We start from the raw sequence: 232,004 nt of genomic DNA on the forward strand, positions 1-232,004 counted from the left end.
CTCTGGTAGATAGTGAAGGACAGGGAAACCTCGTGGGCTGCAGTCCACTGGGTTGCAAGGAGTCAGACATGAATGAGCAACTGAACAACAACAACAACAGAGTCATTTCTGTCCAGGAAGCCACCTGAGATCCCACGTGACCTTTAATAGACATGACTCCTCTGTTTGTGATAGAGCTTCTTTTGATTGTGGTGTTTCCTCAGATGTTCCTTGTTTGTGATGACCTTGACAGTTTTCAGGATTGCTCAGGTGTTTGGAGAACGTGTCCCATTGGGAATTTGGGTTTTTTTTCATGATTAGATTGGGATTATGTCACTCTTCTCTTCAATCAAGATTGAAGTGATGGACAGCAGGTTCCTTTGGGGATTCCATAGAAAATCTGAACACAGTAGTTGAGCATGTCTTAGGCAGTCTGGTCACAGATAGTTTTGAGGCTCAAAAGCTGATTTTACTCTCATGAATTTGTTACCATATGGTTCCTCAACCTAGAGACTGGTCTCTGGTAGAGAGGTGGGGGGTGCAATGGCTAGAGATGCATTAGCAGGTGTTATTTCGTTCTGAGGTGACTCTTAACTGTGCATTGCCAGGCTAAATTTGCTCCTTCAAAAATGACCTCATGTACTGTCAAAATGCTTAGTTACTGTATCAAAGCAATATTAATTTTTTGGTCAAATTCTGTGCATTAAGTTACTCACTGTCAGAAAAATGAGGAAACTGGTCAAATAAACACCAGCTAATAGTAACTTGGCTGGCAGGTAGCATTCATCTTAGACCTGTAGAACAGTATTTGCATTCCAAACTTAAAATGCTCATTACTCATGTGATTTCAAAATTCTTGTTCAGTGTATCATATGATGGGCAGTGCTAAAGTTTTACTTTAGAAAAATAAGAGGTGGTAAAGAGTTGATGGCACAGCCTTCTGTATAGTTGCAAATGGAAAAGATATTCATGTTTATTTATCTTAAAGGAGTACGTTATGTCACACCTCATAAAATTGAAGCTATTTATTAGAATCCATGTGCAATGCTTGGTTTTGATTCTGACCCTATCTAAAAAATGACTCATGGTTGTTGTATCAACTTAATACAAAAACCCTGAGTCATTTTTAAACTTAAACCAAATGAAATTGCTGTTTGTAGTAGGTTAAAATGATAGAATATCAGAAATTTTAATTAGATCAAACTAATAATAATAATTAGAGATTTTAGAAGACTTTTTCTCTAGTGATACAGCTGTTTCAAAGCCTTAGATATTCAACATCTTTTAGTGTTTTACAATGAAAATTTTCAGTACAAGTTCATTGATTATCTCTAGGCTTTTTACATCTTTTTTTAAAAAGGGAATCACTCTAAAACATCTTAATCATTCTTTAAAGATGTCTGCTTCTTTTAAATAAAATTTCCAAAGTGCACACATGGCCGTGCACCTCTGCACATAAGCACACACATACACACACCTGCACTTTCACACAGGTACATCACACATGGGTACGTGCAATGTATGCACACCTGTCACCTCCACATCTTGGGGCAGAAGGCCTTAGAGAGGCTCCCTTTGGAATTATCAGTCTCTAACCCAGGTCTCTAGCCCTCAGTCCCTTTTGTCACAGAGTGTCAGTCGCCACCCTGGAAAACTGGAGAAGAGAGAAGACAAGTTGCCCTTTGCGTGAATGCTGTCAGTCAGCATGCAAGGGAGCTGCTTTTGTCACATGTAATTCATTGGAAGGACTGATGTTGAAGCTGCAGCTCCAATACTTTGGCCACTTGTTGTGAAGAACTGACTCATTGGAAAAGCCCCTGATACTGGGAAAGATTGAAGGCAGGAGTAGAAGGGAACAACAGAGGATGAGGTGGTTGGATGGCATCACCAACTCAATGGACATGAGTTTGAGTAAACTCCGGGAGATGGTGATGGACAGGGAGGCCTGGTGTGCTGCAGTCCATGGGGTTACAAAGAGTCAGACACGACTCCCCTCAGCCCTCCTGCCCCTAACCTCTAGAGTGGGTTGCCATTCCCTTCTCCAGGGGATCTTCCTGACTCAGGGATCGAACTTGGGTCCCCCACATTGCAGGTAGATTCTTTACCGTCTGAACCACCAGGGAAGCACCTGCGTACAGCTATGAAGACCCAGCACAACCAAAAATATGATAAATAAAAAGAAGTTCAGATGAAAGCCATCAGGAAACAGCTCTAAAAAGGCCTGTGATGGCACCTGGGGCAAACAGTACCCGCGGCTGAAGAGCACAGCCCTCGTGCCTGCTATGCGCTGTAGAGAAGACAAGGGAGGCAGGGGATAAGACACTACTGGCTCCAGGAAGAGCAGGGCTAGCCTCTGCCCAGACCTCACTCATTCTGCCATTCCATCTGTCATCCACTCACTCTTCCCATTCATCCAGAGAGTACTCGTGAAGCGCTGCATGTCCCAGGCTCTCTCTGCCACTGAGTGAGATGCAGTCAAGAGCAACCTGACTCATCCTCAAAGAGATGGCACTAGACAGGCAGGATGAGGATGCCAGTCTCGACAATGCAGAGATGATTGAGCTTTTGGAGGGAAGGCTGGAATGCCTAGGGTGGGGACCTCTGACCTAGCCAGAGGCAATTTCTCAAGAGCTTTTCTCAAGAGACAGCTCAACAGCTGGAGGGAAAAAAAAACAGTATTCATTCAATCATTACTCAGTAACCACTCTAGGCAAAGGGCAGTGTTAGTCACTGTGTCGACCGCAAGGTGAATGTGATCTGTGCCACCTTCAAGACTGTCAGCTCAGTTGATGGCTCACTCTCTGGTGATGCCTGTAGCAGTGACATCTCATCACATCTCAGCCTTTAAGCTTCTGGTGCTCCTCAACTGCTTATAGAAAAGGTGCACATTTCTGAGTCTGATTTGAGGTCCTTCCTGTCTTGATCCTGGTTGATCTCAAGGTCATACCCACCACATTTACGCATATCCCTGGATTCCAACTTTACATCACTGTCCACTCCTATCCTCCCATGTCGCTCTGTTTCAGAACAAGTTGCCTCTGCCAAACTGTTTCCTTGGCCTGAAACTCCATTCCACCCTTATTTATCCAGCCCATTCTCTCTCTACCTGACGCCCTGTGCTTCTGACAGAATCCCTTGTTCCTTCATCTGGGTTCTCACAGCTTCTTACAGACTTCACCATTATTTCACTTAATGTGTCACCTGATTTGGGTTCATTCATGTACTGGTCACCTTCATCAGCCTGAATAATGGAATCCTTAGATCAGAGCTCAAGCAGAAAGCTTAGAAAGCACTTGGCAAATGTTGATTGGATTGAATTGGATTTTGTACGTATCAAGATTATTCTGATAGTAATAATAAAAAACTGAAAACAACTGAAATGAAACTGAGAATTAATTGGAAATTTCTTTTTTTAAAAATTACATTTTTGATTGTGCTGGGTCTTCATTGCTGTATGCAGGTAAGGGCTTCCCTGGTGGTTCAGATGGTAAAGAATCTACCTGCAATGTGGGAGACCCAAGTTTGAATCTGGGTCGGGAAGATCCCCTGAAGAAGGGAATGGCAACCCACTCCAATATTCTTGCCTGGAGAATTCCATGGACAGAGGAGCCTGAGGAGCTACATACAGTCCATGGGGTTGCAAAGAGTTGAACATGACTGAAAGACAGTGTCAGACTTTATTTTTGGGGGCTCCAAAATCACTGCAGATGGTGACTGCAGCCATGAAATTAAAAGACGCTTGCTCCTTGGAAGGAAAGTTATGACCAACCTAGATAGCATATTGAAAAGCAGAGACGTTACTTTGCCAACAAAGGTCCATCTAGTCAAGGCTATGGTTTTTCCTGTGGTCATGTATGGATGTGAGAGTTGGACTGTGAAGAAGGCTGAGCGCTGAAGAATTGATGCTTTTGAACTGTGGTGTTGGAGAAGACTCTTGAGAGTCCCTTGGACTGCAAGGGGATCCAACCAGTCCATTCTGAAGGAGATCAGCCCTGGGATTTCTTTGGAAGGAATGATGCTAAAGCTGAAACTCCAATACTTTGGCCACCTCATGGGAAGAGTTGACTCATTGGAAAAGACTCTGATGCTGGGAGGGATTGGAGGCAGGAGAAGGGGACAACAGAGGATGAGATGGCTGGATGGCATCACTGACTCGATGGACATGAGTCTGAGTGAACTCCGGGAGTTGGTGATGGATAGGGAGGCCTGGCGTGCTGCGATTCATGGGGTCGCAAAGCGTCGGACACGAATGAGCGACTGAACTGAACTGAACTGAAAGACACTTTCACTTTTCACTCAGAAGTATAGCCCCTGGATCAGCATTGGCATCATCTGAGATTTGCTGGAAACTCAAACTCGGGAGCCTCACTCAGCCCCAGGTCACACCCCTGTGCTTTGGCAAGACCCCAAGTGATCCTCACACATACACTCAAGTGTGGACAGCAACAGCTTCAGCAACTACAGATTTACTCTCTCATACACAAGCAGCACAACGTCAGTGGGGAGCTGCTGTTCAATTTGACCCGGGGCCTGGGTGCTTTCTGCGCCGCTTGGTTCACTGGCTTTTGTTCTCAGGTTTGTCTCATGGCTGCAAGATGGCGGCTCAGCCTCTGATCATAAATCTTCTCGGAATCACGTCCGGGAACAGGAGGGGTGATTGCTCCTCACACATCCTTTCCATCAGGGAGGAAATCCTCCCCCAATCCCCAAAGGACCTTCTCCTTTTCCCTCAGGAACCAGGGTCACCTCCCATGGCTTCACCTAAGCCATCACGGACACGGGTGAGGAGGGACCACGGATGGCTCAGACCGAGCCGCATCCATTGCCCGTGGGCTCAGAGGCACCAGCTCCCTTGAGCGGGTGGGAGAGGGGATGCCCAGACCTGGCGGGGGCTTTGGCAGCTGGTGAAGAGGGTCGAGCCAGCTGAGGGGCAACCCCTAGGAGGGTCTGTCACATGGATGACAGGAGGGTGGTCTGGAGCCACAGTCCCCAGGCTTCTGGGCACCAGGAAGACAATTTTTCCGCAGACCAAGGGTGGGGAGGAGATGGTTTCAGGATGATTCAAGTGCATTACATTTATTGTACAAAATGACAAGTATGACAAAGTGAAAATCACTCAGTCCTGTCTGACTCTTGGTGACCCCATGGACTAGACAGTCCATGGAATTCTTCAGGCCAGAATACTGGAGTGGGTTGCCCTTCCCTTCTCCAGGGGATCGTCCCAACCCAGGGGTCGAACTTAGATCTCCCACATTGCAGGCAGATTCTTTACCAGCTGAGCCACAAGAGAAGCCCATTGCACTTTACCTGTATTATTATTTCATTGTGATACATAATTAAATAGTTATACACCTCATCAAAATGTAGAATCAGATCATCAGATTCTTGTAAGGAGCATGCCACCTAGATCCCTTGTGGGCACAGCTCACAGTAGGATTCTTGCTCCTATGAGAATCTAGTTCTGTCCTGAGTTGGACAGGAGGCGGAGCTCGGTAGGTGATGGGAGCAATAGGGAGTGGCTGTAAGTACAGAGGAGGCTTCACTTGCGCCACCACCACTCATCTCTTGCTGTGCAATCCACTTCTCAACAGGCCATGGACTGGGACCTGTCCGTGGTCCAGGGGCTTGGGGACCTCTGCTCTAGATGCTGGAGCGATCCTGTTGCTTTGTCCTCTGATCCGTCAATTAAACCCTAGGCCTGGGGATCTCCTCTGTGTCTGGGAGCCTTCTCCATGGGTCTTGGATGAGCAGGATTTTCCAGGTGTATCAAGCGAGTTTTCGTTGGTTCAAAAGGACCAAGGAGAGAGGTTGGGCAGGCAGAGTTCCCCAGGCATCACCTGCCCCACAGGTCTATCCCGTGTGGATTGTTGTGAGTCTTCCCTGGTGTCAAGGCCACGCCCAAACCCGCCAGCATCACCATCCACGCAGCAGGGCTCCACCTGCTCAGTCGTCTCGTCACCTAGCGGTGCCTGACAGCCTCCAGGGACACAGTCCAAGGCATTTGCAATTTCTAAGTTCACGAACAAGGCTTCACCTGGGGACGCCCTGGGTAGCAGGAGGTTTACCCCAGTCGTCCAAGCCCCCAGCTGGAGGACGCACGAGCCTCACTGGAGGGAGGGGTGTCCCGCTCCCAGAGTCAGCTTCCGTCCAACAAGCCAGGCCGCCTCCTCGACAGGCCGGCCAGGCCACCGCCCAGATGGGGCTCCCTGGGCGCGGCCGGGACCCAGGCAGCGCGTGGGCCCCTAGTGACAAGGGCACAGCTCCTGCCGAGAAGTGCCCTCATCTGCAGAGGCCTCCAGACAGACGGAGAACGAGGGCACGAGCGCCCTGCAAGGATTAGAGCCGCGCATGAGCCCTTGGGCCCCACGGTCCTCCAGGGCGAATTATCTGTGATGCCGTCTTGGTCGGGTGGCGTTTTTAATTCACATCCTGGGAAAAGGCTGCAGCCTCGAAGCGCTCCTGTGGAATCTCAGGGAAGGCTCCACGCCCCATGGGGTTGTTCTGGTTACAAAGCAATGCTGGGCACGCTGAGCCGGCGGTGCTGAGAGCTCCGGCCTGAAGCGGCCTCCGAGCTTCAGGGCTTGAGGCTTTCTCGGGGTTGCTCAGGGCTCACTCTGCTCTGGGGCGGAGGGGGAGGCCCCATGGACGGCGTCTGAGAGGGGCTGCGGGGGCCTGGCTCCGAGCTGGCAGCAGACGGCGCGTCCTGGTGCGGCCTCCCCCGAGGGCCCTGGACCATCTCCGAGGGCCCCCGGCGGCCGGCGTCCTCAGGGTATCTGGCTCCGCTCTGCTCTCCGGGGGCCCTGCAGGGATGAGTCCAGGTGCCCCCAGAGACGACCAGAGCGGGCAGCCGAGGGGGATGCCGACCACAGCCCTGCGGATCCAGGAGGGAGAATGGGGAGCTTAGAGCCGCACAGAGGTGAGGGCCCCGGTCAGGGGTCTCCATCCCAGGTGAGGGGCCTCCGGTACCCGGGAGGTGGCCGTGGGGGCGGGATGCAGGCAGAAAACAGGTCTGCTGGGAACCAGCTCTGCCCCAGCTCGCTGTGTGACTGCGGACACCAACCTCCCAGCACCTCGGCCTTCAGTTCAGTTCAGTCGCTCAGTCATGTCCGACTCTTTGCGACCCCATGAATTGCAGCAAGCCAGGCCTCCCTGTCCATCACCAACTCCCAGAGTCCACCCAAACCCATGTCAATCGAGTCGATGATGCCATCCAACCATCTCATCCTCTGTCGTCCCCTTCTCCTCCTGCCCTCAATCTTTCCCAGCATCAGGGTCTTTTCCAATGAGTCAGCTCCTCGCATCAGGTGGCCAAAGTATTGGAGTTTCTCTGCAAAAGGAGGTGTTGATGATGACGGAGTGCACCCCGGGCTGGAAAAGCAGTATTTGCTTCCTTTTGCCTTTTGGCAAATTGCTTGACCTCTCTGACCCCCAGTTTCTTCCTCTGCAGATACAGTGATCCCAATGACATTGAGTTGTGGGGAAAATATGATAGTAGCTAATGTGTATGCATTGGGTCAGCATTTATTCTGTGGCTTGGTCCATTTTTGGTACTTCACGTTATTATTCACTCATTCACCTTCTCAATGGACCCCTGAATTAGGTACTATTATCATGCCCTTGTACAAGTGAGGAAAGGAGATACAGAGAAGTCATGAAACCTACCCCATGCATGTAGCCAGTAGAACAGCCTGGATGCTCACTGATATTAGCTTGAGGGGAAAAGTGGAAGATTTATCTCTGAAATATTAGCATAATTATTCTGAGTAATGGGACCAGGAGCCATTTTAAGTGTCTATTTTTGGATTTTTGTCAGTTTTCGGGTTTCCTGCCGTGAAATGTGTGACTTTCATTATAAAACACATGCACGAGAGTCTCAACATAGGATAACATATATCAGAATGGAAACCACAGTTCAGCTCTTCTCGACCCAGTACTCTACAGGTCGCTGAGAAGAAGGGAGGGTCGTACAGTGCCATTTGTGGGAAGCATCCCCAAGAGGTGACCCCAGCAAGACAGATGCAGATGCGGTGGGGCCGGGGGGCTCCTGGGGGCTGGGGAGGGGCGGAGCACCTGTTTCATGCGGTCAGGCCTGCTTCGGGGGTGATGAAGGCGTGCTGGGACTAGACAGACAGTAGTTGTCCGACATTGTGAATGGACTAAATGCCAGGGAATTGTACACTTGACAAGGGCTAATTCTATATGATGTGAATTTGTCTCAGTATTTTAAGGAGGAGAACAGACTCGAGCCTGTAGCTTATTCCTGTCCACGGTTGGATCTGCTGGAATGACCCCCCCACACACACACATACATTTCTGCCCCAGGGAAGGAGCTCCAGTGGGGAAAGCCTCCTCTGCAGGTTTTGCCTGAGGCTCTGGGGGAGGCAGCCCCCTGTTGGGGCCACAGCATCCTCGTGGGGGGCACTTATCAGGCCCCTTGGAGCCCTAGGGCCTTTTCTGGATGAGGACCCCCCTCCCCTGCCTCCTGCCCCCCGCTGGCTGCCTGGAAGATCCAGCCCCCACCCCTGGGGCAGAGGGTGGGGGCCGGGTGGCAGGTCCGTGCTCGCTGCCCCTTCGTCAGACTTATTGTTCTTTCCCTGTGATATGGTCTTCAAGGTGAGTCACTTACCCGCTGCGCCCCCTCCATCCTTCAAGTCCGACCCCCGGGTCTCCCTGGGCCCCAGCTGGAAAGCTGCTGTCACGGGATGAGTGGGATGGAAGTCAGGTGGCAGAACTCGGAAGCACCACCCCAACCCCAGCCCCGAGCAATCTCACCGCCTGGAATCTTCTCCGGGCTACTCTGCTCTTGGGAGAAGCCTGCTCCACAAACCCAGCCCTGGAGCGATGGGACCGCACCTGCTGTGTGGCCTCGGGGCCTCGGTGCAGGGACCAACCTGCTTCCCAGTTTCAACACTTTTAGGAAACGGGGTGGGTAAGAGAGCCTGCAACGAGAGAGCTCCGAGGCCCTGCAGATGCAACAGAGAGGCGGGTGGGCCTCTGTTTCCACCCTTCTCCTCCTTCCCTCCTACAAACAGCTGGCACTCAGCAGTGGTCTCCGATTGGCTTCTATGGAGAGACAATAAAATGTTGTGTTGGAATCTTAGCTCTGCCACTAAGTGGCTGGGGATTTCTCTGCGTCCTTGAGCTTGGGTTTCCTTCCCTGTTCAAGAGGGAGGTAGGAGCAGCCCCTGCCCCCAGACCCCCCCAGGGGTGGGGAAGCTGGAATAAGCGAAGGGGCGAAGGCCAGCAGGCCCTGCGAAGGGGCCAGGAGACCCTGAGCTGTGGGATGGGATGACAGCAGCTGGGAGAGGGGCCTCCACCGAGGCCTGCACATTGTCACTTTGACACATTTCCCCAAGCCACCTCGTTTATTTTCCCAGGGTTCAGCCCCCTGGGGTTAAAGAGCTGGAACTCCCAGCAAGGTTTTCATTAGCTTTCTGATGTAAATAAGGATACTTTCTTTCTCCTGGCTGCCAGGAATCTGATCCCTTCCTGGGAGGGAGGTGTCCTGCCCCATGTAGGCACCAGGGAGATCACTGGACCAGTTTCCACTGCACCCCGGAAGGAACAAGTGACCATGGTTACGTTGGGGCCTCTTCCGCTGCAGAGCAAGGGTGCAGCCTGCTCCAGGCGTGGGAAACCCCAGGGCCCCCCAACCTCCCATGCCCCATCTAGAGGAGCAGCTCCAGGTGGTGGGAGAAGGCTTGGCAGCCAAGTCTCAGCCTCCGATGGATGTAACACCCTTCTTGTTGTTGTTGTTGCTCAGTCGTGTCTGACTCCTTGCAACCCCGTGGACTGTAGCCCACCAGGAGTTTCCCAGGCAGGAATATGGGAGAAGGTTGCATTGCCTACTCCAGGGGATCTTCCTGACCCAGGGATCAAACCCATGTTTCCTACATCGGCAGGCAGATTTTTTTTTTACCACTGAGCCACTGGGGAAGCCTTGAGGGGGACATGGAACATCTCTGATCCTCAGCTTCCTTATCTGTAAGGTAGAGACAACACCTCTCCCTTCATGGGGTGTAGGTTCATTTGCTGAGGCCGCTGGAGCCAAGTACCACACACAGACAGGACTGTCTCACACGAGGGACTCCGTCCTTGGCTTGCAGGCAGCCATCTTTGTATCTTTGCACAACATCGTCCTTCTATGTCTGTCTTTCTGTCCAAATATCCCCTTTTTCTAAGAACACCAGTCAACATGAATTAGGACCCATCCTAATGACCTTACCTTAACGATTACATCTGTTTAAGGACCCTGTCTCTTGGGAAGGTCACATTGCGAGGCATTAGGGCTATGAACTTGAACATGAATTTGGGGGGATGAATCCCACCCATATCATGGCAGTTGCCATGGTGATAGGAGATGGGGGTGAGGAAAGGTTCATAAACATGTTCTCTTTTCTCTCCTAGAGGAGGGGCGCCTTTGTCCTGTGGACACTTCTCTCATCCTCTCCTTGCCTGGGCAATAGAAGCAACTCCTGTAGGACTCTTGCTGGGTAGTTCCCTACTGTATTCTAGATGATTCCACTGTACTCTATGACAGACAAGGGCCATGAGCTCAGCATGGTGTCCCGTGACCCAGAGACCTGCTTCAGCACATTCTTCCATTTTGCTTTCTCACCACAAGCTTCAGGCTTCCTTGTGTAGGAAGCCATCTGGTGTGGTAGCCACAATCCCAATCCCCAAGTCAGGCCCACCTGCACCCCATCCCTGACCTCCACTCCTCAGCAGTGGAGCTTTGCCAAGTCTCTTCACCTTGGGATTCAGGAAAATGGACCCCATGTGTTTTGTCTGGGACATAGAATGATCTGGAATCAAATCTCTCAGGCTTACACGAGTTCACCATCAGTATCCACGCCCATGTTACATGGCGTGTCCTTCTCAGTCTCCATCTCCAAGGTCGTCCAAACTCTGCTCGCTCTGTGTCCTGTTTGAATCTGGGCAACTACTCTGTTCCATTTCCTTCGGGGTCTCACTTGGAAGCAGGGTGACAGGTCTTCAGCTCAAGGCCTGATGGGTAAAAGGAGCCACGTGCCCACCCTGAGACTTGCCAGTCCTCTGCTCCCCTCACCCCCGCCCTTTCCACCGTAAGCCCACCGGCCGCTCCAGCCAAATACTCAGCAGCACAGGCAGAGTTCCAGGCAAGAGGCCAGCCCCCCTCACAGTTCCTGGCTGCCCCCAACCCCGGGCTACAGAGCAGAGGGTGCCAAGCCAGCTCCTGCCCCAAGCAGCTCAGAGCAGGGCGAACCATGTTCAGGGGCACCAGGTGGGGCTGTGAGGAATCCGCCCACAGGAGAAGCTGTGATCCCTGAATGACTCTCCAAGGATGAGCTCTTGTTACCGAGCGAGGACTCATGTGCTTGACGTACCAAGAGCCAAACTCTGACAGTGGTGTTGGCAGCAAAGTCAGGGTTGACTTGCAGGACATCAACACAGAAGAATGAGAGACTCAGGCTCAAAAGACCTGAACACCAGATGGCTTCCAGGAGAGGGTTTTGGAGACAGGGTTAGGAGAGGGTCCTAGGATGCCTGACTGTGGGCCTCCTTCTGATTGGTCGGTGGTGAGGTAGCAGGGCGATGGTTCAGGAATCTCAGTCACCACCCTTCTGGCCCTCAGCCTGGGGTCTCCATGCTTGTGCTCAGCAGTCACCATCCTCCACCTGGTGAGGTCTTAGGTTTTACAGAACAACTCGAGGTGTGCACCAGATTCTTCTCTGCGTCTCCAGGAGGAGTCGGGAGTCCAGTGACTACTGTTCTAATCGTTAACTGCGTGAGTCGGCTCTTTGGAACTCGGGGAAGACCTAGGGGACTCAGGACTTTTTTCTATAAACAAGAGACGGGGCGCACGGAAGGGTTTTTGTACCCAGGAGGGCCCCCAGGGTCCTGCTTGGCCTCAATCCCGCCTTTTCTTTGACTCTCCTCAATCCTGAGGAGGGCTCCCCTGATGGCTCAGACAGTAAATAATTTACCCACAATGCAGGAGACCCGGGTTTAAGCCCTGGGTCTGATCCCTGGGTCTGGAAGATCCCCTGGAGGAGGAAATGGCAACCCACTCCTGTATTCTTGCCTGGAGAATCCCATGGACAGGAGCCTGTGGGCTACAGTCCATGGGGTTGCAAAGAGTTGGACAAGACTGAGGGACTAACAGCTTCAGTTTCAATCCTGAGGGGAACTGGGAAGGACAAGAAAGGGAATAAAGTCTTGGACAGAGAGGTTAATCATAACTCCGTAAGTGAACTCAGTGTTAGGGGGACTCGGTTTCACTCAGGAGTGATTAAGCTGGGGCTCCAAGCGCCTGGGTGCTCGGCAGGGTCTCCCACAGTGAAGCTGCTGTCAATCAGGCAGGAAGAAGAGGATTCTGGGACAGCAAGTGGAGTGGAAGGGGGCCTTGACCTGGTGAGGAGTTGGCTGCCTGCTTCTCTGAGGGCCTTTCTGTGGGGACCAGGACCCCGGGGGCAGGGGGCTGCCCAGGAAGAGGCAGAGCCAAGTCGGGGGCAGTTGCAGGAGGCCTGGAGGGTTCTGAGAGCCGCCATGGCGGGGGCAGTTGTCAGTTACTCTAGTTACGTCCCTCCGGGGGTCCCTAAGCCTCCTATAAAATCCTGCGAAACTGTCCAGCCCCGTCTCAGCTGGGTTGGGGCCAGTGTTCAGGGTTAGGTCAGAGAGTGAGAGGAGCGGCAGGGGCGTGATGACACCAGGGTGACGCTCGCGGGAGAGGGGAGTGTCAGAGCCAAGCCTGCCCCGCCCCATCCTTACGGCCGGAGGAGCGGGTGAGAATCGGATGAGGACGCTGCGGGGAGGCACAGCCACCCACGTGACCGCAGCCCTGCGGACATTGCCTTTCCCAACTCGAGTGTCTAGGTTTGTGCGCCACGGGGGGCACTGGAGCCAGGGGTTCGAGTGAGGGCAGAGGGAGCCTCCGGAGGGTCAAGAGACTGTGCCCTGCAAGACCCAAGTTCAAATCCCGGAAGGACCAAGCTCAGAAGGTCAGAGCATGGTTGGGGGGCATGTTACAGAGCTTACGGTTTAGGAAGCTTCATTTGCACCCTCAAATCTCTGACCTTGTTTCCTGGCACTGCCCTGGTAACACCCAGGCTCCTGGCTCTTCTCCGAGCCTGTGGAGCGGCCCCGAATCAGGGCCCTGCCACTGTCAACGCCTCTCTCTGGAAGCGTCTCCCACGGTTATTCACATGACTTGGATCTCTGCTTAAGCATCACCTCTAGAAGACATCTCTGACCGCCCCTGGAAAACAGCTCTCATCCATCCGCTACACTGTCTTTTACTTCACAGCTCTATTCCTTAAAAGTTTATTCTGCAGCACGCTTATCTGTGTATCTGATTACTGTGAGTTTACCCTGGGAGAATGGAACCCCATGAAGACAGGAGCCCTGTTTTGCTCCCTGTTGCCTCCCAAAGGTCTCAGACAGGGCCTGGCACATAGTAGATACTCAATGAGTGTCTGTTGAGTAAACAGTTACAGGTGATAGGTGTGTACCGACCTTCCACTGGAGCGCCAACACTTGCCTTCTGGACGTCAGGCTGCCTTAAAGGGTCATGCACTGGCAGGGGCAGTGCGGACGAGCCACAGGTATTCCTGGGCCTTTGGTGGCTTGTGTCCCATCTTTCTCTCTGGTGCTTGGTCCTCTCCTCTGAGGAGACCCAGTTCCCCGCAGAGCGCCTCGGCCGCACTGCACACATTTGCTGTCTTGTCTTCCTGGATGGTTTTGTCTGCTACAGTGTTCTTTTCCATTCTTGGTTTTCCAAATCTTGCTTCTCTTTCAGGTCAGAACTATTCATCCTTGAAGCACTAGCCTGAGGTGCTTCAAGCTTTTCATGAAAACCTTTTTTACCAGGAAAAACTAATATTCTTTTCCCTCGGATTCCCTGAGAACTTCCTTCAGACTTTTAGGACAGAAGAGGGGTCTGTTATCCTTAGAAGACGATGAACTTCTTAATAACCTCTAGTGGAGGGTTGGTATCTCCAGTACTTTGCATATAATGAGTGCTCAATTAATGTCTGCTTAATTGAATAAAAATGACATTCTTCTCTGAGAATTAGCTGGGGAAAAGGAAACAAATTCAAATGTGCTCTGGGTGTTCCACACTGTGCTAATAATACCATCACATACTTTAATTTCCAAAAAACAGCAGTCTTACAGGATATACATCTTATGGCATATATATTATCATCCCTATGTTATAAACAAGGATTAGGGAAGTTGTGTGAGCTGCCCAGGATCACAAAGCTAGTTAGAAGGAGAACAAGGGTTTAAAGTCAGATGTATGTATATTAGAGACAAAATGGCTTGTATTTAGTTTAATGGCTTATATTCAAATTATTTTCATCCCTGTAAATTCAGAATGAAATTTTAGAAGATGACATAGTTAGATATAAACAGTTGTAAAACTGATTGTAACACACCAAAAAAGGTGTCCTTTTCCCACAAGAATGAGAGTAACTTTTTATTGCCTTTTGTATGTGTGAGGAGTTTCTCTGGGCTACACAGACATCTGTCCCAGTTGAATCAAGACAGTTGGCTGCAGTGAGGTCCCATAACTGTGTGATGCCTAACTAACATTGTTCTGGAGGCTAGAACAATTGGTGCAGATTTTCCCAGGGCTTGAAAAGGCAAGAGAGGTATTTATAGCAACAATAACAGCTGATTGCAAGCATCTGTATGCCAATCAAACTTATTCTAGGAAATCTTACAATTACCAAGTTCAGTAGCCACAGTTTAAACTTTTATTTTTAAAACCTCCACGGAAGCTAAGAATAGAAAAATAAGAGGTTTGCCCTGAAGTGGTGTCTCAGGGCAAACTCAGCTCCCTGAATGTAGCTCAGTCCCTGAAGACACAAAACTTTACAACAGTGTATATGAAATAAAAACTATCCATTAAAAAAAAATTCCAAACAATGCACTCTGATGTTTATGGAACTTATCAGACAATTGTCCTTTAAAGAGGGCTTCCCTTGTAGCTCAGATGATAAAGAATCTGCCTGCAATGCAGTAGACCCGGGTTTGACCCCTGGGTCAGGGGATTTCCTGAAGAAGGGAATGGATACCCACTCTGGTATTCTTTCCTAGAGAATCCCATGGACAGAGAAGCCTGATGGGCTACAGTCCATGGAGTCTCAAAGAGTTGGACACCACTGAGCAACTAACACTATACTACATGAAATCCTTACGCTAAATAGTTCCAGAGTGAAAACTAAATGCATTCTTAAACTCTCATATTTTTTCCCCTAGAAAAGTTGGTTACCAAAATATATCACTTATTAAACAATAGAAAAACTTTCAAACCTAAAAAAATAGAAAAGGAGGGATTGGATGGAGGTACGTTCATACAATGCTACTGATTGTTTTTTTCCTTCAAAGAAAGTTTTCTTCTCTTAATAGTAATGCTTTCAAGCAAAGGTTTGTAAAATAGAAAATCTGGTAGATACAGAAAGAATTTTAAAAGAAAAAGACTTTTGTCCCATTGCTCCCAGAATCAATCGTGGCTGACATGTCAATCTCCTCTTGCTTTGCTTTGTCTTTTCTCAGCCTGCTTCTCACTGTCTCTGGCTTTGCTGTTATTCATCTGCCCTGTTTTGCTCTGAGCAGTGCTGGTGACCTGGCAGATGGGGTCTTTGGAGGCCCCGGGGGCTGAGCTGCTGTTCACATGGTGACCACAGGTGCGTTATTTCTCTTCTCCAGGATGGACGTTTGCACAGGTCTGTTCTGAGAGTCTGAAAGAATCAAGCACCCTCTGCACAGACCCGCACCACCTTGCACGCAGGCTCAGCGTCCAGGTCCAAACCCCTCTGCCAGACAGAAGCCTCAGGTTCAACGCCCTGATTTAGGTGATTCAAAGACTGCTTGGCATAAAAAGGGGATTCCCTGGTGGCTCAGAAGGTAGAGTCTGCCTGCAATGCTAGAGACCTGAGTTCAATCCCTGGGTCGGGAAGATCCCCTGGAGAAGGAAATGGCAACCCACTCCAGTATTCTTGCCTGGAAAAATCGAATGAATGGAGGAGCCTGGAGGGCTACAGTCCATTTACGGTTGCAAAGAGCTGGACACGACTGAGTGACTTCCTTTTCACTTTGGCATAAAAAGGAGCGCATTTGAGTCAGTTCTAGTGAGCTGGATGAGCCTAGAGCTTTACACAAATTGAAGTGAGTCAAAAAGAAAACAAATATCGTATATGAGCACATATATGTGGAATCCGGAAGAGTGGTACTGACGAACCTATTTGCAGGCAGGACTAGAGACACAGACATAGAGAATAGGCTTTGGACACGGCGGGGGAAGGACAGGCCAGATCGAATTGAGAGAGTAGCACTGAAACATACACAACGCCGCATATAAAATAGAAAGCCAGTGGGAATTTGCCGTATGACTCGGATCTTAACCTGGTGCTCTGTGACTAGCTAGGGGGTAGGGTGGGGTGGGCGGCCATGAGGAGGCACAAGGGGGAGAGGACATATGTATACTATGGCTGATTCATGTTGACGTATGGCAGAAACCAACACAACGTTGCAAAGTACTTGTCCTCCAATTAAAAATAAACTTAAAAAAATAAAATCGGGAAAAAATAAAAAGAAATAATAAAGACCCCTTGGCAGTTGTGACTGCTTCTCAGAGCAGCTTTCATGAGACCCTGCTTATTGTTTAATTCCCCGTGAGGTGTGAGCAAGAGGCAGGAGGAGAGAGCCTTTCCGGAACATTCCTAGGCCTCCCCCTGCAGACCGCTCACCATCTCCGTGCATCTTGCAGGCGGATGGTAGCACAAGGGCAGGGGCATCAGCAGGCTTTGTGCCCCTGGTTCCGAGTCACTCACTGCAGGAGACACTCGGATGAAAACCGTCTATCTCTGTGAGGGTCCCAAGAAAAGAAGCCATCAGCCAAGGCTCAAGGAAGGGTTTTGTTTTCTCTGTCTCTGCAAAATGGTCCAGCTTCACTACATGCCCTGGCATGCACTGGATGTTGCCCGGGGTGATGGCCGCACCCAGGCCCCGGCCACACAGGATCCAGGGGCAGCAGGACAAAAGCCAGAGCTGCCAACCTCCGAACAGCCTGGGCCTGGGCAACCGTGGCACATGCCGTGTCCTCCAGGGGGACAGCCAAGCCAGCAGCGGGCGGCAGGGAACTCGCAGGCCAGTCCGGGACAGCCAGGGGCTGGCAGGCAGGGCAGAGGGGCCAGCGGGGGCCCCAGGGTGAACAGTGCCCCGGGAAGGACTTCTCCTGGGAGCCTGGAAGACAGGAGATGGGGGTAGAAACAAACAGGAGAGCCCTTCCTAACTTCCTAAGTACTTATTGAACCCAGTGCTCCTTATACAATAATTACATTATTCAAGCTTCTCAAACACGCAAGACAGGGATTGTTGGAATGTGGGCTGGAATGGTTATCTTTAGATGTAGAGTTCCTTGGTGAGCATGGAGACCACACTTGGGATCTGCTTCTACTCATGGAAGTGAAGGTCATCAGACTGAGATTCAAAGTGCCTGGCCACCCTGTCATTCACCCTGGTGAGGATTTCCAGGCTCTTTCTAAGCTTGATCAGGAAGGAACAGAAGGCCTGCACAAACCAGGAGCCCCTTCCTGGGTTGCTCCGTGAGGAAGAGCCTCCACCTGTGGAATAGGCAAAGAGAAGTCAGCTTCAACTGGGATCTCATATCCCAGGACCTGAGGACTAGCATCTCTGTCCCTGATGGGTGGATCCCATCATCAAGCTCTGTCTCCTGGCAAGCCTGAATGAGGAAGAGTTTGGGTTTCTCTCACAGGGTCAGTCCTAAAGGAAATCAGCCCTGAGTATTCATTGGAAGGACTGATGTTGAAACTGAAGCTCCAGTACTTTGGCCACCTGATGCAAAGAATTGACTCATTGGAAAAGACCCTGATGCTGGGAAAGATTGAAGGCAGGAGGAGAAGGGGATGACGGAGGATGAGATCATTGGATGGCATCATCAATTCAATGGTCATGAGTTTGAGTAAACTCCAGGAGATGGTGAAAGACAGGGAAGCCTGGTGTGCTACAGTCCATGGGGTCGCAAAGTATTGGACACAACTGAGTGACTGAACAACAACAGGAGGAAAGTAATAGTAGTAGTTATTCCCACCCTCTGTGAAGAGATGTGAGGTTTTGTTTTGTTTCTTTTAGTTTTGGGTTTTTTTTTTTTTCTGTTTGATCAACTTTGAAATAGGTCCACATGACCATTTTGTATCAATCTTCTCTCTAACCACCACTATTTGATGTCAACCATCATGAAATTATAAGAAGCTTTCTCCTTGGAAGAAAAGCTATGACAAACCTAGGCAGCATTTTAAAAATCAGAGACATCATTTTGCCTAACTAAGATATGTGTACTCAAAGATACGGTTTATCCAGTAGTCATGTACAGATGTGAGAGTTGGACCATAAAGAAGGCTGAGCACCGAAAAATTGATACTTTTGAATTGTGGTGCTGGAGAAGACTCTCAAGAGCCCCTTGGACAGCAAGGAAATCAAACCAGTCAATCCCAAAGGAAATCAACCCTGAATATTCATTAAAAGGAATGATACTGAAGCTGAGCCTCCAACATTTTGGCCACCTGATGTGAAGAGCCAACATATTGGAAAAAGACATTGATGCTGGGAAAGATTGATAGCAGGAAGAATAAGGAGCAACAGAGGATGAGATGGTTGGATGGCATCACTGCCTTAATGGACATGAGTTAGAGCAAACTCCAGGACACCGTGAAGGAAAGAAGAGCCTGGCTTGCTGCAGTCCATGGGGTCACAAAGAGTTGGACATGACTTAGCAACTAAACAACAGCAACAACAGCATCCTTATTGAGTGCCCACTGTGTGCCAGGCTCCAAGGGCACCAAGAAGATGGGGAAGTCAGGGGTCCCACAAAGCTGTTGGGCTTGGTCAGCTCAGTGTGGTAGAAGAAGGGTTTGCGGGGAGATTTTGCCTCACGTCTGTTGTTCTGTATGTACTTGTATTGGGGAGGATGGAGGTGTCTTTGGAAAGCGGCATGGATTAGTCAGGTGGGAGCTGAGAAACAGTGCTGATTCTCAAACATTAGTTGTCTAAGCATCACTCACCAGGGCAGCCTGTTAAAAATGGGGATTAATGGGCCACATCCCCAGAAATGAAATTTGACAATCTCACTTTAAACAAGGACACAGTTTTACACTGATGCGGCTCTTGGGTCTGGAGCCATCCTGGGGTTTCTGCCGGCAGTTCCCTGACGGCTCTCAGTGGCTCTTGCTACCGAGTGTGCCAAAGTACTCAGACCTTCTTTTCTAGCACAGCAATTCAAACTGAGATGAAACTTCTTCCTTTTCACCTTGACTACCTTATTTATCCATAGTCTTTGGTTTTGTGGGGGCTTTGCTGGTGGCTCAGACAGTAAAGAATCTGCCTGCAGTGCAGGAGACCCAGGTTCAATCCCTGGATTGGAAAGATCCCCTGGAGAAGGGAATGACAACCCACTCCAGAATTCTTGCCTGGAGAATCTCATGGAGGTGCATAGGGTCTCAGAGAGTCAGACACCACTGAGCAACTACCATACACACACATGTTGTTTTGTGAGTAGTGAGGTTTCTATACGTTCTCAGAAGTGGCTCCAGAAGTTAAGAGGGACCTCCACTTGGGAGCAGGACGCATGCGCCGCTCGGGTGCTGCTCTGGCCCAGTGGATGCCCCATCTTCGCCTTTCCTGAGGGATCTCTCCAGCCCGCTCTTCGCTGAGGATGGCTGGAGTCTGTTTATTCACAGCTCTCCCGTGGGCCTCCTGCTGTCTCCCCTCGCTGTTCCTCTCTGTCCCCAGTGGAGCCTTGGTGGCATTACCGGGAAGTCAGCCTTTCTTAGCAGCTGAGCCTTTAATCCTTCCAGCTGCTGTGCTCTTGCATGTCCTCTAGCAGAAAACAAGACGTGTGTGCGGTGTGTGCACATCTGCCTGTGGAGTGTATGCACCTGCTCTGTGTGTTGTGTCTATGTGAGTTGTGTGTCAGTGTGAGTGCCCGGGTTGTGTGTGTGAGGAGCGTGGTCCTACCTGAATAACCACACGCCCCTCTGTCGTATCTTCCTCCTGCCCCGTTCAGCCCCGCAGAGGTGCAGACGGGCTTGGCAGAGGCTGCCTTGCTGTGTCTCCTTCTTCTTTTCTGTTCTCTCTGGGAGAGATTTGGAGACAGAGCAGGGCGCTGATTCGTGGTGGAAACCGTGAAATGCTCGGGCGCTTCCGAGCGCCAGCACAGGCTGTTGGCAGGGATCGTCCTTTAGAAACACTGACCAGGGACCCAGTGTGTCTGCGTCCGTGGGTGAGGTGGACCTGGAAGCTTGGGGTCCATGAGAGTAGCACTGGGCGCCGCTGGGGAGCCGGACAGTCTGTGGTTTGATAAGGGGACAGTCGAGGGTCCTTCCATTGGCAGATCTGTGCGGATGGGACTGGAGTGGGACGGGGCTTAGAAGATGAGGCGGTACTAAGGGGGCCCGATGTGAATGAACGTCTTCACTCCGATGGCTCATTACCTCCTGCCTCTGGGGCTTTCTTTGACTTGGTGGAATATAGACAGGGGGTCCTCTGGCCTCTTGTACAAATGTGTCCATTTCCTGGTGGTCCCTCTCCCTCATCTCACAGTGTGTGTTTCAGGAGAACTCTGTCCTTATTTTGAAAATTAGTGTTGCTGTTCAGTTGCTCAGTCGTGTCCGACTCTGGACTGTGCAGCACGCCAGGCTTCCCTGTCCTTCAACATCTCCTGGAGCTTGCTGAAACCCATGTCCATTGAGTGGGTGATGCCTTCCAACCATCTCATCCTCTGTCGTCCCCTTCTCCTCCTGCCCTCAATCTTTGCCAGCATCAGGGTCTTTTCCAACGAATCGGCTCATCGCATCAAGTGGCAAGAGTATTGGAGTCTCAGCATCAGTTCTCCCAGTGAAAGTTAGTGAGTGTAATACACAAAATAAAGTCAGGGTGCTCCTGACGCCAGAGGAGAAAGGACAGGCAGTGCATCGGCTGCCCCGGGGAGTTCTCTTTCAAGTCCCCTCGCCCAGTGCCTTGGCACAAGCCAAGCCCTTGGTCTGGATTGTGTGGTTGCCTGCTCCGCAGCTCACACTGAGCTCTGCCTGTGCGCCCACCTTGTGCTCAGCTCTGGGGAGAGAAACTCCAGGAGTACAGGGTCCACGCTGCCCCCACTGGACGCTGGGTTGGGAACTGATTTCGGTTCCTGATCTTTCTCCCCTTCCCCAGGGGAGAGTGGGGGTCTCCCGCTGCTCAGCCTCTCATCGCCTGGACCCCGAGTTGCCCAGGGGGTGACTTGAGATGGGGACTCCCATCAGGGCGACCTGGTAAGCGTGCTAGAAAGACAGACACCAGGTCACCCAGCCTTAAAGAGTTTGGTCCCTGCCCTTGAGGCCACGCTCTTCCAGTTTGGGTTGAGGGGAGTGAAGAGATAAAGTTAGATCAGTGAGCGTATTAGTGAGATGAAAGATGGAGTGAAACACGTCTCCAGGAAGGGGGTTGTTGCTGTTTGTTGTTTAGTCGCCCGACTCTTTGTGACCCCACAGACTGTAGCCCGCCAGGCTCCTCTGTCCGTGGGAATTCCCGGCAAGAATATTGGAGTGGGTTGCCATTTCCTCCTCCAGGGGATCTTCCCCACCCGTGTCTCGTGCATTGCATGTGGATTCTTTACCACGGAGCCAGATCACTGAGCCCATTAGTGAAATAAAAGACAAAGTAAGACATATCTGCAGAGATTTTTGGGGCTTCGGCATAGTAACCTGTGGGGATCCCAGCACACCTGGGGTCCAGAGGTCCCCGCATAAACTTGGCTGATTTTCTGGCCACTGTGTGCACAGAGCTCAACAGTATTAAACATCCGGTGAGGACATCGTGACTCCTGCTCCCCTGAGTCAGGGCTTCCTACTTGGCTTGTAAGATCTTTAGGGTAACTTTTTTCTCGCTGTCTCAGGAATCCGTCTTGGGTCCTCAGTGCCCAGGTCTCCCAGGAATGGACTTGCTGCTCATGCCTGATCTCAGGACTCTAGTCTCCACACTCCCAGCCTTGACATGTGTGTTCGTGCTTAGTCAGTAAGTTGTGTCTGAATCTTTGTGACCCCATAAACTGTTGCCCACCAGTCTCCTCTGTCCATGGCATTTTCCAGGCCAGAATACTGGAGTGCGTTACCAATTTCTCCTCCAGGGGATATTCCTGACCCAGGGATTGAACCCATGGCTCTTGTGTCTACTTCATTGGCAGGCAGATTCTTTACCACTGAGTGAGTGAAGTCGCTCAGTCGTGTCCAGCTCTTCCGTGGACTGTAGCCCGCCAGGCTCCTCTGTCCATGAGATTCTCCAGGCAAGAATACTGGAGTAGGTCACATTTCCTTCTCCAGGGGATCTTCCCAACTCAGGGATCGAACCCAGGTTTCCTGCATTGCAGGCAGATGCTTTATCCTCTGAGCCACCAGGGACTTTAATAGAAAACAAAGAAATTTCACTAATAAACAAAATATATCTTTAAAAAAACCAATCATTTGAATGAATTCAACAATTTAATTCATCTTAGATTTCAACTGATAACAACCAGCTTTTACAACAGATGTTCATGGTTTGGGTTCTGTTCAGGCTAGTACATTTTTTAAAACTTTTTATCTAGGGGTATGGCCAATTAGCAACGTTGTAATAGTTTCAGGTGGACGGCAAAGGGACTCAAGCCACACAGACACATGTATTGATTCTCCCCAAAACTCCCCTCCCACCCAGGCTGCCGCATAGCATTGGGCAGAGTTCCCTGTGCTGTTCAGTAGGACCTGTTGGTTATCCACTGTAAATATGGCAGAGTTTGCACGTCTCCCCCACACTCCCTAACTGTCTGTTCTCCCCATTCTTATGCCCGGCCCCCTCCACCTCATCCCAGCTCCCCTCCCCGGCCACAGCAATCACAAGCTTATTTTACCCACTGTAAATATAGCAGAGTTTGCATGTCTCCCCCACACTCCCTAATTGTCTCTTCTCCCCATTCTTACGCCTGGCCCCCTCCACCTCATCCCAGCCCCCCTCCCCGGCCACAGCAATCACAAGCTTATTTTACCCACTGTAAATATAGCAGAGTTTGCATGTCTCCCCCACACTCCCTAACTATCTGTGCTCCCCATTCTTAACCCCTGGCCCCTTCTACCTCACCCCAGCCCCGCTCCCCAGCCACAGCAATCACAAGCTCATTCTCGAAGTCTGAGTTGGTACAGGCTAGTTTATTCCTTGTCCTTTTTTTTATTTGTTCTGACATATGCTTTATTTCTTCTGGATTATACTACTGCCTAGGAGTAGAATTTCCTTTGTCCTTAGTTGATAAAGAGCCTCCTGGTACTGATTTTCAGAAGCATCAGTGACTCCATATCGCCACCCTGTGGTGATCTTACCCTGAAGACTAGACTGGGATAGGATTTTTTCTTTTTTCTTCCTTTTGAGCATTTCCATCTTTTTTCTACTTGAGTGATAATCAGACTACACATGCACATACCGCCCAAGCCTTGCTATGCTTTCACTGTATATTTTTACATGAGATTTTTACAACAAAGCTGTAAGGTGTGGCTGTTATTTATGCTTAAAATAAAGATGAGGAAAATAACTTAAGTGACTTTCCTGTCGTGTCAGAACACCATCCTTTTAGCTGCACCCAGATCTCCTTCTTCAGGTATGCACTCTTGGTTCTATCATAGAAAAAAAATTTTTTTTCATCTTTTTTTTTTTTTTAAAGAAATAGCCTTGGCTGTTTTGTTTTTGTTTGTTTGTTTGTTTGTTTTTGGCTGAATAGTATTCGGAATTTTAGTTTCCCATCCAGGGGTTGAACCCATGTGCCCCCTGTGGTGGAAGTGCTGAGTCTTAATTACTGGACCACCAGGGAAATTCTCAAGATTTTTTTTTTTTCCATCTTTTTGTTACACCACAACCCTAAATCCAGCCTGACAGGAAATGAGTGCAGGATGCCGGGGGTGGGGGGAGATCAGGAGATAAAATTCCATGTGGAAAATCCTGATACGACTTCAGCTGGCAGCCTGGTAGAAAGGAGGGAGAAGCAGAGAGGACAGATGCTTCCTGGGTGCAAGGTGAGTGACACACAGGGTCCATCAGAGGGATAGGGACGCATGCCTTTGCATAAAACAGTCACTATCTTCAGCAGGTCTGAAGTCTTTCCCAACCCTGATTTCTAAAGCATTGACGGATATGTGACTTTTCGGTGTTGGCTAGAAGTTAGGCATGAGCAGTGAGTGGCTGCTACGGCTGCTGCTAAGTCTCTTCAGTCTTGTCCGACTCTGTGGGACCCCATAGACGGCAGCCCACCAGGCTCCCCCGTCCCTGGGATTCTCCAGGCAAGAGCATTGGAGTCGGTTGCCATTTCCTTCTCCAATGCGTGAAAGTGAAAAGTGAAAGTCAAGTTGCTCAGTCGAGTCCAACTCTTAGCGACCCCATGGACTGGTGACCTAGCCAAAAAGGATGATCTCGAAAGGCCATCCCAGACACATCCAGGAGATCTCACGGATATGTTACAAAAGTAACCCCAGAGACTTTTCCAACTCCAGGACCCCAACCCCAGGCACACAGTGGATACAAACTAACCAGGGGGGCTTTCTCAAGTAACCTTAGGGAGCTAGGAGCCCATTAAGGGTTTGTAAATATTCTACACATAAATACATCTGATTATCACAGACCCAGTTATGGGAAGACATACACAACAGAGCCTGCTGTTACATAACTTGCAATTGTCAACTGGCCTTGAGCGTATGCCCGTTTGCATCCCCTTCTGTTGACTGGTGCTGGGTACAACCCTATTTTGCACAAGGCATGACAGAGGAGGTGAAGGGAAGTGTAAACAGGGAGGAGCCAAGAAAGATGGGGCTGGCCTGCACTCACGTCTGGGGAGTGTCTTTCTAACAAAAGATCTGTCACTTGAGTGGAACTGAACTGAAACTTGTCTGTTGTTTTAAACCCTTTAGTCCTTTCTTCCAAATCTTTGTTGAAATGGGACAAGAACCAAGGAAGAGAAGTAAACCTACCAGACAGGAAACATTACAAATATATATATTATTAAAGAACAGTTACAAGACCACCCATTGCCTCCAGGATGGTCTCAAACTTGAGCTCTTCAGGCACAAAAAAGCCCTTCAAAGGGTTTCTTTATGCTGATTGTAAATTGCTGTCGTGAAGTTCAAAGACCTCCATATATTTGCAACATGAATTTGAGCAAACTCAGGAGATATTGAAGGACAGGGAAGCCTGGTGTGTTGCAGTCCATGGGGTCGCAAAGAGTCAGACACAACTGAGCAACTGAACAGCAACATGACTACACAAGGGATTTTTTGTGCTCACATATTTCTTAGCCATTAAACTCAAAGCGGTTAGACCCCTTACCCCAAAGTGTTTCTCAGGCACTTCTGAAATAAATCCTTCCTGCAGATGGTGGGATGGCGGTTAAAAGGGTCTATAATTGGCTCAGTGTCCAAACCGGCCAAAAGTTCAAGTAAACTTTGAAACTCTGAATGTAAGAATGTAAGAGGAGGAGATGTTTGTGTGCGCGCTCAGTCGTGTCCTACTCTTTGCGACCCCATGGACTGTAGCCCGCCAGACTGCTGTCTCCATGGGATTTTCCAGGTAAGAATACCGGAGGGGGTTACCATTTCCTACTCCAGGGGATCTTCCCCACCCAGTGATCCAGCCCGCGTGCATCTCCTGTATTTGCAGGCAGATTCTTTACCACTGCGCCAGGAGTTTATGGCAGAGACGACAGAGCTCAGTGCCGTAGTTTCAATCCATTCATTCAGTTATTTGGACAAATATTTACTGATGTTTCTACATAAAGCTCAAACAGATCACGAGTCTCTTATAAGTCCTAGAGCCTGTGAAGTAGCAGTGTGTGTAAGTGGGTAATGCAGCTGCTATCACAAATAGATACCCAAGTCTCAGTGACTTAACACACTGGAAGGTCATTTCTTCCTCACATGAAGTCTGATGAGCATTCCCATAGCTAACTAGGGGCTTCCTGGTGGCTCAGACAGTAGAGAATGTGGGAGACCTGGATTCAATCCCTGCATTGGGAAGATCCCCTGGAGGAGGGCACAGCAACCCGGTCCAGTATTCTTGCCTGGAGAATCTCCATGGACAGAGGATCCTGGCGGGCTACAGTCCATGGGGTTACAAAGAGTTGGACACGACTGAGTGACTAAGCACAACACAGAGCTAATTATAGCCGACAAAATGAAGGTTCTGCCTCTACCCCCCAGCTTCAGCCAACTCTGTCTTTGTTGTTGTTGTTCAGTCACTAAGTCGTGTCCGACTCTTCACAATTGCAGGGACTGCAGCCTACCAGGGACCTAGGGAACAGGTGTGTTAGGGTCCCCACAGGCTACTATGCCAGGGCCCCGTACGTAAACCCAGAGGATGCAATGATTCCAGCTCTCTAAGGCTAAGGGAAATGCTAAGGGAGGCGGCTCTGCCCAGAGTCTGCCCTGGGGGCTCTGGCTTCTTGGAGACACGGCTCCCGGTGGTACCCAACTTGAAACACAGCTCCTGGCCTGCTCGTGGGCTCTTATGGAGATCCAGTGCCTTAGAGAGGGTGGCCAGATATCATGGCATCCAGGAGTCCTCACTCTGCCCTGGTCCCATCCTAGGTTAAAAACAGACTTGGGAGAATTCCCTGGCTGCCAGTGGGGAGGACTCTGCCCTTTCACTGGCTGGGACTGGGTTCAAGCCCTGGTCGGGGAACTAAGACCCCGCAAGACGGGTGCTATGGCCAAAAAAAAAGAGTGAGACAGAGTTGGAAAGACAAATAGATTTTAGCTTTAAAAAAGAGGAAATGGAATATTATAGAGCATCAAGACTGGTCCCGCAGATGAGTGCTCTTCACACAGGAAGGCTGAGGCCACATGCTTGGGGATCCACTCTGTCTGCCTTGGTTAGCCCAGGGCCAGCCTTTGACTACCTGGAGACGGCTCCCTGGAAGCCCTGAGGGCACCTGGGTCTGGTTTAGGGCGGGCTCATTGCAACTAAAAACTGATGGGGTCCTGTGCATGACAGCAGCAACCAAGTGCCACAGCAGCTCTGGAAAGCCCACGTGTGTGTGCCAGGGGAAGGAAATGGCTGTCGGGATGTGGGACCTGCCTGGAGATCATCTTTCTCAGTGTGAACCACGACCCTTACAGCTCAAAGGGAGCCTTGCCACATTCTGGCAGATACACGGCATGTGTCCTCTGCTGCCATCTGGTGGTGGCTTGTGGCTTCAAACGGCCTTTGACACTTGACCCCGTAACTGGAAACACCTCTGTGAGAGCAGTAGTTCAGTTCAGTCACTCAGTCGTGTCCAACTCTTTGCGACTCCATGAATCACAGCACACCAGGCCTCCCTGTCCATCACCAACTCCTGGAGTTCACTCAGACTCATGTCCATCAAGTTGGTGATGCCATCCAGCCATCTCATCCTCTGTCGTCCCCTTCTCCTCCTGCCCCCAATCCCTCCCAGCATCAGAGTCTTTTCCAGTAAGTCAACTCTTCATGTGAGGTGGCCAAAGTACTGGAGTTTCAGCTTTAGCATCAGTCCTTCCAAAGAACACCCAGGACCAATCTCCTTCAGAATGGACTGGTTGGATGTCCTTGCAGTCCAAGGGACTCTCAAGAGTTTTCTCCAACAGCAAAGTTCAAAAGCATCAATTCTTCGGCCCTCAGCTTTCTTCACAGTCCAACTCTCTCATCCATACATGACCACTGGAAAAACCACAGCCTTGACTAGATGGACCTTTGTTGGCAAAGTAACATCTCTGCTTTTGAATATGCTATCTAAGTTGGTCATAACTTTCCTCCAAGGAGTAAGCGTCTTTTAATTTCATGGCTGCAATCACTATCTGCAGGGATTTTGGAACCCAAAAAAATAAAGTCTGACACTGTTTCCACTGTTTCCCCATCTATTTCCCATGAAGTGATGGGACAAGATGCCATGGTCTTCATTTTCTGAATGTTGAGCTTTAAGCCAACTTTTTCACTCTCCTCTTTCACTTTCATCAAGAGACTTTGATCAAGAGGCTGTGAAAGTGCTGCACTCAATATGCCAGCGAATTTGGAAAACTCAGCAGTGGCCACAGGACTGGAAAAGGTCAGTTTTCATTCCAATCCCAAAGAAAGGCGATGCCAAAGAATGCTCAAACTACCGCACAATTGCACTCATCTCACACGCTAGAAAAGTAATGCTCAAAATTCTCCAAGCCAGGCTTCAGCAATACGTGAACCATGAACTTCCTGATGTTCAACCTGGTTTTAGAAAAGGCAGAGGAACCAGAGATCAAATTGCCAACATCCGCTGGATCATGGGAAAAGCAAGAGAGCTCCAGAAAAAACATCTATTTCTGCTTTATTGACTATGCCAAAGCCTTTGACTGTGTGGATCACAATAAACAGTGGAAAATTCTGAAAGAGATGGGAATACCAGACCACCTGACCTGCCTCTTGAGAAACCTATATGCAGGTCAGGAAGAAACAGTTAGAATTGGACATGGAAAAACAGACTGGTTCCAAATAGGAAAAGGAGTCTGTCAAGGCTGTATATTGTCACCCTGCTTATTTAACTTATATGCAGAGTACATCATGAGAAACGCTGGGCTGGAGGAAGCACAAGCTGGAATCAAGATTGCCGGGAGAAATATCAATAACCTCAGATATGCAGATGACACCACCCTTATGGCAGAAAGTGAGAGCGGTAGGTTTGGGCCAAAGCACAGTAGCACGTGAGTCAAGCTCGGCCACCTTTCTGCACATCTCCATCACTTACGGCCAATAGATGCTGCGGCACTCTCAGCAGGGGGCCCCAATGGTGAGCTGATGAACATGACTTTCTACAGTGGTTTCCGCTCCTTCCCCTGCTCAGCTGGTGGTGTCATCAGAGGCAGAAGGGACTTTGGGCGCTGGGGCTGGAAAAGGCAGCTGGAGACAGTGCTATCAGCACCGTGGCCTCCCTTGGAGCCTGACCAGGTGGGCATCAGTGCAGCCGGCCCTCAGAGCGAGTGCAACCAGGGCTGCTTGCTCCAGCGCCTGCACCTCTGGGATTAGAAGCAGTGGGCAGGGATCAGAAGGCAGATCTCCCAAATATGCAGAACAGGGGCCTTAATGCCCGTCTTGGCTCCCAGTGTCTATGTGCAAGCTACTCAAGGAGCATGCGCACTGCTGACTGGCTGCCTTCAGACTGGGGTGGGGAAAGGACCATGGTGCAGAGCTTAGAGTTGAAATTGACCAAGATCAACCTTCCCTGGAGGCTCGCTGGTAAAGAGTCTGCCTGCAATGTGGGAGACCCGGGTTCAGTCCCCGGGTCGGGAAGATCCCCTGGAGAAGGGAGTGACAATTCACTCCACTATACTTGCCTGGAGAATTCCACAGAGGAGCCTGGTGGACTACAGTCCATGGGGTCACAAAGAGTCGGACACAACTGAGTGACTAAAATTGCTTCTACTACTAACCACAATGTACCATCCAAGACTTCCCCTGGAATTTGCCAGCCTTCAGTAGACTCCATGCATACCTGTGCTAAGTCGCTTCAGTCATGTCCGACTCTTTGTGATCCTGTGGACCGCAGACTTCCAGGCTTCTCTGTCCATGGGGTTCTCCAGGCAAGAACACTGGAATGGGATGCCATTTCCTCCTCCAGGGGATCTTCCCGACCCAGGGATCGAACCTGCAGCTCTTACATCTCTTGTATCAGCAGGCAGGCTCTTTACCACTAATGCCACCTGGGAAGCCCTCAGTAGACTCTAGGGTCCTAAGATACTGGATGCCACAGGAAACCCCCAGTGGGCCAGCCATGAGCGCTCTCTCAGGAGTGGCTCCACCTTCTCCCTTTTCTCTTACCCTTTTCTCTTGTTGTTGTTGAGTCCTCAGTCGTGTTCACTCTTTTCGACCCCATGGACTGCAGCATGCCAGGCTCCTCTGTCCTCCACTATCTCCTGGAGTTTGTTCAGATTCATGTCTATTGAGTCACTGATGCCATCCAACCATCTCATTCTATTACCCGGGCACCCACCAACAGTCTGTAGTTTGCACTGAGACTTCACCACATTTCTTGGACCAAAAACTATTTTTAAATCTTGGTTCCCAACCTTGGGCCAGGAACTGGTACCAGTCCAAGCCCTGTTAGGAGCCAAGCCACACAGCAGAAGGTGAGGGGGCAGGTGAGACCCAAACCATCCCCCCAGCCCCGTCCATGGAAAAATTGTTTTCCACAGAACTGGTCCCTGATGCCAAAAAGTTTGGGGACCGCTGTTCTAAATGAAGCAGGATATTCTCCATCAGGGTGATCTGAAGCATTGCTTGGGCCAACCTTACGTAGTTTGGACTAATCTGGAAAGCCTGTTCAAATACACATTCCTGGACCTCATCCTTGGAGACTCTGATTGAGTGTATCTGAAGTGCAGGAAGAATTAGCCTTTGTGGGACTCCCATGTAGCTCAGTAGTAAGGAATTCCCCTCCCGATACAGGAGACACTGGTTCCATCCCTAATCCAGGAAGATCAAACATGCCTCGGAGCAACTAAGCCTCTGTACAACTATTGAGCCTGTACTCTAGAACCTGGGGGCCAGAAATACCGAGCCCACCTGCTTTAACCACTGAAGCCCAAGTGCCTAGAGCCCATGCTCTGCAACAAGAAAAACCGCCGCAATGAGAAGCCCATGACTGCAACTAAGTGTAGCCCTCCCTCTCTGCAGGTAGAGAAAAGCCCATGCAGCAGTGAAGACCCAGCACAGCCCAGATTAAATTCAAGAACTAGCCTTTTGTGAGCTCGCCGGGTGGTCCTTCTTTTCTCAGGCCACACTTTGGGTAAGACTGATTTATACTGAGTTTCATCACTAGAGAACACGGGACAGCTAGCCGGTGGCTTTAATTTAAAATGCTGTGAGTATGTGGTCTGTGCCAAAACCCAGCCTAGCTTGAGACTTTACTGCTGAGTTCAGTTTGCACTGCTCTCTGTAGGACAGAAATATAAGTCAAGTGATGAGTTGTGGGGGTAAGGAAAAACAACTTTATTTGGAAATCCCTTAGGCAGAAAACATGGTGGACTCTTGTCCCAAAGAATCATTTTAACAGTTATGATTCAGGCTCCTTTTATACTAAAAGGGGAGTGGGTGTGGCTGGTTTCTGCAGCTATTTGCTTTTCCACTTCTTTAAAAAACTATTTTTATTTAAATAAATGAAAAAAAATTTTTTTTACAACGTTATGTTGGTTTCTGCCATACCACAATGCCAAAGGCGCTGGGGTCCTTTGTTCTTGTAGCAGTCCATGTAGGTTTGGTCACAGTGTTCCTACAAACCTCCCAGCAAGAAAAATAGTTATCCTGTTCATCACTATATGAATGGCAGACTGTACACCTCGCAGGGTCAGAGCCTTGAGAATGGGATGTCTTGGGTGTTTCAGGCTATAGGCAACATTCTTTTACAAAGCGAGCAGAGTCAGCATGACTAAGCGGAGGCAACGGAGCAGGAAGATCAGAGCTGAAGGAGTGGATCCCACGAGCAGCCAGGTTTGTTCTCTGTAACAGTTCGCCTGTGCTGAGAGCCAGGAGCTGCAGAATCTGGGAGACCTGGATCCTGTGGGCTGGGCCATACTGCACAATCGCTCTGTAAGCTTCAGACCATCAAGTTTATAATTGGAACTAAAACTGCTGACCTCATGGGGATGCAGTGAGGATTATGAAGGGGACAAGTGAAAGGCCCAGAGCCTTCATAGGAAACAGACTTGCTAAATGTGGCATAGATTTTTAATGTATATATTTTTTAGAAATTCAACTGCAAGAAACCTCCCCTGATTCCCACCACCCTCGACTCCCACCCCCCATTCTTCTGTGTCTCATATACTCATCAAGTGGGTCATCTTGGTGTCCACCACTGAGACAGAGCTCCTAGGAGGCTGGACCTAGTCCGTTAGCTCACCCGTACCCCACCCAGGGTCTTGTACAGCACTTGGGATGGTGCAGATGGTCAATGCATATATATAGTCTGCTAGCTCCAGCCTCCAAGAAGCTCAGTGTCAGAGGTGGAAATCAAGATGGCCCATTTGATGAGTGTGTGTATATATATATATTATATATTGGGCTTCCCAGGTGGCACTGGTGCTAAAGAATCCACCTGCCAATGCAGCAGATGCAAGACATGTGGGTTCAACCCCTGGGTCAGGAAGATCCCCTGGAAAAGGCAATCCACACCAGTACTCTTGCCTAGAAAATCTCATGGACAGAAGAGCCTTCAGGGCAACAGTTCATGGGGTCACAGAGTCAGACATGACTGAGCACGCACACACGCACAAACACACACATAAATAAATCAGATGAAATGCATGTAGAAACTGTATTAGTAACTCTCAACCCAGGTTACACTTGAGAATTCCCTGGGATACATCTCAGAAATTCTGATTCAATTAATCAGAGGCTGTATATCTCAACGTTGGCTTTACATCAGAATCACCAGGCAAAAATTTTAAATCCACGTGCTCAAGCCTCATCCGTCAGCATCTCTTTGGGGAGGACCCAAGGATCAGTTGTTATAAAAAGCTCTCTCCTCGGAGGAACCCAGCTAGTCAGAGGGGTCTGGGCGTCACTAGGTCAGATGCAGAAGCAATTGACTGACACAAGCTCTGACACTGTCAGTCACGTGCTCTTAAATACAGACAAACTTTACAGATAAAACTAAGACAGGAAGGAGTTACTGTTTTGTACATGTCTAATAACATTTTTTATTTTCTGCCATCCTCGATTTTGGTGATTTACCTTAATTTTTGTGTGTCTGGTACAGCTCTCGTGTTCACTTCTCTGTCTCTTCGGCTGCTTGCTACGGATGTTGGGCGACTACGCAAGTTGAATAATATCCTCTCCCTACCCCCCCTTTTTAAAAAAATAATTTTATTGATTTATTTTTTTGGCCGTGCTGGGTCTTCACCGCTGCCTGGACTTTTCTCTAGCTGGGGCGAGCGGGGCTGCTCTCTAGGTGTGGCGCCCACGTCTCTTACTGCAGTGGCTTCTCTTGTTGCAGAGCATGGGCTCCAGGGCGAGCGGACTCCAGTAGTTTCGGCACACGGGTTCAGTAGTTGCAGCTCCCAGGCTCGAGAGCGCAGGCTCAGCAGTAGTTACTCACGGGCTTAGCTGCTGGATGGCATGGAGGGGAATCTACCCAGACCAGGGATCCCACCCGGGTCTCCGGCATTAGCAGGTGGATCCCTTACAACCGAGCCACCAGGGAAGCCCCTTCCCCGCCCCCCGCCTCCCGCCCCCACCCCCCGCCAACTTATGTCCACTGGTCTCAGTGAATGCTTGAAAATAGGTTGTTTGCAGATGTGGGCAAATGAAGATGAAGTCGTTCTTGCCTAGGAAGGGCCCTGATCTGATGACTGCTGTCCTTAGGAGGTGAGAGACACAGAACCCAGACACACCAAGGGAAAGCTCCAGGAGAAGACAGAGGCCGAGACACACTCTTCCTTGGGCTTCCTGGGAGAGCCAGCTCTGCTGACGTGTGGGTTTCAGGCTTCTGGCCTCCGCTAAAGTGGAGAAGACGTTGCTCTAAGTCAACCGGTTTGTGTGATGTGTTACAGCGCCCTAAGAGAATAATAGAGAGACTTCATTGACATCTGTCATTTGGGTCAATTATGCAATGAAATGATTAGAGTCATAATTGTGAAATCATTCTTTTATTGTTCACACACATATCTGCTATTGATACTCGTTGAACGTTCTCTAACTAGGGGTCCAAGCTCCCACTCGATGAAATGTACCAAAATTCCTGTATTGTTCCAAAGGCTAAGTGGGAATTAACAAATGTGCTACATATTTAAACTTTCATGGATGGCTCAGATGATAAAAGCACAACTTGTCAAAACAAAAAACCAAAGAACAAAAAACACCCGTGCTTTCCTCTCTTTGGCCACTGGGCACACATTCCCTGTGATCTCACTGGACTCTGTGAACGCCTGAAGGGAGGTTACTTTCCCAACATTTGGAATCGCTGCAGATCAAGAACTGGTCAAGTTGGATCTGTTTACAAACTCTGCTCAAATTGTCTGTGTGCCTTGTTCTACACGAGAACGGGTATTAGCATGTCTCATACTGTAACAGAAGAAATACACCAAAAACAGCACGTTATCATTAAGAGGAATTTACATTATGGATTACAAAGACAACTTAATGGATCTAAAAGGTATAGAACAATTTGTTACAGCTACAAAAAAAAGTTAAAAGGTATATTTACATTTCCTTCCCATTAAAAAAACAGAGATATAAACCACTGTTTTATCTATTAATAAATTTAACAGACAATTTTCATTCATCCCACAAGGATTTCTTCAGTATTCACCCTGTGCCAGCTCTTATTTTAAGAGGCAACAACCTTTATATTTATCTGGGTATATCTGTTACAGTTATGTAATTTTAATATTATTAATTCAATTTTAAAAGTTCATTCTCTAATAATAAAGCCCTCCCCAGTCTCATCTTGGGAAATATGGCTTTTAAAAACGGCTTACTTTGTCATGGGTACAGTTTGAACCATGGGTACAGTTTGAACCCTGGGTACAGTTTGAGCCCTGGGTTTACTTTGAACCCTATCAAATACAAAAAAAGGGAGATAATTACAATTATAGCTCAACAGTTGCACCCCCCGCCCCCACACACACATTTTTACTTTAATACAGATGCTGACAAAGCAAGTTCAGGAGAAACAGGTGTCAAGAAGGAGGTGACCAGAGTCAAAATGAACACAGTTTGAGCACAAGTTCACTAGGCACAGAGTGAAGGGTGGGCCACGGAGTCAGAATGAAAAGTAGTAAAAACAGTTACAAAGTAAAGTGCCAAGTCCCCGAGACAGAGGAACTGCAAAGAAGAAATAAGAAGGCTGATTAAGACAGTTGAGATGAGTAAGCAGGAGGAAAGATAGTTAAGTGTAAGAAAATCTTTACAAAGGAAACATCTGATTAGGGGTGACCCCCGCCACTTTAAAAAGCAGTCGAGTTCAACCTCATCAGAGCCCTTTTTCAACAAGTGCTTGGAAGGTAGCGCCACTCAGAAACCACCGTAGCCTCTTACTTGTTCACTGGCTCATCCTCATACACATCTTCAGAATACATTCGACGGAAGTACTTAGCCAGCTTCACGGCAAAAATGACAGCAGGAAGTAAAAGTATGGTCGCTTTTCCCACGCCAAACCAAAACAGATTCTGGGGCAGGGGGAGAAAAAGGAAATCAAGAGGATTAGATGCTTAAAGATGAGAAATGAAAAACAACACTGGTTTGGGGGGAGGGGAATTTAATTTTGCATTTTTTTTAATGAATTCTAATTTCATGAACTTCAGATGAGCCAACTACCCGCTGAAGGGCTAACCTATTATTCTAGTTCATTCCGTCTATCTGAAAATCTGGAATTGATCCTCTTGTTGTATTTATTTTTATAAATGAAGCACAGATGCAGAAAGCTGGAGAAGCGAGATTAAGCACTGAGGGACCCAAAACAACTGGGAAGGGCCCTCCTCGGTGGCTCCCCTTTGCGGCCGGCCACAGGCGTGCGACTGCGTGCAGACCCGGGCCCCAGTCCTTTTCTGAGCTGTTTTCGTGTGATGGTGGCTCCTGAAACTTTCTGACTTTGCTCTGCATCTGAACAGTGCGATGATAGCATCTCTTCCCAGGACATTATTGTGTGAGGAAAACAGATGCAATGATTTTGTGCACACGAGGCTGCCAACAGCATTCCGTGATGAAGTTAACCAATCTTGAACAACAGTCACAGGCTGGATTCAATCCTGTTCTGAGAAGCAACACTAAAGCATTTTCTAAAAGACAGCTGCTGAGACTTCCCTGGTGGGACTAAGGCTCCGGGCTCCCAGTGCAGGAGGCCCGGGTTCGGTGCCTGGTCAGGGGACTGAAAGTGAAAGTGAAGTTGCTCAGTCGTGTCTGACGCTTCGTGACCCCACGGACTGCAGCCCACCAGGCTCCTCCGTCCGTGGGATTTGCCGGGCAAGAGCACCGGGGTGGGGCGCCATTGCCTTCTGCATATACACACTACTATATATAAAACAGCCGACTAGAGTCACTGTGCTGTGCCGCAGAAACTAACACAGCACTGTAAATCAACTATACTCCAATAAAAAATTAATTAAAAAAACATTTTAAAGTTTATTCTACCACACACACACACAAAATCAGCTAATACCTACTGAGCAATTGCTCAGGGCAGGCACTGGCCAACACGCTTTCCATGGATTTTAAAATTTAGATTCAATCTTTCAGACTAAATTGAAAGCAATCATATGTTCTATTTTAATCCTAGTGTTTTAAATATTGCTAACTAGTGGCTTTACAATATAAACTAGTGGAAGGACAGTATTATGGAGTCAAAAAAACAGGAATGGATAAAAGCTTTATTTAATTCCATAAGTCACATGTGGTGATTCAAAAAATTCACCACTATTCCGTTTCAACACAAAACAGCTAGCTAGGCATCTCAAAACTGATTTCAATATAAATGCAACTTCATTCAAAGGCACTAGATGGTCAACTTCATTCAACTAAACTCAATACAGAGATTTGGCATTCCAACCCCTTGTCCCTCTGCTATCATTTATCATTTCTAAGATTCTGCGATTCTGCCTAGAATCACATCAACAAAACAATCACCATCAACAAAAATATTTAGTCACTTTAAACCAATAAAAACCATCAAAGGAAGATACACCACCAGAATCATTTAAACCCCATTCAAAATGGTTGGGTCAAAATTCCTGAAAACTATTATCCTTTATAAGAAAGAGACTGTGCCGTTTATCCAGAATATAATATCTCTCCTTACTCTAAATTACAGACGTATCTCTAAACTCCAGAATATCTCTCCTTACTCTAAATTACAGACATAATAGATTTCTGGCTATCCCCTCAAAACTACGTGTCATTCTGCTACACAACCATGAACAATGATTTTGCTCGATAGATACAGACATGGAGATCTCTCTACAATATACTGTTGAAATAAAAAGCAGACTGCAGAATAACAAATATAATGAATTCCTTTTTATAAAAATATACATATTCAAGGCAGGCAAAAAAGATGAAAAAAATAAATACCACAATTAAGACAATAGCCCACTTAGGTCAGTGGCAAAATTTTCGAGTGTTCCTTTACATATTCTGTATCACCTTAAAATATACATATGCATCCTATATTATCTGGCCTTTTTTTCAATAAACTTTTAAAAAAAATTTTTTTTTCAATAAACAAACTTTTAGATCCCACTATATGCCTCGACTAAGAGTTTGCATGTCGCAACTAAAGATCTTGTGTGCTGTGAAAAAGACCTAGCACAGCTAAATAAATAAATATTAAAAAAAAAAAAAAACTTATGGCCCGCTGCAAATTAAAAAAAAAAAAAAAAAAGATAGCTGCCAACATTCCTAAGTCACACGTCACATAGAGACCTCGGTTTTCATCTTTTCAGGAGAGTCTCAAGTCAGACCTCACAATGCCGAGCCCTGGTTCCCCCAGGACGTCATCGCCTGGAGCTAAGTGCTGGTTCTTCCTTTAAGTGGGCCCCCTGTCCCCAGCTGGCTGCAGGCCACACCACTAGCCCTGGCAGGCATGCCACCCAACATTATTAAGCTGACCCACCAACCAGAACTGACAACGGCCATGTATGACCTGCACGGCCCTGTGGGTACCACACACCAGCCAGTGTCTGACATCGGCCTGCTTTGTAAACCTACCACCTGCCGCCTCCCTGTCTTAGGATAATGCTGGAACCCTAGAGTGGCCCGCCCCACTGGTGGAGAGGAGTGGATAGGAGTCCGTCTGCCAGTGCAGGGGACACAGGTTCGACCCCTGGTCCGGGAAGATGCTGTATGCCTTGGAACAACTAAGCCCGTGAGCCAAAACCACTGAGCCCATGTGTTGCAACTGCTGAGGCTGGTGAGCCTAGAGCCTGTGCCTCCACAACAGGAGGGGCTGCCGCATCTACGTGAAACAACAAAGATTAGCTCCTGCTCCCTGCAACCAGAGAAAGCTGTGCAAAGTAAGGAAAACCCAGCATGGCCAAAAATAAATACATACATAAACATTTGAAAAAAACCACCACCAGACCTTTAGACCTCGGCCACTGCATTTCTGCTTTGTTCCTGGCTAGGCTTAGTGTCGGACGTGGTTCCATCACTTGGCCCAGAATTTCCAGTAAATCTGTTCTTCTTTCCCACACATTCTTTTATTGGTAAATTTCTACACTTTCAACACTGTTTTGAGAGTCTTTAGAGCTTTATGATGTAGAAGGCAATGGCAACTCACTCCAGTACTCTTGCCTGGAAAATCCCATGGATGGAGGAGCCTGGTAGGCTGCAGTCCATGGGGTTGCTAAGAGTCGGACACAACTGAGCGACTTCACTTTCACTTTTCACTTTCGTGCATTGGAGGAGGAAATGGCAACCCACTCCAGTGTTCTTGCCTGGAGAATCCCAGGGACGGCGGGGCCTGGTGGGATGTGCCATCTATGGGGTTGCACAGAGTCGGACACGACTGAAGCAATTTAGCAGCAGCAGCAGCAGAGCTTTATGACAATCATACCTTTTACTGGAAGCGCCTCAATCTTTCTGGGTACAATCAAGATATTAAAACAAACATGTTTGCCAGCCTGGAGTCTATTTTCCCAGTAGAGACAATAGTCAGAACTCTTCCTTCCCCTTTAAACCACCTTCTATAAAGCTCTTGCTTACAGTCTTCCTGAGCATCTTCCATGTCTCCCTTCCGGTGGTCCCCAATTATTTGGGAGAGGCGCCTGCTAGTTGGGTGATTTGACTGGCTGCAGGCAGGCGGTGGAGACTGGATGCCGGGAGACCAACTTGGAATGAGCCAGTCTAACTGAGGGCTGCCCTGATGAGGGCTTCAGTCAGAGCCGTCAGCAAGGGCTGGAAGCAGCCAACACAAGGGTACAAAGTCGGAAGCGGAGAGAAGTAGCCAGGAGGCCAAGGCGGGGGGGGGGGGGGTGATGTCTGCATCCATCCGGGGATGAAGGTTCATCCCTGCAGAGACACGTGGGCCAGGGAGATGGACGGATGGAGTGATGTGAACGCACGATGGCAGGCAGCTCTCGATCCATCCTTACGGCCTGTGCCAGGTACCACTCCTGATGACGGGCAGGCAGTAGTGACAAAAACACGTGCTGTAGGAGTCAAAGTCTAGTGTATGTGGTAGGGGACAGGTCTTAGAGAGACACACCACTGCCCAGTATAGACAGCACAGCATCTCTAAAAGCAGAGAGTCCCATGGGTGTGTAAACAAGCAAGGAGTTGGGAAGATCAGAAAAGGCTTCCAGGAAAAAAAAGATATATTTCAGCTGAGATCTGAAAACTGAACCTCAGCTCAGCTAATAATAGTGAACATTTATGGAGTGTGTTAATGTACCAGGGAAAGTGTCAAGGGCTTTCCATATCATCTCCCTCTGAAGCATCGAAACAAGCTCAGAAAAGTTCAATCATTTTTTCCAAGTCACAGAGTTCAGGAAATGTAGAGCTGGAATTTGAATTCAGAGTCCGTGTTCTCAGCCATTATATTCTAAGACCTAGAGGCGTCAGCTAGGTGGAGTAGAGGTCTGGAGGGGAAGAATGAGAGAAAGCGAACCTGTGTCTAGTTTCCAGGCAGAGGAAGTGACACAGGCAGGCCCTGAGGTGGGGAGGTACAGATGCTTTCAAAGAAATGAAAGAAAACAAGAGTGTCTGGAGCAGTCAACAGCATGATGCAGGGGTACAGGTGCGGCCAGTCATGCAGGGCCTCGTGGGTAATGTCAAGGACCCAGTGGTATTAAGAGGTCCTGGGCCAGCCACCGAGGTGCCTTCAGTGAAAGGAGGCAGAGGATGGACGCGTGGAGACATCGGTGTACAGCGAGGAGTGATCCGGAGCCAGGAATAAAACTGATGAACCTCGACTCACCGGCCCAATGGGAGCATCTCAAAGGCTGCTCACTCACCAGTTAAACTAACTTCGCTGCAGTTCTAGGGTTACATATAGAGCTTCACTAAGAGTCCTTGGAAATACTGGCAATCTGCACACCACTGATGTCCCTTTCTAATTATTTCAGACAAATGAAGAGTTTTCTTGGGACTTCCCTGGTGGTCCAGTGGTTAAGAATCTGCCTTCCACCACAGGGCATGTGGGTTCCATCCCTGGTCGGGGAACTAAGATTCCACATGATGCATGGTGCGGCCAAACAAAAAGATTTCTTCATGGGGGTCTCCTGACTTCTGTATATAAAATTCTACCAAGGAGTGAAGATAAGCAGGAGGACTATTAGTATCACAACAAATTCATCTACAGTTTAGATCTTAGGTCTTGAATTCTACGGCTGTAACAGACCCAAGCAGAGCCTATTATTCTCTTTTTAAATTTTTTTCTTTACTATTACCATTATTTGGCTGCCTAGCATGCAGGATCTCAGTTCCACAGCCAGGCACCGAAACCATGGCCGCTGCATCAGGAACAGTCTTTTTCCACTGGGCCTCCTGGAGCTCCAGGAGCCTGTTTTCTGTTATAGCATGAACCATCATTCGGGGAAAGCATCATTGTGTCTTCCTTCGAAAGATGAAACTCTTACCAGGGGGTCGACGATGTAGCTGCACAGAAAGACGTTAACAGCCGAATCCAGAGCAGTGGCCGCCGGTTTGCAGGCTGCAAATTGCTGGGTGATCTATGGACGTAAGAGACACAGGCAAACTTTGATGGAGCCACACCCACATAATCCCACACAACGTTCAGCTCTGGATCTCCAGGCCCCCTGGATAAGGAGCTGAGAGCTGGTTCTATGGATGAGTTCTACGACACGTGAAAGCATGTACTTGAAAACAAGATCCCAATTCTCTCTGAGCCTCGGTTTTCAGTTCCCTCATTTGTTATTTGTTTATTCCTTAAGTTGTGTTGGACTCTTTGAGACTCCATGGACTACAGACCACCAGGCTCCTCTGTCCATGAGAATTCTCAGGGAAGAATACTGGCATGGGTTGCCATTTCCTCCTCCAGGGGATATTCCTGACCCAGGGATCGAACCCGTGTCTCCTGCATTGGCAGGTGGATTCTTTACCACTGAGCCACCAAGGAAGCCTCCAGGAAAAAAAGGAGAAGTGGGTGGCAGAGGATGAGATAGTTAGATAGCATCACCAACTCAAGGGAAAATGAATTTGAGCAAACTCCAGGAGATAGTGAAGGACAGAGGAGTTTGGTATGCTGTAGTCCTTGGGGTTCCAAAGAGTCAGACACAACTGAGCAGCTAAAACACAACGCTTGTTATTTGGAATAGTCAGACCCAACCGGGTAGACTCTGGAGAGAATTAAAGAGTACACGTGGCCAGCACAATGTCTCAGTCTGAATTTCTTACCTGACCCCTTCATAATCTGACAAAGTATGTGGGAAGAAAATGGAAAGTTAAGTAATGAATACATGTACGTTTTACAACAGGGGTTGGCCAACTTTTTCTACAAAGGGCCAGAATGTAAATATTTTAGGCTCTGCAGGCTAGGCAGAGACATATCTGTTGCTCCACTCTGCCACGGTGGGGTGAAAACAACCACAGAGGAACAAATGGGTGTGGCAGTGTGCCGATAAAACTTTATTTACAAAACGGGCAAGACCTGCGGACCCAGTCTAAGAAGACAGAAAATAAGGTACTCATTACTGAGGTTAGAGTAAACAAGTTTAATGAATCACAGACAGATGCCCCAATCCCATCAGATTAAGAAAACTATATTCATTCGCTCAAAAACCTCTGGAGTGAGTACACTAAGCTATTAGATAGCTCTTCAGGGCAGGGGTGTGTCTTATTTCCTTTGCTTTACTGGTTGACTGACCTCCCCCTTATCGTCCACCTTTACATGACAAGGCAACTCATGTTATTAATAACCTTATGTTTCTCCTAGCTCAAACAAATCTGTATACTCTCTTTATAGGCTTTTTCAAAGTTAGTTTTATAAAAACTGTGGGAAGGGTGCATATGGACCAGTGGAACAGCACAAAAAGTCCAGAATTAATCCCACCCACTTAGGGTGAATGAGTCTATGACAAAGGAGGCAAGAATACACAATGGAGAAAAGACAATCCCTTCAACTAGGGTGCTGGGAAAACTGGACAGCTAGGCCTAAAAGAATGAAAGTCGAACATTCTCTAACAACATATACAGAAGTAAACTCAAAATGCATTAACGACACAATTGTAAGACTGGATATTATGAAATACCTAGAGGAAAACTTAGGCAGGACAATCTGACATAAATCGCAGCAATATTTTTTGGATCCATTTCCTTAGACTCTGAGGCTCAGAGTAATGTAAACAAAAGCAAAAATAAACAAATGAGACCTAATTGAACTTAAAAGCTTTTGCACCACAAAGGAAACCATAAACAAAATGAAAAGACAGCCCATGGAATAGGAGAAAATACTTGCAAGTGATGTGACCAACAATGGCTTAATTTCCAAAATAAGTTTGCAGTGCTCAATCCAAAAAAAAAACAACAAACAACCCAATCAAAAAATGGGCAGAACACCTAAATAGACACTTTCCCAAAAAAGATATACAGATGGACAACAGGCACATGAAAAGGTGCTGAACATTTCTCATTAGTAGAGAAATGCAAATCAAGACTGCAAATGCGCTATTAACTCCCACCAGTCAGAATGGCCGTTATCAACAAGTCTACACATAATAAGTGCTGGGGAGGGCGTGGGGCCAAGGGAGCCCGCCCTGGACTGTTGCTGGGATGGAAACAGTGCAGCCACTGTGGAGAACAGTACGGAAGACAGTACTAAAGACAGAGCTACCGTCTGGTCTCGCGACCCCACTCCCGGACGTATATCTGGAAAAGAAGGAACCTGAATTCGAAAAAACTACACCCCCCCATGTTTTCAGGAGCACTAAGGACACTCGCCATGACGTGGAAACAACTTCGTCTTCCAGGGATTACGTGTGACCGCCGTGCGGTCCCTTGTCCAGTGAGGAGACGCAAGGAGGCGATGGTGGTGAAGGCAGTGCAGTCCTGACCCCCCTGCCTACCCTGGGTGTGCCCGGCGGGCCAGCACCAAGCAGATCCCGAGGGCTTCAGCTCTGGGGGGTGGGTGTGGGGGGCAGCGGAGACCTCAGGAAGCTGGGCTTTGGAAGAGAGGCGGGTGGCTGGTCTAGAGGGTGGGGCCCTGGGGAGGAGGAGGTGTGACACGCCCAGGGCATCATGTAGAGACAGGGGTGAAGGTTTCCCAGAATCAGATTGTGGCTGGGATGCGGGGTGAGTCAGGAGAGCAGGAGGAGGGCGCTCCGACAGTGAAGGGCTGGGAGCAGAGCTGGAAGGGCTCCTGGTTGCTCAGGGTGGCCTAAGTCTCCCCGCCTTAGACTTTCCGGGGTTCCTCTTGGCCGGCCGCCCCTCCCCCAGTGACTCAGCTGTAAGCCCACCCCCTGTGGAACAGTCCTCGGTGGGGACGGGCCCAGAGGCCAAGGTGACAAAAGGCACTTGTGAGATGCTAAGTTATCCACTGGCCGTGTGCTGGGAGCAACGTGAGCCGCTGGAAACTTCACTCTGCTCCTCGACGTCTCTCGACCAACCGATTCATGGAGATCCAGTTTTGTGGACTGACTTTTGTCCATAACGCATCCCCAGGGTAAATCCTAGCTCCCTGTACCTCTGAATGTGAGTGTATATGGAGAAGGGGTCTTGGAAGAGGCAATTCAGTTACAGTGAGGTTGCTAAGACGGCCCTGATCCAGCAGGACCACTCTTCATATTAAATAAAAGAAGAAGAAATTGGGACACAGACTCATGCAGAGGGGAGACTCTGTGGAAACACAGGAGAAGTCACGGATAAAGGCCTTAGAAGAAACTAACATGCCCACACTTTGAACTTGGACTTCCAGCCGCCAGAATCTTGAGAAAATAAAACTCCTGTTGTCTAAGAACCGAGTCCACAAATACACCAATGACGTGTTAACTGCAGGTTCAGTGCTGCCCAAGGCGTGGACAAACCACAGCTGCAAATGGCCCCGACAGTAAGGAGCTCATGGTTCAGCAGGGGAGACAGTGGAGGCGGCCAGCATTCCTAGAGCAAGGAGCAGAGGGAGCCGGGGTGGGGCGGGGTGGGGGTGTAGGACGTGGGGGTCAGCCGTCCGTGACGTGGCCCCGGGAAGACACCCAGGGTGGGCAGCGCTGGGGTGACTTCCTATGGTTTCCTCCACTCGTGGCCCCTAGGCTCAAGGTTTACTTATCTCCTGTCTAATTTCTGAATCCTGGTTTTATCCTAGAAAATGACTGTTCCCAGACACAGCCCCCTTAGGTCCATCAAAGACACGCCACTTACGGCCATCTCGACCCACTGCAGATAACGTTCAAAGTAGCTTATTATCTTATTCCCGAACTGCTTACTTTCCTGGAAAGACATCAAAGAGCGACAAGACCGTTAAAATGACTCCACCACTCCCTAGGGAAGCACGAGGCTATGGTTGCACACCCCCCTCCCGGTATGACAACTTACTTCAACAACAACTTCGGACAGCTGGCTGGTGAGAAAGTCCTGGGTAGAATTCAAAAAGAAAATGGTGGTGGACACTCTGACCTGCAAAACACAGCAACAGGAGACACGGTGTCAAGAGACACAGGGCTTTCATCAGACAGTTTGTATATCGATGCAAATACAGCTCACGCAGCCCCAGAGCACCCTGACTTGCCAGTGGAGACTGTACTAGCAGTTCGTGGTTAGTGATGCCCTCCCGGCTTTGGCTCCCAGGGCATGGGTGTGCGTCCCCACTCCGCGATGAACCTGGCAGAGGGCATGTGGCTGGGCTCGCCCTGTGCCAGTTTCCCAGTGAGAATGGAAGCTTGTGGGCAGAAGGCCGTGAGGTTAGGAGGCTGTTGTGGAGCTGCAGTGTCTCTGTGAGCGTGGCCCACGGCCGCCCACATGCGCACTGCCCACGCCCACACCCGGCTTCCCGCTGAGCGGACAACGATGTGCCAGGATGCAGTCTGCGCTTACAGAAGTCTTTTAGAAAGGGGAGGATGGGGAAACCCAGTCCGGTGTTTCAAATGGGTGGATAACTGAGGCTTGATTTTACTTAAAATAACTGCCAACTGCCAATAAGACCCAACACCACTGAAAGTCCACGTGTACTTTTGTAACAAGACCCCAAGACAGAGAAGGGAAACACATCCTTACCTTCAGTCCACTGGTCCTGTACTGAAGCCCCTTCATTTGCTGGTGCATGGCGTTCTAGTGAACAAACGTATTTCCCAGTAAGTGAAACCAGAAGATCACATGATCCTTGTGTCCACCCCCTGCCCCTGCACCCCCACGCCAAGTCAGCCATCAAATCTGACCTTACTCTGTGACAGTTTCATTCAAGAAAAAAACACCAGACACGGGGAACGATATGCACCTCACGTATCTGGGTATAAGAAAATTTGAAGAAGAAAACCAGAATACATCTTCTGGAGCTCTGATGGGCAGTTACTCACGTGTGACAGAGCCACACGACCCTTCTGAGGTGGGTTGTTCAGAGTAAAACCTGCCCTACAACAGTGGCTTCATTTGCCTGGTTTAGATGAGTGGTTGGCAAACTCTATCAGTTCAGGGCCAGATAAGAAGTATTTTCGACTTTGGGGACCACGCTCTGTCCGAATCTCTCCACTCTGCCCTTGTAGCCGGGAGCAACCACAGGGCATCTGTACACAGGACGGGCCAGGCTCTGCTCCAGGAGAGCCTTGCTTCTAATAAACAGGCAGCAGGAGGGACATTCCCTAGAAGCCCCGTGTTTCTGACTCCGCAGTTGCGCTGCTGGGGACCTGGCTTCGATCCCTTGCTGGGAAATAAGATCCCAAAAGCCACAGGCCGTGGCCAAAACTAATTAATTAATCAAGTAAAAATCAGGCAGCAGGCTGGGGGCATCCAGGGGCTACAGTTTGCAAAGCCCTGCTTTAGGTCATAGGTCAATATCTATAGAACAGCTTGCCTAACTGTAGGTCAGCACAACTCTGCAAAGGCCAAGGAAGCCTGTGTCTACTTGAAGGAAAGCATTTATGGGACATGTCCAAACAAACTTAAAATGTTAACAAATTTGTGCAGGGCATAAAGTACAGCACAAAGAGAATGGTGATGAGCCCAAACCCAAATGAAGAAAATTCTAGAGGACTTTGTGAATTAGAAAGTCAAGAGGGAACATGAAGAGAGAGATGATAAAAACTGGTTCTAGAAGGTTCTAAAGTCAGAGTCAAGCCAACGAATAAGCTTCTTCAAAGCTGAGCAGGCTGACTCTGGAAGCTGGTTCCCCTGGTAACTGCATACATGACCCCCCGCCCCAAGCACACATCAAGCATAATAATAACGGCTCCTGTTTGCAGAGTCCCTCTGGGATGTCAGATCCTTCATCTCCAAGAGCCAGGTAACAGTGAGGCAAGGACCCCTCCTCCTGCTTTTAAACAAGAAAAACTAAAGCTACCAGTCTTGGGAGAAGCAGAAGCAAGACTTGAAATCAGGTTGACATGTCAAGAGCTTATGTTCCTTCTCTGCTTCCTTTCTGGCATTTAAGAAAGAAGCCAGTGGGTAGTGAGAATAAAAAGAAAGGAAGGAATTGAGAGAGGAAGACTGACAAATATACAACCCACAACCATGGGTAAAATAGATGGCTAGTGTGTGAAGTAGATAGCTCCCTGCTGTATAGACGGGGAGCTCAGCACAGTGCTCTATGGTGACCTAGATGGGTGGGATGGGAGTGGGTGGGCAGAGCGCTCAAGAGGGAGGGGATATATAGACAGGGACGGCTGACTCGCCTTGCTGTAGAGCAGAAACTAACACAACACTCTGAAGCAACTATTGTTGTTGGTGTTCGGTCGCTAAGTCATGTCTGATCCTTTTGCAACCTCATGGACTGTAGCCCTCCAGGCTTCTCTGTCCATGGGATTTCAGAGGCAAGAATACTGGAATAGGCTGCCATTTCCTTCTCCTGGAGATCTTCCCAACCCAGGGGTGGAACACATGTCTCCTGTATCGGCAGGCAGATTCTTTACCTCTGAGCCACCAGGGAAGCCCAAAGCAATGATACCCCAATTTTTAAAAAATTAATTATTCATAGCCAAAAAAAAAAGGAAGAGAAAAGTGAGAAAGTCGGATGGAAGAGAGGAGGAAAGACAAGGGGAACACGGAGTAGAGCTAAATGCAGACGGAAAAGATGTCGCATTGCCATCACGTATGTCGTGGCAAGGTGTGAACACGGAGAGCTTGGTAAGAATAAACTAGGAAGACCGAGCCCAGCACTTTGCCACCTGCATGGCTTAGGGGAGCCTTTTAAGGCCGTGAAAAATGAGAGCAAAACAGGTGGAGGCAACCGCGCATTTAAGCTGTTCACACACAGATAAGAAAAGGAGGTGTGAACATTGAAAATGTGTCCTCTTCAAAGCCCAGCTACTATCATTTCTTTTAAAAATCGCTCCATTTCTTAGCCTGAGGTTAACTGAATTTGACCTGTGTGTGAGACGCAAACATATCACTGGGCTAGGTGAAACGGACTTTGCACAGGTCACGGTGAAATGGCAAAAGGCGTAGACTGTTACCATTGAATTCTGCAGAGGAACGACCTGGTTCTCATGGATATTTGTTAAGGTATCTGTGTGACTTTTCAAGCTGGTTTTCAAGTTTCCTGAGGGCTACAAAGAAAAGACAGTAAATAAACATTATTATCTCCTTCCAGACTCTGGAACACTGTCTCTAGTTACCGCCAGACACACACGTAAAGCCCTTCTTATATGATGATGGGTTTGGAGGGATGGTCCTGAGATGCCCGTAGTTCATGGTGTGGACAAGAGCCAGACATGGCCAGGGCACGGAGCACTGCCCCCCAAGCCCAGGGTCCTGGCCACTGTGCTCTGCTTCAGGAAAGAGACCAGGTGCAGCCATTCGCCACCAACCAGTAGAGGAGCTGGCGACGGGGAAGCTTGAAGGGTCTGAGGCAGTGTTTGCCCTTCCGTATCCACTCATCCTTGCAGCCGTAAAGCACGTGGGATCTCGCTCCCACATCCAAGTTACCATTCCTTCTAATACGCGTGCACTGGTGCTGGGCAGTGGAGGGGGGATGGTATGAAAGCAGACCAGTGCTAAAGCAATGGGGCTGGGGCCAGCCTTGGAACGCTGCCCTGGGAAGCTTCACAAGCTCATGGACGGTCGGGCCACACGGCAGCGGCCACTGATGGGAGCTTTTCAACAGGCACAGAGGGGCATTTTTATACCAGGGACACCTGTGGCACAGGAACCTCTTCCATGGCTCCTCTAGGAATGGTATTGACCTTCATCCTCTACAGCAAGGACAACCTTGAACAGGATCGCCTGTACTCACCAGCTGGTGGGCTTTTCTTCGGAGATTATTTGCAAATGAGATAAGATTTACTCTCGTGGGACTTCTCTCGGTCTACAAAGAGGTGTAGAAAACTGTGTTATGGAGATGGGATTTTTAAACCTTGACCTGTAACATGCAGAAGGAAATGGCACCCACTCCAGTACTCTTGCCTGGAAAAATCCCATGGACAGAGAAGCCTGGCGGGCCACAGTCCATGGGGTCACAAAGAGCTGGACATGACTTAATGACTAACCAACAACCTGTAACAAGCAACAGAGTGAACGTGGGTCCATGGACACAAGGTAAGCAGACACCCCTGTATTCTTATCTACATGTGCAAAGCAGCATAATTCGTTTTCAACCGTAAAGAGAGACAAAGTATTGGTACCTGCTGTAAAGGACATGAATCTCAAAAAACTTAGGCTACGTGAAATGGGCCAGTGAAGGGCATCAGACAAAAAAGGGCGCCCCACTCATATGAAATATCCAGAATAGGTAAATTCACAGAAGCCAAAATGTGGTGTGAAGGTTGCCAGGGGCTGGAGTGGGAGACGGGGAGCAATTACTTACTGGGAGCGGAGCTTTCTGTTGAAGGTGATAAACACGCATTAGAACTAGTTAGAGACGGTAGTCGTGTAACATTGCAATTATACTAAATGTTAGTGAATTATTCAGTTGGTAATAAAAGAGTTAATCCAATGTTGTGCAAATCTCATCTCAGTTAAAGAAAAACAAAAACAAAAGACAAACAAAAAAACATGCAAAAGATCACCCAGGAACACGCGGGTCTTACCGCGTTCAAGTAGGCAGCATAGTCTATATCGTCTATTCCAGAAGATCTGAGATCCATAAGGGTTTTCATTCCTGTTTTATCCAGCAGTTCTATATCCTCAATTCTTATATTCATATTTTCCAAATTACTATTTATGTCTCCAGTATGCTGCATAGTTTAAAAAAAAACAAAAAATTAGTAAGTCCACTCGTCTCCAAAAATGTCACCGACTTAATGCTTTAAAGGAGCAATAAAATTACTCAAGCCAAAAATAAATACACATGCACCTGACTGGCATGTCTTCCTCGTCCCCGAGTCTTCCCTCCCAGCCCTTCCCCAACTCCCAGCCTTCCTCGCTGGGCCCCAGACCAAGCACCATGTGAGGGCCTGGGATGCAAAGCAAAACCCTGCTGCATCTCCACCCCCCCAAAGATCTCAAAGTGAAGAGGCGGTACTGTGATAAAGGCAAGTGAACTGCATCAGGACACGAGCCTTGCAAGGCAGGGGGCTGGGGAGGGCTTCCGAGAGGAGGTGGCTTCTGACCAAGTCTTAACAAACAGAGATGATGAAAGGGGCTCGGCGGGCTGCTTTCCAGGGGAAGGAGGTGGCATGCCCTCGACTGGGTACTAGAAACACTCCAGATCATGGACATGCGGTTGGTGACTGTGGGATCTTGTGTGTCCAGGGGGCACTGCTCATCATTGAGAAAATGGCATCATGAGTGGGTGAGCAGAGGGCATCCCTTTGGGGCCTGGCTGCAAAATGGTATTGTATTTATGAGTGCATGCAAGGTATGTCTAGAGAAGAGAATACGAAATTTGTACACAGCTTTCAAATAAGCCTCTTGACCTCTGAAGACCCTCAGGTCATCCTGACCTCATGGCACCCCTTTGGTGATGCCTCCGTACAGAAGCCGTGGGGCTTGGGGAACCACCTCTTCCTTTGACTTTCCTTGATATCTGCTTCTGTGTTGGAAGCCCAGAAGGCACCAGCTTCCTTAGCTTCTTTCCTACACAGCAGAGAAAGCCAGCAGGCCTCTAGGCATGAGGGAGTGGGCACCTAGGCTAAGGCACCGGAGGCCTGGGCTGCCGGAGCCCCCTCACCCCTCCCCCCAGCCAGTGTGCTCTGCAGGGGCCTCTCCTTGGAGCCTGAAGACTCCAGATTCGGCTGTGGGCTTGGGTAAAGGAGGAAAAGTGGTCATCCATTCAGTCTCTCTCCATCCTTGCTGCCATGCTGTGTCTTGCCAAGGGCCCACCTAGGAGGAGCCCTGGGGTCCCGCCACCATTCACACAGAGTAAGGACTCTGTGGGCCACAGTTCTTGTCCCTCATCAGCGATGTGACGGAAAAGGATGGCTGGTCTGGGAGAATCAATACCCCGGGAAGCAAGTAGGGTTTGTGCCTCCAGGGACTTTGACATTCAGTAAGCTAAACCATTTCCCCGTGAAGGGTCTGCAGGGAAAACCCTGGAGGTGCTTTTGTTCCATTCACAGGAGAAACTCATGTCTCAGAAAATCAGCTGGTCAGGGGTGATGCCAAGGTCTTGGAATTAGATAGACATGAGGTTTGCACAGCCTTGCAAATGTACTAAAATCATTTCAAATGGCTCATTTTATCTAATATGAAATCCACCTGAAAAGAGAAAATGGGGACCACTGAATTTGGTAAAGAAACATGTCGATTTCCTGATTGGTCCTAATTACTCACCTTTGTTGGGGAAGGAAATGGCAACCCACTCCAGTACTCTTGCCTGCAAAATTCCATGGATGGAGGAGCCTGGTAGGCTACAGTCCATGGGGTCGCAAAGAGTCGGACACGACTGAGCGACTTCACTTTCTTTCTTTCTATAGTTGCTTTTGGAGAAGGAAATGGCAACCCACTCCAGTGTTCTTGCCGGGAGAATCCCATGGACAGAGAGGCCTGGTGGGCTACAGTCTATGGGTTTGCAAAGAGTCGGACACGACTAAGCAACTAACACACACACACACACTCACCTTTGTAATGTTGAGCTGTTCACTGACATTGTAGATGTGGTCGAGCTTAAGTGTGGCATAAAGTCCTTTATTTTCTTTGCAGTCACTGAGGGAATAAACAGAGAAATCAGGATGCAAAAGGGCAGTTGTGGCTACCTCTGTCCGCTGCGCAGGATGGAGAGAAAGGTTAACCGTCCATTTTTGTTCAATCTGTGAATATGGACACGACGGGGCAGCTGGGTGTCAATGCAGTAAGCCGCCACCAGTGTCCCCAGGAACCCCCCGGGGGGCCCACCACTCCTGATGCCTTTCCCCCTTTTCCTTAACGTCCCATGTTTGGCACAGATACAAGGTGAAAGGTGAAAGTGAAGTCGCTCAGTCGTGTCTGACTCTTTGCAACTTCATGGACATAGCCCACCAGGCTTCTCCGTCCATGGGATTTTCCAGGCAAGAGTACTGGACTGGGCTGCCGTTGCCTTCTCCAGGGGATCTTCCCAACCCAGGGATCAAACCCGGGTCTCCCACACTGCAGGCAGATGCTTACCCTCTGAGCCACCAGGGAAGGCCACAAGAGGACAGGTAAATACTACAGCCTTAGTGCTCTGAGTGATAACGAAGTTTACAAATTGGGAAGACATAAACTCTAACCTGAAAAAACCAACACATGTCAGAGAGATGTGTATTACCAAGCATTATCTTTATTAAAAGATTTAATAAATATTTATTAGAAGACTCTATCGGGCTTCCCTGGTGGCTCAGTGGTAAAGAATCCACCTGCCAGTGCAGGAGACATGGGTCCAATCCCTGATCTGGGAGGATTCAACATGCCATGGGCCAACTAAGCCCATGAGCCACAACTACTGAGCCCGCGTGCCCTAGAGCCTGTGCTCTGCAACAAGAGAAGCCGCTGCAATGAGAGGCCTGTGCAAGGGAACTAGAGTGTAGCCCCTGCTCACTGCAGCTATAGAAAGGCCTGCTCAGCAACGAAGATCCAGCACAGCCAAAATAAATAAATAAAATTATATAAAAAACTTTATCCACTGACTTCCTGGCAGTCCAATAGCTAAGCCTCTGCACAAGGGCCCAGCGGAGTCAAATAAAGAGATAAATTTGTTGTTAGTCAGTTGCTGAGTCATGTCCCACTCATTGCCAACCCATGAACTGCAGCCCACCCGGCTCCCCTGTACTTCACTGTCTCCTGGGGTTTGCTCACATTTATGTCCGTTGAATTGGTGATGCTATCTAAACATCTCATCTGACATCCCCTTCTCCTCCTGCCTTCAATCTGTCCCAGCATCAGGGTCTTTTCCAATGAGTCAGCTCTTTATATCAAGTGGCCAAAGTATTGGAGCTTCAGCTTCAGTGTCGGTTCTTCTAATAAACATTCAGGATTGATTTCCTTTAGGATTAACTGGTTTGATATCCCTGCTGTCCAAGGGACTCTCAAGAGTCTTCTCCAGCACCTCAATTTGAAAGCATCATTTCTTCCATGCTTAACCTTATGATCCAGCTCTCACATCCATACATGATTATTGGAAAAACTATAGCTTTGGCTAGACAGACTTTTGTCAGCAAAGTCATGTCTCTGCTTTTTAATATGGTATCTAGGTGTGTCATAGCATTCCTTTCAAAGAGCAAGTATCTTTTAATATCACAGCTGTGGTCACCATCTGCAGTGATTTTGGAGCCCAAGAAATAAGACCTGTCACTGCTTCCACTTTTTCCCCATGTATGTGCCATGAAGTGATGGGACTGGATGCTATGATCTTAGTTTTTTGAATGTTGAGTCTCAAGCCAGCTTTTTCACTCTCCTCTTTCACCCTTATCAAGAGGCTCCTTAGTTCTTCCTCACCCTCTGCTATTAGAGTGGTATCATCTGCATATCTGGAGAAGGCAGTGGCACCCCACTCCAGTACTCTTGCCTGGAAAATCCCATGGACAGAGGAGCCTGGTAGGCTGCAGTCCATGGGGTCGCTAGGAGTCGGACACGACTGAGCAACTTCACTTTGACTTTTCACTTTCATGCTTTGGAGAAGGAAATGGCAACCCACTCCAGTGTTCTTGCCTGGAGAATCCCAGGGACGGGGGATTCTGGTGGGCTGCTGTCTATGGGGTCACACAGAGTCGGACACGACTGAAGTGACTTAGCAGCAGTAGCAGCAGCATCTGCATATCTGAGGTTGTTAAATATTAAAAAAAAATAAAGACTCTATCAAGCCCCTTCCTGACCATTTCCCTCCACATTTCCAGGGTTGAGCTCTACCTAATAAACCTACGGTTGGACTAAGGGTAGGGGACAGGGAGGGGCTGGCAAACGTCCACTTTGGCTGTAAACCTAACTTGGCCTCACCTCTCCTAACTTCTCTGAAACGTGGCAAATGCCTTCTCGAGTGAGCTCACAGGGTGGCCACACCCTTGCACATCCTTGCCACCCAGATGACCTCATCCTGGGTGCCACTCCCTTGTGCAGCTGCCAAGGCCCTGCGGCCCCAAGGGACGCCTGGGAGAAGAACTTTCCAGAATCCTGGGAGGGGTGACGCTCCTCTCTAGGGAACCTCAAGTAGGCTGGCGTTGGTGATACACTGACCACCAGAGGAAAGACCGGAGAGTTCCACCGGAGCCAGAATCCCAAAAAGCTTGCAGACGAGGCCGAGAAGCTTGGCTTCCTTCTCTTAAGCCTGGTGAGGGTTTCATTCATTGCATTCATTGGAGTGCACAGACTCCAATGGATTGAAAGTGTCTTCCTAGAACATGCTGTTGAGAAGGCTCCTGTGACCCTCTGGGCAAAGCAGAAGACCCCAGGTGATGAGCAAGTCTGCCATGGGGGCCGGGTGCCAGGCAGATGGACCCCTCTGCTGCTTACTCACTGTCTGTTTCCCTGGAAGTGAGGGGAGCTGGTGATACTCAGCTGACTATGATCATCCTGCTGAAGTGACAGGAAGGGGACCGAGTGATCACAGAGGCCCTGGGGGTGGAGCCGGGCTGGCGCCCAGGCAGTCTGATTCACGGCCTGGTCCTCAGGCTACACCACTGTTGGCCCGTGAGAGACTCGGACCTGATGAGAGATTTTTGCATATGGAGGGCTGGGGACGTCTTTCCGGCTTCTGCAAGATCTAACTCAACTTTTATGCTAACTAAAACAGATTGCTTGTGGCCTGTCAAAGAGACATTTGTATGTCAGCTTACATACAATGAAATTATGAAAGAAAAGGGTGTACTGACCAGGAGAATGTACCCATCAAAATAAAGATTAAATGTTTCCCTCCCTGGGACATCAATGCTGGTCCTCCCTAGGTGATAAGACCGCCTTCCAGGTGCCAAGGCCATGCTGACTTGCTATATATATGCTGATCTGTTTTTGTTTTTTGAAATCTTTAATGCATGTATGCCTGACTTATTTAATGTTACTTGTCCTGACAAGATATAAAACTGTGCTCAGAGCCATGGTTTCTGGAACAACTCCTCAGAGCTGTCTGAGAGGCTATCTCCCTGGCCAAAGTCCGCAGTTTGGCTCACGCTGAAGGAGGAAACAGAACAGGTTCTATCTTGAGAGCAGGACTCCATCTTGGGCCGGACTGTGGACTTTGAGCTCTATGCCCAGAATCTATGGAAAGGACATACCAACTGGAAAACCAGGCCCCTGGAAGCAAGAGCCCAAGGGCTCTCCATCGCTAAAAGAATACCCTAATTATCTGTGTAACTGAATAGAATCATACATTCTACTATGCTTATTGGGGTATGACCACAGGCCTATTGATAATTGTCCACTGTTAACTACCTAGGCTTGGAGAAGGCAATGGCACCCCACTCCAGTACTCTTGCCTTGCAAATCCCATGGACAGAGGAGCCTGGTATGCTGCAGTCCATTGGGTCGCTAAGAGTCGGACACGACTGAGCGACTTCACTTTCACTTTTCACTTTCATGCATTGGAGAAGGAAATGGCAACCCACTCCAGTGTTCTTGCCTGGAGAATCCCAGGGACAGCGGAGCCTGGTGGGCTGCCATCTATGGGGTTGCACAGAGTCGGACACGACTGAAGCAACTTAGGAACTACCTAGGCTTAAGGCATATGACTCACGGGTTAACTTTGATTGTCAGGGAATTCGGGGAGGTGGGTTTGTGAACATACACTTAGGGTATATAAGGTTTTCACAAAAACTGGTCGGGGTCCTTGGCTAAGAGGAGACTCTGCCTTGGGTCCACTGGTGTAATAAACTGCACTCCACTATCTGCATTGTCCTTCTGAGTGAGTTTGTTTCCTGGAACACGTGGCTACAACAACATAAAACTCTTTCCTATTCCTATTAAAGACTGTAGTATATTTCTGTTCTTTTCTCTTTTTCTGCTGTCCCACAAGGCTTGCAGGATCTTAGTTCCTGAGCAAAGGATGAACCTGGGCTCTGGCAGTGGAAGGATGAAGTCCTAACCACTGGACCTCCAGGGAAATCCCATGCTTATCATTTCCACTGACAGACTCATCCAGTGAATTCTAAATTGTTATACAGCATTTACCTGGGGCAGGGTGACTCTCAAACAAGAGTTTTCCCAGGGTCCCAAGAATGCATTTTAGGGTCACCTCTACCAATAAATTATAGTGATAAAGACAAAGTGACTTGGGATGCACCATCCTAACTCCTAGAGGGTTTTCTGGGGAAGACTGCCTTTTTGGTCTTACTGCTGAGACCAGAGACTGGCTTACTTCTGAAATTGGAAAGTTGACCATTCAAATGAAAAACACGTTGAGAGCAAAATTGTCATTGTAAAAACACAACATTCTAAGTAGCAAAAAAATGCATAATGCAATTATTCATACCTGTAAACTTGTTCAAAAGTGAGATTAATATCTGGTTTGTTAAATACTAGGCCAGAGAGATAGTATTTCCAATCCTCATTTAGTAAATATGGAGTGTCCAAAACCTAAAAGAAATGTAAAGACAGTTTTACACTAACATATATGCATATAATTAAATAATACTCTGTTAAACATATAATATTTGGGATATTTTTATTTATATCATGACTTACTTCATTGATTTTCAATTAAACTAGAAAATAGAAGTGTGATTGCAACAGACAGACAGATCATTGGGTACAAACTGAAGGAATTATTAAGAGTACGTTTTTGAGAGGAACATCTAAGTAAAATAAAGATTAGACACGGCTGAAGAATAATTGATCTGATAGGAAGCCATGAAGCAGTAGGCCCAGCTCTTCACTCTTTCTCCCTGGACAAATGGAGTTAAATCAGGCACATTCTTCAACTTCACATTATGAATTTTAGATGGACTAATGAGTATGTGACTGTATACATACTTGAGGAGTGCAAATGGGAAATACCCTCATTTTTCAAAATATTCTCCTCTACTTTTTAAGAATTGCTCTTTTAACAATTTGAAAGTGAAAGTGAAGTCGCTTAGTCATGTCCGACTCTTTGCTACCCCATGGACTGTAGCCTACCAGGCTCCTCTGTCCATGGGACTTTCCAGGCAAGAATACTGGAGTGGGTTGCTATTTCCTTCTCCAGGGCATCTTCCACACCCAGGGATTGAAACCGGGTCTCCCGCATTGTAGGCAGACGCTTTACTGTCTGAGCCACCAGCAAAGTCCAATTTTAACAATTTAATGTAGAATAAAAGATGATGAAGTCGGGCTTGATGCATTAATTTTTTTATCAAGAGGCCACACGTGTGACAAACTGATGCTCCCAATTGACTTTTCCTGAACCAACTGAGGAATTAAAATACCTCCACAACAACTGGTTTATCTTAGGAGTCCCTCACCTGATTTTATAACAGATATGAGGTAGATGAATATGTACAATGAAACAGGAAAGTGGAAACACATTTTTTAAATCAGAATAGGGAGAAAGACACTGGAAAGTCAAAATGAGAAGACAGACCTGTAGATCAAAATGTATTTATTAGTTAATGAAGCTAAACTTGGATATAGTGCCCTAAAACCTGAAGTAGTTGGCTGTAGAGGGAGAAAGTGAAGTCCAAATTTAATTCCCAACTACCTCGTCAGATTTCCACCAGGGACACCTCCGCCATGAGGTGTGCCATTTAGCAGTCTCCTTCACGTCAATATTTTTTGAAGATTTATTTTTCGCTGCATCCAGTCTGATTGCAGCACATGGACTCTCGAGGTGTGGCTTGCGGGCTCATCACAAAAGCTTAGTTGCCCACGGGCGGTGGGATGCTAGCTCCTCCACCAGGGATCGAACCTGAGCCCCTGCAGTGCCAGGTGGATTCTCAGCCTCTGGACCACCAGGGAGTCCCCTCTTTCACTACAAATTTAGGGCCCTTCCACCATCTGTGTGGGGAACTGTCATCTGGGAAGTTCTTTGAAATATCAGAAACCTCTTGAGGTATGGAAGGAACCTGGAAAATTTATCCTTTGATGTTCCACATTTGGAAACTAATTCTGAGAAGAACTGTATTCTCCCCGAATATGACAACCAGCATTGATGAGTAAGCCTTAATTCCTGGTATTGATTTCATTGACATTAAAAAAGAATACAGTTGACCTTTCAACAACATGGGCTGGACCTGCAAGGATTCACTTCTATGTGAATTTTTTTCAGCACTAAATACTACAGTGCTATGTGGTCTGAGGTTGGTGGAATCCGAGGAAGAGTATATGGAGTAATCATGTGAACAGAAGGCTGAATATAAGTTGAATGCCCAGAGGATGGTCACCCCCAGTGCCCTGGTGTTCAAGGGGCACCTGCACTGCCATATTTTTTTTTCGCTCTGACAAATAGATGGATCTCAACCTACTGAGTACACACCAGGTGCTCATCGTTTTACTCTTGAAGAAACCCACCAGGCCTGCAGCTGCTGCTGCCGCCAAGTCGCTTCAGTCGTGTCTGACTCTGTGCAACCCCAGAGACGGCAGCCCCCCGTGCTCCACCGTCCCTAGGATTCTCTAGGCAAGAACACTGGAGTGGGTTGCCATTTCCTTCTCCAATGCATAAAAGTGAAAAGTGAAAGTGAAGTTGCTCAGTTGCTTCCAACTCTTAGCGACCCCATGGAGTGTAGCCCACCAGGCTCCTCCATCCATGGGATTTTCCAGGCAAGAATACTGGAGTGGGGTGCCATTGCCTTCTCCGACCACTAGGCATGGGGGCAGAATAAAAGCTTTGGCTCAAGCACTTCATAACGGACACACAATCCATATTTACCTGGAATAACTTTTTGTTTCTGTAAGGCTCACAGACCAGTTTTTCCATATTTCCACCCGTGACAAAAGTCAGCACCACGATGGTCATGATTATCCAAGAAAAGAAGAAACTGAGTCCAACCCCACTGGAAAAACAAACAGGAAAAAAGTTAATAATTCTACAGGCAGTTATTCACCATTACCAGAACTTACTCATTCCACCTATTCCACATATACAATGACCTGGGACGCCAGCTTTCAGCAGGTTAACCCCGGTTCAGCCTACCCAGGGTGCAGACAGGAAGTGCAAGGCGCATCTTAAGGGGATACTTGGCCCTGGGTCCCTGGCCTGCCTGCAGCCTGGAACTGGGGCACAGATGTGGACCTGGGGTCACCTGAGGGAACCAAGGCTGTCCTGTGAGGAGGAGGCTATAAGCTGGTGTCCGTGGAAAATGCTGCCTGTCCTATCAGCAAAGGACGCTACACCCGCTCCAATGGTGAGCCCTGGGGGGCTCACTACAGAAACAGGATGTCCCCCCATCTAGCCACCACCCGCTGTAGCCACCCCGAAAGGACGCCCCCTGCAGAGACTCGGGAGGATAGCTGAGGCGCTCGTTTCAGGAATGATGTCAGTGAGCTCAGACTATCTGCCTTTCTTTTCTCTCTCTTTTTTTTTTTTAAAGAGATGAATCTGTAGACATGCCGCCTGCCGTGTAAGGTTTTATTTTTAATTTGTAGAATGTTGTGGTAGTTTCAGGTGTACTGCAGCAGTAAATTGGTTGTAGCTATACATACGGCCACTGTTTGTTTTTCAGATTCTTTTCCCATACAGCCCATTACAGAACACGGAGTCGAGCTCCTGTGCTATACAGCAGGTTCTTACCAGTTACCTATTTTATATATCACAGTGTACGCGTGCGTCTACCCCAGTCTCCCGGTTTATCCCACCTCCCTTGACTCCCCGGTAACCATACGTTGGTTTAGTCCGTTCATGACTCTATTGCTGTTTTACAAACAGAAGTTCATTTGTACCCCGTTTTGTTAGAGTCCACACAGAAGCAACACCATATAACACACTGAGTGAAGTAACTCAGACGCAGAGAGACCAACCCCACGTGGTGTTCTTCAATTAGTACTAATCTTCTGAGGCTCCGAGGACCAGGTCTTTCTCGGAAAAACTCCTCTGTAGCCTGGCTCCTCCCTCACCTCTTCAGAACAGTTCCCTCAGAGCGACCTGAGAGGCTGTGTCCTGGCCTTAAATCCTCAGTTTTGTCTGCCAAATACAGCATAATTCTCAGATTTTAGGGGGTGCGTTTTTTTCAGTTGACTACAGGAAATGTACTCTGGGGAGTCTGAAAGGGGCAGATGTATTCAGATATTCAGAGGGATGCAGACAGAGAAGCGCTGTGAGGGACAGCCCAAGATGGCGGGCAGGGGCATCCAGCGGGGAAGCCTGGAGGATCCCGGAGGGAAGGCCACTGAAGGTCTCTAAGCATGGGAGGAACACACCCTGAATTCTCTCTGTAAAAACAAGCTCTCTTGGCTGCATGTGAAGGGTGGATGGACAGGTGCCCACAATGGAGGGTGTCAGGGAGCTGGCTCTCTCTGGCCCCAGGGGGGCCTGTTGCAGCTGTGAGCGGTGGAGTGGAGTCAAGGGTGAAAGAAGGCTGAACCAGGAGGAAGACACAGGAGGATATGAGGAAGACTCGTGCGCTCAAAGTGAAGGGAAGGGAAGACGGGGTGCGCCAGGGCTCGTCAGCAGCAGGGACAGGGAAAGGGGGAGAAGATGGACTTTTACAAGGTCCTGTTTTCCGGGAGACACGGCGGAGGAGATGCTGTGCAGGTGCAGTTTGGTGTTTGGAGCACAGAGGCCTGGGTTACAGACCTACTTTAGGGAGTCAGTGGCTTAGAAATGATGACTGATCCTTGGGGCTGCAGGGGGAGGCAGGGGCAAGCCTAGGACTGACTGGGCCTGGGGGCACCTCACCATTTGAACAAGAAGTGGTAGAAAGACAGTCAGCAAAGGATTCCAAGGTGGAGGCTTAGGAGGGTGGGAAGGAAACCAGGAGGGTGTGAGGTCACTGGGAGTTACGGCGTGTTTGCACAAGGAGGGGCAGCTGTTCCGTCCCTGCTGTGACATTTGAGAAGGACTCAGAGAAGTCCCCTGGACTGGAGACGCAGAGGTCACTGCTGGCCTGACAGTGACAGGTGAGGAATCACAGTGGCTCGGGCTGGGCAGGAGGTGGGGGACCAGGAAAGGGGCAGCAGACGCAGATCTTCATTTCAAGATGTCTGTGCAGACAGGCGAGTTAGAGGGGAGGATGGGTTGTCCATGGGGGTTTCCTGTTTTCATTTCTAAAGAGGGGAGAGCCCCGTGGTGTGGCCGATGGACATTCACCACTGCACCCCACTCAGCCTCTACAATGCTCCCCAGAGCCTCAAAAGACACGTGACCACAGAGAATCCAGGACTCCTCCTTTCAGATCTTTTCACTCAGATCCTCCTGGGAGGCAAGGACTCTTGCTTGGTTGGTAGAGAGACCATGCTCTTGACTGGACAGTATCAACCACTTTCAAAGAGCAGGTGGTGTTTTGGCTTGAAGCTGAACCAAACATACTCTTTCTCATTTCTACAAACAAGTCAGTGATTAGAAGGAAGAAACAGCATTCTCCTAGTTTGATGAGTCCATCCAGTTGTTGACCAGATGACTCAAAAGATGCAGCATTCTGCCAAGTATGGCAAAGCATGCCATGCTGAAGGCTGGGCTTCGACGGGACAAAAAAGAAATTGCAGACACCCTCAAGGTGCAGACCACCCAGAATGCACCTAACAGCAAGTGATAGCTACCAGCCTGTCCCCTACTGCTGAGATGGGTTCTATGGCTCCTAAGTCAGAGGTTTACATGTGACTCTAACCCTTTAGAGATCCCTTAACGTGAGATGTGAGTATTACAGCCAAACTAAGGTGGCTCTCAGCCTCCCGTCAGTTTGCTCATGACTCTATTTTATTTTATTTGAGCTAGATACCACATTTTTTTGCTTTCATTCCCCCCAAAAAGTAGAATAGACTTTTATGAAAGTTGAACCTTTTTAGAGCAATTGACTTCCTCCCTTCAATAATTAAAACGATGCATTAACAACACATAAATCCACCATGAAAATACTGACAAAATAGCCAAGTGATAGGGTTATTAAATTTTGAACATTAAATTAATCTTCTGTCTGTAGCTGTGGACATTTAAACAAAAGGCTGGGCAAATACACTCTTCCTTGTTGGCTTAATTCCTGAAGCTTAGGCATGTGAGCAAGAAGGCATGTCCATGGGTGGAACTCTGTCCAGCTTTATCCAGTTCTAGCAGACTCCCATGTCATCAGCTTTAAGGTTATTTTTAAAACTTCACTTAAAAAAAAAAACAACAAACCCACAAATGAACCTAACAGAAAGACTCACAGACATAGAGAAAGACTGGTGCTTGCTCGGGGAGGGGGTAGGGCAGGCAGAGGGATGGGCTGGCAGTTTGGGGTCAGCGGATACAAATTATGCCATTTAGGATGGATAAACAACAAGGTCCTACTGTATACACAGGGAACTATATTTAATATCTTGGAATAAACTATTACCGAATAGAATATAAAAAGGAATGTATACATGTGAGTCACTTCGCTGTACAGCAGAAACTAACACATTGTAAATCAACTATGCCTCAATAAAACAAAAACTCATGTGCCTGTATTCATGTGAATAAAGGCGTGTACTACAGTGAAGCCTGAAGCTTTACGGAAATGGCCTTTAGAGTCACAGCTCATAAGTAGCCAGATTATTATAGTGACCCAAAGTTTAAAAAAGCAAATTAATGCATGTCACTATAGACACAAGTCAAGAAATGGCTGTGGTTTTGGTTCCCTATGGCCCAAAACACCTCTTCTAAATCTTAACCCTCCCCTGGAGCCTCATCACCACCATCCCCAACTCATTCCCAGGAGTTTATAGGAAAAGAGAATATCACAGAGCTTCCCCTCTGGGGAGCATTCCGAGCTTTTACCCCTGGTCACTGGTTTACATTTCTGGCTCCACCCCCACTTCCATCCAGCACATGCCCCCTCTGCTTTGTTATAAGCTAGTAAACGGTTTTCTTTACAAAGATAGGAACTTGGCTACGAATCTGACTGAAACAGGGAAAACTGCTCCAGTGTGCGTCACGTTTAGCACCTGCTGATACCTCAGATACCTCATCTGATACCTCATCAGATACCTCATACCTGATCCCACCACTAATACAGGCTACCTGTCTAACTCCCAAGGGTGCTGGCTCCTCAATCTTTGTTCTAAATCGAGTCTCTAGAGCTTCAGAGTGAACAGTGTCTGGTGTCAGATCAACCTTCAGAAAGTGTCTGCTGAATGCATGGATTGGTAGATAGATTGACAGATAGATAAATAGATGCTGTTGTTTTTTAGTTGCTAAGTTGTGTGTGAGTCTTTTTCGACCCTGTGGACCATAGCCCGACAGGCTCCTCTGCTCATGGAATGTCCCAGGTAAGAATACTGGACTGGGTTGCCATTTTCTTCTCCAGTGGATCTTCCCAACCCAGGGATCAAACCTGCGTCTCCTGCTTTGGCAGGCGGATTCTTTACCATTGAGCCACCAGGGAAGCCCAGAGAGATAGACAGATATGGGGGAAAACAATGAGAATTAAGAAAGCAAACTCGGAAATAATTTCCTGATAGCTGCTTTATGGAGGAGCCTACCATACACACGTGAATATACATATAAACATGGATTTTAAGCTTGTCTCTCAAAGTGCCACCGACCTAGAGTTTCCTTGATTTTTATGCTTAATGGAATTTCCCAAACCAATGAAAGCATGATCACATCAGGTCTCCCCTGTCTGTCGCTGGAACCCAGAGTGCTTGGTCCAGAGGCCACGGGGTCCCTGTCACACCACGGTCCCCACCCTGTGTTTCCACCCTTCACAGACCAAGGAAGGACCGAGACTCACACCATGAGGAGGAGGCCCCCGGTGTTCGAGACGCAGCCTCGTCTGGTTGGGGTGGCTTTCTGGTCATAGCCCAACGTGCCACAGAGCAAGCCCAGGAGGTAAAAAATCAAGATGAGGGTCAGCAAGCAGCAGATGACCAAGCAAACCAGCCACCTGGTGGAGCAAACACAGAACAGGCACACGTGAGCGGTGACATCATCGCAACACAAGAGTGCTGGGCCGGGGCTGGAGGGGAACACGCTACCCTTGGCAATCAAACACCAGAGTCCTGCTCACTCCTCAGAGGGAGAGCGCGTTGTGAAAAGACGTCTTTCCAGCCCGAGTCCTCCAACCCAACCAAATCAACATTTATCCTGGTTTCAAAGAGCTCTCAAAGGTCATGGGATTATCGCTTTTTTCCCTTCACTTTAATCCACCGGCCCGGAAGCAGGGTTGACTCAGCCTCTCTGAGGCAACTGACAACCATGCCCCTTAAGGCTTTTCAGTTCTCTCAAGGTTCCTGAGGCTACAAGTGTGGATAATCAGGGTGTTAGAGAAAAGAGTAAGTGATGGTTGGAATGCGTATTCAGATAGTTATTGAGGGTGGACCCAGGACAAGCCAAACTGAACACTGATTTACTTCCCCCACCAAACACAACCACGCCCCTTAAGGCTTTTCAGTTCTCTCAAGGTTCCTGAGGCTACAAGTGCTTATTATAAAGAGGATGAGATGCAAACAGATCATGCTAGACAACAGATAAGAATTTGGGACTGGTTCCCCTGGTCTTTTATCTAAAATGTTTTGTGATTTTAGGAATACTAGGGACAGCGGGGTGGGGAGTAACCTGTGTTCCTTACTGAGGCAGATACCTTCTACTTGATGAGTGCACTCAACATTTTACAAATTTTCACATCAAGTGAGAACAGTGTATGCTCAGTCATGTCCGACTCTTTGTGACCCCATGGACTGTAGCCCGCCAGACTCCTCTGCCTGTGGGATTCTCCAGGCAAAGATACTGGAGAGGTGTGCCATTGCCTACTCCAGGGGATCTTTTCAACCCAGGGATCCAACCTGAGTCTCCTGCATCTCCTGCAATGGCAAGGCGATTCTTTACCACTAGCACCACCTGGGAAGGCCTTAGAATTTTAGGCCCATCCCAAATCAAATGCCTGCAGAATGGGGGTCTCAGTGTTATTGAAGGTCTTGTGAGACACTTGAGGATAAAGGATCCTCAGTTAGGTCTTGCTGGCATTCCTCAAATGTACAGCAACCCAGAAGCATTCAAGGGTAGAAATACTTCCCAATGTTTAAAATGCTAAAAAACAAAGGATGTACTCTGCAACAAAAGCTGTCACTGCAGTTCTTCATTCAGTTAAGAATAAACTCAATCATTATTAATAATGGGCTTCCCAGGTGGCACTAGCAGTAAAGAACCCGCCTGTCGATGCAGGAGACCTCAGAGAAGGGGGTTTGATCCCTGTGTTGGGAAGACCCCCTGGAGGAGGGCATGGCACCCCACTCCAGTGTTCCTGCCTGAAGAATCCCAAGGATAGCCACCAGCACCTACTCTGTGACGTTTTGTGCCAGATCCCGAGGATACAAATTTAAATAAGCCATGGAATCTGGCCTCAGGGATCTTTTACTGTTAATGCATGCCTCATCTGCTTTGTTAAATTTCTTTTTAAATAAGCTTGTAGTCTCAGGGCGTGGGAGGAGGAAGGAAAGAGAGCTGGTATGTAGACAGATCATTGCACCATTCCTCCCATCTGTACCACTCTGACTTCTAATGAGATTTCAAGTCCACTGGGAAAGGGTCTGTCTTATGTTTGTTTGTAAAGCGTCTGCCTACAATGGGGGAGACCTGGGTTCAATCCCTGGGTCGGGAAGATCCCCTGGAGGAAATGGCAACCCACTCCAGTACTCTTGCCTGGAAAATCCCATGGACAGAGGAGTGTGGTGGGCTGTAGTCCATGGGGTTGCAAAGAGTCGGGCACAACTGAGCGATTTCACTTTCTATTCTTTGTTCTGACACCTGCTGGGGTGGCCAAGCCACATGGTAGGAAAAGGCCGGCTGATACACAGCGATAAGTAAGGGCATAGTCAGATGGGAGTTAAAAACCCACCTTTGCCACGTTGTCCTCAGTCTTGAGTAAGTCACTTCACCTCCCTGAGTCTCAACAAAACAGGGTTATAAGCACAATACAACCCGGGGGGTTTCTGTGAGATGCCACATGGAGAGCTCATGGTGGGCGCACTGCGACTCTTCCTAAAGGCCAGCAAGTACTGTTATTGTCTCACTATTTATCTTGTGCTCCTGTATAATAAATATTCCAAGTAGGGATGGCAGTCTCTGTGGTCTCCTGGGTTTAGGCAGCTGGAAGAGTTCCAGTAGTGGTTATGGGGCTGAGCCTTTCAGAGAAGGGATTCCGTCTTACTTCTCATGTGATCCTGGAGATCCCGTGAGTCTCTCCTGTCCTGTTCTCCCCGAGCTCTTGTCTGAGACATATGCCCACCAGCCTCTCCCAGGACCACATCCTCCCATTAGTGTTTTTCTAAAGGACAAAGAGCTGGGACCCACAGCAGCTTCAGACAAGCCACTGGTTCCAAGGATGCTCTTTCTGTAAGAACCAGCCTCTATGTATTTATTTTATATATGCATAAAGAAAAAAATATTATCTGAATGCTCTTTCTAATTTCTTTTAAATTTTAAAATCCTGTTACATACCTTAGATAATTATAACCAAGACTCTGGAAGCCATCAAAATTGCAAATAATTGACTATTTGGCTCAAGAACTTCCAGTCTTCAATATATATATATATATACACACACACACACACACACACATACATATATACACACATGTATATAATGCTTCGTGAATTTTCATGTCATCCTTTCACAGTGGCCATGCTAGTCTTCTTACCGTGGTTTCAATTTTAGTACACATGCTGCTGAAGTGAACACTTCAACTTCTTCAATGAACTTAAACTAGGGTGAACACATATCACCTTGTGGCCTCTTTGTACAATTTGCTGTCCTAAGATGATCCTGGTTATATCGTCAGATTTTCACCCCACTCCCCAGCAAGCTCCACGCTCGTAGTGGAAAAGCTCAAAGAGGGCACTGACCTGTATGAATCGCATTCTTCCATAGTGGGTAAATACTGGAGGATATAATCTTCAGAGTCATTAATGTAACGGATGAAATTCGACAGTGTCTTCTGAATAGGAATCTTCGTGCTTATATTTTTGACATCAGATTGAAGGGAATTCAAGGTCTTTTTAAACTCTGAAAACAAAGATGCCTTGGTTACGCATGTTCATAGAGGAGACAAGACACTTAGTTTTGGAATGTAACTGAAAAGCTTGAACCACTCTTAGTTCCTCCCGTGTTATGCAGATGTTTAAAATATGAGAAGATCCTACAACAAGCGTGAATGCAGCCAAGTCTATTGAAAAGCAATTAACAAAAGAGCAAGCTATGAGAGCTGACTTAAATGACATGGTGTGAAATCAAGCCAGAGTTTTCTACTTATTTCACTAAAAAAAGAAAAGCAAAATGGACCAAGTTACTAAACTGGACTGTGTGCCTACAGCAGACAAGGCATTTTTACATATGTTAACTCATTTCTCATTCCCAGTTCACTAACAGGGATGCTGGGCCCATAGGGGTTAAATCACTTGACCATAGGTCTGTTTTTCAGAAATACTAGAAATGGGATTAAAAACTCAGGTTCACCTACCTATAAAGCTTCTGTTAAATGATTTTGCAAAAAAAAAAAAAAACAACTATTTAATAATATAAGAATCCCTCCATCTACAAAATAGCACTGAGGAACACAGTAATTCTCCAGGAACAATTTTTTGAACACGTGACCTCAGGTGACATTCTTGTTAAAATTGTATTTGACTCATACAAATGGAATCTTGCTAAAGTCTACCTGTGTCTCCTACCTGCAAAAAGCAGTACTATTCCCAGCGGTCAGTTTCTATTAACCTGTATCCTAATCTCTCAGGGAGGTTATGGTGCATCTTTCTGGAATGTGTGTGATCATCAGGGCAGGTCCTGGGATCAAAGTCAGCAGGGGTGGGGACCATGACCACTCACTAGGGCCTGAAGGGGGCCTCATCCACAGTGATTCTTGATGGGAAACATCCCAGAAACATACTCATCGGTCAAGGTCTGCTGATTCTGAAAGGCAGATACACGTCTCTGCAGCAGCGGAGCCAAGACTGGCAGGTCTCAGGATGCGATCCAGGGCTCCTGGTGAACTTCGGGGAGCTGGGAGTACCATCCGAAAGGAAATGATGTCTCACTGGTGGGAATTTTTTGCTTGAAATTGTGTGGTTCACCTCCATGTGAATCATCAGGAGCTCCTAGGAGTCACAGAGTGGGTGGACATCTCCACATGACTCATGCCTAGAGACCCCAGGACCCTCCACTCGGAGACTCTGTAGGTCTCTCTTTTTTTAAATTAATTAATGTGTTTATTTTTGATTGCCCTGGGTCTTCGTTGCTTTGCACGGGCTTCCTCCAGTTGAGTGGGGGCTACCCTTCACTGAGGTCTGCGGGCTCCTCGTCACGGCGGCGTCTTGCTGCAGAGCACAAGGCACACAGGCTTCAGTAACTGCAGCACTCAGGCTCAGTAACTGTGGCTCGCGAGCCCCAGAGCACTCTGGTCTTCGGGCTCTTGCAGGACCAGGGCTTGAACCCATGTCCCCGACACTGGCAGGCAGATTGTTATCCACTACGCCACCAGGCAAGTCCTCCAGGTCCCTTTGTTCACCCTGAGATTTCTGGGGGTTGATACACGTGGCATCCAACCAGTCCATCCTAAAGGAGATCAGTCCTGGGTGTTCACTGGAAGGACTGATGTTGAAGCTGAAGCTCCATTACTTTGGCCACCTGATGTGAAGAGCTGACTCATTGGAAAAGACCCTGATGCTGAGAAAGATTGAGGGCAGGAGGAGAAGGGGACGACAGAGGATGAGATGGTTGGATGACATCACCAACTCAATGGACATGGGATTGGGTGAACTCCGGGAGTTGGTGATGGACAGGGAGGCCTTGTGTGCTGCGGTTCCTGGGGTCGCAAAGAAGTCGGACACGACTGAGCGACTGAGCTGAACTGAACACGTGGCATATAGATATCCCCTCTCCTAAGTGCAGTTTCCTCGTCTCCGAATCCGGCCCCTTCCGCTTCTCTGCTGTGTTCCTCCCCACACTCCGCAGCCTTGGTGACTCTGTACAGAGCTGCCGCCCTCTCAGCAAATACCTTCTTCCAGCTTCAGTTTGGACGTTGCTTCCTCCGGGAAGCCTTCCACTATTCTCTCCGGCCTCTGGATCCCTTGCACACACCTCACCAGGTTCCCAGAGGGTGTTAAAAGCCAGCTGTAGGGTTCATGCCCAGCTGTAGGGTACGCAGGGGTCATGCCTCCCTCACCTCCCATCCCCAGAACCCAGCAGCAGCAGGCACACAGCAAGCAATCATGGGCACTAAAGGTTATTTGTTTGGGAAGGACATGAAAACCCTCACTTGTCTTCAACCTGGGGGGCGGCAGGGGGCGCTCACTCAGACTCAAGAAAACTCTGGCTCGTGTTCAGGCGATGGCAGTGTGTATACCCGGCCTCGCGCATGCAAACTGCATGCCCTGCTTGGCCAGACTTACAAGGGAGGGTGGCACGTATTGGCAGAGGAGGTCCAGGAAGAAGAAACAAAGAGAATAAACACAGACATTAGTAAGCAAGTGGCTCTCGATGTACAGTGTGGGTTATCCCTCAGATGCCGGCATAGGAAAGCCAGAACTCTGTCTTGAATGCTGCTGCTGCTGCTAAGTCGCTTCAGTCATGTCCGACTTTGTGCGACCCCATAGACGGCAGCCCACCAGGCTCCGCTGTCCCTGGGATCCTCCAGGCAAAAACACTGGAGTGGGTTGCCATTTCCTTCTCCAATGCATGAAAGTGAAAAGTGAAAGTGAAGACTCTCAGTCGTGTCCGACTCTTAGCGACCCCATGGACTGCAGCCTACCAGGCTCCTCTGTCCATGGGATTTTCCAGGCAAGAGTACTGGAGTGGGGTGCCATTGCCTTCTCTGTCTTGAATAGGTCAGTATTTTAAAGCAGAATCTTAAATGGAAGGGAAACCACAGAACACCCAAAGCACTATGTATTAGGAGAAAATCCTTTTTACTCAAAGTCTTAATGGGTTGAAAGAACAGTATTAGGGGAAAAAAAAATCAAATACCTCCAACACAACATTTTAAAACCATTCCATCAACAGGTCTTCCCTGGTGGCTCAGCTGGGAAAGAACCCACCTGAAATGTGGGAGACCTGGGTTCGATCCCTGGGTTGGGAAGATCCCCCCCCGAGTAAAGGAAAGGCTACCCACTCCAATATTCTGACCTGGAGAATTCCCTGGATAGTATAGTCCATGGGGTTGCAAAGAGCGACTTTCACTTCACCATCAACAGATAAAAAGAAGCACTAAGAAGATGATTTAAAGAAAGAGAGGGGATAGCCTTACACAGCTTCAGAGATGTGTCCCCTTAGCAAACAGCCCAGGGGACTCCACACTCTTGCACAAAGAATTGTTTATACTGTGTTCTTTCTCTGTACCTTCACCCTAGGTACGACCACCTGAATTCACTGTGACTTGGTCGCTTGAGATCAGTGGGATTCTCTTGACATCACTTCTGCCTCTCCAAAAGTGTAAGCACCTTAAGACCCTAGAGCAGCATGACGTCAGCCTCACTAGGGCAGCATGACGTCAGCCTCAGAAGCAGACCAGTGTTTTCCTAAAGAGACAAAATAAGTCCCTAGACAGAGTGTTCCTTTAAAAAAATCAGTTTAAGCTCTTATAGGAAATACATTTACAGTGAAAACAACCCAGATCTGACCTTCCAGACTAAGCTATGCCTGTTGTTGGCTCTTATAATGTCTGCCAGGTTATCACCACAGTCTGACACTCAGCCCTGCAGCTTCCAGCCACAGGAGGATGTTAATCTGTGTTTAATAGGAGTATTTTTTTTTAATTGATATCATTTGGTGAAGGTAGCATTACTGAAATACTCATTACTTAGTTTTGTAGTTTGGGGTTTTAGTGAGAGAATTTTTTTTTTTTTTAAGAGGGAAAAAGAACAATTCTTAATAATGCATTTCTTTGTGCTAACCAGCCAACTCTTAACAAGGAGACACAATTACTTCTAACCGGCAGTCTCACCTGATATGAAGTCCCTGGTTTGATTTTGCACTTCCTCAGGTATGTTAGAAAGAGATTCATTGGCCTAAAGAAGGTTCAAATAAAATCATTATACAGAGTAAGTAGAAGAGCATTTCATAGTATTCATGTTCAGCTTAGAATGGAACAGAGAAGCAAAATTCAACCTTTATCTTAAGGCTGAAATGATCATGACATGGTCATTCAAAGTCTAAAAAAAATATTCCCCTTTAGAGAGGACTTGCTTTAATTTGTATCCATTAAAAGTTTTTAATTTTCAGTTCATGTTAAATGTTTCCATGTATTTATCCCAGTGTTTCTTAGCTGGGGGCAACTTTGTCCCCCAGGAGGTATCTGGCAATGTCTGGAGATGTTCTGGTTATCACAACTGATAATGTCCTTGCCGTTGGTGCGCATCAGGCAGGGATGCTAATAAATACTTGACAGTGTACAGGACCAGTCAAAGTGCCCTGAGGTTAAGAAACCCTGATCTGTACAATGTATCACATGTAGCTATGAAGTGAAACTCTAAAAACAATCTTGTTTTCCAAGGCAACTGCATGATAAAATTGGAGATCTAGTCTCAGGGAGAATATTAATGTCCTAAAACACAACTTAGAAAGAATACAAACTGTAGTGAGGCTCAGATGAAAATCAAAGCAGCCATGCCAAGCTCTCTCACTCTTGGGCTAACCCCATGAAAGGCCAGTGTCATTATTTCCAAGCAGCTTACCTAAAGAGCCAGACTTCTGTCTAGAAGGGGTTTAACTGTGTTTCTTAACTCTCTGCTGGTGTATTTAGACATCTGTTAGGGAACGCTGTAGTGATTACAACCTCTTACGAACTGAATGTCTGTCTCCCTGGAATGTATATGTTGAAATCTTGACCCCCAAAGTGATGGAATTAGGAGGTGGGGTCTTTGGGACGTGATTATCTCATGAGGGTGGAGCCTCCATGAACAGGATTAGTGCCCTGTTAAAGGGGACCCCAGAGAGCTCTCTCTACTTGGTGAGGATACAGTGTGAAAACCTAGAAGAGGTCCCCCTCATCTGAACCCAACCAGGCTGGCAACCTGATCTTTGACCTTTAGCCACAAGAACTGGTCAGAAATACATTTCCATTGTTTATAAACCACCTGGTCTATGATAGTCTCTTATAAAAGTCCAGGCTTCTCGGGTGGCTCACTGGTAAAGAACCTGCCTGCCAATGCAGGAAACATAAGAGACGTGGGTTCCATTCCTGGGTCAGGAAGATCCCCAGGAGAAGGAAATGGCAACACCAGTATTCCTGCCTGGGATATCCCTAGGACAGAGGAGCCTGGCATGCTGCAGTCCATGGGGTGGGAAAAGTCGGACATGACTTAGTGACTCAACAACAACAATCTAAGTTACAAACTTTGTAAGATTTGTGGTGACAACAAGTTCCCACTTTAGCTTAGCAACATAAAAAGGATGGCATAAAAAGGAAGTTCATGACTTGTGTTTCCTCAAAAGTAGCTAAGCCACCCCGCACACTGGTACTTGCAGTGGCTTTGGTACAGCTGACCTCTACATTTATCTGTGTCTGGACTTGGGGAGGTCAACCATCATAAGAGGTTTAACGTCTAGAAAAGTATTTACAGATCTTCTGATTCCATTTCTTAATTTAACAGGCAAGACGACATCAGAGCGCAGAGACTGAGAGTCTCTAACGACGTGTCTAAGGGGACACTTACTTTGTTAGCACACGTAGATGGGTGTTTGATAGACAGCTGATGACTTCTTTTATGTTCACGCTTAAAAGATGGAGCTGAGAAAAAAGCTATTCTCTCCCTCTTCAGCTCTTGGGGAAATTCCAGTATTCTGGACCAAGGTGGTCCCTGTCTTTTTTTAGGGTTTAAAGTCTTGTGGGACAACCAAGACAGAAAAGCAATAGTCACTGCGATGAGGAACTTAACAAAGAATATTTGCAATGCTCTAAGAGTGTATTAAAAAAGGGTTCTGATCTGGTCAAGATGCCCAGGAAAGGCCTCATTAAGAAGGTGAAGTATAAAACTTCAGGTAGCTACTAGTAGCCCAAGAAGCTGGGCAAAGGACAGGGAGAAAAAAAGAAAATGCCAGGCAGAGCACACAGTCTGCACATGAGCAGACGTGAGGAGGGCACCGCGTGGCCGCCTCCCCGGCAGAGCGTGAGAGCGCCTTCAGTGAGCACCAGCACGACGTCCGCCATGACACCCTTCCGGTCCTGGAGGATAAGATCCATCACCTTTCTTGGCAACTCGGCTCCAGAATGTCTCTGCTTTTTCGGTGTTACCTAAGATCCTTATGCACTACTCTACTCTTGAAAATAATCTAAAATAAGCTACTGTGTGGGTTTTTTTCCTGTAAAGACCATACCTTTTGGACCAGGCCCGACAAATCTGTTTGAAGAAGTCCATCAAGCTGAGTAATGTGTCCATCCAAAGACGGGAGCTGAAATTTTATAAAACAAAGTATAAGGCCAGGTGGTTACCCCACACCCCCAATTCTTTGTCATAAGCAAGGGATCTTCTTAAATATGTTTCTTCTGAACAATAGCATATTGTTGGAGGAAAACCATTGGCTCAGAATGGACCCTACAAGTACTGATTTTACATGTTTGGAGGTCTCCCATAGCAGTCAGCTAAAAGTGAGGGCAAGAAATTTAACAGATTGAATACATGTGACCTCACATGTGATTGAATACCGGGACTAAATGTTGTTGAATACAGTTGTAAACAGCTTCTTAAAAAATAGCCTTATAAAGGGAATCCCTGGTGGGTCTGTGGTGAAGAATCCACCTGCCAATGCAAGAGACGTGAGCTTGATCCTGGGTCAGGAAGACACCCTGGAGAAGGAAATGGCAACCCACTCCAGTGTTCTTGCCTGGGAAATCCCATGGAGAGGAGCCTGGCAGGCTACAGTCAATGGGGTTGCAAGAGGTGGATATGACTTAGCAGTGAAACCACAGCAGTCTTCAAAAATGTCAGTGTCACCAAAGAAAGACTGAGAAACTCTTCCGGGTTAAAGGAACTAAAGACACACGACAACTAAAGACAATGTGTACCCCAGACCGGACCTGGAACTGGGAAAGAGAAATCAATTTTAAAGCGCACGTTTTTAGAAAAATCAGCAAATTTTGAATATAAACTGTGGATTAGATGGTGGTATTGGATCAGTATTATGTTACCTTAATTTTGGTAGTCATAATCATTATGTAAAGTTAGGAAATGCATCAAAATATTTAAAGGGTAACAAAGCATTATGTCTACATCTCTCCTCTAAATGACTGAGAAAAGAACAGAATGCCTAGTATTGTACCCATATAGATGATAGTATGAACAGATGACAGGTACATCAATACATGGATAAAATAGTATAATTAAACGGAGCAAAGTGTTGACAACTGGTGAATCTAGGTAAAAAAATGTAGACAGGGAAACTGGTACCATTGTTACAAATTCTCTGCGTGTTTTTTAAAGCACATCACAATTAAAAGTTACTCCCAAAAGGACTCAATTTCAAAGAATTTAGATGCAAGGATACATCCTACGTATTGCTGTTCGATGACAACAAAAGTTATTGTAGTAGCTTCAACACAAATGTTGAATGTGAAGTGTTTGAATAAAACTGATTCACAAAATGTGAGAGTGAGAAAAATCTAACTATATTAAAACATTGTTTTACATAAGTGTGACATGTACGTCTCACTGGGCTTCCCCAATGGCTCAATGCTACAGAGGCCACCTGCTAACACAGGAGATGTGTGTTCGATTCCCAGGACAAGAAGATCCCCTGGAGGAAGAAATGGCAAGCCATTCCAGTATCCTTGTCTGGAGAATCCCATGGACAGAGGAGCCTGGTGGGCTACAGTCCATGGGATCACAAAGAGTCAGACAAGCCTTAATGACTGAGCCCACACACAGGTACATATCACTATAATGAAACTTTAAAAATATAAGTACTCATGATTATTTTATCTACATCCCAGAACTCTATATTTTCAAGTTGCTCCAAAGCCTTTCTTTTTCTAATCTTGGAATTGTTGAGATATTACCTTATATTTTGGTATCTGTGGTTAATATTACTAGGCCTATCATTTAAAAGCACATTTTAATTTTTAAATGTCTGCAAAAAGGCATTCTGCTTCCTTTTTCATTTTTAAAGCTGAATTCATCACAGATACATTGGTCCCAATGCAGAGAGGGAAGCGGGGAGAAGCAATGCCAGGATTGGGAGTGAAGAGGTACAAAGCACTGTGGATAACATGAGTTAAAGGATTCACTGTACAACACAGGGAATATAGCCAATGTTTTTAAAAAACACACACTGAAATTGTCAAAGGAAAATAAACAGAGAAAGAAGAACGGTGGGGAGCTGAATTCATGCTGAGGGTGGCGGGGCGCACTCAGTCGTTTCTGGCTCTTGGTGACCCCACAGACTGTAGCCCACCAGGCTCCTCTGTCCGAGGGATTCTCCAGGCAGGAATACTGGAGTGGGTTGCCGTGCCCTCCTCCAGGGGATCTTCCCCATCCCAGGATCGAACCTGCGTCTCCTGGGTCCCGCACATCAGCAGGTGGATTCTTGACCACTGGCGCCACCTTGGCAGCTCATTCATCCTGATACGTTCCAATCAACGAATGGCAGAGAACTCTCGGGGAGCACTTCCCATCCTCCCTTCTCTCCAGCTGCAGCCATTCTGACGTGGTGGCCACATAACCAGGAAGGCTGACAGAGATCCCCCCTCCCCCCGGCCACTGGTCCCCCTGGTGGGTGAACCATGCTGAAGCCTCCCCAGCCGTCCCTGGAGCAGGACTGCCCTCTCCTTACGTGATCAAAATTGGCACTGCCATCCAGGACGCTCAGAGACTTCCTGATGCTGTCGCACGTGGGCGCCGCTGCAGGTGAGGAGCACTGGGGATCCATGAGTGTTTGCTCCATGCTTGTTTTCACATCTCTCAGGCTGGTGCGAAGTTGTGCAGATGACTGCTTCATGTCCGTTAAGACAGTGTTCATTCGGACCAGGGTATCTCTATTAGTTTTCATGTCTGTTAGGAACACAGCCTGCTTCAGAACAGAGGCACCCACTGGGCTGACCAGTGGGGGGAAAAAATCCCTTCCCATCTACAAAAGGACCTTAAAGGAACTTGAGATCAACTTGCACCCAGGAGAACCCGCTGTGATGGGCAGCCTGACAGGGGAAAACAGGGCTACCGTGGCCCCATCTGCCTCTGCCAGCGACTCCAGCCAGCTCAGTTCCCCCACCTGGGGGCTCCTTCAGACACACAGGGGCGAATATCAACCTAGGAATGGGACTGGGACTCATGTGCGCAGCATTAAGTGGCTGGCATTGGAGCAGCAGCCACAAGAAAAGGTGTCCCCACCCTAGCCTTGCCCAGCCTTGAGGAGGTCAGCCCAGACACCGCCAATCCCAGGTAGTTTTAATTCACAGAAAACCTGATGACACCCAGATAGAGCTTAGTGATGGATATTAAAAAAGCTGGAAGTAGACACAGCAAGAGATCACAGAGTTGGTCCCTTAGATGCCGAATCTAAAAAGACATGATACAAATGAACTGACTGACAACAGACTCACAGACGTAGAGAAAGGCTTTATGGTTAACAGACTTACAGACGTAGAGAGTGAGTTTATGGCTGCCAAGGCGGAAGGAGCAGCAGGAAATGGCAACCCACTCCAGTATTCTTGCCTAGAGAATCCTGTGGACAGACGAGCCTGGGGGCTGCTGAGTCAGACACGGCTGAAGCGACTTAGCAGCAGCAGCGGCAGGGGGGAAGGGTGGGGGGAAGGGATACTCATGGACATGGACATGGGATGGACATGTGCACACTGCGATATTTAAAATGGATAACCAACAAGGACCTGCTGTGTGGCACAGGGAACTCTGCTCAGTGTGACGTGGCAGCCCGGATGGGAGTGGGGTTTGGAGGAGAATGGATACACGTGTATGCACGGCTGAGTCCCTCTGATGTGCGCCTAAAACTATCACAACATTGTTAATGGGCTACACCCCAAGAAAAATAAAACGTTTAATTTAAAAATAAATAAATAAATTAAAGGAGAATGTTAAAAAAAAAAAAAAGAAAGAGAGAGAGAAAAGATCCCAGATTTAGTTTCAGGCAGTCTAGGTACGGATTTCAACATAGATACTCTCTGTGTAACCCAAAGCAGATACCTGAATAATCTTCAGCAACTTCCTCATCTGAAAAATGGTAAGGCCACCACAAGGTTTATCACAAAATGTAGGGATCAGAATGATCAGATTGAAATCCCTCAAGGGCAGAGTCCGCCTCTTTTATTTTAGAAGCCTCCAGAGCCTAGGACACATTCTTATCCTCGGCGATCCATAGATTGTTTGCTCTCTGATTTCTCTGGTGCTCAGGAATCAATATGCATGACCAGGCAGGTAGTAAAATATAACTCTTTTCTCCAGTGACTTAAAATCACAGCATAAGAGACGTGAAATTTAGAGGATACTGCTTTTTGTCTTCCGGGCTCACAAAACAGATGGTGGGGTATCAGGTCACAACAGGGTGTTACTAGGAAAAGTGTGATATGAAGGTCACTCAGTCGTGTCTGACTGTTTGCGAGCCCATGGACTATACAGTCCATGGAATTCTCCAGGCCAGAATACTGGAGTGGGTAGCTTTTCCTTTCTCCAGGGGATCTTCCCAATCCAGGGGATCAGACCCAGGTCTCCCGAATTGTGGGCGGATTCTTTACCAGCTGAGCCACAAGGGAAGCCCAGGAAAAGTGTGAATGCCCTTAAAAGCTGGTTTCCCCAATTGTCTCTGGCAACCACATAAAACTTGGTTCTAAAACCACACACACATGCACACACACTTTAATGCTTTTATGTTGCGGTCTCACCCCAGTTCTTCTAGCTACCTTCCAGGACTGGATCAAAATTCAAGACAAAGGACTGTCTGAAGCAGACCCCAAGATTTTCTGTTCCAATAAGCTACGATCCCTATTTGTGATGAAGAGGCAGACAATGCAACCCTGGAAGCCTCCCCAGGTCTTAGAGAGCCAGACCTAGGCTGGGGTGCCATCTTGGATGACATGGGCAATGTCATCTCCGAAGTGTGAACCTGCTGAAGCATCACCTAGAAGCAGAGACTCTCCTCGTCAGCCAAGAGATGACCCAACCAACCTCCTAATCTGCAGGTGAGCAGACAAGGTCCCAAGCGGTGGAAGTTTGCCGAAGATGCTATAACAAGGTAGCAGAAGAACTACTATTTTAACAGTAATTTGAGACAATAATAGAGACTTCATCAAAGAGTCACTCTGAGCCTCAGACTCTCGTCTTTCCCACCTACCTCCCAGGTTTAGCAGCAAAGCATGGAGCTGGCACCCGGCTCACATTAGAGGCTCAATAAGTATCTGCCATAGGGGAGCAAGAGCGTGGCTACAACTGGAAACACACAGGAAAGCGAAAAAGAGCGTCCCCAAATATGACTCACACCACACAAGGCACACCTCACGCTTTAATGTTCCATGGTTTACTCCCATAGCCCTTTCCACTTTGACTTCAGGATGAGTCATTTCAAGGCAAGGAATGACGGAAAATAACAACAAAGAATGATGGATGATAAAATGAGTTGAAGGCCCAGGAAGATCAGATCAGATCAGATCAGTCGCTCAGTCGTGTCTGACTCTGCAACCCCATGAATTGCAGCACGCCAGGCCTTCCTGTCCATCACCAACTAAACATGAGTCCATTTAGGGACCACATGTAGACGCCCTGGCTTATGGGTGGCTATACTGTCATGCCCCAAGAATGACTTAGAAATAGCTCAAAGGCTTCAAAGCATTTCATAAAATGTCTACTGGGTTATAACTCTGAGAGTCATTCCAAGCCTACCGAGATGACATATATTATGTATATGAAGTCAGGGGAAAGATATTTTAGATTCTCAATTTTAACTAATTAACATTTTACCAGCTCATAGCATACCTCCTTTATAGGTCCTGGCCTGCAGCTCAAACATGATTTGCAGAAATCCATTTGCAGATTTCTGCTTTCTCCAAAGGCCACCAGATACTTAAGGCTACAAAGAATTTTTAGCCAAAAAAAAAAATAAAATAAAATAAAACCTGGTGAAGCAGTTTCCTAAGTACTGGCAACACCAGAGGTTAACATTTAACCACAAAGGCTGGTTTTAAGAAATATATAAAACTCCAATAATACGGGAAGCACTGAAAAGAAAAATAAGATCTGTTTTAATCGATTTTGATCCAGCTAGAATTGTAAGGCAAATGTTAAACACTGGGCAAACCAGGAGGCTGACTCATTGGCGAAGTCCCTGAGGCTGGGAAAGGTTGAGGGTGGGAGGAGAAAGGGGTAACAGAGGATGAGATGGTTAGATAGCACCACCGACTCAAAGGACATGAAATTGAGCAAGTTTTGGGAGTTGGTGATGGACAGCGAAGCCTGGCATGCTGCAGTCCATGGAGTCTCAGAGTCAGACATGACTGAGCGAATGAAAAACAATGACGAGGCAAAAAAGTAAAGTACGTGTCAACCACGCCGCATCATTCGTACACTTTTGCACAGTGCTTATGTTCACATAACTTTGGAGCTGGAGGAGAGCTTGGCAGACCAATACTCCAGTGAACGGGCTCAAGAGGGATCTGGGGTGCGGAGGCGGCTGGCATCACCCTGTGGTCACACCAGCTCTTTCTTTTCATATGTATTCATTTACGTGGCTGTGCCTGGTCTCAGTTGCAGCGCACAGCATTCTTAGCTGCAGTCTGTAGGATCTAGATCCTGACCAAGGACTGGTGAACCCACTGGCAAAGTGCCAACATCTGACGTTATAACGAGCAGACACAGAGGATCTGCTGGATGCTGGAGACAGCGGACAGGGAAGGCTTTTACGTGTCTACTGGACACAAGGGAAGAAGTCGCAAGGTGAAGCGGCAAGGAGCCACTGGGCCCCATCTTTCCTCCTAGTTCTGTTCCTGCCAGTTAAGTAATATTTTCTGCTAAGACGCAGGACTGGGTGGGGTAGGGGGTGTTGGTGGCAGCTACAGAGGCAAAGTTCTCTGGGATAAAGTCTGGGCTTCACTTTCCTTCCTGTGGCTGAAATGCTCAAACAGCAAGTGACCAAGACATTGCAGAAAATTTGTTATTCAACTCTATGACAACCCTTGTCTCAAATATAACCTGGTTACCTGGAGAAACTGAGCTGAAATAGGTGGTTTGTAAACTGTGGTCTGTGCATAGAATTCAAAGGGTTTTGTGAGCTTGGAAGAAAAAAAACATACCAGACCAAACTCCTATCCTATTTCACTAGCCCCCAGTTACACTTTCAGCCTCTGATTTCTCTTATGAATGTAAACGGTAAATCTCCGTCAGGGCCTTGACTGTCCCTGAAGAAGGCAGAAATATTTTCATTTCATATTCAGTGTTGTCTGGTAATATCAAGTCTACTCATCACTACTTTAAAGGATGGTATTTATGAGACCCCCTGCTACATACTATTAGGTAATGAGCTTAATGAACAAACACAGGTTACTCCATTGCAAACCCACTTGTTTAATCTCTGATACTCCAGCCTGACACTCTGCTTATGGAGGGTGTCGCTTGATTGCTGTTGTTCAGTTGCTCAGTTGTGTCTCTTCATGACCCCATGGACTGCAGCACGCCAGTCTTCCCTGTCCCTCACTGTCTCTCAGAGTTTGGTTAAACTCATGTCCATCAAGTCAGTGATGCGATCTAACCATCTCATCCTCTGCCACCCCCTTCTCCTGCCCTCAATCTTTCCCAGCATCAAGGTCTTTTCCATTTTATAACTAATGCCATTTAACTTTCAATAAAAGATCATAACACGCGGTTTTGGGGCCACGTCTTGGCCATGATCACAAACAGCTGATTCGTAAGTGTGGTTGCTGGAGGAAAGAGAGGTAACGCTCAGTTGTAAGAACATGTACTAATTAACAGGAAAAAGAGGTTACACTACTTGGACAGTGAGCTCTTTATCTAAACACTCTGTTCTTTTTGTGCATTTTTTTCTCTCATTCATTATGTTTTTGCTCCATGGCAGGCCCTCTTTTCAGTTTTTAAAGATTGCCACATTTCCTTGATTCACAGGCTCCTTTCACTTTCTTTTTTACATTTTAACTTTCATGAAATGAGGATGTATATTTAATCAATATTGCATTTAATGTGATTCTTTTCCCCAAAAAAGATTATTTATTAATTCAACAGTCTATACAATATCTGCTGCCTTAAAATCAAGGAGTATTATAGTCTGATAAGGAATCACCAATAGCACAGTATATACTGACTAGGAAATCAGAAACTTTTCATTCTCCTTCCTCATGTGTTGAAGCCTGGAGAGGAAACTGATGATTGTCTACTGTATTAGTTATTTGTTGCTGCAGGAGATATTATTTCGAAAGTCAGCAGTTTAAAGCTACAGAGATTTATTATCTCACAGTATGTGAGGGTCAAAACCTGGGACTGGCTTAGCTGACTGGTTGGGCTCAGGATCTTCCAGGTCTTACAGTCAAGCTGGCAGCTGGGGCTGCATTCATCTGAGGACTGACCGGGGCTGGTCCATCAGCTTTCTCAGTCAATGACCTGGTTGGCAGGAGGCCTCAGTTCCTTACCACCTGGGGAAGGAAGGGCTCATCCTCAAGCCATCTCCTTCCCTCACAATTATGGTTCATGGATAGAACCAAGATTAACCATTAAATGAAGATTTATTTCCACTAGTTTAAGCAGATTCATTGTGAAATGCTGGACAACTGGTATACCCTAACAATACCCCAGGAAGGACAAAAGCAAGAAACCTTTTTTTGTTGTTGTTTTCTTTTTTCCTCCTCCATCCACCTTCCTTTATTCAGATACCACTGACCCTCTGCTGTGATTGGTGATGATTTAATCATGGGATAAGACTCATTCTAACTGATCTAAAGATCAGTTCAGTTCAGTCACTCAGTCATGTCTGACTCATTGCGACCCCATGGACTGCAGCATGCCAGGCTTCCCCGTCCATCACCAACTCCCGGAGTTTACTCAAACACATGTCCATAGAGTCAGTGATGCCATCCAACCATCTCATCCTCTGCAACCCCCTTCTCCTCCTGCCGTCAATCTTTCCCAGCATCAGGGTCTTCCAATGAGTCAGTTCTTCACATAAGGTGGCCAAAGTATTGGAGTTTCAGCTTCAGCATCAGACCTTCCAGTGAATATTTAGGACTGATTTCCTTTAGGATGGACTGGTTGTTTCTCCTTGCGGTCCAAGGGACTCTCAAGAGTCTTCTCCAAAACCACAGTTCAAAAGCATCAATTCTTCAGCACTTAGCTTTCTTTAGATATTCTAAAGGTAGGCCTTACTGTTTTAAACTTCAGTCCTTAACAGGGTTAAATACACAGTCTAGGAACCCAGTTGTTTCTGGACAGAGGTAATACAGGGCTTCCCTGGTGGCTCAGATGGTAAAGAATCTGTCTGCAATGCAGGAGGCCTGGGTTCAATCCCTGGGTTGGGAAGATCCCCTCGAGAAGGGAATGGCAATCCACTCCAGTTTGTAACCTGGAGAATTCCATGGACAGAGCAGCCTGATGGGCTACAGTCCATAGGGTCACAAAGAGCTGGACACAACCGAGTGACTAACACACACACAGAGTTAACATATACATATATATGTATGGATACATGTGTATTAGTTGAAGAAGGTTCTGTGGCATTTCAGCAGATGAAGCTCACGCCGCACAGGGTCTGGAGGAGAACAACACCTTCAGGGACTCACATCAGAATGAATACTGGGATTCACGGCTGCAGTGGAAAGCAGGGTGCTGGCAGAGGAGACTGGAAAGGGTGTGGGGCCAGGTGTGGAAGGAAGGGAAGGAAGGAAGACAGGGAGGGAGGGAGGGTGGGAAGCTGCGCTGTCCCAGTGGAGGCGGGACAGGTAGACACCGTCTGGGTCCTGGGGCCACGCCGCTTACCTTCTGCCAAGTCCTTGATGTCCTTCAGCACAGGGAGCACTTTGGGTTTGAGACGCTCGTAAATGCTGCCTCCCACCAACAAGTTAATATCTAAATCCCAAGAAGTATAAGGGATGTTGAGGATGGGCTCTCTTCGTCTCTGACCTCTAGGTCCCAGGGCAGGGTCCCATGGCCTGGTTTAGTCTCTCCCACTTTGCACCCCACAGCCCACTTGAGCAGAAACTGTCATGTGGCGATTTCTTGGCACACGTCAAAGTGCCCACACCAGCTGCGCCCCTCAGAAGACTTAGTGCAGACTTGGTGTTTCTTCGCCCCGGGAACCTGTGTGCCTTCTCACCTTGATCCCTGGCTGCCCGCGTCCCGTCCCCATCTCCAGCTGGACCAGGGTCACTGAACCCTGGCTCTAGCGACACCTGGAGCCGGATCCTTCTTTGTTGCTGGGCTGCCTTGTAGGACTTTTAGCCACATCCCTGGCCTCTACCAACGAAGAGGTAGAGGCTGATCAGGACATTAAAATTGCCTCCAGGTGTTACCAGATGTCTTGAGGGCAAAAGAGGCCCAGGTTGCTAACAGCTGAGCACTCGGGAAACAGCACCGCCCACCCCTCTGTTCCGGAAGCCACAGCTCCTCTGGGTCCCGCTCTGTCTTTAACAGCAGACCTGACAGAGACCCACTTCTCCTCTCATGAGGGGAGTGAAGCAGAAGTGCCGTGGCTGCAGGAAAGCAAGAGCGTTTTCACAATAAACTCAAGGTTTCAGTGTCTGAGTCACCAACAACACACTGTCAATAACACCAGGGAATTACGGTTCGGTTTCTCCCGTGTTCAGGCAGGAATTGGAGAAACGGCATACTTCGTTTCTTAGTCTATGTTTTACGGGAGATGACCACAGTATCTCCTAGCCAAGACAAACAACCAAATCGGAGGCAACGTTCAACGTTACTCACTGTCCAGATCGTCAAATGCTTTCTCCTTAGGCAGGGTAAACTGGTCCAGTATGTAGTCAATTTGCTTAAAAAAAAAAAAAAAGTAACATGAAACCTCCGCTTGAGGTCCCAAGCCACAATAAAAAGAGATTTAACATCTGAAAATTAGGCAGGACTCCCAGGTGGCTCAGTGGTAAAGAATCCACCTGCCAAGCCAAGAGACAAGGGTTCAATCCCTGGGATGGGAAGATCCCCTGGAGAAGGAAATAACAACCCACTCCAGTATCCTTGCCTGGGAAATCCCATGGACAGAGAAGTCGGCCAGGCTACAGACCATGAGGTCACAAAGAGTCGAACACGACTGAGCAAGGAGAACACACACACATACAAATATTAGCAAATCGGTGTTTATAAAACAGGTTTCATTACCAGAGCAATTTCAAGCAAACGATGTGGGGTCAATTATATTGCCAAGGAGAAAGGACAGTGATACCAGAGATATTGCTTTTTAAAGAAATCATGAGATCTTCAAAATGGTTAAGCACTTCTATAACAAGTATTATGTTATACCTTAATAAAGACAAAAAATAAAGTGAAATGAAGTAAGAGCATGCATGCATGCTAAGTCGCTTCAGTCATGTCTGACTCTGTGCGACCCCACGGACAGCAGCCTACCAGGCACCTCTGTCCACAGGATTCTCCAGGCAAGAATGCTGGAGTGGGTTGCCATTTCCTTCTCCAGGAATAAGAGCACTAATTCTGAAATGAGACTTTGTACTCTTGAAAAAAAAATCACTGACTAGGCCTTTATTCCTTTCTCTGCAAAATTAAAAGACAACACCTGGACTTCAGCAGGTTCAAATGTGATTCCAACTATACAAGCAACTCCAAAAGGCCTCAGACACAAAGCGTCGGGGGAAATACAGGTTGTGGTCCTTACCCCTGGCACCACATTCAGGAGAGTTCTCAGGTCGTTGAAGTTACTTTCTGACAATTTCCGAGTCTCTTCCACGTTAGTCCGCATGTAATGATTTGCGGCAAAACCATAGATGATCCCGATGCTGCAGGAAAGGGGATGGAGAAGAGGACACATTTACTGTGCCAGCCGTGGCCGGGAGACCAGACACAGAACAGCCCCGCAGCCAGGAGGGAGATGGTATTCCTGAAGAGCCCCGCCCCTTCACAAGCCCCGCCCCTCCACTGCCGCAGCCTTCCTGCCTCCAGCCCATAACCCACCCACCACCACATGTGCACTCCAGAACAGGACTCGGCCCTCTCAGAGAAGGCATATCCAATTCAAGACACATTGTTCTGAATTGGAGTCAGTTCCAGTGAGGTGGATGAACCTACAGCGTGTTATACAGGGTGGAGTAAATCAAAAAGAGAAAAACAAATATCATATATTAACATATATATGGAATCTAGAAGAACGGTACTGATGAACCTATTTGCAGGGCAGGAATAGAGACTCAGACACAGAGAACAGACTTACGGACACAGCGGGGGAAGGAGAGGGTGGGACGAATGGAGAGAGCAGCTTGGAAACATATGCATTACATTATGAACACATAGCTAATTCGAAGTCGCTGTAGATGCAGGGAGCTCAGCCTGGTTCTCTGAGACAATCTAGAGGCAGAATGGGGTGGGAGGGAGGAGGAAAGTTCAAGAGGGAGGGGACACGTGTATCTTATGGCTGATTCATGTTGATTACGGCAGAAACCAACACAATATTGTAAAGCAATTGTCCTCTGATTAAAAGTAAATAAATTTTAAAAGATATATCGTTCTGTTAAGTATGAATCTCATAAATAGAACAATGTTGAGAGAACAGAAGTTACGCAGGTTATAAGGCAGAGTGTGGAAAACAGTCACACTTCTGTACAGATGCGAATGTATGTATATAGGTTCCATGCAGCACATGTGCACACACACACACACACACACAGGTACCACATACATACCACTGCTTCCCTCAAGAAGACTATCAGGAAAAATACTAAAATCATAAGATTGGCTTAGGCTTTCGCGTGTTTTTGGCTAATCTAGTTTGTCTTTGTTAACTACTGCATTGTCCAGGTTGGAAAGAAACACGAATTACTTTAGCATTAAATTGTTATACGAGAAGCTGCACATAACAGGGTACATCTTATGTCATTCCATTTTATGCAAAGTACAAAATCAAGCAAAATGATGAAGCTAAAAGTCAGTGGTTATATTTGGGGGAGGGGTTGGTAATGACGTAATCAAGTGTATTGACTGCATGGAAACTCATACAGGTGTGCTTATGATAATGAACACTTCTCTCCATGTAAGATGTACTTCTATAAAGAGTTTCAAAAACACTGCATGAGGGACTTTCCTGGTGGTCTAGTGGTTAAGAGTCCATCTTGCAGTGTAGGGGACGCAAGTTCGATTCCTGGTCAGGGAACTAAGATCCCACAGGCCATACAGCAGCTAAATCCACCCGCCTCAACTACTGAGCCCACCACCATAACTGGTGGCAAATAATGAATAAGTAAATAAATATTTTTATACACATACAACATACAAGACATCTGGCATGAAAGCTGCTTTACATGAAAATAAAAACCATATTTTTCAAGCCACCCAAAATGTCTACATTTTACTTTATACATTTTTACATATGTCTTAAAATTTATATATATGCCTACGTTTTATACATTTATCATTTTAAGGTCTCTTAATGTTGACTAATAACTAACAATCTCTTGACAAATTAATTTGACCAGCTGGTTTGTTTTTGTGTCAAAGCTTTTAAACATTAAAATATTACATTTAAAACTGCTAATCCCCAAGTTTCCGGGAGAAATGTCAATAACCTCAGATATGCACATGACACCACCCTTATGGCAGAAAGTGAAGAGGAACTAAAAAGCCTCTTGATGAAGGTGAAAGAGGAGAGTGAAAAAGTTGGCTTAAAGCTCAACATTCAGAAAATGAAGATCATGGCACCTGGTCCCATCACTTCATGGGAAATAGATGGGGAAACAGTGGAAACAGTGTCAGACTTTATTCTTTTGGGCGCCAAAATCACTGCAGATGGTGATTGCAGCCATGAAATTAATAGACGCTTACTCCTTGGAAGAAAAGTTATGACTAACCTAGATAGCATATTGAAAAGCAGAGACATTACTTTGCCAACAAAGGCCCGTCTAGTCAAGGCTATGGTTTTTCTTGTGGTCATGTATGGATGTGAGAGTTGGACTGTGAAGGCTGAGCGCCGAAGAATTGATGCTTTTGAACTGTGGTATTTGGAGAAGATTCTTGAGAGTCCCTTGGACTGCAAGGACATCCAACCAGTCCATTCTGAAGGAGATCAGCCCTGGGATTTCTTTGGAAGGAATGATGCTGAAGCTGAAACTCCAGTTCTTTGGCCACCTCATGCGAAGAGTTGACTCATTGGAAAAGACTCTGATGCTGGGAGGGATTGGGGGCAGGAGGAGAAGGGGACGACAGAGGATGAGATGACTGGATGGCATCACCGACTCGATGGACATGAGTTTGAGTGAACTCCAGGAGTTGGTGATGGATAGGGAGGTCTGGCGTGATGCGATTCATGGGGTCGAAAAGAGTCAAACACGACTGAGCGACTGAACTGAACTGAACTGAATCTCTAAGGCCCTGTTGGCTTTAGCCATAGGTGGCAGCAAAAAGTTACATAAACATAATAGCACTGCAGAAGTTATCTGCAGAAGTTAACAAAATTGTTAGTTTGTAATGAACTTAGTTTGTAACCATAGAATAGAAGGTGTAACTATGTTTCTAAAGTTTTGCAAATAATATGCAAACTTTGGGGGAAAATCTGATTCAGAATATGAACACTTCTGCTTCTTCACCAAAAGCAGCATCTTAAGAATTATATGTTAATATTTTAACAAGTAGGGTGGCCAGCTGCCTTTTTTGCACCAAGCCTCAACTGTCCCCAGGACACCTCTCAGTCCTGCATAAATGAATAATTGTTTGTCCCATTTCAGTCATGAGTCATTCCTAAAAAAAGAAGGGGGGTGGTAAATTAGTAGGTTGGGATTAACATATACACACTACTATATATTAAATAAATCACCAACAGGGACTTAAGAACCTGCTATATAACAGGGAATTATGCTTCAGTTCAGTTCAGTTCAGTCGCTCAGTCGTGTCCGGCTCTTTGTGACCCCATGAATTGCAGCACGCCAGGCCTCCCTGTCCATCACCAACTCCCGGAGCTTAGTATGTTGTAATAACCTATATGGGAAAAGAATGCAAAATACACACACACACACACACACATATATATATAGGAGAAGGGAATGGCTACCCACTCCAGTAATCCTGCCTGGAGAATTCTATGGACAGGGGAGTCTGGCGGGCTACAGTCTATGGGGTTGCAAAGAGTCAGACATGATGGAGTGACTTTCATATATATATACACACACATACACATATGTGTATATATACTTATATCTATATATAAGTATATGTATGTATATATACATACATATATGTGTGTGTGTGTATAATTGAGTCAGTCTGCTGTATGTACACCTGAAGTGAACACGATACTGTAAATCAACTACACTTCAATTAAAAAATTAAAATTTTCAAAACAACAAATACTTTCACATAGCAATATTACACAGATGCATTGGTCTTTCCAAACTAACCCCCAACAGTCTGTAAGAGAATGCTGAAACTATTTCTCATGGTTGGCAAGGTGCAGCAGACTGCGTAGGAGCAGGAACATGCGACTCGGGGTCTGGTCCCACAACTGCCAACATCACACACTGTGAGCCTGAGAAAGGCCTTTCCTTGTGTGAACATCAGGTGGTATCACAAAACCATAAAAGCCATTAGACCAGTGCTTCTGAGACAAAGGAGAGTGGTACTGCGTGTCCATGAGGGCTCCAGGATTTTACATTTGCATTCATGCTGATGATAATCTTTCAAAATGAAATTAACAATAGTCTCTGGCACTTGGAGGACCACCTTCAAATCCATTTTCATCTGTCTTAAGTTTGCATTAGTATTCATGATGCTGAAATTACAGCAGAGCAATAATGCTCAGTCGCTCAGGCATGTCTGACTCTTTGCAACCCCATGAACTGGGGCCCACCAGGCTCCTCTGTCTATGGGAATTTTCCAGGCAAGAATACTGGAGTGGGCTGCCATTTCCTTCTCCAAGAGCAACAACGGCTATTATTAATAAATGATGTATTCATGCAAAATAAAGCCAAACAGCCCAAAACAGCAACTTTGGAGTAATGTCAACAGAAGGAAAAAAAAAGTTGTGTTACAGTAATATTCCTGAAGCTTTTCTTGCCACACCAAATTTCCACCCCTCTATGTGCTAAGTCAGGATCACCACCTGATACCCCTGCCCACCAGAGGACTTCACAAAGGGAGGCCCTTGCTCTTCCCCATCACGTCCAAGTTCTCTGTCATTCATCATTCTCCAGGCCCATCTTTCATATAAGTCAAAGCGCACTCGGGAAACAAGCAGCAAGCTCAAGTCCAGGCTGGATGATCTGTAACACCCAGCCTCCCACTCAGTCAGTTCAGTCGCTCAGTCGTGTCCGAGTCTTTGCCACCCCATGGACTGCAGCATGCCAGCCCTCCCTGTCCATCACCAACTCCCGGAGCTTGCTCAAACTCATGTCCATCGAGTCAGTGACACCATCCAACCATCTCACCCTCTGTCAACCCCTTCTCCTCCTGCCCTCAATCTTTGCCAGCATCAGGGTCTTTTCCAGTGAGTCAGTTCTTCCCATAAGTATTGGCCAAAGTATTGGTATTTCAGCTTCAGCATCAGTTCTTCCAATGAATATTCAGGACTGATTTCCTTTAGGATGGACTGCTTTGAACCTTTCATTGTATGGTTACAAACCCACAGTTTTGTTGTTAACTTTCCCTGAATCCCCTGGATAGGAGAATGCCTTGTCTTGAACTCCCAGAAGGCTCACCCTGAAGTTCTGACAGGTTTTTCTCACTTCATACTCTCTTTTGCCTTATTTTCACCTGTGCTGAACTGCCCTAAAAAGAGGTGGGAACTGCTTCTTGGTCAACCTTGGGTAACACAGGGTCTTGTGTCCAAGGTGGGTGCAGATGGATTTAAGGACTGGGCTTTGTTTCATCTGGTCCATTTAGAAGCTTAGCCATAGGTGTAGAATGTCCCAGGCAGAAACTATCCCTTTACTGAATAAATGCCTTCACTCCAAACATAAATCAGGAAACACGGCATTGCAATAAAACAGCTGACTTTCAATCCGACATATTTAAAGGCACATTTCTGTTACTCAGTTATGAATCTAATTAAGATGAAAGCCATGGATCATTTTTCAAAAACTGTACTAAACAGAATTCTGGAATAGAATTCAGCCAACTTTCAAAGCTGATTTTCATACTCACTGCAAATTTTATATTTAAGTTAAAGATGGCAAATTCAAATGCCTATGCAGGCAGGCAGAAAGCATGAAGGGCAAAGTGTATGGGCTGGACTAGGGGAACTGGGAGATCAGAGGTGGTGATGGCAGAGATTCTCTGTGCCTCTAGTAAGTGTTCCCCTGATGGTAGAAGACCAGACTTGCCAGATCTTCCAATTATTCACAAAAATCTGCAATCTAAATAAAATTTCCTATTTAAAAAAAATTTCCCATTTTTAAATACTACCAGCAAATCAAAGAAAAAAAATCTGAATACTACACAAACCAATTGTATAACTCTTATTCAAACAGAAATAGAGAATTAAGAGGGCTTCCCTGGTAGCTCAGCTGGTAAAGAATCCGCCTGCAAAGTGGGAGACCCCAGTTCGATTCCTAGGTCAGGAAGATCCCCTGGAGAAGGGATAGGCTACCCACTCCTGTATTCTTGGGCTTCCCTGATGGCTCAGATAGTAAAGAATCCACCTGCAATGCAGGAGATCTGGGTTTGATCCCAGGGTTGGGAAGATCCCCTGGAGAATAGAATGGCAATCCACTCCAGTACTCTTGCCTGGGGAATTAAATTCCATGGACAGATGAGCCTGGCATCTACAATCCATGGGGTCGCAGAGTCAGACATGACTGAATGACTAACAGTGTCACCTTCAGTCAACTCTTAGGATATAATGATAATGAATGAATGAATTCAATAAAATGACAGCCAATAAAATAAAGGGAATAAAATTTCAATCAAATGATAGCCAAATGACTAATAGTTCTCTGGCACTGACCCAAAAAGAGATTTTAAGCTATAGAAAACACATACTTTTAGTTTGTACAACAAATCTCTTGAAGTTTTTAGCAGAAGATGGGCATTTATTTTATGATATATTAGCATGACACTTTCTGTATTTTACATGGATGGACTACTTTTCTCTCATATACACTTAAAAGTAAATGTTTAAAAGTTTTTAGAGTTTCTAAACCTTTAAGACGGGTAGCAATTTTTTTTCTACCAATTCCTACTGACAGTGAAGTTCACCAATAAGAGCCAAATAAATGCTTTAAGTCTGTGACTGACCTCTTACTTTTTTAAAGATAACTTTTCAATTTCAGTTTCAATCTTAAACAAATAGCCTCTCATTAAAAAGTCTCGTGATTTTCCAGGCATGCTAGCTCGATTTCTTTTCTAGAAGCTTGTGGCCTCCAAACCCGGAAATTGACATCATATCCTAAGACCAACAACAAAAATTCACTTTGAAAACAGCCACCTTCCTGAAAATGACTGGGATTCAGTTTTCACCACAGTAACTGGCAAAAGCTGACTGGTATACTCAGCAACAACCGTACGCTGGAGAAGTAAAGGCACAGCTGTCCTTTTTGTTGTTGCTTATAACCTTTTTGAAATTCTGAAAAATTCAGTGATGATAAATGCAAAGGAAAAAAAGGAGAGAAAACCTGTTTTTTTCTGGAGCAAGACACATCTGCTTAAAGAGTCCACCGTGAGACGCGGCGATGTAATCTACTGCTGATGGTCAAACAGACTTACGTAAACATACATCAGTGTCTGCGGAATTCGAACATTTCACAGCCGCCTTGGGAAAAGCTCAGAAGGAGAAACAGCATGACCACATACATTCCACGTATACCAGGGGATCTTTCTCCTTGATACCTATGCCTTTCTCAATTAGAAAGAAAAGATTTTAAAATTTTTTGCAAAATAGGATATATATAAAAAAAAACCCAAGACATTTAAAAACCAACTTCTTTTTGAATGTAACACTTAGTAGAGAACCACAAAATGGGACCGAACCTGATAAAAGGCAAGTGGACTGCTCTGGGCTTCTGAAAGGACTTTTAAAAAAAAATCACATACAAAGATTAAATACCAGTGGTATTCAATCTCCACCGAGGTCTTTGGAAGCATATGCTAACACCTCTTTTTCTTTCTCCTTCTGCCTCATGATGTTGTGGACACTCCTTCTTCTCTTATTTTATCTCCTCTTCTGATTTTGTGGACCTAGTTTCTCCTCGTTTTTATCTAGTCATAGTATGGATATTTCTGTTTTCCTCTGGTTTTTAATCTTCTTGGCTAGTTTTGATTACTTGCAAACATTTAAAACAACTCATGATGTTGAAGAAACTTGCAACCAAGTAGGTGTTCTAAAAGGAGGACTTAAAAATCACTATTTAAATTTTAAAATTCAAAGTAAAGAAGTTTAAGCTTCTAGTCTGAATTTAAAGTAAACAAAACAATCTCAATACTCATCTTATTTTGACCTATTTGTAATTTGTATATAAATTCAATGTATTATGTGAAATAAATTAGTTTAAAATTTGTCACAGCCTCAAAGAGCACGTCCACTCTGGTTTAACTATATTGAATTTAAAATTATGATATTCAATTATAAGTTTTACTTGAGTGGGGAAAATATCTTCACTGAATGTATAGCAGATTATAGAATCACAGAAGTATTTTTTAAAATGATTTTCTAAACTAAAATACACTCAAGAAAAAAAAAAACTCATCTAAATGTGTTTGATGAGTCTGAGTTCTCAAGAATAAAACATTTTATGTATCATTCATTTTATATAAAATGAAAGCCAAGCTTATTGCTGCACTGAAGCTTTAACATTTATATGTCTTTACAATACATGTATCTATATGAAGTGAAACTATTAGGTAACCGTGCTAACAATAAGCCCCAAGGACAAGTATTTTCCAAAGACACTTTGTCATCTGAACCTCATCTTTGATGTCCAGGGGTGTGCAGAGAGGAAGAGAGAGCACAGTTCAAGACTCCGGATGAATGAAGGATGTAAGTTTCAGGCTTCAAGGAAATGCACAGGGCCTGACTTGTCTTGGGCTGTAACTGACATTTCTCTGGTAGCTACTCCCCTAGCTTTTGGGTCTGCACATTCCTGAAAATACTTCAAACACAAAGCAGAGAGACTGGGGACATCTGGAATTACCATCACCCCAACCTTAGGCTGCCTTTCAGAATTCAGTGTGCAGAAGCAGTCAGATTCAAATTACAAACCAAGAGACAGTGGCACAGACACACAGGGAAACAGGAAAGAGAGAAAGAGAGAGGAATCCACAACCCTGCCTTGCAGACAAAACGCACACACAAACTCCCTGCTTGTCAACCAGGGTGCATGAAATTAGCTGGGGAACTTTAGTTCCCCAAATAGCACCTCTCTCCGTGCCTCCACTTATGGCCACACTTTAAGAACTTTTCTTCTTTTGTTTGCAGCCAGAACTTTGGAACTTTAAATTGTTCTATTTAACGTCTGTTTTCTGCTTAAATTGCCCAATATCAGTTCTTTAGCAAAACCTGAAAAATCTTTCTCCCGGCTATCGAGCAACTGTGACGCTTGCAGACACATCCAGGAGGATGGGACTCGCCACTCCTCACTGTCTCTGGGACTCCCTGAAACTCAGCATCACTCATGTCATAGGCACTATTTCTGGATATGACACGCTTGTTGAATGGATGAGGGAATGTGGCTGCTGCTGCTGCTAAGTCCCTTCAGTCGTGTCTGACTCGGTGCGACCCCATAGATGGCAGCCCACCAGGCTCCCCCATCCCTGGGATCCTCCAGGCAAGAGTACTGGAGTGGGTTGCCATTGCCTTCTCCAGAGAGAATGTGGAAAGATGCCTAAATATCACCACCAGGGTGCCAAGATCATGAAGCACACTCCTCTTGGAGGGATCTGATTTGGGCTCAAGAAACCCCATGGACAGAGGGGCCTGGAGGTCTACAATCCATGGGGTCACAAAAGAGTCGGACACAAATTAGCTACTACACAACAATTGTCCTCATCTTAAGAGCAGTGTCCTTAGGATCCGTCAGTCCACTCAAAACTTCTGGCAGCAGCAGGGGCTGCCAGAGAAACAACCTAAATCATGAAGCATGCTCCAGGCTTCAAGAGAGGGTTCCATATTATTTCCAAAAGGAAGAACACAGACAGAACCAGAAATATGCACATTCTATAACTGGGTAATGCATCACTAGGGTACAGGCACCTGCCTCCAGATTACCATGCAAAACACTGAAGGAAATGTTTAGAGAACATGGTACACTATAGGAGCTACATTTTTTTTTAGTTTATTGAATTTTATTTTATTTTTTTGGCCACACTGCATGCACAGCATGTGGGATCTTAAGTTCCCTGACCAGGGATCGAACCCACAACCCCTTCATTGCAAGCACGGAGTCTTAACCACTGGACCACCAGAGAAGTCCCTGAAGGAGCTAGATTTCTAGATTTACGTATGTGTTATTTATTTTTAACTCAGTAATAGTCTCGATGCTATGTTTTATTAAACTGGGGTATAGTTGTTTCACCATGTCGTGTTAGTTTCTGCCATACAATGAAGTGAATCAGCCATGTGTATACACGTCTCCCCTCCCTCCTGGCCCTCCCTCCCACCCCCACACGCATCCTAATGCTCTCGGCCGTCACAGGGCACCGAGCTGGGCTCTCTGTGCTGTCCAGCAGGTCTCCACTCTCTGTTTTACACGTGGCAGTGCACATACGCCAATCTCAACCTCCCTGTGCATCCCAAGCCCAGCCCCATGTCCACACACTCATTCCCTACTCTGAGTCACAGTTTTGGAGATCATTCTCTCAAGAAGCTGTGACTGCAAGTGTAATTATCATTTTCAGTGGGGAAAGAGGTATAGTGAACAGATTTCTTTCTCACAATGAGAATCTACATTGAACAAACTTTAAAAAAAAAAAAAAGGCAGGGTTCCAGCATAATTGTAAAAATCAAGAAAACTGGTTATATGATTAGGAAGCTAATTCCATCCAACAATATTCTAATCTCCCAATTCAAGGACGCTACCCATCTGGAGGGCACAGGGTATTATACTCAATATTTTTAATGATGTTTAAAAGAAAAGAACCTGAAAAGGAATATATATATGTATATATATATATATGTACACACACACACACATATATATACATATAACTGAATCATGTGCTATACATCTGAAAGTAACATACTGTAAATCAACTGATCTTCAATTTTAAAAAAAACAAAACTAACTTTTTAAAAAAAGATCCCTTGGGACATAAAGATAAGCTAGTAAATGCTTGCTCTGCCGTCCCGCATGGCCCCTGTCTTGAGAGAGCTACTTAAGAGGAAGGAAGTGCTGTCCTGGAAGGCGAATGCTTTCTGCAGGCCCAGAATTTATTCAGATGTCTTCAAAATGAAAAAAGTACCACGAGGTTGGCTTATCACCTAAACTACAGCAGCCCAATGACAGTGCCAACTTCTGTTTATAGTGATGCACGGGACAAACATCTTTTTTCTCTCTTTTCTGTTTTTTGCGTTTTTGGTTTTTTTTTTCTGTTTCTGTATTCTCTTATTGTTTCAAGCTCATGTGCTTAACAGTTAAACACAAGTATTGTTCATCAGCCTCAGACCCACTCAGCTCTTGTCCAAGGTTCTACTTGCCTTATGAACACACAGATCACCAGGAGGGAGATTGTAAAGTATTTCTTGAGGAAGGGACCACTTTTCTTCTGTCGCTGGTGCATTTCTCCACCACACTTGTTACAGCAACGACACAGACAAAAGAAAAAGCCCACCAGAGGCATCAGAATAACAAACAGCAATCCCAGGGCAGCACAGATAATAATCCCGATCTCATAGTAGATAATCTGCAAGTCAAACAAAAGAAACAGCACACACTGTGACACCAATTACACAGAGAACATTCCACAGTGAACACATTTCATGCTTTTTAACCTATTTGCCATCATGGGTTAAACCTTCAGGGGTGTGTGTGTGTGTGTCCATTTTGAAGATCCTTCCTGAAACAAAGGATGCACCGATTTGAGTTGTCAGAATATGGGATCAAGCAGTTGCTACCTTCTTTCAGTCAGTCAGTTCAGTCACTCGGTCGTGTCCGACTCTTTGCCACCCCATGGACTGCAGCACGCCAGGCTTCCTTGTCCATCACCAATTCCCAGAGTTTACTCAAACTCATGTCCGTTGAGTTGGTGATGCCATCCAACCATCTCATCCTCTGTTGGTTCCCTTCTCCTCCTGCCTTCAATCTTTCTTAGCATCAGGGTCTTTTCCAGTGAGTCAGTTCTGGGAAAGACCTTTCAACTTCCAGGAAAATATCCAAATGCAAAGTCAAGTTGCAAATGGTTTAATTTCAACCCCTGAGAGATTAACATTTCCACTTTCACTTTCAAAGGTACTTTGTTTTTAAATGGCATGATAAATTTTGCTAGAACTCCTTGCATAATGAATAAGCCCCGGTGGCTCAGCAGTAAAGAATCTGCCTGCAATGCAGGAGATGCAGGAGACACTGCTTCAGTCCCTGGGAGGGAAGGTCAATCCCCTGGAGGAAGAAATGACAACCCACTCCAGTATTCTTGTTGAGAAAAGTCCCATGGACAAGCAGGCCTGGCAAGGCTACTGCCATGGGATCGAAAAGAGCCAGACACAACTGAGCGACTAAACACACACATACCAAGGGTGTTTTTCACCAGAAAGACAGAGCCAGCAGTAGTTATTCAGGATTCACAGTAGTTTGGATAGGATCAATTGATGACAAATCCAGCATTATAGAAGAATCTGGAATATTCCTAAATTTAGGGGGGAAAAGCTCAGTCTTTCCAAATCAAACATGTTAGTTTCCTCACCCAGGTTCCGGGAATAAAAATACGTACCTTGTAAGGTCGTCGTGAACATTGTAGAGCATATACAGTTAGCGATAAGGCGCCAAGGAGAGTACCTGCCACGAGCAGACGCTCCATAAGTGCCCATTTCAGGCCAGTGGGACGGGGCTCGTCAGCCTTCATCTCACACGTCCCTAGGTTCCTAATGGGCCCAATTTCTAGACACAATCACATGACCAAAACCTGTTTTCATAAGCACGACTGGCTTTATTCCAGCTAAGTAAAAATTAACGCACCAGGAGGATAACACTCATTCTCGTTGCAGTCCTCCAATCCTCAAGCTACTCGTACCTACATAAAGGAAGACGTTGTGAAAGAATGCAGAAAAGCTACAGGTTGGTGGTTTGCAACTCCTGGAGCAGCTAGAGAGCAAGACATTCTGAAGCCAAGCAGAGCAAAGGAAAACGAAACCCAAGTCTTGTTCCTGTGAACAAATGTGATGTCCCTGTGAGACAGCACTGACGTTGGGAGTCTGAGAACCTGCTCTGAATCCCAGCAGAGGCGGCTTTTAATTCTCTAAAGCAGGAAATGTTACATTAGGATTAACGTCGTCAGCAGATTGAGAGGGACAGATAATTAAATGAGCTAATGTGTAAACAACTAGCAAAGGGCCCAGCACACAGCAAATGTTCAATCAATATTAGCTAACTCTGTGGGCAAATACTTATTATGAGCATTAAACTAGGTGTATATGGCACTTGAATATTATCTAATTCCATATAATTAGATATCCTTTATTCTATAAGGTTAAAAGGATAAAAAGGAAAAACAGTGCATTTTTGATGCATTCATCAAACATACTCCTTACAATAAGCCAGATACTAGGGCCATGAAGAGTCATTACTTGCTGGTATATAACCCTCCCTTGAGGACTCATATCACTGGCCAATTGAAAAACCAGCTCTAGACACACCAACTCTTACTTATTCTGCTATCATTTCTCAGCAAGTATTCTAAATTATAACTATTTTTAAAAATTGTTACTACTTCTAAAGGAATTTAAAATCCTTTCTGAATTCTAGGAGACAGAGAACCCCAAATCCAGGAAAGGTATACTGAAATGTTTTAGATGCGCTATCTTTAGTTCCAGATAAGAACTTTATATTTTCTATATAAGCTTTCCAATGAAGTGAAGTGAAGCGAAAGTTGCTCAGTGGTATCCTACTCTTTGTGACCCCATGGACTGTAGCCCACCAGGCTCCTCTGTCTTTGGGATTCCCCAGGGAAGAATACTGGAGTGGGTAGTCATTCTCTTCTCCAGGGAATCTTCCCAACCCAGGAATTGAACCTGGCACTGTAGGCGGATTCTTTACCGTCTGAGTCACCAGGAAGGACTAAATACTGGGTCGAACAGTATCTGGAACAAGATATGTCATTTCCAGAGTTCACGTCTAGACTGAAGTCTGGCCGAGATCTGGCAAGGACCTAAATATTGTCCTGATATACCAAGATTTCTGGAGGGCTTTGTGGGTTGCATTGAAAAGAAGATGAAGATTTTAGGCTTGCCAAGATGGTTTGTTATTTCCTGGACTACTGGAGCTGAAAGAGAAGATGCAGGCAATGGCAAAAACAAAAAGGAAACAAAAACCATCACAGGGAGAGGACAGGGAACTGGGAGTTTTGGCAAAAGCATCACAGCGGGCTTTACACAGAGCAACGTGAAACAGCAAGCGAGGGCGTTACCTTCAGAGTCAAGACTACGTTTTCTGGCTGAGGAAGGCAGAGCCGTCGCAGAGTTTGTGCAAGCACAGGCAGCATGCATCAAGAAAACAGAAAACGTTACTGGAGTGATTAACCGCCACTGAGAATATTAACATCCCGCACAGAGAGAATCAAGAGAGAGAAGGACATATCAAGGAGCATTTATGAGAGAAACAGTGTTTCAGGGAGAGTCAAGTTCTAGGGCTCCCACTTGAATTTACACCTGGGTTTCTTGCAAGGCTCTTCATCAGCGTGCTGATCAGTTATGGACCCGGGAATGAGAGGGAAAGTTACAAACGCGTAACATACTGACCTCAGGGTCCCCACAAAACCAAGTCTGGGGCTGCCCAAACCCCAGAACCCAAGGCTCCACCTTCCAGGTATCCTTTTGCTTAGCAGCAGTCTGTGGGGTGCCGCCATGTTTAATTCAAACTGCCCCACGTGGTCCCATCTTGCTTACTCCTGGCTTCCTGCCCCCTTCTTCTGGGCCACTCGAGTCCCTAGAAAGCACCGTGCTCTATCTCCCTTCCTCACTTTGAGCTCCCCGCTGCTTGAACATTATTCCCATCACTCTTCTCCTGAGGAAACTCAAGTCTGAGTGTGGATGTTGCTTCCTCCAGGAAGTCTGTACTGATAACCACATCTGGGTTGGCAGTACATTCTTCCTTCCTGCTGCCATGGGGTCCTACAACTGCCCTTTCACAGCCTTTCCTTCATATGGAGTGACAGCTCCCACATGACCTGCAGCTCCAGGAGGGCGAGGACTGTGACCATCACACTCACCGTCTCTCCCAGGTGCTCAGTCTGGGACCTGTCTTACGAGAGGTGCCAGATCACAATCAGACAAGCTGATGGAGAGAAGAGAGAAGGAGCCACATTGCCTAAGACCAACAATCCCTAAACAGTGGTCCAGAGATGGGGGATTGTCAGCGACAGTCAAGGACCGATCCATGGCAAAGTAATGAGCTTCCCATGATGAGAAATTTGCTCATGAGACTGTCCCATGTTTTTTTTTAAAAAGAGGGACGTGATTTGTGCATGAAGGGGGGACAGAGTCATTTTTACACTTTTGCAAACACGGAGGCTGGGTTTCAAACGTCACAAACCCACCTGGATTGATGAGCTGACATTTACAAAGTCACGAGTCAATATCCCAGGACTGGTAGCTCTGGCAAGGTCAGGACTGAAGCCTCAGCAATCAGTCCCAAGCCCTGCACCTGACCCCAGAGGAAGCGCCAAGACAAGTTCAGTTCGGTCACTCAGTCGTGTCCAGCTCTTTTCGACCCCATGGGCTGCAGCACGCCAGGCTTCCCTGTCCCTCACCAACTCCCAGAGCTTGCTGAAACTCATCATTGAGTTGGTGATGCCATCCAACCATCTCATCCAAGACAGGGAAGCGTAGTAACTGAGGATGGAAAGAATGAGGAGGATCCAGCCCAGCTGAGTCTAGAGGATCATCAACCAAGAGGCTGGAGTGGAGCTGAACCATGGCCACACAAAAACCATTTCAGGAAGTCGTTGCAAGGAAACTCAAAGTCCTGCTGACAGTGCTGCTCAGAATATAAAAGATGGCAGGTGGGAGGGGGCAGGGGGCTGGGAGAACTTCCCCTGAAAAGTTTTAGAGGTGTGGGTGACACTTATAGGTCATCGGTGGGAGGTAATCCTAAGTCACTACCTAAATGATCCAATACCGTGCATTCCTTGAAGATAGGAACCTTGTCCTTTAATTGAGCAGGCATCACTCTGACAAGCTAGGCTGAGAGGTTCTCCCTGCAGAAACCCGAAGTAAGCAGTGAGACAGTGATGTTCCTCTGTTTCCCTTGTTTACAGTCAGCCAGCAGGTGGAGAGTCTGTGGAGGGGCTGGCCCACACCCGTTGGTCCCCAGGGGAAATGTATCCTTCCATAACAAGGTTGCTTTGCATAGCTCATTTTGCATCACAAGCACAGGGCTTGGCTCACACCCTGCGTGCTGAAAGCTCAAGACGGAATGGATAAATGTATTTAATGGCGACCTAAACACCTCTGCATTACTTTACTAGCGTGTGAGATGAGTGCAATTGTGTGGTAGTTTGAGCATTCTTTGCCATTGCCTTTCTTTGGGATTGGAATGAAAACTGACCTTTTCCAGTCCTGTGGCCACTGCTGAGTTTTCCAAATTTGCTGGCATATTGAGTGCAGCACTTTCACAGCATCATCTTTCAGGATTTGAAATAGCTCAACTGGAATTCCATCACCTCCTCTAGCTTTGTTCATAGTGATGCTTTCTAAGGCCCACTGGACTTCACATTCCAGGATGTCTGGCTCTAGGTCAGTGATCACACCATCGTGATTATCGGGGTCATGAAGATCTTTTTCGTACAGTTCTTCTGTGTATTCTTGCCACCTCTTCTTAATATCTTCTGCTTCTGTTAGGTCCATGCCATTTCTGTCCTTTATCGAGCCCATCTTTGCATGAAATGTTCCCTTGGGATCTCTAATTTTCTTGAAGAGATCTCTAGTCTTTCCCATTCTGTTGTTTTCCTCTATTTCTTTGCATTGATCACTGAGGAAGGCTTTCTTATCTCTTCTTGCCATTCTTTGGAACTCTGCATTCAGATGCTTATATTTTTCCTTTTCTCCTTTGCTTTTCACTTCTCTTCAGAGACCAAATTGCCAACATCCGCTGGATCATGGAAAAAGCAAGAGAGTTCCAGAAAAACATCTATTTCTGCTTTATTGACTATGCCAAAGCCTTTGACTGTGTGGATCACAATAAACTGTGGAAAAGTCTGAAAGAGATGGGAATACCAGACCACCTGACCTGCCTCTTGAGAAATTTGTATGCAGGTCAGGAAGCAACAGTTACAACTGGACGTGGGACAACAGACTGGTTAAAAATAGGAAAAGGAGTATGTCAAGGCCGAATGTTGTCACCCTGCTTATTTAACTTATATGCAGAGTACATCATGAGAAATGCTGGGCTGGAAGAAGCACAAGCTGGAATCAAGATTGCTGGGAGAAATATCAATAACCTCAGATATGCAGATGACACCACCCTTATGGCAGAAAGTGAAGAGGAACTAAAAAGCCTCTTGATGAAGGTGAGAGAGGAGAGTGAAAAAGTTGGCTTAAAACTCAACATTCAGAAAACGAAGATCATGGCATCCGGTCCCATCACTTCATGGGAAATAGATGGGGAAACAGTGGCTGACTTTATTTTTGGGGCTCCAAAATCACTGCAGATGGTGACTGCAGTCATGAAATTAAAAGACGCTTACTCCTTGGAAGAAAAGTTATGACCAACCTAGATAGCATATTCAATTACTTTGCCAACAAAGGTCCATCTAGTTAAGGCTATGGTTTTTCCAGTGGTCATGTATGGGTGTGAGAGTTGGACTGTGAAGAAAGCTGAGCACAGAAGAATTGATGCTTTTGAACTGTGGTGTTGGAGAAGACTCTTGAGAGTCCCTTGGACTGCAAGGAGATCCAACCCAGTCCATTCTGAAGGAGATCAGCCCTGGGATTTCTTTGGAAGGAATGATGCTAAAGCTGAAACTCCAGTACTTTGGCCACCTGATGGGAAGAGTTGACTCATTGGAAAAGACTCTGATGCTGGGAGGGATTGGGGGCAAGAGGAGAAGGGGACAACAGAGGATGAGATGGCTGGATGGCATCACTGACTCGATGGACATGAGTCTGAGTGAACTCCAGGAGTTGGTGATGGACAGGAAGGCCTGGCGTGCTGCAATTCAAGGGGTCTCAAAGAGTTGGACACGACTGAGCGACTGAACTGAACTGAAACACCTCTGCTGTGGGTAGTGTGAACACTAAGACTTACTATTTGCAAAGCACGTTCTCGGGTGCCTGCCACGGAGCCTGTACTACGCAAGTGCTAGTAAATGAGGGTTATTCAATGGGAGCAAGTTTCAAAAGGGAGGGGATTTATGTATACCTATGGCTGATTCATGTTGAGGTTTGACAGAAAACAGCAAAATTCTGTAAAGCAATTATTCTTCAATAAAAATAAATTTAAAAAAAAGAATAAAAACCCAAACACACATAAAAAAAAAAAAAGAGGGTTATTCAAGTTGTTTCTCGGATTTCTATAGCTCATCTGTCTGGTCCTCAGATTTCCTCACGGCTCCGTAACTCCAAATTCTCTTCCGATCCAGGCCTTCCACTTCTGCCTGACCACTTCTTGCCTGGGGAATTACACACAGTAATCTTTCATGGTTTCACAGGTAAAAGGCGCAGCTCAGGGGCGCTCACCCTCCGTGCTCACAGCTCATGATACTCGAATGGAAGCCACTGCTCCCAATGAGTCACCTCAGGAGGACAGCGTGCTGACCTGGCGTGAGCCTCACTTTTGTTGATGTGCTCAGAGTTAGTCTGGCCTGGGTACAGACCCCAGTGTCGCCATCCAGTCTTTGGGTGACCTCAGTTCCCTAGACTCTCTGAGTGCAGGATTGTCTTGGACAGGTGTTGTGAGGATTAGACACAATTAAAAAAAAAACAAACAAAAAAAACCTGCTAATCCAGTGCTTGGAACATGGCAGACAAGAAATGATGACTCTTATTATCACAAAGTGGAAGGTGACAGTTCATGATTCAAGAAGCAGTGAAGGAACTTCTTGGTGGTCCAGTGGCTAAGACTTGACCTCTCAATGCAGGAGAAGCAGGTTCCATTCCTAGTCGGGAATCTAGGACCCAACATCCCTCACAGCCAAAAAACCAGTACAGAAACAGCAGAAGTAATGGTGTTCAACAATCGTGTAACAAATTCAGTACAGACTGTCCACATTAAAAAAAAAAAATCTTAAAAATAAAAGAAGCAGAGGAGAAGCTTTGTGCTTCAAGCCAGGTTTGCAAATGGAAGCAGAACTTTATTTCTCATGGACTCTCACAGCTTTATTTTTCATTGCCCCTTTGCCTTTAAGTCTCAGTTTACACGCCAGTGCCACTCTGGAGGCTTTCTTGATTTCCCCAAGTGCCAGTACACTTTCCATCCTCAGCACGTTAACAGCCTTGGATCTGAACTTCTCATGGCATGTGTGTCCCTCTCCATCTTGCCTTGCAGGCATCTACTCCACCAGTTGGCTAGGGCTGCTATAACCAAATACCAGGGCTGGGTGGCTTGAAGAATAGAAATTTATTTTCTCATACTTCTGGAGGCTGGAAAGTCAAAGGTCAAGGTGTGGTCTGGGTTAGTTTCTTTTAATGCCTCTCTCCTTGGCTTGCAGATGGCCATCTTCTTCCTGTCTCCACATAGTCCTTTCTCTGTCTGTGTCCTAATCTCTTCTTAGAAGGAGACCAGTCAGACTAGATTAACACCCACCTGAATGACCCCATTTTGACGTAATCACCCTTTTAAAGACCTTACCTCTAAATACAATCCCATTCTGAGCCACAGGGGATTAGCACTTCAGCATATGAGTTTTGGACACAATTCAGCTCACAGTGTCCAAGCATACACAAGTCTAACCCCACGACCTCCTTCTCACCAACTGCAAATTCTTGGAGTAAAGACATAACTTTCACATGCGTGTCCTCCTATTATGCGTTGCTTCTAGCGTGCACTCTGTAAATACTCATTAAGTGAATGCATTAAACAAAGGGAGAAAAAGTGTTTTAAAAAATCTCTGGAGGAGAACGAGGCCACAGATTATAAAGCACTACTTTGCACGTTCAGCTGACGTGGAAGAAGGAGGCAGTTCCATGGGAAGGAGTCATATTTCCATCCAGAGTCAAGGATGCCCCTTGGAACAAAAGGTCTACACCTATTCACAGCTGCCAACTTCCCAAGGGATGAAGTTCACTGAAAGAGCCCCTGTCCGGAGACCACCAACTCAGCAGCCCTGGCTACTGTGGGCTCACCAGGAGATGAAATGAGCTCAGGACATGGACAGCTGAAGAACTCCCAAGGGCCTTTCAGCTGGACAGAGGGTACCTGTGTGACTGTGCAGGTTACACCCGGTGGGCATGGCCAGTATAGAGGATGTTGTGGAGTCCACCCGAGTCCCGGGACCTTAGCCATCTCCGTGTGCCTCCCCAGACATCTTACTACTGGTACCTGTGCTCGAAGGCATCTTCTAAAACCATGTAAGCTCAGAGTGCTGAGGGATTAATACTGCCCCTGCCCCAAATAGCCCTGAAGGTGCCTCTTCAGTCTCTCAGTGCATAGAGCGCTCAGCCCCCGCACCTTCTGGTGGGCTAATTCCCACGCTGCTGTGTCTACAGGGTCCAGTGCAGCTGCTCTACGGGACGGAGCTCTGTCGCCCCCTGTGGTGGGTGGTGGAATGACACACCCTCTGTAGGCTGCCCTCCTTCCTGTTTCACCTCCCACTCCCCAGCCAGGGTTCCCGGAAGTTCCCAAATAAGAGACTCGCCCGAAAGTCCTTGACTCAGGCCCTGCTTCAAGAGAGCATTTACCTGACTAAGGCCAATCAGGACTCCCCTCCCAAGGTGCCCTGGCTTCCTGGGTGTCTTTGTTTAACCAAATTCTTCTCCTTGGATAACTGGAAAACGTGACCCAGTTCCACGCCTAGGGCAGGAGTCCGTTCATTCATGTGGGCCCAGTTCTGTCTCCTTTCTCCACCCCAGCTCCACCCCAGCGGTGTTTATCCATTTGGAGACACCTGAGGTGGAGAGGAAATCAGGAACGAAGGGGCCCCTAAGTCTACAGGAACTCCAGGTCTAATATCAAGCCGACCACAGAGGACTCGTCCAGGGGTGGTGGCAGCCAATGCCAGCTCATACTCAACAGGCCGCTCAGAGTCACCTCGGGGTCCAAGGCCCTAGGTCCCCCAGGCCTGGCCCAGAGGAAGCTCCGCCTCTCATCCCCTCCCATACCTCTGCAGGGCTAACTGGCATTCCGGCCGGGCTGCTAATGGCATGCAAATTTTTAACATAAATATGAAAGCAACAGTCATTTTATTCTGCCCAGGGAGGCAGGCAGACACAGGGCATCATGTCTGGAAGATATAAATGAAGCCAGTGGAAACTGAAGAATAAAGATGCTTTCCGAGGTATTAGAGCAGGCTGGGGGCACCAGGGAGTAAATGGCTCATTTTCTTTTATACTCGTAAATGCCCATGAAATGAGGCTTTCCTCTTGGCTTTTACATTCAGTTTTGTCTTGACTGTCACTTTACTGCAAATTGAGAATATGCAGCCATTGTTCCCACTGTCAGGCAAGAAGGGTTCACTGCCCTCCTGGTACAGGGTCCTCACACCCACCGGGGACACTTTCATTCACATCTGTTGTGCTGGCCATTAAATAAATAAAAGTCCTGCTGGTCCCTTTGATTGTTGTCTTGACAACCACCTTCATACCAGGAAAGGTTGGAATGGGCAGCTGACCCTGCAGGACTAATAGCTTGACAAACAGATTCAACTAATCTTTATTATCCTAACATTTACAGCAACAAACATTTGTCTGTTTGTTTTACTGGCAAATTGCATTCATCATAAGCCAGAATCGAAAGAACACATTTGTCTCTTGAAGGAAGTTAATCTCGTGGGTGCAAACGAGGTAAATTCGCAGCACCCTAACCCCAACCCTAACCTTGGAGCTAACTAGAGACATGAAGGGGCCTGGGTATTTTCTGACAACACTGGCCACTCACCTGAGCAGGCCTTCAAGGCCCTGCCCTGCCCTGGCCCCAGCTCACCGGGCCTTCCTCTCCTCTCACCCACCAGCTCCACCTATGGGCTTCCTCCTTTCACATCCCATCCTCCCCTCACTGGTCCCCAGAGCCTGAACCACTCACAAAGCCACCTCCCCACCCGCTCCAGCCCTGCTCATCTTCTTTACCAGAGTCACCTCCTCGTGGAAGCACTCTGGTCAGAATTCACTCTTTTTCCTCTACATGTGGGCATGCGGTTGTTACAAGTGTGCATCCCCGCTTCTAGGGATGTTCAAACCACTCCATTTGTTAGAGATCTCCTCCCTTGGCTTAAAAAAAAAAAAAACAGTATAAGACTTCATTTAAGGAACTTCTAGATCTTCAATAAAATACAGCTTAAAAGGTGAATATTTCTCTAAATGCCACCTTTGAAATTTCTGCTGTAGTTCAAATGGGATTTATAAGGTGTTTCAATATTCCATAAAACTTCTAAGTCAAAATATTAGCTGAATTCACAGATAACTGGTTATTTAAAGATTAACTTTCAAGTCAGCCAATATTTTACTCACATCCATTTTTTGATAACAGATACATCAATCCAAAATTACCTTATCATACTCCTTTGAGAGGTCAAACTTCTTCTGTATAATCTTTCTTAAAATATCTGGGGGGGAAAAAAGCCACAAAACAATAGCAAGATTACTTTTTCAGTAAAAATACAAAAAGCCTATTTAGAAAATATGTGCTCAAATTATTGAACTGTGACATAGTATACTTTTATTTCTGTTTCTTCATGTAGGTAAATAGTTGAGCTAATGAGGCTCTAATCAGTCAAAGAATGGAGGGCAGATACTTTTGACCTAAAGTTTTGCCAGTTGGCAGAACTGGAGTGTTGCCATTTTGAAGAGTTTTCAGCTTTTCACAAGACACCTTCATATTTACCAGCAAACTACATACACCTACTTAATACTGATAAAATGTTACATTGAAATTGCTAATACTTTTTTGTCAATAAATCAAGTTTAATTATTTCTTTTTAAATTTCCAATGCAGCCACACCCATATGTTGACTCTGGTTGCTCAGCCATACAAACCGCAAAAGCCAAGCAACAGAAACCATATGGTCCTCAAAGCCTTAAATCTTTACTATCTTGCCCTTCACAAAACAAGTCTGCCAACCCGTCTATATGAACACGTTGACAGGACACTGAATTGCAAGGTTTAAAGTTTTAATGTGAATGTCGTGCTTAATTTTTGCCAGTTAATTTATGTAATCCAAATTGGATTGACAGCAACCAGCCTCAGGAAAGAATGAAGATCTAAACTGTAAATGTGATTTTTTGTTTTTAGTTGGAAAATGCATTAACAGTTGCACACAGGTTAGTGACATCAGATTTCCTTAGTGAACTGTGACTCCATTTATCCCTAATGCTTTTTGTCCCATAGCCCATGGAACTGCGAATTCTTATTTGGAAACACAGATGTAATTTAGTCTCTAATAATTCCACATTTACATGATATTTTACAAATGAAAGGAATTTACAATTAACCTAATCCAAGAGCTCTTTTATTAAGATTTTTTTTTTTTGATGTGGACCGTTTTTAGTCTTTACTGAATTTGTTACAATATTGCTTCTGTTTTTATGTTGTGGTTTTTTGGCCCCAAGGCATGTTGGACCTTAGCTCCCTGACCAGGGATCAAACCCACACCCCCTGCATTGGCAGGTGAAGTCTCAACCATTGAACCTCCAGGGAAGTCCCCTACTAAGAACTCTCAACATGAGCTGTCCCTCCCCATCTCCAAGCAGTGCATGAAAATCCAGAAACACTAAGCAAAGTTGGATTTTTCTGGGCATGATCATTTGGGGTATTTAAAAATTCTCATGTAGGTCTGGAGCTACGTTGTATCCTAATCCACCTGCCAATGCAGGAGAAGTGGGTTTGATCCCTCAGTTGGGAAGATTCCCTAGAGGAGGAAATGGCAACCCACTCCAGCACTCCAGGATTCTTGCCTGGAAAACTCCATGGACACAGAAGCCTGGCGGGCTACAGTGCGTGGGGTCACAAAAAGTCGGACACGACTGAGTGACTGAGCACACACAATGCACTGATAGGGAGGGTGACTTGTCTAAAATCTGTGACCCCAGCCCAGGTCTTCCTTCCTCTGGTGGGGGTCCATCCCACACTGCCCATTGTCTCCTGCCCCAGGAGTGAGCGTCCGGGACATTCTGGGTCCTGCACGATCGCTTCCAAAGTGCACTCCTAGGGAGGCAAAGGAAACCCCAGGGTAAACCCTGTTTTAAATCAAAGATGTTCAGATGTACAGGCCAGGAAACAAAGCAAGTCACATCCCCCCAGGACGTGTGAGGGGTTTCCTTCTGGAAAACCGCTTCCCAACTGCACGGAGCAGACAGGCACATGCAGCAGACACGTGATGCAGGAACAGGGATTTTCAAGCTGGCAGGTGCCCTGGGAACCCTGGAGTTTCTCCAAGGTCCCACAGGGGCAACCCGGGGCCAGAAGGTCACAGGTATCCTCTGGCCTTGAACCAATCCCTTTGCTTCATCTGCACAGAGGTAACAAGAGTTGCTCAGGTGGAGCCCTCACCTTGCTGTGCTGGCCAAAAACCCATCTCAAGACTGTGAAGCAGAGACATCTCTGTTCCCATGGTTTAACGCAGCACTGTGTTACAGAAACACACCAAGAGCCATGTAAGTAATTTCGGATTTCTGAGTAGCTCCATTTAAAAAGGTAATTAATTTAAAATTAATTTTAGGGACTTCCCAGGCAAGCCAGTGGTTAAGACTCCACACATCCAATGCAGGGGCTAAGGTTCAATCCCTGTTCGGGGAACTAAGATCTCACATGCCTTGCAGTCCAGTCCTCCAAAAAGTTTCTACCATGTCAAGGCTATACAAACATTAAAAAAATTTTTTTTAAGATTAACTTTAATATTTTACTTACTTCAAATATATGCAAAACAGTATCACTTCAATGTTGTTGCTATTCAGTTGCTGAGTTGTGTCCGACTCTTTGAGACCCTATGGACTGCAGCACGCCAGGCTTCCCTGTACTTCACCATCTCCCTGAGTTTGCTCACACTCATGTCCACTGAGTTGGTGATGCCATCCAACCATCTCATTCTCTGTCACTCCCTTCTCTTCTGGCCCTCAATCTTTCCCAGCATCAGGGTCTTTTCAATATGGTATCAATATAAATATGAATCTGGAGGGGCTTTCCAGCTGTTTCAGAGGTAAAGAACCTGCCTGCCAATGCAGGAGACCCAGATTTGATCCCTGGGTCAGGAAGACACCCCTGGAGGAGGAAATAGCAACCCACTCCAATATTCTTGCTCAGAAAATTCCATGGACAGAGGAAAATGGTGGGTTACAGTCCATGGGGTTGCAAAAGAGTTGGACATGACTGAGTGACTGAGCACATACACAAATATGAATGAGCTCTTTTACAGTCTTATTTTCATACTAAGAGTTCAGAAGCTAGTGTGGATCCCTTCAGTTCAGTTCAGTCGCTCAGTCGTGTCTGACTCTTTGCGACCCCATGGACTGCAGCACGCCAGGCTTCCTTGTCCATCACCAACTCCTGGAGTTCACTCAAACTCGTGTCCATTGAGTCGCTAATGCCAACCAACCATCTCATCTTCTGTCATCCCCTTCTCCTCCTGTCTTCAATCTTTCCCAGCATCTAGTCTGATGAGTGATCAGGTCAAATGAGTCAGTTCTTCGCATCAGGTGACCAATGTATTGGAGCTTCAGCTTCAGCATCAGTCCTTCCAATGAACACTCAGTACTGATCTCCTTTGATGGACTGGTTGGATCTCCTTGCAGTCCAAGGGACTCTCAGTTGTCCTTGGATCCTTTCAGTGCATCGCAATTCAGACAAGCTACAGTTCAAGTGCTTTGTGGCCACATGTGGTAAGGGACTTCTGCCCTAAACAGCACAGGCCCAGAGGTGGTGCGTCCCCCTGCTTACATTCACCCTAGGGTTCACCCTCTCCCCCCAAAGTCCCAAGGCCTCTATCCACTTCCTTATCCTCCCCTCCTTCCCAGCGTCCCTTGCCACAAGCACACAGAATGAGCACCCTTCACGCTCAGGACCACAATATCCATGCTTCCCTCGGCTTCCCTGTGTGTCTCTAATTAAGTGGCTCTTCATCAGGGTAAGCGAACACGAGAAATGCCTGCGTAACACGATGCAAGCCTCTTTCCTTGACAAGTCAGGGACCGACCTTCTGCAGCTCACACCTCCTCCAGGAGCCCAGAGGTCTCCAGGCAAGGAAACTCTATCTCTGAATTAATAGCTTCACTGCTGGTGAGAACTCTGAATCCACTATTGTCCATCTCAAAAAGCATGTGCAAGAACTGGGGTCCCACCTCTCCCCCCCACCAACCCACGGTGGTCGCCAAGCATCACACTCGCTCTAATGCACCCGTCCTTTCTGTCTTTGTCTTTCCTGACCAGCCCGTGACAGGCTTCTGGTGGAAACAACCTCAAGCCTTCGGATCACCTGAGTCCTCACACGGGAGGAGGTCATGGGGAGCATGGAGAGCACATGACCACAGGCTGGCCTGCCAGCTGGACCCAGGCACTCAGAGGCTCCCTCGTCTCTGCTTGCTGCGTCCTTTCTGCCCACCCAGTCCACACGAGGAGCCAGATTCAAAGACGCGGCCTGCAGAGAGTAATGTGAGCTGAGACCATCTGAATTGTGTACACCACAGAACCCAGTCAACCCCCACATTAACTTGGAAGATTCAGGTTGGGGGGGTGGTGTGCAGAGCTCTACTCATCTTGCAGCCCCTCAAGACAGGCCTCAAAAGTAAGTTTTCCTTCTTCTTAAACCTGCTACTGAGCCATGGGGGCGGGGGGGGGAGCTCTACCTCTGAAGCCTCTCCTTGCTCTCAAGTTTCAGATTTCACCTGGGTCCCCCTCCCCCATGCTACAAGGCTGTGAACCAACCCAGCAACAAGTTCCAGGGCTCCAGAACCATCTGTGGTGTGGATGCCGTCCAAACACAATACTCTTTCACCAGAAAGAGAGTTGCTTCCATCCCACAGGTCCGATGGGACCCCTGAATCTGTGACTAGTTCCCCGTATCGCCTGCTGAGTATTAGCCATTAGCACGTGGGCGGTACAGAGCACCGGAGAACATGCAAACAGAAACCTCGGCCTAGGCGGGGTGCTCACCGCAGACCACCCACCGTGACCGACACCAGCTCTGATGCTTTCCAAATGGACCAAGTCGTGCCCGACTCTGCAACCCCATGGACTGCAGCTGCCCAGGTTGGTCCCTGGGTTGGCAAGATCCCCTGGAGAAGGGAAAGGGTACCCACTCCATTATGCTGGCCTGGAGAATTCCATGGACTACAGTCCCTGGGGTCGCAACAAGTTGGAAATGACTGATCGACTTTCCCTTCACTTCACTTCACGGTCCATTTGGAAAGTATCAGAGCTGATGTCGGTCATGGCGGACCGTCTAAATGGACAGTCTCGCCTAACACTCCCCATCGTGTCTACATGCTTCTCAGTTCTTGGGAAGGCAGGCACAGCTCAAAGCAGGTTATAAAATGGTCCAAACCATGAGTGCAGTGGGTACTGTTTGCTGCAAGAATCCTGCTGACTTAAACCTGACCCAGTCTTCGGGTCACTCAGCTCTCAACCACTGTATTAAGTGCCGACAGGGTGCCAGGTGCTCTGATCATGATAGAAGGGAATCAGACCCCTTGCTTGAGAAACCACAGTGTTCGCCCGCCCTGATGAGGCTTCAGCGTGGACAACAGTGACCTCCTTGTCCCTCCAGAGCTGAGGGAGGACCTACTGAGATGGGACCCAAAAGGCACTGAGCAGAGGACTGGACTATTCCAGGGGGCAAGCGAGATCTCCCCGCCCTGGGCCAGAGGGCGGTCTGGTCATCTTTCCTGCCCCGGATTCATTTCTTACTCTGTCTTTCCATGCTCTTTTCCATAACATAGTAGTTGCCTCTGAAGACGCAGCAGTGTGAAGGAAATATGTAGACATGTGGATGCGGAAGTTATTTCCACGGTAGAAGACTGTTTCTGAGAATCCGACTCCGTGGGTCCTCCTGGATAGACTGTCAGCCTCTCTGTGCTCGGCTCCCAGACCTTACAATGTCTTCTCAGCTGGGGATTTACTTTAAACTTCATGTGATGATGGAAATTAAGAAACGCGGCAGCGGGACGTCCTGGTGGTTCAGTGGTTAAGACTTGGTGCTAATAATGCAGGGGGCAGGGTTTGATTCTTGGTCAGGGAACTAAGATCCCACATGTCGTGTGGCCTAGCCAAAAAAAATTAACAACTAAAAGATTAAAGTATAGAAAGTCTTGAAAATAACAAGAGAAAATTCATATTATATATGGAAACAAGACTACTACAAATAATGTAACTTCCTAGAAGAAACTATGGAGGCTAGAGGACAGTGAAATGAATGACAGATTCATAGATCTGAAAAAACACAAACAAAAGTTGTCACCAAGAATTCTAGATGCAGCCAAATATCCATTAAAATAATAATACTAAAAGAATTGTGGTAGCAAGAGCAAGAATCCCTTAGTTATACCACCAAGTTACAAAGTGGGTGGGTTTTGTTTTTGGCTCCTTATGTGTGTGCCTGTATATGTGTGATTTCTCCATGAGTTTTTTGATGTCTGAAGCTACACAAGCCATGTAAAATAAAAAAATACCTCGTGTAGGCTCTGTCTATGACAGATCCATCTTCCTTAGTTTAGACAACACTCATCTTGACAAGTAGTTCAGTAGTTCAGTCACTCAGTCGTGTACAACTCTTTGCAACCTTTGCACTCATGCAACCCTTTGCAACCATGAACCACAGCACGCCAGGACTCCCTGTCCATCATCAACTCCCAGAGTCTACCCAAACCCATGTCCATTGAGTTGGTGATGCCATCCAACCATCTCATCCTCTGTTGTCCCCTTCTCCTCCTACCCTCAATCTTTCCCAGCATCAGGGTCTTTTCAAATGAGTCAGTTCTTTGCATCAGGTGGCCAAAGTATTGGAGTTTCAGCTTCAGTTTCAGTCCTTCCAATGAATATTCAGGACTGATTTCCTTTAGGATGGACTGGTTGGATCTCCTTGCAGTCCAAGGGACTCTCAAGAGTCTTCTCCAACACCACAGTTCAAAAGCATCAATTCTTCTGTACTCAGGTTTCTTTATGGTCCAACTCTCATATCATACATGACTACTGGAAAAACCATAGCTTTGACTAGATGGACCTTTGTCGGCAAAGTGATGTCTCTGCTTTTTAATATGCTGTCCAGGTTGGTCATAGCTTTTCTTCTAAGGAGCAGGCGTCTTCTAATTTCATGGTTGCAGTCATCATCTGCAGTGATTTTGGAGCCCAAGAAAATAAATCTGTTACTGTTTCCATTGTTTCCCCACCTATTTGCCCTGAAGTGATGGGTCGGATGCCATTCACGGTGTTCTCAAGGCAAGAATACTGAAGCGGTTTGCCATTCTCTTCTCCAGTGGACCACATTTGTCAGAACTCTCCACCATGACCCGTCGTCCATCTTGGGTGGCCCTACACAGCATGGCTCATAGTTTCATTGAGTTAGACAAGACTGTGGTCCATGTGTGTGGTCCATGTGTGTGGAAGAGCTTGAGGCATTTCGTCCTGAGCAGAGTTTAGCGCAGTGCTCGGGATGTGGTATCAATACACTGACGTGAGAATGTTGGTGTCTGTCCTTCACCTTCACCCTCATACTGCTCTGGCCTGAAAATGGGAGGGCCTTGCTTATTCAGTTCTTCAGTGACTGGAATTGGGAGAGGACTAGACTTTTCTCCAGCTACATATTACCTCCTCACCCCCAGCCTCAAACACTGGAGACAGCTACCTATGTCAATCAGGTTCTCCAGAGAAACAGAACCAGGAAGAGGCGAGATGATAGAGACAGAGGAAAAGAGAGAGATAGAGATAGAGATAAAGAGACAGAGATAGAGAGATGAGACAGAGAAATATATAGAGCTAGAGACAGAAACAGGAGGAGAGACAGGGGGGAGGGAGAGAAGGTGGGAGACTAATCTTAAGGACTCGTGGGCACAAGCCAGTCTGAAATCTCAGGGCAGGTTGGGAACTCAGGCAGCGGCTGACTGAAGCTGAGTCTCTCCTTCCTGTGGAAATCTGGCTTTGCTCTGAAGACCTTTCAGCTGATTGGATGAGGGATACCCACTTTACGGAGGGGAATCCCCTAGACTGAGTCATCTTCCTGTAGGTGTGAACCACATCTACAAAACACCTTCCCAGCAATGCTTAGATTAGCATTTCACCAAATCACTGGGTACCACTTTCTGGCCACGTGGACACAGAAGATCAACCATGACCTGGCCATGCCAGCTGTGCTCCCCGAGGAATGGTTACGCCCCGTGGGTGTGCTGGAGCAGAGCGTATCTGAGCAGGCCTGTCACCCTCGGTAGTGGCCACTCCTGACAACCTGAGCCCCCAGCCAGGTCATCGGGTTCCTTTAGGCAAGGACGGGGGACCAAAGGTCGTCTCTGAGGACAACTGATCCTGAATGATGGAACAGAGAACCCTGAGTCAACTTAGGTTTGGTGCACTGAACTAAAAGGCAGACAACTGTATCTTGAAAATACTTCCATCAAAAACGTCAGAACTAAATTAGTTGGTCAGTTGCCAAGGTTAAGTGTCACTTCTCTGACAAAGACACTTCAGCGAGCCCATCTTCCAGCAGCCTGATTGGCTGAAACGGGTTTGCTGTTCTTTGACATCGGGATGAACGTGACCTGCCCACTCCTTGGTTCACACCTTCGTCTGGCCCTTCTGGATGTCAATTTGGGGACCCAAACCATGCCACTGCCTCGTGTCCTGGAGTTCACCATATTCCTTCTGGAGTGTCTAAGATGAGTGCGTCTGAACTTAACACTTGAGGGAGCGTGCATTTCAACAATCCCGTCAGGCAGCCACAATCCCATACCTTTCAGTTTCACAGAACACTTCCTTCTGCAGTTCACCTCCTCCATCAACACGCCTAAATTCTTCGGTTTGTGGTTCAGTAAAGGGATTGATGCTTCAGATATTTGAAAGCCAAGCTGCCTTTACGGGAACTTATCAAAGGTAGTCTCCGTGTCTCCAGTATGTCACCAAGTATCCCAGAGGGAAAAACTCCTTTTCCTGTATTTAATACAATTTGAATCAACCCTTGGCGTGGTTTCCCTTCATTTGAACAGTTTTCCTTGAATTGACTGGAGTGGCTTCCCTGCAGGAGAACACACGGGCTTGCACCAAGATTCTCATTGGCACTAGCTCACTCTTCCAGAAAAGAGCCCAAGCAAACGCTACACAGGACGCGATTCTTGAGAAAACCTCCGGGACCAGTCTGGCCCTTGACTTTCCCCAGCACCAGCTCACACCCATCCACACCAGGGATTCTATTTCACTGTTAGACCACCTATAGCCAAGTCTGCGCCTGGGGCAGGCTGGCCTGTCAATCATTTCAAGCGCCTTAGAGAAGGCAGGCTCTTGCATTGCACAGGAGCAGCGGGACTTGTGGGGTCTCTGGAACTTGGAATCCCTGACAAAGATGCCACTGGAATAAGGGCTCAAGGCCCAGTGGCCTCCTTGATCACGGGACGGGGCTGGGAGGGGGCCCCTGGGCCTGAGACAAAGACAGACAGGCAGCTGTGTTGCCACCGCTGGTAAATCCAAGACGGGGGAGGCAGGGAACACAGCCGAGATACCTGCAGAGTCAGAGTATGTGGTCATTCCCTCACTAAGACACTCCTGAAAAGCGCACTTCGTGTCTGCTCTCCGTTTGAGGAATGCTGGCCTTGAGGATGTTTGAATCACATCTTTTGTCTGCGCCGAGGTCCATGTGACCACACACACACTCCCGTGAGCGTGCAAATCAAAGTCCCATTTTGCTCCCTCGTGTGACAATAGAAGGCTCAGCTATGGACCATGGCCAACCGTGGATACAGAGTGAGACGAGGAGCAGAGTGGAGCAGGAAGAATTTTTCCTGTGTATACTCTGAACTTCCTTGAATTTTTAAGAGAGTATCTTAACATTTTTAAACAAAGCTATTTATTGTCTAACAATGAAACAATATGAAAGACATCCTCTTTCACCCCTTTGCCAGCCCTCCTCTCCCCAAAAAACCATAAAAGGACAGAGTTTATAACACTATCAGCTAAAAAATTCTAGTTCCTATAAATATAACCAGATTTGACAGTTTCTTGTGTAGGAGATGTGATCCGGAGTCATTTTTACAGTATGTCGGCATGTAGCGCTTGTCATTTAAAAAACAAACAAACAAAAAAACCTTGCTATTTCCCTGGTGGTCCAGTGGTTGCCTCTGCACTTCCAATGCAGGGTGCATGGGTTTGATTCCTGGTCGCGGAACTAAGATCCCACAAGCCCTGTGGCATGGCCAAAAGAAACAAGAAAAAACCTGAAAAGAAATGAAGCTAAAATCTGCAAAATTTCAGATGTTTCCCAATACATAATCATTGGAAAGGTAATAATCAAATGTTCAAGATCTAGAAAAGCCCAGTTTTGTCCCGACAAGTATGTGGTCTGGGCAAAATACACTGTTCCAGTGTTTTGTTCCCGACACAGCAGAAGCACCGTCTTCTGCAGTTTTGCCTCCACTCTTTCCGCTCGAGCCAGCTGAGCTGTTCAGTCTCCAAGAGTCTCGTGTGTTGGTCCCCAAACTACTTTCTAGCAGTTGTCCTTGCTGACGTAATTTCATAATTTAATTAAACATCATGTAAACAGACAAAACACGACTACAAGAAACTAAAGTTGTTCATACAGATTCTAAACTGAATGCTTTTTAAAACTCACTAAAGAGAGGTTATTTTACAAATAAAAAGATCTGTTGAATGCACTGTAGGAGCAGCCACTCTAAAAGCTCTGATGAAAGGGAAGTGTTAGTCGCTCAGTTGTGTCCGACTCTACGTGACCTCATGGACTCTAGCCTGCCAGGCTCCTCTGTCCTTGGGATTTCCCGGCAAGAATACTGAAGTAGGTTGCCATTCCCTTTTCCAGGGGACATTCCTGACCCAGGGATCAAACTCGGGTCTCCATTCAGGAGAATTCTTTACCATCTGAGTCACCAGGGAAGCCCAGAAGTCCTGATAGAAAAACAATAAGAATCGGGAGTGGGTGGGGAATCAGTGCTCAGTGGACACCACAGATTCTAGTTAGTGAAATAAAACCTGAACTAGAAGCCACAGGAGCTGTGTTGCTGGGGAAATTCCTACCCAGAGACTTACACTCCTTTGACATTAGAATGACATTCCCCTGACATTCACAACAAACTGTGGAAAATTCTTAAAGAGATAATAATACCAGACTACCGTATCTGCCTCCTTGGGAAATCTATATGCAGGTCACGTAGCAACAGTTAGAACCGGACATGGAACAATGGACTGGCTCCAAATTGGGAAAGGAGCACGTCAAGGCTGTATACTGTCACCCTGCTTATCTAATATGCAGAGTACATCATGAGAAACGCTGGGGTGGATGAAGCACAGGCTGGAATCAAGATTGCCGGGAGAAATATCAATAACCACAGCTATGCAGATGACACCACCCTTTTGGCAGAAAGCAAAGAGGAACTAAAGAGCCTCTTGATGAAGTGAAAGAGGAGAGTGAAAAAGCTGGTTTAAGACTCAACATTCAGAAAACTAAGATCATGGAATCTAGTCCCATCACTTCACGACAAATAGATGGGGAAACAATGGAAACAGTGACAGACTTTATTTTCTTGGGCTCCAAAATCACTGTAGCTGTGAAATTAAAAGATGCTTGCTCATTATAAGAAAAGCTATGACCAACCTAGACAGCATATTTAAAAGTAGAGATATTACTTTGTTGACAAAGGTCCATCTAGTCAAAGCTATGGTTTTTTCAGTACTCATGTATGGATATGAGAGTTGGACCATAAAGAAACCTGAGTGCCGAAGAATTCATGCTTTTGAACTGTGGTGTTGGAAAAGACTCTTGAGAGTCCCTTGGACTGCAAGGAGATCAAACCAGTCAATCCTGAAGGAAATCAATCCTGAATATTCATTGGAAGGACTGATGCTGAAGCTGAATACTTTGGCCACCTGATGCGAAGAACTGACTCATTGGAAAAGACCCTGATGCTGGGAAAAATTGAAGGCAGGAGGAGAACAAGATGACAGAAGATGAGATGGTTGGATGGCATCACTGACTTGATGGACATAAGTTTGAGCAAACTGCAGTAGTCAGTGATGGACAAGGAAACCTGGCGTGCAGCAGTCCATGGGATCACAGAGAGTCGGACACGACTAAACGACTGAACTGAACTGAACTGACATTCGGATTGTCCGGTGGAAAATGAGGACTCAGGAATCTCCAAACTAGTGCCACCCCTTTGAATGGAGAAGCGGTCAGATAACAGATGACATTATTGCTTTTCCTGGATGCATCAGAGAGCTGAGACCACAAGGCAATCTATTCCAGTGACACCACGCTGCTGAGGTGAGACAAGGGACACACTAGCTATTTCCCCTTTGGTGGTCAGGCAGAAAGAAACCACTGCAAGTGTTCACATGCCTTAGAGCCTGAATCTGGACTAGCATGTCCCCATGGGCTACATGACAGCCCAGAATCATGGAGGGGTTTGTATTTGCTGGAAGCTTCCACGGGGTGATTATGAAAGAGACTGGGGCAGGGCAGGTACCTAGAGAAAGTCCCCTTGGGGGCAGGTGGGCAGGAGGTGGTGAGCTGACACACACAAAGTCCATATATTTCCCTGGACGTTCCTTTGAGACAAGGCAAAGCCTCAGAGCCCCGTGGCCAAGACAACATGCCACTGCTTCTTCCAGGCTGGGAGGAGAAGCAAAACCCAGCTGATCATGGAAAAGAGGCTGGAAACGCTCCCGCCTGTAGGACACAGGGAAAGACCAATTGCTGGTAGGGGAAGGCAGGGTGGAAGCAAGACTCCTTTGCTCCCAGGAAGGAAGGCACTCTTAGGGCAGGAGACTTGCTTCTTCTGAACACCAGGGCAGATGCCAGGTCAGAGCGTGGCTGCCACGGGGAGAAGGCCTAGGAACACTGAGAAAACCCCACTGCCACCCCCCAGGCTCAGTGGCACAGGCCTGGCTGAGCCTGAAGCTGGACCAGGGAGACACTGCCTCCCACCATGAGACAGCACCGAGTGACAAGCACCTCCACCAGGGTGGAAGGAGCCAGAGCGCCAGGAGGGCGACAGGTGAGCAGGGGCGATCAGTGATGAGGGCGGAGCGGGGACACTGCAGATAGCCCTCCCGCACGCACGCCAGGACCCTCACTGTGCACAAGGGAACTGCGCACTCCAGGGGGGATCTGAAAGCCTCAGGGTGGTGTGTTGAAGTCGCTATAGCAACAAACTGACTCAACCCAGCTCACCAACTGACCGGAAGGACTCAGCTTTCCACACGAACAGCCTGACAGGACTCGAGACGTGTCCGGGTCACCCCAGTTTCTGTAATTCTACACACAGTGTCCAGCATTCAGGAAAAAATTACAAGACACACGTAAAAGAAAGAAAAAAATATGACCCATTGTCAAGAGTATCAGATCCAGAGACAATCCAGATGTTAGAAAATCTTCAGACAGGAACTTAAAAAAAAAAAGGATTCTTGAGAGGATTTACATTTATAATTCAAGGTAAAATGCCTAAGAAAAGTATGTACAATTTTTCAGATACTCCAAATTTAACAACTTTAACCAATCAACTACCAATCATAGAATAAGAGGACTCTACTCTCCTTAAATTAATCCGAATTTTTTTGTTTTTAACTATAAATCAAGCTAGCGGCAATTCTCTAAGAATTATAATTTGTTCTGCTCTGTCCAAGTTTCCAACCTGTGGGCCCCTACATCTATAATCTTTCTCAGAATCCTTTAGAGGAAATGGAGAGGAAGGTAGTGTTACGTGAGTCACTCAGTCCTGGCTGACTCTTTGTGACCCCATGGACTGTAGCCCACCAGGCTCTTCTGTCCATGGAATTCTCCAGGCAAGAATACTGGAGTGGGTTGCCATTCCTTTCTCCAGGGGATCTTCCTGAGCCAGGGCTCCTGCACTGCAGGCAGATTCTTTGCCGTCTGAGCCACCAGGGAATTCGTGGGGCCCTGTGACTAACCACTGAGCCATGTGCTTTAGGCAGCACGGCAGAGCAAGAGCATGCAGTTTAGAACCAGTCATAACCGGCTTCAATTTCTGCCGTCACTACTCAGAAGCCACGTGACTGGTTAGAATATGGATCAAATTACAGAAACTCTCTGGGCATCAATTCTTCATCTGTAAAATGAAGAGAAAGCAATTGCTACTTAGGAGGTTATCAGAATGACATAAGACGGCCATCACACACAATCCTCCCAGCAATCCGGTAGGGGAAGTAGGGCCCTTCTGATTCCCGAGTGAAGACCCTGAGGCTCAGAAGGCTGAACACGCTGCACGAGATCACTTGGTTCATAAATGGTGGGGCAGGAATTCAGACTCAGGGACATTTTACTACTGAAGCCTACACACTTGCCAGCACACAGCCCTGTGCGTTTCTGATTCCAGATCCAGCCCTGCCACCTGTGGGCATGTGAGGTGACTTGGGCCATTGACCTGAATTCTCTATGCTTCCATTTCTTCATATGGACAATGAGTCACTAAGACCTACCTGGCAGGATGCTCCCAAGTACTGTAAATTGTATGTGGTGTGTGAAGCACCTCGAAGGGTACCTGACATAATAATGAACGCCTCCAAATCGTGGTGTTGATGGTGGTGGTGACAGTGGCGGTGGTGCCTGAAGTAGTAGTTTATGAAAAGATAGGCCTTTGGGCTTTTGGATCCAAGATAAATATTGGCAAATTATCTATTAGGGGCAGATTAAGAGGATAAGACTGTGGTCTTAGTCCCGGTTCTCCATTTACTTGCTCTATCATATTCAATTAAATCCCTTACCCGCTTAGGTCTGAGTTTTCCCATAGGTATAATGACATAATTAGACTATACTCACAAAAATATTTGATAGGTAGATGGAAAGATATACTATGTTCACAGATTGGAAGAATCAGTATTATTAAAATGTCCATACTACCTAAAGGCAATCTATAGATTCAGTGCAATCCCTATCAAAATACCAACAGCAGTCTTCACAGAACTAGGACAGATAATCCTAAAATTTGCATGGGAACACAAAGACCCTGAATAGTCAAAGCAGTCTTGAGAAAAAAAGAACAGAGCTGGAGGTATCATATGCCTTGACTTCAGACTATATCACAAAGCTACAGTAGTCAAAACAATATGATACTGGCCTACAAACAGCCACATAGATCATACAGAGAGCCCAGAAAGAAACTCATGCAGCTGAAGGAGATCAGCCCTGGGGTTTCTTTGGAAGGAATGATGCTAAAGCTGAGACTCCAGTACTTTGGCCACCTCATGCGAAGAGTTGACTCATTGGAAAAGACTCTGATGCTGGGAGGGGTCAGGGGCAGGAGGAGAAGGGGACAACAGAGGATGAGATGGCTGGATGGCATCACTGATTTGATGGACGTGAGTCTGAGTGAACTCTGGGAGTTGGTGATGGACAGGGAGGCCTGGCGTGCTGCGATTCATGGGGTCACAAACAGTTGGACATGACTGAGCGACTGAACTGAACTGAACTGAACTTGTGGTCAACTAATCTACAACAAAGGAGGCAAGAATATATGATGAAGAAAAGAGAGTAGCTCCAGTAAGTGATGCAGGGAAAATTGGACAGCTACATGTAAAAGAATGAAACTAGAACATTTTCTCACACCTTATACAAAAATAAACTCAAAGTGGATTAAAGACCTAAATTTAAGACTAGAAACCATAAGCTCCAAAAAGAAAACATAGGCAGAACACTCTTTGACATAATCATGGCAATATTTGTTTTTGATTAGTCTCCTAAAACAGAAGGAATAAAAGCAAAAATAAATATATGGAACCTAATTAAAAAGCTTTTGCATAACAAAGGAAACCACAGACAAAAATGAAAAGAAAACCTACTGATTGGGAGAAAGTATTTGCAAATGCTATGACTGATAAGGGGTTAATAACTAAAATACAGCTCACACAACTTAATATAAAAAGAAAAAAACAAACCCAACTAAATAATATGCCAACAGTCACAAGAAAAGATGCTCACCATAAACAATCATCAGAGAAATGCAAATCAAAACTACAATGAGGAACTTCCCTGGTGGAACAGGAGATAAGAACCTGTCTGCCAATGCAGGGGACATGGGTTTGATTCCTGGTCGGGAAAGATTCCACATGCTGTGAAGCAAATGAACCCATATGCCGCAACTGCTAGAGTCAGTGCTCCTAGAGCCTGGGCTCCACAAGAGAAGCCACGGGATTAAGAAGCCCGCACACCATGGGGAAGAGCAGTCTCTGCTCACTGCAACTAAAGAAAACCCACCTGCAGCAACAAAGACCCAGCACGACCGTAAATCAAGCAAAAACAAATTTCAAAAAACACACAGTGAGATATCACCTCACAAGTGTCAGAACGGCTATCAGCAAAGAGCACAAAATAACAAGTGTTGGCAAGGACGTGGAGAAAAGAGAACTCTTGGACACTGTTGGTGGGAATATAAACTTGTGCAGCCATTAAAGGAAACACTACAGAGGTTCCTCAGAAAACTAAAAACAGAACTACCATATGATCTAGCAATCCCGTTTCTGGGTGGATATCTGAAGAAAATGAAAACGCTAATTCAAAAAACATGCACCCCAGTGTTCACAGCAGTAATATTCACAGTGGCCAAGACACGGAAGCAGCCTAGGTGTCCTCCGACAGACGGATGGATCGAGAACATGTGGCGTGTGCACAATGGAGTGCTGTTCAGCCACGGAAAAAGAAGGAAATGTTGCCATTTGCAACAACATGGATGAATCTGGAGGGTCTCATGCTTAGTGAAATAAGTCAGAGAAAAACCAATACCATATATCACTGCTTACATAGTCCATCTAAGAAAAATAAAACAAACTAATGAACATAACAAAACGGAAACCCACAGATACAGAGAACAAATTGCCAATGGAGAGATTTGCCAACGGAGTGATTGCCAACAGAGAGTAGGGAGAAGGGAGAAAGCAGAGGGTTAAGATTGGAGCAGGGGATTAAGAGGTACAAACTACTACCTATAAAATTAAAAAGCTGCAGGAATACACTGTACATCACAGGGAATACAGCCAATACTTTAGAATAACTTAAAATGGAGTAAAATCTGTAAAAATTTCGAATCACTGTGTTGTACACTGGAAACTAATGTTAACACAGTGAAACAATGATACCTCAATAAAGAGTTGCATCTTAAAAAAATAAATTTAGTAAGCACAAATATGTCCCAGATCCCATACTAGTGCTAAGGTTTCATCGATGAAAAGATATAATCCTGTGGTTAACGGGCTCGCAGTCCACCAGGAAGACAGATAAGGAGATAGAAGGTAAGTGTTCTATGTGGGACAATGTGGTCATACAAGATTCAACGTCTGCAGGCTAAGCAGAGGAACTCTGGGGAGGAAGGAAGGACAGGGCATGAGATAACTGACCTGTGTCTTAACGGAGGAGGAGAAATGCAATAAGTTAAAGGAAGGAGCTTCAAGCAGAAGGAACAAACCTGGGGCCCAGCTCCTGAGCCTGGTTTGGTGGCCTGGCCTTTTACACGGTCCTCCAGTTACTCCTCGTGGCAGGGATGAGAGTTAGAAACTCAGAATGAGGCTGGGATTAACAAGAGCCTGGTGGTCCCCAAAGCCAACGTCCCTAACCCCATTACCAACACAACACTGCTTATTTGCTTTGAATCTCTCCTACCCAATGAAAAGAAGGGGATGAAATGCCCAAAGCCCACCTTCTTTCGATTTAAACACAATACAAACCAACTTCTGTTGGGTCTGTAGCTATGCCTGTCTATTAGATATGGGATGGGAACTCTGCAAGCAGCATGGAGATGAGAAGGAACGCTTCATGAGAGCTGAGTCTGAGCACTCTTGGGCCCCCGCTGAGAATTCACAGGCTAGAGGAGGCCTCCCCAGCAACTGATGCAGCCTGTGGGCCTCCTACCCCATCGTTTCGACATCTGTGCGTGGAGACACACACTCACTGCACTCAGACAGAATTCAAGTTCTGAGCTCTGTTCCAGCCACTCAAAGTCACCAGAGACCTTGGGAAGCACTAGACTGCGGCTCCCCCATGCCTGAGACGTGGCACCAGATGCTTCTGATGCAGCGGAAAGCCCACTAATGACTGGAAAAGAACTGGCAGGATGGTCCCGTTTACAACTACCATGGTGATGATTTATACAGGCAGGTGTAGTCCATGGATGCTGAAAGCACTAAGCAAATGACTGCTGGGGAACAGGATAGGCTATGGAAAAACCTAGAAAAGAAACCAAATAAAACCACACTTCACCAATAATGTGACCAACTGACATCAATAACCTCCGGACAGGATGCCATCCCTGACAAAATATTTCATTTGAATCCAATCATGAGACATTGATTAAATTCAAATATAAAAAGACATTTGGGGAGGAGGATGGCTTAGGTTAAAAAAAAAATGCATTATGTAAAGGGAAAAAGTCCCAGAGAACTGTTTTAGATTAAAGGAGACTTTATCTACACAGGTGAAGCAGGATTTTAGACTGAATATTGGATCTAGGGAACTAAACAATAGAACATTATGGAAAATTCTGAGAAATGTCAATATGAACTGTACATTGGATAAAAGTGTTATGATAATGTTAAATGCCCTGAGTGTTGTACTTGCCTGTGGTTGGAGAGAGACTTATTCTTTTTTTTTAACTTTTTATTTTGTATTGGAGTATAGCCGATTAACAATATTGTGATAGTTTCAGGTGGACAGCAAAGGGACTCAGCCACACATATACATGTATCCACTCTCCCCCAAACTCCCCTCCCATCCAGGCCACCACACAACACTGAGCAGAGTTCCATGTGCTTACAGTAAGTCCTTGTCAGCTATATATTTTAAACATAGCAGTGTGTACACATCCATCCCAAACTCCCCAACTACCTCTTCCCCAAAATCCTCCCCCCAGCAACCAGAAGTTCATGAGAGAGACTTATTCCTACGAGATACATGAAGAAGTATGTAGTGCTGTGACAAACTGCTAAGAACTGATGAAGCTAGGTAAAGGATATACAGATATCCGTCTGTACTGCTTTTGTAAAATTTCTAAAGATTAGAAAGTATTTGAAACAAAACTTTGGGAGGAAAAAATTTCTTGGCTCTCTTCCCATCTTCCCCTGCAACCATTTTCCAAATTATTTTGTTTATAAAGGGATCTGGAAAATTCCTTTTCCATATCATTTCCTGTACCAGTTAGCCAATTAACTTAGTTTTCTGTATATCAAGCTCAAAACTTTTGGACTCAGCTTTGGAAAGTCACACTGCTTAATGGTTTCTTCCTTCCTTGTTGGGTTTCTGATTCAAGGGAATAAAGGAATCAGTAAAAAGGTAACTGGGAAAATGTGGGTATCAAAGAGAAATGAGAACTAATAGTAAAAAATTAGCATTCTCATTAATTTTGAAAAGTTGGTAATGGCACTATGGATAGTAAGAAATGTCCATATTCTTTATAAAGGCACAGGGAAGTGAAAAAAAGAATTAAAAAGGAAGACGGATGAAACAAAAGGACAAAAGCAGGTAATGTTTTCATCTGGGCCACTGGCATGTAGGAATTCACTGTATTATTCTTTCCAGTTTGGGGTAGGTTTGAAAACTTTCATTATCAACAATTTGTAAGAAATCTTACTTCTCTCTCACTCCATCATTCAATTCAGATCATCCTCATATGTAACCTATTTTTAATGAACCCATCTACTGATTATTCCCTGAGACTCTCATCTCTTCTAACTCCACTCCATCCTATACAATGCTGTCAAATTAATTAGCCTACAACCTTGTTGGAAGAAAAGTTATAACCAACCTAGACAGCATATTAAAAAGCAGAGACATTACTTTGCCAACAAAGGTCCATCTAGTCAAAGCTATGGTTTTTCCAAGTAGTCAGGTACAAATGTGAGAGTTGGACCATAAAGAAAGCTGAACACCAAAGAATTGATGCTTTTGAACTGTGGTGTTGGAGAAGACTCTTGAGAGTCCCTTGGGCAGCAAGGAGATCCAACCAGTCCATCCTAAAGGAAATCAATACTGAATATTCATTGGAAGGACTGATGCTGAAGCTGAAACTCAAATACTTTGGCTACCTGATTTGAAGAGCTGACTCATTTGAAAAGACTCTGATGCTGGGAAAGACTGAAGGCGGGAGGAGAAGGGGATGACAGAGGATGAGATGGTTGGATGGCATCATCGACTCAATGGACACGAGTTTCAGTAAACTCCAGGAGTTGATGATGGACAGGGAGGCCTGGCATGCTACAGTCCATGGGGTCACAAAGAGTCGGACACGACTGAGTGACTGCATTGAACTGAACAACCCATTTTGCACGGCCTCCACCACTTATCTTCCAAGCTATCTAGGTCCGAACATGCTGTCCTGGCCTAGTCAGCATCAGTGCTCCCTTCCACTCTTAAAACGTTCTAGCTTGGATGATAAGTTGAATGGTCACTGTAAATCAGGTGATCCTGAGTTCAAACTCCAGGTCTGATATGTAATGCTGTGTGAACTTGGCCATCTGTTTACTGTCCCTGGACCTCAGTTTTCTCATCTGTAATATGGAGGCAATTATACCCATCATTAAAAAGCAGTAAGTGCAAAGCTCTGAATGAGATGCCCAGCACATGTTACACTATCAATAGAGAGTTGCTGTAATTATGTCACCTATAAATAAAGACTCCTCCAATCTAGCCAGATCCCTTTCTTTTCCCCCCAAACAAAACACACCTTATTCAAGACCCCTTTGATGTTGGTGATTCTATCCCTCCATCTATCAAAACCCTCCTTCTACCCTTCAAAGTTAAAACCTGAGGTTCTCAGCTGACTTCCCCTGTCATCAAATACCTACAACTCATCACTCACTTGCGACACTGAATGATCCACTGGCTTACATGTCCCCCGGACTATTTATTCTCTGTAAATGCATCTTGCTCCTCAACCGGGGACTGCTGAAGTAGGACATGTTCTCTCTCCCACGTAAATCTCATAATCACTAAACCAGTGTTACGATCTGTGGCAAGGGCTCAGTAAAACTTGCATGCCCTAACAAGACACCGAAATCAGGTCTAAGAAACTAACTTCTTCAAAGCAAGGATGTTTTCCTTGAAAAAACTATCTAGGAACAATCATGGCACTATTCTTAAGCAGTTTTGCTGCATATTTTGTTTTAAAACAATCCTCCTCCTATACTATTGGTGGGAAAGTAAATAGGTACAATCACTAGGGAGAACAGAATGAAGGTTCCTTAAAAAACTAAAAATAGAACTGCCATATCATCCAGTAATTCCACTTCTGAGTGTTTATCCAGAGAAAACCATAATTTGAAAAGATACATTCAATGTTCATTGCAACAGTATTTACAATAGCCCAGACATGGAAGCAACCTAAATGTCCATCAGCAGACGAATAGGTAAAGATGTGGTACATATACAGAATGGAATATCACTCAACCATGAAAAAGAATGAAGGAATACCATTTACTGCAACATGGATAGATCTAGAGATTATCATACTAACTGAAGTCAGGCAGAGAAAGACAAATATCATATGATATCACTTATATGTGAATTCTAAATTATACAAATAATTTATGTATAAAAGAGAAGCAGACTCACAGACTTTATAAACAGACTTATAGTTTCCAAAGGGGAACCATATGCGGAAGGGATAAATTAGAAATTTGGGATTAACACACACATCCTACTATACACAAAACAGATAATCAACAAGGCCCTACTGTATAGCACAGGGAACTCTATTCTGTAATAAACTATATGGAAAAAGAATCTGAAAAAGAATGGGTATATATATAACAATCATTTTGCTGTACACCTGAAACTAACACAATATTATAACTTAACTATATTCTAATTTAAATAAAAATCAAATTTAAAAAAATAAGAAATAATTTCTAAAAGGAAAAAGAAAATCCTGCATGTCTTACCAAAACGGGTGGGGTTGAGAAATCAAAGACTTCTTACAACTAAAGTGAAAGTCACTCAGTCGTGTCGGACTCTTTGCGACCCCATGGACGATACAGTCCATGGAATCTCCAGGCCAGAATACTGGAGTGGGTAGCCATTCCCTTCTCCAAGGGATCTTCCAACCCAGGGATCGAACACGGGTCTCCTGCATTGCAGGCGGATTTTTTACTAGTTGAGCCACTAGGGAAGCCCTCTTACAACTAAAAGAGAATCCCAAATCACCATTACTGTTGAACTTTAAAACCCAGGGCATTTCAGTGATACAATTAACATCAGACAAAATCTGATTTCTCTCCAGCTATAAGTCCTTAATTCAGTCTGGTTTTTAAATGCACAACCTATTTTTTTTGTTTGTTTCATTTATCATAAGAAAAAAATGATTAGACCTTCAAGCACAGTGAGTTCTAGATAATCTGTATACACAGGCCACCAGCAGGCAAATGGTTTGAAACCAGATGATCTAAGTATCTTTTTGTTTTTCCTCTAGTTCACAACTTTATGCTCACATTCTATAAGGGAACATAGGGTGATTTTAGATACACAAAAAAACAATAACCAAAAAAATCTTTGCCTAGGGAAAAAATCTGGAAAACTATCTTTGGGTGGAGAATGGACCCTTTTAAAAACATCTGTTCCTGTGCATTTTGTATATGAACATATTCTATCTGTAAAATGGGTACAAATAAAGGTATGTCTGTCACGCCTGCCAAGAACGACATGGCCAAAAATGATAAATGACTCACGCTGTCAACAAAAGCATCTTCAGTCAACAAAAGCTCCTGCTATACCTCAAGTACCAGGAACCCAACTTGCAACAATGAGCAGACACTGCCTCCCTCCCAGCCAACCACTCCCCTCATCATCTCTCCTGACTCCCTGCCAGCTCTCATTTGGCTGGATGATTTAAAATGAGCAATCTCCCTGTCTCTCTGGGCCTTAGTGTTTTCATCTACAAAATGGAACAATGAAACTGGATGACTATTTCTGACCCGATGGTTGCCCCTAAATAAGTTCCCCAAAACCAATGACCTAATGCCAACTGAAATAAAGAAATGAGGCAAAGTATGTCTGTATAAGGACCTGCTGACATGGAATCAGTATTAAAAAGACTGACTCTGAGACACAACCCGGCAGAAGGCATTTCACAGACAAACTCCTCGAAAAGGAAACAAACAGGTGGGAAAACAATCAACCTTCCCAGTGATCAGAAACATAAAGTAATGAGATGCAAATAATTCCATCTTAAAAATGTCCAACACATTACTGGTGGTGGCGTCAACCATTTCAGGACCTTCTGGTAAGTTGATAGTCCTTTCCAAAACTAGCTTTTGATTCTTAACTCTAGGGAAAACAATTCTAAATGCCTGATTAAGTCTAGCAAAAAATTGGAAATAAAAGTACAGCGGGATAAGTTATTTCCCATGTGATTCCACCCATTTTCTCCATGAAGTACGAGGTTCTTGCATATTCAAGAGAGAATATGCAAATAGGAAGGGAATTTACCCATGTCTGGACTGCCAGGAGTGTGCTGTGTTTGGAGGTCTGTGGATACACATTTAAAGCGAGTCCTGTAGGCACAGTCTCAATGTTTCTTAGAAGCAGTGAGTTGCTCTGACACAGACATAAGATGGAGTAACCAGAAAGTGGGGCGATCAGATTTGAAGTTTTGCCAGAAGAGAATCGAGATGGAAGAGAAGAAGAAGGGGATGGGGATGATCGGGATGGTGCTCACAGAGGGGGCTCCTGCAGGATGAGGGGCTGGGACGAGGCAGCACTGAGTCGAGAAGGAAAAGCAGGGAGGCAGCTTGCTGTTGTGCATCTGGGAAGGTCACCATCGGAGGAGGAAACACAGGCAGGCGAGACTTGGCAGAGGTGAAGTAACCAGCCACCCACCAAGATGAGAAACGTTGAGATGGAAGGCATGCCACGTGCAAAGCCAGCACTGACAGGAAGGAACGTGGAGAGCTTCTGGTTACTAACAGGCCAGCGGGGGCAGGGCGGGCTGCGGAGGTGTACAAGAGCTTATCCACGGGTGCAAACACAACAAACATTTAAGGAGCACTTGCTGTGTATGCCCCAGGGACGCTCCTCTGGGCTCTGGGGACACAGCACGGAAGAGGTGAGCCCAAGAGTCCCACCCTTCAAGATGCCGATCAACAAGATAAGAGATGTTTACTCAGTTCAGTTCAGTCACTCAGTTGTGTCTGACTCTTTGTGACCCCATGGACTGCAACACGCCAGGCCTCCCTGTCCATCACCAACTCCTGGAGTTTACTCAAACTCATGTCTATTGAGTTGGTGATGCCATCCGACCATCTCATCCTCTGTCATCCCCTTCTCCTCATGCCTTCAATCTTTCCCAGCATCAGAGTCTTTTCCAATGAGTCAATTATTTGCATAAGGTGGCCAAAGTATTGGAGCTTCAGTTTCAGCATCAGTCCTTCCAATGAATATTCAGGACTGATTTCCTTTAGGATGGACTGGTTGGATCTCCTTGCTGTCCAAGGGACTCTCAAGAGTCTTCTCCAACACCACAGTTCAAAAGCATCAATTCTTTGGTGTTCAGCTTTCTTTATGGTCCAACCCTCACATCCATACATGACCACTGGAAAAACATGGCTTTGACTAGATGGACCTTTGTTGGCAAAGTAATGTCTCTGCTTTTTAATATGCTCTCTAGGTTGGTCATACTAGAACACCACTATATGTGCCAGACAGAAAGATGAAGCAAGGTAAGGACTGGGGAGAGGGGTATTCAATTAGGGAGTATGGCCAGAGACGGAGATGACATCCGAGCAAAGACCAAGCGACGTGAGAAGCAAGCCACGCAGAAGAAAGGTCCATGCAAAGAGAGCAGTCAGAGGCCAAGGGTCACGGCAGGACCTCGTGGGGTGTGTTCCAGGAGGACGGGGGAGGCAGCTGGTGCGAACTGTTATGGTCCTCTGGAGGCTACCGTGTACGCCCTCCCCACTCTCTGAGCTGAAGCATCCACAGGGTCCGGGTGATGGGCGGCCTCAGAGAGGGAGAACGCCCGGACAGAGAAGTGCACGGATCCGATACACACGCTCACAGTGGAACCCGTGGGTCTACCTGTGAGCAAGCTGGTTCTTTAGGAGACTGGTTTGTGTCTGTGATCACAACGCAATACTCGGGAAGCATGCGTTTCTGAAGTCAGCTGTTAGTTTCAGAGTAGATGTTCATCTCGACTCTGCTTTACTGCTATTGCACTAAATTCCAGTTAGATTTGGAATGACCTTAAAGAAAGGCAGTTCCTTGCGAAGCAGGCTTTCCGAGTATTCCGTCGTTCTATAGCACAGTAGCCTTGCAGCGTTAAGCGCACATGTCACAATCAATCGCCCTTCCAGAGGCCTGCTGTCCAAAGCTCATTAGGCTGAGCTTCTGGGTCAGCCAACCTCCACGAGGATATTAGAAGGCACACAACCTCCTCCTCTCCGAGATACAAGGCTATTTACTGCCAACCAGGTTGGGAGACAGCCTTCATCTCCGTCAATAAACATGTCATACTGAGTCAGTGATACTGTCAATTACATTATTAAAATATTAAATATTTTCAAATAATTGGACAAGGACTTACAGATTCCTGTCCTGTGTTTGACATTAAACAAATGTCAAACACAAAAGAAATTAGGTCACCCCCACCTTTTGGCCCACAGCGCTGACTCCAAAGTTTCCTCCTGAAAAATTACCAAACAGAAGCCCGTCTCTCTTTCAAGCTGCTTCCTGTGAACGGGTCACCCCTCTCCTGGAAGGGCTGCAGAGACTTCTCTCACCTAAGCCACTGCCCTGGGGGTCTTCTCCAACCTTTTTCTTCTAGTTTTAAAATTATTTAGGTATTTTTTAAAATCCTACTCAAGAAGAACTTGGCTTTTAAGATTCTATTGTTTAATTTTTTAAATTTATTTTTATACAATTTTTAAAGGTTCTGTTCCATTTACGGTTATGACAAAATATTGGCTCTGTTCCCTGTGTTGCACAATGCATGGCTGAGCCCATCTTACACCTAATGGTTTGTACCTCCCATCCCCCCACCATTTTACAGCCCCTCCCCTCTCTCCCCACCGGTAACTAGTTTACTCTCTGACTCTGGAAGTCTGCTTCTGTTTCATGATATTCACTAGTTTGTTGAGCTTTTTTTTTAGATTCCACATATAAGTGATATCATACATTATTTGTCTCTCTCTGTCTGAGTTACTGCACTTACATGATGCCCTCCAGGTCCATCCATGTGGTTGAAAATGACCAGATTTCATTTTTCTTCAGGGCTAAGTGATACTCCATTGTGTGTGTGCATGTGTGTGTATACCACATCTTCTTTATCCACTCATCTGTTGATGAAGGGTCTCCAATATGCCAGGCACTGTTAGCATCAGTAGCTCTATAACCTAAGACAGCAAACTATTAAAAGGCAGTGCTAAACATGCAATAGGAAAAGTGCACAAAATACAAAGACACCGAAATAATACAAACCAAATGATGAGAGGAGCGTGACCAGATTTCCAGAACAGGTATCACGTGAAGACAGTTTTAAAGAAACAGAAGGAGTTTGCCGGAAGGCCAGGGGAGGGAAGGAGGCAACAGAATGAGGTGTCTGATCTTCAAGGGGTGAGGTCCTCAAGGTCAAGCAGGAAGTGTAGGAAACAAAAAAACAGGTAGAAAAGGAATTATTCATGAAAGCCCCTCAAGTCTTGTCTCAAGCCAGCAGTGAGTTTTTCTTTAAAGCACTGATGCAGAAGGCAGCTCCATACTACATAATGCAACTGCACCCCTGTAGGGAGAAACATTTGTCCCGCTTAAGCCACTTCTCTGTCTTTTTCTTACTCTTCAACACGTAAAGCTGAATCTTCATGAATTCAAGGCAAGGATGGTGTGAGTGTACAAATGGACGGTGGAGATTCTGGAGCTAAACCCCACTTTGCAGCTGAGCAGAGGACCCAGACATCAATCCCGCCCTCAGAGAACACGGCTGTGGCTCAGCCATCACCATGAAGGCACACCCCTGCCCTCGGTCCTCTGCAAACACCAGTCCACTCGTCCAGACGGGTTTGCTAGAGCTGTTGTAACAAAGCACTGCAATGGGGGCTTCCCCAGTGGTCTAGTGGTTACGAATCCAGCTGCTGGTGCAGGGGACACAGATTTGATCCCTGGCCTGGGAAGATCCCACGTGCCGGGAGGCACCTGAGCCTGTGCTCCGCAACAAGAGAAGCCCCCTCAGTGAGATACCCACGCGCCAGAACTAGAGAGCAGCCCCCGCTCGCCACAACTAGAGACAGCCCGCGTGCAGAAACAAAGATGAATTTGTTGTATCTTTGTGTCTTTATCCAGTGCAGCCAAAAATGAATTTTAAAATAGTGTTTTAAAAAAAGGACCACAATAGAGTGGCTTAACCAGCAGAAATTTATTGTCCCACGCTTCTGGGGGCTGGAAGTCTGAAATCAGGGTGTCAAGGCGCTCCCTGAGAAGATGCTCAGGGCAGACCAGTTCTAGATCTCACCTAGCTCTGGTACTTCTTTGCCTGTGGCACCGTGACTCTAGTCTTCACGTGGCATCCTCCCTGGGTCTGGATATGTCCCCAGCTTTTCCTTTTCACAAGGACACTGGTCCCAGGGGATGAGGAGCCCACGCTACTCCAGGAGAACCCTACCCCCAAACAAGGTCACATTCTGGGGTACTGGGGGTCAGGACCTCAATGTACGAACTGTGGGAGGGACAATGCAACCCATAACCCTGGGTTTGATTTCAAGTTTCTTTCTGCCTCTCCATATACAATAAGTAACTAAATATTAAGAAATGTGTGATTAAAACATTACACAAACTGAGGAAATATGAACATGAAAAGAATGAGCTTTGAAAACTACGTCTAATGTTCTATAAAGACTTAGTAAAGGCCAGTTCATTGGATGAAATACATGTGAGTAAACTGTAAAAGTCTGGGGAGGAAAAACCAGACTGAAAATCGAGAGCTCTGAACTCTGTTTTGCTCCACGTCAAAGAAATCAAAACAAAGAACCAAAAATTATGGAGGATGCGTCGTGGACGCTGTGTACATCGGAGACACTAATTGATGCTGAGCTGTAAGCAATGAACTCATAATTTAAAAATGTACGCCTTGACCCTACATCAGAAGATTGGTGAATGAACATTTTAGGTTCCTTGCTTTAGAAGAGTTTTTATTTTAGGCAACACAACTTACAGGAACAGACGAGAAGAGATGTCTGCCATAAAATGTTCAGTGAACAATTCAAGTTACAGAATATGCAAAGAAATCTGTGTTTTTTCTGAAGAGTTCCAATGTACTTGGGAGCCTGTTTACAAACCATTTTGAAAGGACTGGATGGGTTATGAATGAGTGAATATAGATGGTGACCATCTGTGCTGCTAACATCATCAAAAGGAGAGATAACCAGATGTCAACACCATCTATAAACTGTTCTTTCTCCCAAAACAAATCTGCATCTGAGCTCTACAGGTCTTAGTCTATACGAGACGTAGATGACAGAGAAACATGTAAAGAACACCGTGAAGATGGAATCGGCAAAATTCAGCCCATGGGAAATACTACTGGAACAGTAACTAAGTTCTTCAACAAATGAATTGCAAGACGGGGGGAAAGACACGGCCGGGCATTGTGCAAGGTAAAAACGGACAGAGAGAGACACGTTAACAACTGCAGTGTGCTGGCATCGTCGGGATCCCAGTTCAAACAAACGGCTCTAAAAACTGCATTTATGAGACAATCAAGAAATCTGAACATTTCCTGGATATTTTATTATACCGAAGATCTACTGCTGACTTTCTACACTATAACAGCATGAAGTCTTTATTTTTAAAGAACTACACTGAAATATTTACAGAGGAAATTATAGGAAAACTGGAATTTGTTGCCAAATGAAGGGAGTGAGGATTGGGTAGATGCAGAAATAAGACTGGTCATGGGTTGAGTTGCAGAATCTAGGGTGATGGGTGATGAGGGCCTTTCTACTTGCGTACATATTTGAAATTCTCCATATTTAAAAAAAAAATAAGGATTGAGTTGGTTTACTGACTTTGGAAAACTGTTTGGTAGTATTAGTAAAGGTGAAAAAAAATGTTTACGCTGTGGCCCAGCAATTCATTCATATATTAATTCATCCCAATTCATATATATTATGTGAATATATAATCACAAAAGACACATACAGGAATCTTCATTGCAGCACTATATATTAAGGCCCTGCTATGGACTGAGTCACCCCAAATTCATAGACTGAATCCCTAACCCTGAGTATGCAGGAGTTTGGAAGTGAGGTCTGTGGGAGGTGATCCGTTTAGACGAAGTTATGAGGATGGGCTCATGGAGGGATTAATGTCCTCGCAAGAAAAGGAAGAGACCAGGGACTTCCCTGGTGGTCTGCTGGCCAAGCCTCCAAGCTCTCAATTCAGGGGGCTCAGGTTCTCGCCTTGGCTGGGGAACCAGATGCCATAACAAAGAGTCCGCCTGCAGCACTAAAAACGATCCTGCCTGCCACGATGAACACAGATGACCCCGCGTGCCGTGACAAAGACCTGGTGCAGCAAAATAAATTAATTTATTATAAAAAAAGAAAGAGAGGGACAGACCAGAACCTTCTCTCTCTCCACCAAATGAGGACACAGCAAGGAGGCTGCTGCTGCCACCAGATCCCTTTAGCCATGTCTGAATCTTTGCGACCCCTGATTTAGCAGGTGGAGCCCAAGCATGGCTTACAGACTCCCAGGTCAGGCTGATGTTTTTGGTCTGAAGGCCACACCTCGAGTAGCACTGAGCTAGGCCACCAGTGTCCACGTGAACATGAGAATTCCCAAGAACAGCCTCAATGGGCTGTGCACACCCCACCCCACCCCACCCCATGGCCTCCTTCCTGCAGCTCGGGCTGGGGTGACAGGTTTACTGAGCAATGCCCACCTTCCACCGTCTATCAAAGCCCATGCAGGCACGTCGGCCAACATTCCAGAGCCAGTCTGCCATCTGCCCATAAGCTCCTCCCCAAGCTAGGAACCTGACAACCTCCCAGGTATGGAGGGCTCTGGGCTCCCTGCTCTCTGGGCCCCGTCCTTCCAGCCCCTGTCTCATCTCCCATCATTCCGGCCTCTCTGCTTGGGCACCAGGAGTGCTCCACTCTGCTCTCTGAGCTCCTCCACACCCACACAGCTCAGCCCAAACGCTATTCCTCCAGGAAGTCTTCTACAATGGCTCACCAGCACGAGTCCCTCCTCCGGAAGTCATGGGCACTGTTCATGCTTGGCAGTCAGCAGGGACCAGCCTTCCAGCCTTGCAGCTGACTGCTGAGGCATAGGCTGCTGGCTCAACGGCAGCCTTTTGAGAGCAGGGAGATACAGGCAGCACCATCTCTCCAAAGAGCACCAGGTGCCTAGCTCACTGCTGATCTGTTGTTGTTCACTCGCTCAGTCGTGTCCGACTCTTTGGAAACCCACCGACTGCAGCACGCCAGGCCTCCCTGTCCTTCACCATCTCCTGGAGCTTGCTCAAACTCATGTCCATTGAGTCGGTGATGCCATCCAACCATCTCCTCCTCTGTCGTCCCCTTCTCCTCCTGCCTTCAATCTTTCCCAGCATCAGGGTCTTTTCCAACGAGTCATGCATGCCCAAGGTCACACAGCTCGTCAACACAGGAGCCAGAATTCAAACCCAGCCAGTGGCTCTAGAGTGCAGACTCTTCACCACCACTCAAATGTCAGGCTCAGGACTTTGCTGGTGGTCCAGGGGTTAAGACTCCACGCTTCCAAGGCAGGAGCTGCAGGTTCAGTCCCTGATCCGGGAGCTAAAATCCCCACAAGCTGGGTAATGTGGCCAAAAAGGCAACAGCAACAAAACCTGTCGGGCTCATTTCTGAATCTAGACTCCAGCCCAGCAGAGGGCACACGACAGGCTGACCTGGGGCCACCCCTCCTGTAACACCTCTCTGCTTTTGCCCCAGCACTTCCAGATCATGGTGGACAGCTGCTTCTCTAGGGTGTCTATCTTAGAACTTCTCTCCCACTCCGTGCACAAGTGATGTCTCCCACCATGGGGGTCTCATCCCACAGCTGCTGGGGTGAAAGGGCCTCTCTTTATTGACATTCTATGGCTCAGATGGTAAAGAATCCGCCTGAAATGCAGGAGACCCGAGTTCACTCCTGGGTGGGGAAGATTCCCTGGAGGAGGGCATGGCAACCCACTCCAGTATTCTTGCCTGGAGAATCCCATGGACGGAAGAGCCTGGGGGGGCTACAGTCCATGGGGTTGCAAACAGCTGGACACGACTGAGTGGCTAACACTACATACTTAATCTCTCATTTCCTGCGTGTACCTGAAGGCCTTGAAGAGGACATCATCGCTGGAGACCAGGAAGCTCGCCTTCTCATGTCTTCCATGGGACTGGCACACACTTCGTGGACAAGCTTATGGGAAGACAGTCAACAGAGGCCTTGCTTTTCAAGTCCATAGTATGAAAGCTGTACTAAGAGACCCATCAGATGGATCAGTGGAGTGCCCGTTATACACACTCTCCAGACCCGCCTCCTTCCAGGAAGCCCATGGAGGAGACATGCGCTCACAGTGCCCTGGGTCAGCCCCTGGCGTGGTCCCTGAGCCATTGGCGTGTGTGACCTTGGAGCAGTCCTTCAACCTCCCTCCCTGGGTCTCCCTTTCCTTATTAGCAAAACACAAGCGGCAACTATGAGCCTGGACATCCAACCCAGCAGCCCTGGCTCTGCCACTGGCTCGCTGTGAGACCCTGGTCAACTAGCTAGCTCTCAGGACCTCAGCTTCCTCTTCTGAATAAATGAGGTTAACAGTCCCCAGCTCACAGATTGCTGAGCTGTTCAAATCCCCAGAAGCAGGCCCATCGTGGCTGTTGGCTGTTGTCACTGTTAGGATGCAAAGCGATGGTAGACTGCCCAGCACAGTGAGTGACACCGGGGAGAGAGGATCGATTCATGTCATCATTTCCCTCCACGACCTTATTTACGGCCGGGCGCACTGCCAACACACATCCGCGTGATTTGAAGGAGACAGTGCTGGCTCTGTCTGATAAAGGGGGAACACGCAGGTGCTGGATATAATACAGCGCCCTGACTCTAGGGGACGTTGGCACAGACACACCTATTGGGCATCTGCCGGACCACTCCTTTCCTGAAAACCAGCTTCCCTGCCTGTGATGCCTTGGGGCTGTGATGGCTCTCAGCGCCAGGCCCATGTGTGGTGTGACTGTGGGCACGGGTACCCCCATGGGCCCATGGTTGGCGACTGACCCCAGGCAGCACCGGGATTGAGACTTAAAAAGAGACAGAAAGAGAGAGTGTCCAGCGATTCTCTAGGAAGCTGGCCTGAAACCGATGAGGCTGGCAGCCTGGAGTGCCACCATGAGGACTGAGGGGATGGGGGAACCCAGAGGTGAGGATGAGAAGGAGAAGGAAGGAAGAGGCCACAGGCAGGGAGGAGCCGAGGAAGGGGGCGGGCAGAGTCCCTGCTGACTGAATCTGTCCCCAGCCCCTCAAGTGTTACGAAGTAACCCGGAGTTCCGATGATTAAACCCCCTCTGGAAAAACAAAATTTTTTAACTGAAGTATTCACTACAGATTTTCAATGCTGTGTTAGTTTCTGATGTACAGCACAGTGATTCGGAATACACAGATATAAAGACATATATGTATTCTTTTTCATGTTCTTTTCCATCTTGGTTTATTATGAGATACTGAACACGGTCCCCTGAGTTATGCACTAAGATGCTATTGTTGATAAATCCCTTTCTGGACCGCCTTTACGAATAGGTTTTTATCGCCTGCAACAGACAGACTCGCGGTGCTCAGTCTGATGGCACCAAAGTCCTCGGACACCAAGCTCAGCGCCTCCCTCTACTCCACTCCCACCACTTACGCAAGTCCACCCCACACCACCCCTCCCGGGAGCAAATCGGATGAGCCTAAAAGGCTGCTGGAAGTTGGTCATGTGTGTGTGTGGGCTCAGTCGCTCAGTCGTGTCTGACTCTTTGTGACCCCATGGACTGTAGCCCTCCAGGCTCCTCTGTCCATGTGATTCTCCAGGCAAGAATACTGGAGTGGGTTGCCATGCCCTCCTCCAGAGGATCTTCCCGACCCAGAGATCAAACCCGAGTCTCTTATGTCTCCTGCATTGGCAGGTGGGTTCTTTACCACGAGCGCCACCTGGGAAAGGCCTAGAAATAGGTCACTCATCCTCAAATCTAATTTTAAAATGTACTAAAACAGAGTAGACAATAATTTTATGAAAATAAAAGCAGAGGAGGGTTTTTGGTTTGCTCCATTAGAAAGGCTCTGACGTGGGTCAGGATTTCTGCCAAGTTCATCACAGGCACACGAAACTGGAAAGGCACTGCTCACCATCCACACCAGATAATCTCCTGCAGTGCCCGCTGCCAGTGGACAAGTCACTACTTTTCACTGTGACTCGCAATCAGTTTAAAAGTGCTATTATTAAAATAAAAGGGAGGGACTTCTCTGGTGTTAACGGCGGTTATAACTCTGCGCTTCCAGTTCAGAGGGCATGGGTTCAGTCCCTGGTTGGTGAAGTAAGATCCTGTGTGCGGCATAGCCTGGCCAAAACAAAATGGAAAAAAATTACCCACCAAGTAAGCTGTAGAATACGGCAGAAATAACTAGTCCTGGAGACACGGGGTTCTCAACCTGCCACTGGCTAGTTGTATGCTTTGAACCTGTAATCTCATCCTGACTTAGTTTTCCAATCTGTAAAAGGGGCTGTAAGAAATAGAAATAAGATCACCATCCACGTCTCAAAGTTGGTGGGGGATTCAAACAAGCTGCCATGGTGCACAGTATGCCTTCCAGCAGACCCTGGGGATAGCAGGGGGGAAAAAAACAGAGAAAAACAAGCACCCATGAGATGCAGACACTTTGTGGGAGTAGAGACTACTTCGTAAACCAGCGCTGCATCCAAGTCGTGGCTTCTAGACCAGCTCTGCTGCTGTGGGGCCTGCTGGGGAGACACAGCTCAACCACCTTCAAAAGTAACAGAACTGCTTCTCACAAGGCATCGCCACGGAGAATGTTCCTAAGGGAAGAGCAGCAAGGACATTTTAAAGATCCCTCCTGGAGACACCTTTTCTTTCCTGTATTCTTCCCAACAATAATTCTGGCAACAAGTTTGGTCAATGGTTCCTCGCAAATAACAATATGAAAGTAAATGTGTTAGTTGCTGAGTCATGTCCCACTCTTTGCAACCCCATGGACTGTAGCCTGCCGGGCTCCTCTGTCCATGGACTTTTCCAGGCAAGAATGCCAGAGTGAGTTGCCATTCCCTTCTCCAAGAGATCTTCCCCACTCAGGGACTGAACCTGGTCTCCCGTATCGTGGGCGGATTCTTGACTGTCTGAGCCACCAGAGAAGCCCTAAATAACAATATGATGGAGGATTTTTCTCTGTGTCTCTCGGGCATGGTTTTAAACATAGGCTTTACATGCGTCTTCTCATTTAAGTCTCACAGACAAAAGCTATAGAGTCACACTACATTTATGACAAAAGAGGCTCTGAAAATTGTTAGCCCAACAGGCAACAGGCAAGACCTAGGACTTAAACCAAATTCCCTGCACGTAAAGGAAAGCTGCCTCGGTCTGCCCCATCACCTTCCCAGGTTAGTTCATCACCCTCCCTGTGAGCTACCCTACCAGCTGCAGTCGGATTCTTTTCCCAAAACCCAAGTCCACTTCAAGGCTGGTTCACAGCACCCAGAAAGTGCACCACAGAAGGCTCGGCTTTCAACAACACTTGCCAAGTGAATGCAACCTTTGCTTATGCTGCCTTAGCTTCCTGCCCCCTACAAAGCTCCCCGGGCTGCCAGTCAGGGTCCTCCAGCTCTAGCTCCTCAACCCTGGCCGACTTACCCAATGAATGCACACACCTCATGGTCCACCATGAACCGCTGTCTCCTCCACTCTCTGGACATGCTGTTTTCTCTGCCTGGCATGATCCTTCCCCATCTCCCCATCCCCACATCCCCCACATACACATTCTGCCATCAACACCCTTTCTAGGTTAATAAACAGACTAACAATTCCTCCCTAATATAAGTCATCACTCGCTTCTTCGTGGGCCAAGCCCAGGACACTACATCTCTCCTGCAGCTTCAGATCAGGGCAGAGTTTGTGAAATACCCAGACCAAGTTCTAGAGCACATTCTGCTGAGCTGTATGCTTACCTGCTTGTCTTCCTGGTCTAATCTAAGCTAAACCCTTCTTCTATGCAGGAACAGGCCTGTGTCTCAAGCCCCACCTGCACAGGAACTCTCCATCTTGTATTTACCAGGATACAGCCTGTGCTTCTCTTTGCTGTTGTTCAGTCGCTCAGTCATATCCCACTCTTTGCGACCCCATGGACTGCAGCATGCCAAGTTTTCCAGTCCTTCACCATCTTCGGGAGCTTGCTTAAACTCATGTCCATTGAGTCGGTGATGCCATCCAACCATCTCATCCTCTGTCATCCCCTTCTCCTCCTGCCTTCAGTCTTTCCCAACATCAGGTTCTTTTCCAATGAGTCGGTTCTTCCCATCAGGTGGCCAAAGTACTGCAGCTTCAGCTTCAGCATCAGTCCTTCCAATGAAGACTCAGGGTTGATTTTCTTTAGGATTGACTGGTTTGACCTCCTTGAAATTTAAGTGACTCTCAAAAGTCTTCTCCAACACCACACTTTGAAAGCATCAATTGTTTGGTACTCAGCCTTCTTTATGGTACAATTCTCACAACCATACATGACTACTGGAAAAACCATAGCCTTGACTAGACGGACCTTTATTGGCAAAGTAATATCTCTGCTTTTGAATATGCTATCTAAGCTGGTCATAACTTTTCTTCCAAAGAGTAAGCGTCTTTTAATTTCATGGCTGCAATCACCATCTGCAGTGATTTTGGAGCCCCCAAAAATAAAGTCTGACACTGTTTCCACTGTTTCCCCATCTATTTCCCATGAAGTGATGGGACCAGATGCCATGATCTTAGTTTTCTGAATGTTGAGCTTTAAGCCAACTTTTTCATTCTCCTCTTTCACTTTCATCAAGAGGCTCTTTAGTTCCTCTTCACTTTCTGCCATGGTGGTGTCATCTGCATATCTGAGGTTATTGATATTTCTCCTGGCAATCTTGATTCCAGCTTGTGCTTCTTCCAGCCCAGCGTTTCTCATGATGTACTCTGCATAGAAGTTAAATAAGCAGGGTGACAATATACAGCCTTGACGGACTCCTTTTCCTATTTGGAACCAGTCTGTTCTTCCATGGCCAGTTCTAACTGTTGCTTCCTGACCTGTATACAGATTTCTCAAGAGGCAGGTCAGGTGGTCTGGTATTCCCATCTCTTTTAGAATTTCCCACAGTTTATTGTGATCCACACAGTCAAAGGCTTTGGCATAGTTAATAAAGGAGAAATAGATGTTTTTCTGGAACTCTCTTGCTTTTTCCATGATCCAGCGGATGTTGGCAATTTGATGTCTGGTTCCTCTGCCTTTTCTAAAACCAGCTTGAGCATCAGGAAGTTCACGGTTCACATATTGCTGAAGCCTGGCTTGGAGAATTTTGAGCGTAACTTTACTATCATGTGAGATGAGTGCAATTGTGTGGTAGTTTGAGCATTCTTTGCCAATTCTTTGGGATTGGAATGAAAACTAACCTTTTCCAGTCCTGTGGCCACTGCTGAGTTTTCCAAATTTGCTGGCATATTGAGTGCAGCACTTTCACTGCATCATCTTTCAGGATTTGAAATAGCTCAACTGGAATCCCATCACCTCCACTAGCTTTGTTCGTAGTGATGCTTTTTAAGGCTCACTTGACTTCACATTCCAGGATGTCTGGCTCTAGGTCAGTGATCACACCATCGTGATTATCTGGGTCGTGAAGATCTTTTTTGTACAGTTCTTCTGTGTATTCTTGCCATCTCTTCTTAATATCTTCTGCTTCTGTTAGGTCCATACCATTTCTGTCCTTTATCGAGCCCATCTTTGCATGAAATGTTCCCTTGGGATCTCTAATTTTCTTGAAGAGATCTCTAGTCTTTCCCATTCTGTTGTTTTCCTCTATTTCTTTGCATTGATTGCTGAGGAAGGCTTTCTTATCTCTCCTTGCTATTCCTTGGAACTCTGCATTCAGATGCCTGTATCTTTCCTTTTCTCCTTTGCTCTTCGCTTCTCTTTTCACAGCTATTTGTAAGGCCTCCCCAGACAGCCATTTTGCTTTTTGCATTTCTTTTCCATGGGGATGGTCTTGATCCCTGTCTTCTGTACAATGTCATGAACCTCCATCCATAGTTCATCAGGCACTCTGTCTGTCAGATCTAGTCCCTTAAATCTATTTCTCACTTCCACTGTATAATCATAAGAAATTTGATTTAGGTCATATCTGAATGGTCTAGTGGTTTTCCCTACTTTCTTCAATTTCAGTCTGAATTTGGCAATAAGGAGTTCATGATCTGAGCCACAGTCAGCTCCCGGTCTTGTTTTTGCTGACTGTACAGAGCTTCTCCATCTTTGGCTACAAAGAATACAATCAATCTGATTTCGGTGTTGACATCTGGTGATGTCCATGTATGGAGTCTTCTCTTGTGTTGTTGGAAGAGGGTGTTTGCTATGACCAGTGCGTTTTCTTGGCAAAACTCTATTAGCCTTTGCTCTGCTTCATTCCGTATTCCAAGGCCAAATTTGCCTGCTACTCCAGGTGTTTCTTGACTTCCTACTTTTGCATTCCAGTCCCCTATAATGAAAAGGACATCTTTTTTGGGTGTTAGTTCTAAAAGGTCTTGTAGGTCTTCATAGAACCATTCAACTTCAGCTTTTTCAGCGTTACTGGTTGGGGCATAGACTTGGATTACTGTGATACCAAATGGTTTGCCTTGGAAATGAACAGAGATCATTCTGTCATTTTTGAGATTGCATCCAAGTAGTGCATTTCAGACTCTTTTGTTGACCATGATGGCTACTCCATTTCTTCTAAAAGGGATTCCTGCCCACAGTAGTAGATATAATGGTAACCTGAGTTAAATTCACCCATTCCAGTTCCTTTTAGTTCGCTGATTCCTAGAATGTTGACGTTCACTCTTGCCATCCCATTTAACCACTTCCAATTTGCCTTGATTCATGGACCTAACGTTCCAGGTTCCTATGCAATATTGCTCTTTACAGCATCGGACCTTGCTTCTATCACCAGTCACATCCACAATTGGGTATTGTTTTTGCTTTGGCTCCATCCCTTCATTCTTTCTGGAGTTATTTCTCCACTGATCTCCAGTAGCATATTGGGCACCTACCGACCTGGGGAGTTCCTCTTTCAGTATCCTATCATTTTGCCTTTTCATACGGTTCATGGGGTTCTCAAAGCAAGATACTGAAGTGGTTTGCCATTCCCTTCTCCAGTGGACCACATTCTGTGCTTCTCTTTAGAGAGTTCCAAATGCAAAACTGGGTATTCCATTTTGGTTAAACACGGATGTAAACTTGGAAAACCATCCAGATCCTATGGCACAAGAAGAGGGAGCTGGGTTCCAGGGCCCTCCCTTCCTCTTCTGCCCCTGCACTGGGATTGTGCCCCCAAAACACTTCTACTCCCTCACATGAAAGAACAGACCTGTGGGATATGATCCTCTGTGAAGATGTTACTCCACAGATGACTCATCCTGAAGTTACCTGTTTTGATTAATGTATTAAGTCATTAATACATAAAAATCCACCTCTCTCTCTCTCTCTCTCTGCATGTTAAATTATGAAGACATCAGCCTTCATTCTGGGGCTCATCCAATGCACTGGCCCCAAAGATCACCGCAACACCATTCACAACAGAGAAGACAGGAAAGCAAGCTAAGTGTTCATCAACAGATACCAAAGATGTGGTGCATATATATAATGGAATAATCAACAGATGAGTGGATACTGAAGACGTGGTGCATATATACAGTGGAATATTACTCAGCCATAAAAAAGGATGAAATAATGCCACTTGCAGCAGGATGGACCTGGAGATCATCACACTAAGTGAAGTAAGACAGAGAGAAACAAATATCACATGATACCATTTACATGTAGAATCTGAAACAAAACAACACAAACAAACTTATTTACAAAACAGAAATAGACCCACAGACACAGAAAACAAACCCATGGCTACTTAGGGGAATGGCAGGGAGGGATCCCTTGGGAGGATGTGATGACTATTGTATATAAAACAGATAACAACGAAGACCCACTTATAGCACAGGGAACTAGGGAAAAGAATCTGAAAAGAATACATACATAAATACACTACACACGCACACACACACACACACACACGAACCCCGGAAACTAACACACACTGTAAATCAGCTATACTTCAATTTTTAAAAAGAGGCACGTGAAAAAGGGGAAAAACCCAGAAAGCCATGCCTGTGCCCTAGGGTCCTTTATATTGCAAAGCAGCTAATCAGCACTTTGAAGCTACTGTGTAAGTTAGTAACTGAGTGGAAGGGTGTAAGTAAGGAAGTGGTGGAAGCAAGCCAACACTTGCAAGCACCAGCTGCTAAATTCAGTTATGATACCCTCTAAGCAGCCTGACAAGCTTTTCGAAAGGGGCAGTGTCAGTCTGCTCTGATCTACTTCTGGGAACTTCTTTCTCCAAAGTAATAAGTATTGATGAAGATCAAGGGACAAGGAAGGCTAACATCCTAAGATTACATTAGGATTTAAATTCCACACTAATCATGTTTTTGGAGGTGAAAACCCTTGAAGGCACTGGAAATAAGACACCTTTTAACCTGATCACTCGAACGAAGACCTTCAAAAATGCTGTTTTCCCTAGTGAAACTAGTGTGAGGAAGTCTTCCTATGAAACCCAGGGGGAGAAAAATAGCCATATGGAAAGAGATTACAGGATTAGCTGATTACGTGATCCGCCTCCGAATGACACAAGGGGGCTGCACAATCTTTTTAAAGAAGTCGTTGCAAATTCATATCAAACAACTGAATTCTAGGTTTTCTACATAAAAAAGAAGCCAAGACTAAAGTCACTCGTAGGCACTTGTGCTTGCTTGCACGTGTGCTCAGTCATGTCCAGCTCTCTGTGACCCCCCTGGACTGCAGCCCACCAGGCTCCTCCCTCCATGGGATTCTCCAGGCAAGAACACTGGAGCGGGCTGCCATTTCCCTCTCTGGGGGATCTTCCCGACGCAGGGATTGAACCTGGGCCCCTGCGCTTTCTGGTGCATCCTTTACCACTGAACCGCTGGATATTTACTGGTCAAACACTTTGTTCGGGTTTTTGCATAAGATGTTACAGAAAAACTCCAACTAACTTTTTGGTCAACCGTGTATTTATTCAATTATATTTACATCAAGTCTAAAGATAAAAGAAGAGATATCTGTTGAGAAGCGTGAACCTCTGTTCACTATGAATAAATAAACTCAGTGTGTCTTCTGCTTTTGCCCTTCAGACTTCCAGGTTGAGTCTTCTAGGCAGTGATGTAAACAGTAACCAGTGCTTGCCCAGGACTCTCTTCTACGATGGAAGGGCTCAGAGTGATTTACTCCACTGATTCGATATTTAAACTAAAAAAAATTTGAGAACTACACTTCAGACTGTTTCAACTGCTTAATCTGAGACAAATACATGTAAAAAATTCTATGTAAATGCATATTAAGAAAATCTATAAACTGCCCATAATATAAACAGGTGCTGCTGCTGCTAAATCGCTTCAGTCGTGTCCAACTCTGTGTGACCCCGTAGACGGCAGCCCACCAGGCTCCCCCACCCCTGGGATTCTCCAGGCAAGAACACTGGAGTGGGTTGCCATTTCCTTCTCCAGTGCATGAAAGTGAAAAGTGAAAGTGAAGTCGCTCAGTCGTGTCCGACTCTGAGCGACCCCATGGACTGCTGCCTACCAGGCTCCTCCACCCATGGGATTTTCCAGGCAAGAGTACTGGAGTGGGGTGCCATTGCCTTCTCCGAAACAGGTGCTAAAGTTCGCTAAATACATTCTCTCTCCTCTCTCTCTCTCACAGATAATCTTCTTATGAACAATGGCTGACCATTTTAGGATGAAGATCAAGACTACCACAAATTTTATAACACTTAATAATCAATGACAGTATGCAAATCTTCATAGTTAAAAGAACAAGCCTAAGCTAGATCTAACATTAAATCAATAAAAATTTAGGCTGCCAAACCCTAACAGCAGACACTTCCCATAGACCACTTACATTTTCATAATCCTGTTCCTGAAAACACACACCCCGAAGATTTCCCAGGACAGACTGGCCCCAGTGCTAAGGCCAGACAGTGGCACATACCCAGAGCAGCTGCACGAGGCCAGCAGAGCTCCCTCCAGTCCTCAGACTCAGACTCTTAGAACTGAAGCAAACACGTTACCCAGGTAACAGGTTTGGTTCACCAGACCTGGCCCGAAGCAGTGTCAAAACCGCGTATCGTGGTAGGTGGAGAGTTACATTTGTAACTTTCAGTGTGCATGGGTGGTCATTAATAACTTCTCATTTGATGGCAGGGACTTCGCATTTTTACCCTACCTTTTACCTTTGGTAGGAACTTGAGGATAATTCAGTTCTCTAACCAACACAAACAAAAAAGGCAGGGACAGAGGATAAAGAATGGGAAGAACAACATGGCAACACAGTTCAGTTTCATTTTCTTACCATCACATTCCTGACAACCTATTTCACTTGATTTTCTTAACTTCCATCTAAATGCTTTCTGCTCCTGTGCAATTCAATCACTCAGAATCTCATACTTGACCACATAGAATATATCCTCCTCCGATCATGCTGTCATTAACAACACTAATGCGTGTGTGCCCAAGAGTGGTGTTAGGAGACAAATTCTACCTTTTCCCACCCTCAGGACTTACCTTCAGGGAAAGCATTGGGCTGCACAATTTGGACAAAGAAGCGTACAATCTGAAAGAAGAAGCCAGCGAGACCAGGATCATAAGAGTCGCTGGTCTGATAGGAGGTTGGAGGCAACTGGAATTCCAAACCATCAGGACGGTACCCGGATGACGACAGCTCCTCTGACAGGGTGTCCTCACAGAGTCCCAGCAGCAGGAGGAAGCCAAGGAGCAGGGCCATGGCTAGCAAGATGCCCCAAACATGAGGTGGTGCTGGAGGCCGCCCACGTCAGGGTGTTCTGGAAGCCTTGGGGACGGCGGGAGCGTGTTCCTGTGCAGAAGTGTCGTGAGGGTTGAGCCTACGGTGTGCTCAGTTTCCTGGCCAGGCTGGCAGGCAGCGAAGGGCAGCAGAGAAAGTTCTCCGGCAGGCAGGGGAGGGGGACTCAGTCCATCAAAGCAGCATCCCTGGCAGGGAGAGAAGGGACGGGGGGTCACTAATGCCTGCAGCCTGCCTGCACCCGCAGCTCGCCTGGTGGAGAGGCTGCCAGGCTTTAGAGTAAGCGCTCAGCCTAATCCGCTGCTGGGAAAGAAACACAGAGCCTGCTCCAAGCACGGGGGCAGGAAAGCTACAAGGTCCCCCGCCAGGAGCCAGACCCAGGAACACCAGGCAGTGGAGTGACTGTGCGGTCTCAGAAGCTGACACTTAACCACATCTGAAAACGTTCTACATGCCCACAGGTAGGAACTCACTTAAGGCATTATCCCATTTTACAGATGAGGAAACTGACTCAGAGAATCTCAGTGACTTGCCAAATGCAATGGCTGACTAACAGTGGGCCAGAAGTCACACCCAGTAGGTGGCTTTCATGGCCTAAGCCTGGACTCTCCCAACTCTGAGACACCTTCCCTGCAAGAGCCCTCCGTCTCAGAGAGGCAGAGCCCCCCAGCAATAGATAAGGTGCTCATTTTTCCTCCAGTTTTGGGCTGCTCTCCCCATCTCTGCAGATATGTCTTACTTTGTCTTTTATTTTACTAATGTGCTTGGTGATCTGGCTCCATGGTAAAGAATCCGCCTTCAGTGAAAGAGACCTGGGTGGGGAAGATCCCCTGGAGGAGGAAATGGCAACCCACTCCAGTATTCTTGCCGGGAAATCCCACGGACAGAGGAGCCTGGCGGGCTACAGTCCATGGGGTCACAAAGAGTCGGGCGACTAAACAACAAACAGCAACAACCCCCTTCCTGGAGACGTGTTTCACTCCATCTTTCATCTCACTAATACGCTCACTGATCTAACTTTATCTCTTCACTCCCCTCAACCCAAACTGGAAGAGCGTGGCCTCAAGGGCAAGGACCAAACTCTTTAAGGCCGGGTGACCTGGTGTCTGTCTTTCTAGCACGCTCACCAGGTCGCCCTGATGGGAGTCCCCGTCTCAAGGCACCCCTTGGGCGACTCGGGGTCCAGGCGATGAGAGGCTGAGCAGCGGGAGACCCCCACCCTCCCCTGGGGAAGGGGAGAAAGATCAGGAACCGAAATCAGCTCCCAACCCAGCATCCAGTGGGGGTGGCGTGGACCCCGTGCTCCTGGAGTTTCTCTCCCCAGAGCTGAGCATAAGGTGGGCGCACAGGCAGAGCTCAGTGTGAGCTGCGGAGCAGGCAACCACACAATCCAGACCAAGAGCTTGGCTTGTGCCAAGGCACTGGGCGAGAGGACTTGAAAGAGAACTAACTTCCCAGGGCAGCTGATGCGCTGCCTGTCCTTTCTCCCCTGGGGTCAGGAGCACCCTGACTTTATTTTGTGTATTACACTCACTAACTTTCAAAATAAGGATGAGGTTCTCCAGAAACACATAGGGATTCCCTGGTGGCTCAGACGGTAAAGCATCTGTCCACAATGCAGGAGACCCAGGTTTGATCTCTGGGTTCAGGAAGATCCTCTTGAGAAGGAAATGTCAACCCATTCCAGTATTCTGGCCTAGAGAATTCCATGGATGGAGAAGCCTGGTGGGCTACAGTCCATGGGGTTGCAAAGAGTCGGACACAACTGAGCGACTTCACTTTCTTTCACTTTCTCCAGAAACACACACAAGATGAAGGAATAGACCACCAGGAAATGGACACATTTGTACAAGAGGCCAGACGACCCCCTGTCTATATTCCACCAGGTTAAAGAAAGCCCCAGACCAGAGGCAGGAGGTAATGAGCCATCGGAGTGAAGACGTTCATTCACATGGGGCCCCCTTAGTACCGCCTCATCTTCTAAGCCCCGTCCCACTCCAGTCCCGTCCGCACAGACCTGCCAATGGAAGGACCCTCGACTCTCCCCTTATCAAACCATGGGCTGTCCGGCTCCTCAGAGGTGCCCAGTGCCACCCTCACGGACCCCAGGCTTCCGGGTCCACCTCACCCACGGACACAGACACACAGGGATCCCAGTCAGTGTTTCTAAAGGACGATCCCTGCCAACAGCCTGTGCTGGGGCTCGGAAGCGCTTGAGCATTTCACGGTTTCCACCACGAATCAGCACCCTGCTCCGTCTCCAAATCTCTCCCAGAGAGAAAAGAGAAGAAGAAGGAGACACAGCAAGGCAGCCTCTGCCAAGCCCGTCTGCACCTCTGCGGGGCTGAACGGGGCAGGAGGAAGATACGACGGAGGGGCGTGTGGTTATTCAGATAGGACCATGCTCCTGTGGGCAGGCAGGCGGACATGCACGCACATCACACGTACAACTCAGGCACGCACACTGAAACACAACTCACATAGACACAACACACACGCGACAGAGCAGGTGCATACACTCCACAGGCGGACGTGCACACACACATCACACACACGACTCGAGCACGCACACTGACACACAACTCACATAGACACAACACACACGTGACAGAGCAGGTGCATACACTCCACAGGTGGACGTGCACACACCGCACACATGTCTTGTTTTCTGCTAGAGGACACGCAGGAGCACAGCAGCTGGAAGGATTAAAGGCTCAGCTGCTAAGAAAGGCTGACTTCCCGGTAATGCCACCAAGGCTCCGCTGGGGACAGAGAGAAACAGCGAGGGGAGACGGCAGGAGGCCCATGGGAGAGCTGTGAATAAACAGACTCCAGCCATCCTCAGCGAAGTGCGGGCTGGAGAGATCCCTCAGGGAAGGCAAAGATGGGGCGTCCACTGGGTCAGGGCAGCACCCGAGCGGCGCATGCATCCTGCTCCCGAGTGGAGGTCCCTCTTAACTTCTGGAGCCACTTCTAAGAACATTTCGAAACCTCATTACTTATAAAACACTATAGACTACAGATAAAAGTCAAGGTGACCAGGAAGAAGTTTTCATCTCAGTTCGAATTGCTGTGCTTTCAAGGTCTGGGTACTTTGGCACACTCGGTAGCAAGAGCCACTGAGAGCCACCAGGGAACTGCCCGCACAAACCCAGGATGGCTCCAGACCCAAGAGCCACATCAGCGTGAAACTGGGTCTTTGTTTCAAATGAGATTATCAGACTGCATTTCTGGATATGTGGCCCATTAATCTGCATTTTTAGTACCCTCATTTGGTGACTGGTGCTTAGACAATGAAGGCTTGAGAACCAACACCGTTCCTGACTAATCCATGCCACTTTCCAAAGACACCTCCCTCCTCCCAAAAACAACCGCAGAACAACAGGCGTGAAGCAAAACCTCCCCAGACATCTTTCTTTGATTGCACTGAGGTGACCTAGCCCAGTAGCTTTGTGGGGCCCCTGACTTCCCCATCTTGGTGCCCTTGGAGCCTGGCACATAGTAGGCACTCAGTAAAGATGTGTGCATGCTAAGTCATTAAGTCCTGTCTGACTCTTTGGGACCCCATAGACTGCAGTCTGCCAGGCTCCTCTGTCCATGGGGTTTTCTAGGCAAGAATACTAGGGCATGTTGCCATGCCCTCCTCCAGGGGATCTTTCTGACCTAAGGATCTAGCCCATATCTCTTGCGTCTCCTGCATTGACCACTGGTGCCACCTGGGAAGGAGCCCCTGGTGGCTCAGATGGTAAAGAGTCTGCCTGCAGTGCAGGAGACCTGGGTTCAATCCTTGGGTCAGGAAGATCCCCTAGAGAAGGAAATGGCAACCCACCCCAGCCACCTGGGAAGCTACTGAGGTACCCAAACTGAGCCCAGGCTCAGTCAATCAGAGGCTCACTTCTGGGCTTGTGCATAAGACACAGGGCGACAGAGGCAGTTTCTACTTCAGTGATGGCAACATGCGAGCAGCCACAGTCAGAGCCTCATGGCAGCCATGGCCATACGCCCATCAGGAATCCTGCTGCAAGCCCCAAGTCCACTCCTCTGGGCTCCCAAGCCTGGCTAGCCATCCTTTCAGTCCCATCACTAAGCCACCCAGTATCCAGTCTCTTTTCGGCTATAATTATGCAGAATTGCTTTTGGTCATTTGTGACAATGCATCCTGACCTTGAACTAACCTCAGTGTGAACTCTTGATCCCTACAAACTGACTTCCTTCATACGGGAAATGGTCCCAAGAAAACAGTATTTGCTTTATTATTTTCTACCTGTCCTTTGATGCGCTTTGCTTCACCACACTAGATACGCAGGAATAGTCCAGCATGGAACTCATAAAGTGAAAGTGAAAGTCACTCAGTTGTGTCCCACTCTTTGTGACTCCATGGAGTATGAAGTCCATGGAATTCTCCAGCCCAGAATACTAGAATGGGTCACCTGTCCCTTCTCCAGGGGATCTTCCCAACCCAGGGATTGAACCCAGGTCTCCCGAATTGCAGGTAGAGTCTTTACCAGCGGAACCACAAGGGAAGCCCAAGAAAGAATACCAGAGTGGGTAGCTTATCCCTTCTCCAGTGGATCTTCCTGATCCAGGAATCAGTCCGGGGTCTCCTGCATTGCAGGCAGATTCTTTACCAGCTGAGCTATCAGGGAAGCCCGGAACTCATAAGGAAGTTCATTTTAAAAATGGTATACATTAAGAAAACTAAATTAAAAGGCACTGCACCAGGAAACAGAGGGCCCTGGCTTTTAAGAGGAGGAAGTCTCTAGTCTCACTGATGACCTGAGTGACAGCAATTGTTTACGGTCCCCGTGTGGTTCTCATTGCTAATGTAAAATGGGGTTTTGAATGGCGTGGGAGGGCTGGCGATGGAATACAGGTACAGGACCTGGCCGCACACACATCTGGCAGTCAACAGAGGGTCTGGACCGCCCCTGCCAAGAGCAACAGCCTTAGCTCCGCTGCGGCCGCCTCTGACCGAGGAAACTCACAAAAGAGGGAGAAGATCCAAAGTCCTAAGTTCACATACGTTGAATAATAGGAAGTTGCCTACATTCAAGTCTTTCGAAAACGGTCATCCGGCTCAGGCAACCCAGGAACAGCCAACAGTTCAGTCTCCGGGGGAGGGGGCGGAGGGGTCTCTGTTGGGGTGGAGGAGGAGACGTTCCAGGACCCCACTCACACACCTGCTGTATTTAACCAAGCTCAGCTGCCCGTCTCCGGAACCCGGGAAAACCTTCCTCCGAGCCCCGGGGCAGGAGCGAGTTTCAGCAGCTGCCGCGGGCTACAGGGCACAACCTGGAGCTACTCCGAGCTGGCGGCTCCGCTCGCCCCCGCCTTTCCCGGCTACCCTCCGCCGTCCCGGGGCCCCCTCCTGCCCGCTCGCCCCCGGCGCCAGGAGCCTCTCCAGGGCTGCTGGACAAAGGATGCGCGGCCGGCCCGGCGGGCGCGAGAAGCCCGGAGACTCCAGGAATCCTTCGCCACCCGGGGGAACTGGCGGGTGCCGAGTAACTTGGCCGCCGCTGGGGCGGGTTGGCGTGGACTGGGGTCGCCGGTGAGAGAGGGGTCCCCAGCGGTACGCCCCGGGCTCCCGCGATCCGATCCGCCGCCGCTCTCGGAGAGAAGTTGGAGAAACTGACCTCGGGCCCCCGACTCCCCGGCACCGTGAAGCTCTTCCTCTGTCCACGCTTCCCTTTGTTGTCCTCCCCGGCGCCTTACCGGCCTGGGTGCGCCTCCAACACCCAGTTCTCCGTCTGCCAATCGCTGAAGGTCCCTGCGCTGCGCGCCCAGAGTGGACTGAGGGATGCTTCAAGCCAGGGGTGACTGCGCTCGCACGTGGGCACGGCGACAAGGCCGCCCACGGCACCCCCAGAGTCCCCACGTGTGCTGGTCGGTCGCACTCCGTACTCCTTTCAGCAAATCAGAGGAAGGGGACCCCTCTCCCTATCCAGCCGGGGAGAGTCAGTGCCCCACACCCCTCGTTCCACTAACCTCCCCCTCCCCCGGGGACTCCCCTCGCCGACCACCAGTCCCCAGGCCCCAGACCCGCCTCCCTGGTCCGCCCTCCTCTCAGAGAGCGACCCGGTGGCCTTGGGGTCTGAGTCGCGCCCGCGCCTCCATCTCCGGCTCGCACCAACAGTTGCCGGCTCCTCTCCGCCGCGTGGAAAGACCAAGCACGCAGCCCGCAAAGTTGGCGCGCGTCTGCGCCCTGCCCCGAACTCCCGCGGGGTCCACCTCGCCCTGCAGCCCCTCGGGTTCCCCTGCCGCTCTCTGGGCTGGCATCACCTGCCGCGGGCCGGGGAGAGAGCGCCGGGGGCTGGGAGAGGGGTCGCGGAGCGCGCCCCTCGCCCCCCCCCTCCATTTCCCCACCCCCGGCTTTCTGGGAGGGGGGCGCTTAGCACCCCCGGTCGGGGCCGCAGACACCTTCCGGGCTCCGAAGGGGCTACTCACCGCGCGCCGGGTCCAGCTGTCCTGCAGGTCTGGCCGCCGCCGCCGCCGCCCACCCGCCCCCGGCTCTTTCCTCGCCCCCCCAATCCCCCACCCGGCTCACCCCGCCCCGGCTCATAAATGATTTATGAGTCGGCTTCGGGGACCACCGGGCTGGCTTCCGGAGAGGCGGCCCCGCAGCCCCGCGCGCCTGCCAGACAGACCCCGGGACAGGGCGGGTCTGGAAAGGCGCCGGCCTTGGAGGCGCGCCGGCGAGGCCCGGGGCGAGGGGTGCCCTGGGGACCTGTTGCAGACCGCCCCCCCACCCCGACCTCAACCGGCGCTCACCGGCGGGAACTTGAGGATGCGGCCGCCGAAACGCGCCGCTTCCTGAAACGTATGCACCCGCGGCGGGAGAGCCGAGCGCGTGGCCCGGGGCCCCGGTGGGGAACGGCTGAGGGTTCTGCACGCGCGCTCCGGGTTGGACCCGCTGAGCAGCTTTGCCTACATGCCCCGGGGCACGCCTGGAGAGCCAGGTGCTGCCATTTCCCGCGGCGAGAGCCGGGCTCAGGCGAGCACGCCCTTCTCCCAGCACCCACGCCTCCTCGAGGCAGGCTGAGTCCGTTTGGACACCGCTGCGCTTCTGAAAACTTAGCTCTCTGGTTCTAACTCAGACCTGCCTGGGTTGACTGCCTCTGCCGCCTTAGACGCTTTTATTGCCAGATTCCAAGACTTTTTTTTTTTTTTTTTAATTTACCCAAGTAAAACCATACTCACAACTCAAATCCTTTGGTCCCTTAGCGTGTTCCAACCGCAATGCTAGTGGCTGGGGCTAGAATACCCACTAAGAGCCACCCTTGCTCCCATATACACACACAGGCAGCCACTATAGGTCCAAACACGCGGAGCTTTCATTTGTTGGGAGTTACTCGCCATCCTCTGGAGAAGGGAATGGCAATCCACTCCAGTATTCTTGCCTGGAGAATTCCATGGACAGAGAAGCCTGGCAGGCTACAGTCCGTGAGGTCGCAAAGAGTCGGACACAACTGAGCGACTAACACACACACACACACACACACACACACACACACACACACACACCCTCCAAATGCAAGGACCAGGTTCAATCCCTGGTCAGAGGACTACATCCCACAGCCCACAACTAAGAGTTCCCGGGCTGCAAATAAGATCCTGCATGCCACAGCAAAGGTTAAAGATCCAAGACCCAGATCAGATCAGATCAGATCAGTCGCTCAGTTGTGTCCAACTCTTTGCCACCCCATGAATCACAGCACGCCAGGCCTCCCTGTCCATCACCAACTCCCGGAGTTCACTCAGACTCATGTCCATCGAGTCAGTGATGCCATCCAGCCATCTCATCCTCTGTCGTCCCCTTCTCCTCTCGCCCCCAATCCCTCCCAACATCAGTCTTTTCCAATGAGTCAACTCTTGGCATGAGGTGGCCAAAGTACTGGAGTTTCAGCTTTAGCATCAGTCCTTCCAAAGAAATCCCAGGGCTGATCTCCTTCAGAATGGACTGGTTGGATCTCCTTGCAGTCCAAGGGACTCTCAAGAGTCTTCTCCAACACCACAGTTCAAAAGCATCAATTCTTCGGTGCTCAGCCTTCTTCACAGTCCAACTCTCACATGCATACATGACCACAGGAAAAACCATAGCCTTGACTAGACGGACCTTTGTTGGCAGAGTAATGTCTCTGCTTTTGAATACGCTATCTAGCTTGGTCATAACTTTCCTTCCAAGGAGTAAGCGTCTTTTAATTTCATGGCTGCAATCACCATCTGCAGTGATTTTGGAGCCCAGAAAAATGAAGTCTGACACTGTTTCCACTGTTTCCCCATCTACTTCCCATGAAGTGATGGGACCGGATGCCATGATCTTCGTTTTCTGAATGTTGAGCTTTAAGCCAACTTTGTCACTCTCCACTTACACCTTCATTAAGAGGCTTTTGAGTTCCTCTTCACTTTCTGCCATAAGGGTGGTGTCATCTGCATATCTGAGGTTATTGATATTTCTCTCCCAGCAATCTTGATTCCAGCTTGTGTTTCTTCCAGTCCAGCGTTTCTCATGGTGTACTCTGCATAGAAGTTAAATAAACAGGGTGACAATATACAGCCTTGACGTACTCCTTTTCCTATTTGGAACCAGTCTGTTCTTCCATGTCTAGTTCTAACTGTTGCTTCCTGACCTGCATACAAATTTCTCAAGAGGCAGATCAGGTAGTCTGGTATTCCCATCTCTTTCAGAATTTTCCACAGTTTATTGTGATCCACACAGTCAAAGGCTTTGGCATAGTCAACAAAGCAGAAATAGATGTTTTTTCTGGAACTCTCTTGCTTTTTTGATCATCCAGCGGATGTTGGCAATTTGATGTCTGGTTTCTCTGCCTTTTCTAAAACCAGCTTGAACATCAGGAAGTTCATGGTTCACATATTGCTGAAGCCTGGCTTGGAGAATTTTAACCATTACTTTACTAGTATGTGAGATAAGTGCAATTGTGTGGTAGTTTGAGCAATCTTTCCCATTGCCTTTCTTTGGGATTGGAATGAAAACTGACCCTTTCCAGTCCTGTGGCCACTGCTGAGTTTTCCAAATTTGCTGGCATATTGAGTGCAGCACTTTCACAGCATTATCCTTCAGGATTTGGAATAGCTCAACTGGAATTCTATCACCTCCACTAGCTTTGTTCATAGTGAACAAATTCTTCACATTTCAGGATGTCTGGCTCTAGGTCAATGATCACACCATCGTGATTATCTGGGTCATGAAGATCTTTTTTGTACAGTTCTTCTGTGTATTCTTGCCATCTCTTCTTAATATCTTCTGCTTCTGTTAGGTCCATACCATTTCTGTCCTTTATCGAGCCCATCTTTGCATGAAATGTTCCTTTGGTATCTCTGATTTTCTTGAAGAGATCTCTAGTCTTTCCCATTCTGTTGTTTTCCTCTATTTCTTTGCATTGATCACTGAAGAAGGCTTTCTTATCTCTTCTTGCTATTCTTTGGAACTCTGCATTCAGATGTTTATATCTTTCCTTTTCTCCTTTGCTTTTCGCTTCTCTTCTTTTCACAGCTATTTGTAAGGCCTCCCCAGACAGCCATTTTGCTTTTTTGCATTTCTTTTCCATGGGGATGGTCTTGATCCCTGTCTCCTGTACAATGTCACGAACCTCATTCCATAGCTCATCAGGCACTCTATCAGATCTAGGTCGTTAAATCTATTTCTCACTTCCACTGTATAATCATAAGGGATTTGATTTAGGTCATACCTGAATGGTCTAGTGGTTTTCCCTACTTTCTTTAATTTCAGTCTGAATTTGGCAATAAGGAGTTCATGGTCTGAGATACAGTCAGCTCCTGGTCTTGTTTTTGCTGACTGTATAGAGCTTCTCCATCTTTGGCTGCAAAGAATAGAATCAATCTGATTTTGGTGTTGACCATCTGGTGATGTTCATGTGTAGCATCTTCTCTTGTGTTGTTAGAAGAGGGTGTTTACTATGACCAGTGCATTTTCTTGGCAAAACTCTATTAGTCTTTGCCCTGCTTCATTCCGTATTCCAAGGCCAAATTTGCCTGTTACTTCAGGTGTTTCTTGACTTCCTACTTTTGCATTCCAGTCCCCTATAATGAAAAGGACATCTTTTTTGGGTGTTAGTTCTAAAAGGTATTGTAGGTCTTCACAGTACTGTTCAACTTCAGCTTCTTCAGCGTTACTGGTTGGGGCCTTGACTTGGATTACTGTGATATTGAATGGTTTGCCTTGGAAACGAATAGAGATCATTCTGTCATTTTTGAGATCACATCCAAGTAGTGCATTTTGGACTCTTTTGTTGACCATGATGGCTACTCCATTTCTTCTAAGGGATTCCTGCCCGCAGTAGTAGATACAATGGTCATCTGAGTTAAATTCACCCATTCCAGTCCATTTCAGTTCGCTGATTCCTAAAATGTCAACATTCACTCTTGCCATCTCTTGTTTGACCACTTCCAATTTGCCTTGATTCATGGACCTGACATTCCAGGTTCCTATGCAATATTGCTCTTTATAGCATTGGACCTTGTTTCTATCACCAGTCACATCCACAGCTGGGTATTGTTTTTGCTTTGGTGCCATCCCTTCATTCTTTCTGGAGTTATTTCTCCACTGATCTACAGTAGCATATTGGGCACCTACTGACCTGGGGAGTTTCTCTTTCAGTATCCTATCATTTTGCCTTTTCATACTGTTCTTGGGGTTCTCAAGGCAAGAATACTGAAGTGGTTTGCCATTCCCTTCTCCAGTGGACCACATTCTGTCAGATCTCTCCACCATGACCCGCCCAGCTCGGGTTGCCCCATGGGCATGGCTTAGTTTCATTGAGTAAGGACCCCATGCCCGAAGGGCAGCGGCCAAGAGGAGTTACCCCACGTCCAAGGTCAGGGGCAGCGGCCGAGAGTGCCAGACTGTGACGGCGCAGGAACAGCCGAGAGGAGCTACCCCACGTCCGAGGTCAGGGGGGGTGGCCGAGAGGAGATACCCAGTGTCCGAGGTCAGGGGTGGCGGGCAGGAGGAGCTACCACACGCCGTGGCTGTGCGGGCACAGGAGGGCCTAGAGGAGCTATCCCCCGTTGAAGGTCAGGAAGGGTGGTGGTGAGGAGATACCCCTCATCCAAGGTAAGGAGCATTGGCTGTGCTTTGCTGGAGCAGCCGTGAAGAGATACCCCATGCCCAAAGTAAGAGAAACCCAAGAAAGATGGTAGGTGTTGCAAGAGGGCATCAGAGAGCAGACACACTGAAACCATACTCACAGAAAACTAGTCAATCTAATCACACTAGGACCACAGCCAAGACCCAGGGCACCAAGTAAATTTTTTTTTTAATGCTAGAAAATTGCAAGTTTAAACTGAGCGTGACTGTGCATATTTCTAGGATATTTCCTAGCTCAGGAAACTTCTGAAACCTGTACTATAGGCATGGAGAGGTTAGGTGTACCCTGACACATCTAATCAGCTGCTCCAGGTCTCTGCTGGAACACCTCTAGAGACCCCCACACTTCCGCTCAAAGGCAGCCCTCTCTGAGTGGGGCCCGGAGATGAGCTCTCCCCTCCCAGGAGCAGCCAGCTCTCCTGCCTCGAATTTGGACCCTGTTCCTTTTTTTTATCCCTGTGACTTTGGCTGCTTCATCTCATTGAGCCTGTTTCCTCGTCTACAAAGTAAAAATAATTATGCCTTAGGAGGCTCTTGTTTACTTCTAATAACAATGATAGTAATAATAATGACAATGGTAGTAGTGTCTGACTCTGCGACCCCATGGACTGTAGTCCGTCAGGCTCTTTTGTCCATGAGATTTCCCAGGCAAAAATGCTGAAGTGGGTAGCCATTCCCTTCTCCAGGGGTCTTCCCCAATGCAGGGATCGAGTCTGAGTCACCCACATTGCAGGCAGATTCTTTACCACTGAGCCACCAGGAAAGTCAATAACGATGATAGCTAAAACTTAAAAAATGTTTTTTACAGATGAAGCAGTAGGCTGAGAGCTTTATGTGCATTATTTCATGTAGTCTTACCAGTAACAACAGCAATCTATTATCTCCGCCTTAAAGATAAGCCTAAAAGAGTTCCAGTAATTTGCCCAAGGTCACAGAGCTAGTAAGTGAAGCACTGTATTTGAACCCAGAGTGGCCTCCAGAGCCCATGATTATCCTAAAACACCAAAAACACCCAAAAGATAACAGGAAACCCTCTGTGCTTGTACTCTCCCAACAGATGGTGGTGGTGGTGTTCAGTTGCTCAGTCATGTCCACCAACTCTTTGTGACCCCATGGACTGCAGCACTCCAGGCTGTCCTTCACTATCTCCCTGCTACTGCTAAGTCACTTCAGTCATGTCCGACTCTGTGTGACCCCATAGACGGCAGCCCACCAGGCTCCCCCGTCCCTGGGATTCTCCAGGCAAGAACACTGGAGTGGGTTGCCATTTCCTTCTCCAATGCATGAAAGTGAAAACTGAAAGTGAAGTCGTTCAGTCGTGTCCGACTCTTAGCGACCCCATGGACTGCAGCCTACCAGGTTCCTCCGCCCATGGGATTTTCCAGGCAAGAGTACTGGAGTGGGTTGCCGTTGCCTTCTCCACACTATCTCCCTAAATTTGCTCAAACTCATGGCCATTGAGTCAGTGATGCCATCCAACCATCTCATCCTCTGTCATCCCCTTCTCCTCCTGCCTTCAATCTTTCCCAGCATCAGGGCCTTTTCCAATGAGTCAGCTCTTCACATCAGGTGGCCAAAGTATTGGAGTTCAGCTTCAGCATCAGTCCTTCCAATGAATATTCAGGACTGATTTCCTTTAGGATTGATTAGTTTGATCTCCTTGCAGTCCAAGGGACTCTCAAGAGTCTTCTCCAACACCACAGTTCAAAAACATCAATTCTTCAGTGCTCAGCTTTCTTTATGGTCCAACTCTCACATCCATACATGATTACTGGAAATACCATAGCTGTGACTATATGGACCTTTGTCACCAAAGCTATGTCTCTGCTTTTTAATACACTGTCTAGATTTGTCATAGCTTTTCTTCCAAGGAGCAAGCATCTTTTAATTTCATGGCTGCAGTCACCATTTGCAGTGATTTTGGAGCCCAAGAAAATAAAGTCGGTCACCATTTCTATTGTTTCCCCATCTGTTTGCCATGAAGTGATGGGGCTGTATGCCACAATCTTTGTTTTTTGAATGTTGAGTTTTAAGCCAGCTTAAATATAGATTAATAATAGATTCTTAAGTAGAATAGATCTATTCTATTAAATAGCTTTAATATAGATTCTTAAAGAAGAGTAAAATACTCTTTTTTCACCTTCATCAAGACAACATGAAACCCTCTTGGCCTGTATTCTCCCAACAGATAGTGTAGTGTGGATTGAAAGGGTCGGCCACTGGTCTTCCTGCAGACACTGAATGCTTCAACTGTTTTTATCCATTTCATACCCCTCAACGCCTACTCTACCTGGACCATCACAGGCGTTTAATAAATGAATGAATAAATAGTAAAAATAGAACAATAGTAAGATGTGTTCTGAGCAGCCTTAGGCAGACAGCAACAGGACCTAATAATTTGTTCTGTTCAATTTGGCTTATGGTTCTAATCCAACAGTCTCACTATTCAGCACAACTGAATTTTTTTTTTTTTTAATAGAAGTCTAGCTGGATTACAATATTGCATTAGTTACAGGTGTACAGCACAGAGTTTGTTTTTTTTTTACTTTCTGCAGATTATATTCCATTATAGGTTGTTACAAGATATTGGATATAATTCCCTGTGCTATATAGTAAATCCTTGCTGCTTATCTATTTTATGTATAGGAGTTTGTACCTGTTCCTAATTTGTCCCTCCTCACCCCTTCCTCTTTGGTAAGCATAAATTTGTTTTCTCTGTGAGTCTCTTTCTGTTTTGTACATAGATTCATTTGTATTAATTTTTAGACTCCACATATCAGTGATATCATACAGAATCTGTCTTTCTCTGCCTGCCCTTTTCTCTCTGTGTAATATCTCTGAGTCCATCCATGTTGCTGCCAATGGCAGCACTTCATTCTTTTTTATCACTGAATAATGTATGGGATATACACACACACGTATGGGAGATATATACATCTGGGAGTTATATATACACACACATATGGGAGACATAAATATATATATATAGCATTTTCTTAACGCAGTCATCTGTTGACGGGCACTTGGCTTGTTTCCATGTCTTCGTTATGGTAAAAAACTGCTGCTCTGAACACGGGGGTGCATATACCCTTTCAAACGAACGTTTCAGTTTTCCAGCTATGTTCTCAGGAGTGGATCATATCTTTACCTTTTTAAGGAAGCTCCATACTCTTTAGTGGCTGCCCCTAGTTTATATTCCCAGCAACAGTGTAGGAGGGTTCCCTTTTTGGCACACCCTCTCCAACATTTATTATTTCTAGACTTTTTGATGATGGCCACTCTGATGGGTGTGAGGTGAATACCTTTTGATTTAGTGCAACTGAATTGCTATATCATCTGTTACAGGCAAGGCCAGAGAGGATGACGCTGTTCCCACATACATACTGAGTCAGTAGATGCAAAAATTAGGCCTCCCTTTCTGAAATCGCTCCTCACTTTTCCTGCCCAGACGAAATGTAAACACAACAGGTGACCCTCGAAAGAGCTAGAAGAGTCATTCAGATTCAGTCACGAACAACTAGTGTGGTCCCTAGTAGGTCATGTAAACCCCTATGCTTCACGTTCCTCACTGGTCAGCGGCAGCACTCGATGACCATAGAAGACTGGAGGCCACCATCTTGGACGGTGCATGCAGACGGGACATTTCCAATATCACAGACTGGTCTGCTGGACAGTGCTGCCTTAGAGTGAACCATAACAAAAGAAAAATTACAACAGGACTGCAGTAACAAACTCAAGTTTCAGGAAAAGTTGTCAGGGTTATGTAACATTAGAATGAAGTGTTGACTGACATATCCGTTACTGTCACTACACAACCCCTGGTCATTCAACAATCCTTGATCTTTGGCAAGATGTTCCTTATGAAGAATGGAATATTTTCCTCTGAGTCTAAGACTAAAACAAAATAGGTTAGTGAGTATATTATTCTAATTAATCTGAGGATTTCTATGAATAATTACATTCCAAAAAAATTTTGTTTGTATGACTAACAAATATGGCAGCATATGACTCTATAGAAAAATAAATCTGTATCGTCTCAACATCTACTGATTTATCTTCTTAAGACTGAAATTTGTGTAAAGACCATCTGGGAGAGAGAGAGACAGACAGAGACAGAAAGAGGAAGAAAGTAATTGTTCTTAATAGAAATTCTACTAGTTTTGAAAGGAATGGCTTCACACAAGGTAGGGTTCTCTTATAAACGTTTTACCTCGTGATTTCATATTAATCTTGCTTTTTCCACTTGCCTCTGGGCTTAGATTCCAAAAAAATAGTATTGTTGGTGTTTAATAACCCAAAGTCAGAAATACATTCTTGAACTTTGAAAACCTTCGGCTAAGATTTGGAACTCATCCATCATCCATCATGCTGGTTCAAAGATGGAGAGGAAAAACTTCAATCCAGTTTGGAGCAAGAGGAGGAAAGAGAGAGAGGGGGCCAGGTCAAAGACAGTGCCTCTGAGCCTGGATTCCAAACACAAAACCTGGGGAGAACTTGGAAAACTCAGTCACAATTTAATGGGGCAGGTGTGGGGTAGTTTTATATTTTATGTGCTGAATCTGTATTTGGTAACTTTGGAATAAATGCCTCATCTCTAGGGCTGGCTTTCCCTCTGACATCATCTTTAACATGTACTAACGCAGATGGGGAGTCATAATTTGCCTTTAGTAACCGTATGGGAAACAGGAGAACAGTGAAAGGTGAGAGAATTATAAAGTGTTAGGATACTCACTCTCATTTTCTTGAGGAAGGTAAGATTTTTTCCAGCCAAATGCTATTGAGAGGTTGCAGAAGGAGGTAGGCAGGAAAATCCCACAATTTCTGATTCTCTAGTGTTCAGTTTTTATCATAGCCCCAAAAAGATTCACCCAGGAACTTTTAATTTATGCAACACAAAACTTATATCCAGGACTGAACTTATATCCAGGACTTCCCTGGTGGTCCAAAGGTTCAGAATCTACTTGCCCATACAGGGAACATGGGTTTGATCCCTGGTCCAGAAAGATCATACGTGCTTCAGGGCAAGTAAGCCCGTGTGCCACAACTACTGAGTCAATGAGTGACATCTACTGAAGCCCATGTGCCCTAGAGCCTGTGCTCTGCAACAGGAGAGGGCGCTCAAGTGAGAAGCCTGCACACTGCAAGTGGAGAGTAGCCCCCACTCACCACAATTAGAAAAGCCCTTGCACATCAACAAAGAGACAATGAATGCAGCAAACAACCAAAAACCAGAAAAACAAAAAAACTTACATCTATGCACACACTGTTTGGCCCATCTGGGAATAATTACTATTATTACTTTCCTCTAAAGAATTACTCATTTGCATTGTCTTCATCAGCATCTGAAAGCACTTATTAAGAATCTATTAATATTATTCATTCATATATTCATTCATTCAGTAGTATCTTCTCAGCACCTGAAACCTAACAGGATCCTGCAGAGCCCTCCTAGATAACCAGAGATTTGGCTCAGACAGTAAAGAATCTGCCTGCAACATGGGAGACCCAGGCTCGATCCCTGGGTCAGGAAGATCTCCCGGAAAAGGAAATGGCAACCCACCCCAGTATCCTTGCCTGGAGAATTCCATGGACAGAGGAGCCTAGTGGGCTACAGTCCATGGGGTCGCAAAGAGTTGGACACAACTGAGTGACTAACACTTTCACATTTTATGGCTCAGGTAATGTTTCAACAGCAAGGAAGACCTGATGGCTACTTGGAATCACGTGATCAAGACAATCATTTCTGAAAATAGAAGGTTCCCCCCAACTCAGCACATAGCCCCTTCTTCTTTTCCCTATTCAAACTCTGAGCAAAACCTGGGGAATTGGGAGGTAGGTCTTTGGGATGTGAGCCCACCTTCTCCCCAGGACTTCAGGCTTCCTCAACAAATCTGTCTTTCCTTTCACCCAACATTCGTCGCTCAGTATTGTATTCTTCTTTTCTAAGAGACTCTTTTCTTAACATTTTATTACTTACTAATTTTTCTTTTTTGGCTCTGCTGGGTCTTTGTTGCTGCAAGGGCTTTTCCGCAGTTTCAGAGAACAGGGGCACTCCCTAGTTGTGGTGTGCAAGTTTCTGACTGCCATGGCTTCTTTGTGGAGCACAGGCTCCAGGGCATATGAGCTTGAGCAGTTGCAGCATGCAGCACGCGGGCTCAGTAGCTGCAGAACACAGGCTTAGTTGTCCCGCGGCATGTGGAATCCCCCCAGACCAGGGATTGAACCCATGTCACCTATACTGGTAAGCAGATTCCCATCCACTGTACTGCTGGGAAAATCCTAGATTCTTGAGCAAAAAGCAGCTGAATCTGAGTTCAGTAACACAGTTCCTCACTAGCAGCTGGATATTCTAGTTACTCTGACCCAAAATATCCTTACAAAAAATCAGTCACCCTGTGTCAGGGACAGTTGTGGGGAAGTTTCATATTTCACATGCTGAATCACACATAATCGTTTCAAAACTTATGAAAAAAGTCGTTTATCAAACCTTGTCTTTTCCTCTTATTTCCTAGCATATTTCCCTCATTGTGAAACTTTCTAAAAAAGCATTCTCTGCAAAATTCTATTCTGCTTCACTCTTGGCTACCTAAGCTATCATCAGATATTTATTTTAAACCCACTATACTTTTTTGCTACTTGAAACACTATTTTTTTTTTTTTTTGCCTGAGCAATTAAAGTGTTAAATTATAGTCCCAACCAGCTACTCATGCCAGAGTGAAAAACTGAGGTGTGTTTTGTGCGGAAAGCCTGGGAGGTGGAGGCTGAACAGACTGGGAATGCGCTCCAGCTCTGCTACTCTACTCACTCACTCACTCACTCACTCATTCATTCCCTTGCCCGTAACCAACGTTGTCTCAGCCCCTGCTGTGGACGAGACTCAGCAAAGACACAGAGCAGAGAATAAGACAAAGGACACCCCTGGCCCCCCAGAGCCAAACCTCTCACAAAGGAGAACATACACATACAAGCCAACAAAGCAACAAGTTCATGTATACTCCTCAGTAAGTACTTGACCTCTCTGAATTTCAGTCTCCTCACCTATGAAATAAAGGTTTTACAAAGATTAAATGCGATGAGGTGTGCAACATACCTGGCACACAGTAGGCAATGAATGGAGGCAATTATTCTGCTCCTGTTAGCTCTCTGTCAACCTGTCTTTCACCACTACCCCTCAAAGTTATTTTCAATTTCTAGTGCGGTAGGGCTCTTGGATCCACAAGCTAAATATTTATCCCACAAATATTAACATAATATTTATCCACAAGTATTAACATCCTAAGGATTTGTAAGGCTCCAAGCCAGAGAGGCTGAAGGAGCTGGATTTAGTCTGATCTCTGCTGTGCAAAAGAAATTGTCCAAGACTCAGAAATGGGTCAAGGAGATGAGTGGGCATCTTTTCAGTGGAGTGAGGCATGTGATGTAAAGGACCTTCTGGGAATTACTGGATCCTACAGAGGTGTGTATTTGATTGTAGTTCTATCGACTAGGTTATATCACACCTCTGTAAGGGTACTGCTCTGGCTGTTCAGTCCATCAGTCATGTCTGACTCTTTGTAACCCCATGGACTGCAGCAAGCCAGGCTTCCTTGTCCTTAACCATTTTCTGGAGTTTGTTCAAACTCATGTCCATTGAGTTGGTGATGCCATCAAAGGTCCATATAGTCAAAGTTACGGTTTTTCTAGTAGCCATGTATGGATGTGAGATTTGGACCATAAAGAAGGCTGAGCACCGAAGAATATTGATGCTTTTGAATGGTGCTGGAGAAGACTCTTGAGAGTCCCTTGGACTGCAAGGAGATCAAACCAGTCAGTTCTAAAAGAGATCAACCCTGAATGTTCATTAGAAGAACTGATACTGAAGCTGAAGTTCCAACACTTCAGCCACCTGATGCAAAGAGCTGATTCCTTGGAAGACCCTGATGCTGGGAAAGGTTGACAGCAAAAGGAGAAGGGGGCAAGCAGAGGATGAGACAGACAGCATCTTGAGTAAACTCTGGGAGACAGTGAAGGACACGTGGGAGCCTGGCTTGCTGCAGTCTGTTGGGTTACAAAGAGTCAGACATGACTTAGTGACTGAACAACAACGTAAGTTCATCAAGAAGATAAAAGTAGTGATGAGACAGAAATTCACATTTTAAGTCAAGGCAAGAAAAGTTTAAATATAAAGCTTTTTTTCCTGCCCTTTGGCCTCCTCCCTCCCCTCTGGTGTGCATCAGAACCTGCATTATATTTTAACCAGACCTGCTCCCAGGGACAGGGGAGCCTGGTGGGCTGCCGTCTATGGGGTCGCACAGAGTTGGACATGACTGAAGTGACTTAGCAGCAGCAGCTCAACCATGAAGATCTATTTTTCTCCTACTGGCTCCAGCCAAGTAATTCCTTAGAAGATAACAGTCATGCCTCAACCTTATAAGGGGTCAGAAAGACCCACTCTCACCTTGTACATGCAGAGATCTTCAGTGAACTTTATTCACAATGCCAACATATTTCCCGTTGAGATAGTGACTGCTGCCAACAGACTGGCCAGATGACCTGGGGAGATACTGAACTGCACCAGATGGAAGTTCACACTTAAATATTTACTTATGCCCTTATAAGGAGGCTTCCTAGGTGGCTCAATAGTAAAGAATCTCCAATGCAGGGGAAATAAGACATGTGGGTTTGGTCCCATTGCCCAGTCCAAGCTCACTCTGCTCATCACACAACAGGCCAATAAGTGAGACAAAGTGTTGAGAAAAGGAAGGGGCTTTATTTGGGAGCCAGCTGACCAAGAAGATGGCAGGCTAGCACCTCAGAATGACCATCTTGTGGGGCCGGGATGCCAGGTTTTTGTTTTTTTTTTAAGGGATTAGATTTAGGGGGAGGTGAGCCTTGGGTGTTCTTTGGAAGGAATGATGCTAAAGCTGAAACTCCAGTACTGTGGCCACCTCATTTGAAGAGTTGACTCATTGGAAAAGACTTTGATGTTGGGAGGGATTGGGGGCAGGAGGAGCAGGGGACGACAGAGGATGAGATGGCTGGATGGCATCACTGACTCGATGGACGAGAGTTTGAGTGAACTCCGGGAGATGGTGATGGACAGGGAGGCCTGGCGTGCTGCGATTCATGGGGTCGCAAAGAGTTGGACACGACTGAGCGACTGAACTGAACTGAACTGAACTGAGGCAACAAGATAAAAAGACAATACAGTCCTTACAAATGTCCCCTACACTGGCAAGTCTCAGGCAGGAGGATGTGCTAGTTTCACTTCCTTAGAGTCCTTCACAGGTAGGCAGCATACGTTATCTCCCTGGGGCAGGCCATTATGTATGCGGACAATAACAAAAGTAGCAAGATGAGGGTTAAAGTCACAGAAGCAGATCCAGTATAAATTCAAAAATAACCTTTCCCGATTACAATCCCTGGGTCAGGAAGATCCCCTGGAGGCGGGCATGGCAACCCACTCCAGTATTATTGCCTGGGAAATCCCATGGACAGAGGAGCCTGGTGGACTACAGTCCCTGGAGTTGCAAAGAGTCAGACACGACTGAGTTCTCATGCAACATGCCGTTGTTTTTTTTTTTTCTATTTATTTATTTACTTTTGGAAGCTAATTACTTTACAATATTGTATTGGTTTTGCCATACATTGACATGATTCCACCACGCGTGTACATGTGTTCCCCACCCTGAACCCCCTTCCCACGTCCCTCTCCATCCTATCCCTCTGGGTCATCCCAGTGCACCAGCCCCAAGCACCCTGTATCATGCATCGAACCTGGACTGGCATTCCATTTCACATATGATAATATACATGTTTCAATGCCATTCTCCAAAACCATCCCATCTTGCCCTCTCCCACAGAGTCCAAAAGACTGTTCTATACATCTGTGTCTCTTTTGCTGTCTCACATACAGGGTTATCATTACCATCTTTCTAAATTCCACATATATGCGTTAGTATACTATATTGGTGTTTTTCTTTCTGGTTTACTTCACTCTGTATAATAGGCTCCAGTTTCACCCACCTTATTAGAACTGATTCAAATGTATTCTTTTTAATGGCTGAGTAATACTCCATTGTGTATATGTACCACAGCTTTCTTATCCGTTCGTCTGCTGATGGGCATCTAGGTTGCTTCCATGTCCTGATTATTATAGACAGCACTGCAATGAACATTGGGGTACACGTGTCTCTTTCAATTCTGGTTTCCTCGGTGTGTATGCCTAGCAGTGGGATTGCTGGGTCATATGGCAGTTCTATTTCCAGGTTTTTAAGGAATCTCCACACTGTTCTCCATAGTGGCTGTACTAGTTTGCATTCCCACCAACAGTGTAAGAGGGTTCCCTTTTCTCCACACCCTCTCCAGCGTTTATTGTTTGTAGACTTTTGAATAGCAGCCGTTCTGACTGGCGGCAACACGCCATTAATGTCACCAGCTATATTCCTTGTATTCTGCCCATTTTACGAGATTATTGCTTCTTGCGTTATATGTGACTGAGCCTCAGATAAAATTAATGATGATTAGGTGACTTGAAACAACTGGCCAAATGTAGAGTTCTATAAGATGAGTGACTGTAATACTGTCTGTCTAGGTATGGGAAGAAGCAGCAAAAGGGAACCATCTCCTGGACACCAGTGAGGCAGGCGGTTCAGAGGCTTTTGCTTAATGTTCTAGCTTGAGTCTGGCGCCTTAGACCACTCAGCCGTCCTGATGGCCCTTGCTTATCGTTAACAGGGTTCAGTCCAGTGATAGCACACTGAGTGGCCTGTCAACAAAATCCTTGCCTGACCTGGGTATGAGGATTCCCAGCACCGTGAGACAAACCGGTCACAAAATGCCTCCCAAACCTTGGTTGAAATTCGTACCAAAAGGGAAGCGATCATAAAATAAAGAAAGTTGCCTGTCACCCAGTCCATAACAATCGAGCCATTAGCTGCTGCGGAGGCTGACCTGACCTGCAGTGCACCTGCTAGGCATCCAGGACAACGATCAGAATGCGACGCTGTGTGTTCTGGGAAAACTGGGCCTTCCTGCACTCAGATGCTTCCAAGAGGAGTGTTTCATGAGCCTGGATTCTTGCATCTCCCCATTCTGCTGCTGCTGCTGCTAAGTCGCTTCAGTCATGTCCGACTGTGTGCGACCCCATAGACGGAAGCCCACCAGGCTCCCCCATCCCTGGGATTCTCCAGGCAAGAACACTGGAGTGGGTTGCCATTTCCTTCTCCAATGCATGAAAGTGAAAAGTGAAAGGAAAGTCACTCAGTCGTGTCCGACTCTTAGCGACCCCATGGACTACAGCCTACCAGGCTCCTCCATCCATGGGATTTTCCAGGCAAGAGTACTGGAGTGGGGTGCCATTGCCTCCTCTGCTCCCCATTCTAGAGAAGCCCTAACACCATCCATTAAGATGATTATCCCTCGAGGCCAGCAGCAACCTTCTATGAGATGTGTGATTCACTGCACAAACTCTTTTCACCAAAGTCACGTATATAGTGGGTGGCCACCCCCTTCATCTCTTTGGAGTAGTTCTCAGAGCTCTCTGAGAGACTGACTTCTCCTGGGTTATGAGCCTCGGTTCGCTGTGAGTAAAATTTTCCATGTCTTTCTTAGATTGACTACTGGTTAATTTTTCCCTTGACATCAAGTAGCAGTGAGCGTGCGGGGAGACAGGTGACCACACCCATGGGGCGGTCTGCTGGCTGCTGCCTTTGGTGACCATCTACTGTCTGTCTGTTCAAGCATCAAGCAGAGTGCTTTCCATACATTCATTTATTTAATTAAACCCTCCTTCGAGGGCAACGCTATGCCCATTTTCCAGAGAAGGAAACTGAGGCTCACAACCTCAGGCTGTGCTATCTTTTCCAAGAGTAAGAACAGCATGTGTGCTAAGTCGCTTCAGTCGTGTCCAACTCTTTGTGACCCTGTGGACTGCAGCCCACCAGGCTCCTCTGTCCATGGGGTTTCCTAGGCAAGAATACTGGAGTGGAGTGCCATGCCCTCCTCCAGGGGATCTCCCCAACCCAGGGATTGAACCTGTGTCTATTATGTCTCCTGCATTGGCAGGCGGTTCTTTACCACAAGCACCACCTCGGCAGCCCAACCATTTATTAAGGTAACCATGATTCTCAATATTTCATTTCCTGTTTAAGATGATTATAGGAAGCAGGTATTATACAAGCAAAGTAAACAAAAAATTTGGGGGCAGCCACTATGTGCCAGGAGGTGCTGGGTGGCAGGAACACAGCAGGCGACAGTCCTTGCCTTTCTCGAGTGTTCCGTCCAGGAGGGAAAGTGGACCTGAACAGATACGTACATGGGATGATTTGCTTCAAAATCCCACCTTCTGCCTCCCAGCTGGAAGTGCTTACCAGGGGGACACACAGAAACCTTCAGACTGGAAGCAAAGACCCAAAACTTTTCTGTTTCTTATTTGCAGTAAAAAGGCTCCAGCCTCCTACAGCTTCCCTGAGTTCCAAAGGGCAAATCCAAACAGTTACTAATCAGGGGAGTGAGGGAATGCAGACACAGAGGAAAGGCGGTCAAGGAAAAAAAAAAAAAAACAACAAACAAACAATGGCCCAGCAGTAAAACAGGGACCTGGCTCTTCCTGAAGGGGTGTACAGAACAATCTGACATGTATCTCTGAGTTCCTCGGTAGGAGCCCAGGTGGGGAATGGTAACTTCAGGCTGAGCACAAGCACGTGGACCCTTCTGACTGGAATCAGGAGGCTGATGACTGAGATTCCTGGAACACCACCCTGCAACCTCAGCACCAACCAATCAGAGGAAGGTCACACACCCTGCAGCCCTCCCTCCAAATTCTGCTTATAAAAACTCTTCCCCCAAAACCATCAGGGAGTTTGGGCTACTCGAGCATGAGCCACCCGCTCTCCTTGCTTGGCCTTTGCAAAAAACCTTTTTCTGCTCCAAACTCTAATGTTTCAGTATGTCTGCCTTCACCGTGCTTCAGGGACTGAACTTGGGTTTGATAACACTCAGATTCAGTCAGTGATATTGTAGGGCTAGACTGCAAAGTGTCTAGAACATACAATTTGGATAAAATGGGGAGTGAGAGATGAGACTAGAGCAGGGGGCTGGGAGGGTCAGGCTATGAAGGGGCTCACACGCCAACCATGCTAAGGCATTCGGACCATGCTGCAAGCAACAGAGGAGTCGTCAGTGTTATAAAGTAGAGGAGTAAAGGGATGACACTAGTTTTTGGTAGATCATTCCAGAAGGAGAGCTGGGCACCAGGAGGGTGTGTAGAGTGGGAGAGAGGAGCCTGACCAGAGGCCACCCAGGGTGGGTACTGAGAAGCTGGCTCATGAGGGCCTTGGTGTCTTAATCAGGTTCTGGCTTTTTCCTCTCTGTTGAAGGGGTTTGGCCTTTGGAACATCCATGAGATTTAATCTCTCCTTGTGTTGTTTCCTTCCAATTGCTGGCAAGAAGGGCAATTATTATTTGTAGCTCACGTCTGTTGGCCTCAGCATCCCAGGTCTACAAAGTAAAGTCTCGTTTATGCTTATGTCCCAGTGAGGAGTCTCCATGCCCTGCCCTCTACCTACCTAGGCGGAAAATCAGAGGCCTTTTGGAGCACCAGTCGGGTATTATGTCCCAGTGAGGAGTCTCCACACCCTAACCCCTCTACCTAGGCAGAAAATCAGATGCCTTTTGGAGCACCAGTCGGGTGTTCTGGGGAGTCCTCACAGGTGTCTGGCTTCTCAGGCGGTGCGGTGGTAAAGAACCTGCCTGCCAATGCCAGAGACTCAAGAGATGCGGGTTCCATCCCTATGTTGGGAAGATACCCTGGAGGCAAACCGCTCCAGTATTCTAGCCTGGAGAATTCCATGGACAGAGAAGCCTGGCGGGATCTATGGCCCATGAGGTCACAAAGAGTCGGACGTGACTGAGCACACACACGCACACACCAAAGGGGTCTGTCCCCCGCCGCCCGCCCCACTCAGAACCTGACATGTCTTCAGCTGCTGCTCTAACACCCACGACTACAAAACCACTTGGGGAAGCCCATCTCCTGCCTCTGCGGACAGAGCTTATCACAGGACACCAATACCCTTGCCACCGTCCCCTCCAAATTGCTACAAGGTCTGCAAAACGCAGAGCTCCAGGGGTACCACTCTGATCGGGGGCGTATGGCCTCATCCACAAATCTGGGCCATAATGTGGAAGGCTAAAAGACTCCCCAGAGAGCATCCAGGGAAATGATTCTCAAGACTAGCTCGGGGGTCCCGAACCTCTGGGACCCGATGCCTGACGATCTCAGGTGGAGCTGATGTAATAATAATAGAGATAAAGTACACATTAAATGCAATGCACTTGAATTATCCCCAAACCACCCCCTCATTCCCAGTTCATGGGGAAAAAAAACTGTCTCCCATGAAACGGCTCCCTGGTGCCACAAAGGTTGGGGACCATGGTCCCAGCCCCCATTACTGAGGGTCGGTCTGAGGGGTTCCCCCACTAAACTCCAAGGAGACCCAAATAAACCTGGATCTTTTTGCCCCTTCAGGCCCCCCTTCACAAGCTTTGGCTTCTCAGGCACCCTGCCCCCCACTATGAAGTGTCAGTTGCTCAGTCGTGTCTGACTCTTTGCAGCCCCATGGACTGGGGCTCGCAAGGCTCTTCTGTCCATGGGATTCTTCAGGCAAGAATACTGGAGCGGTTTGCCATTCCCCCGCCCCTCACTTTACCCGCCTCCCAAAGGCCCCAGCGGTGCCTGCAGCCAGTGTTCCCAGGGCCGGCAAAGCCCCCTCAAACCACCCTCTTTCACACCAAGGCTTCAGCTTCTTTGCAGAAACTCACGTGGTCCTTGATGCTGGCAGCAGGAGCCACGCGGATTCAGGAGACTGTCTCTAGGGGGTCACTGGAAGATGGGACAGAGGGTTCCGGATCCTCAGCTCAGGGATCTTTGCTTCCAGCCCCTGGTGGGAGAAGAGAGAACACTGGAGAAGCTCAGACCGGAAGGTTATGATTAGGAATAGTTGTGGTAAGATTAGCCCTGCTTCCGGAAGGAGTGTTGGGGCTGGAGAGGTGTGGGCGTCAAGCTTTGCAAAATAAAGGGCACCACCGGAATGTGTATCTGAAACAGCTGCTACCTGATAAAAGCCCTTTTACTCCTCCATCACCAGAAGCCTTTTCTCAAAGGACTTCCACTCTGAGTGTGGTTCTCTAACTCTGGGGCAGGGAGCCCTAGAACAGGACAGGGTCCAGGTCCTACCCCTATTTCAAGGGAGCACATGCCCAGGTGTCAGTTACGAAAGTCAGGTTACTAAATAAGATCTTCATTTAAGAAAAAAAGCATCTATCCTTTACCCCACCTCAACATTTAGAATCAGCCTGGCGCTCCAGTGGTGAGGATTCTGGACTTTTACTACAGGGTGCACCAGTTCGATACCTGGTTGGGGAACTAATCCTACAAGCTACACGGCAAGGCCAGAAAATAAATTTCAAAAAGAAGCAAGAGCAGTCCAGAACTTGGCAAGGAGTCAAGCAGCACACAAACAAGAAGAAGCTGCCTGACGGTAACTGCCACTTGTCCGCCAGTGTCCACCTCTCCATCTTGTTTCACTCACAGACACCTCAGAAAAGCAGTTACCCACGCCTCCTCCGGGGAAGATCACATTTCCCAGCCTTCCTCGGAGCTAGGTGTGCCCCGCTTCACTGAATTAGGGTCAAGCAGAATGAAGCCAGAGTGGAGTAGGCAGTTCTCGGAAATGTCCTTAGAAGGCGTATTAGGAGGGTTCTCCAGAGAAACAGAACTGAACAGGAGATCTACGTGGATATTTATTACTACAGATTGACTCACGTGACTTTGGAGGCTGAGGAGTTCCTCGATCTCCCCTCAGCAAGCGGGAGCCCCAGGGAAGTCGGTGGTATAATTCAGTCTGAGTCTGAATGCCTGAGAACTGGGGAAGCTGATAAAGTAAATCCCAGTCCCCAGAAGAGAGAAGATGAAATGAAATGTCCCAGCTCAAGCAGGAAAAAAGAAGAGGGGGAAACCTCTTCTTACTCAACCTTTTGTTCCATTTAAACCCTCAGTAGGTTGGACAATGCCCTACCTCATTGGGAAGGGTGATCTAATTCACTAAAGCCACTCATTCAAATGCTAATCCTATCAGGAAACACTCTCACAAAGACACCCAGAAACAGTGTTTATACTGGGCACCTGTGGCCAGTCATTGAATGAATGACACATTGAATGAACCACCACAGAGGGAGATGGTAGTTTTTCACCACTTCCTCCTACCTGCTGGCCAGAATTTGGTTGATGGCTGGAGCTCCAACAGCCATCTTGGGCCATGAGTTCCCCTTGAGACTGGAAGCTACACCCAGCAGACATGAAAGGAACAGTGGAGTATCACTCCAGCCCACACTGCCTTCCTTCCACCAGGGATTATGAGTGGCAAACATCTCTATAAGATTTATGCTGGTTATTTTCATTTTTTTCTATCACTTGTAACCAAACATCTTCATAACTAAATGCCAATATATCACATTTGATGAAAGGTGGTGGGTCCTGTGGGGGCTTTTTTATTTGTCATTCATTGCTGCCTTTATTAGTAGAGTGTATTTGGATTGACATTCTCATTTCAACCACTGACTTTTTGCTCAGGAAACGTCTGTCTATAGCTGCTGCACACTTAATAGAGCAAGAGGCTGGGAGGCGGGAGGATAAATTCCAAATTTAAGGCAGAACAAACCGCTTCCTCCGTCATTCATTTGTTCATTTTCATCCGCCAAAACGCTGACTGATCCCTTTCCAGGGGTTATGCGGTATCTCACTGAATTGTCACCGACAACACCATGAGGGGGGCATCCTCCCCATGTTCCAGATGAGGAAACTGAGGTTCTGAGAAGTAAGGAGATGGCAGAGTGATGATCATTCTGCCTCCCTTGATTCCACAGTAATTATTTTTCAAAATCATCAGACATGTTTTCATTTGACTAGTGGGAACTTGATTTGCACAGACTTAATCTAATAAGGCAGAGAATGAAATAGTATGAAGTGTTCTGTTTCTGGGTGGTAAGAGGCTGGGGTCAGGCAGTCAGCTGACCACTGTCCACTGAGCGCCTACTGTGTGCCATGCACTCTTTAGAGTGGGTTGTCACTGATGTGGTGTTTACAGGGCACCTTCCCCCTCTGAAGTGTGAGCATCTTTGTTTCTGTGCAGAGCCCACATTGCCCTGGCACACTCTCAGTGTTCAGATGGAAAAATACCAGGAGCTGGGTCTGATTCCACTTGTACCACCTGCCAGCTGTGTGCCTTCAGAGAGGTTGCTTAACCTCTCTGGTCTTCTGTCTCTTCTTTCAGGGCCTTCAGGGTCTTCCCCCCCGCCCCTTTGATGGTGTTCTTTTCAAGTGTTCCTTAATTCAAACTTGGTCAAAGCTCATCGGGCAGTGCCATTTAGAGTTTTCCAGGAAATTACACTCTTGGTGGAAACTCAGGAACCTTCCGTTAGACCCCCCAAATAACTCACATAAATAAATATTAAGCTTCAGTTGCAGTTTCCTTTTGTAAAAGACAGATGACGTTTGAGGAGGAACTGCAGTTACAGTTGAACTAGTTCCTGGAATCTTGTTTTCACTTTCTCCTTGATCTTTATCTTTTAGGAACCTCCTCTGGGAAGGAGCCCCATCGTAATGTGTTTCAAAAGTACACTTGGTAATAAGAAGCTGAGGTTCTTGATTACACTAACAGACAGACAGAACCAGAGTCCCAAGTCGGTCTTAGAGCTGCGATTCTACAGCTCAGGATAAGGCCGGGAATAAGTATGTTTAAGAAGCACCACAGGCTTCCCAGGTGGTTCAGTGGTTAAGAATCCACCTGCCAATGCAGGAGACGTGGCTTTGATCCCTAGTCTGGGCAGATCCCACATGCCTCAGGGCAATTAAGCCCGTGTGCCCCAACTACTGAGCCCCTGTGCACTACAGCCTGTGTTCCACAGCAAGGACAGCCCTTGCTCCCTGCAACTCGAGAAAGCCTGCCTACAGCAACACAGAGGCAGCGCACCCAAGAATAAATAAATAAGTGAGAAGCACTCAGTTCCTAGGCTAAACCAAGACGAGAGTCCAAGTCCTGAGGTTACAAGGAAGTTGGAGTCAGAAGCTTGAATCCTGATCTTCCTGTGTATTAATTAGCTGTGTGATCTTGGGCAAGTGTTTTACTGAACTCACAAAGTACTGACGAGCAGGGGTCCATACCATCTGCCAGATCATCATGGGCCCAGCTGCAGGGCTGATGAGTGGACAGTGAGAAGGCTGTGGGTATTCCACGGCCTGGAGGGGAGATTACCAAAGGGCAGGGACCCCTGAAGGTGAGCAGTGCCACCAAAGTGGATGGGGGCGAAGTGACTTCCCTGAGAAAAGATAGTTCAGGACGTGAAAGACGGCTAGGATTTGACCAGGTGAGCTGAGCACACTGCAGGTACCAGGACTAAATGCGGCAGAACCGGGTGCCCACCTGAACTCCTGACTCAGGCCTTTTGAGGAGTCAAGAAAGAAAACTAGAAAGTGACAGGGGAGAGGGGAATTGTGATGGGAGGGGAGGGAGATCGCTTGGGCTTGCCTCCGCGCATGTGCCCTAACTCTAAACGCGAAGGGAAGTCACTCACAGATGCCGGACCCTCATGGAGCCATCTGATGCTGAAGGCCCTTCCCGGGCCCCTGAATCTTCATTGGTAAGTGAGGCCCTCCTGCCTTCTCTCTTTCCCACCACCTTGGTCTATTTCTCCACCCAGGGGAGCCAGGCTTTCACCCTAGAAGCCAGATCCTGCCCCAGCTTTGCTCAGAAGTCCCTGAGGGTCGCCACCTCAACCTGGACTCAGAACAATTTGGAAAGTGCCCAGGGTGGCCTCTGATGATCTGCCCCCTGCCACTCCCCCAGCTCCAGCCTCCCTGTGGCCCCCAGGCCCTCAGGCTGAGCGCTGGCTGCATCCTCCCCCTGGGGTCTCTCAGCCCTTTCCAAAGGCTCCCCATCAATGTGGCTCCAGATTTCTTTGGGGCACCTGTCATCTCAGATACCTAACCTGTCTAGTTCTTTCCTGTCTGCCCTTTCCAATAGAAGAGGGAACTCCTAGGAACAGAGGTCTGGGGTCTGCTTGCTGCCATCTGCCCCGGAGTCTGGGGCAGAGCGCCAGCCCATAATATCTGAACAGTCTCTATCTCTCATGAGTTCGAACAATACTATTATTACAGAGATAGCATTGAGTTTAGTAAATGTTGGGTTGGTCAACATGTTTGTCCAACATGTTCGTCCCAAGCAACTTATGTGGCCAACCCAGTGCTTAGGAAGGACTTCCCTGTTGGTTTCTATCCCAATCTCCCGTCTTCCAGGCTCCCAGGAGAAGTCCTTCCCGGGGCCCCCGCTGGCCCCTCTGCCCTGCCTGCCAGCCCCTGACTGGCCTGCGGGTTCCCTGCCACCCGCTGCTGGCTTGGCTGTGCCCCTGGAGGACACGGTGTGTGCCACGGTTGCACACACTGTAGCCCAGGCTGTTCGGAGGTTGGCAGCTCTGGCCTTCGTCCTGCTGCCCCTGGATCCTGTGTGGCCGGGGCCTGGGTGTGGCCATCACCCCAGGCGACATCCAGTGCATGCCAGGGCATGTAGTGAAGCTGGACCATTTTGCAGAGACAGAGAAAACAAAACCCTTCCTTAAGCCTTGGCTGATGGCTTGTTTTCTCAAGACCCACACAGAAATAGACGGTTTTCATCTGAGCGTCTCCCGCAGTGAGTGACTCAGGACCAGGAGCACAAAGCCTGCTGATGCCCCTGCCCTCGTCCTACCATCCGCCTGCAAGATGCACGGAGATGGCGAGCAATCTGCAGGGGGGAGGCCCAGGAATGTTCTGGAAAGGCTCTCTCCTCCTGCCTCTTGCTCACAACTCATGGGGAATTAAACAATAAGCAAGGTCTCGTGAAAGCTGCTCTGAGAAGCAGTCACAACTGCCAAAGGATTTTTTTTTTAATTTTTTTCCAATTTTACTTTTTTATTTTTTAAAATTTATTTTTAATTGGAGAACAATTGGTTTACAATGTTGTGTTGGTTTCTGCCATACATCAACATGAATCAGCCATAGTATACATATGTCCCCTCCTTGTACCTCCCTCCCACCCTCCACTTCATCCCACCCCTTTAGATTGTCACAGAGCCCCGGGCTGAGCTCCCTGCATCATAAAGCAAATTCCTAGCTATCTATTTTACATATGGTAGTGTATATGTTTCAGTGTTACTCTCTCAATTCGATCTGCCCCAAAGTCTGTTCTTTAGGTCTGTGTCTCTAAATAGGGTCGTCAGCACCACTTTTCTAGATTCCATGTATATCTGTTCATATATGATATCCGTTCTTCTCTTTTTTACTTACTTGACTCTGTGTAAGGCTCTACGTTTATCCAGCTTTCTAGAACTGACTCAAATGTGTTCCTTTTAATGCCAAGCAGTCTTTGAATCACCTAGATTGGGGCATTGAAACTGAGGCTTCTGGCTGGCGGAGGGGTTTGGACCTGGGCACTGAGTCTGCATGCAAGGTGGTGTGGGTCTGTGCAGAGTGTTTGATTCTTTCAGACTCTCAGAACAGACCTGTGCAAACGTCCATCCTGGAGAAGAGAAATAACGCACCTGTGGTCACCGCGTGAACAGCAGCTCAGCCCCCCGGGCCTCCGAAGACCCCATCTGCCAGGTCACCAGCACTGCTCAGAGCAAAACAGGGCAGATGAATAACAGCAAAGCCGGAGACAGTGAGAAGCAGGCTGAGAAAAGACAAAGCAAAGCAAGAGGAGATTGACATGTCAGCCACGATTGATTCTGGGAGCAATGGGACTAAAGTCGTTTTCTTTCCTCTTAAACTCTTTCTGCATCTTCCAGGTTTTCTGTTTTACAAACCTTTGCTTGAAAGCATTACCATAGAAAACTCTTTGAAGGAAAAAAATAATCAGTAGCATTTTATGAATGTACCTCCATCCAATCCCTCCTTTTCTGTTTTTTCAGGTTTGAAAGTTTTTCTATTGTTTGAGTTTATAAGTGACAAATTTTGGTAACCAACTTTTCTAGAAAAAAAAAATGAGAGTTTAAAGATGCATTCAGTTTCCACTCTGGAACTATTTAGTTTAAGGATTTCATGTAGTGTAGTGTTAGCTGCTCGGTGGTGTCCAACTCTGCGACTCCATGGACTGCAGCCCATCGGGTTCCTCTGTCCATAGAATCCTCTAGGAAAGAATATCAGAGTGGGTAGACATCCCCTTCTCCGGGGGATGGTCCTGACCCAGAGATCAAACCCTGGTCTCTAGCATTGCAGGCAGATTCTTTACCATCTGAGCCACAAGAGAAGCCCACTTTAAAGGACAATTGCCGGATAACTTCTATAAACATCAGAGTGCATTGTTTGGAAATATTTTTTTATGGATAGTTTTTATTTCACTTACACAATTGTAAAGTTTTATCTCTTCAGGGACTAAACTGCATTTAGGGAGCTGAGTTTGCCCTGAGACACCATTTCAGGGCAACCCTCTCATTTGTCTATTCTTAGCTTCATTGAAGGTTTTAAAAATAAAATTTTAAACTGCAGCTTCAGCTGATGAGTCCAATGGGATAGCTACTGAACTTGGTGATTATAAGATTTCCTAGAATAAGTTTCATTGGCAAACAGATGCTGGCAATAAGCTGTTACTGTTGCTATAAATACCTCTCTCGCCTTTTCAAGCCCTGGGTACAGCTGCACTAATTGTTCCAGCCTCCAGAACAACGTTAGTTAGGCATCAAACATTTATGCGACCTCATGGCAGCCAGTTGTTTTGATTCAACTGGGACAGATGTCTGTGTAACCCAGAGAAACTGCTCACACACACCAAAGGCAATAAAAGCTATTCTCATTCTTGAGGGAAAAGGTCACTTTTTTTTACCCTTTGGTTGTTAGGATAAGGTTTACAAATCCATGCTTATTTATATCTAGCTACCTCATCTTCTAGAATTTCACTTTGAATTGACAGGGATAAAAATAATTTGAATATAAGCCATTAAACTAAATATAAGCCATTTTGTCTCTAAATATATATGTCTGACTTTAAACTCTTGTTCTGCTTCTTCCTAGCTGTGTGACCCTGGGCAGCTGACACAGCTTCTCTGATCCTTGTTTATAAAACAGGGATGGTAATGTACATGCCATAAGATGTATACCCTGTAAGACTGCTGTTTTTTTGGATATAAGAATTTGGAAATTAAAGTATGTAACGGTGTGAAACACCCAGAGCACATTTAAATTCATTTCCTTTTCCCCCTGATTCTCTGAGAAGAATGTCAGTTTTATTCGATTAAACAAACATTAATTGAGTGCTCATTATATGCAAAATCCTGGAGATACCAACACTTCATTTGAGATTTTTAAGAAGTTCATCATCTTCTAAGGAGGACAGACCCCTGTTATGTCCTCAAAGTCTAATGGAAGTGCTCAGGGATCTGAGGGAAAAGAATATTAGTTTTCTTGGTACAAAAAGGTTTTCACAAAAACATTTAAAAGCTTCACGCTAGCCCTTGTAGGATGAGTAGTTCTGACCTAAAGAGAAACAAGATTAGGAAAATGGAAAAAGGAAAAGAACACAGTAAGAGACAAAAGCAAGAAGGAAGACAAGGCAGTAAATGTGTGCAGTGTGGCCGAGGCGCACTGCGGGGAACTGGGCCTACTCAGAGCAGAGGACCAAGCACCAGAGAGACAAAGATGGGAGACGGAGTCGCCAAAGGCCTAGAAATACCTGTAGCTCGTCCGCATTGCCTCTGCCAGCGTCTGGCCCTTTAAGGCAGCCTGACGTCCAGAAGGCAAGTGTTGGCGCTCCAGTGGAAGGTCGGTACACACCTATCAACTGTAACTGTTTACTCAACAGACACTCATTGAGTATCTACTATGTGCCAGGCCCTGTCTGAGACCCTTGGGAGGCAACAGGGAGCAAAACATGGCTCCTGCCTTCATGGGGTTCCATTCTCCCAGGGCAAACTCACAGTAATCAGATACACAGATAAGCGTGCTGTAGAATAAACTTTGTGCTTCCCTGGTGGCTCAGACAGTAAAGAATCTGCCTGCCAATGCGGGAGACACAAGAGATGTGGGTTCGATCCCTGGGTTGGGAGGATCCCCTGGAGGAGGGCACGGCTACCCACTCCAGTATTCTTGCCTGCAAAATCCCCATGGACAGAGGAGCCTGGCAGGCTACAGTCCACAGGGTCACAAAGGGTCGGATACAACTGAGCGACTAAGCAGCAGACAGACAGAATGAAATTCGGGGAATAGAGCTGTGAAGTAAAAAGCAGTATAGCAGGATGGACGAGAGCTGTTTCCCAGGGGCGGTCAGAGATGTCTTTTGGAGGTGATGCTTAAGCAGAAATCCAAGTTACATGAATAACTGTGGGAAAGGCTTCCAGAGAGAGGCGTTGACAGTGGCAAGGCCCTGATTTGGGGTGCTCCATGGGCTCGGGGAAGAGCCAGGAGCCTGGGTGTTCCCAGGGCAGTGCCAGGAAACAAGGTCGGAGATTTGAGGGTGCAGATGAAGCTTCCTAAACCTTAAGCTCTATAACATGCCCCCCAATCATGCTCTGACCTTCTGAGCTTGGTCCTCCCGAGATTTGAACTTGGCTATTGCAGGACTGAGTCTCTTGACCCTCCGGAGGCTCCCTCTGCCCTCACTCGAACCTCTGGCCCCAGTGCCCGCTGTGGTGCACAAGCCCAGACACACTGAGTTGGGAAAGGCATTGTCTGCAGGGATGCTGTCACGTGGGTGGCTGTGTCTCCCCACAGCGTCCTCATCCGATTCTCACCCCGCTCCTCCAGGCTGCCCGTAAGGATGGGGCGGGCCATGGCAGGCTTGGTTCTGACACTCCCCTCTCCCGAGAGCGTCTCCCTGCTGTCATCACCCCCCTGCCGCTCCTCTCACTCTCTGACCTAACCCTGAACACAGGCCCCAACCCAGCTGAGACGGGGCTGGACGGTTTCGCAGGATTTTATAGGAGGCTTAGGGACCCCCGGAGGGACGTAACTAGAGTAACTGACAACTGCCCCCGCCATGGCGGCTCTCAGAACCCTCCAGGCCTCCTGCAACTGCCCCCGACTTGGCTCCGCCTCTTCCTAGGCAGCTCCCTGCCCCTGGGGTCCCGGTCCCCACAGAAGGACCCTCAGAGAAGCAGGCAGCCAACTCCTCACCAGGTCAAGGCCCGCCTTCCACTCCACTTCCTGTCCCAGAATCCTCTTCTTCCTGCCTGATTGACACTGGCGTCACTGTGGGAGACCCTGCCCAGCGCCCAGGGGCTTGGAGCCCAGCTTAATCACTCCTGAGTGAAACCGAGTCCCCCTAACACTGAGTTCACTTACAGAGTTATGATTAACCTCTCTATCCAAGACTTCATTGCCTTTCTTGTCCCTCCCAGGTCCCCTCAGGATTGAAACTGAAGCTGTTAGTCCCTCAGTCATGTCCAACTCTTTGCGACCCCATGGACTGTAGCCCACCAGACTCCTGGCCAGCGTCTGGCCCTTTAAGGCAGCCTGACATCCATGGGATTCTCCAGGCAAGAATACAGGAGTGGGTTGCCATTTCCTCCTCCAGGGGATCTTCCAGACCCAGGGATCAGACCCAGGGCTTAAACCCGGGTCTCCTGCATTGTGGGTAGATTATTTACTGTCTGAGCCACCAGGGAAGCCCTCCTCAGGTTTGAGGACAGTCAAAGAAAAGGCGGGATTGAGGCCAAGCAGGACCCTGGGGGCTCTCCTGGGTACACAAACCCTTCCGTGCGCCCCGTCTCTTGTTTATAGAAAAAAGTCCTGAGTCCCCTAGGTCTTCCCCGAGTTCCAAAGAGCCGACTCACGCAGTTAATGATTAGAACAGTAGTCACTGGACTCCCGACTCCTCCTGGAGACACAGAGAAGAATCTGGTGCACACCTCGAGTTGTTCTGTAAAACCTAAGACCCCACCAGATGGAGGATGGTGACTGCTGAGCACAAGCATGGAGACCCCAGGCTGAGGCCCAGAAGGGTGTTGACTGAGATTCCTGAACCATCGTCCTGCTACCTCACCACCGACCAATCAGAAGGAGGCCCACAGTCAGGCATCCTAGGACCCTCTCCTAACCCTGTCTCCAAAACCCTCTCCTGGAAACCATCAGGGGGTTCAGGTCTTTTGAGTCTGAGTCTCCCGTTCTCCTCTGTTGATGTCCTTCAAGTCAATCCTGACTTTGCTGCCAACACAGCTGTCAGAGTTTGGCTCTTGGCGCATGAAGCACATGAACCCTCCCTTGGTAACAAGAGCTCAGCCTCGGAGTGTCATTCATCTGCTGTGATATGGGTGGAATCAGTTCAGTTCAGTTCAGTTCAGTCCTTCAGTCATGTCCAACTCTTTGCAACCCCATGGACTGTAGCACGTCAGGCCTCCCTGTCCATCACCAACTCCCTGAGTTTACTCAGACTCATGTCCATTGAGTCAGTAATGCCATCCAACCATCTCATCCTGTCGTCCCCTTCTCCTCCTGCCTTCAATCTTTCCCAGCATTAGGGTCTGCATGGGTGGAATGCATCCTCCCAAATTCATGTTCAAGTTTGTACCCCGAATACCTTGAAATGTGACCTTCTCCAGAGACAGGGTCCTTACAGATGTAATTGTTAAGGTGAGGTCATTAGGATGGGTCCTAATTCACACTGACTGGTGTCCTTAGAAAAAAGGGACATTTGGACAGAAAGACAGACATAGAAGGACGATGTTGTGCAGAGATACAGAGAGAAGATGCCCGTCTGCAAGCCAAGGACAGAGTCTTAGGACAAAGTCTTAGGACAGACCCTTCCCTCGTATGAGACAGTCCTGTCTGTGTGTGGTACTTGGCTCCAGCGGCCTGAGCAAATGAACTCACACCCCACGAAGGGAGAAGTGTTGTCTCTATTTTACAGATAAGGAAGCTGAAGCTCATAAAGTTTTTGTGTTCCCCACAAGGCTTCCCTGGTGGCTCAGTGGTAAAGAATCTGCCCACCAGTGCAGGAAACACGAGTTTGAACCCTGGGTCAAGAAGATCCCTTGGAGAAGGAAATGGCAATCTGCTCCAGTATTTTTGTCTGGGATACTCCATGGATACAGGAACCTGGCAGGTTTAGGAGCCTGGGGACACGAAGAGTTGGACACAACTGAGCACCAACAACAAGAAGGGTGTTACATCCATCGGAGGCTGAGACTTGGGCTGCCAAGCCTTCTCCCACTGCCTGGAGCTGCTCCTCTAGATGGGGGCGTGGGAGGCTGGGGGGCCCTGGGGTTTCCCACGCCTGGAGCAGGCTGCACCCTTGCTCTGCAGCGGAAGAGGCCCCGACGGTAACCATGGTCACTTGTTCCTTCCGGGGTGCGGTGGAAACCGGTCCAGTGATCTCCCTGGTGCCCACATGGGGCAGGACACCTCCCTCCCAGGGGAGGGAAGGGATCAGATTCCTGGCGGCCAGGAGGAAAAAAGTTTCCTTATTTACATTGGAAAGCTAATGAAAGCCTCGCTGGGAGTTCCAGCTCTTTAACCCCAGGGGGCTGAACCCTGGGAAAATAAATGAGGTGGCTTGGGGAAATGTGTCAAAGTGACAGTGTGCGGGCCTCGGTGGCGGCCCCTCTCCCAGCTGCCGTCATCCCATCCCGCAGCTCAGGGTCTCCCGGCCCCTTCACAGGGCCTGCTGGCCTTCGCCCCTTCACCTATGCCAGCTTCTCCACCCCTGGGGGGGTCTGGGGGCTGGGGGCAGGGGCTGCTCCTACCTCCCCGTTGAACAGGGAAGGAAACCTAAGCTCAAGAAAGCATAGAAAGCAGAACTGAGACTGAAACACAAGATTTTATTGTCTCCCCATATAAATCTTCCAGGAACCGTTGCCAAATGCCACTGTTTGTAGGAGGGAAAAGTGAAAGTGTGAGTCACTCGGTCCTGTCCAACTCTTGGTGACCCCCGGAGTGTAGCCCACCAGGCTCCTCTGTCCATGATATTCTCCAGGCAAGAACACTGGAGTGGATTGTCATGTCCTCCTCCAGGGGATCTTCCCCACCCAGGGATTGAACCTGGGTTTTCCACATTGTAGGCAGATTCTTTACCATCTGAGTCGCAGGGAAGACTTTGTAGGAGGGAAGGAGAGGAAGGGTGGAAACAGAGGCCTGCCCGCCTCTCTGTTGGGCCTGTAGGGCCTTGGAGCTCTCTCATCACTCCTACCCACCCCGTCTCCTAAAAGTGTTGAAACTGGGAAGCAGGTTGGTCCCTGCACCGAGGCCCCGAGGCCACACAGCAGGTGCGGTCCCATTGCTCTAGGGCTGGGTTTGTGGATCAGGCTTCTCCCGAGAGCAGAGTAGCCGGGAGAAGATTCCAGGCCGTGAGATTGCTGGGGGCTGGGGTTGGGGTGGTGCTTCCAAGTTCTGCCACCTGACTTCTATCCCACTCATCCTGTGACAGCAGCTTTCCAGCTGGGGCCCAGTGAGACCCCGGGGGTCAGATTTGAAGGATGGGGGGTGGCATCGGGGGTAAGTGACTCACCTTGAAGACCACATCACAGGGAAAGAACAGTAAGTCTGACGAAGGGGCAGCGAGCACGGACCTGCCACCCGGCCCCCACCCTCTGCCCCAGGGGTGGGGGGTGTAACAGCATGGATCTTCCAGGCAGCCAGGAGGGGGCAGGAGGCGGGGTAGGAGGAGCTCCTCATCCAGAAAAGGCCCTAAGGCCCCAAGGGACTAGATAAGTGGCCCCCACGAGGGTGCTGGGGCCCCAACAGGGGGCCCAGAGCCTCAGGCAAAACCTGCAGAGGAGGCTTTCCCCACTGGAGCTCCTTCCCTGGGGAGCAAGCGGGCCGGGGGTGGGGGGTTGGGGCGAGGGGGCTCATTCCAGCAGATCCAACCCCTGGACAGGAATAAGCTACAGGCAGGAGTCTCTTCTCCTTTGTAAAAGATTGAGATAAATTCACAACACATAGAATTAACCCTTGTCAAGTTACAATTCCCTGGGGTTTAGTCCATTCACAATGTTGGGCAACTTTCCCAGCACGCCTTCATCACCTCTGAAGAAAGGTCACCTCCAACCTCGTGAAACAGGTGCTCCGCCCCTTCCCCAGCCCCCAGGAGGCGCCCCCCCACATCTGCATCTGTCTTGCTGGGGTCACCTCTTGGGGATGCTTCCCACAAATGGAACTGCACGACCCTCCCTTCTTCTCAGCGACCTGCAAAGCACTGGGTTGAGAAGAGCTGAACCGTGGTTTCCATTCTGATATATGTTATCCTATGTTGAGACTCTCTTATGTGTGTTTCATAATGAAAGTCACACATGTCATGGTAGGAAACCCGAAAACTGACAAAATCCCAAAATAGACACTTAAAATGTCTCCTGGTCTCATTGCTCAGAATATACTAATATTTCAGAGATATATCTTCCACTTTTCCCCTAAGGTAACATCAGTGAGCAGCCAGGCTGTTCTACCGACTACATGCATGGGGTTGGTTTCATGACTTCTCTGTATCTCCTTTCCTCACCTGTATGAGGACATGATAATAGTACTTAATTCAGGGGTCCATTGAGAAGGTGAATGAGTGAATAATACATATGAAGAACTGAAGATGGAGCAAGTCACAGAATAAATGCTGAGCCAACACGTGAAAGTGAAAGTCATTCAGTCTGTGACCCCATGGACTCTACAATCCATGGAATTCTCCAGGCCAGAACTCTGGCGTGGGTAGCCTTTTCCTTCTCCAGGGATCTTTCCAACCTAGGGATTGAACCCAGGTATCCTGCACTGCAGGCAGATTCTTCACCAGCTGAGCCATAAGGGAAGCCCAAGAATACTAGAGTGGGTACCTATCCCTTCTTCAGCGGATCTTCCCAGTCCAGGAATAGAAGCTGGGTCTCCTGCATTGCAGGCTGATTCTTTACCAACTGAGCTACCAGGGAAGCCCAGCTATTATCATATTTTCCCCACAACTCAATGTCATGGGGATCATTATATCTGCAGAGGAAGAAACCCGGGGTCAGAGAGATTAAGCAATTTGCCAAAGGCAAAAGGAAGCAAATACTGGTTTTCGAGTCTGGGGTGTGCTGGGTCGTCATCACTGCCTCCTTTTTCAGAGAAGGAGGCCGAGGTTCCGGGAGATTGGTGTCCGCGGTCACACAGCGAGCTGGGGCAGAGCTGGTTCCCAGCAGACCTGTTGTCTGCCTCCATCCCGCCCCCACGGCCCCCTCCCAGGTGCCGGAGGTCCCTCACCTGGGATGGAGACCCCTGACCGGGGCTCTCACCTCTGTGCGGCTCCAAGCTCCCCATTCTCCCTCCTGGGTCCGCAGGGCTGCGGTCGGCGTCCCCTCCGGCCGCCCGCTCTGGTCGTCCCGGGGGCACCTGGATTCACCCCTGCAGGGCCCCCGGAGAGCACAGCCGAGCCCTGAAGACGCCGGCCCATCAGCACCCGGGTCCCCGCCTCCGGGCCCCCCCGGGGCCGCCCGGGGCCCTCGGAGACAGTCCAGGGCCCTCGGGGGAGGCCGCGCCAGGACGCACCGTCTGCTGCCGGCTCGGAGCCAGGCCCCCGCAGACCCTCTCAGACGCTGTCCATGGGTTCTCACCCTCCGCCCCGGAGCAGAGTGAGCCCTGAGCAACCCCGAGAAAGCCTCAAGCCCTGAAGCTCGGAGGCCGCTTCAGGCCGGAGCTCTCAGCACCGCCGGCTCAGCATGCTCAGCGTTGCTTTGTAACCAGAACAACCCCATGGGGCGTGGAGCCTTCCCTGAGATTCCACAGGAGCGCTTCGAGGCTGCAGCCTTTTCCCAGGATGCGAATTAAAAACATCACCCGACCAAGACGGCATCACAGGTAATTCGCCCTGGAGGACCGCGGGGCCCCAGGGCTCACGCGCGGCTCAGATCCCCACAGGGCGCTCGTCCCCTCGTCCTCCGTCTGTCTGGGGGCCTCTGGAGACGAGGGCACTTCTCGGCAGGAGCTGCGCCCTCGTCACTAGGGGCCCATGCGCTGCCTGTGTCCCGGCCGCCCCCGGGGAGCCCCATCCGGGCGGTGGCCTGGCCGGTCTGTCGGGGAGGCAGCCTGGCTTGTTGGACGGAAGCTGACTCTGGGAGCGGGACACCCCTCCCTCCAGTGAGGCTCCTGCATCCTCCAGCTGGGGGCTTGGATGACTGGGGTAAACCTCCTGCTACCCAGGGCGTCCCCAGGTGAAGTCTTGTTCCTGAACTTAGAAATTGCAAATGCCTTGGACTGTGTCCCTGGAGGCTGTGAGGCACTGCTAGGTGATGAGACAACTGAGCAGGTGGAGCCCTGCTGCGTGGATGGTGATGCTGGCGGGTTTGGGCATGGCCTTGACATCAGGGAAGACTCACAACAATCCACACAGGATAGACCTGTGGGGCAGGTGATGCCTGGGGGACTCTGCCTGCCCAACCTCTCTCCTTGGTCCTTTTGAACCAACGAAAACTCACTTGATACACCTGGAAAATCCTGCTCATCCAAGACCCATGGAGAAGGCTTCCAGACACAGAGGAGATGCCCAGGCCTAGGGTTTAATTGACGGATCAGAGGACAAAGCAACAGGATCGCTCCAACATCTAGAGCAGAGGTCCCCAAGCCCCTGGACCACGGACAGGTCCCAGTCCATGGCCTGTTGGGAAGCGGGTTGCACAGCAAGAGGTGAGTGGTGGCGCAAGTGAAGCCTCCTCTGTACTTATAGCCACTCCCCATCGCTCCCATCACCTACCGAGCTCCGCCTCCTGTCCAACCCAGGACAGAACTAGATTCTCATAGGAGCGAGAACCCTACTGTGAGCTGTGCCTGCTAGGGGTCTAGGTGGCATGCTCCTTAGAGAATCTGATGATCTGATTCTGCATTTTGGTGAGGTGTATAACTATTTCATTGTATATCACAATGTAATAATAATAGAGGTAAAGTGCAATGGGCTTCCCTTGTGGCTCAGTTGGTAAAGAATCTGCCTGCACTGTAGGAGACCTGGTTTCGATCCCTGGGTTGGGAAGATCCCCTGGAGAAGGGAAGGGCAACCCACTGCAGTATTCTGGCCTGGAGAATTCCATGGACTGTCTAGTCCATGGGGTCACCAAGAGTCGGACACGACCGAGCGACTTTCACTTTGTCACACTTGTCACTTTGCACGATGAATGTAATGCACTTGAATCCTGAAACCATCCCCTCCCCACCCTTGGTGTGTGGAAAAATTGTCTTCCACAAAACTGGCCCCTGGTGCCCAGAAGCCTGGGTACTGCGGCTCCAGACCACTCTCCTGTTGTCTGTGCGGCAGACCCTCCTGGGGGTGCCCCTCAGCTGGCTCGACCCTCTTCACCTGCTCCCAAAGCCCCCGCCAGGTCTGGGCATCCCCTCTCCCACCCGCACAAGGGAGCCTCTGAGCCCATGGGCAATGGATGCGGCTCGGTCTGAGCCATCCGTGGTCTCTCGTCGCCCGCATCCGTGATGGCTTAGGCATAGCCATGGGAAGCATCCCTCATTCCTGACGGAAAAGGACAGAGTCCTTTGGGGATTGGGGGAGGATTTCCTCCCTGATGGAAAGGATATGTGTGGAGAAATCACCCCTCCTGCTCCTGTACGTGATTCCAAGAAGATTCGTGATCAGAGGCTGAGCCGCCATCTTGCAGCCATGAGACAAACCTGAGAACAAAAGCCAGTGAACCAAGCGGCGCAGAAAGCACCCAGGCCCCGGGTCAGATCGAACAGCAGCTCCCCGCTGACGTTGTGCTGCTTGTTTGCCGTGCTGTGCTTAGTCACTCAGTTGTGTCTGACTCTTTGTGACCCCACAGATTGTAGCCCGCCAGGCTCCTCTCCCTGGGGATTCTCCAGGCAAGAATACTGGAGCAGGTTGCCATGCCCTCCTCCAGGGGATCTTCCTGACCCAGGGATCGAACCCAGGTCTCTTGAACTGTAGGTGGATTCTTTACCATCTGAGCCACCAGGGAAGCCCACTACTTGTATATGAGAGAGTAAATCTGTAGTTGCTGAAGCTGTTGCTGACCGCACTTGAGTGTGTGTGAGGATCACTAGGGGAACTTGTTAAAGCACAGGGGTGTGATTTGGGGTGAGCGAGGCTCCCGTTTGAGTTTCCAGCAAATCTCAGATGATGCCGGTGCTGATCCTGGGCTACACTCTGAGTCAAGAGTGAAAGTCTTGGTCCCTCAGTCGTGTCCGATTCTTTGCGACCCCATGGACTGTAGCCCACCTCGCTCCTCCGTCCATGGAATTCTCCAGTCAAGAATACTGTAGTGGGTTGCCATTTCCTTCTCCAGGGTATCTTCCTGACCCAGGGATCAAGCCCATATCTCCTGCATTGCAGGCAGATTCTTTACTGTCTGAGCGTAGCCATGGCTGAAAGTCATCTTAGCCACTCATTCGATTTCTTGCAACCCAGAGCGTCCTAGCTGATAAGTGCTTTTGACCCATACGTGACAACAAAGAACTCTACTTCACATTCACAAAGGTCCGATGCAGCCCAACTTCATCTGATCCTAAGATTCAGGAGGTGACTTGCTTTGTGGACGAGGAAGTTGAGACCTAGACAATTGCATTTGCTGGAAGCCTTTTGTTGCCAAGGGACACAATCCTGGCTCCAAAGGAGCTTAAACATAAAGGTTGTTGACTTAGGTGTCCAGAAAGAATAGGGGCAAATCCAGACAGAGCCGGATCCAGTCGTTCCAGTGATGTTGCCAGGGCTTTGTTTTGTTTTATTCTCTCTGTTGACCGACTTTCTTCAAGTAGCAGAGAACCTGACCATTAGTAGTAACCTTAGGCTCTCACCGCCCCTCATGGGATTGAGATCCCAAAATGAAGTGTTTCTCTTGTACTGTGTCCACATATGAAACCCTTGGACCCCTCACGGGGAGGAAAGAATGGAATCGGTGAGAATGGTTGGGAAGCAACCCCAGTCGCCAGGCATGAGGTGATATGGCTCCTGGCAGGCTGGGAGGCATAAAGGTTGTGAAAAGCAGCAGAGTGTTTGAATTCAAGTATCTTCATGAGATTTTCATTTACATATATTTAAACATCAGGCAAAAATACCAGGATTCTTGTTGCGGGGCTTCATCCTGAAAATGTGATTCCCTGTGGTTGGAGTTTTTCTTTGACTCTGCAGCTTGAAAATATTAATTATCACCTGCTCTGACTCAATGGACACATTGCGCGAACTTCAGGAGATGGTGAAAGGCAGGGAAGTCTGATGTGCTGCGGTCCATGGGGTCGAAGAGTTGGACAAGACTGAATAACTGAACAACCATTAGTTATAGGGAGCCTGAAAGCAGAAAGCATGTCATTCATTCGTTTCCTCAACAATTATTTGCTGGCCCTGCTGTGTGCCTGCCTGGAGGAACAGCATCGATAATGCTGTGTCCATCCCTTTGAGGATGTGGCAACTGGACACTTGGGCTCCCCGTAGACCAAGCATCCCAGGAGGGGCAGCCTTGGGGCAGAAAGAATCACTTCATCACACTCTCCTTCAATTTCCTTTTAGGATTTCTATAGGCAGCTTTGTCTTGGGTTTGACCACAGACTGATTCTACCATCTGCCAATTTAGAATTTAGTCAAATGTGCATTTAGTGACCTCCACAATGCACACACTCACACACACACACACACTCACAGATACACACATGTGCACACATACACACACACATGGACACATATACTGTGCACATGCATACACACACTCACACATACATATACACTCTCTCTCTCACACACACACATTACACACACATGCCTCATGCTCCCAATGTCTTCAAGCCTCCCCAGGCTGGAGTTATGATCACCTTGACCATAATCCTTATGGTTTGCAGGTAGGTCTTCTGTTTATATTTCAAGCCTTTTCCATCCCAAAGAGCCTACTAGCTGAGTCAGAATGGATCTCAAACACCAGCTTCCAGACTATCTTCAGATCCCCCACACACCCCCTGGATCCTAAGACTTGAATATGACTTATTTTGCCAAAATTCTACTTCTCTCTTGAGGTCCCTTGCAGAGCTCCCAGCACCTTCAGTGGCGATGTGAATTCATCCGTCTTTGGTTCACAGAAACAGTGGGGATCACAGCTGGGGTCTGCCTGCCAGCCAGGGACTGACTTACTTCACGCCTGTATCCTTTAGGCCTTAGAGTCGGCTCTCCTGTGTGTGACTAAACAAGAAACTGATGGGTTTAAACATGACAGTTGTTATCTCTTCCTTATGTAACAGAGTCTGGAGATGGACTGCCCAGGGTAGAATGATGACCTCACAGCCGTCGAGACTTGTTCTTTCTACTTTTTTGCTTCCCCATCGTCATACATTGGCTTCCCTGGTGGCTCAGATGGTAAAGCGTCTGCCTGCACTGCGGGAGACCCTGGTTCGATTCCTGGGTCGGGAAGATCCCCTGGAGAAGGAAATGGCCATCCACTCCAGCACTCTTGCCTGGAAAATCCCATGGACGGAGGAGCCTGATAGGTCGCAAAGAGTCGGACACGACTGAACGACTTCACTTTCACTTTATCGTCATACATCCTCAAGGTCTGATCCATGTCCAGTGCATGACAGCCGGATTGGAGGTGAGAAGGAGAGATGACGGAAGAAGCAGCGTCTATGTCTCCTTCATTGAAGTGAGTTTCCTGCAGGTTCCACCTACGACTTTTGCTTGTATACGGAGACAAAGATGTTGCTGTCCACTAACAGTAACTTCCTTAGATGAAGAGTGGCCCACCACCTTCAGCTGGGGTCATAACAGTGTGGAACAGAGACTGTCTTTTTCGGTTCAGATATCTAGCCAATGGAAAGGAGATGGATGGTCAAATCCAGCTTCTAGAAAGTGACTTTCAGTCTGACTCCTGCTGGCTGGAATGCAGAAATGATGGCTGGAGCTCAGAAGACATTTTGGACCATGGGGTAAAAGCCATATACTGAGGATATGAAATGAGATAGAAGGTGACTAGGTCTTTGACAATCGTGGGATGTCTGTAACAGACTTGGTTGGCACACAGGCAGACAGTATTGTGAGACCTAAACATCTATCTTGATTTAGGGACTGTTATATTAACCGTTGGTGCAGCAGCTGGGTAAATATCATAAGTAATACACAGGTGGGGCTACCAACTCCTCCCAGGGAGTGACTCTAAACTGGGAGTTTAGGGATTGGAACTGGAGGTCATGCTCTCTTTGGGGTATTTGTCAGAAGCTCCAGGGAGCTTTGGCTAACTGACACCCTTTTCCACCCCAGCCCCCTGCCCAGAGATTCTGACACACCCAACACCCTATTGGAAATAATTATAGGAACAATGTTAATGATGGGCACGTGTTAAGTAAGGTAATAGTATGGAGGCAGGAAAGAAGTTGAGGCTAGTTAAGCTAGAAGGCTGATGGTCACATGGGCACAATCTGGAGGATGAGCGGTGGAGGTGGCTTAGGTGGGCGGTATTAGATTTGGAGCTGATTGAGGCACCCACATGGTGATGTCCATCCGTGTGGAGACGTCCATCCACACCTCCCAGCCACAGGGTGATGCCCACCAGCCGGTCAGAACAGCCGCCTTGGACGCTGCTGCAGAAAAATTCTTTTTGAAGACTTGAGATCTGTAGAGGAGAACAGACACAAGAGGGAACCCACTCTGGGGGTACGTCCAGGGCTGAAGGGCAGGGAGAAAGTAGAGCAAAGGGAAATGGGAGAGACAAAGAAGCAGCATCTGGAGAAAGGGACAAAGCAGGGCCACGACGATGGCTGAGTCCAGGCTGCACGGTTCTGGAGGGAAGCGGGGGGAAATGGAGTGGAAGAACCAAAAGCTCAAAGTCAAGAGGGACAACAACAGCAGGGCAGGGGAGCGAGCCTGGGGTTCAGAAGCCTCTGGTGCCCCCACGGGGTGAGGCTCAGGGGCTTACGGCAGGTGGGAAAGGTGGTAGTTTCATGAAGTCTAAGACAAAATAAATAACGATAATGCAAGAGGCAGCTGTGAAAACCACCTTGATGGATCCCATCATTTCCTGGTAAGCAAAGGTTATAACCAGATCCTGCGCTTGTACGATACTTGATGCCTTGCCAGGCAAAACAGGCTGCATAATTTGCAAGACCTAGTGCAGAACCAGAGGTGAGTTCCTTGTCCAAAAATTATGAAAAAATATTTAAAGATGGTGACAGCAGAGCATTAAAACAAGTGTGGACCCCTGTCTGACTGGACGGGTTGTGGTTTATTATAGCAAAAGCTCACAGAGTATGAACAGCAACAAAAAGAGGGGCACGGGGCTTGGGGAAGGGTCCAGGAGAATCCCAGGGGTGAGCAGCGCGTGGTCCTCTCCCAGGAGACTCAGGATGGTCCTCACTCCTCCCAGCTGCCACGTGAGACGTGTGTGCTGGGTTTAGCCAGCCGAGGGTATGCGGCCACCCTGGGTGTCTGGGGTCTTTACGGAGCTGAGCCACTCAGACACAGCTGACTGCCCCTGTGGCTGACTTTTGTATCTAGCTCCTTCCAGCAGGGCAAGCTGATACTGCTTGGCCCATGGGCCCCACCCTAGACCACACAGTTAGGGGAAACTGTCTGGCATAGCCCCAACGCCAGGTAACCAAAGGAACTGGTAGCAGGCAGAACATTCCAAGGGCTTAGAGGTTACCTCCCAGGAGCTGGAGGCAAAGCCACACTTTGGGGCACAATCAATCCTTTACTGTAGGGCTCCTTAACCCCCAGGACTCGGACTGGTGCTGGTCCTTGGCCTGGTCCTTGGCCTGTTAGGAGTGGGCTGCCTGGCAGGAGGTGAGTGCCAGGTGAGTGAAGCTTTATCTGTGCTCTTCATTGCTTGCATCACTGCCTGAACCACTCCCCACGTGTCCCCCCACCCCACTGTCCTTGGGAAAATTGTCTTCCACGAAACCTGAGCCTGATGCCAAAATACTTGGGGACTGCAGCCTTACTGCGCACCAAGCTGCCTCTACCTCCAGCTTCTCAATCTGTTTCTCTGGAATGGAGGGCCCAGGTCCTTTCTTAGAAAGTCCCTCCAACGTGTCTGCCCACCTGGACCTTCTCCCAGTCTCTGGAGGTGGGCACAACAGACACTGTAATCTGAGTTCCCAAATGAGTCCGCGGAGGCCCGGAGCATAGCAGCAACTTCTTCAAAGTCACCCAGGTTGTTCTCATGCGCACGTGTCCTGGGACCTCGGCCAGTGTCCTTCGGACTGCACCCAGCTGCCAGGGGCAGGGGCCACCCCACTGGGCAGCAGCTGCGCAGGAAGAATCGGTCATTGGAAAGGCCCCAAGAGTGAAGTCAGCTGTGCTTCACCCTAAATGCACTGAGATCTGAATGTTTTTAAAACCCATGCAAGCCTGCTGAAATTAACCATCCATCTTGGCCATCCAAGTATCCTCTCGGGAGAATACAGAGGCAGGGTTTGTGGATACATTTCTGTGGGTTGTTACAAGCTGCCAAAAATAGTCTTCCTTCTCTGTGTCGGGGAATCCGGCCAGACTTTCCAGGAGATAGGACGATCCCAGGGTGCCTCCCTGCACCCCCTGAATGGAAGCCAAGCCTGTCTCTAGCACCGCTGTGAATTCTCTTTACCGCTGGTCCTCTGCCCTGGCCGAGAGGCTGAGCTCTTCATGATGCACCGAGCTGTCTCCCAGCCAGGGGACAGTTCTCCCCCAGCCCTACCGCCGGCTGGTCCCATCTGCTGCGGGGAGCCTGGGGGAGAGACGGTCACTAAGGTAACCCGGGGGCAGACACACAGACTCATAGCAGCTGCCGCTGCTGGGCACACAGCCTGTGCGCTGCTCTGGGTGGGGGAGTGGCTCCCAGGGGTCCCCTGCCAGCTGAGGCCTCCGAGCCAGGGTGTGTGCAGCTGCCTGGAGAGAGCCTTTTAGGTCTCTGCATGCTCCTGTCAGATCATGGCGACCCCAGGGACCTTGGAGACCCCCTCTCCAACTGGGGAGACTGCGGCCAGGATGGAACTGACACTTAGCAGTGTCTTGATGCAATGGACTCCCCAGGATCCCATAGAGAGGGGCTGAATTCATTCATTCATTCACTCACTTCGCAGACTTTTACTTTAGTATTTACTGTAGCCATTTCCCAGGGCTACCACAATTTGGTGACCTGAAATAGCAGGAAGTTATGTTTGAACAGTTCTGGAGGCGAAAAATCCAAAGTCAAGGTGGTGGCAGGGTGGTGCTCCCTCTGAAGGATCTGGGGGCGTGTCCTTTCCCATCTCTTCCAGCTCCTGGAGACTCTGGGCATCCCTTGGCTGGGGGCTGCATCCCTCCAACCTCGGGCTCCTGAACGTGTCCTGAGCTGCAGGCCTGGGCTCCTGAGCAGATGATAGGGACGCCGGGGCCTGAGGGCTTGGCCTCTGGATTTCAGGGGCCCCCAGGCAAGTGGCACCTCCTTCCTGGAGCTTCTCTGGAGGCCCACAGAGGAGCAGCAGCAAGGGGTGGAATCTGCGCCCCTGGGGCCAGGCGGGCCGTGGGAAGTCAAGGAAGGAACCAGACTAGAGCCTTCCTGGAAAAACACTGCTCAGGAGTCTGCAGGCCAGGCAAGGGGACCTCCAGGGTGAACCCCTTGGGTCAGAGATGTGATGGGACTTCCCTGGGGGTCCAGGGTAACGTTAAGATATCATACTTCCACTTCAGGGGCCCTGGGTTTGATCCCTTGTGGGGGAATTAAGACCCCACATGCCAAGTGGTACAACCAAAAAATAAAAAAAAAGATGTGAGAGATCAGAGAGAGTACACCTCCCCCACCAGGAGCCCCAGGAGGTGACAAGGGCAGGAAGTGAGGGGTGGGGGTAGCTCCAAAGAGCCCACAAAACACCCCATGAAAGAAAGAGGATAAAGGGGGCTGTTAAGGATGAATTGTATAACGCCCCCACACACAAGTATGTTGAAGTCCTAAGCCCCAGGACCTGTGAATGTGACCTTATTTGGGAATGGGCTTGTGGCTAATGTCATTAGTGAAGATGAGGTCACCCCGGAGTAGGAGGTGGTCTTAATCCCTGTGACTGGCATCCTTATAAGAAGAGGGAACTCCACAGGCACTGAGAGGAAGAGGCTGTGTGAAGACAGAGTCAGAGACTGGAGTGAAGCTGCCCACAGCCCAGGACACCAGGAGCCAACAGAGGCTGAAAGAGGCAGGAAGGAGCCTCCCCTGAGACTTCAGAGGAAGTGCGGCCCTGTCCAAACCTTGATTTTGACCTTCTGGCCTCCAGATTGTAAGAGGATAGATTTCTGTTGGGTTAAGTGCCCAGATGGTGGTGGTTTGTTAGTACAGCAGCCCTAAGAAATTAACAAAAGGGCCAGCCTTTGAGCATAGGTTGCATGGCAGGTTGTGATTGTTATTTAGTTGCTAAGTCGTGTCTGACTCTTTGCGACCCCATGGACTGTAGCCCACCAGGTTCCTCTGTCCAGAGGATTTCCCAGGTGAGAATACTGGAGTGTGGGGCCATTTCCTCCCCCAGGGGCTCTTCCCGACCCAGGGATTACACCCAGTCTCCCGCATCTCCCACACTGCAGGCAGGTTCTTTATCACAAGCTTCCTGGGAAGCCCATACAGCAGGAACCAACAGCCAGAGACCCCAACAGGAATTCAGCAGAGCTGCCTTGTCAGCACATCTCCATCCCCTTTGCTCACCCTCCTCCCCCAGCTCCAGAGGATCCAGACACACCAGGTGTACGGAGGAAAGGAGAGGAAACACGTGAGTAGAGACCAGCCACTGGTTGTCTCTAGGAATTAACCAGCCTGGGAGGGGCTCCAGGGTCAGCAAACCCCCCAGATGTCAAAGCATCGAAGAATGCAGAGTTAAAAGGCCTGATTAATACAAGAATAGTTCCTTTGCTACTGCAGACCGATTGTGTGAGGAATGGCTTCTGTAACCTTCTGGAAGGTGAGGGAACAGGATAAGCTGAAGGACACACGATGTCCTCGCACCTGCTGTGGTTCTGCCTGCACTGGGGGAAGGGCATGGCTTTGAACCAGATATGAGATGAAAAAGGAAAAAAAAAAAACAAAACAAGTCAGCCTCAGATTAGACTGAAATCTTTAACGCTCTGAAAATGGCCAGAATGAGCTACCAGATCCATCTATATCATGTGGGAAGTTGCCTCCAAGATCTCAGACTGGGAAAGGACTTCAAGGACACATGCAGGCAGAAATATCTGATGGGCTCTGATAGGAACTCCCCCCTCAGCTGCAGCAGCCAGAGCCAGAGTGACTCTGAAGACGCAGGTGGTGGCAGGAAGTGATCTCAAAATCCCGGCCATCCTTGGTGACTTTCCAAAACGGGAAGAACACTCAGTTCAGCTTCACAGAAAGTCTTCTCTGGGGACCGAAACCTAACCCCGAGCTCAGGTCACTGCAGGGAAGTGATCTGGACTTCAAGGAATTGGAAAACACTGTGCTCAAGCTACAGATTCCCCTGGAGGCTGACCAGCCGTATGCGGTGAGGAAGTGCTTTCAGAGAGGGGAACACCTTTGAGACTGGAGGTGGTGAGGCATATGCCAGTGCAAACAGATCAGGGCTTCCTGGTTGAGGGGCTGGGTGCTTGGCGCAGATGGTGTGGGTCTTTGTTCTTGGCCAATTGTGCAATTGGCTATGTGGCTTTATCACCGGGTTTTACTGCAGGAAACAAGACCCTCTAGTGGTTTCTAGGCAGAAAGAGAATTAGGACAGGGAATTAGGTGGTTACAAAGTCATCTGAAGGCTACTGAGGAAATGGGAGGTGGGGGGAGTTCCAGACTGGGTCTCCAGGATTCCCTGGTGCTTAAGTGATTAAAGGGCTTCCCTGATAGCTCAGTTGGCAAAGAATCCACCTGCAGTGCAGGAGACCCTGGTTCGATTTCTGGGTCCCTTGAGAAGGGATAGGCTACCCACTCCAGTATTCTTGGGCTTCCTTTGTGGCTCAGCTGGTAAAGAATCCACCTGCAATGCAGGAGACCTGGGTTCAATCCCTGGGTTGGGAAGATCCCCTGGAAAAGGGAAAGGCTACCCACTCCAGTATTCTGGCCTGGAGAATTCCATGGGCTGTATAGTCCATGAGGTCGCAAAGAGTCAGACATGACTGAGCGGCTTTCACTTTCCAGTGGTTAAGACTCTGCTTACCTTGAAGGGGATGCAGGTTCGATCCCTGGTCAGGGAAGTAAGATCCTGCTACAGCACAGCACAAGCACATCCAGGCATACATACACACACACACACACACACACACACACAAATAAGTTGACTGAGTCTCCAGGAGTGTATAAAGAGTAGTCAGGACTTGTTTTCATCAGCATGCTAGGATACCAACCCGGAAGTGACTGCTGTCAAGGAAGAAGTGTGTCATACTCACAGATCCCCCGAAACAGGTCTAGCGAGCTATGCAGGGCCACATGGGAAAGCACCAGAGTCCTTTGGAGGCAATGAGAGCAAGAGGAAAACATGGACAAGGAAGAGCCTCTACCCTGTTCCCAGGGGAAGGGACTAGCTGAGGACAGGCTGGCTTGGGGTTGGCTGGTGGGAATAACTTCAGCAGACTCTGGGGCGTGGACGCTGTCCCTAGTAGTCTGGTCCCTGCCTTTGGGGTGAGTAGGGCAGGTGAGCGGTGGTTCAGATGGCAACAGTCTTAGACTAGGTGGCTGGGGGTCTGGGCTCTTTATTACTGGTCAGTTTGCGTAGGAAACATGTGAGTACAGACCAGCCACTGGCTGTCTCTAGGAAAACCCTGGGAGGGGTTGCAGGGTCAGCAGGAGCCCAAGATGTCAAAGCATCAAAAAATGTAGAGTAAAATGCCCCGATTAATACAGAAATGGTCTCTTTGCTACTGCAGAACTGACTGATTGCATGAGGAATGGCGTTTGCAACCTTCTGGAAGGTGAAGAAACAGGCCGCAAGGAAGCTACCGAGTGTCAGTCAGAGGATCGAGAGGTGTGTACAAACCGGCAGCAGAGCTGAGGCATCAAGTCCTCCAGCCACAGTGCCCACTGCCATTCTCATTATTGTTCTGAACGGTGTACTTGGGCTCCACAATGACTGTATCACCAGGTTTGCAGTTAAAAAGCGAAATCTTCCCTGTCATCTGATTGCCCACTAACAATACAGTATCCCAGGAGCACAGTTCTGATCGCATGGGCTTACTTGGCAGCAGTTGTTGTTGCTCACTCAGTCATGTCTGACCCTTTGCAACCCCACAGACTGCATCACACCAGGCTCCTCCGTCCTTTGCCATGTCCCAGAGTTTGCTCAAATTCATGTCCATTGAGTCAGTGATGCTATCTAACCATTTCACCTTCTACCGCCCCCTCCTCTGCCTGCCTTCAATCTTTCACAGCATCAGGGTCTTTTGTAATGAGTTGGCCCTTCACATCAGGTGTGATGTGAAAGTATTGGAGCTTCAGCATCAGTCCTTCCAATAAATATTTGGGGTTGATTTCCTTTAGGATTGACTGGTTTCTTCTCCTTGCAGTCCAAGGGACTCTCAAGAGTCTTCTCTGGCACCACAGTTCTAAAGCATCAGTTCTTCATTGCTCAGCCTTCTTTATAGTCCAACTCTCAAAACTGTACATGACTACTGGAAAAACCATAGGTTTGATTATATGCACCTTTGCCAGCAAAGTGTTATCTCTGCTTTTTGATATGCTGTCTAGGTTTGTCAAGGGCTTCCCTGGTGGCTCAGATGGGAACGAATCTGCCTGTAATGTGGATCCCCTGGAAGATTTCTTGGAGATGGGAATGTTCCCACTCCAGGGTCCTGGAAAATCCTTTGGACAGAGGAGCCTGGCAGGCCACAGTCCATAGGGTCGCCAAGAGTCAGACAGGATTGAAGCAACTGAGCGTGCACTGCATGTGTCATAGCTTTCTTGCAAAGAGCAGGAGTCTTAATTTCATGGCTGTAGTCATCATCCACAGTGATTTTGGATCTGTCACCGCTCCCACTTTTCCCCATCTATTTGTCATGAAAGGATGGGATTGGATGCCATCAACTTTTCTAACGGTGAGTTTCAAGCCGTCTTCTCCACTCTCTTCTTTCCCCTTCATCAAGAGGCTCTTTAGCAGCACTTAGATGCACCAGCTTCAAGTGAACAGCAGTGTCCTGGGGATAAGCGAGTAGTTGTGAACCTCATTTTTCCACGAGGACTTGGGCCTTGCTGGGGATAATATTGCCTACAAGAGGACCTGCTAACAAGGATGGTTTCCAGCAGCTTCCTGAAATATCCCAACAGTTCTTCCACATGTAGTGTGTTTTCTGCTGCCCACAAGCAGCAAAGTGAGGCGAGCCTCAAAGCAGGGTGATGAGGAGGCAAACCCCAAATTCAACCAGGGAGGGCCAATCCCTGAATGTGCATTTCCTGGAGTTGGGGAACAAAGTAAGGGAACTGTTTGGTGAGCAGAACTCAGAGGACATCGGGGTGGCAGACCACAGAGCACTCCCCTATGTCAACAGAGGCCAATGTTTCAGCTTGGCCTGTTGCACCCAATTTTCCAGAAGAGATCTGCATTTCTTTGCACTCTTTCACTCACAACTTTTATGGATTGTATTAGCAACTCATCCTTCACGATTACAAAAGTGATGCACACTCACTGTAAGACTGCAAAATGCATAAAATGTATAAAAATAAATCACCACAATGACAACAGCGGTCACACAGTGCGTCCCCTATATACAAAGTAGTTCCATTCTGTTCCGTTCTGAGCGTGCTGCTTGAAAGTCCAGCAGTTAGCCTAGGTACCCTAACTAACACGATGGACTATATAGTACTCTACTGTAACAGGTTTAGAATACTTTTCACATAAATGATAATAAAAGGCCGAAGAAACACACAAAATAAAACATTTTTAGCCTTTCGGTACCTTGAAAAGTGCAGTAGGACAGTACAACAGCTGGCCTCCGGGGTGGCGTGGAGTGGATGGGCAGGAAGTAAAGACTCTGCACTGCTGTACTCTGTACAGTGACGTGCACAAAAGCACAACCACTGGTAGAGGACACACGCATGTGACAATGTACACCAGACACATGAACTACTAACTTACGTGCTGGGACATGCCAGCGCACGTCTGCATCTTTGAAAGTTCGCAGCTTGAAAGTTCCTGTGCAGGGGACCTGCTCTACGGCTACAGATCACAGCAGATGTGTAAGGATGTGGAGTGATTAGAGCCTCAGACTCAGCTGGCGTTAGCATAGCTGCTCTGCCAAACAGTCTGGCAGCTCCTCAAAATGTTCAACAGAACTATCCTGTGACCCAGAAATTCCTCTCCTCGGGACTTGCCCAAGAGACATGCAAACATATGGCCACAGAAGAGTGAGAGGGTAACAGGCAGGAAGGCCAGGGGTCTCCAGGTGGAGGAAATGGGCTGCAAGTGTCAGACAATGTTTTTCTCTCTCTTAAGTGGCAGGAGGAAACAAACAAGTGTTAGATTTTTTTCCCCTTCTCTATACAAACTTAAAAAGAGGTTTCTTTTAAAATTCTGTTTCCATGATGACACCTGGTTCCACCTGAACCTAACTTTTCTCAAATCTTGAGCTCACCAGTGCGTTTTTCTTATGGAAGTGTTGGTCTTAAGCTGTGTTAATGAACTATGCATTTACCCTAGACTCTGTCTTCAAGTTGGTTCCGCCTAATAAGACTCAGAACCCACTTGACAAACCAGTATGTTTTACTCATGCAAATGTTCTCTTAAGTTATGTTCATGAGACTGTATTTGCTTGGAAACCTGCCTTTCTTCAAGATTTCTGTCAATCATTTTATGGCCCGGGACAACTCACCTTGTGCCAATGTTATCTCAAAATGCATGTTGTGGCTGAGAGACCTGGTGCCATTCTCTGAGTTTTGAGACATTTCTTCTCTCTAATTAGCAGACTGCTTGTAGCTATATAACACCCAGCTAAAGACTAGCAGGGGGGCACTCTTTCTGCCCCTCCTGATGTCTATGTCAGAAGCTTTCTCTATCTCTTTTATACTTTAATAAAACTTTATTACACAAAAGCTCTGAGCAGCCAAGCCTTGTCACTGGCCCCAGATTGAATTCCTCTCCTCTGGAGGTCAGGAATCCCAGTGCCTTTCATGGCTCAGAAACAATCTTTCGGACTCTCTCTCCCACGTGCATGCGCTCTCTCTCTCTCTCTTTCTCTCTCTCTCTCTCTCCCTCCCTCCCCACGCACTCCTCCACTCTCTTCTCTTCAAGTCTTGGATTCTCCTGCTATCTTCTAAATAAAATAGAGCTGTAACACTGATTTGCTTCAGAGCTGTAGCATGGTTTGTCCAAGACCCAAGAGCTGTGACGCGCCGAGGGCTTTAATGTCCGTCGCTCCAAATCTTTGTTGTGACGAGACAAAGAACCGAGGAACATATACTCGCGTGACATCTATGGTGCCGTGACTCGGATATAACCTGGCTGAAACAACCTCTGCATGGAAGAGGCCAAGCACAGCAGGAGCCCAACTCAGTGAAGCTCCCGCATTAGAAGCAGAAGACGAAGAAACCCAGCGCAGGGGAAGGCCCATTGTGCTGGAAACCGGGACAGTGAAAAACGAACTCAGCAGGAAGCTCATACGACCCAGTTTCAGATTCCAGAAGACCTCTGGTTAAGATGGGAAATAACAAATCCACTTCCCAGCAGACGCCCTTGAAATGTATCCTTGATAACTGGAAACTGTTCGACCCTCTAGCTCTAAGGAGAAGTCGTTTGAAATTCTTTTGTGCCACTGCGTGGCCACAGTATCCACTGGGGGACAAGGAACACTGGCCTGAGGATGGAACTTTAAATTACAATACCATCCTGCAATTAGAATTATTCTGCAAAAGACAAGGGAAATGGACAGAGATCCCCTATATCCAAATTTTCTTCTGACTAAGAGATATGAAGGAACTGTCTTAAGTATGGGATTGTAGTACACCCTAAAAGTGAGCCCACTAGGCAAATGGTGTTAGGCACAGGCAACCAAGAAAAGGAACCCCCTCATGAAGGCTCACCTCCAACAGCTCCTGAGTTGCCTGGTGCTCCTTCCTTATACCTAAATGTGCCCCCATATCTGGGAGCACCTCCTCCAAAAAAGCCAGCTAAAGTATGTCCCTTAGTTGAAACTGGTGGAGAATTCAGACCAACCCATAAGCCCTTCTTTGTTATTTCCCATAAGCCCTTCTCCCTCTTAGAACTAAGGCAGATCAAACAAGACCTGGGAAGTTATACAGATGACCCAGGCAAATATATAGATACATTCCAACATATTACCTTGGCCTTTGACTTGGCGTGGAAAGACATCATGGTCATATTTAGTCAAACTTTATCTGATCCTGAACATACCAGGGTCTTAAAGGAAGCCCGGAGGTATGCAACAGGGCTCCACATGTCCAGTGATAGATACCCAGTAGGGGAAACTGCAGTTCCCTCCTCCGATCCTAATTGGAATTATAATGACCCTGAGCACATCTGGGAAAGGGATCATTTTCTAATCCGTGTGAAGGCAGGACTGAAAGCAGCCCAACAAAAGTAATTAGCTGTGCCCAGGTCTCAGCAATAACTCAGGAGCCCAGTGAGAACCCCATTGCCTTTCTGGAGAGGCTAAACGAGGCACTCCAAAAGTTTACCAACCTGGACTGAGACTCTTACGAGGGACAGGTGATTTTAAAGGACAAATTCCTGTCCCAATGTGCATCAGATATCAGAATTAAGTTACAGCAGCTACAACAGCAGGACCCTGCTGCCTCTTTAGATGAGATGGTCCAGACAGCCACCAGTACCTTTTATAACAGGGAACAGGAGAAGGAGGCCAAGGCCCAGGAGAAGGAGAGAAAGAAAGACAAGGCATGCCCAGATGCTGGCCGCCCTCCAGAGAAGCCCTATGGCAAGCCCCGAGTCCTTGAGGGACAAGGCACGAGACAGATGCCTGATCTGTAGACGGGCAGGGCATTGGGCCAAAGAGTGTCAAGTCTCCTAGAATGGCTTGCCACAAATGCCATCAACTGGGACATTGGGCGGCACTCTGCCCTCGGGACCCAAGAGCCTCAAGGTCAAGCGCCAAGCCTACCCTCACGATGGTTCAAGAGGACTGAAGCGGCCCGCTCCAGCCAGCCCGCCTGTCACAGATAACCATCACGGGGCTGGAGCCGAGGGTGCAACTGGATGTGGCAGAAACCTTGGACCACTGGACAAAACCCCGAGAGGGATTTTCAGAAGATCCTCTGACCAATCCTGAGGAAATCTGGTACACTGATGGAAGCAGCTTTATCTTGGATGGAAAAAGAAGAGCTGGGTATGCAGTAGCCTCCAGTTTTGAGACCATAGAGGCTAAGCCTCTGCCACCAGGTCAACCAGCTACAACATGCAGTGCCAGTTCAACAAAGATATAAAACTACAGCTGACCACAGAAAATATCACACACCGTTGGACACTGCTATAAGGACTCTGAGGAGTGAGACTAGCAAGAGGGGGAGGCCCAATACCCCTCGCCATCCCAGTTCAGCAGGAAGTAGCCAGAAAGACCTCGACGCCCCTATTCCCAAAGAATTGGGCCTCCCATCTCTTGAGCGGGGAATGTTAGGCAGGTAGAATAGGGAAAAGGAGTCCAAAACGGCGGTGGCTGAAAGACAAGGGAGGTCCGAGGACCAGAGTGAAGACTTCAGGCAGAACAAACAGAACAAACAGCACTCCTGGCTAAGCCCAATTTGCATAGGGCAGGCCCAGGTGGAGGAAAAAATATATAAAAGGAGGAGCCAAAGCGCTTTCTCTTGGAATCTCTCTCCCACGTGCATGCGCGCTCTCTCTCTCTCTCTCTCTCTCTCTCTCCCTCCCTCCCCACGCACTCCTCCACTCTCTTCTCTTCAAGTCTTGGATTCTCCTGCTATCTTCTAAATAAAATAGAGCTATAACACTGAAAAAAAAAAAAAAAAGAAACAATCTTTCAAGAGCCTGCCCACGAATGTTCACAGCAGAATTATTCACGGGAGACGAAGAGTGGAGTCAATTCACATGTCCATCAGCTGATGAAGACGTATAGAAAAAGGTGCTCTCTCCAGACAGTGGGGGCAGAGGGAACAAAGTCCTGACACAGGCAATACCATGGGTGAACCTTGAAAATGTTAGGTTAAGTGAAAGAACTCACAAAAGATCACATGTTGCAAAAATGTCCAGAACGGGCAAATCTAGAGACAGACAGTATATTAGTGCTTGTTTAAGGTTAAGATGGAGAAGGCAATGGCACCCCACTCCAGTACTCTTGCCTGGAAAATCCCATGGACAGAGGAGCCTGGTAGGCTACAGTCCATGGGGTCGCAAAGAGTCGGACACGACTGAGTGACTTCACTTTCACTTTTCACTTTCATGCATTGGAGAAGGAAATGGCAACCCACTCCAGTGTTCTTGCCTGGAGAATCCCAGGGACGGGGAGCCTGGTGGGCTGCCGTCTATGGGGTCGCACAGAGTTGGACATGACTGAAGTGACTTAGCAGCAGCAGCAGCAGCAAGGTTGGGATTCGAGATGAGAGTTTCTTTTTTGGTTATAAAAATGTTCAAAACTAATTGTGCTAATAATTGTACAACTCTATGAATATTCTAAAAATCACTGAATCTTATTCCTTAATGGGTAGATTTTATGGTGTATGAATTATAGTTCAATGAAGCTGTCATGAAAATTAGTTAAGAAAATTTATGTGCACACAAAGATCTGTGTATGGATATTTATAGCAACTTTTATAGCATAATTGCTAAAACATGGAAGGAACCAAAATGCCTTTAGTAGGTGAAGGGGTACTGTGATCCATCCAGACAATGGAAGTTAAAAAGCCATAAGCCATGGGAAGACATGGAGGAACCTTCAGTTCAGTTCATTTCAGTTGCTCAGTCATGTCTGATTCTTTGTGACCCCATGGACTGCAGCACACCAGGCCTCCCTGTCCATCACCAACTCCTGGAGCTTGCTCAAACTCATGTGTATTATATCGGTAATGCCATCCAACCATCTCATCCTTTGTTGTCCCCTTCTCCTCCTGCCTTCAATCTTTCCCAGCATCAGGGTCTTTTCTAGTGAGTCTGTGCTTCGCATCAGGTGGCCAAAGTATTGGAGCTTCAGCTTCAGGATCAGTCCTTCCAATGAATATTCAGGACTGATCACCTTTAGCATGGACTGGTTGGATCTCCTTGCAGTCCAAGGGACTCTCAAGAGTCTTCTCCAACACCACAGTTCAAAAGCATCAATTCTTTAGTGCTCTGCTTTCTTCATAGTCCAACTGTCACATCCATACATGACCACTGGAAAAACCATAGCCTTGACTAGATGGACCTTTGCTGGCAAAGTAATGTCTCTGCTTTTTAATATGCTGTCTAGGTTGGTCATAGCTTTTCTTCCAAGGAGTAAGTGTCTTTTAATTTCATGGCTGCAGTCACCATCTGCAGTGATTTTGGTGCCCAAAAAAGTAAAGTCTGTCATTGTTTCCATTGTTTCACCATCTATTCACCATGAAGAGATGGGACCAGATGCCATGATGTTAGTTTTCTGAATGTTGAGTTTTAAATCAATTTTTTCACTTTCCTCTTTCACGTTCATCAAGAGGCTCTTTAGTTCTTCTTCACTTTCTGCCATAAGGGTGGTGTCATCTGTGTATCTGAGGTTATTGATATTTCTCCCAGCAATCTTGATTCCAGCTTGTGCTTCATCAGCCCGGCATTTCACATGATGTACTCTGCATAGAAGTTAAATAAGCAGGGTGACAAGATACAGCCTTGACGTACTCCTTTCCCAATTTTGAACCAGTCTGTTGTTCCATGTCCAGTTCTAACTGTTGCTTCTTGACCTGCATACAGATTTCTTAGGAGGCAGATAAGGTGATCTGGTATTCCCATCTCTTTCAGAATTTTCCACAGTTTGTTGTGATCCACACAATCAAAGGCTTTGGTGTAATCAGTAACGCAGAAATAGATGTTTTTCTGGAACTCTCTTGCTTTTTTGATATCCAGCTGATGTTGGCAATCTGATCTCTGGTTTTTCTGCCTTTTCTAAATCCAGCTTGAACATCTGGAAGTTCATGGTTTATGTACTGTTGAAGCCTGGCTTGGAGAATTTTGAGCATTACTTTGCTAGCGTGTGAGATAAGTGCAACTATATGGGTCCAACAATCTGACTTTCTGGAAAAGTCAAAATTACACAGAATATAAAAAGATCAGGGTTTGGGGGAATGGAGGGAGCGATGAAAAAGCAGAGCCCAGGAGGTTTTCAGGGCAGTGCTTCTATTCTGGTTGATCCTGTTGATACATGTCATTACGTATTTGTCCAGACTCATAGAATGTGTCACCGAGAGTGAACCCTCCTGTAAACTATGGACATTGGGTGATCATGAAGTGTCCACGTGGATCATCTTTGTATCATGGTGAGAGGCTAACAGGCAGGAAGGCCAGGGGTCTCCAAACGGAGGAAATAGCCTGCAAGAGTCAGACATTTTTATCTCTCTTAAGTGGCAGGAGGAAACAAACTAGCGATATTTTTTCTTTCTCTATACAAATTTAAAAGGAGGTTTCTCTTAAAATACTGCATTGCCATAATGACACCTGGTTTCCCCTGAAGTTAACTATTCTCAAACCTAGAGATAACCAATGCCTTTTCCTTATGGGAATGTTTGTCTTAAGCTATGCTAATGTACTATGCATTTACCCCAAACTCTGTCTTCAAGTCGGTTCCACCTCTTGGCTCAGAACCTACTTGACGAACCAGTATGTTATACTCAGATATTGTTCCCCTAATCTATGTAAATGAAACTATTTGTATGGTGGTCTGCCCTTCTTCAAGATTCAAGTTAATCATTTTATGGCCCAGGATGAACCATTTGGTGCCAAGATTATCCCAAAATGCATCTTATGGGTGAGGGGCCTGGTCCCATTCTGAGTTTTAAGACATTCCTTTCTTTCATTAACAGACTGCTAGTGACTATATAACATCCAGCTGAAGACTAGCAGGCGGGTACTCTTTCTGACCCCTTCTGATGCCTATGTCAGAAGCTTTCTCTATCTCCTTCATACTTTAATAAAACTTTATTACACAAAAGCTCTGAGCGATCAAGCCTTGTCTCTGGCCCTGGATTGAATTCTTCTCCTCCAGGGGCCAAGAATCCCAGTGTCTTTGCGTGATTCAACAACAACCTTTCAATGGGTACCACTCCCTTGGGGATCTTGATCAGAGGGTGGAGGCTGTGAATGTCTGAATCCAGAGCGCTTATGGGAACACTCTATACTTTCCACTCAGTTTTGATGTGAACCTAAAACTGGCCTTAAAAAATAAGGCTTACTTTTTTTAAAATAAATCATTTGAAGGAAAAAAAATCAGTTAGAGACTGATCACACACATCCATGTTCACTCAACCATCTGAACTGTGTGCTTGGAGTTTTGCAGACTTTTTATATAGTTTCATGTTATAGTATTTTAACCCATTTTTCCTTACTTAGCAATATAATGTCAGAGAAGGCAATGGCACCCCACTCCAGTACTCTTGCTTGGAAAATCCATGGACGGAGAAGCCTGGTAGGCTGCAGTCCATGGGGTCGCTAAGAGTCGGGCACAACTGAGCGACTTCACTTTCACTTTTCACTTTCCTGCATTGGAGAAGGAAATGGCAACCCACTCCAGTGTTCTTGCCTAGAGAATCCCAAGGACAGAGGAGCCAAGTGGGCTGCTGTCTATGGGATCACACAGAGTCAGACGCGACTGAAGTGACTTAGCAGCAGCAGCAGCAGCAGTATAATGTAAACATTTTTCTAAGTCAATAAAGATTTTTATTATACTTTAAAATATCTGCATGGAAATCTGTTATGTAGATGAGCTATAATTTATTTAACATTTCACCTTTTTAGACATTCTTTTGTGTTAGTATAAAGAATATTGTCACAAACCTCACACATTCTTAGAATAAATTCTTAATGACAATAAATAGTGAATATTTGTTGAGTGTTTACAAGGGCCAGTGACTGCTCCAGTGCTGTACAAATGTTGTCTCAGTTAACAAGTGCTCAGAGAAATTGAGGAAGCTGGTACTAGAATTAACTCCATTTTACAGGTGAAGTGACTGAGGTTTGGAGACATCAAATGACTTGTCCAAGGTTAAACAGCTAGTAAATGGTGAAGACTATGATCAAACTTAGGTTTACATGATTCTAGAACTTATGTCCTGAATATTCATTGGAAGGACTGATGCTCAAGCTGAAACTCCAATACTTTGGCCACCTGATGTGAAGAGCTGACTCATTTGAAAAGACCCCGATGCTGGGAAAGATTGAGGGCAGGAGGAGAAGGGGACGACAGAGGATGAGATGTTTGGATGGCATATCCGATCCAATGGACATGAGTTTGGGTAAACTCCAGGAGTTGGTGATGGACAGGGAGGCCTGGCGTGCTGCAGTCTATGGGGTTGCAAAGATTTGGACACAACCAAGCGATTGAATTGAACTGAACTGAACTGAGAACTTAAACTGTTAATTTTTTCTGATCCCTAAACACACGGAATAATTTTCTGTAGCTTTTCAGTCTTTCCATACCTTCTGTCAAAACGCCCTCCAGAAAGTTCATGATAATGTATGTCTTGTGTTAGTTGCTCAGTCATGTCCAGCTCTGCGACCACATGGACTGTAGCCTGCCAAGCTCCTCTGTCTATGGGATTCTCCAGCCAAGAACACTGGAGTGAGTTGCCATTCTCTTTTCCAGGGGATCTTCCTGACCCAGGGATAGAACCTGGGTCTCCTGTATTGCCCTACCAAAATTACAGGAATGTACTCTTGACTCTCAGCGACACTGGTTTTACAGTTCATCATAATCATTGTGTAATTTGATATTTTATAGTAAAAAAAATGATGTCTTGTTATTGTTTCAACCTGTAATCTTTAAGTTACCTGACTGTATATTTGTATGTTTATTGCCTGTATCCATTTATTTTCTTAAGAATCAATTTTGAACATGCTTTTCTTTTTCTTTCATTGGATTTTTGTTATACAATTTTCAAATATTTTCATACTTCCTGTTTTTTCATTGTAACTTGACAATTTGCATTTTTTTCTTATTGACTTTTATTTTTAGACTTTAAAAGATTCCCTTACTGACTCCTCTATACATGAGCATAGCAGCAACAGAGTTCCACAAGGAACAAGCTAACAATAGCTAGAGAGCCAGCCCCTGAAATGGCTTAAAACCAATGTCTGCTCTTGTTTCCTCTCCAATCAAATCCAGATTAAATATTCATATTCTTTACTTTATGCTTCAAAAAGCCAGACTGAACGTCAGGTATAGAAAGTTGGTATCAAAAGTGCAATCTGGAGCTGACATTTGGTCTGTAAGACAAAAAAAAAACAAAACAAAAACCACAGCAAAGTCCTCCTTATACTTTTGCTAAGTGATGAAAAATTTTAAGATAGGATTCACATAGCAAGAAATTTACCATTTAAAAGTGTAAAATGTAATGGCTTTCTCACACTCGCAAGGTTGCACAACCATCACTACTCTCTAATTTCATAATGTTTTCATCCCTCCCCAAAATGACTCTCCATCCCAGTTAGGCAGTCTCTCCCTGTTCCCCTCCCCCAGCCCTGGAAACCACTCCCATGCCTTCGGTTTCTATGGATTCACCCGTTTTGTGTAAATGGAATCCTACAACATGCAGTCTTTGTGCCTGGTTTCTTTCAGTCAGCACGTTTGTAAGGTTCTTCCACGCTGCAGTTAGAGTCAGTGCTTTTCCTTCTGTAGCCAAACAATATTGCATTGTGTGGAGTTGTGTTCCTCCGTTTAACGTTGATGGACAATTGCTTGTTCCACTTTCCGGCTACTATGAATCCTGCTGCTATGAGGATTCATGTACAAATTCTCATGTGGAGGTCTGTTTTCACTTCCTTTGGGAATATATCCAAGAGAATGGCTGTCTCACTTAGTAACATTATTTAACATTTTGGAAAAGTGCTAAATTTTTCCATAGAGTCTGCACTATTTTTCAGTTCCCACCAGCCATGTGTGAGGGTTCCAATTTCTCCACATCCCTGCCAATACTTGTTATTTTAAAATGTATTTATTTTTATTATGGCCATCCTAGAGGGAGACTTCTTTATGGAGGGGACTTTGAGTCTGTTGAAATGAAGACACGTTTTCTGAGTGGGTCTTCCAGGGAACTACTAGACACGTCAAATGATGCTCATTCTTTGGAAATGAAGTTTTGAAAGAATTCCAGCTTTGTTCTGCTCCATCCAGTACCAGGAATGCAGACAGTTATTTTTCAAGGCTACTGATGAGCTGGAAAGTGAGGGATAGGACCAGACCAAATTAAAAAACCGAAATTATATATATATACTTTTTTTTTTTTTTCAAAATTGTCTGGTTTCTAAAACACCTTTTGAAGGCCCCAACTGAAAACACTCGTGGGTCAAAATCAACTGTGTTCCCCAGTTAGGAAACTTGAACACAGAGAAAAGTGGCTTGGAATAGAATGGTTCTCAATTGTTTTAAAGTAGTAGACAATTTTTGTCAGATTGCATTTTTTATTCAGAACCAAAGGTGATATGGGGCTTCCCAGGTGGCTCAGGGGTAAAGAATCCACCTGCCAATGCAGGAGACGTGGGTTCCACCCCTGGGTTGGGAAGATCCCCTGGAGGAAGAAATGGCAACTCACTCCAGTATCCTTGCCTGGAGAATCGCATGGACAGAGGAGCTTGGCGGGCTACTGTCCACAGGGTCACAAGAGAGTCTTGACACGACTGAGCGCCCGGCACACAGAAGGGTGATGGGGAAAATATTTCACAATCCCAAGGCCTGGCACCGGCCCCTCAGAACAGACTCAGCCCTAGCTGTGCCGGGTGATGCCCTTCGAATGGCTGGACTGTGGGGAGATGGCAGGGAGAGGACCCTCCTCCTATTAGTCCCCAGGGAACTGGTGCAAGGGAATCTTCCTTTTAAATGGGGATGGGAAAGGAGAAAGTGTCTGCTGAACCCCACCGTAGCCCAAACCCTGTGCAAACCACACTCCCCATGACCCACATCCTGCTCCCCTACTCTTGGGTCCTGGACCCCCTGCCCCTTGTCTGCTACAGGATGAAGGATGGAGCTGGTGTGCCTTGTTGCTGGGGTCTCCCCTCGCAGGGATGGGCGGGTCTTCTGGATCCCTGGGTCTCTGTACCCCCATCTCCGCAGGTACTGAGGGGCAGTGGTTACCTCTTCCCACTTACCTGCCGTACTAGGGGGCTTCACCCTCCGAATGCAGGTAGGTCTCAGGGATCAGGACGGGGCTGGCTGAGCGCAGCGGTGGGAGCTGGAATCTGTGGCCTGTGTTCTCTCAGCCCCACAGGCGTGCTCCTAGAGGAAGCCTCTCCCTCTGCGCTCCCCGCTTTACCCGATCTCTCTTCTGACGCTCTGAGTCCTCTTCTAATGCTCCACCCCCACTAGAAACTGCGCCCGCCTTCGTGTGTTTCCTATTTTAGCTTTGCTGAGTGCTCAGGTCTCATCGCTGAGTCCTGAGTCCTCTCTGTCTCCCTGCCTGAGAGAACGGGCTCAGTTCCACCCTTCTCACCCAGAAGAGAGGTCAACGTGAGCCTTGGTTTTTCTGGTCTCCCACAAGGCAAGCAGAGTTCCCCTAGGCTGCCTCTTGAGCCTAGAGAAACAAAAGCCCTGGAGTTGTTAAGGTGTTTTGCTCAGGAGCTTCTGATCCAGCCTGAGCCTGGTTGATACTGTGAATCTAATCAGTGCTCAACAGGCTCCACCCTCTTTCATGATTGACACCCGTGTCCCCCTCGCCCCCCCGCCCCCCCCCCCGCCCCCACCCCCGCCAACCCCGGGAATATTTCTCTGAAGGTGGATGGGATTAATGACCTCACCTTTCTGTCGGCCTCTGGTGTCAGCAAACTGGGTTCAGCTCTCATCTCCACCGCCTGCTGCGTGACCTTAGGGGGTTCACCTGGTCTTCCTGGACCTCAGGCTCCTCAGTTAAAAACCTGAGATAAGACTGTCCTCCTTGTGGTATACTGCTCAGCCGTAAAAAAGAATGAAAGAAGGCCAGCTTCAGCAATGTGGACGGACCTAGAAATGGTCATACTAAGGGAAGTCAGAGAGAAAGACAGAGACCATATGATACCACTTTATGTGGAATCTAAAATAAGAACAAACGAACCCATCTAGGGAACAGAAATCGACTCACAGACGTTCGGAACAGACTGTGGTGGCCAAAGGGGAGGGGGAGGGGAGTGGGAGTTTGAGATTTGATGCAAACGTGCAGAATGGATAAACAGCAAGTTCTACTGGGAACTATGGTCGATGTCCCGTGATGAACCCTAATGGGAAAGATTATTAAACCAGAATGCATACAATGTATAATCAAATCGCTGTGCTGTACAGCAGAGATTAACACAACATTGTAAATCAACTATATGTCAATTTATAAATAAATTAAAGCATTAAATAAAAATAAAAGAGTGTGCTTCTTGCGGTGAAGAATTAAAATAGTGTGTGGAAGGACATAGCCCTCTGGTTGATGTCAAGCCGGCCAGCAACAGAAGGGAGTTTCTTTCTCTGCACCCCTCAGCCTCCGGGACTGAGCCAGCGGGTGGGTGTCCATGCCCTCTGGGACCCATAGGAGAGGACAGTTCTGTGACCCTCCACTCTCTGCCAGCTCCACCGGCTGTCAGCACATGATCATGATCCAAGGGGTAAACACGGCCCCGGGGCTGCAGAAAGGCTACAGATGGAGTGAACAGCTTGGTGGTTCAGTCATGTCTGAAGCTAGACTGCTTGGGTCTGAATGCTGCCTCCACCCCTTCCTGTGTTCCTCTGAACTTGCAGCTTTTATCTGAAGTCAGTCTTATCTAGAAAAAGGAGTATCTTGTGAGAGTACCCAGCTCAGAAAAGGTACGTGCAGAAGGAATGAGCTAAGCACCCCCACTCTGTGAGCGGAGAGTCCAGACCGGGGAAGAAGCACCCCGTCAATACAAACTAGTGTTCTGTGGTTCAACCTCACCAGTTGCCCTGAACATCCAATGAAACTGCGGTATGCAGGCTCTGGGTGAGTTGTACATCGCTTTTTGAAAATAAAGGCTTTTTATCATTTGATCGAAACAGCAGTTGGGCTTCCCAGTTGGTGCTAGCGGTTAAGAACCTGCCTGCCAGTGCTAGGAGATGTAAGAGACACGGGTTCGATCCCCGGGTTGGGAAGATCCTCTGGACAAGGGCACAGCAATCTACTCCAGCATTCTTGCCTGGAGAATCCCACGGACAGAGGAGCCTGGCGGGCTACAGTCCATGGGGTTGCATAGAGTCGGACACGACTGAAGCAACTTAGTGCACAAAACAGCAACAAGGTTGGGAGGCTGGTCTTGTCAGTTTGGACTAAGTTCAGGAACACAGAGACCGAAAGTTCTAGGTCTCAGGTAGTTCGTCTACACTGAGTAGATTCAGCTTCAGCTTTTCAAAGTCAGTGTGCAGCTTGCTGGGGACAGGTGGGTAGGGGCTGTCTTGTGGCGTAACTGCATAGTCCTCTTTTGCAAACTGAAGCAAAGGACTTTCGCAAAGTGAAGGAAAGACGCCATCCATATCAGTCATCTGTGTTAAAATGGCAGAGCTAATTAATGCCATTTTAATTCGAAAATCAGAGGAATTTAATTTGCAGTGGCAGCAGAGTGTCCTGCTCAGGGGGAGGGTGGGGCAAACCTGTGGCTGCGGACACAGGGCTGCATCTTGGAGAGTCCTGGCTCCATCACCAGCCAGATGTGTCACCTGGAGGGGAAGTTGTCTGCCTTCCCTGGTCTGGTGTTCCTACTCTGAAACATGAGAATGCATGTTGTCACTTCAGTGGTCTTTGACTCTTTCCGACCTTATGGATTGTGTAGACCTCTGTCCATGGGATTCTCCAGGCAAGAATATTGGAGTGCGTTACCATGCCTTTCTCCAGGGGATCTTCTCCATTCAGGGATTGAACTCATGTCTCTTATGTCTCCTGCGTTGGCAGGTGCTGGGGTTAATAGTCAGCCGCCTGTTACTCTGGCTAAGCCATGAGAAAATCACCATGGGAAAAGAATAAAAGCAAAATATAGCAATACAGCATAACCCAAATAAAAGTACATTGGGTGGATTAGTTGGGGTCGTCATGCCCTGCTAAGGAAAAACATAGTGTGGAGTTCAGAATGCCGCTTGTGCACACACCAAGACGTCTTCCCAAGGCATATGTGGGTCTATGATCTCCAGCGAGGTGATACCCCTCATACAAGAAAATAACAGAGATAGTTTAAAGTAATCAATAAAATGGGAGACATGACTGGGGACACAAGAGGCTGACTTCATCATAACACAACAGATACTTTCCACTTGCCAAGATACTTAATAAACGTGATGGAGCTCCGAGGAACAGGGCTCTTGATCCAAGAGGTCTTGAGTACCCTGGTCCTATCTTAAAACTTCATTTCTGTCTCTAGTTTCTTTTTCCCCTCAAACTGTGCATTGATCACTTTTGATCCCTACCTGCTGCGCTGGCCACCTGAAACATGGGTGTAGTCAAACCTATGTCATCTATATAAAGATAATTGAGGAGAACAAATCCAGAAAGTATTAAGTCCTACACAAATGCAAGGTTATGTCATGATCACATCAGATTCTTCTCTCAGCTTATGTCCAGGGAGCCCAAGTTCACCAGAGAATGGCGATTTTTGTTTCTTTGTTCATTAATTCTTTATTGATGACCACTTAACAAGGATTCAAAGTAGCATATATATCTTCCCTTGTAGCTCAGTTGGTAAAGAATCTGCCTGCAATGCAGGAGACCCAGGTTTTATTCCTGGGTTGGGAAAGTTTCCTGGAGAAGGAAATGGAAACCCACTCCAGTATTCTTGCCTGGAGAATCCCATGGACAGAGGAGCCTGGTGGCCTACAGTCCATGGGGTCGCAAGAGTCAAACACGACTTAGCAACTGATCCATCAAAGTAGCATATAGAAACAGACATAGTCTAGCAGCATTCCAATACACACCACGGTGAATCACAGAGGGCTATTTCTTACAGGCAATGCAGTGCAGTACAAGTGATTCTTTGGGATTCTACTTCCCACTTGGTTTGTTGAGTGAGTGAATGAATGAATGAGTGGAAGGTAATGAATTAAGATTCCCTTTCAGGAAGATTCCTTTGTGTAGGGAGTGTGTACTTTTGCAGAGTCCATGATAACTTGTTGGGTGATCTCTCCCTTACGAGCATAATCCAGTCCCAGAGGCATCATAAGAATGGGATTGGTTTTTCTATCCATCATCACCAAGCATCTGCTTGATGACAAAGAGGCTGACAGTCCACATTGACAGGAGGCAGGACCCAGGATGTGACATGATCAAAGGTTTGATGAAGCACCCTCTGATGGCATGGACCCAAATCACGGGTAGAAACACAGATGCTTTATCTCTGAACACAACAGAACCGAGCAAAGCTCTCCTTTGGAGAACTGGGAATCTTGAGCCTGACCGGGATAGAATGGGGACCAATTGCTGTGTCCTCAGTCTTTTGGGGAAACCATGATGGAGGGAAATGAAAGGATGCCGTGAGCATCCTTTCTGACAGCCCATGCTGACAACTGACAGCCCATGCTGTCCCAGCAGGGCTCAGTTCACCAGATCAGCTCTGTACACCACGACTCAAGATGATACGGGCCCCGCTGAGTACGACTCCTGGGTGGCACGGTTGTCCTTAGCCACCAGAGAAATGTCCAATGACATTTGGACATTTGGGGAGGATTGTGAGGACGGTGTGCTTAAGAAGACTCAAGGAAAACTTATCCCACGTGAAAAAAAGAGTGCAGAGAAATAGGTGAAGCTTGAACACACCTGGAGAACCACCACTGGACTTGGTGACTAGACCTGAGAAGGATGAGCCTGCTACCCTGAAATGAAGAAAGAACGCTGGGTATCCGAGACGAGAACTCCTGCCCAAGGATAAGTCTCCTCACTCTGGACTGAATCTTTGTGTCCGCCCACCACCCCACTCCCCGGCCTTGCCCCAAATTCATATGTTGAAACGCTAGTCTCAGTGTGGTGCTATTAGGAGGGGGGACCTTTGGGAGGTGATTAGGTCATGAGGGTGGTGCCCTTATGGACGGAATTAGTGCCGTGTCAGTCAGGGTTCTCCAGAGAAATAGAACCAATTGGAGACATTGGTTTAGTTGTTGTTTAGTCGGTCAGTTGTGTCCAGCTCTTTGTGACTCCATTGACTGTGGCCCTCCAGGCTCCTCTGTCCATGGGATTTAATCAGGCAAGAATGCTGGAGTAAGTTGCCATTTCCTTCTCTCAGGGATCTTTCTAACCCCCAACCCAGGGATCAGACTTGCATCTCCTGCATTGGAGGTGGATTCTTTACCACTGAGCCATCTGGGAAGCCCCATAGGAAACATACAGTTATATACAAGAGGAGATTTATTCTGGGAATTGGCTCATCTGGTTAGGGAGGCCAAGAAGTCACAAAGTCTGCCCTCTGCAAGCTGGAGAATCAGGAACTGAGGGTCAAATTCAGTTCAAGGCTGCAGGGCTGAGAACTGGGTGGGGAGGGCAGTTACTGGTTTTAAGTCCCTCTGTCTGCAGGCCTGGGGACCAGGAACGCTGATGTCCGAGGGCAGGGGAAGATGGCATGCCCCAGATTAGGGAGAGAGAGAATTCACCCTCTTTTCCCCCTTTTGTTCTTTTCAGACCCCCAACAGATTAGATGATGTTGCCACACTTGTAGAGGGTGGGATCCCTTTATTCCTCTTCTGATTCAAACGCTAAGCTCTTCTGGAAACACTACCCCCCCCCCCCCGCCCCCACACTCCACAGACACGCCAAGAAACAACGTTGTCTCAGTTGCCTGTGTGCCTGTAGTCCAAGTCAAGCTGACACATTAAATTAGCCATCATGGCGCCCTTATCAGGAGAGACAGGAGAGAAAGTGTTCTCTCCTCTTTCTTCTTCCTGAAGATGGTTGCCTGCCCGGGAGAGGCTCCTCATCGGACCAGATCTGCTGGCACCCCAGCCTTGGCCTACCAGCCTCCAGAACTGAGGAAGATTCGTCCTTTAAGCCACCCCATCTTAGATAATTTGTTACAGCCGCCTGACTGGCTAAGACAGCCCGGAGGAGGCTCTCCTGAAGCCTGGCCATCACGGCCTCCAGGGCAGGCGGCATTCAAACTTCCCCAGCAAGCCTCCTTCCGGCCGTCCCAGAACCCAGCCCCCTGGCGCTGGACACTCGCCTTCCTGCATCCCTCTCTTCACTCACCCTGTTGCTTTCCTGGGGCTCACGTGTTCACACCCGTTCACGTATGCACACCTGCCCAGCCTTCAAGGACTGATGTTGGCTCAGATGTCTACCTGAGGTCTCCTCCCCTATTTTAAAATATTTAACACAATTTAAAAAGTTTGTTTTTGGCTGCACTGGGTTTTGGTTGCAACGTGGTCTTCCTCTAGTTGCAGCGATTGGGGGCGACTCTCTAATTGCAGTGTGCAGGCTTCTTACTGCAGTGGCTTCTCTTGTTATGGGTCACAGGCGCTAGAGCAGGTGGGCTCAGTAGTTGTGGTTCAGGGGCTTAGTTATCCCACGGCACGTGGAATCATCCCAGACCAGGGATCGAACCTGTGTCCCCTGCATCGGCCGTTGGATTCTTAACTACTGGACGACCAGGGAAGTCTCTCCCCACGCTTTTCCTTAAAAGATTTTTTTTTTGGGTGTGGGATATGGACCATTTTTTTAAAGGTCTTTATTGAATTGGTTACAATATTGCTTCTGTTTGATATTTTAGTTTTTAGGCATGTGGGATTCCTGACCAGGGATGGAACCCGCACCACCTACATTGGAAGGTGATGCCCTAACTACTGGCCCACCAGGGAAGTCCCTCCTTACCTTCTTCTCTGTGTTACTGAAACCTTGATTTTGTTCAGAGCCAATATCCTCCAGGCAGTTGATTATGCTGGGTGTAAGCTGGTGTTTCTCAAACTATGGACACAATCTATCACAAGATTATGAAATCAGCTTACTAGTGTGACTAGCATCTAGAGACTATTTTTGCATGAATCAGAGTGAAGGTAAGTATTATTTGGCGAAATTTTACTTTTTAGTTACATCTATGTGCTGCACTGGTTTCAATGTGCCATGTACGGTTGACCCTTGGACAACATGGGCTTGAGCTGTGTGGGTCCATTTATACATGGATTCCATGTGGTCACAAAGAATCAGACACTGAGCAACTAACACTTTAGGGCTTCCCTGGCGGCTCAGACAGTAAAGACTCTGTCTGCAATGCAGGAGACCCGGATTCGATCCCTGGTTGGAAAGATCCCCCGGAGAAGGGAATGGCAACCACCCTAGTATTCTTGCCTGGAGAATTCTGTGGACAGAGGAGCCTGGCAGGTCCATGGGGTTGCAAAGTGTCGAACTTGACTGAGTGACTAACACTTCCACTTTTCTTTTTTTTTTTTCCCAATAAATATGACGACTGTGCTGTGCTTAGTCACTCAGACATGTCTCATGCTTTGCAGCCCATTGGACTGTAGCCCACCAGGCTCCTCTGTCCATGGGATTTTTTCAGGTAAGAATCCTGGAGTGGTTGCCATTTCCTTCTCCAGGGGACCCTTCTGACCCAGGGATCAAACCCATGTGTGCTTTGTCTCCTGCATTGCAGGCAGAGTCTCTACCTACTGAGCCACTGGAAAAGCCCCAGTGCTACTACACTACTATAGTCCTGCGCAGTCCATGGTTGGCTGCATCCAAGGATGTGCAAGGGTGGACTCAGAAGGCCTGCTATAAAGTTAGACACAGATTTTTGACTGCAAGGAGGTGGGTGCCCCGAGCCCCCATGTCGTTCAAGGGTCAGCTGTGCCTCCCATTACGGGCCTCCATCAAAAACTTCCCAAATCACCGGTGGAGGCCAAACACGAGGCTCTCAGGTTTCCATCTCCCAGACCCGTTTGTAACTAAATACCAGTAAATAAATAAAGATATGAATACACGTCACTAAAATGAAACATCTAATAAATATATTTAAAATATTTAATCTCACTCTTAACAGTAAATACCCTTTTTTATAGAGAAGGAAATAGAAGCCCACTCCAGTACTCTTGGAAATCCCATGAACTGAGGACAGAGGAGTCCGGTGGGCCACAATCCACGGGTAAGGCTGGCAAGGATGAGAACAGCCATCCAGCCCGTGGCTGGAGGGAGGGTGGGCTTCTGGTGTGCTCACAGTGCCTCTGGAAGCCAGCTTCACAACTACAACAAAATTCGCTTGGAACCTTTGTCCAAGGCATTCCAGCTCTTGGAATTTATGTTAAGGAGATAATCAAATGTCCAACCAAAGGAAGGAATTAAACAAATTATGATATGGCTGTATATGGAATTCTATGCAGCCCTTGAAAATATCTTAAATCGTTGCCATGGAAAAACGTCCACCCCATGTGAAGGAAATGAAGCCTGTTGTAAACCAGGAATGTAGAGCCTCATGGAAATGCATTCACATGTAGAAACCTACACCTGTGTGTATATGATCAGAAACAATTTGAAAGAACATGCACCAAATCAGACAGTGAAATGATGGACATTCCTCTCCCCCTTTTTATTTTTTAATGTTTATTTTACTCACTCATTTATTTGGCTGCCCCAGGTCTTCGTTGCAGCATGTGGGATCTTTAGCTGTGGCACGAAAACTCTTAGTTGTGGTCTGTGGGATCTAGTTCCTTGACCAGGGATTGGACCCTGGACCCCTGCCTTGGGAGCTTGAAGCCTTAGCCCCTGGACCACCAGGGAAGTCATTCCACCTTTTTCTATAATGAATGTTGTCTATTACCTGAAGATTGAAACTAACATAAGGGTTTAAAATACTTACCACTGTTCAAGACTGGACGGGGACCCCCACCCTCCTTCCTGAGCACAGAGAGAGCCGTGCAGGACCTGCTGTTTCCACGTGTTTAGCAAGCACGTGACTAACCAGTAGTGGCGAGCCTTGCTCCTTGGTCCTGGCACGTGCATCCAAACTCTTGGAAAACTAAGGCCTTGGTTTCCCAGTTGGTACATGGACATCAGGACCCACCGTGGAGGGCTGGATGAGAGACCAAGGAGAGACTCCTGGAAAAGTGCCCACCATCACATAAAGCCACGCCATCAGGCCTCACACTGTCTCGGTTCCTTGGGGAGGAAAACAAGGGTGATTCAACAACAAGAAGCAGAACTGGAACAATCCACTTCTAATCCAAGTTAAAAAAATAGCACTCAGCGAAGCCAGGCTTTGGAGAATTAGAATCATATGAGAGTGTGAACTGGAAAACGTGAACCGAAAAGAGGTCTGGAGGAATGGAAAGTCTGTTTCACTACTCCTGCTTTTGTTAGCAAACTACTTTTCTTTTTTTTAAAAAAAATGTGGACTATTTTGAAAGTCTTTATTGAATTTGTTACAATGTTGCTTCTGTTTTATGTTGGCCGTGAGGCATGTGGGATCTTAGCTCTTCCACCAGGGGTTCAACCCGCACCCCCTGGGTTAGAAGGCACAGTATTCCATTGGACTGCCAGGGAAGTCCTGGAAAACTCCTTGATTTAAGAAAAAAGCCTTGCGCCTGTTGGGAAGAGCTCTCATGCAGGGCTGCCCTGGGGTCTGAACACCGAGCTATTGTGAAGGACTGGTGCTCTGCCATCAGAGGGACCAGCCTTTAAAATCTTGGTCCTGTTTTTCCCGACGTATGTGACTGTTGAGAAAAACCCTCTTAGCCTCAGTTTCCACATCTTCAAAATGGGGACTGTACAGGCATATTGAGCAGATTAGATGAGCTATGAATCACAAGGGCCTTGTATGATGGCTTGTGTGCATGCTCAGTTGCTCAGTCGTGTCTGAGTCTTTGCCACGCTATGGACACTGTAGCCCACCAGGCTCCTCTGTCCACGGGATTCTCCAGCAAGAATACTGGAGTGTGTTGCCATGCCCGCCTCCAGGGGCTGTTCCCAACCCAGAGATCAGAACTTGTGTCCTGTGTCTCCTGCATTGGCAGGCAGATTCTTATCAACCACTGAGTCATCTGGGAAGCCCTAAATACTGCTCTAAAATAAATCATTCTTATTCTTATTACTACTACAGCTCTTGCTATATGACATCAGGGTACAAGCAACTTGCCCTGGGACAGAGGTTGGATGCCTGATAGAGCCTCTGTGAGGCAAAATCCCATCTTCTAGGACCTATACCATCTTTTAAAAGCATTACCTTTGAAGGAGAAATGAACACCCATATTTGCAAGGGAAAGTCATATTCTTTGATGCTGTGATTTCCATTTAAATATGGGTTGAATCTGAAACTGCATGGCTTGATGTCACCCTGCCACCGGCTTCTTTTTTTCCAGTTCTCAGTGCAGTCCCAACAGCAGGGGAGCTGAGCCCGGGTTCCTGTTACTCAGCTGGGGGCTCTAGGGGTGTTGCCTTCCGTTTCCTGTAATGCAAATGTGCTTTCCACCCTGGGCTGCTGACCGGGTCCCAGCCTGCCTGGGCAGTCGTTTCAGAAGGTTAGCAGACCCAGAGGCCACTCATCACAACATAACCTGGTGAGAAACAGAAAATCAGACACAGACTGATTTTACCTCCTCCGAAGTGCCGACATTACAAAGCAGGAGGAAGCCTAGACTGAGTCCTCTGCTCCGTGTCAGTATGGCCAATGGAGCTTTACAGGTTCCTGCAGGGGGTACGGGGTGCTCCTTTGTCCTTCCGAGGTGGAGACAGAGCGAGGTCAGCCTGGGGGTTGCTCCTGGCCCTGCCTTGGCCCAACTCTAGGGCTTCCCCAGTGTGGTTTATTCCCTAAAAACCACCCCCTTGCTGATGTCCTTGATTCCACACTAGCTGCCTGGGACCCGTCCTTCACAGGTCCTTCATTTCCCAGCAGGAAAATGCAACATCCTGACCCCTTGCCTGGTCCTGAAACCAGGAACATCCTAGCTCCTCCTGGTTCCTGGGCTTGGCTGAGCGGGACCCCTGCCCCCCATCCCACCTTTTACTGCACTTCAAGCTGCCACCTGTCCCCACCGTCACCCCCACCCTGAAGCCCTACCATCTTCTTTCTGTGGGTAGACTATACCCTGCTCGCTCTCCCCTCTGCAACTCTGAACTTGCTGGTTTCTGCCCGAATGAGGTTCCTACCAGCTGAGGTCACATTGCACATGTCACCTTTTAGAGGATTTCCCTGACCATCCAGCTTCATGAAAGCATCCCACCCCTGTCACATTACTTGGCTTTCTCTATGGCACCCTCACCCACCACCTGGTGAACTACTCAGCTGTTCTCAAGATCACTGTCTGGTTTCTCCACTGGAGAGTAAGCTATTACCTGCCCTGCTGTGTTGAGGCTCCCAGAACAGCAGGGCTGCTCCCAGAGGGGACCGATCTCCTACAAAGGATTTAAAAAAAAATTTTTATTGGAGTATAATGGCTTTACTTTGCCAACAAAGGTCTGTCTAGTCAAAGCTGTGGTTTTTCCAGTAGTCATGTATGGATGTGAGAGTTGGACCATAAAGAAAGCTGAGTGCCAAAGAATTGATGCTTTTGGACTGTGGTGTTGGAGAAGACTCCTGAGAGTCCCTTGGACTGCAAGGAGATCCCAGTCCATCCTAAAGGAAATCAGTCCTGAATACTCATTGGAAGGACTGATGCTGAAGCTGAAACTCCAATGCTTTGGCCATCTGATCTGAAAAAGACCCTGATGCTGGGAAAGGTTGAAGGCAGGACGAGAAAGGGACGACAGAGGATGAGATGGTTGGATGGCATCACTGACTCAATGGACATGAGTTTGAGCAAGCTCCGGGAGTTGGTGATGGACAGGGAAGCCTGGCGTGCTGCAGTCCATGGGGACGCAGAGTTGGACACGACTGAGTGACTGAACTGAACTGATAGTGGCTTTACAACATTGTGTTAGTTTGTGCTTCAGAGTGAAGTGAGTCAGCTATTGCTGTTGTTCAGTCCCTCAGTCATGTCCGACTCTGTGTGACCCCATGGACTGCAGCATGCCAGGCTTCCCTGTCCTTCACTATCTCCCAGAGTTTCACAGACTCCCATTGAGTCAGTGATGCTAACCATCTCATCTTCTGCCACTCCCCATCTTTCCCAGCAGCAGGGTCTTTACCAACGAGTTGTCTCTTCTCATCAGGTGGCCAAAGTATTGGAGCTTCAACTTCAACATCCGTGAATCAGCTATACGTATACCTATGTCCCCTCTTTTTATGGATTTCCTTCCCATTTAGGTCACCACAGAGCACTGAGTAGAGTTACCTGAGCCATATAATAGGTTTTCATTAGTTATCTGTATTATCAGTTCAGCTCAGTCGCTCAGTCGTGTCCGACTCTTTGCGACCCCATGAATCACAGCATGCCAGGCCTCCCTGTCCATCACCTACTCCCGGAGTTCACTCAGACTCATGTCCATCGAGTCAGTGATGCCATCCAGCCATCTCATCGTCTGTTGTCCCCTTCTCCTCCTGCTCCCAATCCCTCCCAATCAGAGTCTTTTCCAATGAGTCAACTCTTTGCATGAGGTGGCCAAAGTACTGGAGTTTCAGCTTTAGCATCATTCCTTCCAAAGAAATCCCAGGGCTGATCTTCAGAATGGACTGGTTGGATCTCCTTGCAGTCCAAGGGACTCTCAAGAGTCTTCTCCAACACCACAGTTCAAAAGCATCAATTCTTTGGCGCTCAGCCTTCTTCACAGTCCAACTCTCACATCCATACATGACTACTGGAAAAACCACAGCCTTAACTAGACGGACCTTTGTTGGCAAAGTAACGTCTCTGCTTTTCAATATGCTATCTAGGTTGGTCATAACTTTCCTTCCAAGGAGTAAGCGTCTTTTAATTTCATGGCTGCAGTCACCATCTGCAGTGATTTTGGAGCCCAAAAAAATAAAGTCTGACACTGTTTCCACTGTTTCCCCATCTATTTGCTATGAAGTGATGGGACCAAATGCCATGATCTTCATTTTCTGAATGTTGAGCTTTAAGCCCACTTTTTCACTCTCCACTTTCACTTTCATGAAGAGGCTTTTGAGTTCCTCTTCACTTTCTGCCATAAGGGTGGTATCATCTGCATATCTGAAGTTATTGATATTTCTCCCGGCAATCCTGATTCCAGCTTGTGCTTCTTCCAGCCCAGCATTTCTCACAGAAGTTAAATGTACTCTGCATAGAAGTTAAATATTATACAGAGTAGTATATATATGTCAAAAATAAACAAATGGGACCTAATTAACTTAAAAGCTTTTGTACAGCAAAGGAAACAATAAATAAGATGAGAAGACAACCCTCAGAATGGAAAAAAATATTTGTAACTGAAGCAACTGACGAAGGATTAATTTCCAAAACATATAAACAACTCATACAACTCGATAAAAAACAAAAACAAAACAAAAACAAAAAATGGGCAGAAGAACCGACATAGACATTTCTCCACAAAGGGTTTTGATGCCCAGTTGCACAGCTTAGGGCTTCCCAGGTGATGCTAGTGGTAAAGAACCCATCTGCCAATGCAGAAGATATAAGAGACACGGGTTTGATCTCTGGGTTAGGAAGACCCCTTGGAGAAGGGCATGGCAACCCACTCCAGTATTCTTGACTGGAGAGTCCCATGGACAGAGGAGCCTGGTGGGCTACAGTCCATGGGGTCGCAAAGAGTCAGACAGGACCGAAGCAACTTAGCACACACGCATGCACTTGGACAGCTTAATGGGTTGTGTGCCCTTTCTCTCTTCCTCAGCTTTGGTGATTAAGACTTGGGAGTGATATCTCGACCCTGTGCTCTGTGATGTCTGCGTGACTCATCTGAAAAGTTCTACTGCCAGAGGTTGGCCGCAGGGCATCGAGGGAGCAGTCGGTGGAGTGCTGGGGCTTGAAGACCTGGAAGCCCCTGGGTCAGGCCTGCTTTGCCTAGTCCAGCTGCCCCTTGAGCAAGCATCAGTAAAGTGCAGATTTAAAATAAAATGTAAGCATATGCTAAAGAACCCTGGGCTTCCCTGGTGGCTCAGTGGTAAATAATCCACCTGCCAATGCAGAAGATATAATAGACATAGGTTCGATCCCTGGATCGGGAAGATCCCCTGGAGAAGGAAATGGCAACCCCCTCCAGTTTTCTTGCCTCGGAAATCCCATGGGCAGAGGAGCCTGGTGGGCTACCATTCATGGAGTCTCAAAAGAGTTGGACACGACTTCGAGACTAAACAACCACCACCAAAGAACCTTCTTTGCCCCGCCTGCCCGCCCCCTGGCCCCGCCCACCAATTCTATCTTAGTCTTTTCAACCTTTACCTTGGGAAGAGCAGCTGGAGTTGTTTTTGGCCCCATAATTTAAGGTCCACATCCTACACCGTGATGGCTCTAGGCCAAGGGTTCTTGTACTTGATCATGCACGACAATCACCTGGAGATCTGTGAAAACAGATTCCAGTTTTGGATTCAACAGGGCTGGGCAGGGCCCAGGAATCTGCATTTCCATGTTGCCAGGTGGTGAGATGCTGCTGCTCTGGGACCACGCTTTGAGGACCACTTGTCTGGGCCACGAGGCATTGGGTCAGCACAACTTGGACTTGTACAGTGTTTTTCATGTGCAAACCGAGTTTTAGATGCATTATCTTGTCCATTCCTCCCAACAGCCCTGACAATATTATCAAGCCCAGTCAACAGAGGAGTAGACGGAGGTTCGCAGTGTCACACAGAGGAAGCCCCCGACAACATCGCACAGCCAGACAGCCCTCCTGGGCTTCCTGGCTGGGTGAACATCCTAGACGTCCACCAGGTCACCACACCCTGCTCCCCTTAGGTCTTGCTACTCTGGCGTGAATGAACCAGTCGCCTCCTTAAGGGGTCTCTGCCTCTGCTTTGCCCTCTTCCCAAAGCAGCAGAGCACCGGGGTTGAGAGAACAGCTTTCTAGTTAGGAGAGGGTTTTAACTCTGTGGTCTGACGGTGCAACATGTGGGATCTGGGACAAGTTTCGGAACACTCTGTAGTTTACAAAGCATGGGGACACCTTTGAGAAGATATTGCAGATTGGGTGCTGGATCACCGCCAAATCCAATATCACGATAAAGTTGCTGCTGTTTAGCCACTACGTTGTGTCCAGTTCTTATGGATTCCATCTGTGGCCCACCAGGCTCCTCGGTCCATGGGATTTTCCCAGGCAAGAATACCAGAGTGGGTTGCCATTTCCTTCTCCAGGAGGGGATCTTCCTCCTAGATGGAACCCACATCTCCTACATTGGCAGGCGATTTCCTTACCTCTGAGCCATCAGGGAAGCCCATTACAATAAAGGGACTCAAATAGTTCAGGTTTCCCAGTGCATATAAAAGTATGCTTATCTTACAATCTATTAAGTGTGCAATAGCATGGTCTTAAGAAAACAAGTAATGTATATGTGTGGGTGTGTGTGTGCTCAATCGCTTCAGTCGTGTCCAGCTGTGTGTGACTCTGTGGACTGTGGCCCAGCAGGCTCCTCTGTCCATGGGATTCTCCAGGCAAGAATACTGGAGTGGGTTGCCATGCCTTGCTCCAGGGGCTCTTCCTGACCCAGGGATCGAACTAGCATCTCTTGTATCTCCTGCACTGGCTGGCGGGTTCTTTACCACTAGAGCCATCTGCGAAGCCCAAAGTATATACCTCAATTTAATTTAAAAAATATTTTATTGCTAAAAAATGCTAACCTTCATTTGCGTCTTTTTCCTGAGGGAGGGTTTAGAATATTTTAAGAACCAAAATGTGATACAGAGACAGAGAAAATGCTGCTGGAAAAAATTGTGCTGCTAGACTTGTTTGTTGTGGGGCACAAACTTCCAATTTGTAAAAAGTGCAGTATCTGTGCAATGCAATACAACGAGGTATGCTTGCAGTTTTTTCTTTTCCGTTTATCTTCTCATTTGACAGGCGGTGATCACTCTGGTATATATAGGTATTGAACTATAATGCTGTACTCCTGAAATATATAATTAATTAATTATAATAAACCATAGTGTTTTAAGGGCTTCTCATGTGGCGCTAGTGGTAAAGAACCCGCCTGCCAATGCAAGAGATGTTAAGAGACACTGGCTTGATCCCTGGGTTGGGAAGATCCCCTGGAGTACGGCGTGGCAACCCATTCCAGTATTCTTGCCTGGAGAATCCCATGGACCGAGGAACCAGGAGGGTCCAAGGGGTTGCAAAGAGTTGGACACAACTTGAAGCTACTTAGCACACAGTGGTTTAAAACAATTAAAAAAACACAAACTCCCTTAATTGCCTCTCATTGCCTACAGGTTGGAATCTGAGATTCTTGGCAAGGCATTAAAAGCTCTGTAAGACCTAGCCTGTCCCCTTCTCTAAATCCCCCCCAGGATAAAGCTGTTTTTTTCAGGTATTTTGAGCATGACGGCTGGCACCCTCTAGGCACTCAGGTATGCATGTCTCCGTGAACAAAGCTCTGTGTTGCAAACATGCTATGCTCTTCCTTCCTTCGTTCATTTCTGAATCGCCCTTCTTTTTTTTTATACATTTAATTTCTTCTATTTTCAAAGAAGCCTAAATGAACCTCCTGAATGACTCCCAGGTTTATTCATCCAATAAACATGTATTGGCTGCATCCATGTGCCAGGAATTGTACAAGATGCCAGGGCTACAGTGGGCACGGTGGAGCCCATCAGAATTAGATGTTCTGCCGGGAGCGGCAGCTATGTTATGGTAGCCCTTTACCTCGGCAAGCGGTCCCTGCCAGACTGCTGATAAACTCTGAGCTGAGAGCACAGCTTTTTCAGTTCTATGCGTGCGCAGGGGCTGAGCCATGACTATTTTACATCAAGCCTGACAAGCTATTTATGCATTTTTGTTGGGTTTCACTTTATCTGGTTAATCCTGACAAGATAGCGATCTCTGACTTTCCCCAGTATTTACATCTTTATGTAGACATATCTACAATGAAATGAAAATTTCCTTCTTGGAAATAATTGCAGTTTCAAAAGCACCCACTTTGGAGGTGATTCACTCCTCAAGAGCTTTAACAGTCAGTAATACCTGACCTAATTCCCTCAAAAAGGCGCCAACTGTATTCTCGAGACCCTCAGCTTCCTCACCTGCCAAAGTTGTAAGTGAAAAGCAAAATAAATCGTGCAGACATCTTCCCTTCTTTTTCACTTGAAATATCAAACGACTTCAAAGGCAAGTTTACTGTGCTAAGCCAAAACGTGTCTTTTACTCAGTTGCTGGTGTGTGAAGTCTTTCTTTTCTTACTGACATTCACAACAGCAAGTCCAAACCTGTACAACACCTGCTGAGCACCAGCTGTTCTTAAGGAAACTCCTCTGATAGAGCAAACTGCCTTAGAAAGCCAATTTCTTTTTAACAACTTCCGGTCTCTGTGGTACACGTTCCTCCTTAACCAGATTAAGCCTAATCTAAAGCATCAGAGGTGTCTGCTCCCACCTAACACTGGAGTATTTGCAGCCATCACGTGTGTGCATGGCACCGTTTGCCAGATGATCGCGGCTCTGAGACTCTTTTGATATACTGACGCCCTTTCTTTCCAGTCCTCTGTGCTGTTAGGCTGTTCTCATGATCTACTCTTCCTATACAGTGGCCTGAGACACGGGGCAAGGCACATCTTCCCTGTAGTTAGGTTTAGTCGCCAAATTGTGTCTGACTCTTTGAGACCCCGTGGACTGTAGTCCATCAGGCTCCTCTGTCCATGGGATTTCTCAGGCAAAAACACTGGAGTGCGTTGCCATTTCCTTCTCCAGGGGATCTTCCTGACCCTGGGATTGAACCTGTGTCTCCTGCATTGCAGGCGGATTCTTTACCACTGAACCACCTGGGAAGCCCACCTTCCCTAGAGTATACGAACAAAGAGGACTTCTCCACTTAATGTTTAAAGTGTATTAAAGACACACTTAAGGTTT

The 232,004-nt window shown here is 47.4% G+C and overlaps 1 protein-coding gene, 1 long non-coding RNA gene and 1 other non-coding gene across 19 annotated transcripts; 1 reads left to right on the forward strand and 2 right to left on the reverse strand.

Annotated features, from left to right (window-relative positions):
* Positions 1-32,298: 32,298 nt before the first annotated feature.
* PROM1 (prominin 1) lies at positions 32,299-183,335 on the reverse strand. 17 transcript variants are annotated; one of them, XM_061420877.1, is made up of 27 exons: positions 182,793-183,335; positions 179,827-179,957; positions 174,016-174,134; positions 147,832-148,275; positions 106,365-106,420; positions 95,214-95,419; positions 84,264-84,384; positions 83,345-83,408; positions 82,400-82,489; positions 75,255-75,472; positions 72,804-72,878; positions 70,432-70,495; positions 66,341-66,500; positions 63,231-63,383; positions 58,256-58,379; positions 55,886-55,989; positions 51,093-51,177; positions 49,122-49,268; positions 48,329-48,400; positions 47,550-47,642; positions 45,160-45,213; positions 44,482-44,562; positions 44,308-44,376; positions 40,575-40,667; positions 35,041-35,171; positions 34,482-34,559; positions 33,635-34,065 (listed from the first exon to the last, which is right to left on the reverse strand). In XM_061420877.1, exons 4-27 carry the CDS (start codon positions 148,049-148,051, stop codon positions 34,011-34,013), a joined length of 2,613 nt encoding a protein of 870 aa, XP_061276861.1. In that variant the 5' UTR covers positions 148,052-148,275; positions 174,016-174,134; positions 179,827-179,957; positions 182,793-183,335; the 3' UTR covers positions 33,635-34,010. The 17 variants fall into 17 exon arrangements, with proteins under 17 accessions (XP_061276869.1, XP_061276871.1, XP_061276872.1 ...); XM_061420891.1 differs by lacking the exon at positions 147,832-148,275 and having other exon boundaries at positions 182,793-183,332; XM_061420878.1 differs by lacking the exons at positions 179,827-179,957; positions 182,793-183,335 and adding an exon at positions 175,019-175,178.
* On the reverse strand, positions 66,070-66,176 carry LOC133250126 (U6 spliceosomal RNA). Its single transcript, XR_009737242.1, has one exon. It is a non-coding gene; the product is annotated as a U6 spliceosomal RNA (small nuclear RNA).
* Positions 183,336-195,367: 12,032 nt separating the features above from the next.
* On the forward strand, positions 195,368-211,992 carry LOC133249887 (uncharacterized). The gene is made up of 3 exons (XR_009737155.1): positions 195,368-195,949; positions 200,976-201,073; positions 209,145-211,992. It is a non-coding gene; the product is annotated as an uncharacterized LOC133249887 (long non-coding RNA).
* The last annotated feature ends 20,012 nt before the right edge of the window (positions 211,993-232,004 follow it).

The sequence above is a fragment of the Bos javanicus genome, chromosome 6 (assembly GCF_032452875.1).
Source record: "Bos javanicus breed banteng chromosome 6, ARS-OSU_banteng_1.0, whole genome shotgun sequence".
Taxonomy (NCBI): Eukaryota; Metazoa; Chordata; class Mammalia; order Artiodactyla; family Bovidae; genus Bos; species Bos javanicus.

Bases quoted from the DNA above. Each gene is read 5' to 3' on its own strand.
- PROM1 (XM_061420877.1), bottom strand. From the start codon at position 148,051: ATGGCCCTGCTCCTTGGCTTCCTCCTGCTGCTGGGACTCTGTGAGGAC. The intron at 75,473-82,399 runs GTAAGCGGCGTG...TGTTCCTAACAG, and splicing joins CATCAAGGACTTGGCAGAAG to ACATGAAAACTAATAGAGAT. The intron at 34,066-34,481 runs GTAAGCCGTTTT...CTTCTGTTACAG, and splicing joins CAAACTGTACCCATGACAAA to TATGAGACATGCTAATACCC.